The sequence below is a fragment of the Triturus cristatus genome, chromosome 3_2, assembly GCF_964204655.1.
Source record: "Triturus cristatus chromosome 3_2, aTriCri1.1, whole genome shotgun sequence".
Lineage (NCBI taxonomy): Eukaryota > Metazoa > Chordata > Amphibia > Caudata > Salamandridae > Triturus > Triturus cristatus.
The window spans coordinates 1,119,533,509-1,119,821,866 of record NC_140584.1 but is presented as its reverse complement, the minus strand read 5'-3'; the positions used below and the strand labels follow the sequence as shown (position 1 = coordinate 1,119,821,866).

The following is a 288,358-nucleotide window of genomic DNA, read 5'->3' as shown; positions in this document are numbered from 1 at the left end:
CATGCTTAAATGTCAGAATGCTCGGATCCTCTCTTAACCACCGGGCAAATCGCGAAAAGCTTTAAAACTGATGGAAAGGCCAGAGATGTCCGAGAAGAGAACCAAGATGTCGCCGGCATAAAGGGCCACCTTCCCCTCCCACCCCCATGCTTAAATGGCAGAATGCTCAGATAACCACTGGGCAAATGGCTCAATATACAGGTCAGAAAGAAGGGGAGATAGGGGGCAACGCTGCCTGGTGCCCCTTGTGATTTTTAAAAGAACCAGTTAGATTACCATTTACCAGCAATTTAGCTGACGGGTCTTGATAGATCAGCTGGATGGCTCTGCGGAACTTCTCACCCAGGTTGAATTTCTCCAAACCTGCTGACAGATACACCCAGTTGACCCTATCACAGGCCTTAGTGGCATCTAAAGTCATAGCTGCGAGGGGAAGCGAATAGGTTGTGGTCACATCAACAGCACCTATAAAGTCGTATGTGAGGTCATATAGATTCCTGCCCTTGACAAATCCTTTTTGGTCAGAGTGTAGCATATCTCCTGCTACTGATGCCAGCCTGCTCACCAGAATCCTGGCAAATATTTTATAATCTGCGTTTAGCAGCGAGATGGGTCTATATGATCCGCAACTCGCTGAGTTCTTCCCCGCTTTCAAAATCAAAGTGATGGTTGTCTCTCCCCAAGAATCTGACAGCTTTGGTCCAACACGTAGAATCTCGTTAAAAAGCTTTGTCAGGATTGGAACTATCACTTCCCCCAACGATCTATAGAGCTCTATTGGCAGCTCATCAGGGCAAGCTGCTTCCCCCCACTTACAGGCTAGGATGGCCTTTTTCACCTCTTCTTGTGAAATGTCCTGATCAAGATCTTCCTGCTGAATTAAATTCAGGGGACTGATCGTGCTCCCACTCAACCATTCCACAGTCTCGGATCTGTCCACCACCCTATCTTCTCGGTATAAATCCTGGAAAAAATATCAAAGAAGGTGCCTCCTATCTGTAGACAGGACAGTAACCCCGTATATGTTGTCAATTTGTTTGGTCAAGTTAAGCGTCCTGTCTGACTTTGCCTTCCAGGCCAGCAACTTGCCCGCACCCTCACCATACTCAAAGTGGGGAAGATTGCTCACCTCCCATGTGCGTGTAACCCTGGTCTGGAGGATGGTATCTAGATGCTCTTTTGGGGGCATATTAACAAGGAACAGGAAAAAATTACCGCTAAGGACGCTTAGCGTTAATTTTTTTAACACCCGATATCGCTGTATAATATCGCCTGGTTATTAACAACGCTAACCGCCTAGGCGATAAAAAATCCTGCGATAGCGGCATTTTAGGAGGTTGTCGCTGGTAATGCAGCGATAAAACTTCAAAGATAGGGATATCCTTGTTGATAGCCCATGGTGGATTTAGCCATGTAATCCATCTCCCATTGGATTACATGGCTAAGTCTGAAAATTAGCAGATATAAAAAAGCAGTGTTAACCTCGGTTAGCGCTGCTTTTTTTGTCTCTAACAGGGTTAGCGTGAAGCTCGATAATAGGAAAAATGATGCTTAGCGACATTTCTCCTATTATTTTGCTCTGGAATTCCCACTTTGCATCTCATTAGCGATGCAAAGGGAAGCGTAGCATGTTAGCACCCTGTTGTTGATAGGGCAATATTTTTATCTCCGCTTCTTTGGCTTTTAAAGCCTAAAAAGTGGAGATAAAGCCCATGCTAATATGGCCCCTGGTTCTTTCAGTCTAACCACATTTTCCTGCTGTTTCTCAGGATCAGCCCCATTATTCAGGCTAAGCTCTGCTACCTTCATCTCTGCTTCCTTGTGTTCCACCTCTGTATTGTTTGTTTCTGAAGCACACCCTGCTTGTGATCGTCCCCCTTAAGCAAGCCTTCAGAGAGTTCCAAACAAAAGAGGTCACAGCTGATCCTATATTATAACCCAAAAAGCTCTCCATCTCCTGGGATAAGTGCTTCATCTCCTCACTATCAAGAAGCAGAGTGTGATCGAAAGTCCAGGCTCTGATGTTCTGTCTGCCTTCCAGATCCAGATCCATCCATACCCCTGAATGGTCAGATAGATGGGGTGTCAAATAGCCGATACCCTTGACTTTCCCCCTCAGACTGTGGCTAACCGAGATGTAATTGATTCTCGATTTGTGACCGTATTTGCTGTTATAATACGAAACTCCTGACTGATGGCCAGATCTGTCTCTCCATATGTTGCAGAGTCCTATCTGAGCCATCATAGAATGGAGATATGTCAGAGATTTAGAAGGTGCCCTGGCTCTGCTATTTGCAGACTTGTCCAATTTAGGATTCAGAACAATATTGAAATTCGCAGCCATGATTACTGGATCTGGTTAATCCAATAAATTTGAAAAGATAGGTTTAAGGGAGGAGGGGTCGTCTTGATTTGGGCCATAGCTAACAAGAGAAAGAAGGAGCCCGAAATACTTTCAGAATAACCCACCTACCACAAGGGTCAACCAAAGAATCTAAGATGCAGGTTTTTGCTTGTTTTTTAATTAGTATAGCGAGCCCTCTAATTTTGGCACTCTGGTTAGAACAAATCGAATAGTCCAACCATTTTGATTTTTTAAATATCTCAGATAACTCTTCCTTTAGGAGGTGAGTTTCCTGAAGGATAATGACCTGCATGGGGGAAACTCTAAGGTATTGTAGAATGTTTGCCCTTCTGGATTTCACGCGTGGCAAATTAATGTTCCAAGACAGGAACTGAACGATTCTCATGGAGGTTTAAACACAGGGCCTATGAATTGTTTAAACAGCAGAGATTGCTAGCTTCAGACCAAGTAGTACGAGATTAACATAACTAGAGCAGACTGAACGAAAAAAAAAGAAAAACAGCCTAAGGTGAATGAGGATATTTTTGGTATTTTACCCCTATGCTCCTCACCCGGTGCACTCCAACCCCCCCCTGCAAACCCCTCCCTGGAGAACCCCACCCCCCCAATTTTCCTGGACAGAGGAAAGTCCAGTTTGCTGCGCCCTGGGGCAACTCGCCCTCTTCCTTTATAGAAAAGTAAAGATGATGGTTAAAGAGAAGCTAGAAACTAGCCCTTAACAGCCACTAGCTGATAATTGCTATATATGTCACTATGTGGTTGTCCAACTAGTTCTGTTTTAAAGCAGTAGGACTAGAATTAGTATTTAAATACCCTACTCCCCGTGTCCTCTGTGAGAAGTTGGCCTGATATATGCTGTCCACTAGTTATAGTGGGAACCTTGTATCAGTCCAAACAACCCCTTATGGTGATAGGTTAAAGACATCCTTTATTGAAAGCTATCCTAGTGATAGCTATGGAGAGCAGCCTTCAGGCTAAGTCTTGAAGGAATGTAAAGCAGCTTGTTTTACCAGTCTATAATCTCTTGAATGACCAAATGAAAGGACAACCACACCAGGTATATATTTAAAATATATGTATTTAAGATAAAACACACCCCTTTAGTCACCAAACACAACATGTTTCCGTGCAGCCAGTCCAAAGTTAGCATTTACCGCGAAGTTATAATGCACTTAAGGTATATGGTCAGGCTGTACCACAAACAGCATCAAAGGAGGTACTCCGAACGCTGCAGAGGGGCTGTGATCATGCAGGGGCCACCTCTCACATAAAAACCAAGCACTCTGCCTCCAGGATTGTTACGGCCTGCCATAGGAGTGACTTATAGGTGTTATATGTGTGTGCAATGGTAGTGATATAGGTAGCCTATATCACAGTAAGGGGTTCATGCACCACCTTACCCAAGCTGCAGTAGCAGACCTGTGGTGTCATTTTGGAGTGCTTCCCAGGGGTGGCATAATACATGCTTCAGCCCCTGGTAGGCCTCTGAGGTACCTATGCCATAGGTACATAGTATAGCATATACTAGGGGCTTATAAGGCACTCCAGAATCCAATTAGAGATGTAGCTAATGTACATGGAAACCATTTCAGAGAGGAAGCAGCTAGGCCTGGGTCCTGATTAGCAGGGCCACAGTCAGACTAAGGTTGAAAAACAGTGAAGCACGAGCAAAAAGTGGGGGTATCCATGTGGAGCAGATCCTACTCTCCTGAAACCCCCCCCCCAAACACAGGGACATTAAGCTAACCTTGACCAGTTACGTCTTCATGTTCTAAGTGGAAATACCTAGAGAGTCCATCTGCATTGGCATGGTTACTCCCAGATCTATGTTCCACTGTAAAGTCCATCCGCTGTAGGAAAATGGACCACCTAAGCAGTTTGGGGTTTTCACCCTTCATTTGTTTTAGCCATAAGAGGGTCTTATAGTCTGTCTGAACAAGGAAGTGAGTACCAAATAAGTATGGCCTCAACTTCTTCAGATCCCAAACCACAGCAAAGGCTTCCCTCGCAATGGCTGTCCAACGTTTCTCTCCAGGGGTCAGCCTTCTGCTTATGAAAGCTGCTGGCTGATCCTGACCTTTGTCATTCAATTGTGACAGTACAGCCCCTACCCCAAATACAGATGCATCTGTTTGGAAAATGAACTTCTTGGCATAATCAGGAATCTGTAGAATGGGAGCAGTGCACATGGTCTGCTTCAGGTCATCAAATGCCTTTTGACAGCTAGCTGTCCACTGAACCTTTTTGGGCATTTTCTTAGAAGTTAAGTCCTTCAGGGGTGTCACTATTGATCCATATCCCTTGACAAATCTCCTATAGTACCCAGTCAGGCCTAAGAAGGCTCTCACCTGAGTCTGGGTCGTTGGAGCAACCCAGTCCATGATGATCTGGATTTTGCTCTGCAGTGGTTGAGCCTGGCCTCCATCTACAAGGTGGCCCAGGTACACAACCTGACTCTGCCCTATATGGCAGTCGGTGGCCTTATTAGTGAGGCCTGCCTTTTTCAGGGCCTCCAGAACATTCCTTAGGTGGACCAAGTGATCCTCCCAGGTGAAGCTAAAGACAGCAATATCATCTAGATAAGCTGCACTGTAGGCTTCCAGGCCTGTGAGAACTGTATTCACCAACCTTTGTAAAGTGTAGGTGCATTCTTCAAACCAAAGGGCATCACCACAAATTGGTAGTGCTCACTTGGGGTCGAAAATGCTGCTTTTGGCTTTGCATCATCAGCTTGTCTGATCTGCCAGTAGCCAGTTGTCATGTCAAATATGGTAAGGTACTTGACTGAGGCCAAAGTATCTATCAGCTCATCTGCCCTTGGAATTGGATGAGCATCAGTCCTAGTGACTGCATTGAGACCCCTGTAGTCCACACAAAATCTCATCTCTCTTTTCCCACCACTGGTGTGTGGTTTTGTCACAAGGACCACTGGACTAGCGCAAGGGCTATCTGAGGGTTCAATAACTCCAAAATCCAACATTTTCTGGACGACTATCCTAATACAGTCCCTGACATGGTCAGGATGCCTATAAATCTTATTTTTAATATGCAGACTGTCCCCAGTGTCCACTTCATGAGTGCACCAGGTAGTCTGACTTGGAGTCAGAGAAAACACGTTTCTGAACTGATTGAGCACCTGTCTGCAATCAGTTTGCTGCTGGACAGTGAGGCTGCCTGCCAAGGCCACACCATCAACTGACCCATCATTAGGGTCCTGTGAGAGGAGGTCAGGGAGTGGGTCACTCTCTTCCTCCTGTCCCTCATCAGTAGCCATGAGCAAGCCCATGTCAGCCCTTTCTACATATGGCTTTAGCCTGTTGACATGGAGAACCCTGTGGGGACTCCTGGGAGTTCCTAGGTCTACTAAGTAAGTAATTACTAAGTAAGTAAGTAATGGGTCCGCTCCATTTTGTCATGGGGAGCTGCTGAGGCCACAGGCTCCAACACCCACACTTTGTGTCCTGGCTGGTAAACAGTCAGTACAGTCTTTTGGTCATGTCAGGTTTTTTTGCAGTTCCTGGCTAGCCTCAAGCTTTTTAGTTGCCTTTTTCATGTACTAAGCCATCCTGGAGCGGAGACCAACTACATAGTCCACTATGTCTTGCTTTGGGGGCTTGAGAGGTAACTCCCATCCTTCCTTCCCACACAATGAACCCCTGACAGGGTGACCAAACAAAAGTTCAAAGGGGCTGTAGCCAACCCCCTTCTGTGGCACCTCCCTGAATGCACACAAAAGGCAGGGCAAGAGAATGTCCCATCTTCGCCTACGCTTTTCTGGGAGTCCTTTAATCATGCCCTTTAAGGTTTTGTTCAACCTTTCAACCAAAACATTGCATTGTGGATGATAGGGTGTGGTGAACTTACAAGTCACTCCACACTCCCTCCACATTGCCCTTAAGTAACCAGACATGAAGTTGGTACCTCTGTCTGATACCACCTCCTTAGGAAAATCGACTCTTTAAAAAATTCCCAAGAGGGCTCTTGCCACCACAAGTGCTGTAGTAGTCCTAAGGGGAATAGCTTCTGGGTACCTGGTAGCATGATCCACTACCACCAGGATAAATCTGTGCCCAGATGCTGTTTGGGGATCCATGGGACCAACAACGTCAATCCCTACCCTTTCAAAGGGCACCCCCACCACAGGTAGTGGTATCAGGGGGGCATTTGTAGTGCCACCTGCTTTGCCACTTGCTTGGCAGGTTACACAGGAGCAACAAAACTCCTTTGTGTCTTGAGACATGTGGGGCCAGTGAAAGTGAGGGACAAGTCTGTCCCATGTCTTGTTCTGGCCCAGGTGACCTGCTAAAGGGATATCATGAGCTAGGGTCAATAGGAAGCCCCTGAACTTCAGCGGTATAACCAACCTCCTGGTGGCACCAGGCTTGTGGTCTCTACACTCTGAATACAAGAGTCCATCATCCCAATACACCTTATGGGTACCACTAGCACTCCCAGCAGCCTCAGCAGCAGCTTGCTGTCTGAGGGGTTCAAGAGAGGGGCAGCGTGGGGTAAGGGGTGCATGCACAACCTTACCCAGGCTGCAGTAGCAGACCTGTGGTGTCATTTTGGAGTGCTTCCCAGAGGTGGCATAATACATGCGTCAGCCCCTGGTAGGCCTCTGAGGTACCTATGCCTTAGGTACATAGTACACCATATACTAGGGGCTTATAAGGCACTCCAGAATCCAATTAGAGATGTACCTAATGTACATTGAAACCATTTTAGAGAGGAAGCAGCTAGGCTGGGGTCCTGATTAGCAGGGCCACAGGCAGACTAAGGTCGAAAAACAGTGAAACACCAGCAAAAAGTGGGGGTACCCATGTGAAGCAGATCCTACTCTCCTACATCCTCCCATTTCGCTAATATAAATGAGTGCCCAGCCACCCAGGAACAGACTGGCTAACTATACCTCACCTTTCTCAAGCCATTCAGCCTCTTGTAGTGATCTAACATTATGCATTTTATTCTTGTGGATAACTTTCAAGGTCGCTGGAAATTTGAGTTGGGCAACTGCACCGAGCTTTTTAAAGTTGTCTATTTTCCTACCCAGCTCCCATTGCCTATCAAGAGTGACTCGGGCAAGGTCAGAACATATTTTGAATGAAAAATCCCTGGCATTCAATGATTTTACCCTTGGGGTCATATTAAGGATCTTTTCCTTCAGGATGTAAGTGTGGAAATTTAAGAGGATTTTCCTGGGATTGGTTCTATTGCGGTTGCTTCTAAAAGGATCTCTGCGCCCTTTGAATATCCTTCCTCAGATCTTCTTCTGTTTCCTCTATCTGCAATGTCTCCTTTAATAGTGAGACAATGTAGGATTTAAGGCTGTGCCCCTTGCTCCCCTCAAAATACGGAGATTGCTTCTTCGGGAGTTATTCTCTAGAGTCTCCAGCTTATCACAAAGAACCTCATCCTCCCTCTTAAGAGATAGTATGTCCGCTTTTGCTGCACCAAGGTCATCCTTTAGTTCTCCCACAGAATTTTCAAACGTGTCTGTTCTTGTGTTGAGGAGATTGATCTTCCTCTACGGGGATTTGCAGAAGTTCTTGACTGGCCTTAGACACTGAAAACCACTTTTTAAAGTCCTCCGAGAGGGTAGAAAACAGAGCCTCCAGGGATGCTACCAAAGGCTGCGTTGCATTTTGATCTTTAGATCCTTTGTCAACCCCCATGGCACAGATCCCGCCCACACCCTGAGATACCAAGACCCTCTGCCTTTCGTTATCCTTTCCGGAGAGCACTGGGGTAGGTGCAATGTTCTCCACAATGCTAAAGGGTGCCAGTCTGTCTAAGAAGGGTTTCTTGTTAAAATATAGAGAACCTAAACTCTTCAAGAAGATCAAGTTAAAAGTCCTACAAGGTATGGCAAGAACATGGGCTAATATCAAACGGCTGATGGGTCTTAACTATTTCTCGAGTCTGGCCCCCCCTGTGGGAATCTCCTGGTGCACCGGAGTGCCTGAAGGACAGATTAGCACTACCACTCAGAGCGGCTGGGCTGAAGGTGTGGGGGATTTGGCTCAAGAGGGCACAAGCTTATCTTGGCCATCACTTCATAGCATGGCGGAAGAGAAGCAACAGAGGTGCTGAAAGAGACACTAATGGTGCAGAAAAAGGCAAGAGAAGTGCAGAAAGAAGCAATAGAGTTGCAGAAAGAGGCAATAGAGGTGCAGAAAGAGGAAAGAGACATGCAGAAATAAGCAAGTAAGGAGCAGAAAGAGGCAAGAGAAATGCAGAGAGATGGAAGATGAGTGCATAAACAAGTGCATAGACAACAGGGGTGCAGAAAGAGGCAAGAGAAGTGCAGAAAAAGGAAAAAGAAGTACAGAAAGAAGCAACAGAGGAACAGAAAGAGGAAAGAGAGGTGCAGAAAGAGGGAGGAGTGGTGCAAAATAGGCAAGATGGGTGCAGAAAGAAGCAAGAGGGATACAGAAAGAAGCAAGAGAAGTTCATAAAGAAGAAAGGGGTACAGAATGAAGCTAGAGGTGTGCAGAAAAAAGCACCAGAGGTGCTGAAGGAGGCAAATAAACTGGAGAAAGAGGCAAGAGAGTTGCAGAAACAGGCAAAAGGGGTGTACAAAGAGGGAACAGGTGTGCAGACAGAGGCAAGAGAGGTGCAGAAAGATGGAAGAGGGGTGCTGAAAGAAGAAAGAGGGATGCATACATTTGCAACAGAGGTGCATAAAGAAGCAAGAGCAGTGCAAAATGAACCAACAGAGGTACAGAAAGAGGCAAGAGTGGTACTGCAAGAGGCAAGATATGTGTAAAAAGAGGCAAGAGAAGTCAGAATGAGGCACTTGAGGTTACAGAAATAGGCAAGTCAGGTGCAGAAAGAGGCAAGAGAGGTGCAGAAAGAGGCAAGAGAGGTGCAGAAAGAGGCAAAAGATCTGCAGAAAAAAGTAACAGAGGTTGCTGAAAGAGGCAAGTGAGGTATAGAAAGGGGCAAGAGTAACCCTGGGCGCAGTTTGCATAGTAGCGCTATGCGTAGCTACGCAAAGTGCACTTTGCACTACACGAGATACGCTTAGCACTACGCGAACTGCTTAGTGCGCTGTTTGGGATGATTGCACAGTGCCAGATGCTTGTCCGCACTGTGCAATCATTGAAAACGGCATCTCGCACAGTGCAAGCTGTTGTTTTCTGCCGCTTGAGTAGATTTTTACTCGAGCTGCTGCTTTCTCAACGCGGACTGGTAGTTTCTCATCGTGAGCGGTCGCGAGCATACGTGACCACTCGCAATGAGAAACCTGAACTTCCCGCGTTGAGAATCTCGCCAGGAGGTTTATTTTCCACGCTCGCAATTGCCAACTTGATGTTGCTGATCGCGAACGAGGAAAAAGTCTTGCCAGGATGTCGCTCCTGGAGGGGCCCTAGGGGCCAACTAGCCTACCTGATACCTCCAGTATGCCCCAGATAGTGGGATTGCTGTTAGGTGGACGCAGGCCATATCTCCTTGTTCACCACTTGTTATATGGTCGTTAGGGTCATTCTCAACTTTGCTAAGTTAGCATGAGCTCTACTCCTTTTGCACATGTTACTACATGACTTTATTTTACAAGACTGTTTGTGCCTTTCACATGAGAACTGTCTGCTTTCTGCGTTCTCTGCTGTTTCTGGAGTTTAGTCGGAACATGATGTGCAAGGTCGATAATAAAGCCCCTTGTTATTCTGTTCTGGTCAGTCCCTAGCACCTAGACAAAATATGCTAAATACAGCTGCACTGCTGGAAAGCTTGTGCTTTAATAGTACTTGGATGCATGTTGTTCACACATACACTTGGAGAGAGACCTTTCCTTGCAGAAGAGCTATGCTGTTCCTATGATGTACACCTACCATCTAGGCTCTAAGGTATGGTGTTTGCTGACAAAGCCCAGAGATCTTCCTTTATATAATAAACCTCAATTTACCAAGGGGAGGGTGGTTAGGCCTTGTAGTCCTTTTTCCACTGTCTGTATATGATGACATCCTCCTTCATATTCTATGGTATTGTAACAATGCTAACTGTTCTATGTTTATTCATTTTGCTGCTGGTGGTGGCTCGTATACTGCATTATAGAGCACGATAGTTAAAATAAAAATTTTGAACTATACAGTGACTCTGACAAACCTTATTGTGGACAAGTACGAAAGAGTGAGTGAAAGGGTATGTCTTGCTACCGCGATTCCTGAGAGAGTCGGGAGTGTAGTGTTCTGGGTTGTCTAATCATTTGTAGCTTTGTGATTATGTAGCTGAATAAATGAGAAACAACAGCTAGTCAGTTTGGGGATTTTGGGTACTAAAGTGGTAGGAAGGTGCAACCCCTATGAACCGATGTCCTGTTTTCCTGCGAATAGTTCTGTGTATGTGCAGAATCTCCACAACACACTCTGCAAACACATCTCCTGGCATGCTCTTGGTTGGGGGATGAAGTCTCCTTGCCGCCTGAGGATCTCTGGGGGCCAAATAGCCCACCAGGTGTCTCCAGTAAGCCTAACACAGCTGGATTGCTAAGAATGGTCCGAGGCCACGCCCCCTTCTTACGCCACTCTGCAAACGTGCCTCTTGGCGTACTGCTGCTCAGGGGATGAAATCCACTTGTGTCCCGAGGTCCCACCAGGGGGAGCGGGGTGCTGCAGCGGCGTTGTGCTATGAGCGCCGGAATGTAGGCAAAGGGCCCTGTTCGGAGTTGCGCAGGGCCAGGGGGATCGGCGCTCCCAGCCCCTAACAGCTTGTATCCCCGGTGCCACGTGGGTAGGAGGGACGTGATCGGTTGAGAAAAATCTTTTCCCATCTGGTTCCTGCCTGTTCTGTAATGTCCAGCATTTTGTGGTGAGTTAATGTGGGGCGCTATCACTTGTGTCTTGAGTCTTCCTTCCTTGGGGGGCCTGCCTATATAGGCAGTTGTTCACAGAAGCATGGTTAACTGGGAGGCGTGAGTTCCACCCAAAGGCTGGGCACCCTCCACCTATCTGCCGGCCGGCTGTTGGGGCGATCTGTGTCCAGACTCGTTTACCTACACCACCTATGCTGTATGCCAGCAGCAAGTCTACCGGTGCTAGACTTCGACCAGGAGGTTTTGGGTGCCCTGCCCCGCCGCTTAACTTTCAACTCCAGTGCTTGTGATGGGCTGTGTTTATGTTATCTGTTCTCTGTGCACGGGGTTCTCCGACTGCCACCCTACACCTAGCGGGCTGGCCTGCCAAGGCACATATCAGGTAAAGGGAGAAGGGCACACTGGGGTCATTGTGCGGGGATCTGGTTGAGCACGTCCAGGAACAATCGGATCAAGCACTCAGGCACCACTCACAAAAGGGCTGGCTGGGAACAGGAACAGGTATGGCCAGGGCGTGCCCCAGGGTTGGAGGCTAAACGTGGGTCCACGTTATTGTGACTGGGAGTGGGGGGGGCTTGACGACCCTGGGAGTGGTCTCAGGATGCGCCTGTGCCAAGTGCTAAGCTTCTCCTTTTTCTCCTCGCACGCAGACATACCCACCGTATCGACACTCGAACTCACGCAAGCATAAAAGTCCGACACCTTTTCTGAGTAAGTAAGTACGAGGATTGGGGAAGGGGCAGAGCAGCTGGAGGTGTTGGAGTCGTTGAGACCATCCTAGACACAGTTTGAAGTCAGTGTGCTTTTCTGACACAAATATTTGTCTCCTTAGATTGAGTGGACGGTGGGATTGTCAGTTCAGCATGGATGGCCAGGGCTCTCCCCCCCTTTTCTCGCAGACATCCCAAGTGGAGGACTCGTTGCCAGACGCCTCTCAAGACGCACAATGGGCGGCATTTATACAGATGGCCAAGACCAAGGGACTGGCATGGGCCACGGGGATCTTGAAAGCTGTCGATCCGGAAGACTCGGGTGTCATCAGTGAGCCTCCCACCCCAGAGCAGGAGCACAATGCGGAGGCAGGGACTAAGTCCTATGTAAGCTGTGTCCTTAGGTATACTAAAAAATGAGGTAAAAAACCAAATGAGGAAAACATTTCAGATAATTAGAGAGAACAGACCAAGGAAAATCAAGTAGTTCCAAAATGGTTGTGAATCTGAACCAGTTTATCTGACAAAATGACATCACAGGATGTTATCATTTAGCCCTTTGATATCAGTACGCAATTTAAAGACCCAACGTTATTCTTTTTCCAGCAGCCTTTGCTCAAGGTTGTCACATGGTTTGATATGCTCCAGCACCACCCACCTCATATTGTTTGGTGTGTGTTGCATATCATTAAAATGTACTGTCATCCTGGTGCTTGCTCTGTGGCACTGGATGTTACTGCGGTGTTCACAAATCCTTGTGCTCACCTTCCTGGTTGTCATGCCCACATAGTGGAGATTGCAGGAACATGTGATCAGATAAACTACACCTACTGTGTTCCATGTGGTGACATTTCTGAGTTCCCATGACGTGCCTGTATTAAAAAGGACCTTTTTTGTGGTGGAGGTCAGGTGGCACACACTTCAGTTCCGACACGGGTGATGGCCCGTTGGTAGAATACTTATGGTCTGTTGCTTGTTCCCTTGGTTAGGTCTCGGGCGTGTGTGTACTAGGAGTTCATGTAGATTTTTGCCTCTCCTATGTGATTTTCCTTGGTCTGTTCTCTCTAATTTTCTTTAATTATTTCTTTAATTTTTTCCTGGTTTTGTGTTTTACCTCATTTTTTAGTATACCTTGCTAAGGCTATGCCCCATTGGACACAGCTTACATTGGGACTTGTTCACCGTTTCCAGTTTACTAGCCTAAGATGGCCGCCATCTTAGTGTGATGATTTCACAATAGAGATACTTTTTGTACTGCAGGGTTCGAGCCCCGCCTTTTCAATTTTTCTAATTTTCTATTTTGCATTTACAACATCCATTTACCTTCCATTACAAAAAGCCTCTATCCCATGTGCCCGTTTTTAACCTTTTTTAACTGTTTAACCTTTTTTGAGCACTCTTTGCCCGTTTCTTAGACAAAACGCGTCTAACAAGGACACCCAAGATGGCCCCCATCTTTCTACTTGAGTACGCGGCATAGTCTTCTCTCAACACATCTGCGACCAGGCAGTTTACAGCCTTCCGACTTACTATTAACACCGCTCGAACCTCAAACACGCTAAGATGCGGTCCGCCGATGGGAATGAGTAGGTCATCTTGACGATGGCAAGCCGAGTCAAGTAAGTTTTTTCTTCCCCGCTTTTAGGTTTCCTCTCGTCCGGGAGCCCTACTGTGCTCTTTCACAAATCTTGACTTCCCGTTTTTCGGGGTTTAACTAACGCCATACCAACTCAAGATTTCTAACCCCTGCTTTCTCCGAGGGTTTATTCAGGCTCCTCCACCCTGGCAGACCGTGAGGCTAATTTTGGCTAACTACTAAGTAGGTCCATTAGGCAATACGCTATTGTTTATGTTTCATGTTATGTTTGTTATGTCGGATGTCCCACCACAAGTGTGTTTGTCTTTCATTTTACCCATATGGTTTCTCACTTCAGAGACACATATTTACAAGACTGCACTGGATTTATACACCTATTTTAAGTTACAGTCAAGAGCACTATCACCTGCGGATTGATTTGATCCAAGAAGAACAACGTTTTCTACCTGCCCACGAGAATGATGGGCAGGCATCATATTAACATGTCTGTTTTTTGTACTTCTTTAGATACTATGTGTTCAGTTTAACCGTATGTAATTTATTTTAACACTGACACATAGGTGCGTCTTACTCATATAGTAGACCCCTCCTTTTTCCCTACTAGCTAGATGCAAAGCCAAAGACAGCATTTTCTACCCCTAGTGGGCACTATCAATCTGTGGTAATGCCCTTTGGTTTGAAGAATGCACCTGCCACTTTCACAAAGGTTGGTGAATCAAATCCTTACAGGTCTGGAGGACTATAGTGCCGCATATCTAGATGATATTGCTGTCTTTAGCTCCACCTGGGAGGATCACCTGGTCCACTTGAGGAATGTTTTGGTGGCCCTGCAAAAAGCAGGCCTAACTATCAAGGCTACTAAGTGCCAGATAGGGCAGAGTCAGGTCGGGTACCTGGGCCACCTTGTAGGTGGGAGCCAGGTTCAACCATTGCAGAGCAAAATCCAGACCATAATGGACTGGGCTGCTCCCACTACCCAGACTCAGGTGAGAGCCTTCTTAGGCCTGACTGGGTACTATAGAAGATTTGTCAAGGGGTATGGATCAATAGTGACCCCCCTGAATGACTTAAACTCTAAGAAAATGCCCAAAAAGGTTCAGTGGACAGTTAGCTGTCAAAAGGCATTTGATGACCTGAAGCAGGCCATGTGCTCTGCTCCCATTCTGCAAAGTCCTGACTACTCCAAAAAGTTCATTGTCCAAACAGATGCATCTGAGTTGGGGGTAGGGGCTGTACAGTCACAGTTGAATGATGAAGGTCAAGATCAACCAGTAGCTTTCATAAGGAGAAGGTTGACCCCCAGAGAGAAACGTTGGTCAGCCATTGAGAGGGAGGCCTTTGCCGTTGTTTGGGCTCTGAAGAAGTTGAGGCCATACTTGTTTGGTACTCACTACATTGTTCAGACAGACCATAAGCCCCTCTTATGGCTAAAACAGATGAAGGGTGAAAACCCCAAACATCTCGGGTGGTCCATTTCCCTACAGGGGATGGACTATACAGTGGAACATGGACCTGGGAATAACCATGCCAATGCAGATGGACAATCCAGATATTTCCACTTAGAACATGAAGACTCAACTTGTCAAGGTTAGTTTAATGTTCCTGCATTTGGGGGGGGGGCGGAGTTTGTAGGTGAGTAGGATCTGCTTCACTTGTTTACCCCCACTTTTTGCTGGTGTTTCACTGTTTTTCGACTTTAGTCTGGCTGGGACCCTGCTATTCAGGGCCCCAGCCTAGCTGCTTCCTCTCTAAATTGATTGCATGTACTTTAGGTACACTCCAGATTGGATTCTGGGAAACCCTTGTGAGTCTCTAGTACATGGTATACTATGTACCCAGGGTATAGTTACCACAGAAGCCTACCAGGGGCTGAAGCATGTATTGTGCCACCCCTGGAAAGCCATGCAAAATGACACCACAGGTCTGCTACTGCAGCCTGGGTAAGGTGGTGCATGGACCCCTTACTGAGGTATAGGTTCACTATACCTCACCTATCATAACACATAGTAACATAACAGTCACCCCTATGGCAGGCCTTATCAATCCTGAAGGCAGGGAAGTGGATTTCCAGACATCTCAGAGGCCGACCCGAGTCCCCAGCAAAGCTGAGATCCGCAGCCTTTGTGAGTAGCGTGGAACCAGAACGCGTGGTCACCGTGCACCTTTGCAAGTGCATTGACTTCTCAACGTTTCTTGAAGTCATGCTTGGGGTTATTTGTAGCCATCACCATGAGCAGAAGATCCACTGACGATTGTTGGCCTAGTCACCCCAAGTGACCTGTGGGCCGCCATTTTGTGTTTTCTCTCGAGGTACCTTCGCGATCCGTGGTCCATCGACTGGTGGGACCCTGAGGGGGTAACTTTGATTTTCTTTGTGCTTCCCTGGTTGCTCTTGACGTGCCCTGACTCCCAACCAAGTGGTGAGTCCCTCAGACCTTGCTGGTCTGCACAAAGCATCTTTCTCCTTTCTGCGTGGGTTGCTGTTGCCAAGGCTTGTTGTGCCCAATCCAAGCAAAGATGCTGCAGCACTCGACATCCTTTGTGGGACAGCTCGAATTCAGCTCCTGGTTGTCCTCGACGCCTCCTGGTCCTCGTGGCAGAAGAGTCAAGCTTCACCTCTTTCACCTGAAATCCCCCGACATTGGTGGGCAATCCACCTATCACCTTCCTGGTCACTGGCAAGTGACCCAGACTCTGTCCCCTCTGCTTTCAGGTTTTTCCCATCTTCGATCCAGGCTTGGATTTCTTCGGACACTTCGCATCTTCCCGGCAGCAGCACTTCTTTGCCAGCTCTCATTGAAATCGCCGACCTGACCCGACACCATTTGACACCTATGCACCCGGCTTCCCTGGGTAAGGTAACACGAGTACTCCAGTGCTCCCGTGGGTGTTGGCCCTAGACATTTCTAAGTCTCAAAGGGTTTGGTCCTGAGTCACTTCTAAGTGTCCCTAATCTTTGAAAATCTAAATGCGACTTTCCCCATAGAAGCTAACGGGAGCTTGCGGCTGTGTTCTCACACTGCACATGGCCCCCGTGGGTCCCCTGTGTCACTACCTTGGGTGGTTCCTTGGGGTCCCAGCGATTCTACAGGCTCTAGGCCTTGTGTCTAGTTAAGTCGTGGTTCTTCTACAACTATTTTTCTATATGGTTTGGCTCGCCCCTAGGGCCAAACGTGTATTTGTGTTATTTTACTGTGATATTTGAAGTGTAACTTATGTGTTTTGACCTCAATACTCTCTATTTATCAGCCAATATCCTTACTTCCATTTCTTGGTAAGATTTTGGAAAGTTTGTTCAACAAACAGCTTACAGGATACTTGGAGGAAAATAATATCTTGGACCCTTCTCAATCTGCGTTTGGGTCTAAGCAGAGCATGGAGACGGCTTTGGTTGCAGTGACAGATTCCTCAAGATGTTCTTTGGATGCTAACATTCTCTTCATGATAGTGCTCTTAGAATTGGCTGCAGTCTTTGACACTGTTTCACATGATAAGCTGTTGATTAGGCTAAATGAGATAGGGATCTATGGGACTTCTCTGGCATGGTTCCAAGACTTCTTGGCAAAGAGATCTCAAGTCATCTTGTTAAGTGACTTTGTCACGCCTCATGATGATTGATAAAGGTGTACCCCAGGGATCTTGTTTGAGCTCCACCTTGTTCAATATAAAAGAGGCCCCAATAGCCAAACTCAATAAATCTATTGGCTTTGGAATCCTGTCTTACTCTGACAACACTCAGCTGGTTATCTTCTTTGATAACAATGTGGACAAAGAGAAGGAAGGCTTATCCAGTAGGATGAAAGTGATGGCAGAGTGGATGCCCTAAGAACTACCTTCCATTTAAAGCTAAGAAGGCAGAGATTATGCACTTCGGGAAAGCCCAACAAATATGGACTCCCAACTCATGGCCACTGGAAATAGGAAATGCTCCTATCCCTAGTCAGGTTGAAAAAACCCTTGGTATTAAATTGGATCAAGCTCTAAAAATAAAAGAGTAGGTCCTATCAATAATGAACACCTGCATTCACATGTTATGGATTTTGAGGAAAGCTCTACCTTTTCTTTGTCTTGTGGCCACGAAAGCTTTGGTACAGGGTCTTGTTGTCAGCAGTCTCGATTATGGTAACACTCTTTTGGCTACTGCCAATAAGACATTACTCCCTAAGCTACAGGTCATGCAGAACACAGCTATAAGGCTTATTTGTAACCTTCCTTCTGCATCAAATCCACCTCCTTGACCATTACACTCAGAAAGAGAATTTTAGTTAAGATCTGTTGCCTTACTCATAGAGCTTTAGTGGGAAGAGTACCAAAAACCTACACCACAAGCTTAAACGCTATCGCTCTGTTAGGAATCTGCTATCAAAAGAGCTTATTTATTGTTACCCGCATTCAATGGTTTAGATGTGGAGACAGATCGTTCTGTTGCTTGGCCCCTACCTACTGAAGTAGTCTACCTTTTCATATTTGTACATGTTCTGATTACACCAAATTTAAGAAATTATTTAAAACTGTCCTATTTTAATTGTGGCGTTTGGTCCTGCTGCTGTGTCTTTCTACATAGCTGAGATACCCTGTTGGGGCATTTTGTACGTGAGATCAAATAAAAACAAAATTGAATACTTTGCACTGTTTGCACTAATATCAGCATAATCACTTAATACCATATGGATTAATACTTTTTTTTTACTTAACAGCCACATTTATTGGTTAATTTGAGCTGTATTTTAACAATTATTTTATGACAATTTAACCTGTTTTTATCCCTATGTGCACATGTCATTTGTGTCTATCGTTAATGGACTTATGCATCCAAACCAACAATAAATGATGATGATGATAATGAAGCTACAAATGTCCAAACAAACAACAGAAATGCATGAATCCCTAGCATGCAAAGTACAGTAAGAACCCATGCTTAAAACCACCACTCAAACAACAACACAATTTAATATTCCTGAAAACAGAAAACACATACTTTTATAAAATAGTTTCTAAATATTAATAAACCTTTAAATATCATTCTGAAATACAAACCTAAAGACTGAAAATGAACAATTGCAATAAAAAATGTTTTGAAAAACTAATTAGCCAACAAAAAAAAGTGCATGCATTTCAATAACAAAACACGTTGTATCACCTACACACAGATTCTTACATAATGGGAAAAGCAGAGGAATACATATTAAATTAGCATATATCACATCAACAAATTAGCCTTACCAACCCAAGAAAAAAAATTATTAAAATAAAATAAAAGCTACAATTACTAATTAACTGTTGACACCTCCCAGTACAAAATCTAAGAAACTAGGAAACAAATTGCAGAAAAAATAAATAAAAAATGGCTTTCATACCATAAGAATTAATGGAAGATAAAAAAAGATACCTATGATTGTTTCTAAGTTTATAATTACATATGTTAAACAATGTGGAAAATGGTAAACATGTAATATTAAAAATACAGGAAAAATACTTACAACTTTCCTGTTGTTCTTAGAAGTAAAAAATGTACGTGAAAAAAACCTCCTTTGTGTTAAACATTGACTAGATGTCATGCTTATGAATCTATATTATATTTAAAATGTTCTTTTATTTGTTGTTAAGAAAAGTTACAAAAAAACTAAGATATATTAAAAAGACATGTTTCAAAATGTGCACAAGAAAACAAAATGAAAAGAAAAGAATATAGAAATATAGAAACAATGACTTTAGTATATAAATTCTATAAATATTAAAGGTATTAAATAAAAATGTAAAGAAAGCCTCACAATTGATTAGTATCAAGTGTATTATTTCAGCTGTAAACTATATCCACATTTGTAAAGCGCGAACACTCACCCGTAAGGGTCTCTAGGCAATGGAGGCCGTCTGGAATATTAAGCAAGCTATTGCCCAGAGTCACACGGTGCCGGGCTAATCTGCCGCAGGCGCTGGGGATCGAACCGTGATCCCCAGATTCCAGAGTCAGTCACCCTGGCCGCGGCACCACACCTCTTCCCTAAGGACCTTATCATGAGTTTGGGGGTGCGGGACCATGTTTGAACCGCCCACCAGATTAGGAGTATTCTCCTGTCTGGTGGGATGATCTTTGCCATTCCCAGAGCAGTGCATATGAAATAAGCACCACAATGGGAAGGTCAAAGGCAGAACCTGCGTGGCATGGACTGGTGCAGTCCATGCCGGGTAGGTACTGGTGTGCATGCATACAGGTGGGTACATGTTGTGCCCCCCTGTGTGCATCCACAAATGCGTGAGGCTCCAAGGGCCTTGTAGGGCAGTCGCACCACCATAAAAAGTGTGGAGTTGAGGAATCTCTGTGGCCCTGCCAAGCATATTGCGGCCTCAAGACTGCTGTGCCACCGCCAAGGATCTTTGATCCCTAGAGGTTGAGGTGGTCCCAGGGCAGCTCGACTGCCCTGGTCATAATAGGGCAGTGAGGAAGACCACCACTGCTGTGACACTGCGTGTCGGGTGATCTGTTGACTGCCAGACCCGTAATAAGGCAAATGCCACAGTAGAGAGGGTCATATTACTATTCACATGCCAAACTGAACAATATTGGAAGCAAAATTGTACTTTTAGCGGTTCATATTTACTATTCCTACTCCAAACTTAACAGCATTGAGGAAAATGTTGGATTTTGTGCTGGTAGTTAGATTTACTATTCCCACTCCAGACTAATCCACATTAAGGAAAGTATTCACTTTAAGAAAATCATTATTATTATTCAAACTCCAAATTGAACAATATTGGGGAAAATGGTAGACTTTGAGGAGGTCAGATGTATTATTTCCACACCAAATTTAACCTCATGGGGTAAAATGTTGGACTTTGATGGGGGACATGATGGGGGAGGGGCGTAAGAATTTCCAATCCCACTCCAAACTTATCAACGTTAGGTGTAGTGTAGACTAGGGATATGCAACATTCCACATAACATATAGTATTCCAACTCTAAACTTAACCAAATCTGGGAAAGCACTGGACTTGTGGGGCTTCAAAATTACTACTCTTGCTTCAAACTAAACAGCATTGTGAAAATGCTGGACTTTGTGATGTTACGGTTACTATTGCCACTCTAAACGTAACCATATTGTAGAAAGTGTTGGATTTTGGTAATTGGTGGTGTAAATTTTATTAATCTCACTCCAAACTCAACCACATTGGATAAACTATTTGACTTTTGAGGATTGTGAATTTCCTTTTTCCACTCTAAACCTAACCACATTATGGGAAGTGTTGCACTATTGAAGAGGAGGGTCAAATTTACTATCTCAAAGTCAGACTTTACCACCTTGTATAAATATTGAATCAGATTTGCTATTACCAATCGGAACTTAACCATATTGGACTTTGGGGAGGATGAATACTACTATTCCCAGTTCTACCTCAACAAATTGGGAGAACATGCTGGACTTTGAGTGGACCAAATGTAACATTCACACTCCATATGTAACCACATTGGGGAAAGTATTGGACTTTGGGGGGCATGTGGAGGGTGGGATGTTTACTATTTAAATTTCAGTGAAAACTGTTTTGGAAAAAGTGCTGGACTTTGCGTGGGGGGGTCCTAAATTTACTATTCTTACCCAACTCAACCACATTTTAAAAAGTGTTGTACTCTGGAAAGGTCTATTTCCTCTGTATACACTACCAAATTAAGGCAATAAATTAATCTGAGGGCATTATCACAAGAAGCAACTCATAAAAATTAAATTAAATAACTTTACCTAATCTAGACTTAGCCACCTTGCAGAAATGTTGAGCTTTGGATGGACCAGGTTTACAAATACAAATTTAAACCTACCGTATTAGGGAAAGTGTTGGATTCTGAGGTGGGGGGAATCAACATTGTGAGTCCCAATCCATTGCCTACTTCCTTACACCTTCTACCCCTCCTAGGGTATAGGCCTCCAACCAGGACTCTCCAGTCATCTATGCTTTGGGCTTTTCTTTCAATCTGACTCCAGTTGAAACTCATTTCCTTGCATTCAGCCTCAAGGCCCAAGCACCAGGTGTTTCTTGGCCTTCTGCTTCAACTTTTGCCTTGAGTGTTTCTGGTCCAGGCTTGCCTGGTAGTGATTGATGTGGGCCTGCAGAGGTTGTGACTTATCCAGGTAGAGCATCTTTTCAGGATTTCTTCATGAGCAGGGAGTTGGAAAGTATGCTGCCATACACTGTTGTTGCTGATGGTGTTTGTCCAGTGGATTTGGAGGATTTTCCTCGGACAGGTTTGATGAAGGTCGTGTTCTTTGTTGGTGGTGGTCACTGTAGTCCTTCGGGTTTCTGCTCCATACAGAACAACATTTTTTTACATTGGTGTTAACAAGCCTGATCTTGGTTTGCAGTGTTAGGTTCTTCTAGCTCCATATCGTATTTATCTGATTAAAGGCATCCATTACTGTGCAGATTCTTGCCTTGACGTCGGCGTCTGTGCATCACTGCTTGTCTGTGACACTATGCAGGAAGGTAAAGACCTCAAGCTCTTCGCAGTGCATCACCTGCAGGAGTTATTCCAGTTGTGCTGGCCATGTTAAACGGCAGAATCCTATCTTTTTCACTGTGGCTGTTGAGGTTAAGTTGTGCTGATGTGGCTGCCACATTGTCAGCCTTTTTTGGCATTTACAGATGAGTATGGGGGAGTAGGGCCAGGTCATCTGCAAAGTCCAGGTCGTCAAGCATCTTCCAAGTTGTCGACTGGATCCCATTTCTTCTCTTTGCTGTGGATGTCTTCGTGACAAAGTTTATGGCCAAAAGAAAGAAAAAAGGCAAGAGGCCTCACTTGGAAAGCTTCTGTGAGTTGTCCTCCATGGACTATCTTTCAGGTCATTCACTCATAAGAGTTACAGATGACTCTTATCATTTTATCTGACACTCTGTAGTGGTGGAGAACTTTCTTAACTGTCTCTCTTTCCATGCTGTTGAATGAACGCTCATAGTTTATCAAGATAATATAGAGGGGAGTTCCATTCCATTGACTGTGCAGGGTCTATCTTCGATGAAGCCAGCATGCTGGTCTCACAACTGAGCGTTGACTTGTTCCTTGATTCTGTTCAGGATGACTCAGTTGAACACTTTGCTGGGGGTTAATATCAGAGTTATCCTGCTGCCTTGTCATTTATCAGATGTTTGATGGCTTGCAGTATTTCTTCATTGGTTGGTCAACTGTAGTCGATTAGCAAGTCCTTGTCAGTTAACTGTATGTCTGGTAGAGATTGCAGCACGGGCTGGTTCAGCAATACCTCAAAGTGCTCTACCCATCTTCGTTGTTGGCCTTTGTTACCCATGATTGTCTTTCCAGGGTTTTCTTTAACAGGTCTCCCTGGCTACCCAATCCATACCTAACCATATTTGGCGAACATGCTGGACTTTGAGTTGACCAGATTTAGCATTCACACTCCATACCTAACCGCATTTGGAAAAGTATTTACTCTTGGGAAAGTGGTGGGGTGGTGTTTACTATTCCAAGTTCAAAGTAAACCACTTTGAGGAAAGCGTTGCACTTTGAGTGGGTGCTAATTTCACTATTCTTACTCAACTGATCACTTTTTACAAGGTGTTGTAGTTTGGAGTGGATTATTCAAACTATAAACAATACTAACTTAAGGAAATAAATTAGGGGTGGAGTACTTCACAAATTATATTAACTAACAAAAAATGATATGAAATAAAAATGGTTAACATAAAAAATAATACTGATACTAAATTGAGGACAACAATAAACATAAAAGAAAGTCATACAAACAACAAAATTGACAAATAAAGTAATAATTATTAAACTTTAAAAAAAAATTAACTAAAAATGTAAAAACATGTAATTGTAATAAAACAATTGACATGCATTTGTATAACAACCATTACAAAAATATTATTTGAAATGTAAATGCATGTCAATTAGAAAAAAAGGTAAATTAATAAATAATATCTAAAATATAACAAACAATTATTATTTGTGGAACAACAGAAACTATTTTAAAAAATAAACATTTTAAAAACAAAATTATGAAATATTTAAAAAAAACTAGCTTACACTTTTATTTGAAATAAATGAACCATTAACTGGTCTTAAGTAATACCAATAAACTTTACAGTTTACCCCCTACTCTATTCCTTTATAAAATGCACAAATACAAATATAACAATACATATTAATAGAAAATCAACACAATATATTTTACCATATTAAACAATATTCACTCCCATAATATCCTTAACATCATAATATTTACAGCACAATATTTGCATCTCACAATATTCTAATTCATTTTATGTTAGAACACCATACATGGATAGCAAAGTAGCTGACCCCGGAACAGATGATGCTAGAAATGCAAAGCATGGCATAGCAAATGACCCACAGTAGCACTGGTTCATGATGTCCACAAAGCCAATATGGAAATATGGACAATACAGGAGCCTCAAATGCAATGATTGAATCTAGTTTGCCTGGCCTCTTTGAAGATAGATCTCTCCATATAGGACAAGAATATTTCAAGAGCGTTTACATCGGCCACCTAACATTTTCTTATGACAAGGAAGGCCTCTTCAAAGAAAATTAAGATTTTGAATACTCCCCAACTGGTCTTCTTGCCATGGAAAAAGAAAACAACTCCCCATACCCAACTTACTGTCTCTGCTCTGGGAGCTGTTTTCACACCTCATCAGTGCTAAGTACACATTGGACCACTGCTACAGAGCTAATGCAAACTCAGGGAAGAAAATGGTAACTTTGTAGAATTTACTTTTCCTTAATATTTATAAAAAAATCTTCACCACAGAGTTGAATTTTTAACAAATCTAAAAAAAATATTAGTCTAATGACATTTCTAGCTAGTCCTAATCTATGGACAGAAGAAAATTTTAAGGCCTTATTTTGAGCTTGGTGGTATTTGGATGGGACCACCACCGCCGTGTTTCCAGGAAAACTGCCCAGCCTGTGGTGCATCTGCGGTGCTGCGGCGGTGAGCAAAAGAACGTTGGATTTAACCTAGATCTCTTGACTGGGGGTGAATGTTTGATTTGCTCTGCATTCCGTCCATCATCTGTATGTCTTTGGCTTTCTCGGGTCTGTCCCAGGCGGTTGCATGATAGGCTAATAGGAGAGTCTGTAGCACCATCCTGCACGGTGTGGCATGCACCATGTTGTGCATGCCACACCTTGCAGCTATAAATGTGCAATTCTAGGAGGGCATGCACCCCCATGGCCAGATTTGGCTGGGGGCCCTGTTAGGGCCCCATCACCTGCAAATCGCAACCTTCACCCCCCCCCCCTATGAAATGGGCACTGAAAATGCAGGTCGTAATATGCTCAGAGGTGCCGGAATCAGCACCACCAGCATATTCAGGCCCTTTGAAGACCACCGCCGCAGCAGGATCGTTGATCCTGACAGAGGCGGCAGTCTTGTGGCGGTCACACCGCCACACTAGTAATACCATGGATGGATGGTTGTGGTCGGACTGCCACCATGAGTACGGTAGTCCCAGGACCACGGTACTCATAAAAAGGCCCTTAATATTGCTTCCCATGTTTCCCAGTGGATCACCAGCCTTTCAACAGTGTAAAAAGCCTTTTAATACTAGTCTCTGTAAAGACAAGTCATCTTCAAATTTGAACATGTTCTACTTTTAAATACCATCCTTATGGGCTCCCAGACTTAACTAGGGCTGTGAAAAAGTGGATTATTTGTTGGAGTGGATGGTAGTCTACCCCTAATGATATTGTTACTATTCTTTTGTGTCCCAGTAAAATGTTTAGTAATTTAAACCTGAGCTCAACACTTGGGAGCTATGGAACAGAGGAGACATGCTTCACCATAGAAAATATGTAAAGTATTTAAAAGCACACACCAGTTAAAAAGTTAAATCACAACACAGTAGACATCTCACTGCAATTTTTAAAAAGGGATTATAGTTTAATGAACAGAATGACACCAAAATGACAAAAATTGAATGAGAGAAACCAGAGATATGTTTTTTAAAGTTTGAATTGTTGAATTGAATTAGTGAAACCAGAGATATGAATTTGGTGTGCAATAAAACAGCACCAAAAAGTGTTAAGCGCCAACTTGAGTCATCATGACCTAAGTGCAATTTTAAACCAACCACAATGGAGCATGGGTTAGATACAGAAGCCAGGTTGATCCATGTCAGGAGTTTTGCCTTCTGACTTATGAAAGTAAATAATTCGTAGGTGGGCAAGGCAACAGGCTATAGCCGAGATAAGCTTCATAAGAACAGTTAGCTGTCGGACGAGGTACCGACGCAGCCATTGACTTTTGGCAGGAAAGAACCAATGGGAGAAATTCACTCTTAGCACCCAAGGAAGGTTCCTCTCCAGCAGGAAACCTTTGGAGCCTTCTTTCAATAAAAATTTCTACCTTCAGTCTTAGTCACTTTTTGGGAGGGTGGATTCTTCCAGCGGGGAAAGGCTGAATGTTGTACCAGAACAGGGCTCTATGGAGCCGGATAGCCTCTCCGCGATATATATTTCCTTCTGAAAAAGATTTGCAGCTGCAGAAAAGGTGTAAGCTGGAGCAACCTGTATCTTTAGCCCAGTGGTAACAAACCTTTGTCAGATTGATATGTCAGGTTTCCCGATCTTCCAGAGGTCTTTAAAAAGAGCCCTACTTCCGTCTTCCACAAGTCTAGTCGTGTTCTGAAGATGGTGTTCATGGTACACATTTATGTATAACACCAGCTGGTGCATTTGGGTATCTCCTGACCCCTTCTTATGCAACAGTGAAAACATTTCCTGGAGTAACGCTACCCATTTTTTAACAGTCCCTGTTTGCCCTGCTGCAAACGATCTCACAGCACCCCTCTCTATCTAAATCCAACATGACAGAATTGTTCTTCTCTTGTGTGGCACACCTGTGCCCACTCTATAGGTGTGGCTAGGGAAATGCTCAGTCCCTCCTCTGTGGTCGCTCAAAGCTAGTTCTAGGGGCAGCATCTCTCCCACTGGGATTGGTGCATTGCCAAGGAAATGCTGAAATTCACCCTGGATCAAAGGAAGAATGCAGTGCTGATTATATTGTATCTATCAGCCACGTTTGACACGGTCTCCCATGACATCCTGATTTCATCTTTTAACATTGAGACTTTATCCTATGCTGATGACACGCAGCTGATCCAACTTTAGATAAAGACTGTGGCAGAGGGAAACTTCAGCGCTTCCTCTCCGCCGTCATCCATTGGATGCAATCAAACCATCTCAAATGCAATAGCCCAAAAACTGAGATCATGCTGCTAGGCAAATCTAAAACCTTTGTGCCCAAGCAGTGGTGGCGAATGACCCTCCACCTCCGCCAAATACAGTGAAGGTTGTGAGGAATTTGGGGATAAAATTTGATACCTCACTATCCTTCCATCAGCAAGCTCTCTCTGTAGCTGGCACATGATTTCACATGATAAAGACTCTTAAAAATGTCTTCGAACTGCTACCAGGCACGACTAGAAAGACAATTGCAGTGGCCCGAATCCTGTCCCATCTAGATTACTGCAACAGCCTGTACACATGCACCAATAAGGTGGTCCTGAAAAAATTATAGAATTCCAAAACGCAGCAGCCCGCCTAGTACTAAAATTGCCTCAAGGGTCCTCAGCATCAGCAGCTCTGAAGTCCTTACACTGGCTACCCAAACATAAAAGAATCCTTTTTAAGATCTTAGTAATCAGCTATAGAACGTTCAGGTCATCAGGACTGAATACCTCAGAACCAGTCAAACTGTTTGTGACCCAACACATCAGAACTTTCTCGTGCCACCCAGCTTCCATTTGACATCCAGAAGGGGCAAATCGATGGTTGTCCTGGGGACCAAAGCATGGAATATCTTACCCACCCATCTTAGACTCCCTCAGTCAGAGTCTATTTTCAAGAAACCCCTAAAAACCTGGATCTTTGTAGCCCCAGACAAAGATCCAGTCATCTTTGATTCACTCATCTGACTGGTTTGAACACACTGCTGCTCTCCTATCTCAGTGCGTTCTGTACTAGTGCCAAGACACTCCCTGGACTGAAAGCTGCGCTTTACAAATGATACCATTAATGTCTGACTAGGGAGACAAATGATAGACCAGGACCAGATATTAGCTAAATCTAGTTGTGATGAGAGGCCACAAGTAGCAGTCAACTGGGAATCTAATAAATCATTTAAAAAGTTCAAGATGTAGTTTACAAGGTGGAAATAAAATTCATTTTAATATTGTATCCCAATGCTTTCCTATGGAACAGCTAAACCTGCACCAGTGAAAATAGATTACAGGACCTTGTCACTGTAAGGATATGTCTAACAATAAAACTTTATGTTTCCTACTATCAATTACTGTGCACACGGGTTCATGATCATTTGAAAGGGTTTAGATCAGCCAAAAGGGGATATTTTGGGAGGAAGAATTTGCAGTTTTAAAACAGCACATACACTGCACAGACAGGCCACAGTTGTATGCCTGCAAGTCATGTGTGCACTGTTACTGTAGTTCGTAGCACAAGGCCAATTAGTGACATTTAACTTACAGACCATGGGGATATATTAGGGATACATAGGTAAGTTAATGATGACAATCAATTAGTAGTGCCAGCAGGTTACTGAAGCCCTGTGCAACTCACTGAGAATACTTGCCCAGGTGGGTCTTTGCTTTCTCCTTTATTAACAGAGAGCAGTGTTAATCCAAAGATTGTTCATTAATGAGATACATGCTCAAGGATCACTATACACAGAATATGCATTTCAACATATTTATATAAAAATAGTTATTTTAAAACTCCTGACCAAGTGCTGACAATATCATGTGGTAACATCACTGAATATAAGAAATCAAAGTAGCTAAGCTTTTTTTTGAACAGTGAAAAGAAGAGGGAAAAAGTGTAATATCACAATTTGCAGCCCTTAACACCCTCACTATGGTATATCTAGGCACCATGGTAGTTCAAGCAGGTGAATAAATAATAATTCTATTTCTTGAGATACAGAGTTGGTGCACATACCTTGAGCAACAGGATTTATTGTCTGTTTAGATAAGCTTGCCAGCAATTTTAAGAACAGGGCTAGGGTAACGACATTACGTCTGACTGGAAACACACCCCTGGCAGCAGTCAGTGTAGGCAAATCCTTTGCAGGGCGTCAGAGAGTCTAGCTGGCAACATCTTCAGTTAAGGTGGAATCTGGTGCTGTGCCCATCTGGATCAGCCTACATATCTTCAAACTGGTGGAAGTTTCCACTCAGTTCCAGACATAACAGGTATGAACCAGCATGAGAAAAACAAGTAAATTCTGGAAAGAGCCCTAATCATTTGTGTCATTTTTAGCTAATTTTTATTTTAAGTATTCATTGTCTGACTTTGGTATGTAGATGCCAGAGATACTTGTCTCAGACTTATGTTGCCTTAGGCTTTCATCTAAGTCATTGTCTGGATAGCTTCAAACTATCACAAGTTCTGTGAAAGATCAGAATAGAATAAAATTTAAGTCAAATTTAGACAGGTCAATTACTGAGCAGAAAATGGAGTCGTGGCATGCACAAAATGGAGTCTGGCCTTTAAGTGTTACAGAACATAAAGCTAAAATAAATAAATAATATAAAGAGGTAGAAAATCATGTACTTAAAGTAAATAAAATAATAGAATTCTGAAGTGGAACAGTTAGAATGTTAATGACATGCTTGGAATAATTTCTAAACAACTCAATAAACAATCGCTGAATGTGTTTTCGCATGGTCTTGCTTATCATAACTTCATGACACATTTACAGAACAGAAGCACATGCAAGATACATGAATTTGATGGACTGCAGTGCAAAAAACAGCATTACATCCAGATAGAAATGGGGGTGACAATGCCAAAAAGCTAAATTTGCATATAGAAGCTTCTAGTGGGTACAAGGCAATGAACAAGAGCCATTTCTCTGGAGCGAATGTGGAAAAGCCTTCTACCTTAACAGGGTAAATACCAGCCTCATATCCTCCTGTCAAGTCCGCTCCCAATGGGGAGTTAGACCACCTCCACTATTTTAGGCCTACCTTCAAATTTTGCCTTTGACAATATTGCTACTCTGGTAAGCTCAGCCTCAGCCACTAGCATGGTCTATGGGGAACTCTATATATATATATATATGCAGACCCCACCTGGGATAAAGCAGCAACTAGCGTGCTCACAGAGCATTTTACTGAGCACAGAGAAATCACTGCAGAGTATGTAAGGGTACCAAGATGTATGTACTGTAGTGGCTTCTAAACCGATCTGCAAGAGGGAGCAGTACCTCTTCTTTTAAAAACCACTGCAGAGTTCATTTTTATCTGCAGGGATCCCTAAACAAAGAGTGGCTGCTACTTTAGAAACACATATACTGCAGATTAGTTCTTCTGGCGGAACAGCAGAATTAATAAGTATTTCACCATTACAAGTGTAACATGGAATTACCAAATTCCCCAAATTCTGCAGGTGGAAATATTAATTCCACCTAGGCCTAGTTCCCTGTCTGATGTTGCTGTGATAGTGCAGATAGTGCCTCTAGATGAGCGGGGACCTCACTAATACTAGTCTTAGGATCCTCTCCTATCAGAGCGGGTAACCCTTGCCCTCTCTGGTTCTCCCATTATGGTTGGCCTCCTCCCCCTATCCTTTGTCTTCTTCAGGGCCTCTGGACACTTCACTGAAGGACAATGCCCACAGAAATCTGGGCTTTTGGGCTCCCTGCACAGCCACCCCAACTAGATGTGTTGTCACTTGTGGGAGCACACTTCTATAATGTAGTCTAGAGTAGGTCAGGGCTGACAACTACACTTCTGTGGGCAAGTTCCATTTTAGAGATACCAAAAGCCAAAGGCTGACAGATCCCTGTTGATGGGCATCCCTTACCCTGCCAACCTCTTCAGGCTGACTCTATTCTGGGCAAACCAGCCTTTTTAATACTGTAGTCTGGATAGCACATGTATCACTCAGAGCAGTGACAGGGACCCCATTCAGTGTGACCATGTGGAAGTGATTCCTACTCTTTTCAGGGATCACCAGGTTACCTTCTGGCTCTACTTACCAACTAATGGCTATTAAAGCATCCTCTGGGAAATCCTCCCCCATGGCTATACTAGCCATTCCTCCCTAGGACAAGCAACTGAGTTTTCATTGCCTCAGAACTCAGCGCCCATTGACAAATTGCACACTCTCTCATACTGAACTCTTACCGTTGACTTCATTACTTTAGCCTTACTATTGGGTTCAGACCAAACAGTACATCCTTTCACAATGATTAATGGCATCTTTATCCTCACCCACTATCCCACTGGCCTCACTGAGATGGAAGCTTGACAAATCCTGCATGTGCATTTAATGTTTCATCCTCTCCTGGCATTTCTTCATTTTGTCTCACATTTCTTTATCCTGGACAACTTTGTGTCTCCTTTTCTGAAAATTATTCTACCATAAGGGTAAAAGCCTAGACTTCGAATTGTTGAGGGTCCAAAAACCTAACAGTGACCATGATACCGGTCACGCTTCACAAAAACAATGTTGCATGAACAGTTTTCCTCCCTCACAATCCTGAATTTACAGCAAGCAGAATTGACGCAATACATAACTCAAATTCTATGTAATTATTCTAAAAACACTACTTTTATAAAGTTTGGTGTCTCCCTGCCGAAACTAAATATGCCTTTCAGCCAGTGTCCAGAATGAGATGGCTGCAATGGCTCTCCTGTGGTGTTATGTGTATTTCTTCCAGGCAGGGAATAAGAGTGTTCCTCTCCTGACCAGAATTCCTGAGGGGATGTGCTCAGCCTTCAAAGTGAAGCTGAGGGATGTGCCCACTTCCTTCCTGACAACTGTAACTGCCTGCCTTATCACTGGCAAATGGAGCTGACAGCTGGGCTTGCCTATCCAGTTTGGAGGTACACAAGGAGAGGGACTTCCACAAATAGGCTGGCACTTATCATTAAAGTGGCACCCTCAGAACCTTCCATAAGAACACTACTAGTTCTGGGAAAGATTCAGAAGGACTGGCCTGGTCTGAAGAAGGAATACTGGACCTGATTGCCTTGAACCCATGATCCTCAGAAGTTACTCCAAGAGACAATTGGATGACCTTCCGTTTGAGCTACAGACAGAACAACCTTCCAGAGGCCTTCTCTTTACCGAACCAGCTGACCAGCAGAAACTGCATCTGCCTGACACCTGCTTATGTCCTCAGCTGGAGTGAATCCTGAACCACACGAGGTATCCTACCAAGTACTTGACCCTTGGCTGGCACTAGAGTACACTCCTCCTCCTCATCAGCCACAAAGACTAAGTTACAGGTGAAAATACAGAGGTTTTTGGCATTCTGAAACCACAAGCAGACAGTTAGCGTCACCAGCAACTGTTGAGTCTCACGCCAATGCAAAGTTCCAACAGTGACCTACTCTTCGCATCAACAGACAAAGCCCACATCCCTCACCAATGCAAAGCTTCAGCACCAACCTGCTCCATGCGCTAACTACAATGTCTTCAGGACTCACACCAATGCAAAGCTCCTCATGTCAAAATGGTCTGAGAGAAAATAAACTCTTCACGGGGTCAAACCAGGTCCCTGTATGTGACCTTTGTTCTATTGGAGTCAGCCTGAACTTGTGGCTTTGATCCTGTCCAGCGCAACCAGATAACCACAAGTGCCAGTTTATGTTTTCTGACACTTTTTTCACCTGAAACTCTGGTACTGCTTTTTGGATTTTTGTTGTTTTGGTGTCATTTCATTTATTAAAAGGTACACTACTTTTCCAAAGATGTGGAGGATTATCTGTGTGTTGTATTTTTTTTAGTTTATTTTGATTGCTGTATAAAAACTTTACACATTGCCTCAAAGTAAAGCCGGACTGCTTTTGTGCAAAGCTACTAGAGAGTTAAGGACAGGTTTATTTAGTGACTTTTATGGTTCACCCTGACAAGGATTTACTTCATACTTGAGTGGGGTTCTCACCCATACTCAATTAATTTTCCCATTTTTTACACTCATGTTTCACTGGAACTTCACATTCTTCATCAACCTGCACATCAGCCTTCCCCTGTAACTCAACAGAGGCCTGGACAATCTGTTGAATTAGAGATTCAATTTTCCAGCCACATATTCAATTGACTATTGAAGTGCCTTTAGCTTTGACACCAGCCATGTTAAACGTGGTGCCACCGATCTACCACCAGCAGGGGACAGGAAGTTCACAAGTGCCATGAGACCTGTCTGCAATAACAACTTAGTTCCCCACTAATATGCTGTCTTTAATAACAACTTTGTTCTCCACTAATATGACCGCCAACAATTCTCATTAAAATACAAAGATAATTATTTTCACCAGTGTTTAATATCTAGCACCCATATAACACAATCTACTTACTGACACCATCCTTCTGGACCAACACAGGCTCCACACCATCCATCTCGACACTTCTTATGCAGAATGAACAGCTTCAAACATGGTGGTTTGATATTTGCACTTTTGATCCTCCTAAAATACTCACTTTGTTCTTGCTCCAGCACATATTAAAAGGAAAGATCAGTGATATACATATTGGCTCCACAGTACTCAAATAATTGTCTAAGAAATATGCATACCACTTGGGGAGGCCAAAGAATAATAATAACTGCTCTTTATTTTCCTATGTTGGGACTTCAACAATGGATTTCACAAGATCAGTCTTAGGCATTGTTCCATACATATTTTGTGCCCCAAATATACCTCTTTATCAGGCGAGATTCCTTTTTTTCTCACTTAATAGTGAGACCATCATATTCTTGTAATATGGATAACTCTTCTTAACATCAGCCTCCTCAACCTTCTGGCCAAAAAACAAAATGCCACATACGTCTATGGAACAAGGCTGAGGCACTGGATAGCCCATAGAGCATCATTTTACTGCAATGCTCCTCAAATTCCTGGAATACAGTAAAGTGTCTTGATTCCTCAACAAACTCCACCTAATGATATCCAATTGTCTGGCAACATTGAAATTATTTTGCTTATCTTCTCAACTCAACTTTTCAACTGGCTGAATGCACAAAAAGATCGGGCTGTATAAGGTGCCACTTTGGTGCTAATCGCACCGTTATGCAATTTAGCACCATCATAAATATTTTAAGGGTGTGCCATTTCCTTTCTTTAAGAAGCATGTAAATTGATTTCCTGCACCAAAATAGCACTAGGGGTAGAGCCCATTTGCATTATATGGCCTAACGGCTACAGCGGTCGACCTCGAAGCTGAAGAACCTCTCAACATCCTGTGATTCTAGGCAAACCATTTAATCTCCCTGTGTCTAACAAAATGTGTCCATCTGTAATGGAACTGGTGGTCATGTAAAAAGCTCTGATATCTTTGGGTCAAGTTTGCGCTATATAAAACTAAAATATATATAAGTAGATATATATATATATATATATATTCACTGAAAAAACCATAGGTTTCACACATGTTATAGTTAGCGGAAATTTTACTGATAAAAAACCAGTGAAATTCCCCCGTTATAGTTAGTGCAGGCAACTATAACTCACGCGACCGCAATCCTCTGCTGATGCTAATACTGTATTTAGACACTTATTTGCCCATGTCTTCTTCCATACATTTTTAGCTATACATATATTACAAATATTTTTTTTCCATAAAGACACATATGTCATCAGCAGAAGATTGCGGTCGCGTGAGTTATAGTTGCCTGCACTAACTATAACGGGGGAATTTCACTGGTTTTTTATCAGTAAAATTTCCGCTAACTATAACATGTGTGAAACCTATGGTTTTTTCAGTGAATTTGCAAGGTTTTTTAAATGCTAATTCCTAACTATAACGTGTGTGAAACCTATGGTTTTTTCAGTGAATTTGTACGGTTTTTTAAATGCTAAGTTACTTTACGCCATTCGTGGCGTGCGCGCCCACTTAACGCAGTTCGTTCCGTGCGCGCACGGTGCGCTTCGCGCACCGTGCGCGCACAGTAAGCACGCGGTGCGCTTCGCGCACCGCGCGCCCACTTTACGCAGTTAGTGCTGTGCACGCACGGTGGGCACGCAGTGCTCTACGCGCACCGCGTGCCCACGTTACGCTAGATGGGCCATGTACGCACGATGCGCTTCACGCACCGTGCGCACATGGAGGACATATGATGCACTTCGTTTTGAAAGGTAATATTTTAATTTTTCGTAATTTTTATAAGCCATGCACAAATGGTGCCCTTCGGGCACCATTTGCACACGGGGTGGATGTGTGGATAATTTTTTCTTTTATTATTTTTGTTTAAAATATTCTAGTTTATCACACCTCTGATAAGCCATGCACAATTGGTGGCCTGCGGCTACCAATTGCACACGGGGTGGGGAGAGTGTGGATAGTTTTTTTTTTTTTAATCATTTTTTACCGTACGCGTACGGTAAGCGTAATCGGCGAAATTAGCGAAAAAATAAAAATTGCATTTTTGGCCTTGGGGGGTCTTTGGGGACTCCCTCAACATGGCTATGTGTGTGGGAGCTGTCTAAACAGCCCCTTTACATGTTTTTTGGCTTTATTTTACAACCTAACTCTCAGTGCGAGAGAGAAAATGGCGGCCGCCGCTTCCTGGTTTCGGCCGATTCGAATGTTTACTAAGATCTAAGAGCCAATCAGAATCGCGCTCGCGCACGCCACCGTACGCGTACGGTAAGCGTACCGTAAGCGCACCGTAAGCTGGCTCAGATATATATATTGATTTAAAGGCTATTTTCTCAGAATCTACTGAACAGATTTACACCAAACCTACAAAAGGCACTTCCTTGACCTGAGGACTACCTCTCTGCCAAATTTCTAGTAATTCTGTTCAGCCGTTCGGGCTGTAGCCCTGTCTAAAGGTCCTATGGAAAAAGGCATGGGAAAAACGCGTTTTGGGACCCCCCTTTTATCTCAGCCCCCGCTTGACGAATCCCCCCGAGACTTTCAGGGTAGGAGCGGAGCGTAGCGGAGCGTAGCGCCCCACCTATTTTGAAAAATTCGCGAGGATTCGTCGACCGGCGCCAAAGTTATTCAAAATAGAATGTTGAGGATTTCCTATGGAAACGTGGTCCTAACTATAACTACCTACTGGCGACCGCCAGTAGGTAATATATATATATATATATATATATATATATATTCACTGAAAAAAACAAAGGTTTCAGGTGCGTTATAGTTAGGAATTGGCATTTAAAAAACCTTAGAAATTCACTAAAAAAACCATAGGTTTCAGGGGCGTTATATTTAGCTGGACATTACCCTCATACAAAACCCTAGAAATTCCGCCGTTATAGTTAGTTCAGCTAACTATAGCTCACGCCCGCGCAATGCACTGCTGATGACGTCACATATTACATCACTCATGTAGGAGAGTAGGGTCTGCTATCCTATGGTCACCCCAAATTTTTGCTTTTTGCTTCACTGGTTTTTGACATATTGAGGCTGTGGGCCTGCCAATCAGACCCCCAGCCTGCTGTTCTCTCTACTAAATTTACACTATGCACCCTAGGTGCATAACCAATTGGAAGTGGATCACCCTGTGAGCCCCTGTACCAGTGTACACTAGGTACCCAGGGCATTGGTGTATCTAAGGCCTACCAGGGGCTGAAGCATGGATTGTGCCACCCCTGGCCTGGCCTTACAAATTTGACACAACTGGCTGATCACTCAGCTGGGGTAAGTTGGTGTAACCACCTCTTACTTAGGTGTAGTATACCTATACCTAACCTTAAATGGAACACCTGGTAACCTATCAGCCACTCCTATAGCAGGCCTTGACAATCCTGAAGGCAGAGTGCTTGGTTCCATGTGAGATGGTGCTCTGGCATGAGCTGAGCCTGTCTGCAGTGGTCGGAACCACTTCCTTCTACTGTTTCCAGATATCGTCATACCATATACTCTTAAGTGCATTATGAACCTCGCGGTTAAATGCTATCTTTGGTTTGGCTTTATCAAAACATGTCGAGTAAGGTGTCATACGAATTGGAATACTAACCCCTCGCCAATTCTGGCGACGGGGTTAGCATTCCACCCTTCTAGAGGGACACGACATGTACAGTACCTGAAACCCGGGTAAAATCAGACATAGCCTCAGCTCCACAAAATGGACGCTGCCACCACAGACACAAGTCTGCCCTCCTGCTGCTCGGAGTCCTTCCAGCTTGGGAGGTGTAGACAAAGGGTTTCCTGCCAGGGGAGGTGCGTGCACCACCCCAGACAGGATTTTGTGTATTGGTCAGGTAGGGCTTGAAAGAAACCAGACATGCCTGAGGCTCACAAGGAGCCTCGTTGCATATGCCAGTTCAAACCGCTCCTGGGGCACACCAGCCCTGGACCTGGGGTGAGCTGGACGGAGGATTGGGGGCGTAACCACCCCCCTTCCTGGTCCCACCCTTAGGGAGGGACCTAGCAGGTAGTCCGGCCCCTAGAATCCGAATAAAGGTAGGAGCTGTGTCCTAAGACTTTAGACATCCTGGAATCAACTTAACTACGAGAAGAAGATGGGAACTTCGATGCTCTGCCGCACAGAGGACTGAAGCAAATCTCCCCTGTGGTCAGGGAGTGACCACCTTGCTAACGCAAGCACCATCCAGCGAATCAACGTCTGCTTTGCCGCCGCCTCCCACCGGAGCCCGAGCCTAGAGACTGACAAGACCTGGACCTCCAGACCTCGCACCGCCCGATCCACTGTCCCTGAAAAGAAGGAACCCGTGGAGGCACCAAGACACGTGGAGCCAGCCATCTTGAAAAGACCACGACAAGCTGCAAGCACGACAACCGAGGCTCCCTCCAAGTTGTGCTTTGGGTCCTGAGAAGCCCAACACCCGAGCAGCATCTGCACCAAAGGTGAGCCCTCCAGCATCTCCACGATCTGCGTGGGGCCCCTCTGCATTTTGCCACTCAACGCGCCTAACCGGTTGCTGGCCCGTTGGCTAGTGGCCATCTTGGCGATGAACTTCAAGAACTACACTGCTGGTCTGGTTGCTCCAGACTGGCCCTTGCTCCCCCCCAAGGGAGCAGTCCCTCTGACCTTGCTGGTCAGAATCAACAGCTTATTTTGTTTTCCACAACAATTGCTTTTGCCAAGGCTTGTTTGCTTCAATCAAGTCGCCGACACCGCCGACAGCGAGAGCTTGCGTGGGACAGCTCGTGAACCGACTCCTGGACGTCCTCGACCTTCAGGGACCACGTGGCTGCAGAGACAAGCTGCACCTTTCCTCCTGTTTGCACCCGACATCGCCTGGTACCCACCTGGTGCCACGCTGGTCACTGGCTAGTGACTGTGAACACTGTCCCCTCTGCTTACAGGTCTTCTACAACTCCGATCCACTCTTGGATCCACCGCATCTCTTCCGGACCGACCGCATGCAGCATCTTTGTCTTCAGGCTCCATTGAACATATAGAAGAAACCCGACGCACTTCGAGACCTATGCACCCGCTTCCTGTGGGTGAGGTAAAGCTGGCACTCCGGTGCCCAAGTGTAGAGTATCATCTCTAGTGTCTGTGTTTCCAATCTTGAGTTCATAGTCCATCCGGAAGATCCTTTTTGCAGTAACTTTGTAACTTTTACGCACCCATTGAAAACCTATGGGAGCCCGCGTGTGACTGTTTGCTCTGCACACGCAACCCGTGGACCTCCTGGTCACTAACTCCTTGTAGGCCCAGCGATTCTAGAGGCCCAAGGCCTTTTCCCTTTTCTGTTCGTGGTACTTATACCACTATTTTAGTATATGGTTCGAGTGGCCACCAGGGCCTATCCATATAAAAGTGCAACTTCTGTGTATTCTAACGTATTCTTGTTTAACGATTTGTGCTCCTGTGCTCATAAAGAGTCTAGGGGATACTTTGAGAAATAAATACATATATATTTTCAATATATATCTGTGTGGTGTCCTTTCATTGGTATAAAGGGGGGTTACATTTGGTAAAACAGCCTGCTTAACACACTTTAACGAGTTTAGCCTCAAAGACTGCTTAGCCTACGCTACCACTAGGTCAGCTAGTCCGAAAAGGTTGACTTACAACCACACCATAAGGGTTGCTTGGCATGGTACAAGGTGGTCACTTTAACTAGTGAACATCATATACCAGGCCAACTTCTCACAACTCATGACATGGTCAGTGACATCACTGATGACATCACTGATGACATCTCAAATGACATCACTGATGACATCACTGATGACGTCATCCATGTGATAAATTAGTGCATCTTCTCACACCCTAATATAACCTTTGATACACCGACTCCTAAATTTAACGTGCATGAAACCTATGTTTTTTTCAGTGAATTTCAAATGTTTTTAAATGCTAATTCCTATCTATAACTTATCTCTGAAGATATCATGTTTAATGATTTTGATTGGATTTCTATATTTTTCAAATTCAGTGTGTCAATTTCATTAATTATCTTTTTTTTAAAATACTTTTTTATCACCATTTTTTAAACTTATTTTTTCAATTAATTCTTTTAAAAATTAAAAAATGTTATTTAAACTTAATGGGTTTTTCAAACATTTTTTTATATTTTTCAAAATATGTTTTTTAACTATATGTTCAAAACTGTATTTTATATATATTTTTTAATGTTTTTGGATCCGCGCACCCTATGCGCACCGTTCTCGATCCCTACGCGATAGCATCCGCGCATGGTACGAGTTGGGTACGTGTTTAGTGAGCGATCGCAATGCGACAGGTACGCGACTCCCAGCCTATACGCAACACGTTCGATGTACGTAACGCGACGTTTACACGCTTCCGCGATGCGTCATGTGCGTCTATGACACGGTAGGTGCGCGGATCACGCGAAATATTTAACATTTAAAAAAACAGATATATATGTATTTCATGTGAATATTAATTGAAGACAAACTCTAAACTAGTCTTAAAAGTAATATATTTTTACATCTAATCCTATATTTCTTTGTAATTCAATTTCGCGGATGCGCGCTGGGTGCGTGCTGCATACGCGCAGGGTGCGCGGATCCCATGTGACCTGCAAAAAAAGAGATTTGATTGGTTCATTACACTTCCTCTTCTAACTATTGAAAGACCCCACCCATTTCAATCATTCTTCTTTGACCTTCTTTAGAGCACCATCTCTTTGGAGAGAAGAAGATTTTTTAGACTAAGTTTACACTTAGCTCGAACTTTTTACAACCAAAAATGGCTTCAGGGCAGTAGGTATCACCTGCATCACCTCATACTTCTGAGAATGAATTTTGCCAGAGGCACCACCCAAAAAAAGTTTTTCTTCAGTGGTGTGGAAATGTTTTACTTTTTCCGAGGGGCAGAATAAGACCAATGCCACCTTGGTCACGTGCAAGATTTGCAAAAGAGTCCTATCGAGAGGGGATCCTAACAAGAAATACTCTTGCGGCACGGCAAGTATGATGAAGCACATGAGGACCCTTCATCCGAACAATCTTGCACAAGAAGAGTGCCGACGGATGAGAAACACTCCTGCTCCTGCGCCATCCACCTCATCGCAGCCGAGCACATCAAGAGGGCATCCATCAGCCCAAACCCAAGCCCAAGCCCAAAATTTCAATTTTTAAAAGTGCTCTGCACTAAGTGCAATAAGACTTTGTGCTATGGTGAGCAGTCGATCGATCTAATCTGCCGCCGGCAAGAAAGTCACATTTGCTAGGTTTTTTTAGTTTTTTTATTGTTCCCTGAAGTTCATTGTCTGGTTTCTCCTGTTTTGTTTTTTGTTTTGTTTTTGCAGAAAACCCCCCAAAATTTAAAAATTGTTCAGAAAACTAAAAAAAAATTATAAAAGAAGAAAGAAGAAAAAAAAAAGTTCTTGTAAAAACTAACATTCCTGGTTTAAAAAAGAGCTAAATTTCTTTGTTAGTGTTAGTTTAGATGAATGTATGTGTAGTATGTAATTGACTGAATTAATGCATTAGTAGCGTATGGTGAATGTATAAGTGCAGAACTATGAGGAAGTGCTACAGCATCACACAGTAACCACTTTAACTGCAGTGTGCTGTAGTACTTCCGAAGCACAGGGATGCAACATATGTACATAAATATGTTGCAAATCTATGCTTCTCTCTGCACGGCTGCTTAAACTGCAGCCATGTGGTGACACAGGCACCCTTGCACCAATATGCAAGGATATCTGTGTCATGTGCTGTTTGTTTTTCTGCAGTAAGACACACCTTCCTGCACAAAAACAATGCAATGCATTTTTCTTCTTCAATGTATGCTGAACATTTCAGCATGCATTGAAGATATAAAAATGTGGAGAAATTAAAACAATTCTCCTTGTTGTGCTTTCCTACACCAATTTTAGAATGGTGCAGCATTCACACACATATCGAGATTTATGATTTATGATAAATCTAGACATGTGTCTTGTTCTATGAGTTTTAAGTGCAATCATGCACAACAACACTTATAGAACACCCTTTCAACACAAAGTGGTGTGCATGATGAGGTTATATTTACATGGAGTATAAAACGCGCACAGAGTGCCTTTTCCTCTCTTTGCAAATATGAAAGAGTATCTTGCACAATAACTAAGTTACAAAAAGTGACATATTTCTGTTTTTAAATTTCCTTGCGAATGATAGAAGGTAAGCACAGAATTTTGTCTGCAAAGATGTTCAAAGAAGAATGATTGAAATGATTGTGGTCCTTCAACAGCTAAAATAGGAAATATTATGAACCCCTCGAATCTCTTTTTTTGCAGGTCACATGATATCTGATTATGGTCAGATTTCAAAGCTACATAAACAGAGTGTTTTTAGAAACGTGTTTCAACTTTGTAGCTTCTTGGAGGCCTCTTCATTCTGCATATTGAGACTTAGTTAAACTTACCTTCACAGTAATAGGAATAAAAAATGGTATACATTTTTTTCTGTTTTTCATTCAAATATAAATTCATATAAATTGCTTATTTTAACATTTGGATCTGTGAAAGAAGAGGAAAAAAAAATTATACCATGTAATAATACAGTTTTTACAACACAGCATAATTTCCGCAAAGTAATGTTTTTGCCTTTTTTGCTGTTCTCAGAATATATAAAATTTCACTAAAAATAGTGATTTCAATCGCACTCATCACTTAACAGCGGGCAAAAAAAAAACAATGTCAAAGATTGTTAAAAAAAAAACAACATGCCATTCTCAAAATACAAATCACAAAAATATAAAATTCACACAGTAAACAATTTTTTTTAACTTTAACTTACAAAAACTGTAAATGATGTTGCTATAAAATATTCACCAAATCTAAAGTTGCATTTATGGAGGATGCACCACGCCCACAACGTTTTCCTTCAGTAATGTGGAATTTTTCTACTTTTCTCGAGGGGCAAACAAAGACCAATACCACCTTTCTCATGCACAAGATTTTCAAAAGAGTTCTGTTACGAGGGAATCCTAACAAAAAATACTCATGCGGCACAGCAAGTATGATGAAACACCTAAGGACCCTTCATCCAAACAATCTTGCACGAGAAGAGTGCAAACAGATGAGAAACACACCTGTTCTGTATCTGTAAAAAAGAATCACAAATAAATGTATATTAATAACTTTCAAATTATACTATTCCATTACTGTACAAACACATTTTATATAAATACTGACTAAGAAACTATGGCCCTGAACCACATGCATAGTGCATACTACTTTGAATCAGTTCATGCCATAAAGCCTACCTCACTAAAAGACTACATGCTAACTGACTAAATGATTACAGTACTATAAGGAGACACACTGGGTGAGTGACAGGGTGTTTGCTAGAAGAGTATGAATACTAACTAGGGAATGGAAGGTGTGAAACACAACTGTGTAGGTGATTAGAGGACTGCATCCATACTGCAGAGGCATTTAAAGCAGTCCATGTGCTAAGGCCTGGCTCACTGCATGACTACTTGGGTACTGACTGAATGATTAGAGTACAGCAAGGAGAGTGCCTAGGTGAATTTATAAGTGCTAGGCTTTTCTCACAGGGAATGGATTAGTACTTGGTACTGAATGGGTCACTAGAGGAGTGCAAAGGCAGTGACAAGATGTTTGCTGGACTGTATGGCTACTGACTAGGAAATTGAAGTTGTGAAAGACAAGTGTCTAGGTGGTGAGAAGACTGCATGCATAGTGGATAGGGGTTTGAAGCAGTCCATTTGCTAAGGCCTGGCTCAGTGCATAAATACGTAGGCACTGATTTAATGATTAGAGTACTGCAAAGATAGTATCTTGGTGAATTTATAAGTGTTTGGGTTTTCGCACAGTGAATGGATTAGTACATGATGCTGAATGGGTCACTAGAAGACTGCAAAGGGAGTGACAAGGTGTTTCCTGGAAGTGTATGGATACTGACTAGGGAAATGAAGTGTATAGTATGTTAGAACACTACATGCATACTGCATAGACATTTGAAGCAATCTATTTGGTACTTAGAAACTGACTAAATAATCAGACTACTTCTAGGACAGTGCTTAGGTAAAACTTTTAAATTTTCAGTTCTGCCACAGTGAACAGAATAGTACATGGTACTGCACATTAGTGTCAAACACCAACTCATTTTATAAATGCATAAGCAAAGACTAGCTTCTAATTCTACTAAAACTTGACAACATGACAGGTTTTAAAAGAGTTATCTGCTAAAAAATACACAATGTTACCAAATGCTTCTCTCACAGTGGTTCCCAAATGCACACAGACTCACTGTGTGATTCTAGACAACAACCACTATACCTAGGTGTTTACCAAAAATCATTCACTACTGTGGAAGTGGTAAGGGAACTGAACACAATCTTCATATTTCAGGACTGCACTTTTATGTCAAAGCCTGACTCATATAATCAAAGCATAAGCAAAGACTGGCTTCTAATGCTACTAAAACTTGACCAGATGACCGATTTTAAAACAGTTATCTGTCAGCAAATACACAATGTTACCAAATGCTTCTCTCACAATCCTTACCCAAATGCACACAGACTCACAGTGTGATTTTAGACAAGCAACACTATCCTAGGAGTTTACCAAAACTCATCGACTATTCTGGAAGAGTTAATGGTACTGCACACAATCTACATATTTAAGTACACCACATCAGTGGCAAAGCATGACTCATTTAATCAACGCATAAACAAAGACTGGATTCTAATGCTACTAAAACTTCACAACATGACATGTTTTAAAACAGTTATCTGTCAGCAAATACATGATGTTACCAAATGCTTCTCTCACAGTGATCCCAAATACACACTAACTCACAGTGTGATTCTAGACAAGCACCACTATCCCTATGAGTTTACCTATACTCATTCACTACAGTGCAAGAGGTAAGGGAACTGCACACAATCTACATATTTCACAACTGCAATTTACTGTCAATGCCTGACTCATATAATGAAAGCATAAGCCATAACTGTCTTCTAATGCTACTAAAACTTGACAACATGACATGTTTTAAAACAGTTATCTGTCAGCAAATACACAATGTTACCAAACGCTTCTTTCACAGTGGTTCACAAATGCACACAGACTCACAGTGTGATTCAAGACTAACAACCCTATCCCTAGCAGATTACCAAAACTCATTCACTACAGTGGAAGTGGTAAGGGAACAGCACACAATCTACATATTTCACGACTGCACTTTAGTGTCAATGCCTGACTCATTTAATCAACGCATAAGCAATGACTGGCTTCTAATGCTACTAAAACTTGACAACATGACAGGTTTTAAATTAGTTATCTGTCAGCAAATACACAATGTTACCAAATGCTTCTCTCACAGTGGTTCCCAAATGCACACAGACTCACAGTATGATTCTAGACAACAACCACTATACCTAGGAGTTTACCAAAAATCATTCACTACTGTGGAAGTGATAAGGGAACTGCACACAATCTTCATATTTCAGGACTGCACTTTTGTGTCAAAGCCTGACTCATTTAATCAAAGCATAAGCAAAGACTGGCTTCTAATGCTACTAAAACTTGACAACATGACCGGTTTTAAAACAGTTATCTGTCAGCAAATGCACAATGTTACTAAATGCTTCTCTCACAATCCTTACCCAAATGCACACAGACTCACAGTGTGATTTTAGACAATCAACACTATCCTAGGAGTTTACCAAAATTCATTCACTAGTCTAGAAGAGTTAATGGTACTGAACACAATCTACATATTTAAGTACAGCACATCAGTGTCAAAGCATGACTCATTTAATCAACGCATAAGCAAAGAGTGGATTCTAATGCTACTAAAACTTCACAACATGACAGGCTTTAAAAAAGTTATCTGTCAGCAAATACATGATGTCACCAAATGCTTCTCTCACACTGATCCCAAATACACACTAACTCACACTGTGATTCTAGACAAGCACCACTATCCCTAGGAGTTTACCAAAACTCATTCACTACAGTGCAAGTGGTAAGGGAACTGCACACAATCTACATATTTCAGGACTGCACTTTTCTGTCAAAGCCTGACTCATTTAATCAAATCATAAGCCATAACTGTCTTCTAATGCTACTAAAACTTCACAACATGACAAGTTAAAACAGTTATCTGTCAGCAAATACACTATGTTACCAAATGCTTCTCTCACAGTGGTTCCCAAATGCACACAGACTCACTGTGTGATTCTAGACAAACAACACTATCCCTTGCACTATACCAAAACACATTTCTTCATCTAGATGTAGTACTACATTTTAGTATAGAAACATAACATAACTCATTTCACAAATTCATAAACAATGACTGGTTTCTAATTCTACCAAAATATAAAAACAGCACAGTTATCTGTCTACAAACACATGAAAAACACAAATGCTTATCACAGAATGGTTTCTACATGCACACACATTGTAGAGAAAAAAAGTACTCCCTACACTTTAGCAGGAGAAATACATTAGTCTGATTAAAATCAAAATAGTCTACATACATCCCCTCACAATTAAATAACTCAGTTTTCAAGTTCTTTTGTAGATTAAAGAAGTATATTAATCACTCACCATGTTTTCTTTTACAGAATCTCTGCACTGTGCTCCTCTCAGCAAAAACAAAGAATGGAAAAGTTTCCCATTCATTTTCAACACTTATACATGTAAACATCAAATCACAATCCTTCACACGTAAACTCAAAAGCAAACACACATTTCTATTGGTTAAACATTTCAACCCTTTCCAACTGAAATACATTTCAACCATTCCCCCAATCTGCCTTCTGCCTGTTACCATAGAAACAGGTCATGGAACACTGCACTGAGCTCACAGGTCACAAGTTCAGCACACAATGTTTCTAATCAAGACAGGAAGTGTGCTTGACTTTTCAACATATCAGCTTATCATATATAATGTTCCTTACAATCTGTTTTTGTTAACCAATAAGAATCATACCTTTAAAAAACAGAAATATACACCCTACCTTCAGTGTAGAAAGTAGTCATACAACCAATGATTTCTTGTCTTTTTTCAAAAAACATTGCCGTGGATCCACGCACCCAACGCGAGAGAATCCGTGCACCCAACGCGTTAGGATGCACCGTGCGCGTATTTCGCTGTTTTAAAACAAAAAAAAGAGGGCCCCAGGGGGTCCTTCTGAGACCCCTAAGCACCTCTAGAGGGTCAGAGTATTTCCACTCTGCCCCCTTATATGTTTTACACACTTATTCCCCTTGCTTCTTCAGCCTCGCTTCTACCGAGGCAGAAAATGGCCGCCAACAGTTCCTGGTTTTGAATGTAGAGAGACACTCGACAGCCAATTAGCATTCAGCACGCGATCGGGAGGGTGCGCACTCGGTTCGGGGAGGGTGCGCTTAGGGTGCGGGTAGGGTCCGCGGATCCTCCCCGGCCATAGATATCCCTAACTTTTTTACCCTAAATTTCTCAGGAACTACTGAACAGATTCACACCATTTATGCAAAAGGTACGAGTCTGAACTGAGGACTACCTCTTTGCCAAATTTGGTGTCATTCCGTTCAGCGGTTCGGACTGTAGCTGCGACAACAGATCCTATGGGAAATTGCATGGGGAAAACGTGTTTTGGGACCCCCCTTTTTTCTCAGCCCCCGCTTGACGAATCACCACAAAACTTTCAGGGTAGGAGTGGAGCGGAGCTGGCCAAAATTATGGAAAATTTCGCAAAGATTCATCAATCGGCGCCAGACTTATTGGGAATAGAATGTTGTGGATTTCCTATGGAAAATAGATCCTAACTAAGTCGTAGAATCAATCTCATAACATTAAATAAGATTAAAACATTGCTTTTTATGGTGCTGTCTAGTGTCCAGGTTTAAATACCTACTAGCACCTGCTTTCAATGTTTGATCAAAGTGCTAGTGCTTTTTTTACAGTATAAGATGTAAACACCTATTATGTAAACAGATAGACTGAATTATCTAGTTAGTGCAAGCTTAGTTTGTGCTCAGTGCTGAATGCATATAGTAAAAAACAAAGTGAGCCCTTAAATAAATGAAGTATAAAAACCGTGTATAAGTGTGAAAGTTCTATTAGAAAAGGCGGTAAGAGATTCTAAAATCTAATATTTTAAAATAAATTGTTTAACATTTGACTAGCAGCTCAGTTTCGATCTGACTACAGTTTTTGAACCCGCTCTCCGCTATGCTTCCTAGATGTGAATCAGAGGCAAGTATATAAATCCTCGGTTTGATTCAGGCCTCCCGGAATATTTGGTATTGAGATTTAAAATATACTTTGTCACAAGTTGTCGTAGGGCTTTCACTCGGTCTCCTCCTCTCTTTCGGATTGGGACAAAATCTATTAAGAAATACTTTAAAAGTATTGTATCTGCATTGTGTTTATCCCCAAAGTGCTGGGCCACCGGATATGTCGGGTCATGGTTTTTGATTGCCCTGATGTGCTGAAGTGCCCTCTTGTGTCCCTGCAGTATTGTACTACCAACATATCTGAGACTGCAAGGGCACTCCAGCACATATATCACATGGTTCGTTTTGCATGATACGCCCTTAGTGATTGGGACCTCTATTGAGTTGAAGGGGGTCTTGTAGGTGGTAGTTTTGATGCCGTGTTGGCATGCCTTGCAGGATTTGCACTTATAGAAACCCAGGCATTGGCTTAACCATGTATCTTTGACTGGACCCTCTGAGTCACTACGGACAAAGGTATCTCTCATAGATGGGGCTCTGCTGTATGTTATGGCAGCTTTCCTGGGTAACTGCTGACCAATAACAGGATCTCCAAAGACAATGGGCCAGTTTCTGTATATGATCTGTTTAATGTTTTTACCCTGCTTACTGTAACCAAATATAAACCTAAATGTCCCCGCTTTATCATTGGTGGCTAAATCTGGCTTGATTTGATTATTGAGGAGGGTGTCCCTGCTTGTATCACTGCTTTTCTGAATGGCATTGTCAATGCATCTAGGGGAAAAACCCCGAGCTAGAAATCTATCTCTGCTAGATATTTGTGCCTGTCTAAGATCCTCTTCACTATTACATATGCGCCTCAACCGCAACATCTCCCCAAAAGGTATACTTTGTATTAAGTATTCAGGGTGGGCACTGCTCGCATGTAGTACTAAGTTGCCCGTGGTGGGTTTTCTGTGTAGTGTGGTATGTAGCTGACCATTTTTTATGTAAATCTGAACATCTAAGAAGTTTATGGTTTTGGAAATGATGGACGCAGTGAACTGTAAATTCAGCTTGTTGAATTTCACATTTTGAACAAATGTCTCTGCATCACTCATGTACCATGCCAAACCACAAATAACTTGTCAATGTATCTCAACTGTTTTTTTAAATTGTTAGTCATACATTTCACGTATTCTTTATGGAGGAACAGCTCCTCCCACCATCCCATGTGCAGAAAGGCATAGCTGGGGGAGAAGGTGGACCTCATCGCCACTCCTCGTTGTTGATGATATAATGAATTTTCAAACATGAACACAGTGTTGTTGAGACTAAACTCTACCATGTTAACCAACATTAGACTGTGTTGTTCAAAATCTGGCCCCCTATGTGCAAGATAGTGTCTTTATGACCTGGTGCTTAATGGATGTATATAAGGACATCACATCCAAAGTGATAAGCAGGTAGTCGCCTTGCCATTTTATGTTTTGGATTTTAGAGAGAAAGTCCCCAGTGTCCCTAACATATGAGGGTAGATCTTTCACATGGCTCCTGAGAAAATAGTCCACATATTGGAAAGTTTTTTTCTAAAATGCTGTTGCGGGCTGATATGATTGGCCTACCCGGGGGTGTGAGGGGATTTTTGTGCACTTTCGGTATAAAATACATTATGGGCGTCATGGGATTGTCATTTTTCATGAATTTATATTCATCAGTTGTCAAAAGTCCAGAATTTTTCCATGCTACAAGTTTCATGCCATAACAGTTGTACATGCTTTTTAGATTCTGATGGTCACAGCGATTTTCCCTTAGTTGTGTCATAGCTTCTTCTATATAATTCTTTTTATTCCAAAGGACCAAATTACCCCCTTTGTCCGAATTTCTAATGATTATATCTTTATTCTCTCTTCATTTGTTCATCAGTTGGTGGTATTGTAGCTCTTGTTTGTTGGATTTATTTTTTATTTTGGCATACACTGCATAGTTGAGTTTTTTAATGCTGGTCGTGACCTGTTCATTAAAAATATCTATCGAGTCCCTGAGAGTAATAGGGGTAAATGTCGATCGCGGTTTGAAAGGTGTTGTGCACTTCTGGTGTTCAGATTCGCTGATCCTGCGCTCTCATGCTGGTATTAAAACATCACTTTCTTTGGCCAACTCATGTATTGCTTGCAGAGTTGGCATGTCTGTTGCTGTCAAATTAAATGGTGGGGACTGGGTCAGTTGGCTTGCAAGAGAAAGTGTTTTTTGAGTTTTAATTTTCTTATGCTTTTGTATAAATCAATCCTGGTTGCCGCATAGTTTAGGGAACTCTCTGGGCAGTATGATAAGCCCAGTGCCAACAGTTGCTTCTCCGCCGCATTGAATGTAACGTTGGTCAAATTGATAATAGTTTGACGATTGGTAGTTTGAGTTTGATCTACCGGTTCCAATTGCGTCGTGGTTGCACCTTCTGTTTCTGTTTTGTTTTTGGCTGCTGTACGTTTTTGTTTGGTTTGACGTCTTTCCCTGTGCTTGACGATTGATTTTGTGGGTGCAGGGTGTCCCTCCATTCGATGCATAGAAAATCCACTTTGTCCGCCAAGGAAATGTTGGCTGGAACTTGTGCCATTGCTTTGTGTCTGGTCTCCATTTCCGTTTCGCTTTCTTGGGCACAGATATGATATTGTGTTAAACAGCAACTTTCTGCAAAGGGGGACATTAAATATATCTATCCCCACAATATCCATGTCATGTATTGTGTTTATAGTATATATTGGGGCATAATTATAACAGAGTCATGCACTGAAGTGCAGCAAACACAATGAACAAGAGGAAGACGAACAGCACCATATTTGCAAAGACATTAATCATTTCTGCTCTCTTCTTGTGCTGCAGCACGTACGGCTGTCATGTGCCTCTGCTGGCACCATTGCACCATAGTACTAGTGTCTCAGGGAGGCGCAGAATTGGTGCAAGTCACTGTCTACAATAATTAGACAGGGATTTGCATCAAAACCCATGGGTGTATGGAAACCTTCATGCACCATCCAGGTGAAGCACCTTGATGCAAAGTGTGGCAAGGCAGCATTGACGCACTCACCCTGCCACGCCCTCTCCATTGGCAGAAAGCGGAAAAATAAAATGGTAATAAAATCTTTTTTCACGATTTTATTTTTCCATCATTCTACAGCTGTCTGGAGGGGGGGGCGCTTCTCTGCTCCCATGAAGCAACCACCGCTGTGGTGCCTTAGCACATCCAGAATCTTCGGCAAGATGCCACACAGACGCTTTCCCACATCTTGGTAGCATGTCCAGATTGAGTCAGAAGCCCAGTTAACTATGGGCTGCCACACCACCACAGAGCTGCGAGGATGGGGAACATCATCACTATCAACATCCTGTCTGTCAGAGCAGTATCTGCAGACCTTCAGTACTAACAGCAGGTGGGGTTGCTTTTAAGAGATTTCCACAGAAACATCGTGGACATTGCTGTGTTCTTTGCCACTTTCTTGGGTCATTTGAGTATTTACCTCAAAGAGCGTGTCCACCAGGACACTACAGTGCCCAGCACGCCACTCAGGGGCCGCTCTTCCTGACTGAATTCATATAACCTACTCTAGCACTATTTGGTGATGGTGACCAAGACCAACCTCGTCTGCTGAAATAACCACACGGAGTCGCTACTAGTCTTGAATTGGGAAACTTTCCATGTCACCTTTTCCAGACCTCTCGTTGTGGTTACTTTTGTGCCCTTGACTTCCTCAACTACCCAGGGATCCAGTTTAAACGGCAGCCGGAAATTTCCTCAAGGGTGACGATCTTGTACTAGTACTTTGTCAGCCACAAGGGAAAGGCGATCTCTAGTAGGTCTTGTCCTAAAAGCGTCTTCATTGGTACATGTTCTCTGAGCATCTGACTGGTTTGGTGGTTTGGGTGCTTCTTCTTGCAGAGATTTGGTACCGTTCCTCCACGTAGTGGAGTCAGCTATTAAACTGCACCCACAAATGCTTTGATGAAGCATATAACAAATTCCCAAAAGTGAACTTTAAAAATCAAAAATATCAGGCAATTAGAGAGGTGATGATTTTGGGGTCCCCCCTAACCTAGGGGGAGGACCAAGCAGATGCCTTGAACACAAAGAGCATATCATGTTGAACGATTCAGTGGTAGACCCATCCTCTTAGGACCACCCCAAGCACAGTTATGGGCAAAACTACAATCCCAACCAAAGGCCCTGTAAAGCATTATGGGACGAGATTAGCAGTGGGCAGTGAAAGCCACCTGGTTCACCAACGAGCTACAAACCTCCAAACGCGCCTGCCAGAAACTGGTGAAGAAATGGCTCCACGATTGCACACCTGACAGTCACGCAGCCCACAAGGACGCCACACGTAGACACCACCACCTCATCAGAATGGCCAGAAGATCCCCCTTCAAAAACAGACTGGACAACAACGCACATGACAGCAAAGAGCTCTTCAGCATCGTGAAGAAACTTTCCAACCCCAACGTCAACGCCAACGACGTCCCGCCTTCACAAGAACTGTGCAACGCTCTGGCAACTTTCTTCCACCAGAAGATAGCAGACATCCACAACAGCTTCAACATCCCGGTCAACCCGACCGTCCCAGACTCCTCCCCTGCGAACACCACCTGGACCAACCACCTGACCTCCTGAACCAACGTCAACGACGAAGAAACACGCAAGGTCATGAACTCTATCCACTCTGGATCACCGTCAGACCCTTGCCCTCACCACGTGTTCAACAAAGCTGACGCAACCATCGCACCCCAACTAAGGAAGGCCATCAACGCCTCCTTCGAGTCACATTCCAGGACAGCTGGAAGCATGCCGAAATCAACGCCCTCCTCAAAAAGCCCAAGGCGGACCCCAATGACCTCAAGAACTTCCGACCCATCCCCCTCCTCCCGTTCCCGACGAAGGTCATCGAGACAATCGTCAACGCGCAACTAACCCCCCACCTCGAAGACAACAACATCCCAGTCCGGGTTCAGACGAAACCACAGCACTGAAACAACCCTCATCACTGCCACAGATGACGTCATGCGACAACACGACAACGGCAAAACCTCAGCCCTCATCCTCCTGGACCTTTCGGCCGCCTTCGACATGGTCTGCCATCGCACCCTAAAAACACGCCTTCAAGAAGCCGGGATCCATGAGAAAGCCCTCAGCTGGACCACATCCTTCCTCTCTGGCAGAACTCAGAGAGTCCGACTCCCACCCTTCCTATCCGAAGCCACCGACATCATCTGCGGCGTACCCCAGGGATCATCACTCAGCCCGACACTGTTTAACATCTACATGGCCCCCCTCGCACAAGTAGCCCGTCAACACAACCTCAACATCATCTCCTACGCCGACGACACCCAGCTCATCCTCTCCCTCACCAAGGACCCGCACACCGCCAAAACGAACCTCCATGAGGGAATGAAGGCTGTTGCCGAATGGGTGCAGAGCAGCCGTCTGAAACTGAACTCGGACAAGACGGAGGTCCTCATCCTCGGATCCACCCCCTCGGCCTGGGATGACTCGTGGTGGCCTACAATGCTGGGACTGGCACCCAGACCTACCGACCACGCACGCAACCTCGGTTTCGGCCTAGACTCCTCCCTCTCCATGTCGAAGCAGATCAACGCCGTCTCCTCCTCCTGCTACAACACCCTCCGCATGCTCTGCAGGATCTACAAGTGGATCCCATCCAAAGCAAGGAGAACTGTTACAGAGGCCCTCGTCAGCAGCAGGCTGGACTACGGCAACGCACTCTACGCAGGAATCCCAGCCAAACACCTGCATCGACTACAACACATCCAAAATGCCTCCGCACGTCTGATCCTCGATGTACCCCGACGCAGCCACATCACCCCCCACCTGAAAGACCTGCACTGGCTCCCCGTCGACAAGAGGATCACCTTCAAACTCCTCACCCATGCACACAAAGTACTCCACAACACCAGACTAGCCTACCTGAATGACAGACTCCACTTCTACACCCTCACCCACCAGCTCCGCTCAGCAAACCTTGCACTAGCGGCTGTCCCCCGCATCCAACGAAAGACCACCGGCGGCAGATCATTCTCCTACCTCGCCGCCAAGACCTGGAACACCCTCCCCACCCACCTACTGCAGACCCAGGACCTGCTCACCTTCAGAAGACATCTCAAGACCTGGCTCTTCGAGCAGTAGTGGTTCCCCCCTCCCTTCAGCGCCTTGAGACCCTCACAGGTATGTAGTGGGCTTTACAAATTCATTGATTGATTGATTGATTGATTGATTGATTGAAAATTATAGTATCCAATATCAAAATAATTCTTCAAAGAGCTGCAGTTCAACTAGTCATTACTAGTTGTCCCTCATGAGTCTTTTTTTCATCCAGGTGGGTGTGGCTGATGTGTGCAGGGTAGGCAGTTCACTCAAAGCCCTACCGGCTTGATGCAGTGTCCCTGGTAGGGGGGCACTGTGGCCTGAAGAAGTCTTCTGGTCCCTACCCAGGGGTGCGGCACTCATGTTGATGCCCAGGGTGCGCTCGCAGGAGGCAGAGGCTGCAGTGGCTCTGGAGCGATTGGGCACTGTGTGCGAGTGGCCGCGTCGATGTGGCTCCATCTGAGCGCATTGTGGCCACAAGAGAGTTGCACTGCTCCTGTGAAGCAATAGAGCGAGTGGGAGCCGGCAGCTGGCAATGTCTGTGACCGCGAAGACTCCTGGTCAGCAGGTTTGTGGCCGTAGCTGTTCCGGGGGCGGGCTGACTGGGGGCCACGCACACTCATGCAGCCACAGGGGAGCAGAGGCACGGCAGCGGAGTTGCAGCAGCAGTGGCCGTGGTAAGCGGGCCATACTGGAGCTGTGTGAGACATGGGTGGAGGGGCACGCGATGGGGGTCATGACCACCTTGTTGCCAATGTGGTGTTAGTGACCCAGGCCTACCTCTTCTGCTGAAATATCCACGAGGGGTCGCTATTAGTGTTGTAGCCAGGAAAACTAAAACCACACCATGAGCCCAAGGCTTTTTATTAACTAGCTCCGTGATCCCATGGTATACGCCAGTCCCCAACCCCTACCACTTGTGTGACACACATGGGGGTCATGGCCACTTCTCCCCCTGTGTCGTCAGAGGTAGTGGGCTCACCCAAACATTTGGCAACACTACACACAGTGTGATCTATAGGCAAATGTGCCAAAACATGCTTCTGTTCTTCCACGCTAAATTCTTTTCTGCTTTTGTAATACATCACCATCTATGACAGAAAAAGAGACAGATGTTACATTTTATTTTGCTGAACAGCAGCAGCCATGCCTGGCCTTCATGCTTGCTTACCACTCCTGTCAGAACATGCAACAAAAATATACCTTAAGCTTGGTGGTCTATGCACTTCGAAAACCGTGTCCATGCACCACATCTTGGCTTTTTTATCACAGAAGTATCTACCTCGGCTGTGTGAGTGTAGTTTGTGACAAAGGGGTTAGGATTCTTACTTGGAGAGGTGTGGCTCACTGGTTAGAGGCGGCAGATCCGCAAGCAGAGAATCGGCCAGGGACCAGGGTTCAATTCCTGACGCGGCAGGGTCGTGGACCAGGGTCAAAACTGACTCGATAATTCTCGCCTCGGTACCTACTCTAACCAGGAACACACTCGGCAACTCTGGGCATTAGCTTGCCTCATCTCCACAACGGCCCCCCACATTCGCCGGGGATGCCTGGTTTCACCTTGGAGATACCCAGGAGGGACCATCTCACAGGGATAGCCAGGACGGGTTCCCCAGCGGTCTACAGCGCTACGAGGCCTCAGGGTAGCAGTGCGCTTTACAAGACACATACATTTACATTTATATGTTGTCAGTAAGAATCCTAATACCCTTTGTCACAAACAGCATTGGCCCAGCCGAAGTAAATACTACCATTATCAAAATATAGATGATGTTACAATTGGGCACAGTTTTGGAGGGGCTTAGACCGCCAAGCTTAAAGTAAATCAGTCACAGTATAGTGTGTGTGTGGCAAATGGTAACTGTAAGCTCACAATGATTAACCTCTTCAGTGCCCCGCCCTTTCCCCGCCCTGTGCCGGGCGTTGCATAAGCGGGCGGGGTTCATGACGAGATAGTCTCGTCATGGGCACAGCGCAACCGCGCTCCATGACGAGACCATCTCGTCATGGGCACTGAAGGGGTTAAAGGTAAACCTTGAAAAACCAGCAATGACATTCTGTTGTTTTTCACTTAGCAGTGACACACATTGCAATCTGCAGTCGAGGTCAAATAATAAATGTGAATTTTTTTTCCTTATCTGCTATATATTTTTTTTCTGATGCCATGGTGGCTCACCGTTAAATGCCAAACATATACAGATTTATAATTATTTGTCAGATCTGGGGCCATATTATGTATTGGGGTGCACTTTCCCTGTTTGCAAACAGAGAAAGTGTGCCATATTACATAGAATGTGCTGCCTCCAGGGCAGTCGCAAACTCATGCTCCCCTGGTTGCAATGCCTTCAAGTTAAATACAAAGCGGCTTTAAATCAGCCGCTCCGTGTTTCACTCTGCAGGGTGCTACCCGCCTGCACTTAGAGATCCCCTTGCAAGCAGGTGAAGTTCTTGACTGCATCTGGCTGAAAGGGGATGTCTGAGGAGTCTATAGGACCCCCCCCCCCTTTAACTCTTGCAGAGGGCTGCTCTCAGGGAGCGACCTGACAGTGCGTCACTTCTTATTTGGCTCACTGTTAGTGTGCCTCCTGACAGCTCCTTTGCCTCTGCACCTGTGTCTGTAATACAGCACAGGCGCAGAGGCAAAGGGATTCCCTCATTTGCATGGGGCACGCCCCCATTCAAATGAGGGAATGCCCCCTGCAGATAGCGCTTGTGCATTATGTGTGACAGAGCTATCGGCATCACAGGAGGGGCTGCACAAGCATCTGTGGCCCCTTCTGTAAAACTTGAGTGCACCAGGGGCCGCTAAGCGACGCAAACACTCTGTAATACGGCCCCTGGTGTGAAGTTTAACTGACAAACATGGAGTGTAAAGATGCTGTTCCCAAGTTCTCAAAAACTTCTAGTCAACCAATGCTGGAATGAAGTAAATGGAAGAAGGGGTTTGAGGCACACACGAGAGCCATTGAAGGAGACATTTGTAGAAAAACGTGAATGAGTCCTGCTAAAGCACTGCCTGGGAGCCCAAAGGGGAAGAAATATTAAAGCATTTGCATCCTCCATCTTTATATGAGGAGTAGGAGAATAATATGAATGAATATTGCTTTTATACTTTATACACAGGATTTGAGGTCAGGAGGGGCCATAGACTGTCGAACATAAGTAAATCAGGGGTTCTCAATCACCTAGCGTTATCACTTGTTTTGCTCCTCCATTGAAGTAGCTGTTGTTTGTATGTTGAAAGTTGTTGTCAACTCACTGAGCAACACTTGATTTCTTCTCTGTACCTTTCTCTGAGTTTTTGCGAGTTTAAGGCAAGAAGGCTCAGTAAGTTAATGCTTGTTGCAGACATCTGCAATGGTTTGCAGGTCATACATTGGGTTCCCAACAAAGCCAGCTTAATCTTACCTCCTTTGAGGCCAGGGTATGGAGTAGCATTATATTTGGTAACACCCCAAGTTACCAATAATGAAAGAAATCTGTGAGGTATTCAGTATTGTTATCTCAGTCTTCTATAAAGTTCTTTGCTTATACTGAATAAGCAACTACCTACGTCAATATCAAATTAAACCTCTTGATGTCATAACTACACTTTCACAATTGCTTTATTAACCATCTTGCTTTCTCAAATTTTCTTGGAAACCACTATTTTACCACTCAATTTTCAAACATTTCTCAGGGGAGAACCCCAGGAGTCGCGTTATTCGCCACACTTGCTCAACACCGGGTACTCATCCAGAACTGTAAGACCAGCTCTTTCAAATGACACCAGCCGCCACTGTGTGCAATGCAGAGTTCTCTACTTCTGGCAAATAAACATGTAATTAAAGTGTCTGTGAATCTCACTATCCGGCAAGAGGCAAAATAAATATCTGAATGAAGAATTAGTGACGCACATCTAGGCCTTATTTGGCAGTAGTACCTGGCGTGGTGATGTGAATTATGTATTCTGGGAATCTTTATTTCATGTTCTTCAAACATTGGATACAAAACAAAGACTTAAGGACTAGCCCTACCCCTGGTTTGAATTTAAAAAAAATCCTTTGATTGTGCTGCTCCATTGGCCATAGTACTCAGGGCTTTCACTTTAAGACAGTTGAAGGGTGCTAGAGAGACACACAGAGAATTCCTTCTGTTGGAACACTGCAGAGGCCACAATGAAGTGCTTCATCCTACTCCTTGCTTATGTGACTGTCACACATGGAGGTTAGAAAACAGGCATTAAACTGTGCTTTATTTATTTATATAACATTTTCATGTAACTCTCCTGCATTAAAATGGATCAAGCTGCTTTATGAAAAACTAAGAATCAAATGCAATAGAATTCAGTAGATAAGCAGAAGAGGTAAGTATGTATATGTTTCTTCAAGGTGAGTAAAGATGTAGGCTGAGTTCAGAGAGTCTCCAAGGGTTTGTAAAAGTTTGTTTTTTGCCATTCAATATTTCAACCTGCATTTATCCGTTTTTTTGGTTTTATTGCTTATTAAATTGTTATTTATTCAAAATTATTGTTGATTTAGTGGAAATAAATGAAGTTGTAACTCATCCGTTCCACATGTATTCATAGTTTAGACTATTGCCTGCGTTGCTGCATTGGCTGCGTGCTCCCATATGTTTCTTTTGTTTTACAAATGAACACAGAATGGAACTCAACTGATGTCTAGCTTTATGTGAATTTAATCACTAAAATCTTAAACTTGGAGAGTCACTGCATCTGTAATTAGCATCCAAACCTTATGTGCATGAAATCCATATCATGTAGAAAGAAGAATGCGTAAAATACACTTGAAAATATTTATATCGTGTTTTCAGTAAAAGGTGGTATGTCGATTTCTCGTTATCTTAAAGATTTTTTTTTAATTTTTTTTCACTTGTTTGAAGTGTTTGAAGTTTCCTTTGAGCTTCTTTTTTATGTTTTCTGGTTTTCTTTTTGTACCAGTGCATGCTCATAATACTAACTCATACTAAATAACTCTACTAAAGCACTCTCAAAATATTTCTTTTTAAACTACCAATTCAAGCTATGTACAGTTTTACACATGGCTCTTTTCATCTACTGATTACTATATTTCCAGTTTGTACGTTTAAGCACGGCAAAGCAACTTAGCCCTTCTGTCGCTCAGTATATCTTTCTTAGCATTTTATGTGATAAACACAGGACTTAAAACACTGGCTACTGAAATATTGGTATCGCTAAGAACAAAGTTCACATGCCTGAAATGGAATCACCGCAAAACACAAAGAGGTGGTAATAAGTGCATGGTTCGTGTCAGAAAATGCCCCTTTTAGACATGGTCACCCCCACTTTTTGCCTGGTAAGTTTTGTGATTTTGACTGAAAGTGCACAGGGTTCCTCCTATCCAGGTCCCCAGTTCCAGAGCTCTTTCCTAAAATTGTACAATTGCTTCCCCAATTGGGCAAACTTTAGCTACCACTGTAAGTCCCTCGTAGATGTAATAAAGAAGAGTACCCCAAGCCAGGGCCCTCACCATGGCCCATACTAATATTTGCCGCCCCCAAATGTAGGAGGCAGCTGCCACGGAATTTATGAAAAGCTCTGTTTAAAATCAGTTTTTCTTAACGAACTGCATTCGCATGAAGGAATACAGTGTAACTGAAAAAAACGGTGGAGTTCAGAAGGTGAATTAGCAATAAAATGCATTCTTTTATCTTGATACATTGACTGCTCGTTCAAAGACAGAGGTTAAAGGTCAGGCTATGTCCTCTGACACATTGGCGCTTACTCTTAATGTGGAAATATTTTCTTTTCTTTCTCTGATGATTTTGCAATGTGAACTTTGTGACAATCTCACTAGGGTACAGGCAGGACAACTGGTATTATGTGGCTGGAGAGGTCCAAATCATAATTATTTAGCATGGTTGAATAAATTATGTCGAAATCAAAAACTCAAATTATGCGACTTAATGCAGCACACCTGTGTGATAGTAGTAATTCATTATTTTGCCATTTTTACACGTTAGCGCTATCTGGGAACAGTTGCACCTCATAAGGACCAGTATTACATCCAAATACAGTTATCAGCAACTGAAAGGGGACCATTCAACCTTTGGGAAGGACCTTCCACTGTGCAACATCACAAGATGTAGGGGTTTGGTAACTTTTGATCTGATTGAGCTTGAAACTTAATTTTTTAAAATCTGCAAATTACGCCACAGATGGTGAACTATGTGGCAAGTGTAGCTAATTCATAATCATGTGGAAAACTACATGGCTGCAGAATGCCATAATTCCAGTGGCCCTGCATGCAAAAAGTGTGAAAAGAAAGACTGCAGGATGTCAATTTGTTTCTAATACACAAAAAATTTAAATACCTGTAAATAAGCAATTATGAAAGCAGAAATGAAGGACATTTTGGTTTTTATTCACAAGTGCAATGGAAACAAGGATTTCAACAAGATTAAAACAAATCTTGGTGATGCATACGTGATAAATATTGTATTATATTTTATTTCAGCATTTACATAGCACTTACAACCCCTATGTGTGGTAATGAAGTGCATACTTACATGAGCAGCAGCCTACGACATGTAGATTGGTGTGTGGCTGGAACGTTGATGTCTATGTTTTAAGATTCTATGTAGGAAGTGCTTCCACTTCATGCTTGATCACAACAAAGTGCGCTTATCGTGATATGCAACGTAGCCCGTAGCAATGTGGTAGATGATGAGGTGGGAGAGACACATACACAGTTTATGGTTTTTAAGTATGTTAGCAGTTTTGAACAGCTGTGCATGTTCCTTATGGTATTACCTATGATTATAGTTTGCTTATATAGTTACAGCATTTGGTTGTTCAATCAGAAATTTTGTGTGTGGGCAGGATTGGCATGGTTGGAGGGAGTGAGAAGTGGAGAGATCTGCTGGGATGTGCATTGTTACTATCATCCTATATCTGAGTGGCATTGTGAAATATAAAGAAGCAGCCATAGTGTATTTATATATGTAACCTGTATTGCTAAGCTAGAATAAATCCCTCTGATTGCTCCACAGTGTGTGACGGATCTTTTCAATCATGACATGCTAGTGATAGCTTGTTTATTGGCTGCACAGTACTGGTGATGGGCAATCCTCATAGTAGATAGGTCTTATGTGAATATAAGATGTGTAAGTTATAGTTGGCGACTGACCAACCTCTGAGTCTGATGGTATTAGTATAAGTGTGAGCTAGAAATGTTATATGAAGTTAAATAACTATATACTACCCCAGAGAACAATAGGTCAGCCCTCCTTAACTTACCTGACTATAGAAAGTAGATTGATGGTTGTGTTGCTTCCAATCTGTGGATAGTAAGCTGAAGATTGGATTTTAGGTTGTGACTGTCTTTCCTGGTTTAAATTTCTGGAATGTGTGGATGTAGTTTTCTTGAAAATAAGTTTGCCGTCAACAGTCTTCTGAAGTATATGTGCTCATGAATGCTTGGAATGATGGCTGATTGTGATTTCCAGACCTTGGCAGTTTTCTCTGAAAAAGCAGTGCATCCTACAGATTTTTTATGCTAAGGTGGTATGGTATTGAGCGGTGCAAACCTGGAGTCTTTGAAATTAGTGTATAGGTGTAGCCGTCCTTTTCCTTGCAGACTCTGTAAAAACTGCCTCGGACATTGCCATTCTTGCTATAGAGAGCTAGTGGAGTGGTTGGAAGCATGGAGCCTTCTGCTCTCTTGGGTGAAGGCAGAGAATTCTTGCAGTAGCAATTTGAATGAGTTGCATTTTGCATATGATGAATGCAGGTACGCCAAGGTATTGACTGTTGGAATAGTCAAGCTTGGAGATTACGAGTGTGAGATTAGCTTGCAGTTTCTGTAGGTATCCATGTTATGGAAGGATGCAATATAGTAGAAGGCACTCTGTTTTATATTATGAACTGGTGGTATCAAATATGGATCTGAATCCATAGTTACCCCAGGGTTTCTGACTCATTTTGATATTGTTGGTGGTGACTCATGCTCCTTAGGCCATATGAGGGTAGGCTGGAATTCTAACCATTGTCTGCAACTCATATTCTCGGTCGGCTGTATTTAGCTTTAGATGGTTATTTATCATCCGTGTTTTTATGACCTGGAGGCAGTCATCAAGTTTTAAATTGTAGAAATCTTCCAGACAATCAATTTTTTAAATGATTTGGAACAGGTGAGGTTGAACGATTTAATCAGGTTTGGTAAGTGGGTTAGGTAGAAGTTGAATAATAGAGGGGAGATGATGGACCCCTATGAAATATCACAGCAATGTGTGTGAGTAGCTGATGTGAAAGCTGGTATCAACACTAGCTCACAGTCACAGCTGAGAGACCAATCATTTAATGGCATTAGCTGAACTCGCTTCTTACCTTTCACACATGAAATGCCAAACAATGATTTGCTGAGTGAAAAGATAGACTGTTGTTTCCTATTCCTGATTCTTAAGGGGGTCACTTTCTAAACCTACTAGCTATTTAGATGAAATGTACAATCAGGGAATTCCAAATTCCAATATGCCATATTGCTTTGATTAGCCTATTCTGCTGGACAGAGTCATCAAAAGTCATCAAAAGTCAGGTGTGACTTACATTTGACTGTACTTTCCCCAGCCTACACCGGCTTATTGTGAAATATAGCCTGGTGAAATAATGTATCTGCTCTAGAAATCATTATTTTGTGTGCAGGAGCCAGCTGTTGTAGGGTAATCCACCTATTGCAGAAGGCTGCAAATACACTAATTAGCTAGTGTGAATCTGCAATTGCCTAATATAGCCTGTCATGTTTTAAAGGGCTTGTATAACAGACTATCTTTCAAAAGTAATTTAATATCTAGATAACTGGATCAACACACTGAGGATTCATTTCTTGAACCAAATATTGTGGAAACCATGATCATGACATCTGAGGCTAAAAACATTTGTGTTACAATTGACCACTCTAGACATCTCAGAAGAATATCAACTAATATTTTCAGATGTTTATATATTGTAACTTGAAATCTGTGTAGTATGAATCTCCTTTTTGAAATGTATTGAGAACCTTCAACATTCTGCTTTATCTTTATCTAATTTATGGCCATAGCAAATAAATTGCTCTCATGAGGTCCTATGTAATAATGTACTAAATGCATAATTCTTGGTAAACACTTGGGATAGCGTTTTTATCGGGAGAAGGGTGGGAGCCCTTCCTTCCTAGCCAGAGCCTGCAGCTTGTTTTTACAGTGCCCGATCCCCACTGAAATGCATTGTGCTCCCAATACTGATTTTTATCCTGTACCTGGCTGCCATTGTGCCGCTGTTGGTGTACTGTTTGTGCTGCCTTGGACCTTACCCATTGCTCACTTTAACACGTGGAGGTTGGTCCTGTAAATCAATGTAGTGTACCTCTTTGCAGAACTTGTTCTTCCTTCCATAGGATAACGTTGCACAGTGTCCACTTTTTAAAGTAAAAAGAAATAATCTTTATAAAAGTACTCATCTGAATGATTTTTATCTGATGTTAAATCATCTATAAAGGTACTTGCCATTTGTTTAAATTGGTGTGGATCTCCTTCTCGTGTTGTCATATATTAAACATTGTGTGTATTTACAAATGTCCTGAACTTCTCTGCGTTAAGCCTAGGGTTGCTCGACCACACTATACCCTAATAGTGCACTTTGGGATTGCATACCAAGCTCCTGTTCACACATAAGGGAACCCCTGGACTCTTTACATGGCATATCAGCGTATTGATATATCAAATAAAGAGACAGCTTCCTACACTCCACCACAACACAAAGAGGTGGTAATCAGTGCATTCTCAATCACAACATAAACAGGTGGTAATCAGTGCATTCTCAATCACAACAAAAACAGGTGGTAATCCGTGCATGCTACATCTGCCTATGAATCACTGGAAAGTGTATTGAAAGCACTCAAAGACACACACCCACATCCAATGCAGGTACTACATTATGATGAAAGAAGAATTTCTGGTAAATAGGTCTGCTCAGCAAGTTACTTGCCTGCAGATTCCCACCAAGAGCTCCAAGGGTGGAGAGTGCCAGGTTGTCACAACAGAACAGGAAATGGGGATATGGCAAGCAGTTACTTTCTGGGGTCACAACACTCATTGTACTGGCCCTGCTGATGAGTTCACAGATTTTTCTAATGCAATGTTTTATTTTTATTTTCAGGAAAAGAACTAGATGTTGGAGGTAAGGACTCCTTGCATGGATTATGCGAGGGCACACAGTGAGAACAAGTAAAGCTTACTCTACATCATTAGTCTGTTTCTAAAACTTTGACATGTGAAACCTATTGTAACACTGACTGTAAAGACTGTAGAAAATGCCTTATGCCTTAGCTTTCCTTATAGGGGTGGTAACACTTATAACTCTCCAGGGCAGATCTACTACCTTTTGGAATATGGCGCATTACGTGCCATTACAATGCGGTTGTTACAATGAACTCGTTGTTAGTACGCGATGTATTATGTCACAAGTCTTTACAATGACTTCCACTGGGGGGGGGCGCTGGACTTAGAAATAGTATTATTTACTATTTCTATTAAAGTTTGCGCAACAGTAGGGAAGGTTATGGAAACGTATTTCCAATACCTCAGCGCCATCTAATGGAATTAGTTGTAAAGAATTGCGATGTCCTTACATCACTCTGTAAAGGTATCGCGGTGTAATGACCACGTTGTAAAGTTTGCTTCCCAACTTTTGTCTCAAAACACTGCTGCAACAAAAGTTGCTGTGTTGCGTCACAGAAAGTGATCATAACAGCATAACATCTACAAATATATAAAGCTGTTTTCTCTATTCCATAGTGACACACATTAGGTTTCAGTGTGCCAATGCGCACGCTCTTGCGCCATAGTGTAATGCTGTGTGTGTGATGTCATGCATAGGCTTTTCTACAGGAAGAATAAACTTTCCGTACTAATTACTATGCTTAGATATAGTTTAACCATTATCCTACTCCTTATGTATGCTGAACGGTTCAGAACACATATACATTTGGAAAGGTTTTGAGAAATGAAAACCTTTCACAGACCTTATGCCTGTCTCTAAGAGGCATTCCCTTTTGGGGTAGAGCGCTGTCTATTCTTTTGAGTATGTAGAGCCTGGTGGTAAAATGCATGGGTGGTTCCATGGGATGACCCATGTACCACCCATGGAATGCCCCTTGACAAAGTAGTGCAACGGAGCACAAAAATGTAATTTGTCATGCTGTATGACTATATTTCAACACAAATCAATTGTATCTCAATGATGCTTTATCTTTGTGGTTGCGGTGATTTTACACAAAAAGTGTGTGAATGACACTGAATAAGAAAAAAGCATCTTGTAGGTGTGCAGTCTGGGGACCATGAATGAGATAACTGAAGAAGTGGTGCTTTTTTCCAGTCTGTGCTGAGCCTACAGGTTTCTACACTCTTAGGAAAGAATGAGTATATAGCTGCATGTTATCCAGGTGTCTGTAGGCAGAGAACTGAGAGCTGATACTCCCGGAGCCCCACCCTCTTCAACATCTACATGGCTCCGCTTACAGCCATCGTCAGAGCCACCCACTCAACATTGTCTCCTACGCCGATGACACCCAGCTGATTTTCTCCCTCACTGACGAACCCACAGCTGCCAAGTGCAACCTCAGCATTATCCTGGACTCCTCACTCTCAATGAACTTCCAAATCAATGCTGGCACGTCCTCCTTTCTCCACACGCGCCGCTTCTTTTGTAAGAGCTTCAGTCAGCCATGCACGCGTCAGCAGCAGACTAGACTACTGCAATGCACTCTGCACCGGAAACACCCAGAAACTACAAAAGGAACTGCAGACCATCCAGAACACCTCTGCCAGACTCATCCTGAACATCACATGCCAGAACCACAACACCATCCACCTGAGAGACCTTTACTGGCTACCTGTCAACAAAAGTATCATACTCAAGCTTCTCACACACGCCTACAAATCCCCGCACATCACTGGACCTGCAAACCGCAAACACCACCTCTTCTTCCACACCCCGACAGACATCTTCGTTCCGCTCTATTGGCCCTGACCACTGTCCCACAGATCGGCAAAACCACGGCTGGAGGAAAATCCTTCTACCTCGCTGTGAAGACCTGGGCCTCCCTGCCTCTGCACCTCAGGCAATCGCCACCCCTGCTGCAATTCAGGAAGGACCTCAAGACCTGGCTTTTCGATTGAACCACAGACACAGCCCCTACCCCCAGCACCTTGGGACCCTCAAGGGTGAGTAGTTGCACTTTATAAGTCACTGATTGATTGATAGAGAATGAACCTTGGTAAAATGTTTAGCCCAGCCCGAAACAGTTGAAGGCCATAATAAGAATAAGATCTATGCTTGGAGCCCACCAGAAAAGGAGAGAGGCAAAATGGCCGATCCAGCATCGCACTCACAGAGCTAAAACTATATTGCTGGTGTTGCAGAATGGTGTATTTTTGTGCCATTCTTACAGTGTCTTTTTATGGAACCATGGGGAGTAAGTGTTGGAGGGCCTGTACCTTTAAGATAAAATATCACTTGTTCCCTTGTAGCATCTTCCTCTCCTCCCCACTGTGATTGGGGCTATTTAATACAGTGAAAATAGTTTATGGGACCACTGGCGTGAGGAAAATTGAGGGGGCCTCCCTGCAAGGAAAGTGAAGGGGCCCCCTCCGAGCTCAATCAAGAGCTCTCCAGCAAGACTGTTCTTCTGAGGGGGCCCCCTGGAGCTTGGGACCCCCGCACCTCTGGGGCTGCGGGGTCCTGTGTTACACCCCTGTATGGGACCCATGAAGGGCACACACTATTATGTTAGTCTTGTCGCCCTCACAGGAACTAAAATAGAGACACTATTTTACTCCCATACTCCGAGTCACCATAAGTAGTCCAGTCTGCCCTCTGCTGTGTTTTATGCCAAACTAAAATGCAGTCCAGGTATAAAACACATGCAAAGGACTGTTATACTGCTTTTCTTGTCTATCTATCTATCTATCTATCTATCTATCTATCTATCTATCTATCTATCTATCTATCTATCTATCTATCTATCTATCTATCTATCTATCTATCTATCTATCTATCTATCTATCTATCTATCTATCTATCTATCTATCTATCTATCTATCTATCTATCTGTCTGTCTGTCTGTCTGTCTGTCTGTCTGTCTGTCTGTCTGTCTGTCTGTCTGTCTGTCTGTCTGTCTGTCTGTCTGTCTGTCTGTCTATCTATCTGTCTGTCTGTCTGTCTGTCTGTCTGTCTGTCTGTCTGTCTGTCTGTCTATCTGTCTATCTATCTATCTATCTATCTATCTATCTATCTATCTAGCTATCTATCTATCTAGCTAGCTATCTATCTATCTAGCTATCTATCTATCTATCTATCTATAATGCAAATTGCTTACAGTTTTTCCCTAACTTTGATCAATGCTTGTTGGGTCTGGGCCAGACTCATGACTTGGCTAACAAACTCACGCTGCTACAGTGTTTGTTGCCAGGGCTGGGCTTTGCTGTTAGGCAGGCTTCATGGAGGGGAAACGACCTTAATAGCGAATTTCTAACAACGATGGGGCTTCACAAGGAATCCTGAACCACGACCTCCTTAACCACTACTTCATTTACAACGAATTTTCAGAGGTATGTGTATTTATAAGTACACAAATATGGTAAATGGTTTCAACAGATCATATTAGTATAATTGGTTTAACTAAAGAATTAAACTTGTAATCATGTTAACTAAAATATAAACATCTTTTTAAAAGCAAGCACTACAATTAGTGATCCATCGGTATTTATTTAAAGTATGTGACAAGGGTAGGAGCATGTACAGTTTCATGACCTTGAGTTTAAATCCCCTACCCACTGCAAAAACTAAAACTGGACTCATTACAGGCAGACGTTTGTTAGCAGCAAATGAACAGCACTAGCACAGTAATTCTGGCAATACTGACATCTAGTGGCTAGATGTAACTTGACACGGTACGGTTAAAATGCACACTCGCCTAGTTGGACAGCACGCAATTAACAAATATCAATTAGTGACCAGCGGAAGTGATGACCCAATTTCCAAGATAAGGATTTTCGGAAAGAGGTAACACAATTGGTAATAGTCGCGGCAAAAGCATTACTGAGTTTTCTTTGAAAAGGGCTGATGTGTAGCAATACATTGGCTTCAGCATGAGTCCCTGAAACAGTGGAGACACAAGATTCTTTATTAAAAAATGTTTTTGTTAGAAGTGTTGTTTTATTTATTTACTTTTTTAAGGCTCGTGTTTCAAACATGCGTTGTTTTGAACGTAGTGGTAGATTCGGAGTATATATCAAAAGATTAATTTTCGAGGTTCACTAAGTCGTGTTTCAGTACATAGTTGTTTGTCTTTGATCGTTGTGTAGCCTGTGTGGCTTAGGCATTCGTTATGTAAGTGGTAGTTGTTTAATCATGCATTCTTCATGGAGCTCTCTCCAGCTGGCAGGGTCGAGCTGTCTGATGTGCCCCAGCACTTGAGAGGGCCACATCTTCATGGGGCTGCTTATGTGAGACCGAGGAGATCTTTGGTGGTGGCAAGATCTAGTATTGGATGGATGAGCTGAGGTGTTACACCTCACAGGTATGGTGCAGCACTGTGCAACTCTGACCCTGAGGTCTGGCACCGTCCCCGGCAAGACACCTGTCACATTGGGCAGCTGTACTTGGAATGGAAGCTGCGATTGGCAGATTCCATTCAACTCTTTGCATCATCTGTATTAAAATGGCAAGCTATTTAAGGAGTATTCAAACCTGTGAGTTGCAGATTACTTATAGATCACTACAGCAATCACACAAATGCCCTTGTCATGTTTTGTCATGCTTGATGCGCGTGTCGTCCTAATGCATCTGATTAGGCACTTCCCCCACACACCCCTTCAGAGGCACACATGGGAAGAAAAAGGTGGGACAAGGGATCCATGAGGTGAGTCCTGAAGAGGAAAGACATTCAGCAAATGCTGCAGAGAATAAGACTGTCAGTCTGTCTCTATGAACTATGCAGCATATTTACAAAGAGTTCACACAACGCAGAGCTGTTGCTGCTCTGTATTGCTTGAAAAGGGGGGAGTAAAACAGTGCCACATCTACTTAGAAGTGCCTCAATTCTTTTTTCTCCCTGCGGTGGCACACATGTGGCTGCCATGCCCAAAAGATGAAGGCGCCCTTGCACCATAGCGCAAGGTCGTTTGCACTGTAGCCAGCATACTTTTTGTACAGCAAGCTGCAAAGAGGAAAAAACTCAGGGAGGCTCGCTTATGTGATGTGGAGGAGGTGCAGGATTATGGCATAGGTCCCTGTCCCTTGTGTCTATTGGTGGCTGCTTATCATCTCTACCTGCTCACTCAGCGATCTGCTTACCCCGGTGACATTATCAAAGCTAGATTCCGAGCATGAGGCGGGTACCTCGATCTGCTCATTCATGCATTTCTGATGTGGAAAGAGACAGGAATTGAGTTGGTTGCTCCTGTGGTATTTCACAGCTCTCCTTAGGGAGAAAGTCTGAAAACCTGTTCACGTGATCATCTGAGTAGGAGCAGATAACATTTCTCAGGATGTTGTCAGCAAGGCAAGTCAGCCTGAACAATTGTATATAGGGGCATCTGGAGTGGAGCTGGAAAACATCAATGGGAGTCTCATAAAGGAGGAATCATAAGCAATTATTTGCAAATCTCTTTTGGTAGAAGTCTTTGACATTTTTTCATGTTTTTCTGCATTGAGGGAAGAGCCTCAAAACTTGTGTGTGGGTGCCTCTGGGTAAGAACAAGGGCACCACTCATACATTATCTTCTTGGGTGGTGGACCTCAAAAAATTGTTTGGATCCAATCTAAGTATGGGTAGAGTTATACAACCTAGGTTGCTCTGGTTCTCAACAAGTTATTCCTCATTAGGCTTAAGCTATGCTAGTTATGATATCTGAGTCACCAACATCATCAGCAACAATCAATGCTGCATAATGTAACTACTCTCATGCTCTCCCTGGCACAGATGTGATGTGCCGCAGTCTTCCTGCACAGGGTGTGCATATATTTTTTATGTAAGACAGCTATTAAATGTGAGGCTTCTTCAATCGTTTATTCAATTGGTGGTGAAGCTATTTTAAATTGTATACACAGATTAGAGGGTAGTTGTGGCTCTCAAACCAGAGGGGAGAGAGCGTCCCTTGGGGATGCCTGCCAGACCCTGGTAGAGGAAACAGAACTTCTTGCTGACACATGCATAGATTGAGCGTGGAATATTAAGCTACCCAAAGAAACCACACTATTGCCAGTATCTACTTTCCCTCTCTATTCAGATATCACCTCTGCTTCCATTCACCACTGAAGAGCATTGTTGCAGAATGTCTACTTGTTTAAAGTGCCACCTCTCCAGCTGCAATCTCGAATGCAGCCACTCAAACCTTGGATCAGGATCTACATAAGATGTCAATGGGTATATATCGCTTATCTTCATGGCAAGTATGTGTGAATCAGTCAGTAAAATGCACAGTAGATCTCATAGTAGCACTCCTTCTTCTAGATCCCCAGCTGACTAATGATTCCTTACATCATACATGGATTAAGTTGTGACACCTCGACAGGCATCAGAGCAGTATTATTCTATTTGTTTCAAAATAGTTGTTTTGTAAAGCGCTCTGCAACCCTCACAGGCATCCTGGCACTGACAGAAAGCATGTACATAGTAGCAAATTAGTTGTCAAATAATTATGTATTTAACTCTTTTTTTAAAGATGGTCTTCTGTCAACTGGAATGATGGAGGAGGCGAATTCAATATTTTTAGAGCAGCAAAAGATGAGGCCACCACATCTGATTTTAATCTTTTTTGGAAACTCTAAAAGTCATAAGGTGGCAGTTTGGAGATTGCACATTGGCATATGCTGGATAATAGTCCTTCTTAAAATTCAGGACATTTGACATACACCACCTTATGTAAAATGCACAAGCTTTTAAATGTAACTGTCTTCTCAACAGATAGATTTGTTTAGCAGTATAAAGTGATCACAGCAGATGATCTAGGAAGGACTAACAAAATTCTTGTGGCTAAATGTTTGACTAATTGTAACTGCTCTAACTTATACCTGGGCACGGCTACATATGTCTCAATACAGTAACCAACCATGAAACAATTATGGAGTGCATTACTAGGAAGCTGTAGTCTACTGATCACCTTTGAAGAATCCTCCATAGGCATTTTAGATGTAAATAACAAGCCTTTGACAGATTAGCTACTGGGGTAGAACTCTCTAACCTCCTGTCAAAGATCACACCCCGACTGCACACATTTTTAGGTCTCGGCTAGCGAAGGCTGCGCTTGCGCAGTCTCGCTCACGAGATTTGATGTTTTCAGAAGTGGGGTTTTAACCCGCCCCTCTTCTTCCCTCTTCTCCATTGGCTTGCCTCTTAAATGCTGGTCAGCCATTGGAGAAGAGCTTTCTCTCTCCAAACAAACCCCGTCTTTTTCTGATTCGGGGCGTGTTTTTTCACTTCTTTCGCTTTTTTGAAGCCCCGCCCCTTTCCGCCCCTTTTACACGTGGTGGGCGTGTTTTTTTTTTTTTTTGCGTTGGAAGATTCGTCCATTTGTGCGCGTTCGGAGCGGGACGTGGGGTCGCCTCTTCCTTGCTGCTGGATCGGCATTTCAAGTCCCGTGAGTAAAAGCGTTAAGGTAACAATGTTGTTCCTGCTTGCATTTCACATGGTTCACGGGCGGCAGAGAAGTAACAGGACTCTGTCTTTTCCTTCTTACTAGAAGAAAAATACAGTGTCCGCTTCTGCTCTGCCGCTTCAGCTGCCCCAGCAGTGTTTTGTACAGCGCCTTCGACGCACACAGGGCCGGCTTTAGTGCCTGTGGTGCTCTGTGCGACAATGCTGAAGTGAGAAGACCCCAGGCCTGCTGCTTCGACCGCGCACTAACAAGATGGAGAGGGGACGGGGGTGGCTGCCTCGCTGCTCACTCGCCCCAACTGCCTACCTAGAAAGCTGCATCCTCTCTACACACCCAAGGCCTGACTTCATTGCCCAAATTCCGTGCCGGATCAGGCAGGAGAGGCCGCATTCATTTTGTTGATTTACTTCTGCGTTGCCTGGCACTGCGCCTTCAGACAGCAGCGGGAAACGCAGCGAAAGTAGGTACGGTTTTCTGTAGGCTAAAAACGTGCTTCACACTGCTCCCCTCGCGTGTCTCGGGCAGTCTTGGTGTCAACTTAAAAGAAACTTCACATTCTGAAAGTTGCGCCTTCTGTTGGCTTTGAGTGAATGTACACATTTTTTAGGGAAAACCCTTAAATGCTTACAATTCGGGTTAAACATTTGGCTTGAACTGTTTAAGCCGAATACTCTGGAGAAAGAATTGAGACTTCGCTCAAGGCCGTGTGCATGAAGCGCTCTGTTTTGCACCTGGGTCCACGAGGCCCAGCTTGTATCACAGGGTGTTTCCATGGAAACAGGTGTGCAGCGACAAACGGGACAGAAGGAGCACATGAATAGTTTGCAAAAATAATGCTAATTGTAATCGGAACGCTTCGTGGTCTCGTCAAGGCTCTGAAACACTATTTAGAGGTGCAGCCGTATGCGGAAAAGCCAGTCACTTCAGCTAAAACTAAAGATCACCATGATCTGCTATTAAATAGGCTTAATTGGTTCTGATTTTTAACTGCTAACCACTGATTTCGGCCAATGTATACCTGCCTTACTGCCTGCCTGACCCTAACATGCCTTGAGTGACTTTACAACTTGTACATTTGCATTTTTTTCTGTTTGTATCTCTAATGTAACTCATGTGATCCAAAGTCCCTATGTAACGCGACTGGTTCTTTTGTAAAGTGCTCTGACACCTTCGGGTAATGTTCGCGCTATATAAAATTGCATTAAATAAAAATAAATAAATGCTTCAGCTGCCCCCCCCCGCACTCTTTCATTCTTCCCTCTGTTTCTGTCTAGCAGTTCTTCTCTTACTGAACCTTGACTTCAAGATTGGGTTCTCACTCTATTTCCTCTACTTTCTTTTATTTGCTCCCCTGTGAAATGGATCCAAAAAGGAAAATCATTTTTGCTGGAAATGTCATATTTTAATTCTAAGGTGCAGCATCTGGAATAAAAGGTTAAAAATATGAAAAATAACTAAATAAAGTAAGACAGTGGTAGCAAACTGGCCAGATTGATTTTATTCACACCCAAACACATTAGCGCCACGTTTACAGAGTTTGCCAGTAAAGCGCTATTTTTCTTTTCTTGTCTATATTTTCCCGGGGCTTGCAACTAGTGTACCAATCCTGGAGGTACCGCAAAGTGTGGATTGGAAAACAAAATGTGTACTGCGGCTCTGTGTCCAGGGATGTGGTCTTTTTACCATACTGCTAACGTTTTGTAAGGATATCAGCAATGGACATTGAAATGGGACCATTCAAGGCCCCTTTCAGGCAAAAGCACTCACTGATTTCTGAATAGTGAGTGTAAAAGCGTTAAGGTAACAATGTTGTTCCCGCTTGCATTTCACATGTTTTGCTAAATTTTGCATTCCCCTATGAGTGTTTGCTTTTTCCAGGACGATGTTACTTATTTTTGTAGGCCGCATATTGCTCTTGTCTATTGCCTCATCCAGGTGTTTATAGCCGGCAGCAATTGGGTTTTAGTTGAAGGCAGTGCGAGTTTTTCTCAGTGGGACAATATGGTGTTCAGTGGGGGAGACGATGTGGCACTATGGCCAGAGCTGTTGAATTTGGAACTGGGGAACCAGGTTCAGCCTTAATAACCAGTCCACCAGACGACTCTTCTGAGAGAGCACAATCCCATGCTAGGCCTTAGAAGGCTTCGCAAGACCTCAGAAGCGCTGGTGTCCTAGCAACAGCAGGTGGACCCTAGCACTGGCAAGTCTGGGTTAACATTTAAGGTTTGTCCACCACAAGCCATACTGAAGTTCACCTCCAGTCTTGCTAGCAGGCCTATGAAGCAGCACAGCCAAGAACAACAGTGACTCTGTCATGGAGGTCACAGGACCCTTGAGAAGGGCCAGCTCTAGGGCAGTGCAACCGGTGTGACCGGGCGCTGACTTTGGGTGGATACGTTATGTTTGCAAGTAAATTAAGGTTGTAAAAGCGCTTGCTGCCTCCTTCCTAGCCTCCAGCAATTTTCGCAAAAATAAAATGTCATGATGACTCTAGTGTTTAATGTTCTTCCTAGAGAGAGATCGGAGTTTTGTCTAGTGGAAGTTTTGACTCCTGGAAAGGTAGCACATAGGGTTACTGTGCCTGCAGCAAAGACCATGTACCATGCAGATCACAAAGTGCACATAATTTAAATAGGTCAGTGGGCTACTGAGTGTGTGTGTGTGTAGGTGGCTCTGTGGGTGGCTTTATTTGTGTGTGGGTTGCTCTATGTGTGTGGCTCTGTGCGTGGGTGCAAATGCAATAGGTCTCGCATTTGAGAGTGATTAAGCTATTGACATTGTAAATAACAATGCCATTTCTTTAAATGTTTTTTTAAAAAAAACATAAACAAAAATAATGTCATGAGCAATGCAAATAGCTCTAACTTTAACAATGTCGAGACCATTGCGTTGTAAATGCTTGTTCTCTTTTGTAGGAGGGTAGCCTAACTTCAGAGTCAACCACTCCTTGGACCATAGCGTCTATTGAAATGGGTAGCCCTCTAAAAGCAATATTTCAGTCTTATCAGTATTTAATTTTAGAAAATTGTCATGCATCCACCTTCCCTCCATGGGCGTGTCCTTTTAAATTCACATTGGAGTGAGCTTGCTCCGTGCTCTTGGCACAATCGAGCCTAAGAACGATTTAAATATCATCACGTATGACAATGATTCTAAAATAAGGATTTATCAAGCTTCATAGGTGGAGCCACATAAATGTTTAACAGGGTGGGGCTCAAAGATGAACCCTATGTGATGGCCTTCAAATGCAATGCAAAATATGGATTTGAAACCACCTGACTCAGATCTTGATTATAAGATATTAGCAACCATGGGTTTTACTAGTGATACCTGCTTCATAGAGCTGTATGGATAACATGCTGAAAGAGACCCTGTCAAAAGCAGGCAAGAGGTCTAACAGGGCACGGGCAGCCACACCACCCGCATCCTGAATCTATCTTAGCTGATTCAGAAGGAAAATTAACATTGATCCCCTGCCTTGGGTCGCCCTAAAGCCTGACTGTTCACACTGGAGTATATTATTAGGTTCAATGACATAAATTATAAATGTATTAACTATTTAATGCTATGCTCTGCTATGCTATGCTATGTTATGTTATGCTATGCTCTGTTATGTTCTGTTCTGTTATGTTATGTTCTGTTATGTTATGTTATGCTGACTATCACTTCTAATGAGCACTGTCACTCAAGGGTCCTTGGGCACAATGACTAGAGAGGAAGCTCAGTTGAAGTTGCTGATATTTCTGGTCTTGCGGTGTGATCACCAGAATTCAGAACAAAGGATGATGAACTTGGAATAGTCCTTATGTTCAATGGATTTGATTGCGGATCTTTGAACTGAAGCGGTCTTTAATGAAGCTTTCAGAGACATGTGAGGAGGTCATGAGTTTGAATGAATACCTTTTACTCTGTTGTCTTGTGACCATCGCCGTCCATGCTGCTCAGCAGAGTGAACTATAAAAAAAATTGGATTTATGTTGAAAAATTATTCTGTGATTGGAATATGCATCCATGCCTGAAGAAGCGGTGATTTTACTGTGAAACCTCAGTTGGGTGTCCATTTCTATGACCTATGAACCTCTGAGTTATACTGTCTAATGTTTCTGATGGAGTTGGATATTTATTTTTATTTTGATGTTATTTGTTCATTGTGATCATTTTGATCATAAATAGATGAATAAATGTAATTTCTACTATTTGTATGAAATGGTTGCTTGCATATGACACAAGATGACTCCCCACACCTTAATATTAATGCGCACTATCACTCAAGGGTCTCTGAATGCACAGGTGGCTCAGCTGAAGTAGCTAAGAAAAAGCTTGGGAAATAGCCAAGTTTTCATACTCTTCCTGATTTTTGACAATGATTAATTAATTTGGGTTAATTTCGGCTGAAATACGAGAAACGTCGCCTGCTAGACCTGGTCTAACAAATCCTGGGGACTGCAAAAAAGAGCCCTTTTTTGCCAATTAGACCGTACATTTTAAAGCTGGGGTTGGTCATTCATTCTTTAAGAGGAATAATTGTAAATACCGAATCGGTAATAGGGGGAGCATATTCAAGGGTGTCAGGGTGTCACATTGACACCCTGTTGCACCCCTGAATCGTGCATGTGTGCACCTGTTGCACACATACATGCCCTAAGGGCATGTATGTCTGCCACATGGCACTTTTAAAAAAGCACAAAATTGCTTGTAGTTGGTGGTAAATAACGAATCCTTAAACCAAAAATACACTCACTTGAGTGCTCCCTACATAGGATTTAAGGATTCGGTATTTTACCGATACCTTAAAATACCGATTTGGTAAATTACTGAATCCTTAAATCCAGCCTCCTACATCGCAAAGGGCTAAATACCGGTCGGTAATGGGAAATTTACCGATTTTCGGCCGTTACCGACCGGTATTAGCCCACCTACATATGGCCCTAAGTGCATTATTTATGAAGGCCAGCGTCACTTTTACGCCGCCAATGCTTCACTTTTTGTGACAAAGCTGCGGCGTGAATAATGCACTATGTTGCGCTACATTTACAAAGTGATGCATCTAAGCTGATGTGTCACTTTGTAAAGCCCTGCACCACATTATACCTGAGTCAAGTATAATCTATGCAGGGTGGGTGTTCCCCACAAAAAAGCCACTTTTAGGATGCCACTTGCATCAAAACTTTATGCCTGCATGAAACAGGCGTAAGGGTGACGTAGGCCCTTTCACATGGGACTTTCCCCACATTGCTGGAGTTGTGATTGTTTTCAGATACACCCCAGCTATGCGCCACTTTTGGGTTAACAGATCGGTAACTCCTTGCGACATGGAGCACCGTAGAATAATTACGGCGCATCCATCTTGTCGCAAGGAGGGCTCAGTGATGTAACACCTTTCATAAATGAGGCCCTAAATTTTGCCTGCAATGTCTGACAATTTGGGGATATTTGGGGATGTTCATTGGCATTGTAGCCAAAATAGTTGGTCTTTGCCGAAGATTAATATCACCCAACCATGATCCCTGTATCTGGATTCACCAAGTGTGTGACCATTCCTCTTCCCTCAGTTGTGATGTTTGAATTATGCTGGTATTGATTTGTTTTTTGATTATATTTGCCTCAGGTGAAGATGCTGACCCCAAAGAGTAATCAAAAGGGCAAATTATTTTGATAAGAGCATCCCTTAAACATAGTCTAGTGGACATGGGGTCAGTTGTGAGGTCATTGTTAGGAGAGTGAAGTACATGTCTGTGATTACCAGTCATTGCATTCCAAGGGTGTAACTTGCAAACCACATAATAACCCTTAGGTGTGGAAAAGTGTTATTCAGGAGCCTGTAGATTGGTTCAGCATATTTACCCAACAATCTTGGCGAGTTCAAGACAAATTAAGGGTTGAAGCAGAATAATTGATGGTAAAAGGTTTTCAAGGTTATTTTAGAAGTTTTTGATGTCAAGTCCAGCTTTTTCTAAACTACAAATACTGTTGTAACTTTATAAATCTTGATAATGGCTGATAAAACTGTATAGACATAATATGCAATATTGCAAAAACAGCTTCATTGGAAACTCCAATAATTAAAACATCTTTTACATTAACTGGCATCTACCAAAACTATAACAAAAACATTTTTCTAAGCTTTTCCAAATGCATTCTCCACCTTCTCAGGCTTATTTTTGACTTGGATCTGGAAACATATTTTGTAAATGGGGTCCATAACAATGCAATGTTGTTGCAAGGATTCTGCACATATACAGAACTATGCGCAGGAAACCACGACCTCGGTGTATAGAGGTGTACCAACTACCTACCTTAGTGCCCAAAATTACAATCTGACTAGCTATAGTGTCTCATTCGTTCTCCGTACTACAGCGAAGCTACAAATGATTAGACAACCCAGAACATGTAACTCTGACTCTCTCAGAAAGCGCGGGAGCAAGAACACTCTTTTGCTCACTCACTCATACTTGTCCACAACGTGAGTAATCAGAGACATGGCATAGATTAAAATGTTTGTTTTTACTAACGTCCTCTAAAATGCACTACACGTGCTATTAGTAACAGCAGAATGCATAAACTCAATATACTGAGCATTGTTATAATTCCATAGAATATGAACAGGGATATCATTTTATAAAGCTGGTGGAAAATGGCCTACAGTGCCTTGACACCCTCCCCGTGCCAGGAACTAGTTAATCATAAAAATAGAAGACCTCTGGGCTTTGTCAGAAGGACCCCATACCGCCTTTAAAAAACGTGGGTCAGGTCTATCCTGTATGTAACAAGGGACTGTGTTATGGCAACGTAATTGGCAGGCATCTGAAGACATCTGCCACACTAACCAGCCCGCACGATCTAAACTAGAAACATTTAGGGCCATATGTAGGTGGGCTAATACCGACCGGTAACGGCCGAAAAACGGTAAATTTTTCGTTACCGACCGGTATTTAGCCCTTTGAGAATTAGGAGGCTGGATTGAAGGATTCGGTAATTTACCGATTCGGTATTTTAAGTAATCGGTAAAATACCGAATCTGTAAATTACCGAATCCTTAAATCCTATGTAGGGAGCACTCAAGTGAGTGCATTTTTGGTTTAAGGATTCGTTATTTACTACCAACTACAAGTTGATGGTAAATACCGAATACCTTTTCAAAAGCAATTTTGTGCTTTTTTAAAAGTGCCATGTGGCAGACATACATGCCCTGAGGGCATGTAAGTGCGCCACATGTGCACACATGCACGATTCAGGGGTGCAACAGGGTGTCAATGTGACACCCTGCCATCCTTGAATATGCTCCCCCTATTACCGATTCGGTATTTACCGAATCGGTAATAGAGAATGGCTTCCCATTCATTTCTATGGGCCTCCAGGCCCATAGGAATGAATGGGAAGGTATGCCTTATTACCGATTCGGTAAATACCGAATCGGTAATAACGAATATTTCCGAACCGGTAAAATTTACCGATTTGTTTACCTACATTCTATTTACCGATTCTTAAATACCGAATCGGTAAAATTCCGTATTTAGGAATCGGTAAATAGAAATTACTTACATATAGCCCTAAATGAGTTATTTTGAACAGAAGCTTGCAGGTCCTCAATTGAATAATTTGTATGCAAGCTCCAATTATGATAGGCAGCCAATGCCGGAACTGCATGGGAATTCATTTGTTTTGCTGTTGCCAAACCAAAACAAGTAGTTTGGTAAATTGTATCATTTAAAAATAGAATCTGTGTTGGAATGAGGCAGGCGCGATGTAAAGCTTCAGTGCCTGAACCTGCCATGATTTAGAGCCCCAAACAGATTTCAAATCAATGGTGGCCTTCCAGTGTTCGTAGCCACCACCTGTCAATTTGGTAATTCACCAATTGGAATACAATCATTTCGTCTGGGTCAACATTACCTTGTGGGCAGATGAAGGGGCAGATTTACAAGCCCCTTGCGCCACTTTTGCGTCACTTTTGCCATGTTAAAAATGACGCAAAAGTGGCGCAAGGGTCTTGTAAATCTGGCCCGAAGTATTTAATTTAAAATAATAGAATTCTGGTTTGGACTTATCAAAATCTGTAAAATATGTAAATTTCTTTAACAGAGTCTTTGAGCTCCCTTCCAACGTTGCTGGACAATGTTCCCATTGTGTGTAATTAAAAACCTGTGTAAATGTATTAGCTTTATGCAGATAATAGTGTCCATAATGCTGGTAACAATATAAATCGGCATAATTAGCAGTATTTGGATCGAAATATTCAGCATCAATGGCAGCATAATATTTTAAATCTCAAAACAAAGATTCTATTGCTTGCACATCCCAATCATCTGAACATATATTCTGTTTCACCACATCTCCCATGGAAACACGAAGTACATTTGGTACATTCATTATCTCCGTTGGACAATGAATTTGGAAATCTAAAGCATCCCAGACGATGCCGTCAGCGACTGGAAAGGCGGTAATGTTAACAAGAGTCAGGTCTCGTTTCATGATGTGAGAAGACGAGTGCGGAACCAAAGGTAACTGAACCAACTGAACAGCAGAGCGTTCTGACAAGTAGTGACCATTGATGAGTAAGAAAAAAACTGTCACAAACCCAATGGCCATGAACAAAAAAACCAGGATGAGCACCAACCAGATGTATGTCCAAGGAGGGACCAAATAAGTCTGTTTAAACCAGGAGACAAAAATACCGAACTTTGTAGGGTCAAATGACGAGGTAGAGGTCGAGTCGAAAGAAAAACATGACTGGTTGAGTGTAGTTGTTTGCAAACTAGGTAATGACTCTTTTGGGATGAGCATAATCAGTTTCTTCATTACTGGGGGAAGCTTGCGGTACTAGCAAGTGAGTAGTAACAGAGTACATCTCGATGGCAGTGTCATTTTGCTCGGTGTCAGATGCTCCAATCACAGGATTCCTTGAAAATACTGGACATGATAAAGCAGGGGTCACACTATTCAGAATCTCCTAGATGTTGTAGCTTGACATTATCCACTGAGATGTATCTGTTGTCTTTCCGACCTGGAAGCGGTAGTAAAATGACTATACGAGTACCATTCACGCCGAGCACTGGAACCGGTGCACGATAAGAGGGGCCACATTATTTTTTGTTCTCCACCTTCTCTCGGAGCAGATCTCCAATTTTGGGTAGCCAGCCGGCTACCGGAATCAGCAGTGCTGTATCAGTGGCAGAGGGTAAGTGTTCAGTTGCAAGACTGTCATGGGTCTCTTGTAAGTCCTAAAACACAGTAGAATGATTATCTACATCAAAGGCTGCGGCAGCGGCCACCATGTCCAGACCGTCAAGGTCTGGCAAAAACATTTTTCTGCCAATGGGCATTTTGTATGGGGTCCGCCCCCCAGAGATCTTCTAGGAAGATTATTAAGTGTACGTTGCACGCCATACAAATGGGACAGAAGGTTCCTGCCAGTACCAAAACTCTAGCTGTCAAGGATTGCTTTAAGTCACGGTTCATTCGCTCCATAATTGAGTTGCCCTCAGGCCTGTATGGAGACGAAAACTGCACCAGCATCCCCAAAGACTTCATTGCATCCTTGTATGCCTTAGAGGCGAACGCTGGACCTGGGTCAGAATGGAAGGTGCCACAGGCAAAAATTCCCCCAAAGACACGCAAATCCCTGATGACATTTCGAGCTTGAGCACTGCGTTTTGGCCAAACGCAAATTAAGCGTGTGCACGAATCAACTGCATCTAAAATTTATTTATAAGCAGTGTCGAATGAAAATGGACCACAGTGATCAAGATTTACACTGTCAAAAGGCTTATTAGAAATGCATAGCTGTGTTTGTGGTGGACAAGTAGCCGTAGATGGCTTAATCTGCTGACAAATGTCACAAGACAATACATAATTATGAGTCTGTTTATATAAACCACGCCCCCAGTAACGTTGCTGCAACATAGAAAGTGACACAGACACGCCAGCATGGGCCGAAGCTAAGCCTTCGTGTGTGGCTGTTATCAAAGAAAGTCTGCGGTCTGCGTTGGGAATCAGCTGATCTCCAACGTCATTAATTCTTACACATGGAACCTTGTCGGGACTTGAATGATAAGAGTACTTTGAAGGGAACCCTTGTGGGTAATTACCACCCTTCTCAGTAGCAGCATTAGCTGCCAAAATTTCATAATCTATTGTAGTCTTGGATCTTGTAACGACTGCAACAAAACACATGGCTACTGCTGATTTGGCGGCTTCAATAGCCAAACTGTTACCGACAGCGTGCGCTCCCACAGGCTGGTGGACAAGAATATGTATTACATATGTGAGGGGCAGACGTTGTTTAAGATCTGCCACTCGAACCCATAGCATTTTATGCTTAATTGCGCTGCCTTTCGAATCACGATAGTCATTCTGAGACCAAAAGAATAAGTTGTCATTGAAAGACTGAACACAATAAAAAAGAATCACTCACAATGAGAGTAGTCACATTAGGATCAGCGAACTCAAGAGCAAGCACCAACTCACGCAGCTCAGCCAATTTGGCAGAACAGTCACCTAGCGCCTGCGTAAGAACAACACTGGACCTGAACTCACTGTCACCATGGTACCTGCCACATTAGCACAGGCCGCTGAATAAGCATACTTAGAGCCGGTGGTCGGTGGCCGGTTGCGCAGAACTATTGGTGTAAATGATTCAATAGTACTCCTCAAGCGGGCGCATAGACAGAGGAGGCGGATGAACAAATTCATACTGCAAGAACTCCTGAGTCTGAAGAGAGGAGTCGAAAATAAACATGACATCCGGAGACGTCAAAGAAGTAGCCCATTGTATCCAATGGGGATGCACAGCCTTAGAGTTTGGTGCACTTGCCTTTGACACTGCCGCAAGTGCAGGGTATGTGTTACCATCATAATGCTTTTCCCCTGTGCCAGTGCACGTTCCTTCAGGATCGCCATCTGAACAGCTGTCAAGACTTTTTCAACAGTGGAAAACCGCAATTTGGCATAAGTGTACGAATGTGATTTGTATGCAATAAGTACTGTGTCACCTTCATTGAACGTTAAGTAAGTAAAACCGAATGTGCCTGGCACAATACGTATTACCAGGTTTGTGTGGTTATCATGTGTTAACAAGTATTTTCATTCAAGCAGATCAGATTGTAAAGATACTAAAATAGCAGAATGTTCCGGTAACCAACTGGCTTTCGAAAATGTAGGTTGTATCAAAGAATAAAGCGGCTTGATACGCTGGGCGTATTCGGGAATGTAAAAATGCACGAAAATTCAAAAATCCCAGCACAGACAGAAGTTTTTTCATGGTTGTCGGAGGCCGCAAATGTGCACAGTTCTCTAGGAAGTGAGGTGCTAAACCTCTACCTTCATTACTGATCTCATTGCCCAAAAATAACACTGCATACTCTGCGATGTGTGATTTGGCAAAGTTACATTTTTAACCGCAGTCCGCAAACAAAATAATGATGCTGTCGACTCAGCAAAGATGCGGCCACAACTCATCGTCCTTGAGATAAATATCATCAATGTACGCATCTGGGTCTATGCTGTCTGGTAAAGAGACAACACGGGCGGCGAATACCCCTGGGCTGTTTTTTTAGCCCATTGCTAAGTACCGGAATTATTTTTGTTTTCCGCCGGCTGTAAATGCTGTGCATTGACTGGATGCAGGGGACAGATTGTGACTGAAGAAGCTGTTGGAAAGGTCTAGGGTCGTTTCATATCTTTTACGAACAAGACTGTCTACAAGAGCAGAACTATGGGTATTTTGTACCGCAAAAGTACGACAATGAGAGTTCAAATGCTGGTAATCCAAAACTATGCGGTACGACTCATTGGGTTAGGTAACTGTAAAAAGAGGGTTATTCATCGGTGACACACATGTCTCAATCACTCCTTGATACTCCAACTGACTTAGAATCTCAGATAGGGGACCCTTTGCATCCTACCAGAGGGGATATTGGGGTTGAGTCGGTGGCATAGACCGCAATGGTATCTTATGGGGTGGAGAATCTTGATTTCAGCCCACAAGAATACGGTACAGTGCCGGTGCAAGCACCACAACCCATTCTTCTGCAAAAGCCACTGCATACTCCTGGGGGACGCTACGTGAAAAACTCAGAAGTATCACCTCCTCCCCTTTCGGAGCGTTCAACAAAAAAGGTGGGGGCCAATCTGGGTTCGCCAACAAAATGTAATAAGAAGATGATAGATTTACCCAAAATTCCCTTTAATAACATGTTGAATGTCACCTTCAATTAGAAGAACTATATCATATGGTCTGTCAGGGGGAGCTAATCAAGTGTCAGCTGTTTCAACTGTAATGAAAGTTTCAGTCGCTGTCGTCCCCAGAAATGGACGCAGTGCCTGTCTCACTATGGTAACTTCTGCTGCACTGTCGAGCAGAGTTACAGCCCATGTCATGTGGGCATATTCGGATCAAGCGAAAATAGCACCATTTTGCAGGTTCACATTTAAACTAGACATTTTTACTTAAACACTGAACATTGACATTTGACACACAATTCATTGCGTTTCTGCACAGGATAATATTCTCTGAAATTGAGTTTGCTTACATTTCCAATTCATGAGCATAATATCATCTACCTTGAATATTCAGTACAAGGGCTAATTTCATTACGCAAAATGTTGTCACTTATTTTTGTCTGCTCGGCGAGGGAGTTATCACAATAGAATAAACAATAGCAGCCTGACTGGGGTTTAGACATAGCAGCATTGGTGATGTTTAATATATAAACAGAATCACCTCCTTGTTTAGCGGGAGGAACATTTTGCTGATACGGTGAGGTCGCTACATGCTGGAATTCTAGCCCAGCCAGTGGTTAATTTGTAATAAAATAATTGGCAGGACCCTCGTCAGGAGGACACAGCAGCTTGCACCATCCATTGCCCCTGTCAGCGGTGCCAATTACAGTCCCAACACAACCACTAGCCATCATAGTGTGATAATTCAGATTATTTCAGGCTATAAGCATGGCTTGGGCGACACGAATTAATGATTGTTAATGCATATCAAATTCATAAATAGCTGTTATTGTGCTCGTTCCCAAATTTGGCAGACAGTGCCTGTTAGACCTGGCACCATTGGCGTGGGTCACCCTTCCATTTTTGTCTGTGCCTCAATGTGTTTTTGTGTTGGTGTTAGCTGCTCAGGGCACTGTGCCACTGCCATCCAGTGCCACAGTGCAAGTGCTCCCTATGGTAAAATGTATTATGTGAATTGACTTCCACGTTTGGCATATTTGGTTTACTGTCAGTCCCTTATAGAGTGCACCAGGGGTGCCAAGGGCTTGTATATCCAAATGCTGCTAGTGGGCTTGCAGCACGGATTGTGCCACCCACCGAAGCAGCGGGGTAAAATGTGTCTAGGATCTGCCACTGCAGAACCTGCGCGCGGTCTGGTACCGTCGCGCTGACTGAGCAAGTGTCCCCACTTGCCAGTCCCTAAGCCTTCCCTTAACTACATGTTAGTCACCCCTCTGGTAGGCCCAAGCGCAGGGTGCATTGTGGGCCTAAGGTAGGACATGCCCTGATGTGTGTGGCATGTCTTAATAGTGAATTACAGCCATTTTCATTTTTCACTATTGAAGGCTACCTGCTCTCCGTAGGCCAGAATGGGCTGCTTGGATCGCTACACGCTGTGACCCCAGTGGACTCAGAGAGCATGGTAGAAAGTCATGTTTAGTATGCCTGAACTCGGGATAATAAAATACATCTTTTAGTAAAGGTTATTTTATTGTCCTGGGTTTGCAAATGCTACTTTTAGAAAGTTAGCCTTTGCGTGCCTGACCATCTCAGTCCGCCTCTGCTGTGGGTGTGTGTTCTGCCTAGCAACAGTACAGGAGCAGGGCTGGGGGATTCCGGGAGACAGGTTGGCTGCCAGGTGGTGGGTAGAGAGATCGCACCAGGATGGGTGGGAGGAGTCCACCCTGACTCTTGAATAGACCTGTGCTCTGCCACCACAAAGCCGGCTCCGCCCCCTGTGGAGCGGCTGATGTCTCTGCCCTGCTGCTGAAAGGAAAGAGCAGAGTCACCAAAACAAAGTATTCCAGAACTGGACAGAGCCAGGCCCAGGCCCCCTGGCGCTAAAGAACAAAAGAATCACTGTATAAAAGTAGGAGCCTGGCTCCTAAGAAATCAGAATCAGATTGAACCACGAAGGAACTCTGCCCGACTAGAAGGACCTGGAAGAAGCTGAAGGAGGAGTAACTTTCCTTGACCTGAGGGACTGGCCTGCAGTAGGTGCCTTGCTGAGGAAGGAGAGGAAAAAGACTGAAAGAGACTTTTTCACTTTGTTCTTCAACTATCTCCAAGGGCTTGGAAGAAGAGCTTGCCCCCTGAACTGAACCCCAGGACCAGTGGGTTCACCGTGTCTCCGCTCGTCTGAGAACTCGAGCCGTGTGCTTTCTCCTGCCGGAGTGCTCTGCGCACCTTGCCACCCCTCCTAGGGCCGTGACACCCAGAGGCCTGGCCGCCTCCCCTCGCCGAGAGCCCCGCTCTACCTGAGTCGCTCTGGACCCATCGAGGCTGGCCGCCCCGCTTCCCTGTTACCCGCCTGCCACTGGAGCGTGCCTGGTGCCCTCTCGCCCTCCCGCCGGATTTCTAATTGGGAAGTGAAATCAAGCCTCGGACGGCCGCCCGTACGTCGTAACGTATCCGGCCGCCCCGCTTCACCTCCCAGCCTGAGTGTGACCGTGCCGCCCTCCGCAGTGACCTCCCGCACAGTCCGTGTCGGAGGCCCTGGGCCGCACCTGTCTACCGAGAGCCGCCCGATGAATTCTTGATCCGGAGACCCACGAGGTGCAGAACCTGCATCTCCCCCGAAGACTCGTCCAAGCACATCGCACGTTCCCAGGTACAGTGAACTCTCTATCGGACTCGGGGTCCGCAACGTTCTGATTTCCCCGTATCACTGTACCCCGGGTGCACTGCGCATCATCGTGACTGGACCGACTCAACCGAGCCCTGTGAAGCGCTCCTGATCGAATAAGTTACCAAAGAAAAGAACAGTGCCTAATTATCATCTCGTGGCTTCCATTTCGCAACCGTTATTGATGGTCTTGTACATACCTGCGTAACAAAGAATCTTTTATATAAAGCATCCGTATTTTTGATACAACTTACGCCTGCTGTCCGTTTGTGGGGGATCGTTGTGATTTACTGTGTGTTATTATAAATGCTTAACCAACAGCGCCCTGAAGTTTAGCCCGGACTGCTCGCGCCACACTACCTATCGGGTGAGCAGGGGTTGTTCTGAAGGGTTAATTCTCTCGCCCTGAATAGAAGAAGGGACCGCTGCTTGTCACCGGTACCTACCTGTGCCAACCAGAGGTTCCCCATTCTAACATTGGTGGCAGCGGTGGGATTTCGAATTTGCATTTATGATTTACATACAGTGAATTATTGATCACCACGTAGAGCAGACCTATAACGCAGCCACAGATTGATTGACAGTTGTTGCTAAAGAAGAATCTCCACCTTAAGAAACCATGCCTAGCTCAGTCAGTGGAGGCGGAGCGTCCTCTGTATTCTCTGGAGCGGATGACATCGATTGGGAGCCCGAGGCACTGAGGAAGTGCACAAATGATGTCCTGAAGGGATATCTCTCCAAGTACAGAATCAAGCAAAGTGGACTAAGCACCAAGGATCAGTACGTAAAAGCGCTGAGAGCCTGGCACGAATCAAAGTTCCCCGAGAATGCACGGGAGGTGATACCCCCAGAAAGTGTTTTTGAGCCTAGCAGAGGCCTGTCGCCAGAGGAGATGGCCGACAGGAGTTCTGCACGAGCCCATGAGGTGGAGATGGCAAAACTGCAAATGGAGATGGAAAGGCAAAAACTGGCCATGGAGCATGAGGTAAAAATGAGGGAGTTGGATCTCAAGGCCAGGAGTTTAGACAACTCACCCTCTGGTGGCAGCAATTCAACAGAGTCAAGGGTGCACATTCCTAAAGATGTAGTCAAAGAATATTATAAGCAGGATGATATTGGGCAGTGGTTCAGGGCCTATGAAGTAGCCATGTCCTCCCACCGGGTCCCTGAGAAGGATTGGGGAGCGGGGTTGTGGGGAAGGTTCCTAAGTGAAGGGCGGGACACACTGCTGGATCTCCCCTCGGAGGTCAAGACATCCTATCCACACATGAAGGAGGCTCTTATGACAAGGTATGGGTTAACTCCTGAATTGTACAGACAGAGATTTAGGGATTGCACCAAGAAACCTGGTACCACTTATGTAGAATATGTGACCTTTTTTTGCAGAGCCCTGGATAGTTGGGTGAAGGGTAGCAAAGTGAATGATTAGTATTACCAAGGGCTGTTTGATTTAATTGCATGGGAGCACTTGTCGGATAATTGTTTTCCTGAGCTACGCCAGCACCTGATCGATAGCAAGCTGTCCAACCCGAGGAAGCTTGCTGAGGAGGCGGACCGCTGGATCAGCACCAGGGTCCACAAGGGTCCCGTGGGAGGCCCCGCCAAAGGTGTTCAGGGTCCCCAGCAGAAGAGTGGGGGGGACAAGGGTAAACAGAGGGAGTTCTACAGAGGGCCCCAAAGTAATTCCCAAGGGAACCAAGGGAAAGGTTCTCAGCCACCCCCACCCCCGAAGCAGACCGGGGCCCCGACAGGTAACCCTGTTCAAAGAGGGCCCCTCAGATGTTACAAGTGTAACAACCTGGGGCACATTTCCGTGGATCCCAAGTGCCCCCTGTATGGTAAACCAGCACCCTCTGGTGCTCCACCCCCCAAGCAGGTGAATAGTGTAGCCTTGGGGAGGGAGATAGATGTCCAAGGGGCGGGGGATCCCGTACAGATGACCCTAGTCTCATTAGGAGACAGTGAGATGGTCGCTGAGGCCCAACTGCCCCCCAATACTCAAAAGTATGGGCAGTGGGTGACCATAAATGGCCGAAGGGTGGGGGCTCTTAGAGATACAGGAGCCAGTGTGACTGCTGTCAAGCAACACCTGGTGTCTCAAGAGCAGGTTGTCCCACACGCATTCTGCCGTGTTGTCAATGCCAACAACACAGAGTCAGTGTCCAATGGCTCAGGTTCCCTTTGAGTGGGGGGGGTCTCTGGTACTCTGCAAGTGGCTGTGAGAGAGGCCATGCCTGTTGATTGTCTCCTAGGTAACGATTTGGAGAGCTCCCCTTGGGAAAAGGTGGAGAAGACAACTCACCTGCGGATGGTGGGCTTGCCTGATTGGGCGTGCGTGACCACCTGGTCAATGGCAGCCGGTAGGGGTGTTAAAGGAACCCTGGAGCCTGAGGGAGAGGCCCAGGAACCGGCCTTAGAGAGAGGGCAAGGGAGGCACGGGAATCCGGCTCCTGAAGTTCCCACGGCCCAGGAGGAAGCAGGCCTTGAGGGGGATGCCCTGGAGCCTACCGGGGAACAGATAGCCGAACTGGGGGACCTGCCTGAGCTGACCCATTGGCAGCAAGAAGGAGGCCCCACCAGGGAGGAATTCTGCAGGGAGCAGAAAGAGTGCCCCTCTCTAGAGGGTATGCGGCAGCAGGCTGCAGCCCAGGCCAATGGTGATCAGTCCGGAACTCACTTGATCTACTGGGAGAACGACCTCCTATACTCAGAGCCTAAGGTTGCTGAACCTGGGACAGCCCGTGCGCTGGTGGTACCCCAGAAGTTCAGAGCCTTCCTACTGGGGCTGGCTCACGACGTACCGTAAGCAGGACATTTGGGGCAGGACAAGACCTTTGAAAGGCTTGTCACCCACTTTTATTGGCCCCAAATGCGCAGGAGTTCTGACACTCACTGCAGGACATGCCAGACTTGCCAGGCAAGTGGCAAGAGTGGAAGGAAGCTGAGAGCTCCACTCCAACCTTTCCCTGTGGTCAGTACCCCATTCCAGCGGGTGGGGATTGACATTGTGGGGCCACTGGACCCCAAGACAGCCATGGGCAACAGGTTTATCCTGGTCTTGGTGGACCATGCCACCCGGTACCCTGAAGCCATCCCTCTGAGGACAGTGACGGCCCCCGTGGTGGGACGGGCACTGATGGGAATTTTCTCACGAGTAGGATTCCCTCTAGAGGTGGTGTCTGACAGGGGGACCAATTTCATATCGAAATATATGAAGTCCCTTTGGCAAGAGTGTGGTGTGACCTACAAGTTCACCACCCCTTACCATCCCCAAGGCAACGGGTTGGTTGAGCGCTTCAACCGAACCCTGAAGGGCATGATTATGGGTCTTGAGGAACCCATGAGGCGTAAGTGGGACGTCCTTTTACCATGCCTTCTCTTTGCGTACCGCGAGGTGCCACAAAATCTCTAGGGTTCAGTCCCTTTGAGCTTTTGTATGGCCACCCAGTACGAGGACCTCTTAGTCTGGTCAAGGAAGGCTGGGAGCAATCTCCCAGGAAACCTCCCCAGAATGTATACAGTTACATGCTGGCTTTCTGGAACCAGACTAGGCGTTTCAGGCAACTTGCTGAGGCAAACCTGGAAGCCAGCCAGGAGGAAATGAAGCGGTGGTACGACCAGAATGCCACTCTGGTTGAGCTTCAACCTGGCCAAAAAGTGTGGGTCCTGGCCCCTGTGGAGCCTTGTGCACTCCAGGACAAGTGGACAGGACCCTTTGAGATTGTGGAGCGCAAGAGTTCTGTCACCTACTTGGTGAACTTGCGGTCTCCTAGGAACCCCTTAAGGGTCCTACATGTCAATCGACTGAAGCCCCACTTGGCGAGGTCCGAAGTGGGCATGCTCTTGGCAACCGATGATGGGACGGAAGAGGAGTCCGAGCCTCTCCCTGACCTCTTGGTAGCCTCAGAGCGAGACGGGTCAGTGGATGGAGTTAACCTCTCACCCACCCTGACCCCTGAGCAACAGGGTGACTGCCGCCAGCTGCTGGGGCAGTTTCCTGACCTGTTTTCCCTGGTTCCTGGTATCACGAATTGGTGCGCCCATGATGTGGATACAGGAGACAGCTTACCTGTGAAGCACAAAGCATACCGGGTAACTGACAGGGTCCGAGCCTACATCAGAGAGGAGGTCTCGAAGATGCTTGCTCTAGGGGTGGTTGAGTCCTCCAGCAGTCCTTGGGCCAGCCCAGTGGTCTTGGTCCCAAAGGCTGCAGCGCCGGGTGCCACGCCCGAACTCCGGTTCTGTGTGGACTACCGAGGACTCAACTCAGTCACGAAGACTGACACGCACCCCATCCCCAGAGCTGATGAGCTCATCGATCGGTTAGGGGCTGCACGGTACCTCAGCACGTTTGATTTAACGTCTGGGTACTGGCAGATCGCCTTAACTGATGGGGCCAAAGAGAGGTCCGCATTCTCTACACCAGATGGGCATTACCAGTTCCGGGTGATGCCCTTTGGGATGAAGAATGCCCCTGCCACCTTCCAGAGGTTGGTCAACCAGGTGTTGGCTGGGCTGACCGAGTTCAGCGCCGCCTACCTGGATGACATCGCAGTGTTCAGCGGCACATGGGAAGAACACTTGCAACATCTCTGGGAAGTGTTGATGGCGCTGCGCAAGGCAGGCCTCATGATCAAGGCAAGCAAGTGTCAGATCGGGCAGGGTTCAGTGGTGTACTTGGGACACCAAGTGGGGAGCAGCCAGGTGGCGCCCCTCCAACCCAAAGTTGAAACCATCCTGGCTTGGGAGCCCCCAAAGACCCAGACGGAGGTGAGGGCCTTTTTAGGACTCACCGGGTACTACAGGAGGTTTGTCAAGGGGTATGGCAGCATCGTTGCCCCCTTGACAGAGCTGACTTCGAAGAAGCAGCCCAGAAAAGTGATATGGACTGACACCTGTCAGAAAGCCTTCGACACCCTGAAAACTGCCATGTGCACGGCGCCCGTGCTCTTGGCTCCTGACTTCTCCAAAGAGTTCCTGGTGCAGACGGATGCATCAGAGCATGGTGTAGGGGCTGTTCTCTCACAGATCACTGAGGAGGGCTTTGACCAACCAGTAGCTTTTATTAGCAGGAGGCTACTTCCCCGGGAACAAAGGTGGAGTGCGATAGAACGAGAAGCATTTGCTGTGGTCTGGGCGCTGAAGAAGCTAAGACCCTACTTGTTTGGGTCTCACTTCCGGGTTCAGACCGACCACAGGCCCCTCAGATGGTTGATGCAAATGAGGGGTGAGAACCCAAAACTGTTGAGGTGGTCCATCTCCCTACAGGGTATCGACTTTACGGTGGAGCATCGCCCTGGCACAGATCACGCCAATGCTGACGGTCTGTCCAGGTTTTTCCGCCTTAGTGATGAAGAACTCCCTGGGGTAGGGTAGTTCTCCCCACTTTTCAGCTGGAGGGGACACGTGTTAGACCTGGCACCATTGGCGTGGGTCACCCTTCCATTTTTGTCTGTGCCTCAATGTGTTTTTGTGTTGGTGTTAGCTGCTCAGGGCACTGTGCCACTGCCATCCAGTGCCACAGTGCAAGTGCTCCCTATGGTGAAATGTATTATGTGAATTGACATCCACGTTTGGCATATTTGGTTTACTGTCAGTCCCTTGTAGAGTGCACCAGGGGTGCCAAGGGCTTGTATAGCCAAATGCTGCTAGTGGGCTTGCAGCACGGATTGTGCCACCCACCGAAGCAGCGGGGTAAAATGTGTCTAGGATCTGCCACTGCAGAACCTGCGCGCGGTCTGGTACCGTCGCGCTGACTGAGCAAGTGTCCCCACTTGCCAGTCCCTAAACCTTCCCTTAACTACATGTTAGTCTCCCCTCTGGTAGGCCCAAGCGCAGGGTACATTGTGGGCCTAAGGTAGGACATGCCCTGATGTGTGTAGCATGTCTTAATAGTGAATTACAGCCATTTTCGTTTTTCACTATTGAAGGCTACCTGCTCTCCGTAGGCCAGAATGGGCTGCTGGGATCGCTACACGCTGTGACCCCAGTGGACTCAGAGAGCATGGTAGAAAGTCATGTTTAGTATGCCTCGGGATAATAAAATACATCTTTTAGTAAAGGTTATTTTAATGTCCTGGGTTTGCAAATGCTACTTTTAGAAAGTTAGCCTTTGCGTGCCTGACCATCTCAGTCCGCCTCTGCTGTGGGTGTGTGTTCTGCCTAGCAACAGTACAGGAGCAGGGCTGGGGGATTCCGGGAGACAGGTTGGCTGCCAGGTGGTGGGTAGAGAGATCGCACCAGGATGGGTGGGAGGAGTCCACCCTGACTCTTGAATAGACCTGTGCTCTGCCACCACAAAGCCGGCTCCGCCCCTTGTGGAGCGGCTGATGTCTCTGCCCTGCTGCTGAAAGGAAAGAGCAGAGTCACCAAAACAAAGTATCCAGAACTGGACTGAGCCAGGCCCAGGCCCCCTGGCGCTAAAGAACAAAAGAATCACTGTATAAAAGTAGGAGCCTGGCTCCTAAGAAATCAGATCCAGATTGAACCACGAAGGAACTCTGCCCGACTAGAAGGACCTGGAAGAAGCTGAAGGAGGAGTAACTTTCCCTGACCTGAGGGACTGGCCTGCAGTAGGTGCCTTGCTGAGGAAGGAGAGGAAAAAGACTGAAAGAGACTTTTGCACTTTGTTCTTCAACTATCTCCAAGGGCTTGGAAGAAGAGCTTGCCCCCTGAACTGAACCCCAGGACCAGTGGGTTCACCGTGTCTCCGCTCGTCTGAGAACTCGAGCCGTGTGCTTTCTCCCGCCGGAGTGCTCTGCGCACCTTGCCACCCCTCCTAGGGCCGTGACACCCAGAGGCCTGGCCGCCTGCCCTCGCCGAGAGCCCCGCTATACCTGAGTCGCTCTGGACCCATCGAGGCTGGCCGCCCCGCTTCCCTGTCACCCGCCTGCCACTGGAGCGTGCCTGGTGCCCTCTCGCCCTCCCGCCGGATTTCTAATTGGGAAGTGAAATCAAGCCTCGGACGGCCGCCCGTACGTCGTAACGTATCCGGCCACCCCGCTTCACCTCCCAGCCTGAGTCTGACCGTGCCGCCCTCCGCAGTGACCTCCCGCACAGTCCGTGTCGGAGGCCCTGGGCCGCACCTGTCTACCGAGAGCCGCCCGCTGAATTCTTGATCCGGAGACCCGCGAGGTGCAGAACCTGCATCTCCCCCGAAGACTCGTCCAAGCACATCGCACGTTCCCAGGTACAGTGAACTCTCTATCGGACTCGGGGTCCGCAACGTTCTGATTTCCCCGTATCACTGTACCCCGGGTGCACTGCGCATCATCGTGACTGGACCGACTCAACCGAGCCCTGTGAAGCGCTCGTGATCGAATAAGTTACCAAAGAAAAGAACAGTGCCTAATTATCATCTCGTGGCTTCCATTTTGCAACCGTTATTGATGGTCTTGTACATACCTGCGTAACAAAGAATCTTTTATATAAAGCATCCGTATTTTTGATACAACTTACGCCTGGTGTCCGTTTGTGGGGGATCGTTGTGATTTACTGTGTGTTATTATAAATGCTTAACCGACAGCGCCCTGAAGTTTAGCCCGGACTGCTCGTGCCACACTACCTATAGGGTGAGCAGGGGTTGTTCTGAAGGGGTAATTCTCTCGCCCTGAATAGAAGAAGGGACAGCTGCTTGTCACCAGTACCTACCTGTGCCAACCAGAGGTTCCCCATTCTAACAGTGCCACCATGTGGCAGACTGTCACAAGCACCGCTGCCAAGAATTAAGTGCCTGTGCAGAACACTGGAAACCACTGGCTCAAATTGAGCACTGAGCCCAGCTGATTCCTGTCTACCTCTGGAGGAAGGATGCCCAGCTCTGCACATAGACCGGCACTCTGATAACACTTCCTTACAGACAATGGGGAATTAGATCATCCTACAATGATTTGGTAGATTCACCCACCCTAGGCATACTTTGTTAGGTAGTGCTAGGTAGGAGAACAATAAATTACAGTACTTATATCCCATCATATGCTATAGCATAAAGGTTGAACTGTTCATTTTCTTCACTATTTCGCAAAATGCTAATTACACTATTCTGTTCCTTTCTATTGAATATTGCAGCATGTCATTTTTATAAGAATCACAATGCTTCAATAAATATTGAAACTCCTTGCTTAGCATTGCTTGTGTATCTCTTTGGGTATGCATAAGTAACCAAACAAAATGGTTTTAGATCTGTTTCGGGCTGTGTAGTCCATTCTAGAGGGACGAGCGAGGGAGTGCAGGGCGGAGTATGGCTTTACGTGGTGACTGAGCGATGGCTGGATGGTTGAACATTAACCATATGTATAGAGGTCCAGTCCATGCAGGTGATGGGAGAGGAAAGAAGGAAAGATAAGGCATTAGAGGGAGGGGAATGGGGAGGTGAGTTTGTGGTATAAAAGAGATGATAGAAAAAGAGGAAGGGAACACAACGGACATCGTGTGGTCGTTTTAACATCATTGTAGAGCATTGAAGCACAGTAGTTTAAGTAAGAAGACCAATGCGAGAGAAAAAGACAGTAGGAAAAGGAAACAAGGAAAACAAGCTGAAAGACGAACTCTGTGGTGAGGGAGGGGAAGGGAGTTGAAGCGCGCTCTGTGGTGAGGGAGAGGAAGGGAGTTGAAGCGCATGCAAAGCAAAGAGGCAAAGCGAAAGTGATCGCGATCAAGCGTGGCGAGCGATGCGCTTAATGAGCATGACGAGGAAAGCCATATGGCGCCTCTGCTCGTAAGCGCGTGCCCGCGCACATGCACTCAAGCTCTAGGCCGGCCATGGTAGCATTTTTTGAAGCCCTTAGTAAAAGTCTTGCCAGACCATCGCATGTGCTGGGTCAGGCGAGACCTAAAAAGGTATCAAAACCACAAAAATGCAGAATGGAGCAGCCTGGGCCAACTGCAGCACACATCAACAACCCTCTGGAAGCCAGCCAACATCCAGGATGACCAGGATGAGAGCCATGATGCCTTGCTGGACCTGCGTCAGAAGCATGGATGCCTTGCTGGACCTGAGCCTGGAGCCTAGATGCCTTGCTGGACCTGCCTCTGGAGCATGTGTTGCTGAATTGCTACAATCATGCATCTGAAACATAAACTTATATAATCGGTTATTGCAAAATGATGCAAAGCCTTTTGCCACTAGCCCTTAATTTGTAAACATTAAATGCCGGGGATTCTAATCAACTCCCCCCCCTCCAAAAAAAACGGGACACCTGCAAAAACAAGTCAAAATTATTTATATACCCCTTTGTAAAAAAAACTTTACAATACATTAACATAAATACAAGCTAACACGTGGCATGCTGATACAATAAAAGCGGACGATATGAAAAATGTAACTTTGCCACACTATCCCTATTCAACTGCCTCAGCAAAAATTATGCAACTGAAGGTTGCATTAATATAGTCCGCTAATGTAACATAGAGCGCATGTTTTTATACACAGCCGTTTTTTTTTATAATACATAAAATCACGTGATTCACATGAAAACATAAAAAACAAATGCCCCTTACTATCACTGTTTTTATGTATTTAATAAATATGCAGCTCTAATCTACATTAAGATATCAGTAAACAACGACACTTGTGCTTGCAAAAGCTATATATAATATAAAACTGTTTGTAATGCACGCTCGATGTGCATCCGAGTAAACCCAAAATAAAAGTGTGAAGTTAAGGCAGACAGCAGACTAAAGAGAGGCCATACACCCAAGAAGACGCAGATGGCAGCAAGACAAATAGTGTGAAGTGACTGAAGCCAACAAACTAAAGAGAGACCGCACAAGATCCTTATCAATATTGCCTCCACATGATTTACTAATTCACTGTGGGCTGTCAATTACTAGCCATATAACCCAGTAATAAAAAAGACTTATAAAGAAACCCAAACAGAATTCCTAAAACCCGCAAGATGTTTATCGCTTGAGCAAGGCAACATCTGTTGTTTTCACTCTTAGATGTTAGGAAAAAAAAACAAGCATTTACAATGCAATGGTCTCGGCATTGGTAAAGTTAGAGCTATTGGCATTGCTTATGACATTATTTTTGTTTATGTTTTTGTTTTCAAAACATTTAAAGAAACGGCATTGTTAAAAACAAAAACAAACAAAAATAATGTCATGAGCAATGCCAATAGCTCTAACTTTAACAATGCCGAGACCGTTGCATTGTAAATGCTTGTTTTAAGGGGGCCTCGAATGGGTCTCTATCGGGCTCTGTTTTGTGCCCTGGCATAGGCGGTCCGTTTTTTTTCCGGACTGCAGTGACAGCAGGCACATCGATGTGCACGTGGTGAGGGTTGTAGGGGAAGGGAAATCATTTCAAGAGAGTCCTTTTCTCTCTGGATTTCCCTTCTGTTTTTGAATCTCAGGAGCAGCAACATTTTCGTGGTGTCACCTGGGCTGTAAGTGGAAGCGTTTTCAAAATTATACACAAGCCATAGTTGCTGCTTATTTATCTTATGCAACTAACAACCATTGACAAAGCCAATAGTCCTGACTTGTTGTAGGTATGATGTGGCTTGTATGATATATATGGACGCAATGAGAGGAACAGCAAAATAAAAGTCGGGCGGTACACTGTGCTACACACAGATTTTTAGCTTACGTATTTTTAAGCCACCCCCTTAATTACACTGACCACGCCCCCTTGAGAGACCCCCCCCCCGTTTTTTCATCTCACTTAAAGCCCTGCCAACGAGTATGTGATGGTACCTCGGAAAACGATAGAACTGTATGACTCGTATATTAGTCCTAGTTTAGGACACTGCCTTTAAGAGGGCGGTTTTAAAGAAACACGGATATCAGCATGGCCAGCCACTAGCTACAGTCGCCTGCTTCCAGGGCAGGGCCACCTTCTGTGCCTTTCCTACGCGGCATCTAAAGTGCAATTTTCGGGAGGCTTAAGAGATCTCCTCTTGAAAATTGCGACATTTATACAAATCTTTACACAATGTATTCCCGGTTTGGCAGCTCCCATGTGCAATCAATTACTGGTTATGCTTAGAACTTCGCTTATGGAGTTTAGCAAGCACGTATACGCATCAATTACGTTTCAAATACGTTTGACACTCGAATTGCTTTTTTGTGTTTTATCATAATAACCTTTTGGGGATATTGAACTATTATTTATTGCGCTTAAATGTTCAGAGACTCGTGTTAATCGTAATGGCTGTTAAAATACTAATCATTAAAATGACAAGTTGGGTTGTATGGAGAAAACTTCTCTTAAACAAACAAAAAAAGCCTACTCAGCAGGCAGGAACAGTTGAAGAAAACACGGTTCTGGCGGGAATCGGAGACAAAGTCAGAGATGGAGGCGGAAGAGACGGATAACGGCGACAGGAAGGGGTGTAGGAGTAAGAGTGAAAGAAGGGCTCGCAAACAGAGCGGGAAGAGGAGTGAGGACAACATGTTTATCTATGCGTCATATGGGCTCTCGTTAAATAAGTGTTACTAGTATGTAGCTGTTCCTTTGTAGCATAAATCTGCAATTCTGGAAGGGACCAGGCCACCAGGAGGAGTTCTCACAAACCAAAGGCGCAGAAACAATTCCTAACACCCCGTGGAAACCCGAGACGGCTGTCCCGAAGCGTAATCCAGAGTGCAGCTGGACCCCGAAGGGTTTAGGTGTTGTTTGTCCCCGGGCTTCTGGGGGCGGGGAGATTCCCTTTGTATTTCCCGTGGAAGTAGAAAAGCTGCTCGTCGTAAAGGCAGTCTCGTGGAGACCGTAGCTCCTTTAGCAAGCAATTCAATTTGGGAGGGGTCTGGTCTCCTGAAAACCCTCACAATTGTTCAACACATACGAACACTGTAAAGTAATTATATTTAAGTATGTTTACTAAAGGCTGGGAAGAGGGGCAGGCTGCACCCCGAGCGAGCAAAACCAACGCTTTCTGGGACCGAACGAAACGCCCTCTCTAAATGTAAGCAAAAGTCTGCAACAACAAAATACCAAACCTCGGAAAACCTCTGCAGCGAAATGTTGATCTTTTGGAGCTGAAAATAAGGACGCAATTATTCTGCTCTGTTCAGTAAACTTCCCAGCTGGACGGCACAGCGACGGGCTCATTAGCACAGTTTGGTGCAGAAAGGAAATGTGCATCCCCGCTCCTCACCACTGGCTCCTCGACTTCAGGCTGAAAGAATAAGTGTAGGTGTCGGGGAGAGTAGGCATAGAATTTGATGGCTGCCGAAGCTGGGGGCTGAGAGATGCGAAGACAGAGGGGAGGAAGGGGGAAGAAAGAGCGAATGGTGGAGAGAGGTGATCAGGCAGGAGTGACGAGGGCGAGGAGCATGTGCGAGAAAGATGGGACACCACTGCCTTTCTCCGAGGCGAAGCAGAAATGCCTCGGAGAAACGCAGTGGCGTTTTCGGATTCGGGGGCGTGTTTTGCTGTTATCTCCTCTTGCCATTGGCTGGAGGAGATAATTAGACTTTCTGAAAAAAACACACCCCGATCCGAAAATGACGGGGCCTGATCGGAGTGACGGGACCTCTTCTCCAATGGCTGGCCAACATTCAAGAGGCCAGCCAATGGAGAACAGGGGAGAAGAGGGGCGGGTTCAAGCCCCTCTTCTCCAAGTCATTAAATCTCGGATCGAGACTGCGCAAGCGCAGCCTTCGAGCCGAGACCTAAAAAGGGCAACGCAAGTTTTAAATCCTCCTTTGCACTAACTTATTTAAATGTATTTGCAGTAAAACCACACATTACTTCCTACTATACACACCAAAAACAAAGCGGCCTATTTGTAAGCATTTAACACATCCAATCCTTCTTTGTTATAACATCATTTCTTTCTATACCCCCCTAACAAAAAGGCAACTATTTCTTAACATATATTTTCCCCCACATACCCATATACTATCACTGGTTATCTGCTCTGCAACAACTATGCAACTAAAAGCTACATTTAAATACTACGTAATTACGCCATGGAGCAAGGCCTAGCACACAGAGACCTTAATATGTAAAACATTAAATACCAAGGCTCACAATAACTTTAAAAAAACACACATTACGAGCGCGAAAGGAAGCAATCATTTAAATCACCCTTTGGAAAATGTAATTTTAAATCTCTTTGCATCAAAACCAAACATTACTTCGTACAATGAGTCCCACACAAACTGCCCTATTTGTAAGCATAAAACACCCCCACGTACTATACTTGTTTAGCTGCTCTGTAACAATTAGTCAACTAAAAGCTGAATGAACGTATGCAGACATTGCAACAGAAAGCCTTGCCTTTCACAACAATGCCTTAATTTGTACAACATCTGATGCCGAAGCTCACTTAAAAAGTTTTTTAAAAAGTTGCATTAGCACCATGAAAATAAACAAAACAGTAAATCCTCCTTTGTTAACATTACGTTTTTATATCCCCCCCCCTGTAAAAAAGCAGACTATTTGTGGACGTTATACTTTTCTACGCACAAATGTACTATAAAAAAATCCCAAAATACTGCGCGCACATGATTTAATAATTCCCAAACTATTAGGTATACACATCGTGTGCACACGACTTAATGATTACCAAAGTGTTTGTTATACACATTGTGTGCACATAACTTAAAAATTCCCAAAGTGTTTGTAATGCACGCCCGCTTTGCCTTTAAGTAGACAAAAATAGCAGCCAAACGAAGAGTGAAAAGTAAATGTAGACAACAGACTACGCAAAGGCCCCAAAAAACCATCATACACATTGCGTGAACATGACTTAATAGCTAATTTTGTCTATAGCTCACAAAGCGTTTGTAAGGCGCGCTAAATTTGAAGTATATTACACTGTGATCCTAGCTAAACGTAAATATATGCACTCGATTTGCATTAATGCACACAAAGATCACAGATCAACGTAAATCTCTTAGATAATGAAGCAAACAGAATCCACAGCAAAATGCAAAAGCAAAAAAAGTTCACCCAAAATAATAACAACCAAACGTAAATACCGTCGTGAATAAAATAAACGGAATCATTAAAAAAATGCATGCTCTATTTGCCTCAAAGTACACAGAAATCGCATCCAAAGTAAAATACCTTCGCTCAATTTGCATTAAATTAACACGAAATCGCAACCAAGCGATAATGAAGCAAACAAAATTCATCACAAAAATGCGACTCAGTTTGCATTAAAGAAAACAAAGATCGCAGCCAAACGTTAATCCCTTAGCTGGAGTTGCTTTAAAGTAAACAGACATCCCAGCTAAACGTAAATCCCTTGGATGAAAAAACCCAAACTAAATCCCATTACAAAAATACGCGCTCGGTGTGCATTGAATTACACAAAAAAAGTACACAGAGATCGCAGCAGCAAAACTAAAACACCTTTGCTTGATTCGCATTAAATTAGACAGAGATCGCAGCCGCACATGAATATGTCCGATATTGAAGCAAACAAAATACATCACAAAAATGCGCACTCGGTTTGCATTAAAGTAAACAAAGATCAAAGCCAAACATAAATACCTTCACAGAACTTACATTAAAGTAAATAGAGATCACAGCTGAACTAATACTTAAGGAAAGTGGAAAGCAAACAACGTACCTACAAAAAAACCACAAAATGCATTGCCTTCGGAAACCAACCACGTCAAAGCCAAAAAAAAAGTCCAAGGACACCACCGTATCTTTTCAAACAACCAAGTATACGAGTAAAGGGGCCAATAGCTCTAGGCGTGAACAAGTCTCCAAAAGGAGGGACCTATAACACATTTCACCAACCACAAGTCAAGACGGTTTAAGTGACACACGAACTAATGAATGGAAAGTCCAGGAAAAAAAGAGGTGGTAACAAACATGGTATAGCGTATACAGCATCTTTCGACGAGACAGCGCATGCGCTGCCTAGCCGAGACCTAAAAACTGACCCCTCACTGCAAAATCGGCCCTCACCCTTCCAGCCTCCCAGGGAAACACCCGATGCCTCCTACGGCCAGTCAGGCCCTGCATAATATAATATAACGTGTATTTGTAAAGCGAACGACAAATGAAATTCCTGTTACTCTCATACTTGGCTCTGTTATAGTATTGGCTAGAAGACTGCACAAGTGTGAAACAGAGAACCCTAAGGCATAAACTAAAGCCACTGCTTGCCAGCAGTGCACCCCTAAACCAAACATTAATGACTGCCCTCACCAATTGTCGAAGATGTGCGACAAAAATACCATAAGATACTCAGTCCTACACTGTGAGACACCTACCACGGGCACCAGGGGTATGGGATAGAGGATTTCCCCTCCAAGCAGCAAATAGTGGGGTCTGACAAAGTATTGTTGCCTAGGGTGGTACTCCCCATTGCATTGCCCGGCTGATAAGCCCTCTATTTGTCTTTCTGACTCAATGTTATTTTCATTTTAGCCGGAATAACAAAGAGGGACGTGGTGAAAGCTGCTCCAGGTAAGGATTCCTTACAAGAAGCACTAGGATGGGTACATGACATCTTGGTGAGTTTGACTAATTCATGAAAAGAGTGGCCACAAGTAAGACTTGACCTGCCCTGAATCATTGAATCAAGAATGTCTACCCTCAGTAAACACCAGTATGGCACCCGGGAATGTAAGGCCAGAAGTTGGCTGGTAGAGGACTGAGCCGCGCTGTCAAAGGCTTTATGCAATCGAGCAAATTCAATTAAAATCCCTTCCCTGCCTCACTGCCAACCAGTGAAGATCTTTGTGCACATGTGAATTATTATCATTTTTCTGAAGATAATAAATACGACTGACTTCTGTGCTCTCTAAATGTTAGTTATGGAAAATCCAGCAGGCCTATGTGCAGACCTCTTTAGTAGTACAGTCTAGATTTTTAGAGACATATTGACAGATGTATCAACCATTTTTTCTGTTGGAAACAATGATTAGAAGTTTTCGACAGCAAAATTGATGGGCCTTATTTACCATACTTTGACGGAGGGCAGTGCAGCAAGCCTTCTTGCTGCGCTGCCCTGTGTCTAAATAAAAGGGCAGAAATGCGCTGTATCTACAAGATACAGTGCATTCCTGTCCTTATCCCCTGCGCTGGAGCACAAACAGCAGCCGTGCGCCAACACAGACACCTTTACGCCATGGTGCACGGGTGCCTGCATGGCAGGGATGATTGTTGTTGTGCAAGAAGGGACACATTCCGACACAAAAAAAATCATTAATGTGGAAGAGGTGTGGCGCAGCGGCCAGGGAGCCTAACTCCAGACCACAGGGTTCATGGTTCAATCCCTGGCGCCAGGCTAGCCCAGCACCATGTGACTCTGGACAATAGCTTGCTACATCTTCCAGATGGCCCCAGCGCAGGGAAACCTCTCCATAGGTAGCTGTGCGCTTTACAAATGCTGGCATTTACATTCGTTTTGCTCCTACTACATGTGCTTTAGAATGCTGCATGCAATGGAAATAGCAAAAAAAACAGGAGAAATTCAAGTATTTCATCTCATTCTGCCACCCCTACACCGCCACTGGAGAGGCGTAGGACTCTGACACATCACCTGTTTTACGACACTTTGTAAATTTGGGAAAGGGTCAGGTTCCATTGATGTTGAGTGGAACACGCACAGCAACATCCATGGCGCACCCCTTTCATGCTGAATAATGTGTGTAAGGGGCCCACATTACAGGGCCATGAAAAGTTAGGCCGGTATCTTTACGTAGCCTTGTAAATAAGTTCAGGCACGCTGTGCCACCGGTGCATCCAAAAAAGTGGTGCACGGGCCGCGCGATGGACTTGTAGATGAGGCCCTAGGTTTTTAAATGTTTAATTGCTTTTTGGGAATAAGGACTCTTTTATTGACTTTTAAATTGGGACTGCAAATCCATACCTATTTGATGTTGGAAGAGGTGTGTTCTTGGCACCTCTTCAAAATGCCAATTCAGTATGAAATGTATAAATGTTTGGAAGCAAAATCCATTGTCATACATTAAAAAGGTAATGTCTCTTGAGTTGGAGTGGTAACCCATTTGCAAAAGGGAAGAAGTCCCACCAGAAGCCCTTTACTTTTGTGGATTCATAAAATTGTTAGGGAATAGACATTTGTCCAGTAAACTGAAAAGGTACACTTTGTTTTGGGAAATGCAGCATCAAGGAAAGCAGGATGGATTTTAAAAGAAAAAGAAAGGTTAATTGAATAGCAATCACAGCCATGGTGATCTGCTGCCCCTAGCTTACCATAATTTACATGGTCGCCTTCATTCAGTGTATGCCTTTTCAGCCTACCTCATTAGTATTCATCACAGGTCAATTCATAGAAATTCTTTAAAGGTCTCAAAATTACTTTTTTTTCAAATTGAAACTAGTTCTTTGTCAGAGGTAAATAGTACATCTGGCCCATAAATACATGAATTAGAATCCAAAGCAGTTTAATTTCCATAGTCCACGCTGATGCTAGTCCTAATGACCACCTATAAAATGCACTACATCCTGGTGACTTGCTCCTGTTATTTCAAACAGGCCCCAAGTCTAGTGCATCATAGGTGCTTTGTACCCATGCCACCCAGACACCCCATTGAAAGTCCTACTCACCTCAACAAGTGACCCTTATACTAAAGTAACTGAGACCACCTTGACACACTGAACCACTAGCTCAGGCCCAACATAGCTTTGTCTAGCCAGCAGCACACTAATTCCCCACCTACCCCTCTCCAGTCCCTCCTTTCTTCTTCTCTCCCTTCGTGATGCATGTATATTACATTACTTATTGTTTCACCACAGGCCAGTGGATGTAGGTGGTGTTTGTTTTGTAACACTCTCTTTCATATAAAAAATAAAAACAGATCTATAACCTAAAAGTTATTACATTATAAAGTTATAAGAGTTATTTTTTATAACCTTTTGGCAACCAATACCAACAATTACAATACTCCAGTGATGTTCTAACTTTAAAAAAGCCTTTATAGGTTGTATTTATTGCATTTAAAAAAGAAATCCAATGCCAATGATATTAAGGGTTTCACCAAAATGGAGCGTGTTTTTTTAAAGTTGTAAGATTTTTTGAAGTTTGTTAACATTCATTCTTTACTTGTTCAAGAGCGTGTTGTGCTTACAACTGGAAAAATCATGTGTAGATCTGGCTAATAACAATATCATGTGCGCGCCGCCAGCCAATCAAGATCCGCAGTGCAATATGTGCCGAGCAAGCATGCAACTCATAGCATAAAGAACATTTGTAAAACGCATGACTCATGAAATTCCTGTTATTGTTATTCTTGGCTTTGTTATGTAGTATTGGCTAGAAGACTGCACAAGATAGAAACAAGGCACACAGTTGATACAGAGAGCCCTAGGGCATAAACTAGAGCCGCTACATGCCAGCACCCCAAGACAAACATTAATGACTGTACCCTAACCAGTTATTCAGGATGTGCGAAATAGTGTGACAAAAATACCATAAGATACTCAGTCCTACACTGTGAGACCACGGGCACCAGGGGGAGGAGGCAGCGGATTCCCCCTCCAATCAGCAAATAGTTGGGTCTGACAAAGTATTGTTGCCTAGGGTGGTACTCCCCATTGCATTGCCCGGCTAATGAGCCCTCTATTTGTTTTTCTGACTCAATGTTATTTTCATTTTAGCAGGTATAAAACAGAGAGACTTGTTGAAAGTTGCTCCAGATAAGGTTTCCTCACAAGAAGCACAGGGATGGGTACATGACATCTTGGTGAGTTTGAGTAATTCATGAAAAGAGTGGCCACAAGTAAGACTTGACCTGCCCTGAATCATTGAATCAAGAATGTCTACCCTCAGTAAACACCAGTATGGCACCCGGGAATGTAAGGCCAGAAGTTGGCTGATAGAGCCGGGCTGTCAAAGGCTTTATGCAATCGAGCAAACTCGCTTAAGATCCCTTCCCTGCCTCATTGCCACCCAGTGAAGATCTTTGTGCACATGTGAATTATTATAATTTTTCTGAAGTTAATATAGCCTTATAGCCCGCCGTAGCGGGCTATACCGGCTATTAAAGGCCCGCTGCAGCGTTAAAGGCCCGAGCCGAAGGCGAGGGACTTTAACAAAAGCAGCGGGACTTTAATAGCGGTATAGCCCTGCTACGAAGGGCTATAAGGCTATTAGAACATTCTGCCACTAGAGGGCAGAATGTTCTAACAAAACAAAGCCTTCAGGGAGCGCGAGGGGATTGAAATCCCCTCAAGCTCCCTGAAGTCTTTGTTCACAGCCAGAGCTGTGAACAAAGAAACATTGGAATGTTGGAGCTCCGGGCTTATACCAGCCATTATAAGCCCGGAGCGCTCCATTGTTTTCAATGTTGCTTCCAACATTCCAATGTTCTAATAAAAAAGACTGACTTGCGAGTTCTGTGCTCTCTAATTGTTACCTAGGGGAAATCCAGCAGGCCAAAGCGCAGACCTCTTTAGAAGTACAGTCTACATGCTCAGAGACATATTGACAGATGTATCAACCATTTCTTCAGTCAGAAACACTATGGTTAGAAGATTTCAATAGCAAAAATTATGGGCCTCATTTACCATATTTTGAAGGATGGCAGCGCAGCAAACCTTCCTGCTGCGCTGCCCTGTGTCTAAATAAAAGGGCAGGAATGAGACATTTGTAGAAAAACGTGAATGAGTCCTGCTAAAGCACTGCCTGGGAGCCCAAAGGGGAAGAAATATTAACGCATTTGCATCCTCCATCATTATATGAGGAGTAGGAGAATAATATGAATGAATATTGCATTTATACTTTATACACAGGATTTGAGGTCAGGAGGGGCCCAAGACTGTCGAACATAAGTAAATCAGGGGTTCTCAATCACCTAGCGTTATCACTTGTTTTGCTCCTCCATTGAAGTAGCTGTTGTTTGTATGTTGAAAGTTGTTGTCAGCTCACTGAGCAACACTTGATTTCTTCTCTGTACCTTTCTCTGAGTTTTTGCGAGTTTGAGGCAAGAAGGCTCGGTAAGTTAATGCTTGTTGCAGACATCTGCAATGGTTTGCAGGTCATACGTTGGGTTCCCAGCAAAGCCAGCTTACTCTTACCTCCTTTGAGGCCAGGGTATGGAGTAGCATTATATTTGGTAACACCCCAAGTTACCAATAATGAAAGAAATCTGTGAGGTATTCAGTATTTTTATGTCAGTCTTCTATAAAGTTCTTTGGTGATACTGAATAAGCAACTACCTACGTCATTATCAAATTAAACCTCTTGATATCATAACTACACTTTCACAATTGCTTTATTAACCATCTTGCTTTCTCAAATTTTCTGGGAAACCACTATTTTACCACTCAATTTTCAAACATTTCTCAGGGGAGAACCCCAGGAGTCGCGTTATTCGCCACACTTGCTCAACACCGGGTACTCATCCAGAACTGTAAGACCAGCTCTTTCAAATGACACCAGCCGCCACTGTGTGCAATGCAGAGTACTCTACTTCTGGCAAATAAACATGTAATTAAAGTGTCTGGGAATCTCACCATCCGGGAAGAGGCAAAACAAATATCTGGATGAAGAAGTAGTGACGCACATCTAGGCCTCATTTGGCAGTAGTTCCTGGCGTGGTGATGTGAATTATGTATTCTGGAAATCTTTATTTCATGTTCTTCAAACATTGGATACAAAACAAAGACTTAAGGACTAGCCCTACCCCTGGTTTGAATTTCAAAAACATCCTTTGCTTGTTCTGCTCCATTGGCCACAGTACTCAGGGTTTTCACTTTAAGACAGTTGAAGGGTGCTAGAGAGACACACAGAGAATTCCTTCTGTTGGAACACTGCAGAGGCCACAATGAAGTGCTTCATCCTACTCCTTGCTTATGTGACTGTCACACATGGAGGTTAGAAAACAGGCATTAAACTGTGCTTTATTTATTTATATAACATTTTCATGTAACTCTCCTGCATTAAAATGGATCAAGCTGCTTTATGAAAAACTAAGAATCAAATGCAATAGAATTCAGTAGATAAGCGGAAGAGCTAAGTATGTATATGTTTCTTCAAGGTGAGTAAAGATCTAGGCTGAGTCCTTAAGTTCAGAGAGTCTCCAAGGGTTTGTAAAAGTTTGGTTTTTGTGATTCAGTCTTTCAACCTGCATTTATCCGGTTTTTTGGTTTTATTGCTTATTAAATTGTTATTTCTTCAAAATTATTGTTGATTTAGTGGAAATAAATGAAGTTGTAACTCATCCGTTCCACATGTATTCATAGTTTAGGCTATTGCCTGAGTTGCTGCATTGGCTGCGTGCTCCCAGTTGTTTCTTTTGTTTTCACAAATGAACACAGAATGGAACTCAACTGATGTCTAGCTTTATGTGAATTTAATCACTAAAATCTAAAACTTGGAGAGTCACTGCATCTCTAATTAGCATCCAAACCTTATGTGCATGAAATCCATATCATGTAGAAAGAAGAATGCGTAAAATACACTTGAGAATATCTATATCGTGTTTTCAGTAAAAAGTGGTATTATGTCGATTTCTCGTTATTTTAAAGATTTTTTTTAAATTTGTTTTCACTTGTTTGAAGTGTTTGAAGTTTCCTTTGAGCTTCTTTTTTATGTTTTCTGTTTGTTCAAAATATTTCTTTTTATTTTACCAATTCAAGCTATGTACAGTTTTACACATGGCTCTTTTCATCTACTGATTACTATATTTCCAGTTTGTACGTTTAAGCACGGCAAAGCAACTTAGCCCTTCAGTCGCTCAGTATATCTTTCTTAGCATTTTACGTCATAAACACAGGACTTAAAACACTGGCTACTGAAATATTGGTATCGCTAAGAACAAAGTTCACATGCCTGAAATGGAATCACCGCAAAACACAAAGAGGTGGTAATAAGTGCATGGTTCGTGTCAGAAAATGCCCATTTTTGACATGGTCACCCCCACTTTTTCCCTGGTAAGTTTTGTGATTTCGACTGAAAGTGCACAGGGTTCCTCCTATCCAGGTCCCCAGTTCCAGAGCTCTTTCCTAAAATTGTACAATTGCTTCCCCAATTGGGCAAACTTTAGCTACCACTGTAAGTCCCTCGTAGATGTAATAAAGAAGAGTACCCCAAGCCAGGGCCCTCACCATGGCCCATACTAATATTTGCCGCCCCCAAATGTAGGAGGCAGCTGCCACGGAATTTATGAAAAGCTCTGTTTAAAATCAGTTTTTCTTAACGAACTGCGTTCACATGAAGGAATACAGTGTAACTGAAAAAAACGGTGGAGTTCAGAAGGTGAATTAGCAATAAAATGCATTCTTTTATCTTGATACATTGACTGCTCGTTCAAAGGCAGAGGTTAAAGGTCAGGCTATGTCCTCTGACACATTAGGGCTTACTCTTAATGTGGAAATATTTTCTTTTCTTTCTCTGATTGCAAAGTGAGACGATTTTGGAATGTGAACTTTGTGACAATCTCATTAGGGTACAGGCAGGACAACTGGTATTATGTGGCTGGAGAGGACCAAATCATAATTACTTGGCATGGTTGAATAAATTATGTCGAAATCAAAAACACAAATTATGCGACTTAATGCAGCACACCTGTGTGATAGTAGTAATTTATTATTTTGCCATTTTTACACGTTAGCGCTATCTGGGAACAGTTTCACCTCATAAGGACCAGTATTAAATCCAAATAAAGTTATCAGCAACTCAAAGGGGACCATTCAACCTTTGGGAAGGACCTTCCACTGTGCAACATCACAAGATGTAGTGTTTTGGTAACTTTTGATCTGATTGAGCTTGAAACTTTATTTTTTTTAAATCTGCAAATTATGCCACAGATGGTGAATTATGTGGCAAGTGCAGATAATTCATAATCATGTGGAAAACTACATGGCTGCAGAATGCCATAATTCCAGTGGCCCTGCATGCAAAAAGTGTGAAAAGAAAGACTGCAGGATGTCAATTTGTTTCTAATACACAAAAAATTTAAATACCTGTAAATAAGCAATTATGAAAGCAGAAATGAAGGACATTTTGGTTTTTATTCTCAAGTGCAATGGAAACAAGGATTTCAACAAGATTAAAACAAATCTTGGTGATGCATACGTGATAAATATTGTATTATATTTTATTGCAGCATTTACATAGCACTTACAACCCCTATGTGTGGCAATGAAGTGCATACTTACATGAGCAGCAGCCTACGACATGTAGATTGGTGTGTGGCTGGAATGTTGATGTCTATGTTTTAAGATTCTATGTAGGAAGTGGTTCCACTTCATGCTTGATCACAACAAAGTGCGCTTATCGTGTTATGCAACGTAGCCCGTAGCAATGTGGTAGATGATGAGGTGGGAGAGACACATACACAGTTTATGGTTTTAAGTATGTTAGCAGTTTTGAACAGCTGTGCATGTTTCTTTATGGTATTACCTATGATTATAGTTTGCTTATATAGTTACAGCATTTGGTTGTTCAATCAGACATTGTGTGTGTGGGCAGGATTGGCATGGTTGGAGGGAGAGAGAAGTGGAGAGATCGGCTAGGATGTGCATTGTTACTATCATCCTATATCTGAGTGGCATTGTGAAATATAAAGAAGCAGCCATAGTGTATTTATATCTGTAACCTGTATTGCTGAGCTAGAATAAATCCCTCTGATTGCTCCACAGTGTGTGACAGATCTTTTCAATCATGACATGCTAGTGGTAGCTTGTTTATTGGCTGCACAGTACTGGTAATGGACAATCCTCATAGTAGATAGGTCTTATGTGAATATAAGATGTGTAAGTTATAGTTGGCGACTGACCAACCTCTGAGTCTGATGGTATTAGTATAAGTGTGAGCTAGAAATGTTATATGGAGTTAAATAACTACATATTACCCCAGAGAACAATAGGTCAGCCCTCATTAACTTACCTGACTATAGAAATTTGATTGATGGTTGTGTTGCTTCCAATCTGTGGATAGTAAGCTGAAGATTGGATTTTAGGTTGTGACTGTATTTCCTGGTTCAAATTGCTGGAATGTGTGGATGTAGTTTTCTGAAAAAGCAGTGCATCCTACAGATCTCTTATGCTAAGGTGGTATGGTGTTGAGCGGTGCAACCTGGAGTCTTTGAAATTAGTGTATAGGTGTAGCCGTCCTTTTCCTTGCAGACTCTGTAAAAACTGCCTCGAACATTGCCATTCTTGCTATATAGAGCTAGTGGAGTGATTGGAAGCATGGAGCCTTGTGCTCTCTTGGGTGAAGGCAGAGAATTCTTGCAGTAGCAATTTGAATGAGTTGTATTTTGCATATGATGAATGCAGGTACGCCAAGGTATTGACTGTTGGAATAGTCAAGCTTGGAGATTATGAGTGTGAGATTAGCTTGCAGTTTCTATAGGTATCCATGTTATGGAAGGATGCAATATAGTAGAAGGCACTCTGTTTTATATTATGAACTGGTGGTATCAAATATGGATCTGAATCCATAGTTACCCCAGGGTTTCTGACTCATTTTGATATTGTTGGTGGTGACTCATGCTCCTTAGGCCATATGAGGGTAGGCTGGAATTCTAACCATTGTCTGCAACTCATATTCTCGGTCGGCTGTATTTAGCTTTAGATGGTTATTTATCATCCATGTTTTTATGACCTGGAGGCAGTCATCAAGTTTTAAATTGAAGAAATCTTTCAGACAATCCCTTTTTTAAATGATTTGGAACAGGTGAGGTTGCACGATTTAATCAGGTTTGGTAAGCGGGTTAGGTAGAAGTTGAATAATAGAGGGGAGATGATGGACCCCTATGAAATATCACAGCAATGTGTGTGAGTAGCTGATGTGAAAGCTGGTATCAACACTAGCTCACAGTCACAGCTGAGAGACCAATCATTTAATGGGCATTAGCTGAACTCGCTTCTTACCTTTCACACATGAAATGCCAAACAATGATTTGCTGAGTGAAAAGATAGACTGTTGTTTCCTATTCCTGATTCTTAAGGGGGTCACTTTCTAAACCTACTAGCTATTTAGATGAAATGTACAATCAGGGAATTCCAAATTCCAATATGCCATATTGCTTTGATTAGCCTATTCTGCTGGACAGAGTCATCAAAAGTCATCAAAAGTCAGGTGTGACTTACATTTGACTGTACTTTCCCCAGCCTACACCGGCTTATTGTGAAATATAGCCTGGTGAAATAATGTATCTGCTCTAGAAATCATTATTTTGTGTGCAGGAGCCAGCTGTTGTAGGGTAATCCACCTATTGCAGAAGGCTGCAAATACACTAATTAGCTAGTGTGAATCTGCAATTGCCTAATATAGCCTGTCATGTTTTAAAGGGCTTGTATAACAGACTATCTTTCAAAAGTAATTTAATATCTAGATAACTGGATCAACACACTGAGGATTCATTTCTTGAACCAAATATTGTGGAAACCATGATCATGACATCTGAGGCTAAAAACATTTGTGTTACAATTGACCACTCTAGACATCTCAGAAGAATATCAACTAATATTTTCAGATGTTTATATATTGTAACTTGAAATCTGTGTAGTATGAATCTCCTTTTTGAAATGTATTGAGAACCTTCAACATTCTGCTTTATCTTTATCTAATTTATGGCCATAGCAAATAAATTGCTCTCATGAGGTCCTATGTAATAATGTACTAAATGCATAATTCTTGGTAAACACTTGGGATAGCGTTTTTATCGGGAGAAGGGTGGGAGCCCTTCCTTCCTAGCCAGAGCCTGCAGCTTGTTTTTACAGTGCCCGATCCCCACTGAAATGCATTGTGCTCCCAATACTGATTTTTATCCTGTACCTGGCTGCCATTGTGCCGCTGTTGGTGTACTGTTTGTGCTGCCTTGGACCTTACCCATTGCTCACTTTAACACGTGGAGGTTGGTCCTGTAAATCAATGTAGTGTACCTGTTTGCAGAACTTGTTCTTCCTTCCATAGGATAACGTTGCACAGTGTCCACTTTTTAAAGTAAAAAGAAATAATCTTTATAAAAGTACTCATCTGAATGATTTTTATCTGATGTTAAATCATCTATAAAGGTACTTGCCATTTGTTTAAATTGGTGTGGATCTCCTTCTCGTGTTGTCATATATTAATCATTGTGTGTATTTACAAATGTCCTGAACTTCTCTGCGTTAAGCCTAGGGTTGCTCGACCACACTATACCCTAATAGTGCACTTTGGGATTGCATAGCAAGCTCCTGTTCACACATAAGGGAACCCCTGGACTCTTTACATGGCATATCAGCGTATTGATATATCAAATAAAGAGACAGCTTCCTACACTCCACCACAACACAAAAAGGTGGTAATCACTACATGATCCACCACAACACAAAGCGTACTCATCAGTGCATACTCCACCACAACACAAAGAGGTGGTAATCAGTGCATGCTCAGTCACAACAAAAAAAGGTGGTAATCAGTGCATTCTCAATCACAACAAAAACAGGTGGTAATCCATGCATGCTACATCTGCCTATGAATCACTGAAAAGTGTATTGAAAGCATTCAAAGACACACACCCACATCCAATGCAGGTACTACATTATGATGAAAGAAGAATTTCTGGTAAATAGGTCTGCTCAGCAAGGTACTTGCCTGCAGATTCCCACCAAGAGCTCCAAGGGTGGAGAGTGACAGGTTGTCACAACAGAACAGGAAATGGGGATATGGCAAGCAGTTACTTTCTGCTGTCACAAAACTCATTGTACTGGCCCTGCTGATGAGTTCACAGATTTTTCTAATGCAATGTTTTATTTTTATTTTCAGGAAAACTAGTACCTAGTGAAGGTAAGGACTCCTTGCATGGATTGTGCGAGGGCACACAGTGAGAACAAGTAAAGCTTACTCTAGATCATTAGTCTGTTTCTAAAACTCTGACATGTGAAACCTATTGTAACACTGACTGTAAAGACTGTAGAAAATGCCTTATGCCTTAGCTTTCCTTATAGGGGTGGTAACACTTATAACTCTCCAGGGCAGATCTACTACCTTTTGGAATATGGCGCATTACGTGCAATTACAATGCGGTTGTTACAATGAACTCGTTGTTAGTACGCGATGTATTATGTCGCAAGTCTTTACAACGACTTCCACTGGGGGGGGGGGCTGGACTTAGAAATAGTATTATTTACTATTTCTATTAAAGTTTGCGCAACAGTAGGGAAGGTTATGGAAACGTATTTCCAATACCTCAGCGCCATCTAATGGAATTAGTTGTAAAGAATTGCGATGTCCTTACATCACTCTGTAAAGGTATTGCGGTGTAATGACCGCATTGTAAGGGTTGCTTCCCAACTTTTGTCTCAAAACAGTGCTGCAACAAAAGTTGCTGTGTTGCGTCACAGAAAGCGATCATAACAGCATAATATCTACAAATATATAGAGCTGTTTTATCTATTCCATAGTGGCACACATTAGGTTTCAGTGTGCCAATGCGCACACTCTTGCGCCATAGTGTAATGCTGTGTGTGTGATGTCATGCATAGGCTTTTCTACAGGAAGAATAAAGTTTCCGTACTAATTACTATGCTTAGATATAGTTTAACCATTATCCTACTCCTTATGTATGCTGAACGGTTCAGAACACATATACATTTGGAAAGGTTTTGAGAAATGAAAACCTTTCACAGACCTTATGCCTGTCTCTAAGAGGCATTCCCTTTTGGGGTAGAGCGCTGTCTATTCTTTTGAGTATGTAGGGCCTGGTGGTAAAATTCATGGGTGGTTCCATGCGATGACCCATGTACCACCCATGGAATGCTCCTTGACAAAGTAGTGCAACGGAGCACAAAAATGTAATTTGTCATGCTGTATGACTACATTTCAACACAAATCAATTGTATCTCAATGATGCTTGATCTTTGTGATTGGGGTGATTTTACACAAAAAGTGTTTGAATGACACTGAATAAGAAAAAAGCATCTTGTAGGTGTGCGGTCTGGGGACCATGAATGAGATAACTGAAGAAGTGGTGCTTTTTTCCAGTCTGTGCTGAGCCTACAGGTTTCTACACTCTTAGGAAAGAATGAGTATATAGCTGCATGTTATCCAGGTGTCTGTAGGCAGAGAACTGAGAGCTGATACTCCCGGAGCCCCGCCCTCTTCAACATCTACATGGCTCCGTTACAGCCATCGTCAGAGCCACCCACTCAACATTGTCTCCTACGCCGATGACACCCAGCTGATTTTCTCCCTCACTGACGAACCCACAGCTGCCAAGTGCAACCTCAGCATTATCCTGGACTCCTCACTCTCAACGAACTTCCAAATCAACGCTGGCACGTCCTCCTTTCTCCAAACGCGCCGCTTCTTTTGTAAGAGCTTCAGTCAGCCATGCACTCGTCAGCAGCAGACTAGACTACTGCAATGCACTCTGCACCGGAAACACCCAGAAACTACAAAAGGAACTGCAGACCATCCAGAACACCTCTGCCAGACTCATCCTGAACATCCCATGCCAGAACCACAACACCAGCCACCTGAGAGACCTTTAATGGCTACCTGTCAACAAAAGTATCATACTCAAGCTTCTCACACACGCCTACAAAGCCCCGCACATCACTGGACCTGCAAACCGCAAACACCACCTCTTCTTCCACACCCCGACAGACATCTTCGTTCCGCTCTATTGGCCCTGACCACCGTCCCACAGATACGCAAAACCACGGCTGGAGGAAAATCCTTCTACCTCGCTGTGAAGACCTGGGACTCCCTGCCTCTGCACCTCAGGCAATCGCCATCCCTGCTGCAATTCAGGAAGGACCTCAAGACCTGGCTATTCGATTGAACCACAGACACAGCCCCTACCCCCAGCACCTTGGGGCCCTCAAGAGTGAGTAGTTGCACTTTATAAGTCACTGATTGATTGATAGAGACTGAACCTTGGTAAAATGTTTAGCCCAGCCCTACAGTGTTGAAGGCCATAATAAGAATATGATCTATGCTTGGAGCCCACCAGAAAAGGAGAGAGGCAAAATGGCCGATCCAACATCGCACTCACAGAGCTAAAACTATATTGCTGGTGTTGCAGAATGGTATATTTTTGTGCCATTCTTACAGTGTATTTTTATGGAACCATGGGGAGTAAGTGTTGGAGGGCCTGTACCTTTAAGATAAAATATCACTTGTTCCCTTGTAGCATCTTCCTCTCCTCCCCACTGTGATTGGGGCTGTTTAATACAGTGAAAATAGTTTATGGGACCACTGGCGTGAGGAAAATTGAGGGGGCCTCCCTGCAAGGAAAGTGAAGGGGCCCCCTCCGAGCTCAATCAAGAGCTCTCCAGCAAGACTGTTCTTCTGAGGGGGCCCCCTGGAGCTTGGGCCCCCCACCCGCTCCTCTGGGGCTGCGGGGGCCTGTGTTACACCCCTGTATGGGACCCATGAAGGGCACACACTATTATGTTAGTCTTGTCGCCCTCACAGGAACTAAAATGGAGACACTATTTTACTCCCATACTCAGAGTCACCATAAGTAGTCCAGTCTGCCCTCTGCTGTGTTTTATGCCAAACTAAAATGCAGTCCAGGTATAAAACACATGCAAAGGACTGTTCTACTGCTTTTCTTGTTTATCTGTTTTTCTTGTCTATCTATCTATCTATCTATCTATCTATCTATCTATCTATCTATCTATCTATCTATCTATCTATCTATCTATCTATCTATCTATCTATCTATCTATCTATCTATCTATCTATCTATCTATCTATTTTTCTATCTATCTATCTAGCTATCTATCTATCTAGCTATCTATAATGCAAATTGCTTACAGTTTTTCCCTAACTTTGATCAATGCTTGTTGGGTCTGGGCCAGGCTCATGACTTGGCTAACAAACTCGCGCTGCTACAGTGTTTGTTGCCAGGGCTGGGCTCTGCTGTTAGGCAGGCTTCATGGAGGGGAAACAACCTTAATAACGAATTTCTACCAATGATGGAGCTTAACAAGGAATCCTGAACCACGACCTCCTTAACCACTACTTCATTTACAACGAATTTTCAGAGGTATATGTATTTATAAGTACACAAATATGGTAAACGGTTTCAACAGATCATATTAGTATAATTGTTTTAACTAAAGAATTAAACAATATCATGTTAACTAAAATATGAACATCTTTTTAAAAGCAAGCACTACAATTAGTGATCCATCGGTATTTATTTAAAGTATGTGACAAGGGTAGGAGGCTAAAAAGCATGTACAGTTTCATGACCTTGAGTTTAAATCCCCTACCTACTGCAAAAACTAAAACTGGACTCATTACAGGCAGACGTTTTTTAGCAGCAAATGAACAGCACTAGCACAGTAATTTTGGCAATACTGACATCTAGTGGCTAGATGTAACTTGACACGGTACGGTTAAAATGCACACTCGCCTATTTGGACAGCACGCAATTAACAAATATCAATTAGTGACCAGCGGAAGTGATGACCCAATTTCCAAGATAAGGATTTTCGGAAAGAGGTAACACAATTAGTAATAGTCGCGGCAAAAGCATTACTGAGTTTTCTTTGAAAAGGGCTGATGTGTAGCAATACATTGGCTTCAGCGTGAGTCCCTGGAACAGTGGAGACACAAGATTCTTTATTAAAAATAGTTTTTGTTAGAAGTGCTGTTTAATCTATTTACTTTTTTAAGGCTCGTGTTTCAAACATGCGTTGTTTTGAACGTAGTGGTAGATTCGGAGTATATATCAACAGATTAATTTTCGAGGTTCACTAAATCGTGTTTCAGGACATAGTTGTTTGGCTTTGATCGTTGTGTAGCCTTTGTGGATTAGGCATTCGTTATTTAAGTGGTAGTTGTTTAATCATGCATTCTTCATGGAGCTCTCTCCAGCTGGCAGGGTGGAGCTGTCTGATGTGCCCCAGCACTTGAGAGGGCCACATCTTCATGGGGCTGATTATGTGAGACCGAGGAGATCTTCGGTGGTGGCAAGATCTAGTATTGGATGGATGAGCTGAGGTGTTACACCTCACAGGTATGGTGCAGCACTGTGCAACTCTGACCCTGAGGTCTGGCACCGTCCCCGGCAAGACACCTGTCACATTGGGCAGCTGTACTTGGAATGGAAGCTGCGATTGGCAGATTCCATTCAACTCTTTGCATCATCTGTATTAAAATGGCAAGCTATTTAAGGAGTATTCAAACCTGTGAGTTGCAGATTACTTATAGATCACTACAGCAATCACACAAATGCCCTTGTCATGTTTTGTCATGCTTGATGCGCGTGTCGTCCTAATGCATCTGATTAGGCACTTCCCCCACACACCCCTTCAGAGGCACACATGGGAAGAAAAAGGTGGGACAAGGGATCCATGAGGTGAGTCCTGAAGAGGAAAGACATAAAGCAAATGCTGCAGAGAATAAGACTGTCAGTCTGTCTCTATGAACTATGCAGCATATTTAAAAAGAGTTCACACAACGCAGAGCTGTTGCTGCTCTGTATTGCTTGAATGGGGGAAGGTAAAACAGTGCCACATCTACTTAGAAGTGCCTCAATTCTTTTTTCTCCCTGCGGTGGCACACATGTGGCTGCCATGCCCAAAAGATGAAGGCGCCCTTGCACCATAGCGCAAGGTCGTTTGCACTGTAGCCAGCATACTTTTTGTACAGCAAGCTGCAAAGAGGAAAAAACTCAGGGAGGCTTATGTGATGTGGAGGAGGTGCAGGATTATGGCATAGGTCCCTGTCTCTTGTGTCTATTGGTGGCTGCTTATCATCTCTACCTGCTCACTCAGCGATCTGCTTACCCCGGTGACATTATCAAAGCTAGATTCCGAGCATGAGGCGGGTACCTCGATCTGCTCATTCATGCATTTCTGATGTGGAAAGAGACAGGAATTGAGTTGGTTGCTCCTGTGGTATTTCACAGCTCTCCTTAGGGAGAAAGTCTGAAAACCTGTTCACGTGATCATCTGAGTAGGAGCAGATAATATTTCTCAGGATGTTGTCAGCAAGGCAAGTCAGCCTGAACAATTGTATATAGGGGCATCTGGAGTGGAGCTGGAAAACATCAATGGGAGTCTCATAAAGGAGGAATCATAAGCAATTATTTGCAAATCTCTTTTGGTAGAAGTCTTTGACATTTTTTCATGTTTTTCTGCATTGAGGGAAGAGCCTCAAAACTTGTGTGTGGGTGCCTCTGGGTAAGAACAAGAGCACCACTCATACATTATCTTCTTGGGTGGTGGACCTCAAAAAATTGTTTGGATCCAATCTAAGTATGGGTAGAGTTATACAACCTAGGTGGCTCTGGTTCTCAACAAGTTATTCCTCATTAGGCGTAAGCTATGCTAGTGATGATATCTGAGTCACCAACATCCTCAGCAACAATCAATGCTGCATAATGTAACTACTCTCATGCTCTCCCTGGCACAGATGTGATGTGCCGCAGTCTTCCTGCATAGGGTGTGCATATATTTTTTATGTAAGACAGCTATTAAAAGTGAGGCTTCTTCAATCGTTTATTCAATTGGTGGTGAAGCTATTTTAAATTGTATACACAGATTAGAGGATAGCTGTGGCTCTCAAACCAGAGGGGAGAGAGCGTCCCTTGGGGATGCCTGCCATACCCTGGTAGAGGAAACAGAACTTCTTGCTGACACATGCATAGATTGAGCGTGGAATATTAAGCTACCCAAAGAGACCACACTATTGCCAGTATCTACTTTCCCTCTCTATTCAGATATCACCTCTGCTTCCATTCACCACTGAAGAGCATTGTTGCAGAATGTCTGCTTGTTCAAAGTGCCACCTCTCCAGCTGCAATCTCGAAGGCAGCCACTCAAACCCTGGATCAGGATCTACATAAAATGCCAATGGGTATATATCGCTTATCTTCATGGCAAGTATGTGTGAATCAGTCAGTAAAATGCACAGTAGATCTCATAGTAGCACTCCTTCTTCTAGATCCTCAGCTGACTAATGATTCCTTACATCATATATGGATTAAGTTGTGACACCTCGACAGGCATCAGAGCAGTATTATTCTATTTGTTTCAAAATAGTTGTTTTGTAAAGCGCTCTGCAACCCTCACAGGCATCCTGGCACTGACAGAAAGCATGTACATAGTAGCAAATTAGTTGTCAAATAATTATGTATTTAACTCTTTTTTTAAAGATGGTCTTCTGTCAACTGGAATGATGGAGGAGGCGAATTCAATATTTTTAGAGCAGCAAAAGATGAGGCCACCACATCTGATTTTAATCTTTTTTGGAAACTCTGAAAGTCATAAGGTGGCAGTTTGGAGATTGCACATTGGCATATGCTGGATAATAGTCCTTCTTAAAATTCAGGACATTTGACATACACCACCTTATGTAAAATGCACAAGCTTTTAAATGTAACTGTCTTCTCAACAGATAGATTTGTTTAGCAGTATAAAGTGATCACAGCAGATGATCTAGGAAGGACTAACAAAATTCTTGTGGCTAAATGTTTGACTAATTGTAACTGCTCTAACTTATACCTGGGCACGGCTACATATGTCTCAATACAGTAACCAACCATGAAACAATTATGGAGTGCATTACTAGGAAGCTGTAGTCTACTGATAACCTTTGAAGAATCCTCCATAGGCATTTTAGATGTAAATAACAAGCCTTTGACAGATTAGCTACTGGGGTAGAACTCTCTAACCTCCTGTCAAAGATCACACCCCGACTGCACACATTTTTAGGTCTCGGCTAGCGAAGGCTGCGCTTGCGCAGTCTCGCTCACGAGATTTGATGTTTTCAGAAGTGAGGTTTTAACCCGCCCCTCTTCTTCCCTCTTCTCCATTGGCTTGCCTCTTAAATGCTGGTCAGCCATTGGAGAAGAGCTTTGTCTCTCCAAACAAGCCCCGTCTTTTTCTGATTCGGGGCGTGTTTTTTCACTTCTTTCGCTTTTTTGAAGCCCCGCCCCTTTCCGCCCCTTTTACACGTGGTGGGCGTGTTTTTTTTTTTTTTTGCGTTGGAAGATTCGTCCATTTGTGCGCGGTCAGAGCGGGACGTGGGGTCGCCTCTTCCTTGCTGCTGGATCGGCGTTTCAAGTCCCGTGAGTAAAAGCGTTAAGGTAACAATGTTGTTCCTGCTTGCATTTCACATGGTTCACGGGCGGCAGAGAAGTAACAGGACTCTGTCTTTTCCTTCTTACTAGAAAAAAAATACAGTGTCCGCTTCTGCTCTGCCGCTTCAGCTGCCCCAGCAGTGTTTTGTACAGTGCCTTCGACGCACACAGGGCCGGCTTTAGTGCCTGTGGTGCTCTGTGCGACAATGCTGAAGTGAGAAGACCCCAGGCCTGCTGCTTCGACCGCGCACTAACAAGATGGAGAGGGGACGGGGGTGGCCGCCTCGCTGCTCACTCGCCCCAACTGCCTACCTAGAAAGCTGCATCCTCTCTACACACCAAAGGCCTGCCTTCATTGCCCAAATTCCGGGCCGGATCAGGCAGGAGAGGCCGCATTCATTTTGTTGATTTACTTCTGCGTTGCCTGGCACTGAGCCTTCAGACACCAGCGGGAAACACAGCGAAAGTAGGTACGGTTTTCTGTAGGCTAAAAACGTGCTTCACACTGCTCCCCTCACGTGTCTCGGGCAGTCTTGGTGTCAACTTAAAAGAAACTTCACATTCTGAAAGTTGCGCCTTCTGTTGGCTTTGAGTGAATGTACGCATTTTTTAGGGAAAACCCTTAAACGCTTACAATTCGGGTTAAACATTTGGCTTGAACTGATTAAGCCGAATACTCTGGAGAAAGAATTGAGACTTCGCTCAAGGCTGTGTGCATGAAGCGCTCTGTTTTGCACCTGGGTCCACGAGGCCCAGCTTGTATCACAGGGTGTTTCCATGGAAAGAGGTGTGCAGTGACAAACGGGACAGAAGGAGCACATGAATAGTTTGCAAAAATAATGCTAATTGTAATCGGAATGCTTCGTGGTCTCGTCAAGGCTCTGAAACACTATTTAGAGGTGCAGCCGTACGCGGAAAAGCCAGTCACTTCAGCTAAAACTAAAGATCACCACGATCTGCTATTAAATAGGCTTAATTGGTTCTGATTTTTAACTGCTAACCACTGATTTCGGCCAATGTATACCTGCCTAACCACCTGCCTGACCCTAACATGCCTTGAGTGACTTTACAACTTGTACATTTGCAATTTTTTTCTGTTTGTATCTCTAATGTAACTCATGTAATCCAAAGTCCCTATGTAACGCGACTGGTTCATTTGTAAAGTGCTCTGACACTTTCGGGTAATGTTCGCGCTATATAAAATTGCATTAAATAAAAATAAATAAATGCTTCAGCTGCCCCCCCGCACTCTTTCATTCTTCCCTCTGTTTCTGTCTAGCAGTTCTTCTCTTACTGAACCTTGACTTCAAGATTGGGTTCTCACTCTCTTTCCTCTACTTTCTTTTATTTGCTCCCCTGTGAAATGGATCCAAAAAGGAAAATCATTTTTGCTGGAAATGTCATATTTTAATTCTAAGGTGCAGCATCTGGAATAAAAGGTTAAAAATATGAAAAATAACTAAATAAAGTAAGACAGTGGTAGCAAACTGGCCAGATTGATTTTATTCACACCCAAACACATTAGCGCCACGTTTACAGAGTTTGCCAGTGAAGCGCTATTTTTCTTTTCTTGTCTATATTTTCCCGGGGCTTGCAACTAGTGTACCAATCCTGGAGGTACTGCAAAGTGTGGATTGGAAAACAAAATGTGTACTGCGGCTCTGTGTCCAGGGATGTGGTCTTTTTACCATACTGCTAACGTTTTGTAAGGATATCAGCAATGGACATTGAAATGGGACCATTCAAGGCCCCTTTCAGGCAAAAGCACTCACTGATTTCTGAATAGTGAGTGTAAAAGCGTTAAGGTAACAATGTTGTTCCCGCTTGCATTTCACATGTTTTGCTAAATTTTGCATTCCCCTATGAGTGTTTGCTTTTTCCAGGATGATGTTACTTTTTTTTGTAGGCCGCATATTGCTCTTGTCTATTGCCTCATCCAGGTGTTTATAGCCGGCAGCAATTGGGTTTTAGTTGAAGGCAGTGTGAGTTTTTCTCAGTGGGACAATATGGTGTTCAGTGGGGGAGACGATGTGGCACTATGGCCAGAGCTGTTGAATTTGGAACTGGGGAACCAGGTTCAGCCTTAATAACCAGTCCACCAGACGACTCTTCTGAGAGAGCACAATCCCATGCTAGGCCTTTGAAGGCTTCGCAAGACCTTAGAAGCGCTGGTGTCTTAGCAACAGCAGGTGGACCCTAGCACTGGCAAGTCTGGGTTAACATTCAAGGTTTGTCCACCACAAGCCATACTGAAGTTCACCTCCAGTCTTGCTAGAAGGCCTATGAAGCAGCACAGCCAAGAACAACAGTGACTCTGTCACTGAGGTCACAGGACCCTTGAGAAGGGCCAGCTCTAGGGCAGTGCAACCGGTGTGACCGGGCGCTGACTTTGGGTGGATACATTATGTTTGCAAGTAAATTAAGGTTGTAAAAGCGCTTGCTGCCTCCTTCCTGGCCTCCAGCAATTTTCGGCAAAAATAAAAATGTCAAGATGACTCTAGTGTTTAATGTTCTTCCTAGAGAGAGATCGGAGTTTTGTCTAGTGGAAGTTTTGACTCCTGGAAAGGTAGCACATAGGGTTAATGTGCCTGCAGCAAAGACCATGTACCATGCAGATCACAAAGTGCACATAATGTAAATAGGTCAGTGGGCTACTGAGTGTGTGTGTGTGTAGGTGGCTCTGTGGGTGGCTTTATTTGTGTGTGGGTTGCTCTATGTGTGTGGCTCTGTGCGTGGGTGCAAATGCAATAGGTCTCGCATTTGAGAGTGATTAAGCTATTGACATTGTAAATAACAATGCCATTTCTTTAAATGTTTTTTTTTTTAAAACATAAACAAAAATAATGTCATGAGCAATGCAAATCGCTCTAACTTTAACAATGCCGAGACCATTGCGTTGTAAATGCTTGTTCTCTTTTGTAGGAGGGTAGCCTAACTTTAGAGTCAACCACTCCTTGGACCATAGCGTCTATTGAAATGGGTAGCCCTCTAAAAGCAATATTTCAGTCTTATCATAATTTAATTTTAGAAAATTGTCATGCATCCACCTTCCCTCCATGGGCGTGTCCGTTTAAATTCACATTGGAGTGAGCTTGCTCCGTGCTCTTGGCACAATCGAGCCTAAGAACGATTTGAATATCATCACGTATGACAATGATTCTAAAATAATGATTTATCAAGCTTCATAGGTGGAGCCACATAAATGTTTAACAGGGTGGGGCTCAAAGATGAACCCTATGTGAGGGTCTTCAAATGCAATGCAAAATATGGATTTGAAACCACCTGACTCAGATCTTGATTATAAGATATGAGCAACCATGGGTTTTACTAGTGAAACCTGCTTCATAGAGCTGTATGGATAACATGCTGAAAGAGACCCTGTCAAAAGCAGGCAAGAGGTCTAACAGGGCACGGGCAGCCACACCACCCGCATCCTGAATCTATCTTAGCTGATTCAGAAGGAAAATTAACATTGATCCCCTGCCTTGGGTCGCCCTAAAGCCTGACTGTTCACACTGGAGTATATTATTAGGTTCAATGACATAAATTATAAATGTATTAACTATTTAATGCTATGCTATGCTATGTTATGTTATGCTATGCTCTGTTATGTTCTGTTCTGTTATGTTCTGTTATGTTATGTTATGCTGACTATCACTTCTAATGAGCACTGTCACTCAAGGGTCATTGGGCACAATGACTGGAGAGGAAGCTCAGTTGAAGTTGCTGATATTTCTGGTCTTGCGGTGTGATCACCAGAATTCAGAACAAAGGATGATGAACTTGGAATAGTCCTTATGTTCAATGGATTTGATTGCGGATCTTTGAACTGAAGCGGTCTTTAATGAAGCTTTCAGAGACATGTGAGGAGGTCATGAGTTTGAATGAATACCTTTTACTCTGTTGTCTTGTGACCATCGCCGTCCATGCTGCTCAGCAGAGTGAACTATAAAAAAAATTGGATTTATGTTGAAAAATTATTCTGTGATTGGAATATGCAACCATGCCTGAAGAAGCGGTGATTTTACTGTGAAACCTCAGTTGGATGTCCATTTCTATGAACTATGAACCTCTGAGTTATACTGTCTAATGTTTCTGATGGAGTTGGATATTTATTTTAATTTTGATGTTATTTGATCATTGTGATCATTTTGATCATAAATAGATGAATAAATGTAATTTCTACTATTTGTATGAAATGGTTGATTGCATATGACACAAGATGACTCCCCACACCTTAATATTAATGCGCACTATCACTCAAGGGTCTCTGAATACAGAGGTGGCTCAGCTGAAGTAGCTAAGAAAAAGCTTGGGAATAGCCAAGTTTTCATACTCTTCCTGATTTTTGACAATGATTAATTAATTTGGGTTAATTTGGGCTGAAATACGAGAAACGTCGCCTGCTAGACCTGGTCTGACAAATCCTGGGGACTGCAAAAAAGAGCCCTTTTTCGCCAATTAGACCGTACATTTTAAAGCTGGGGTTGGTCATTCATTCTTTAAGAGGAATAATTGTAAATACCGAATCGGTAATAGGGGGAGCATATTCAAGGGTGGCAGGGTGTCACATTGACACCCTGTTGCACCCCTGAATCGTGCATGTGTGCACCTGTTGCACACATACATGCCCTAAGGGCATGTATGTCTGCCACATGGCACTTTTAAAAAAGAACAAAATTGCTTGTAGTTGGTGGTAAATAAAGAATCCTTAAACCAAAAATACACTCACTTGAGTGCTCCCTACATAGGATTTAAGGATTCGGTATTTTACCGATACCTTAAAATACCGATTTGGTAAATTACTGAATCCTTAAATCCAGCCTCCTACATCGCAAAGGGCAAAATACCGGTCGGTAATGGGAAATTTACCGATTTTCGGCCGTTACCGACCGGTATTAGCCCACCTACATATGGCCCTAAGTGCATTATTTATGAAGGCCAGCGTCACTTTTACGCCACCAATGCTTCACTTTTTGTGACAAAGCTGCGGCGTAAATAATGCACCATGTTGCGCTACATTTACAAAGTGATGCATCTAAGCTGATGTGTCACTTTGTAAAGCCCTGCACTACATTATACCTGAGTCAAGTATAATCTATGCAGGGTGGGTGTTCCCCGCAAAAAAGCCACTTTTAGGATGCCACTTGCATCAAAACTTTATGCCTGCATGAAACAGGCGTAAGGGTGACGTAGGCCCTTTCACATGGGACTTTCCCCACATTGCTGGAGTTGTGATTGTTTTCAGATACACCCCAGCTATGCGTCACTTTTGGGTTAACAGATCGGTAACTCCTTGCGACATGGAGCACCGTAGAATAAATACGGCGCATCCATCTTGTCGCAAGGAGGGCTCAGTGATGTAACACCTTTCATAAATGAGGCCCTAAATTTTGCCTGCAATGTCTGACAAGTTTGGGGATATTTGGGGATGTTCATTGGCATTGTAGCCAAAATAGTTGGTCTTTGCCGAAGATTAATATCACCCAACCATGATCCCTGTATCTGGATTCACCAAGTGTGTGACCATTCCTCTTCCCTAAGTTGTGATGTTTGAATTATGCTGATATTGATTCGTTTTTTGATTATATTTGCCTCAGGTGAAGATGCTGACCCCAAAGAGTAATCAAAAGGGCAAATTATTTTGATAAGAGCATCCCTTAAACATAGTCTAGTGGACATGGGGTCTGTTGTGAGGTCATTGTTAGGAGAGTGAAGTACATGTCTGTGATTACCAGTCATTGTATTCCAAGGGTGTAACTTGCACATCACATAATATCCTCAGGTGTGGAAAAGTGTTATTCAGGAGCCTGTAGATTGGTTCAGCATATTTACCCAACAATCTTGGCGAGTTCAAGACAAATTAAGGGTTGAAGCAGAATAATTGATGGTAAAAGGTTTTCAAGGTTATTTTAGAAGTTTTTGATGTCAATTCCAGCTTTTTCTAAACTACAAGTACTGTTGTAACTTTATAAATCTTGATAATGGCTGATAAAACTGTATAGACATAATATGCAATATTGCAAAAACAGCTTCATTGGAAACTCAAATAATTAAAACATCTTTTACATTAACTGGCTTCTAACAAAACTATAACAAAAACATTTTTCTAAGCTTTTCCAAATGCATTCTCCACCTTCTCAGGCTTATTTTTGACTTGGATCTGGAAACATATTTTGTAAATGGGGTCCATAACAATGCAATGTTGTTGCAAGGATTCTGCACATATACAGAACTATGCGCAGGAAACCACGACCTCGGTGTATAGAGGTGTACCAACTACCTACCTTAGTGCCCAAAATTACAATCTGACTAGCTATAGTGTCTCATTCGTTCTCCGTACTACAGCGAAGCTACCAATGATTAGACAACCCAGAACATGTAACTCTGACTCTCTCAGAAAGCGCGGGAGCAAGAACACTCTTTTGCTCACTCACTCATACTTGTCCACAACGTGAGTAATCAGAGACATGGCATAGATTAAAATGTTTGTTTTTACTAACGTCCTCTAAAATGCACTACACGTGCTATTAGTAACAGCAGAATGCATAAACACAATATACTGAGCATTGTTATAATTCCATAGAATATGAACAGGGATATCATTTTATAAAGCTGGTGGCCTTGACACCCTCCCCGTGCAAGGAACTAGTTAATCATAAAAATAGAAGACCTCTGGGCTTTGTCAGAAGGACCCCATACCGCCTTTAAAAAACGTGGGTCAGGTCTATCCTGTATGTAACCAGGGACTGTGTTATGGCAACGTAATTGGCAGGCATCTGAAGACATCTGCCACAGTAACCAGCCCGCACGATCTAAACTAGAAACATTTAGGGCCATATGTAGGTGGGCTAATACCGGTCGGTAACGGCCAAAAATCAGTAAATTTTTCGTTACCGACCGGTATTTAGCCCTTTGAGAATTAGGAGGCTGGATTGAAGGATTCGGTAATTTACCGATTCGGTATTTTAAGTAATCGGTAAAATACTGAATCGGTAAATTACCGAATCCTTAAATCCTATGTAGGGAGCACTCAAGTGAGTGCATTTTTGGTTTAAGGATTCGTTATTTACTACCAACTACAAGTTGATGGTAAATACCGAACACCTTTTCAAAAGCAATTTTGTGCTTTTTTAAAAGTGCCATGTGGCAGACATACATGCCCTGAGGGCATGTAAGTGCGCCACATGTGCACACATGCACGATTCAGGGGTGCAACAGGGTGTCAATGTGACACCCTGCCACCCTTGAATATGCTCCCCCTATTACCGATTCGGTATTTACCGAATCGGTAATAGTGAATGGCTTCCCATTCATTCCTATGGGCCTCCAGGCCCATAGGAATGAATAGGAAGGTATGCCTTATAACCGATTCGGTAAATACCGAATCGGTAATAATGAATATTTCCGAACCGGTAAAATTTACCGATTTGTTTGCCTACATTCTATTTACCGATTCTTAAATACCAAATCGGTAAAATTCGGTATTTAGGAATCGGTAAATAGAAATTACCTACATATAGCCCTAAATGAGTTATTTTGAACTGAAGCTTGCAGGTCCTCAATTGAATAATTTGTATGCAAGCTCCAATTATGATAGGCAGCCAATGCCGGAACTGCATGGGAATCTATTTGTTTTGCTGTTTCCAAAACAAGTAGTTTGGTAAATTGTATCATTTAAAAATAGAATCTGTGTTGGAATGAGGCAGGCGCGATGTAAAGCTTCAGTGCCTGAACCTGCCATGATTTAGAGCCCCAAACAGATTTCAAATCAATGGTGGCCTTCCAGTGTTCGTAGCCACCACCTGTCAATTTGGTAATAAACCAATTGGAATACAATCATTTCGTCTGGGTCAACATTACCTTGTAGGCAGATGAAGGGGCAGATTTACAAGCCCCTTGCGCCACTTTTGCGTCACTTTTGCCATGTTAAAAGTGACGCAAAAGTGGCGCAAGGGTCTTGTAAATCTGGCCCGAAGTATTTAATTTAAAATAATAGAATTCTGGTTTGGACTTATCAAAATCTGTAAAATATGTAAATTTCTTTAACAGAGTCTTTAAGCTCCCTTCCAACGTTGCTGGACAATGTTCCCATTGTGTGTAATTAAAAACCTGTGTAAAAGTATTAGCTTTATGCAGTTAATAGTGTCCATAATGCTGGTAACAATATAAATCGGCATAATTAGCAGTATTTAGATCGAAATATTCAGCATCAATGGCAGCATAATATTTTAAATCTCAAAACAAAGATTCTATTGCTTGCACATCCCAATCATCTGAACATATATTCTGTTTCACCACATCTCCCATGGAAACACGAAGTACATTTGGTACATTCATTATCTCCGTTGGACAATGAATTTGGAAATCCAAAGCATCCCAGACGATGCCGTCAGCGACTGGAAAGGCGGTAATGTTAACAAGAGTCAGGTCTCGTTTCATGATGTGAGAAGACGAGTGCGGAACCAAAGGTAACTGAACCAACTGAACAGTAGAGCGTTCTGACAAGTAGTGACCATTGATGAGTAAGAAAAAAACTGTCACAAACCCAATGGCCATGAACAAAAAAACCAGGATGAGCACCAACCAGATGTATGTCCAAGGAGGGACCAAATAAGTCTCTTTAAACCAGGAGACAAAAATACCGAACTTTGTAGGGTCAAATGACGAGGTGGAGGTCGAGTCGAAAGAAAAACATGATTGGTTGAGTGTAGTTGTTTGCAAACTAGGTAATGACTCTTTTGGGATGAGCATAATCAGTTTCTTCATTACTGGGGGAAGCTTGCGGTACTAGCAAGTGAGTAGTAACAGAGTACATCTCGATGGCAGTGTCATTTTGCTCGGTGTCAGATGCGCCAATCACAGGATTCCTTGAAAATACTGGACATGATAAAGCAGGTGTCACACTATTCAGAATCTCCTAGATGTTGTAGCTTGACATTATCCACTGAGATGTATCTGTTGTCTTTCCGACCTGGAAGCGGTAGTAAAATGACTGTACGAGTACCATTCACGCCGAGCACTGGAACCGGTGCACGATAAGAGGGGCCAAATTATTTTTTGTTCTCCACCTTCTCTCGGAGCAGATCTCCAATTTTGGGTAGCCAGCCGGCTACCGGAATCAGCAGTGCTGTATCAGTGGCAGAGGGTAAGTGTTCAGTTGCAAGACTGTCATGGGTCTCTTGTAAGTCCTAAAACATAGTAGAATGATTATCTACATCAAAGGCTGCGGCAGCGGCCACCATGTCCAGACCGTCAAGGTCTGGCAAAAACATTTTTCTGCCAATGGGCATTTTGTATGGGGTCCGCCCCCCAGAGATCTTCTAGGAAGATTATTAAGTGTACGTTGCACGCCATACAAATGGGACAGAAGGTTCCTGCCAGTACCAAAACTCTAGCTGTCAAGGATTGCTTTAAGTCACGGTTCATTCGCGCCACAATTGAGTTGCCCTCAGGCCTGTATGGAGACGAAAACTGCACCAGCATCCCCAAAGACTTCATTGCATCCTTGTACGCGTTAGAGGCGAACGCTGGACCTGGGTCAGAATGGAAGGTGCCACAGGCAAAAATTCCCCCAAAGACACGCAAATCCCTGATGACATTTCGAGCTTCAGCACTGCGTTTTGGCCAAACGCAAATTAAGCGTGTGCACGAATCAACTGCATCTAAAATGTATTTATAAGCAGTGTCGAATGAAAATGGACCACAGTGATCAAGATTTACACTGTCAAAAGGCTTATTAGAAATGCATAGCTGTGTTTGTGGTGGACAAGTAGCCGTAGATGGCTTAATCTGCTGACAAATGTCACAAGACAATACATAATTATGAGTCTGTTTATATAAACCACACCCCCAGTAACGTTGCTGCAACATAGAAAGTGACACAGACACGCCAGCATGGGCCGAAGCTAAGCCTTCGTGTGTGGCTGTTATCAAAGAAAGTCTGGGGTCTGCGTTGGGAATCAGCTGATCTCCAACGTCATTAATTCTTACACATGGAACCTTGTCGGGACTTGAATGATAAGAGTACTTTGAAGGGAACCCTTGTGGGTAATTACCACCCTTCTCAGTAGCAGCATTAGCTGCCAAAATTTCATTATCTATCGTAGTCTTGGATCTTGTAACGACTGCAACAAAACACATGGCTACTGCTGATTTGGCGGCTTCAATAGCCAAACTGTTACCGACAGCGTGCGCTCCCACAGGCTGGTGGACAAGAATATGTATTACATATGTGAGGGGCAGACGTTGTTTAAGATCTGCCACTCGAACCCATAGCATTTTATGCTTAATTGCGCTGCCTTTCGAATCACGATAGTAATTCTGAGACCAAAAGAATAAGTTGTCATTGAAAGACTGAACACAGTAAAAAAGAATCACTCACAATGAGAGTAGTCACCTTAGGATCAGCGAACTCAAGAGCAAGAACCAATGCACGCAGCTCAGCCAATTGGGCAGTACAGTCACCTAGCGCCTGCGTATGAACAACACTGGACCTGAACTCACTGTCACCATGGTACCTGCCACATTAGCACAGGCCGCCGAATAAGTATACTTAGAGCCGGTGGTCGGTGGCCGGTTGCGCAGAACTATTGGTGTAAATGATTCAATGGTACTCCTCAAGCGGGCGCATAGACAGAGGAGGCGGATGAACAAATTCATACTGCAAGAACTCCTGAGTCTGAAGAGAGGAGTCGAAAATAAACATGACATCCGGAGACGTCAAAGAAGTAGCCCATTGTATCCAATGGGGATGCACAGCCTTAGAGTTTGGTGCACTTGCCTTTGACACTGCCGCAAGTGCAGGGTATGTGTTGCCATCATAATGCTTTTCCCCTGTGCCAGTGCACGTTCCTTCAGGATCGCCATCTGAACAGCTGTCAAGACTTTTTCAACAGTGGAAAACCGCAATTTGGCAGAAGTGTACGAATGTGATTTGTATGCAATAAGTACTGTGTCACCTTCATTGAACGTTAAGTAAGTAAAACCGAATGTGCCTGGCACAATACGTATTACCAGGTTTGTATGGTTATCATGTGTTAACAAGTATTTTCATTCAAGCAGATCAGATTGTAAAGATACTAAAATAGCAGAATGTTCCGGTAACCAACTGGCTTTCGAAAATGTAGGTTGTATCAAAGAATAAAGCGGCTTGATGCGCTGGGTGTATTCAGGAATGTAAAAATGCACGAAAATTCAAAAATCCCAGCACAGACAGACGTTTTTTCATGGTTGTCGGAGGCCGCAAATGTGCACAGTTCTCTAGGAAGTGAGGTGCTAAACCTCTACCTTCATTATTGATCTCATAGCCCAAAAACAACACTGTATACTCTGCGATGTGTGATTTGGCAAAGTTACATTTTTAACCGCAGTCCGCAAACAAAATAATGATGCTGTCGACTCAGCAAAGATGCGACCACAACTCATCGTCCTTGAGATAAATATCATCAATGTACGCATCTGGGTCTATGCTGTCTGGTAAAGAGACAACACGGGCGGCGAATACCCCTGGACTGTTTTTTTAGCCCATTGCTAAGTACCGGAATTGGTTTTTTTTTCCGCCGGCTGTAAATGCTGTGCATTGACTGGATGCAGGGGACAGATTGTGACTGAAGAAGCTGTTGGAAAGGTCTAGGGTCGTTTCATATCTTTTACGAACAAGACTGTCTACAAGAGCAGAACTATGGGTATTTTGTACCGCAAAAGTACGACAATGAGAGTTCAAATGCTGGTAATCCAAAACTATGCGGTACGACTCATTGGGTTTGGTAACTGAAAAAAGAGGGTTATTCATCGGTGACACACATGTCTCAATCACTCCTTGATACTCCAACTGACTTAGAATCTCAGATAGGGGACCCTTTGCATCCTGCAAGAGGGGATATTGGGGTTGAGTTGGTGGCATAGACCGCAATGGTATCTTATGGGGTGGAGAATCTTGATTTCAGCCCACAAGAATACGGTACAGTGCCGGTGCAAGCACCACAACCCATTCTTCTGCAAAAGCCACTGCATACACCTGGGGGACGCTACGTGAAAAACTCAGAAGTATCACCTCCTCCCCTTTCGGAGCGTTCAACAAAAAAGGTGGGGGCCAATCTGGGTTCGCCAACAAAATGTAATAAGAAGATGATAGATTTACCCAAAAATCCCTTTAATAACATGTTGAATGTCACCTTCAATTAGAAGAACTATATCATATGGTCTGTCAGGGGGAGCTAATCAAGTGTCAGCTGTTTCAACTGTAATGAAAGTTTCAGTCGCTGTCGTCCCCAGAAATGGACGCAGTGCCTGTCTCACTATGGTAACTTCTGCTGCACTGTCGAGCAGAGTCACAGCCCATGTTAAATTCAGGAGCTGGGTTCTCACCGTCTATGGCATATATGGCTGTTAAAGCCGCAACTTTATTTTTCGGAAACTGAGGTAGCTGACAAGGAAATTCTTCTTGTTTTCCCTTTCCTTCAGTCTGACGAGGCTGCTCATGTACTTGTGGTACACCCCGACCTCTGCCACGATCCTGGCGTTCCCCTCCACCGGCTTGTGAGCCTGATGTTTCCTGCAAAGAACGAGAAGAACGCTGATCAGGAACCTGTGCTAACTTAGCAATGTCTGCAGACAATCCACCAACCTCACTACAATGTGTGTACCGCTAAGACACAGAAGTGTACAGGCAAGCACCAGCATGCTGCTGAACAAGCACACAAGGCATGAGAACTGTGGCCTAAATTTACAAATATTTTGCATCGTGAATGCAACACTTTTTCATTGCAGCCAATAGACAAAATGTTATTTGCGATTTACAAAGCCAAGCAAATCAGATTTGTGCAGTTTTGTGTGAGAATTTTCTCACAAAGTAATGCAAGGCAGTTCAGGGTGCTGCCTTTTGCTACTTTTTTTTAGGAATTTGTTCAATGAGTGGAACAGAGACGTTACCCTGCATCCACCCATGGCGTTTGATGCAATGCCAGATTTACTAGGGTAAGTAAACCTGGGATTGCACAAAAATGCTACGCCTCCTTGAACCAGGTGTAACAAGGAACATATCTTTATATCTCCTCACTATTTCCTCTTTCCATGTGTCATCAGTTTTGCAGCAGATATAAAAGAAGACTATGCCTTTAAAGAATGTTTTTATGCAGGAAGGTATAATTTCCTCCACAAAAATCAAACTGCCTGTAACGCAGGCAACCCTTTGTGTAAGGGTGCCTGCGTTGGCGCTTGGCAGCACACAGTGCACCAGAGCTAGGAGACAGCAGAAATGCTAGATATTGTAGTAGATATGGAGCATTAATGCAGCAACTTTGCTTGCTGACATACATTGCGTGAAAAATTAGTAAATATCCCCCTGAATTACTGTCAATCAGAATTTATTTATAAAATATTGAATAGAGTAAGGTGCATATCTCTTTCAGAGTAGGGAACACCAAATGTGCGAATGGCAACTAGGCAACTAGTAAAGGTTTAAAATGTGATCTTGTTACCAGGGTTGGAGTAAATAAAACTGTCTAAGGTTTACCATGATAAATAATTTTTTTTATGTATTTCTGATTCAGTGTTTTTTAAATCTTTTCAGAAATCCTGACAGACAGCATTCTTAAATTGTTAGCTGCAGGTAAGAATTCATTGCACGTAACATTGGTGTAAGGCAACGTAGAAAGCTGTAGGTGTGTGTGTTTAAATGAAGGAATGGTCAAACGTAAAGCCTCTTCCACCATCTCCAGTGAAATTCCATATGTTTTCACTTCCTGAATTCAGAGAGAGTGTCATGTGGTCATATTCGGATCAAGCGAGAATAGCACCATTTTGCAGGTTCACATTTAAACTAGACATTTTTACTTAAACACTGAACATTGACATTTGACACACAATTCATTGCGTTTCTGCACAGGATAATATTCTCTGAAATTGCGTTTGCTTACATTTCCAATTCATGAGCATAATATCATCTACCTTGAATATTCAGTACAAGGGCTAATTTCATTACGCAAAATGTTGTCACTTATTTTTGTCTGCTCGGCGAGAGAGTTATCACAATAGAATAAACAATAGCAGCCTGACTGGGGCTTAGACATAGCAGCATTGGTGATGTTTAATGTATAAACAGAATCACCTCCTCGTTTAGCGGGAGGAACATTTTGCTGATACGGTGAGGTCGCTACATGCTGGAATTCTAGCCCAGCCAGTGGTTAATTTGTAATAAAATAATTGGCAGGACCCTCGTCAGGAGGACACAGCAGCTTGCACCATCCATTGCCCCTGTCAGCGGTGCCAATTACAGTACCAACACAACCACTAGCCATCATAGTGTGATAATTCAGATTATTTCAGGCTATAAGCATGGCTTGGGCGACACGAATTAATGATTGTTAATGCATATCAAATTCATAAATAGCTGTTATTGTGCTCGTTCCCAAATTTGGCAGACAGTGCCACCATGTGGCAGACTGTCACAAGCACCGCTGCCAAGAATTAAGTACCTGTGCAGAGCACTGGAAACCACTGGCTCAAATTGAGCACTGAGCCCAGCTGATTCCTGTCTACCTCTGGAGGAAGGATGCCCAGCTCTGCACATAGACCGGCACTCTGATAACACTTCCTTACAGACAATGGGGAATTAGATCATCCTACAATGATTTGGTAGATTCACCCACCCTAGGCATACTTTGTTAGGTAGTGCTAGGTAGGAGAACAATACATTACAGTACTTATATCCCATCATATGCTATAGCATAAAGGTTGAACTGTTCATTTTCTTCACTATTTCGCAAAATGCTAATTACGCTATTCTGTTCCTTTCTATTGAATATTGCAGCACGTCTTTTTTACAAGAATCACAATGCTTCAATAAATATTGAAACTCCTTGCTTAGCATTGCTTGTGTATCTCTTTGGGTATGCATAAGTAACCAAACAAAAAGGTTTTAGATCTGTTATCAAGATTTCCTTGAGGAGTCAGGGTTGTCATAATCTGAGGTCGCTCAATCCATTTGTTACCTTGTCAGGTTAGGAATACAGAAGGTGCACTGTGAGCTACCAAGACTTAGGCCCACATAACCTGAGGGTGTGCTATAAATCGGTTTTTACCAAATCTTGATGTTTTTGTTGTCCAACAAACTCAGGTGGATATTCTCAACATTCAGCGAAAACTAACGCTAACCGCATTTAGCGTGCTTTTTTTTATTGCTGTGTAGCACGGGAAATTATCGATGTGTTAGCGGCGTATTCACAACACGCCGCTAACAGGCTATAGTTTCAGGGAACAGTGGTGAAAACTGCCGCTAACATCAGCTCAAAGGCAATAGGAAATCCGGCGTTAGCGGGAAAAAACTAATGTCGCTAATGCAAGAAATAGCCTATCAGTCAACATCCAATAGAAACAAGAATTGGCATAGCCAATAGGTCTCGCTTTTGGGACCTTATAAGTATTTAGTTATGCAGCACAATATCCTTGGTGCAACAACATCAACTGTTGCATGGCTAAGCACTTATAAGGTCCCAAAGGCGAGACCTATTGGCTATGCCAATGTTGGATGATACCTTTCCTTCTCTCCTGAGTCCCCTTCCCTCTAGCACTCTGAAATGGCTGCTCGAGCATTTTGCAAAAACAAAAACATATGTATGCCATTGGCTGAGTACTGTGGAGCCATTAAGCACTTTGGGCCTCATGTAGGTAGCCAAATACCGGTCGGTAACGGCCGATTTTCGGTAAATATGCCGTTACCGACCGGTATTCAGACAAGTGAGATGTAGGAGTCCAAAAACCACTTTTCGGTAAATATGAGGCGGTAAATACCGATTCATATTTACCGAATTCCAAAATACCGAATCAGATTTACCGAATACATAATTAACGATTCGGTAAACATGAAGTGGTAAATATGAAGTGGTAAAATTTAAAATGACATGTAGGAGCACTCGGTAATTAAGAAATCCAGGAAAATCGGTAAATAAGAGTCGGTAATTAACACGGATTGAAAGCAGGTGGTAACCATCAACAATGCATATAGGCAAACCCAAAATGCAACAGCGTGGACAACATGGCCGCCATGTACGTCATTGCAAGGCGCCTACGTCTACAGGCAGCAGGACTGAGGGTGTGGCGACGGGAGGAACAAATCTACAGACAGCGCATCACACTATTCCAGCTGACTGATGCAGAGATACATGAGAGGTACAGGCTACACCCCGAAACCATCATGGACTTAATCAGGGACCTTCACCCACTCCTGGACCAGCCAATAAGAAGGGCGCACGCCATACCCCCACATGTGCAGGTGCTCTGCAGCCTACATCTGTTGGCATCCGGCAGTTATCAGGTGGTGATAGCTGCGGTGGGTGGGGTATCCCAGAGTTGCCTGTCACGTTTCTTCAGGAAGTTCCTGGATGCCATGATGCAGAGAATGCACCACTACATAAGCTTCCCAAACACACAGGCTGCACTGCAGAAAACAAAAACAGACTTTTATCACATGGCACAGTTCCCCCATGTCATCGGCTGTATTGATGGTACACACATCCCAATCTGTCCACCAGCTGATACAGAGCACATCTACAGGAACAGGAAGTCCACCCACTCCATCAATGTGCAGGTGATCTGTGATGCAGGGAACATCATCACAGATATTGTTGCAAAGTTTCCTGGGAGCACCCACGACTCTTACATCTTCCAGAATAGTGGGATCTACACACGACTGAGTGCCGGAGAATTCGGAGAGGGATACCTGCTAGGTAAGTAACAGTGACGCCCCTTGAAACCTGCAAATCATAGTGTATAGAGGCATGTTACTGATGGTTCCCTTTTACTCATCCAGGCGACAGTGCATATGCATGCCGGTCATTCATCCTCACTCCCTACCTACACCCAGCAACCCAGAGTGAGAGACGATACAACGTGGCACATAAAACAACACGCAATGTGGTGGAGCGCACGTTTGGACTACTGAAGAGCAGGTTCCGCTGCCTGCACAAGAGCGGAGGCGCACGCCAGTACAAACCCATCACCTGCTGCAAGATTATTGCCACTTGTGCAATGCTGCACAACCTTGCCACGAAAAAAGGTACAGATGTGGAACTAACATATTTTGAGGACAACGAGGATGAGTCAGGCCAGCCAGAGGGCAACGCAGCTAGAGTGCCAACTGCAATCGATGGGAGAGAGAGACGGGCAGAGATCACATGCAACTATTTCTGAGTAAGTGAGGGGACACAGCGAGTTGTGAGAAGTCCTGACGTAGTTTCAATGTGGCACCACGCCATGAACACATGAACAGGCCAATCAGGCAATATACCATCTATACAAGGAGTATGTCCAGGGTTACGTCACCCAATGGGAAGTGGCTTAGCAGGGCTACATCAATGTTTGCGCATACGCGCTGCAGTGGTGGATTGCACGGCCTGTGCATCCTCACTAGAGCCAACCCCAAGCCGCCTGCTGCTCCTGCGTGCTTCTGGGACGGGGGGTGTGATGCTGCTGCTGGTGTCGATGCTCTCCGCAGCATCCCCTGCAGCAGTTGTCGACGCCTGACTAGTCAATAGCACCCCTAGTGCACTTGTCACCTGCACCATCCCCCGAGACAGGTCGCTGCAGCACTGTGTTAGGCCCTCCTGCATCGTCACAGAGCGCCGGCACAGTAGAGAAGTCGCAGTTACCAGACGGTTGAGTGCCCTGCTGGTAGTGTCCCTTCTCTGGCGTTCCCGGCGCCGTGCTTCGATGTCAGCATCTAATTTGCTGCACAACTGCTGGATTGACTGGGACATGTCCCGAATGCCCGCAGCCATGCCGCTAATGTTACTGTCCATGTTGACTAATGTTGTCCTCATCACCCGCATGTGCCTCTGGACTGACATGACTGCCTTTGATTGCAGGCGCTGTTGCTTCAACATTTGGCCCTCGAGACCCAAGAAGACACCATGGCCGTCAGTGGGTGCTGGTGGACTCTGGACACGCGACCTGCGGCGCCCTCTTGCTCCCGTCTGTGCTGCCTGTGAGGTGTGGGGCACAGTGGCATGGCTCCCTTCCTGGGGCCCGGTGCGGTCTTCTGGGCCCATGCTGTCGTCTGACGAGGTGTCTAAGGCTCGTAGCCTGGCTGCTGGACGCCTCCTCATTCTCACACCTGCAAGCGGAGATGTGGCCGGTGAATCGAACATGAGTGGCGATGCTGGCTCTGGTTGTGGTGATGCTGGCTCTGGTTGTGGTGATGCTGGCTCTCGGTGAGGTGATGCTGGCTCTGGGTGCGGCGAGGCTGGCTGTGTTGGTGGTGCGGCTGCCAGTGGGCCTGCTCCCTGGTCTGAACTTGTGCTGGCTAGAGGTGATACTTGTGGCCGGTGTGCCGTCTCTCCTGCAGCATGCCCTGTCCTGCATGATGTCACATCTGTGGACAGAAATACAACATTGGCTCAGTGTCCCCGAAGGGCTGCATTGCAAGCGTCACAATAACACATTTCACATTCCAATATGTCCTCTGTCTCCTTGTGCCTCGAGTGCGTGACATGCCTTGTTGCCCTGTAACATTTACGTCATGGTTAGTGTTGCCCTGACTACATCTCCCGGAATGCATTGCCTGTCTGCACTGACACGTGTGGACTGCAGTGTGATTCTCGTTTCACAATGGGGGATGTGGGATAGGGGTAGGGGGGGCTACATTGCTGTGCTTTCGTCTTACCTTGGTGTGTTGCGGCTCTGGCAGAGCTGTCGGCGTCCCCAAGGCCCACGACGCTCTCCTGCTGGATTGTGGCCGCCACCAGCTCCTCCAGTTCGGTGAGGGCAGGTGCCCTGTTGGTTCCACCTCCGGTCTGGCTGGCCTCCTTCTGGATGTCGCCCATCTTCCTCTTGGTTACAATCCTCAGGTCATACCAGCGCTTTTTGAGGACCTCAATGTCCCTGTGGGTCACTCCCACAGCATTGACCTGCGCCTGGATGGCCAGCCATATGTTGCGCTTTTCCGCCTCAGGCACTTGCAGGGATTGCCTTCCAAACAGCTTCTGGTGCTGCTTCACCACCTCCTCCACCAGCACCTGGAGTTCCTTGGGGCTAAATTTCAGCTTCCTCCTCCTTTCCCCTCCGTCTTTCTGTGTTCTCTGGCTGGACATGCTGTTCGTTTACCCGCTCGCACATGCAACGGCTCCCTGCCTCTCCTCTGCACTCCAAGCCTCTCCAGGGTTGGCTAATTATGTACACCTGCCTGGGTGTGGCCACTTCGGCTAATTATGTACACCTGCCTGGGTGTGGGCACTTCCTGGTTGGGTGGGCTGTCGTTGCACAGGATTAGCTGTTTCGTCAAGTCATGTGATTTTATTTACCGAATCCGTACATACCGATTCGGTATTTTCCGATTCGGTAAATACCACCTCGGTATTTTCCGATTCGGTAAATACCACCTCGGTATTTACCGATTCGGTGAATTCCGATTCGTGATTACCGAATGTTACCGAATCGGTAACTGTTACCGAATTTTTACCTACATATAACTTACCGATTCTAATTTACCGATTCGGTACGGCTCGGTATTTAAGAACCGGTAAAATTTATTTACCTACATGAGGCCCTTTGTCACTTTATAGTGCTAGATAGAATCTTGCTACTGGCATTATCAACATGAATCATCAGTAGGACCCTGAACAATTAAAGTAAATATAATTCGGGTAAATTTATTTTAAATTTTCGAAAATGCATGTAGGATGCTTGGATTCAAAGCTTGAAATGAACTAGTAAAGTCAAACCAATTTTTAAAAATGAGATGAAGAGCTATTTTCTTTTTAGGATGAGCCTATCAAAAGGCGTGTTGTCGGCTTACTAAGAACTTACAGTTGGCTTTGAGCCTACCCATTGTTACACAGTGACCTGCAGGAAGGGTCAGAATGTTTTCACATTGGCACCGGAAACGTACCATAGTCATTCAGAAGTAATCCATTACAGCCGTTTTACTTTTATCACTCTGGAAGTGTTTCCAAATAGTAACGCACATACCTTCTGCAAATATAGTTATATAAGTAATTAAAAACTGGTCTCACACGTCTTAGTAACAGGAATTAGGTAATTAACTGATTAGGGATGAAGTAACTCTCCCAGAATCCAAGGATGATGGAGCCCCCAACCAGATGCAAAGCCACTTCCCCAGCTTTAGAGTCGGCCACCCTAGCCGTTAAGCCACACCCTACATGTAGAGATTGCCCACACAATATGAGGAGTCAGACAATATTATAATGTTCCTCTTCTACATAGAATAGTCACATAAACGATGTGCCTATTCACGGCATGGCACACCATTTTTAAGAAATTGGCTAACCGCAGCTATATAATTGAGCAGTGAGTGTAGAGCGTAACTGCGGCTATGTCAACAGTACTATTTTTTTTAAACAACAACAGGAGGTAATAGTGGGGGAGGGCACTGCACAGAGTAGGGCACTGCATGGAGTGCAGCTCGTAGCTGCATATATGTCTAGAAAACATTTTTTTTAAAACAGCGACATGAGGTAATGCTGGGGGAGGGCACCGAACGGAGTAGGGCACCGCACAGCATGTAGTTGCATCTATGTCAATAGAAGCATTTTATTTTTAAAGCAGCGACATGAGGTAATGGTGGGAGAGGGCACTGCATGGAGAGAAAAGGTAGCAAGGTGCAGGGGCACCAAAGACAGGAGTTGTACTTGTAGCAAGGCAAACGCCAGCAGTAGCAAAAGAGTTCGTTCAACCAATAGAGATGCCCTGAAAGCGTACGGTAACTGTGCTTGGCCGGTGCTCTGCAGCGTTCAAGGGAAGTGATATGTCGGCTGCAGGAACCAGTCAGGAGGCGGTAAAGAAGACGGACACTGGAATCAGCATATGGTAAGTAGCAGGCGGGAAGAAAGTCATTCTATTAATAACTGCAGGTCATGCAGACAGCGCATGCACGCTGATGCTCGACCTAATAATCATGGAGACCTACCAACAAAAAAACATAAAACCTTTGCAACACTAGAACCTGACATAAATAAATCAGATGGTCATAGCTGCTCCTCACCGTCTCGGCACTACACTAAAGTGCTGGTGAGGCTTTACATGTTTCCTTCTAAAAGATTCCCTCTTGGCGCCCTGTCCAGCCCTTGACAGATTGGTTACTAAAAACCGAAACACGTTGCATTTCTTCTAACAGAAAATTCTGTTATACTTGTCCTCCTGAAACTAAATCAACTTCCAAACTAGTCAAATTAAAAAAAAAATACTTACTTCAAGTCACATGCATCTGGCCACCCTAAAGTAACTGGAAACAATTGTGTTTGGAGGTCTAAAAAGACTACAAAGCAAAGACATTCTTCAGCTGAAAATTCATTAATGTAAAACATTTTTAGCACTGAAGTAATGCTCCTTCCAGCTTGCATCCACGCTATGAACTTCCCCACCATCCAAACTCAGGATTCAAATCGGATCTCCTCTCCTTTGGGAAATAGCAGACAATAAATTTCTTCTAAACTGAGCATGCATTCCTATTTCTTTTCACACAATACATGACCTCCATTTGAATATGCAATAAGTTATTCCATCTTTAAAATGTGACACGTCTTAAGGATAATTGAAATTATGTTATGGTAACTTGTATGACACATTACACCATACCAACTGTAGACGTGAAAACAAAACTATTATAGTGCCTACACAGTAATAATGTAGACGCAACCTTAATGATGGGCACTCCTGGTTTATTGTCAGCAGCTGTGGCATGATAGTGCCAAGGTATGAGTGTAAACATTAACATAAAAATTGGGTCAGAAAAGACGAGTCCAATAAAAGTGATTTTAAATAAAATGCATAAAAAATAATCGCCAAGACGGGAGGCACCACATCACAGTATTCCACAAGTAAATCAACAGATCAACGAAGCAAGAGATAGCAAAGATGTCTGGGTTGCATTCTTTGTGTCTCGTCACAGTGATTTTGGGAGCCTGCAAGACTTTTTGGACATTTTAGCATTCACGGTATGTAGCAGAGACTCTGCTACGTGGTGAGTGGGATTACGATTAGGATTCAGTAATAACAGCGCAAAACAAGCTAATGAATGACAGCACGTGTCAAATGTCAAAGCTTTGATAAAGTTATTAACCACAAAACACGTGGCGGATGAAGTAAACTGGGATTCAAGAACTGAAACATAAGACTACATGCTGAAGGATAAACAAATTAAAGTCAAGAATAACAAGATGTGTAATTTTTTGTGGGTTTACATGTGGAAATTCTTGCGCAGTGTTGCCAAGTATTAAATATATTAGTAAAGTTGCACATCAGTGGGTAGCCTATGTCGGTGCCAGGGCCTTTGTTCTGTACTACACTATGTACAACATGTGTGTTAGTATAAACCAAACCTATCACTAAAATCTAGGAGAGATACGTACCTGCCAAACCTACTACATTTGTAAATACTTGTTTTTCATGCGAATGTTTTAGCATACACTGACTCGCCATACTAGCACTCACAAATTCAGCTGTCTACACAGGCATTACTCAATTCATTTGACCATGCACACCCAGTTAATTGAGCTGTACACACCCTCGTTAATGAAGTGTTTACTCGTTGATCTACGCATCCATCCAGACGCCCATTCATTGACTCACCCGTTCATCCATCCTTACAGTCATTCAACTAATCATCATACTCTACACTAAGACACAAATGTACTCGCTCCCCCGTTGCTGCTTTCTCGCATCCATTCACCCAACAACTCGCCACTCACTGACGATGTACTTTCAAATAAAAATAACCCTTACCTATTGGACTTTTGTGCTCCGTGTTATGTTCTTATTGCCATGAGTTGCTTGCCAACTCAGATGAATTCTGTACTAGAATAGCCCCACTAACCGTGATTACAGAGACTACCTGTATACTTACGGACAGTCTGTGAGTCCCCCCTAATTGAGCCATACCCACCCTCGTAAATGAAGTGTTTACTTGTTGATCTACGCATCCATCCAGACGCCCATCCATTAACTCACCCGTTCATCCATCCTTACAGTCATTCAACTAATCGTCATACTCTACACTAAGACACAAATGTACTCGCTCCCCCGTTGCTGCTTTCTCGCATCCATTCACCCAAAAACTTGCCACTCACTGACGATGTACTTTCAAATAAAAATAACCCTTACCTATTGGACTTTTGTGCTCCGTGTTATGTTCTTATTGCCATGAGTTGCTTGCCAACTCAGATTAATTCTGTACTAGAATAGCCCCACCAACCGTGATTACAGAGACTACCTGTATACTTACGGACAGTCTGTGAGTCCACCCTTAATTGAGCCGTACACACCCTCGTAAATGAAATGTTTACTCGTTGATCTACACATCCATCCAGATGCCCATCCATTCAGTCACCCGTTTATCCATCCTTACAGTCATTCAACTAATCGCCGTACTTTACACTAAAACACAAATGTACTCGCTCCCCCATTGCTGCTTTCTCGCATCCATTCACCCAACAACTCCCCACTCACTGATGATGTACTTTCTAATAAAAATAACCCTAACCTATTGGATTTTTGTGCTCCGTGTTATGTTCTTATTGCCTTGAGTTGCTTGGCAACTCTGATGAATTCTGTACTAGAATAGCCTCCCTAACCGTGATTACGGAGACTACCTGTATACTTACGGACAGTCTATGAGTTCACCCTCATAGCCGTTGTCCACTGTTACTCTTTTAACTCATATCATTTGGCAATAATTTTAGCTCATCTGGGCAGCGTATCGACCAATCCCACGTCTGTACATATTCAGTGAATTGTCAGGGAATGCTGCTAATATGTTAGGTGTCCTAGGATTCGAGCATTGGAGGGACCCTAGCCAATCCTATTGCGCCCGGTAGTCAGAGGTTTTGATTGGCTGTGGATTCTACAAGTGTCTCAGTCTGAACCCTAGGTGTATCATATGCTGGCCAGCTGCAAGTGTGCGGGGTTTAGGTGCGAAAGAACTAAATACTAGCCGGTTGGTGACAGCTTGTTTCGGGCTGTGTAGTCCATTCTAGAGGGACAAGCGAGGGAGTGCAGGGTGGAGTATGGCTTTACGTGGTGACTGAGCGATGGCTGGATGGTTGGGCATTAACCATATGTATAGAGGTCCAGTCCATGCAGGTGATGGGAGAGGAAAGAAGGAAAGATAAGGCATTAGAGGGAGGGGAATGGGGAGGTGAGTTTGTGGTATAAAAGAGATGATAGAAAAAGAGGAAGGGAACACAACGGACATCGTGTGGTCGTTTTAACATCATTGTAGAGCATTGAAGCACAGTAGTTTAAGTGAGAAGACCAATGCGAGAGAAAAAGACAGTAGGAAAAGGAAACAAGGAAAACAAGCTGAAAGACATACTCTGTGGTGAGGGAGGGGAAGGGAGTTGAAGCGCGATCTGTGGTGAGGGAGAGGGAGGGAGTTGAAGCGCATGCAAAGCAAAGAGGCAAAGCGAAAGTGATCGCGATCAAGCACGGCGAGCGATGCGCTTAATGAGCATGACGAGGAAAGCCATATGGCGCCTCTGCTCGTAAGCGCGTGCCCGCGCACATGCACTCAAGCTCTAGGCCGGCCATGGTAGCATTTTTTGAAGCCCTTAGTAAAAGTCTCGCCAGACCATCGCATGCGCTGGGTCAGGCGAGACCTAAAAAGGTATAAAAACCACAAAAATGCAGAATGGAGCAGCCTGGGCCAACTGCAGCACACATCAACAACCCTCTGGAAGCCAGCCAACATCCAGGATGACCAGGATGAGAGCCATGATGCCTTGCTGGACCTGCGTCAGGAGCCTGGATGCCTTACTGGACCTGAGCCTGGAGCCTAGACGCCTTGCTGGACCTGCCTCTGGAGCATGGATGCCTCTCTGGACCGGAGTCTGGAGCCTGTATGCCTCATTGGACATGCGCCTAGAGCCTGGATGCCTCGCTGGACTTGCGCTTGGAGCATGGATGCCTCGCTGGACCTGCGCCTGGATGCCTCGCTGGACCTGCGCCTGGAGCCTGGATGCCTCGCTGGACCTGCGTCTGGAGCCTGGAGTGGGATGCAGAGGAGCTGTGGAGTCGATGAGCCATAGACATTGAGGTGGGACAATCGTCTGTACCTGGTGGTGAAGTCTGGAAGGTCGCATGGAATTGCTGACCTGTGTGAGAAGACCGCCTTGTGCACCTTAGAGCTGTCAATATTAGAGGCACTCCTGCGCACCAACATAGGGAGGTCTGCATTGCATACTATGATCCACCACTAAATCGGGGTGCACAGAGAGGAATACCAACCGCGGATGATGTTGGGCTGGCCGGACGCTGTGGAGGGTGAGGCCCCTGATCTGTGCTGAACTTGTGTGGTGGGAGCACTGCAACTTCACACCTAAGGGGGCCCTGCTGCATTAACTGCATCAGGAGGTTCACCAGCAGATTTGGCCGCGACTGCTGTACCTAGGCTTGTGAAATCCCTCCTGGCTGAGGTTCCTGCTTGCTGAGTCACAGATTTGAGAGAGTGCAGCGGATTGCGTCATGGTGTCAATGTCCAGGTAAGGAAAAGGTGGGACACATAGTGCAGGACGCCTGGGGGTCGAGTCCTCCAGGCCTAGCACACGTAGATGACGCACCCCCAGTGTTGGCTCATCCGCTGTTGTGGAAGAGCGCCGCCCCACTGCTTTGAAGCAGTGCAGTGGAGGAAAAAAAATCACATGATGATAACTTACTGATGTAACCGTGCTATGTTTCCCTTGCGGGTGGGAGGGTGGGTAGGACTGCTCCAAGCATGGGGCAAGGCATGGGAGGATTGGCATGCCCACTCAAGTGCACAATGCCTGTTTGGTAAGCCCACTCAGGCTGCCCAAAGCAGTCATGCACACTTCCCGGTTAATAATGAAGGCTGCATTACAGCCTGCATGGAGAACATGACCACCCCTCCAGCCCCTGGCTGCATGCCTTGTCCTGTTGCCAATAAACAATCCCACCGCTACATAGCAGCACTGTGATTGGCTCAGGGGAGGGAGCCTGGCTGCCTCTTCCTCTTCCTGTTCCTAGAAGCAGATGCAGGAGAGCAGGAGCAACGAAGAAACGTGTCCCGGCTTCGAAGCAAATCTTCCCTAATTGCTTTTTTACAACAGCCGCTCACACACACATCCCCTCGTCCATGCCCCATCCAGTGTTCTTTCCAGCGTTTGCCACCTCACAGCTGTCAATTCCCCCTAGCACTTCTCAATGGCGTCTGCTGTGCGCTCATGCACAGTGGGCGTACCGCCTGTGTGCCAAAGGCACATACGTGGTTGCGACGCATGCCATAACATCGCATTCCATTCCCATGCATATATTGCAACAGTAGAGTAGGTGTTGCATAGCGGAGACATCAATATCACTCTACCCACATCAGTGAGTGCAACCCAAAACCTACCTTTGCACCCCAAACCAAACCGTGAACCCTGGAATTCCTTTTTGAGCCCCCATAACACACCAAGAATTCATATTTGACCCAAATGCAGACCCCAATTTTCATATTTTACCCCAAAACACCCCCCAATTTTCAGATTTTACCCCAAAACACACCCCAATTTTTGTATTTTTCCCCCGAAACCCATGACCACCCGAAAAACTTTAAATTACCCCGTTACTGACCTCACAATGTGTTGTAATCAAATGCGATGTAAAGGCACCTGCGTTGTCGGAGTAGCGTTGTTAACGATGTACTGCCTGCGTTGTACTGGTCATCTCCCGTGCCAAAGTCAACCCACAGGCTCCGCCGTTTGCGTCCGTCTGCCTCTGGACCATGCTCAGCACCAAGGAGCCTTCTTCTTGGACACTCCATCACTACAGCACCCGCACCCTCCTCGCCATCAACCCTGAATATCCCCTCGCCTGTCAGGACCAACTTCTGCTCACTGACAGCTGCAGTAACACCATCAAGGAGCGCCCCGACCATCAAGGAGGAGGTATTGCCATCACCTACAGCAGCACATTCCGACTGACCATGCACTCTAATGACCCAAGGGTGACCATGGACCACCCCAACTCCCAGATCCGGACCAAGCCCAAGCACATACTCTGCAGCACCCTCATGTGCAGGATCCTCGGGCCATGGGCCCCCATTCTCCAATCCCATTTTAGACCTCATTGCACCCCATATTCTCCCACCCAAAAATGACATTCTACTTGGTGAACTCATGTTCCACCTGGACAACCCCTGTGACCGGGACACAACCCCCTCCTGGGGAACGTCACCTACATCAGACGCAAGCAGAAGGTCACCTCAACAAGCCACATAGCAGAACACATGGTCGAGCACGTCACCTCCACCAGCAGGAACTTCAACTACAGCCACAACTGTGGACTCCCCTAGACCGACAATCATTGGTAACATCACATCTTCACCTTGCCCACCGGATGCCACTGCCATCATTGCAACCCCTCGCAGCTGGATCAAGGCCACCGAAGGACGTCTTGTCAATTCCCTCAGCACCAACACTCCACCATTGCTTTCAAGCGATGACACCGCAGCGCACAACCAGCACCGATGGATCTCCAACAGCGCCGACATTCGGGCAACCCTGATGGACGGCACTGCGTCAGTACCATCCGCCTGCCGGATGGCAGACGCGAGGGTGACACAGTGCCACAGGGATAGACTGACCTCATACGTTGCTGGAGTTGCATCATGGTTGTGACATGACTGCAGCAATGCGTGACTTTAGCACAGACAAATATGTCAAGATTCCTGATGTATCTGTCATTACTTGCGTCATGGAGCGCTGTCCAGTGAATACAGCGCATCCATGCTGTTGCAACAAGGGCGTAGTGAGAAGTGTTGCAACGCTGTCTTGTCGCAGCACTGAAACACTTTTCATTACTGGGGCCCAGGAATGCGCACTATCTCATTGATGATGCGCATTCCTGCACTGTAGTTTTGTCGCAGGGCAGCGCTGCAACATTGCTTGCAGCGCTGTCCTGCACCAAAAACCTGCTGAGATGTGGCTCCAAGTGTAATCCCCATTTTTAAGACCAGCTACTTTCTGGTCTTAAGTTACTGGCTCTAACTGCAGTCTGAGACAGTTTTTTTGGTCTTCAGAAGTTCAAGGATCCCCTTGTGAATATGGAGTGGTGTTGTTTGCGTGCGGTTTTGCACGGGAACGCCTCTCCTGCATATAATTATCAGTAACAGAAGTCTCGATCTAAAAAACAGACGCTTTTGCCTAAACACTGTTGCTAATGGCTGTTAGCGACAGCTTGAGAATAAGGCGAAAAAAATATTGCCGCTTTAGAAAAGTGCCTCTAACGCAGCGATATCGCCTTGAGAATATGCCCCTCGCTGTTTTACTTGGGAAAGTATAACCTGTACGACAAAAGAATCCCGACCTTGTTTTACTTTTTTACTGAATTACTGTACTTATAAGAAAGTAAATGCCAGGACCCTTCTCAGAAGGCCAATGCTGCTAGTACAACCTATTTCTTGAGCCAGCACCGCCAATGACGGTACCAACACAACAACTAACTATTACACTCTTACAGGTGATACAATTTAAATTATTTCAGGCCACACAAAGCTAAAAAAATAGTATGGACCGCTGGAATTATCAATTTTTTATTTATATTGAATTATTCAACACTGTTGATGTCCTCACTTCAAAATAAACAAACAGTGTCACCATGTGGTGAACTGTTATAAGTGTAGGTGTTGAGAATTAAGTGCCGGTGCTGAATACCAGCTCAAATTAAGCACTGCGTACAAAGAGAACTACAGTTCAGGCAGCAGGGATGCCTTCTCCCTGTCACTCAGGGCTAGTCACAGCCCAAAAAGCCACAATAAAACACAATACCCTCCTCACATCATCCATCGCCCAAGGACTGTCAACAGTGGGGAATGGAAAGTATGTGGTTTAGGGAGAACGGTGTGGTTCCATCCCTTAGCTCAAGTGGGAATGTCCCCGCTGTCATGTAGGGCTCCTTTTTACCAAAAAATTGCGATTTGGGAATCTGTCAAACTGTTTTATTAAAACATGCCGTGTTCCAACCTGGCACAGGCACTCTTGAAGTGACAGTTACTTTTTACAAGTAAAGAACATAGTGACTGTGTGCCTGTGGCTGTGGGGTACCCTCACTCTCCCCACTACCAAAGGGGCACTAACATTTCATCAATCAGTTGACTGTAGCTGACCCATGAAAATGCCATCCCTTCAGGCAAATGCACTGGGAAAATAAAGATAGTAATGGTTGTTACCACCTGATGGCTACTATTTCAAGGCACAACTGCACCAGCAAAATACACATCATTTACAAGCTCAAAAAAAGGTAGGAGGCTGGCTCTTGGATAAACATAAACTGCTATAAAAGTTATTACATTATAAAGTTCTAAGAGTTATTTTTTATAACCTTACTGCAATCAATGCCAACGATTACTAAACTCTAGTGTTGTTTTATCTTCCAAAAAGCCGTATGGGTTCATGTGCGAACTCCCACCCAATCAAGATGCGCAGTGGCAGCATCAATATTTGCCGAGCAAGCACGTGACTCATATCATCAGGGCCGGACTGCGAACCCAGAGCAGCCTTGCCAATTTTGACGGTCCTGCCCACCAGCTGCTTTTGTTTCTGGGGGCTGATATAGCAGCACTGCTGCTAAAACCGGCCCCAGTAACAACAAGCATTGGCCATGCCAATCGGTCTCGCCATATTTATGTATTTTGTGATTTTTTTTGTTTTATTAAAATATTATAGTAATAATACAGTATGTTAGACATTGTAACATGTTTCCATACCCCAAAAACAAAAAACAACGTAGAATAATTTTACTTAGCCACATACTATCCCTATGTAGCTGCTCTGTAACAATCATGCAGACGAAACCTAAATATATATAGCAAAGCCTTCCATCATTAGCCTTTAATTTGTAAACATTAAGGCTGGAGCTTAATTGACCCCCCTCACCCCAAGAAGTTATGGCTGTAAAAGCTTGCCCAACTTTCAATCCTCCCTTGTAATACATCTTTTGCTAAATATTAGCACGTAAATACAAAATTACATTGGGCCATACCCAAGACAATCAAACGGGACTATATAAAATATTTCATTTCGCCACTTTGTATCCCTATGTAGCTGCTCTGCAACAATTATGCAACTGAAAGCTACATTGAGATAGGCCCCTATTGTACCATGGAGCACTGCTTTTTACACCCTGCCCTTTATTTGTAATCCATTCAATGCCGGGGCTCACATAAAAACATATAAGAATAAAGCACATACTAGCTCTGTTGTGATGCTTTCAATAATGAGCCACCTAAAATCAACATAAAGATATCAGTAAAAGACGTCACTTGTGTTGGCAAAAGCTACATGTACTACTAAACTTTCTGTAATACATGATCGATATGCACCTAAGTAAACGGACATGGCAGCAAACTCAACAGTGTAAAGTGAAGCCAGACAGCAGACTAAAGAGAGGCCAGACAAAGTGTTTCTAATGAGTGCTCACTTTGCACCTAAGTAGACAGAGAGGGCAGAAAGACAAATAGGTTGAAGTGAATGTATAGAACACAACAAAAAGAAGGCAGACAAGATTGTTATCAACATAGCGGCCACATGACTTACTAATTCACAGTGGGCTGTTAGATGTTAGCCATACAACCCATAGGGAAGGCTTGCAACCGAAATAAAACAGTATCCTTAAAGGAAGTTATTTTTAGCTTGGGCAAGGCAAACAACTGCTGTTTTCCCTCTTAGTTTGTTGCTGAACAAAAACAATTTAAGCTTCAAAATTTCCTTTGCACTAAAATAAAAGTTGACTATTTCTGAACAGTACACTTCCTCACGTAACCACATACTATCCCTGTTTACCTGTTCTGCAACAAATATGTAACCAAAAGCAACATTTAAATATGACACAATTCCAACATGGAGCATAGCAATGAACACGGTACAGGCCTTAATTTGTAAAACATTAAATGCCGGAGCGCAGATGAAAACCTTTACAAATGATATTACGAGCACAAAAGATAGCAGAGCGGTAAATCCTCTGATGCAAAAAATATGTAAAAACATCTGACTTCGCCACTTTCAATCCCTGTGTTGCTGAATTGCTACAATCATGCACCTGAAACATAAACTTATATAATCGGTTATTGCAAAATGATGCACAGCCTTTTGCCACTAGCCCTTAATTTGTAAACATTAAATGCCGGGGTTTCTAATCAACTCCCCCCCCCCCACAAAAAAAAACGGGACACCTGCAAAAACAAGTCAAAATTATTTATATACCCCTTTGTAAAAACAACTTTACAATACATTAACATAAATACAAGCTAACACGTGGCATGCTGATACAATAAAAGCGGACGATATGAAAAATGTAACTTTGCCACACTATCCCTATTCAACTGTCTCAGCAAAAATTATGCAACTGAAGGTTGTATTAATATAGTCCGCTAATGTAACATAGAGCGCATGTTTTTATACACAGCCGTTTTTTTTTATAATACATAAAATCATGTGATTCACATGAAAACATAAAAAACAAATGCCCCTTACTATCACTGTTTTTATGTATTTAATAAATATGCAGCTCTAATCTACATTAAGATATCGGTAAACAACGACACTTGTGCTTGCAAAAGCTATATATAATATATAAAACTGTTTGTAATACACGCTTGATGTGCATCCGAGTAAACCCAAAATAAAAGTGTGAAGTTAAGGCAGACAGCAGACTAAAGAGAGGCCATACACCCAAGAAGACGCAGAAGGCAGCAAGACAAACAGGTGCTGATCACGATCCGGTCAAAAAATTGCCCGTCCGACTCGTACCCGGTCTTTTTACCGTACGAATCGTACAAGTGCCGTACAAACTGGCAATCACGATTCGCATGGTAAAAAGCCCATACGAGTCGCATTGGGAATGATTCCCCACACGTCCTCGGGTCGGAAAATGTGTCCGACACCTCCCCGGACGATTTACCGTACAAACGTGAAAAGTGAAGTCCGACCGCGCAATTACGATCCATCCTGTGCGTCCGATGTCACAACCGTATGGAAAAAACACCGTCCGCACCGAACTCCCAGAGCAACCATGGAGAAATGTGCCCGCATAGGCGCCGTACCCCCCCAGCCCCCGTGAGTACGGTGCGTACCCCCCCGTGTATGTACGGTGCGTACCCCCCCGTGTATGTACGGTGCATACCCCTCTGTGTATGTACGGTGCGTACCCCCCGTGTATGTACGGTGCGTACCCCCCCGTATGTACGGTGCATACCCCCCCGTGTATGTACAGTGCACCGTACTTACGCGGGGGGTACGCACCGTACATACACGGGGGGGGTACGCACCGTACATACACGGGGGGTTCGCACCATACATACACGGGGGGTACGCACCGTACATACACGGGGGGGGTTCGCACCGTACATACACGGGGGGTACGCACCGTACATACACGGGGGGGGTTCGCACCGTACATACACGGGGGTACGCACCGTACATACACGGGGGGTACGCACCGTACATACACGGGGGGTTCGCACCATACTCACGGGGGCTGGGGGGGGTCGGCGCGTACTCACGGGGGCTGGGGGGGGTCGGCGCGTACTCACGGGGGCTGGGGGGGTCGGCACGTACTCACGGGGGCTGGGGGGGGCGGGTACGGCACGTACTGGGCCCCCAATTCCACTCGCATCGCGGCGTACTTCGCTTTTGCGGCACTTTTCGGGTGCCGTAAAAATATTGCCGTCCGGAGCGCTGTCGGTTCGAATCGTACTTCCTGGTTCGTGAAACGCGGCCTGAGAGCGTCCCGACGTCACGTCGGCGCTTTCCCCGGATCACATTTGTATGTATCTTTTCGTCGGTCGGTGTTTTGTACGACTCGTACGGAAATGGTGTTTCCGTGCGAATCGTACTTGCATGTTTGTAAAGTTTTACAACCGGGTACGAGTCGGGCGGAAAAAAGCCTCCGTCCGACGTTTCGTACCCGGTTTTTGCCGGATCATAATTGGCACCATAGTGTGAAGTGACTGAAGCCAACAAACTAAAGAGAGACCGCACAAGATCCTTATCAATATTGCCTCCACATGATTTACTAATTCACTGTGGGCTGTCAATTACTAGCCATATAACCCAGTAATAAAAAAGACTTATAAAGAAACCCAAACAGAATTCTTAAAACCCGCAAGATGTTTATCGCGTGAGCAAGGCAACATCTGTTGTTTTCACTCTTAGATGTTAGAAAAAAAAAATGGCAACGCAAGTTTTAAATCCTCCTTTGCACTAACTTATTTAAATGTATTTGCAGTAAAACCACACATTACTTCCTACTATACACACCAAAAACAAAGCGGCCTATTTGTAAGCATTTAACACATCCAATCCTTCTTTGTTATAACATCATTTCTTTCTATACCCCCCTAACAAAAAGGCAACTATTTCTTAACATATATTTTCCCCAACAAACCCATATACTATCACTGGTTATCTGCTCTGCAACAACTATGCAACTAAAAGCTACATTTAAATACTACGTAATTACACCATGGAGCAAGGCCTAGCACACAGAGACCTTAATATGTAAAACATTAAATACCAAGGCTCACAATAACTGTAAAAAACACACATTACGAGCGCGAAAGGAAACAATCATTTAAATCACCCTTTGGAAAATGTAATTTTAAATCTCTTTGCATCAAAACCAAACATTACTTCGTACAATGAGTCCCACACAAACTGCCCTATTTGTAAGCATAAAACACCCCCACGTACTATACTTGTTTAGCTGCTCTGTAACAATTAGTCAACTAAAAGCTGAATGAACGTATGCAGACATTGCAACAGAAAGCCTTGCCTTTCACAACAATGCCTTCATTTGTACAACATCTGATGCCGAAGATCACTTAAAAAGTTTTTTAAAAAGTCGCATTAGCACCATAAAAATAATCAAAACAGTAAATCCTCCTTTGTTAACATTACGTTTTTATATCTCCCCCCCCCCCCCCCCCCCGTAAAAAAGCAGACTATTTGTGGACGTTCTACTTTTCTACGCACAAATGTACTATAAAAAAATCCCAAAATACGGCACAAAATCATTATACACATTGGGCGCACATGATTAAATAATTCCCAAACTATTAGGTATACACATTGTGTGCACACGACTTAATGATTACCAAAGTGTTTGTTATACACATTGTGTGCACATAACTTAAAAATTCTCTAAGTGTTTGTAATGCACGCATGCGCTGCCTAGCCGAGACCTAAAAACTGACCCCTCGCTGCAAAATCGTCCCTCACCCTTCCAGTCTCCCAGGGAAAAACCTGATGCCTGCTACGACCAGTCGGGCCCTGCATAATATAATATAACGTGTATTTGCAAAGAGAACGACTAATGAAATTCCTGTTACTGTCATACTTGGCTCTGTTATAGTATTGGCTAGAAGACTGCACAAGTGTGAAACAATGCACAATGTTGAAACAGAGAACCCTAAGGCATAAACTAAAGCCACTGCTTGCCAGCAGTGCACCCCTAAAACAAATATTAATGACTGCCCTCACTAATTGTCGAAGATGTGCGACAAAAATACCATAAGATACTCAGTCCTACAATGCGAGACGCCTACCACGGGCACCAGGGGTATGGGATAGAGGATTTCCCCTCCAAGCAGCAAATAGTGGGGTCTGACAAAGTATTGTTGCCTAGGGTGGTACTCCCCATTGCATTGCCCTGCTGATGAGCCCTCTATTTGTCTTTCTGACTCAATGTTATTTTCATTTTAGCTGGAATAACAAAGAGGGACGTGGTGAAAGCTGCTCCAGGTAAGGATTCCTTACAAGAAGCACTGGGATGGGTACATGACATCTGGGCGAGTTTGAGTAATTCATAAAAAGAGTGGCCACAAGTAAGACTTGACCTGCCCTGAAGCATTGAATCAAGAATGTCTACCCTCAGTGAACACCAGTATGGCACCCGGGAATGTAAGGCCAGAAGTTGGCTGGTAGAGGACTGAGCCGCGCTGTCAAAGGCTTTATGCAATCGAGCATATTCAATTAAAATCCCTTCCCTGCCTCGCTGCCAACCAGTGAAGATCTTTGTGCACATGTGAATTATTATCATTTTTCTGAAGATAATAAATAAGACTGACTTCTGTGCTCTCTAAATGTTAGTTATGGAAAATCCAGCAGGCCTATGTGCAGACCTCTTTAGTAGTACAGTCTAGATTTTTAGAGACATATTGACAGATGTATCAACCATTTTTTCTGTCGGAAACAATGATTAGAAGTTTTCGACAGCAAAATTGATGGGCCTTATTTACCATACTTTGACGGAGGGCAGTGCAGCAAGCCTTCTTGCTGCGCTGCCCTGTGTCTAAATAAAAGGGCAGAAATGCGCTGTATCTACAAGATACAGTGCATTCCTGTCCTTATCCCATGCGCTGGCACACAAACAGCAGCCGTGCGCCAACACAGACACCTTTACGCCATGGTGCACGGGGGCCTGCATTGCAGGGATGATTGTTGTTGTGCAAGAAGGGACACATTCCTGCACAAAAACAATCATTAATGTGGAAGAGGTGTGGCGCAGCGGCCAGGAAGCCTGACTCCAGACCACAGGGTTCATGGTTCAATCCCTGGCGCCAGGCTAGCCCAGCACCATGTGACTCTGGACAATAGCTTGCTAAATCTTCCCTACGGCCCCCAGCGCAGGGAATCCTCTCCAGAGGTAGCTGTGCGCTTTACAAATGTTGGCATTTACATTAGTTTTGCTCCTACTACATGTGCTTTAGAATGCTGCATGCAATGGAAATAGCAAAAAAAAACAGGAGAAATTAAAGTATTTCATCTCATTCTGCCACCCCTACACCGCCACTGGAGAGGCGTAGGACTCTGACACATCACCTGTTTTACGACACTTTGTAAATTTGGGAAAGGGTCAGGTTCCATTGATGTTGAGTGGAACACGCACAGCAACATCCATGGCGCACCCCTTTCATGCTGAATAATGTGTGTAAGGGGCCCACATTACAGTGCCATGAAAAGTTAGGCCTTTATCTTTACGTAGCCTTGTAAATAAGGTCAGGCACGCTGTGCCACCGGTGCATCCAAAAAAAGTGGTGCACGGGCCACGCGATGGACTTGTATATGAGGCCCTAGGTTTTTAAATGTTTAATTGCTTTTTGGGAATAAGGACTCTTTTATTGACTTTTAAATTGGGACTTCAAATCGATACCTATTTGATGTTGGAAGAGGTGTGTTCTAGGCACCTCTTCAACATGCCAATTCAGTATGAAATGTATAAATGTTTGGAAGCAAAATCCATTCTCATACATTAAAAAGGTAATGTCTCTTGAGTTGGAGTGGTAACCCATTTGCAAAAGGGAAGAAGTCCCACCAGAAGCCCTTTACTTTTGTGCATTCATAAAATTGTTAGGGAATAGACATTTGTCCAGTAAACCGAAAAGGTACACTTTGTTTTGGGAAATGCAGCATTAAGGAAAGCAGGATGGATTTTAAAAGAAAAAGAAAGGTTAATTGAATAGCAATCACAGCCTGGTGATCTGCTGCCCCTAGCTTACCATAATTTACATGGCCGCCTTCATTCAGTGTATGCCTTTTCAGCCTACCTCATTAGTATTCATCACAGGTCAATTCATAGAAATTCTTTAAAGGTCTCAAAATTACTTTTTTTTCAAATTGAAACTAGTTCTTTGTCAGAGGTAAATAGTACATCTGGCCCATAAATACATGAATGAGAATCCAAAGCAGTTTAATTTCCATAGTCCACGCTGATGTTAGTCCTAATGACCACCTATAAAATGCACTACATCCTGATGACTTGCTCCTGTTATTTCAAACAGGCCCCAAGTCTAGTGCATCATAGGTGCTTTGTACCCATGCCACCCAGACACCCCGTTGAAAGTCCTCCTCACCTCAACAAGTGACCCTTATACTAAGGTAACTGAGACCACCTGGACACACTGAACCACTAGCTCAGGCCAAACATAGCTTTGTCTAGCCAGCAGCACACTAATTCCCCACCTACTCCTCTCCAGTCCCTCCTTTCTTCTTCTCTCCCTTCGTGATGCATGTAAATTACATTACTTATTGTTTCACCACAGGCCAGTGGATGTAGGTGGTGTTTGTTTTGTAACACTCTCTTTCATATAAAAAATAAAAACAGATCTATAACCTAAAAGTTATTACATTATAAAGTTATAAGAGTTATTTTTTATAACCTTTTGGCAACCAATACCAACAATTACAATACTCCAGTGATGTTCTAACTTTAAAAAAGCCTTTATAGGTTGTATTTATTGCATTTAAAAAAGAAATCCAATGCCAATAATATTAAGGGTTTCACCAAAATGGACCGTGTTTTTTTAAAGTTGTAAGATTTTTTGAAGTTTGTTAACATTCATTCTTTACTTGTTCAAGAGCGTGTTGTGCTTACAACTAGAAAAATCATGTGTAGATCTGGCTAATAACAATATCATGTGCGCGCCGCCAACCAATCAAGATCCGCAGTGCAATATGTGCCGAGCAAGCATGCACCTCATAGCATAAAGAACATTTGTAAAACGCATGACTAATGAAATTCCTGTTATTGTTATTCTTGCCTTTGTTATGTAGTATTGGCTAGAAGACTGATAGAAACAAGGCACAAAGTTGACACAGAGAGCCCTACGGCATAAACTAGAGCCGCTACCTGCCAGCACCCCAAGACAAACATTAATGACTGTGCCCTCACTAGTTGTTCAAGATGTGCTAGATAGTGTGACGAAAATACCATAAGATCCTCAGTCCTGCACTGTGAGACGTCTACCACGGGCACCAGGGGTATGGGATAGAGGATTTCCCCTCCAAGCAGAAAATAGTTGGGTCTGACAAAGTATTGTTGCCTAGGGTGGTACTCCCCATTGCGTTGCCCGGCTGATGAGCCCTCCATTTGTTTTTCTGACTCAATGTTATTTTCATTTTAGCAGGTATAAAAGCGAGAGACTTGTTGAAAGCTGCTCCAGGTAAGGATTCCTCACAAGAAGCACTAGGATGGGTACATGACATCTTGGCGAGTTTGAGTAATTCATGAAAAGAGTGGCAATAAGTCAGACTTGACCTGCCCTGAATCATTGAATCAAGAATGTCTACCCTCAGTAAACACCAGTATGGCGCCTGGGAATGTAAGGCCAGATGTTGGCTGATAGAGCCAGGCTGTCAAAGGCTTTATGCAATCGAGCAAACTCGCTTAAGATCCCTTCCCTGCCTCATTGCCAACTGTTAGAGTCGGGGATCTCTGGTTGGCGCAAGGTTGCCCTCGTGTCAAGCAGGAACCCTCTCCTCTACGTCAGGGCGCAGGATAACCCCTCGCGAATGACCCTTGCTCACCCTCTAGGTGCGTGGCGTGAGCAGCCAAGGCGATTCCTCAGGCGTTGGTGGTTAAGCACTTACAATCGTACACACAGTAAATACATCAATCCCCCCAGAAACGGACACCAGACTTGGATATATATATAAATACGATTCTTTATGTAAAAATAAGGTATATATATCTCAGCAGACTTATCACAAGACCAATAACGTTTTCGCTATGCCACCAGGTTGTAAAGCGGGCAAATGTTCGTTGTTCGCAGTTTCAAATGGATACTTGGTAGTTCTCTTGCAAATGTTACTTGTGGTTCCAGTACTCACAGAGATCGGCTCCTGCGAACGGGGAAATAAGGCGTTGCGGGCCCCGAGCCCGATACTGGAACTTCTTTCGTGATGTGGAGAGTCGGCACAGGTCGGTGCGACTCTCAGCTTGGGAAGTGTTCTTGGGTCCTCAATCAGCAGGTGTGGGCACGTAGGCAGGCGCGGCCAGCGACCCTTTAGCACGGCGGTGCAGGAGGGTCTCCACAGCGGGGGCGGCGCGGCCTGAGATGTCCGGGGATAGCGCAGTGGGGTCGCAGGGCACGGTCAGTGCAGCTGGATGACCCGGCGTAGATCACAGTCGTCAGACGGCTTCCGGCGGGAGGGGTGATAGCGCGGTCAGCGCGCTCCAGTAGCAGGCGGTGACACGGATGCAGGCGGCCTGGCCCAGGGACAGAGAGCGGCTCGGGACGGAGCGGGGCTCTCACGGGTTTGCGGCAGGCGAGCTTCTGAGTGTCACGGCCCTAGGAGGGGCGATGAGGGGCGCAGTCTCTTTTCCAGCGGGATGCCCACACGGCTCGAATTGGAGGATGAGCAAGAAGCACAGAGAACCCACTGTTCCTGGGGTTCAGTTCAGGGGGCAAGCTCAGATCAAGCCCTTGGAGAATGTTCAAGCACAAAGTAGCAAAGTCTTTTCAGTAAGTCTCTTCCTCTCCTTTCTCAGCAAGGCAAGCAGCAGGCCAGCTCCTCCGGCGTCTTCTTCTCCTTCTAGTCGGGCAGAGGTTCTTTGTGGTAAACAGGATTCTGATTTCTTAGGAGCCAGGCTCCTACTTTTATACCATGATTCTTTTGTTCTTTAGCGCCAGGGGGCCTAGGCCTGGCTCAGTCCAGTTCTGGAGCACTTTGTTATGGTGACTCTGCTCTTTCCTTTCAGCAGCAGGGCAGAGACATCAGCCGCCCCACAGGGGGTGGCGCCGGCTTTGTGGTGGCAGAGCACAGGTCTATTCAAGAGTCAAGGTGTACTCCTCCCACCCATCCAGGTGTCACCTCTCTACCCACCACCTGGCAGCCAACCTGTCTCTGGGGATTCCCCAACCCTGCTCCTTACTGTTGCCAGGCAGAACACATACACACAGCAGAGGCGGACTGAGATGGTCAGGTCAGTAAATACTAACTTTCTAAAAGTAGTATTTACAAACCCAGGATATTAAAATAGACTTGACTACAAGAAGTATTTTATCATCCTGAGTTCAGGCATACTAAACTTGACACTTCTACCATGCTCTCTGACTCCACTGGGGTCACAGCGTTGGCGTGATCCCGGCAGCCCATTCTGGCCTATGGAGAGCAGGTAGCCTTCAATAGTGAAGGACGGAAAGGGCTGTAATTCACTACTAAGACATGCCACACACACCAGGGCATGTCTTACCTTATGCCTACAATGCACCCTGCCCTTGGGCCTACTAGAGGGGTGGCTAATATGTAGGTAAGGGAAGGTTTAGGGACTGGCAAGTGGGGGCACTTGCGCAGTCAGCGCGACGGTCCCGGACCGCGCACAGGGTCTGCGGTGGCAGACCCTAGACACATTTTACAAGGCCGCTTCTGTGGGTGGCGCAACCAGCGCTGCAAGCCCACCAGCGGCATTGGCATTCACGAGCCCTGGCACCCCTGGTGCACTTTACTGGGGACTGACAGTGAATCCAATAAACCAATCATGAACATCAATTACAGGTACACTTTACTTAGGGAGCACTTGCACTGCGGCACGGATTAGCCGTGGCGCAGTGCCCTGAGCGGACAACACCAGCAAAACAGTCGAGGCACACCATCAAAAAAGTGGGAGGGAAACTCACGCCAAGGTGCCAGGTCTAACACGTGTCCCCTCCAGCTGAAATGTGGGGAGAACTACCCTTGCCCAGGGGGTTCCTCGTCACTAAGGCGGAAATACCTGGACAGACCGTCGGCGTTGGCGTGATCGGTACCAGGACGGTGTTCCACCGTAAAGTCCATACCCTGTAGGGGGATGGACCACCTCAACAGCTTCGGGTTTTCACCCCTCATTTGCATCAACCATCTGAGGGGCCTGTGGTCCGTCTGAACCCGGAAGTGAGACCCAAACAAGTAGGGTCTTAGCTTCTTCAGCGCCCAGACCACAGCAAATGCTTCTCGCTCAATTGCACTCCACCTACTTTCCCGTGGAAGTAACCTCCTACTGATGAAGGCTACGGGTTGGTCCCAGCCCTCCTCAGTCATCTGTGAGAGAACAGCCCCTACACCATGCTCTGAAGCGTCTGTCTGTACTAGGAATTCCTTGGAGAAGTCAGGGGCCAAGAGCACGGGCGCCGTGCACATGGCCGTCTTCAGGGTGTCGAAAGCTTTCTGACAGGTGTCAGTCCAAATCACGTTCCTGGGCTGCTTCTTCGAAGTCAGCTCTGTCAAGGGGGCAACGATCGTTCCATAGCCCTTGACAAACCTCCTGTAGTACCCATTGAGCCCCAGGAAGGCCCTCACTGCGGTCTGCGTCTTGGGGGGTTCCCAAGCCAGGATGGTTTCAATTTTGGGTTGCAAGGGTGCCACCTTGCCACTCCCCACTTGGTGTCCCAAGTACACCACGGAACCCTGCCCGATCTGGCACTTGCTGGCCTTGATCGTGAGGCCTGCTCGGCGCAGAGCCATCAACACTTCCCAGAGGTGGCGCAGGTGTTCAGGCCAGGTGGCACTGAACACTGCGATGTCATCCAGGTAGGCGGCACTGAACGCATCCAGCCCAACCAGTACCTGGTTGACCAACCTCTGAAAGGTGGCAGGGGCATTCTTCATCCCAAATGGCATGACTCGGAACTGGAAGTGCCCATCTGGTGTAGAGAATGCTGACCTCTCTTTGGCCCCATCGGTCAAGGCGATCTGCCAGTACCCAGACGTTAGATCAAACGTACTGAGGAACCGGGCAGCCCCCAGCCGATCAATGAGCTCATCAGCTCTGGGGATGGGGTGCGCGTCAGTCTTCGTTACTGAATTGAGTCCTCTGTAGTCCACACAGAACCGGAGTTCAGGTGTGGCTCCCGGCGCAGCAGCTTTGGGGACCAAGACCACGGGGCTGGACCAAGGACTGCTGGAGGACTCAACCACCCCTAGCGCAAGCATTTTGGAGACCTCCTCCTTGATGCAAGCTCTGACCCTGTCAGTTACCCTGTAAGCCTTGTGCTTCACAGGTAAGCTGTCTCCTGTGTCCACATCATGGACGCACCAATCTGTGAAACCAGGAACCAGGGAGAATCTATCGGGAAACTGCCCCAGCAGGTGGCGGCAATCTTCCTGTTGTTCGGGCGTCAGGGTGGGTGAGAGGTTAACTCCATCCACTGACCCATCTTTCTCAGAGGCTACCAAGAGGTCAGGAAGAGGCTCGGTCTCCTCTTCCATTCCATCATCAGTGGCCAGCAGCATGCCCACTTCGGTCCTCTCTAAGTGGGGCTTAAGGCGGTTAACATGTAGGACCCTCAAAGGGTTCCTGGGAGTCTGCATGTCCACCAAGTAGGTGATAGGACTTTTGCGCTCCACAACCTCAAATGGACCTGTCCACTTATCCTGAAGTGCACAAGGCTCCACTGGGGCCAAGACCCACACCTTTTGTCTAGGTTGAAGCTCTACCAGAGTGGCATTCCGGTCGTACCACCGCTTCATCTCCTCCTGGCTGGCTTCCAGATTTGCCTCAGCAAGTTGCCTGAAACGCCGAGTCTGGTTTCGGAAGGCCAGCATGTAACTATATACATTCTGGGGAGGTTTCCTGGGAGATTGCTCCCAGCCTTCCTTTACCAAACTCAGAGGTCCTCTTACCGGGTGACCATACAGAAGCTCAAAGGGGCTGAATCCTAGAGACTTCTGTGGCACCTCTCGGTAAGCGAAGAGCAGGCATGGCAAGAGGACGTCCCACTTACGCCTCATTGGACCGTCCAGGCCCATGATCATGCCTTTGAGGGTTCGGTTGAATCTCTCAACCAACCCATTTCCTTGGGGGTGGTAAGGAGTGGTGAACTTGTAAGTTACCCCACACTCCTTCCACAGGGATTTCATATATGTGGATATGAAATTGGTCCCCCTGTCGCTCACCACCTCTAGAGGGAATCCCACTCGGGAGAAAATTCCCATCAGTGCCCGTCCCACCACGGGGGCCGTCACTGTCCTCAGAGGGATGGCTTCAGGGTACCGGGTGGCATGGTCCACCAAGACCAGGATGAACCTGTTGCCCAGGGCTGTCTTGGGATCCAGAGGCCCCACAATATCAATACCCACTCGTTGGAATGGCGTACCGACCACAGGGAAAGGTTGCAGAGGAGCCTTGTGCTTCCCTCCGCTCTTACCACTTGCCTGGCAAGTCTGACAGGTTCTGCAGTAGGAATCGGAATTCTTATGCATTTGGGGCCAGTAAAAGTGGGTGACAAGCCTGTCATAGGTCTTGTCCATCCCCAAATGTCCTGCTAACGGCACATCGTGAGCCAGCCCCAGTAGGAAGGTTCTGAACTTCTGGGGTACCACCAGCACACGGGCTGACCCAGGTTCAGCAGCCTTAGGCTCGGAATACAGGAGGTCACTCTCCCAGTACACGTAGTGTGTTTTGGCCTGAACACCATTGGCCTGGTCTGCAGCCTGTTGCCGCATACCCACGAGAGAAGGGCATTCTTTCTGCTCCCTGCAGAATTCCTCCCTGGAGGGACCTCCTTCTTGCTGCCCATGGGTCAGCTCAGGCAGATCTCCCAGTTCGGCAATCTGTTCCCCGGTAGGCTCCAGAGTATCCCCCTCAGGGTCTACTTCCTCCTGGGCCGTGGGAACTTCGGGGGCCGGTTTCCCGCGCCTCCTGCGCCTTCTCCCTAAGGCCGGTTCCTGGACCTCTCCCTCAGGCTCCAGGACCCTCTCAACACCCCTACTGGCTGCCATGGACCGGGTGGTCACGCACGCCCAGTCGGGTAGACCCACCATCCTTAGATGCGTGGTCTTCTCCACCTTTTCCCAAGGGGAACTCTCCAGGTCGTTCCCTAGCAGACAGTCTACAGGCATGTCAGTTCTCACAGCGACTTGTAGAGTACCAGAGACCTCCCCCCACTCAAAGGGAACTTGAGCCATTGGACAACGACTCTCTACGTTGTCAGCATTGACAACCCTACAGTAGGCATTGGGTACAATTTGCTCTTGAGACACCAGGTGTTGCCTCACCGAGGTCACGCTGGCTCCTGTATCTCTAAGAGCCTCAACCTTCTTTCCATTGATGGTCACCACTTGCCCATATTTCTTAGTGTTAGAGGGCAGGTAGGTTACAGGGACCATCTCACTGTCTCCTAGCGAGACTAGGGTCATCTGCCCGGGACCCCCACCCTCCTGGACTGCTACCTCCTCCCCAAAGTTAACACTAGCTACTTGCCGGGGTGGAGCACCAGTGGGTGCGGTCTTACCAAACAGGCGACACTTAGGATCAGAGGCAATGTGACCCGGGTCACCACACCTATAACAATTGAAGGGCCCCTTTGGAACAGGTCTACCTGTCGGGGCCCCGTTCTGCTGCGGGGGTGGGGGAGGCTGAGAACCCTTCTGCTGGTTCCCTTGGGAATTACTTTGGGGGCCTTTTTGGAACCCCTTCTGTTTACCCTTGTCCCCCCACTCTTCTGCTGGGGACCCTGCCCACCTTTGGCGGAGTCTCCCACTTGACCCTTGTGGACCCTGGTGCTGAGCCAGCGGTCCGCCTCCTCAGCAAGCTTCCTCGGGTTGGACAGCTTGCTATCAATCAGGTGCTGGCGTAGCTCAGGAAAACATTGACTGGACAAGTGCTCCCATGCAATTAAATCAAGTAGCCCTTGATAATCACTCACTTTGCTACCCTTCACCCAACCATCCAGCGCTCTGCAGAAAAAGGTCACATATTCCACATACGTACTCTCAGGGATCTTCTTGGTCTCCCTGAACCTCTGTCTATATAGCTCAGGAGTTAACCCATACCTGGTCATTAAAGCTTCCTTCATATGGGGGTATGAGGTCTGGACTTCTAAGGGCAAATCTAACAGTGTGTCCCGCCCTTCCGCAAGGAACCTTCCCCACAACCCCGCTCCCCAGTCTTTCTCAGGGACCCGGTGTGAGGACATGGCCACCTCGTAGGCTCTAAACCACTGCCCTATGTCATCCTTTCTAAAATACTCCTTTACTACATCTTTGGGGATGTACACCTTGGACTCTACCTGCGCTGGTGGAGTGCTGCCACCAGTAGGAGCGGTGTCCAAACTTTTCGCCTTCAGCTCCAACTCCTTCAATCTGATATCATGATCCATTTGGCGTTGTTGTGCCTCCAGGGCCAACTTCTGCTTTTCCATTTCCATTTGTCCGGCCAACTTTGCCATCTCCATTGCATGCGCCCTGTCGGCTGCCCTGTCTGCCAGCTCCTCTGGCGACCGGACTCTGCTGGGCTCCTCAAGGTTGTCGGGTGGAACGATGTCCCCCGCATTCCGTAGGTCTCGTGACTCCTTCCAGGCTCTCAACGCCTTGGTGTACTGGGGCTTCCTCTTGCATCCAGCATGGGGGACTCTGAATTTTACACTGTAGCCTTTCAATTGCTCCATCGTGTAGCCTTCCAGTCTCTCCCAATCCACCTCATCTATTCCAGAAATCACAGAGAGTGCTCTTCCAGCGGAGTGCGAGCCAGGCATGGTTGCAGTAATGGCAGATGTCTCAACAAAGTTCAACAATTACAAACCTGTGGCTGCGTTATTTGGTCTGCTCTCACTATCTGGTGATTAATAATTCACTGTATGCAAATTACAAGTGCAAATCCGAAATCCCAACCGCTGCCAACAATGTTAGAGTCGGGGATCTCTGGTTGGCGCAAGGTTGCCCTCGTGTCAAGCAGGAACCCTCTCCTCTACGTCAGGGCGCAGGATAACCCCTCGCGAATGACCCTTGCTCACCCTCTAGGTGCGTGGCGTGAGCAGCCAAGGCGATTCCTCAGGCGTTGGTGGTTAAGCACTTACAATCGTACACACAGTAAATACATCAATCCCCCCAGAAACGGACACCAGACTTGGATATATATATAAATACGATTCTTTATGTAAAAATAAGGTATATATATCTCAGCAGACTTATCACAAGACCAATAACGTTTTCGCTATGCCACCAGGTTGTAAAGCGGGCAAATGTTCGTTGTTCGCAGTTTCAAATGGATACTTGGTAGTTCTCTTGCAAATGTTACTTGTGGTTCCAGTAGTCACAGAGATCGGCTCCTGCGAACGGGGAAATAAGGCGTTGCGGGCCCCGAGCCCGATACTGGAACTTCTTTCGTGATGTGGAGAGTCGGCACAGGTCGGTGCGACTCTCAGCTTGGGAAGTGTTCTTGGGTCCTCAATCAGCAGGTGTGGGCACGTAGGCAGGCGCGGCCAGCGACCCTTTAGCACGGCGGTGCAGGAGGGTCTCCACAGCGGGGGCGGCGCGGCCTGAGATGTCCGGGGATAACGAAGCGGGGTCGCAGGGCACGGTCAGTGCAGCTGGATGACCCGGCGTAGATCACAGTCGTCAGACGGCTTCCGGCGGGAGGGGTGATAGCGCGGTCAGCGCGCTCCAGTAGCAGGCGGTGACAGGGATGCAGGCGGCCTGGCCCGGGGACAGAGAGCGGCTCGGGACGGAGCGGGGCTCTCACGGGTTTGCGGCAGGCGAGCTTCTGAGTGTCACGGCCCTAGGAGGGGCGATGAGGGGCGCAGTCTCTTTTCCAGCGGGATGCCCACACGGCTCGAATTGGAGGATGAGCAAGAAGCACAGAGAACCCACTGTTCCTGGGGTTCAGTTCAGGGGGCAAGCTCAGATCAAGCCCTTGGAGAATGTTCAAGCACAAAGTAGCAAAGTCTTTTCAGTAAGTCTCTTCCTCTCCTTTCTCAGCAAGGCAAGCAGCAGGCCAGCTCCTCCGGCGTCTTCTTCTCCTTCTAGTCGGGCAGAGGTTCTTTGTGGTAAACAGGATTCTGATTTCTTAGGAGCCAGGCTCCTACTTTTATACCATGATTCTTTTGTTCTTTAGCGCCAGGGGGCCTAGGCCTGGCTCAGTCCAGTTCTGGAGCACTTTGTTATGGTGACTCTGCTCTTTCCTTTCAACAGCAGGGCAGAGACATCAGCCGCCCCACAGGGGGTGGCGCCGGCTTTGTGGTGGCAGAGCACAGGTCTATTCAAGAGTCAAGGTGTACTCCTCCCACCCATCCAGGTGTCACCTCTCTACCCACCACCTGGCAGCCAACCTGTCTCTGGGGATTCCCCAACCCTGCTCCTTACTGTTGCCAGGCAGAACACATACACACAGCAGAGGCGGACTGAGATGGTCAGGTCAGTAAATACTAACTTTCTAAAAGTAGTATTTACAAACCCAGGATATTAAAATAGACTTGACTACAAGAAGTATTTTATCATCCTGAGTTCAGGCATACTAAACTTGACACTTCTACCATGCTCTCTGACTCCACTGGGGTCACAGCGTTGGCGTGATCCCGGCAGCCCATTCTGGCCTATGGAGAGCAGGTAGCCTTCAATAGTGAAGGACGGAAAGGGCTGTAATTCACTACTAAGACATGCCACACACACCAGGGCATGTCTTACCTTATGCCTACAATGCACCCTGCCCTTGGGCCTACTAGAGGGGTGGCTAATATGTAGGTAAGGGAAGGTTTAGGGACTGGCAAGTGGGGGCACTTGCGCAGTCAGCGCGACGGTCCCGGACCGCGCACAGGGTCTGCGGTGGCAGACCCTAGACACATTTTACAAGGCCGCTTCTGTGGGTGGCGCAACCAGCGCTGCAAGCCCACCAGCGGCATTGGCATTCACGAGCCCTGGCACCCCTGGTGCACTTTACTGGGGACTGACAGTGAATCCAATAAACCAATCATGAACATCAATTACAGGTACACTTTACTTAGGGAGCACTTGCACTGCGGCACGGATTAGCCGTGGCGCAGTGCCCTGAGCGGACAACACCAGCAAAACAGTCGAGGCACACCATCAAAAAAGTGGGAGGGAAACTCACGCCAAGGTGCCAGGTCTAACACCAACCAGTGAAGATCTTTGTGCACATGTGAATTATTATAATTTTTCTGAAGTTAATAAAAAAGACTGACTTGTGAGTTCTGTGCTCTCTAATTGTTACCTAGGGAAAATCCAGCAGGCCAAAGCGCAGACCTCTTTAGAAGTACAGGCTACATGCTCAGAGACATATTGACAGATGTATCAACCATTTCTTCAGTCAGAAACACTATGGTTAGAAGATTTCAATAGCAAAAATTATGGGCCTCATTTACCATATTTTGAAGGATGGCAGCGCAGCAAACCTTCCTGCTGCGCTGCCCTGTGTCTAAAAAAAAGGGCAGGAATGAGACATTTGTAGAAAAACGTGAATGAGTCCTGCTAAAGGACTGCCTGGGAGCCCAAAGGGGAAGAAATATTAAAGCATTTGCATCCTCCATCATTATATGAGGAGTAGGAGAATAATATGAATGAATATTGCATTTACACTTTATACACAGGATTTGAGGTCAGGAGGGGCCCAAGACTGTCGAACATAAGTAAATCAGGGGTTCTCAATCACCTAGCGTTATCACTTGTTTTGCTCCTCCATTGAAGTAGCTGTTGTTTGTATGTTGAAAGTTGTTGTCAGCTCACTGAGCAACACTTGATTTCTTCTCTGTACCTTTCTCTGAGTTTTTGCGAGTTTGAGGCAAGAAGGCTCAGTAAGTTAATGCTTGTTGCAGACATCTGCAATGGTTTGCAGGTCATACGTTGGGTTCCCAGCAAAGCCAGCTTACTCTTACCTCCTTGGAGGCCAGGGTATGGAGTAGCATTATATTTGGTAACACCCCAAGTTACCAATAATGAAAGAAATCTGTGAGGTATTCAGTATTGTTATCTCAGTCTTCTATAAAGTTCTTTGGTTATACTGAATAAGCAACTACCTACGTCATTATCAAATTAAACCTCTTGATATCGTAACTACACTTTCACAATTGCTTTATTAACCATTATGCTTTCTCAAATTTTCTGGGAAAATACTATTTTACCACTCAATTTTCAAACATTTCTCAGGGGAGAACCCCAGGAGTCGCGTTATTCGCCACACTTGCTCAACACCGGGTACTCATCCAGAACTGTAAGACCAGCTCTTTCAAATGACACTAGCCGCCAATGTGTGCAATGCAGAGTACTCTACTTCTGGCAAATAAACATTTAATTAAAGTGTCTGTGAATCTCACTATCCGGGAAGAGGCAAAAGAAATATCTGAATGAAGAATTAGTGACGCACATCTAGGCCTTATTTGGCAGTAGTACCTGGCGTGGTGATGTGAATTATATATTCTGGGAATATTTATTTCATGTTCTTCAAACATTGGATAAAAACCAAAGACTTAAGGACTAGCCCTACCCCTGGTTTGAATTTCAAAAACATCCTTTGCTTGTTCTGCTCCATTGGCCACAGTACTCAGGGTTTTCACTTTAAGACAGTTGGAGGGTGCTAGAGAGACACACAGAGAATTCCTTCTGTTGGAACACTGCAGAGGCCACAATGAAGTTCTTCATCCTACTCCTTGCTTATGTGACTGTCACACATGGAGGTTAGAAAACAGGGATTAAACTGTGCTTTATTTATTTATTTATATAACATTTTCATGTAACTCCACTGCACTGCAATGGATCAAGCTGCTTTACGAAAAACGTAAGAATCAAATGCAATAGAATTCAGTAGATAAGCGGAAGAGGTAAGTATGTATATGTTTCTTCAAGGTGAGTAAAGATGTAGGCTGAGTCCTTAAGTTCAGAGTCTCCAAGGGTTTGAGAAAGTTTGTTTTTTGCCCTTCAATATTTCAACCTACATTTATCCATTTTTATGGTTTTATTGCTCATTTAATTGTTATTTATTCAAAATTATTGTTGATTAAGTGGAAATAAATGAAGTTGTAACTCATCCGTTCCACATGTATTCATAGTTTAGGCTATTGCCTGCGTTGCTGCATTGGCTGCGTGCTCCCAGTTGTTTACAAATGAACACAGAATGGAACTCAACTGATGTCTAGCTTTATGTGAATTTAATCACTAAAATCTAAAACTTGGAGAGTCACTGCTTGGGTGTAACAAACACCCCTGCAGCCCCCGCGGTGCGGGGGGGCCCCCACTCTTTAGTAAATGAAGGGGGCCCCCCTCAGCTCTTCGGTAGAGAGCTGTGAGAGAGAGAGGCTTGCTCTAAATCAAGCCTCTCTCCCTCTGAAGCAGCAAAAGCAGTCTGCACGGAGCTCCTCGCGGGACCCAGGACTGAAGAGAAACAAAGCAACAAGTTACATAGTTTCTCTTCAGTCAGAGCCCGCTGGAGCAAGGATGGGGGTGGGGGTCCCAGAGAGAGCAGGAGGCCGCACAGCATTCCCCACAGGGCATTGTCTCTGAGAAGGGAGAGGACAAGGATGGGTGTGGGGGCCCCAGAGACAGCACAGAGGAGAGCTGACAGGGGAAAGGATGGGGGTGGGGGCCCCAGAGACAGCATTCACCAAAGGGCACTGCTCCTCTGAGGCAGCACAGAGCTGACTTCAGCCAGAAAGTTTGCAGCTCCAGAAACAGGATCTGCTGGGACACATTAGTAGGTGAGAGTTAGAGCTATTGATGTTGTAATGGACAATGTATTGTACCTATGCGTTTTCTGTTTGGAGTGAAGGGAATGAGTGTGGTGTCAAGTGGACATATATGGTTTGGATTGGAATTGTTAGTTATGGAATTGTGCTGCGTGGATTGGATCTGTGTAGTGAAATAATCTGGCATGGTGTGCAGTGTAATTATGTGGTATTGAGTGGAGTGGGATTGTGTGTCTTGGAGTGGGATTATCTGGAATGGTTTTTTGTGTTGTGGAGTGGCATGTAGTGGAGTTTCCTTATGTGGTGTGCTGTTAAATATTGTAGCATGATGTGGAATTCTGTGGTGTAGATTGGATGTGTGTGGTGTGTTGTGCATTTGTGGTGTTAGTCTGAATTATGTAGTTTGTTGTGAATGATGTGGCGTGGAATGGAAATCGGTTTTAGAGTTGAGTGTAAATATGTTGTGTGAAGTGTAATTATATAGGTTGAAGTGGAATTATGTGTAGTTGAGTTGTGTGGAGTGTAATTATGTGGTTGGGAGTGGTATTAAGTTGTGTGGAATGTTATTTTGTGATGTGGAATTATGTGGTATGGAGTGAAGTGGAAATATGTGTACTTTTAGGATTGTAATTATGTGGTATGGAATTGTTGAAAACTAAAACAGCGATGATTAAGCATTCACTAACGACATGAATTCTCTCTAGTTAAAACATGTTTCTTGTCTTATGTTGACTAAAGTCTGGACTCCATTTTGTATTGTCATGTCTCCACGTGCTTTGCACGAGAAGAGTCCTACCTTTTCGCTAGTTGCTCTTGTAATCTGCCTAGTAACAGTCTATAAATAGCTCTTTTGTCCGTCTGGCGCATGCCCAGACTTGACCACATCTGTTATCAGTTAGTCCTTGTTTGACCATGTTTTCGCGGGCTCAGGAAATTGTTAACTCCGCCCACATATTGATCCTATATCGAAAATGTCCATAAATGGTAATGAATTTTGCTCTATGTTGTATCCACCCACTCATGAGCCCCTCTGTTGTGTATAAAAGGGGACCACGTACGCAAGTTCTTTGTGCTACTCTATACAATACTGAAGAGTGTTGTGTAGGTTGTAGGACCACCCTTAAGGGTTAATAAACTCTGTCTTTGTATTTGCAGTTTCCGTGCCAACTTTCTTCTAGCTTTCGTTACAGGAGAGCGAACCCTTGTATTTTGCGGGCCTAGCTGGGGCCTGTACTCATCAATTGGCGCCCGTCACGTGGGGCTCATCGGTGACTCGGATGGTCGAAGGACTGGTCGTGACGAAGGTGAGGAATTTGGCCGGGGATGTGATCACTGCCAGCGGCGTCTTTTAGTCCTGGCATCCCAAGGTTTTCTTCCTTCCCTTCCGAGCTGACCATCTGGGTGGCGCCGGTCCTCGACTGAGACCTCTTCTGTCGGTTTGCCGTGTGATAGCCGTTTGGGTGAATTTGGGAACTTGGCAGTTGGAATCTGGACACTCTTGATTGGTAAGAACCGTTGTACGGTACTTGCTCCGAGTTTTGAAGCCTGGGTTGGCTATTTGAGTTTGATTTGTGATGACCGGTCATATTTTGTATTGATTACTGTGGGAATATATGCGTTGCAACACATATAAGCAGGTAATGTGGAGATATTTCTCCAGAGTTGTTTAAATTTGAACGGCGCAACGTTTAAGTGCCATTTTTGATAATACTGCATATTTTGCATTATTTTTGAGCATGCCTGCTTTTAGCGCACTCCGTAAGTGGTGCTGCTGCTTTGGAAACCGGTTAAATCTTGAGGAATCTGCTCCAGCCCCCCCAGAGGGGACTCCTAATAGGGATATGTATGTGAAGCATGGTCTTTCCTCTATAATGTACAGCACAGTGTGGAGGAAATACACCAAAAAGGATCCTGAGTTACGATGGCCTTTGTATGGATCGTTTGATATGCGTAAGATTGAGTATGTGGAACAGTGTATGTGTAAACGGCGTGCTCGGCAAGACATGTTTGAATGTGTACGGTTATGGGTGAAGGAAGTGCGTGAGCGAGAGAAACGTGAGAAAGCGTTGATTGATAAAGAGCAACGGAAAAATGATCATGTGAGAGCACAGGAAGCGAAGCGTCAGGAGGAAAGAGAACTGGCGGAGAGACAAGAGAAAGAGCGTAGGTTGCAAGTCTCGGGTCAATATGCTGTCCGCCAGCCACTTTATCCTGTCCTTACTAATCTTGAAGATGATTTTCATTTATTAGATCGCTCTCCGCCCCCTTATGTTGGCGCGTCTGCCCCGAGGTCACAGGATTCTGGATCAGTTTCGGATAAGGTAGACACGCGGTCCATGTTATCAACTGAGCGTAGGGTGAGCTTCGGAAAATTTCTTTTCGTGCGCTTAAAGGCAAGCTATCTCTTACTGAATTATTGGAATTTTTGGGAAGTTGGCAGGATAGAGAGAAGTTGTATTTTGTTGAAACTTTTTCTGAAGAAGTGGTTGCTGCCTTTCGGAAATATTCTGATGTCTTTGAGCCTGAAGATGTAGTATCAGATTCTAAAGCATTACGTAACGGTGTCTTTTCTCCCTCCAAGGTACCCGATGCGGTTCGACGGCTGTTTACATTGCGGGACGCGATGCTTGAACTTAAAGAGAGAGCGCGCCAAAAGACAGGGGAGAAGGAGAAATCGGATTCACACGTCGGCGGAAAACAATCGTCTACCTCCCATTCAGATAAGAGCGAACTAGTGCATGCTAAACCGATGCGAGAGGCGGCACCTTTGTATGTTCCTCCTTAAGGAGCAGGAACTAGTCCAGACATGTCTTCCCCCGATGCAAGGGGATATTTTGTGTATAATTGGGTTTATACTCCCTGGCATAGGACTGATGTTATGGCATTAAAGAATGCATTGCCTGACCCCCGCAAGAATCCAGCGGCCTTTTACGAAGAGGTCGAAGGGGCCTTGAATTCTTGTACTATGACTTTAGCAGATATAGATTTGTTCTTTGGGCTCATTTTACCGCCGGATATGTGGCGATCTGTGCGGAAGGTGGATGATCAAGCCGTTTTCAAGGCCAAGTGGTCTGAGATTGAGGATGAGGATAGGGAGAGAAAACCCGCGCAAAAACCGCCCCAGATTATTTTAGATCTCCCTGCTGCTATCTTGACCAAGTTGAAAACAATTATTCCCCCTAAAAAGATTGACTGGAATATGTTAGCTTCGTGTAAACAGAAGGTTGATGAATCAGTTTCAGACTTCTTTACGCGCTTTGAGGAAACATTTCATGATTTCAGTGGTCAGTCGCTTACGGATGATACGGGTCGACATCTTTTTGTTGATAAATATGTGGCGAATTTATTACCGGGAATAGCAGCTCGATTGAAGGCGAGTGAAAGTTCTTGGTCCACCTCATCTCCGGCATCCCTCCTGACTATGGCTCAGTATTATGAGCATCAGGAACAAGAAGCGAAGGGGAATGAGGAGAAGAAATCGAAAGATTTGAAAACTAAGGTGATGTTAGCACAAGTGTATGGTCCGCCTCGTCGGGGTGTTGAGAGAGGTAGAGGAGGATTTTATGGTCCCCCTTCGGGTCGGACGGATGTTAATAGAAATCAATGTGCGTATTGCAAACAGTTGGGTCATTGGGCCAGGGATTGTCCGGTACGATATGCACCTCGTCAGGGACATGGTCAGGGACCGCCGAGAGATAGAGGGGTTTTTTTGAATTTTAGAGGGAACTCTAATAATCGTGCTCGCTTTGAGCCTAAAGTGCAGCAACGAGATAGACCTAATGTATTTGATCGGCAAAATCAGTATCAAATGTCTGGGAATGACCGTTCTGGGTGCCATGATTCGCAGCATGCGTAGGATTGCGTTGGATGGGGGTTGGAATCAGTTAAAGTGCCGGTTGATCAGAGGGGTCCTTATGTTTCAGCAAATGTTCTGGGTTCTACTGATCAGTTCCTAGTTGATACAGGAGCTACTCGCAGTGCGCTGTCCAAACAATTGGTTCCGAGGGCTCCCCCATCTGGCTTAATGGTTACATCGGTAGGGTTTGATGGTACACTCTCTCGAAGCCCTCTATCCCGACCCCTTGCATTTTGTGTTGAACAACTTTCTGCACCCTGTCCGTTTTTGCTTGCCCCGAACACGCCTGACAACATTATGGGTCTTGATATGCTTAAGCACTTTAGAGCTACGATCCGCTGCTCCCCTACTGGAGTACGTGTGATCTTGAACGATAATCACCCTATGACAGAACGGATGTGTGTGGTTGCAGAGGATACTGTATTAGCTTCTCTCCCTCGTAATTTGTGGGCCACTTCGGATACTGATGTGGGACAGATGGTGATTCCGCCTGTCCACATTAGTGTCCAGGAGGGTGCTGTGCTACCACGCCTCCCTCAATATCGTATTTCCCAGGAGGGGGAGGAGGCACTCATACAGATTGTGCAGGATTTGATTAAGGTGGGAGTAGTGGAGGAAGTTCCCTACAACGTCTGCAACAGTCCTATTTTACCCATTTTGAAGAAAGATACCGATACTAGGGTTTATCGTTTTATTATTGACTTAAGGGAGGTGAATAAGATAGGGGTACCTCAGTATTCAGTGGTTTCTGATACCACGACGTTACTTACTCTGGTCCCGCCAACGGCGACCACATTTTCGGTTATCGATTTGAAAAAGGCTTTCTTTTCAATTCCTATTCATCCTGATAGCCGATACCTTTTTGGCTTCACTTTGAATAACCGCTCTTATAGATTTTGTAGAGTCCCTCAGGGTTATACAGAGAGTCCTAGTATTTACTGTCAAGCGTTGAAAAGACAATTGGATTCCTTTGTTCTGCCTGATGGTGTCGCCCTTATACAATATGTCGATGACATCTTGTTGGCGGCCGACACTCCTGAGCTGTGTGAGAAGTGTACGTTATCCTTGCTTTCCTTTTTGGCATCTCACAATCACAAAGTGTCGAGGAAGAAATTGCAATTCTGTAGACCAAAGGTGACTTATTTGGGTCACCTTTTGTCTAAGGAGGGGCGTGCACTCACACCAGATCGTATTCAAGCAATTTTGGACACGCCAGTACCTTCCACCCAGAAGGATGTGCGTGCATTTTTGGGTCTTGCTTCTTTCTGTAGGCAATGGATATTGGGGTTTTCACACATAGCTAAGCCATTGTTAGCACTTTTGACAAAAGATACCCCAATTCCTCTTCCCTGGTCAAATGAGTGTGAAATTGCCTTTCAGCAATTGTGACAAGCCCTTTGTTCAGCACCAGTGTTAGGGACCCCTGATTATACGAAGCCCTTTACATTGTATGTACATGAGAAAGATGGATGTGCATTATCAGTTTTAGTGCAGATGCACGGCGACAAGCAGTGCCCTTGTGCATATTTTTCGGCTGTACTTGATCCTGTTACCCGAGCATTGCCTGGTTGTTTTCGCTCGGTTGCGGCGACAGCTGTGTCAATACGCCAAAGCGAGGGAATTGTGTTATCTCATAAGCTGTTGGTATTAGTTCCCCATGCTGTTGATGCTCTGCTTAATCAGACAAAGACGCAGCACTTGACCAGTGCTTGTTTAACGGGATATGAGTTGACGCTTTTGGCTCCTCATATTACGTTAAAGAGGTGTGCAACGTTAAATCCAGCCACATTGCTGCCGTTTCCGGAAACTCAGTCTGAAGCACGAAAAGCACACAACTGTATTCTTGTGACTGAGGAACAGACAAAGGGTCTTATTGATCTCCAGGATACGCCCTTTACAGATGTAGATGGAGAACTGTGGGTGGACGGATCATGCCTGAAGCTGCCAGATGGTACGAATTCAGCAGCGTATGCAATTACCACATTACAAACAATAGTGGAGACAGCACGCATACCGCAGAAATCAGCTCAAGCAGCGGAACTGATAGCATTAACACAAGCATGTGAGCTCAGTGCAGGATTGTGTGTGAATGTTTATACAGATAGCCGCTATGCCTTTCGGAGTAGCGCACGACTTTGACCTACTCTGGAAGGAGAGAGGGTTTCTAACGTCACATGGAGCACAGATAATGTATGGAGAGTTAGTTCACAACCTTTTGACTGCATTAACATATCCAAAGAAGATTGCTATAGTTAAATGTAGTGCCCATAAAAAGGTGGTTGATAAAATTGGAGAAGGGAAGGCTTTGGCAGACCGGGTGGCACGAGAGACTGCGATGCAGCCTGACTCTACTGCAATGTATGTTGTGAAGTCACAGGCAGAAAGATGGCACGATGCTAGGAGAGAAGTGCTGGAGATACAGAGGACCGCTTCCGATAAGGAACGGGAGCAATGGTCCAATGATGGAGAATTAGATGATGAAGGGTGTTGGAGAAATAAGCAGATGGATAAATGGAAGTTACCCACAGCTTTCGTACAACCTATGGTTCAGATGACACATGGACTAGCGCATGTCGGAGCTTCCGCCATTGTAAAATTACTCACACGAGTTCGGGAGCATCCGGAGATCGCTAGTACGGCAAAGAGGGTAGTGCAGACTTGTATGATTTGCCTGAGGTATAACCCAGGAAAGGGTACACGAACTCCAGCAGGAGGATTCGCAACACCTACTGCACCCTTTGAGGTTTTGCAGATGGATTACATTCAGCTTGAGCGCTGTAACAATCTGAAGTATGTTCTAGTAGTGGTTTGTGCCTTCAGCAAATGGGTTGAGGCATACCCTACGAAAGACAATACTGCAATGACTACAGCCAAGATGCTATTGAAGGAGTTCTTCCCTCGATATGGTGTTTGTAGATTGTTGTGGAGTGATAACGGACCTCATTTTATAGCAGACGTTATCAAGTATGTCCTGAAAGGACTGGGAATTACCCAGAAATTTCATGCAGTGTTTCACCCTCAGTCTGCGGGATTGGTTGAGAAATATAACGGTACTTTGAAGCTTAAGATCGCTAAGATCCAAGCTTCGACTTCTTTGACTTGGCCAGACGCTTTACCGCTGGCATTATTGTCAATTAGATTGATACCGCATTCTCGGACCGGTGTCCCGCCATATGAGATCGTGTTTGGACGCCCAATGAATATTTGGGGTCCACCGAAACCGAAGTCAGTGTATGCTGTACCTTGTGTAATGATGAATGATTATCTGGCACAGTTAACGGATAATTTGGTTTCTATTCATCAACAGGTTCGAGAAGCGCTCCCTGATCGGTTCACAGGTGAAGGACATAACCTCCGGCCTGGAGACCATGTTATGATCAAGGTGTTTGAAAGAACGAACAGTCTGGAGCCGAGATGGGTTGGTCCTGAGCAAGTCTTGCTCGCAACAAGGACAGCTGTGCGAGTCTCCAATCGGAAGAACTGGATCCACTCCTTGCACTGTCGTAAAGTGCCGCCTGGATTAGTGGAGCCTGCTGTATTGACCGACCATCAAGAAATCCTGACTGCACAGAAAGGCCGTGCTGTGGAACCAAACGACACTGAGGAGCTCTTCCCGGACCAAGCGATTCCTGGAGGAAGAAGATATCATCTCAGACCGAGGAAGTGATTTCTTTCTGTATCAGGACACATTGTCAGAACGGCCCTTAGGTTAGTGAAACGGAGAGCCAATGAGGCAAGGGGGGGGATCAGCCCTGCATTAGTATCTTGGCGTATCGGCGGATATCTTCACCATGACAAAATGCTTCTTAGATCCAAACAAAAACTCTATTACAGAGCGATTGGGGAGGCCAAGGGCCTGTACTATGCTGCACGTATTGAACGTGCAAATAACAACACTAAAGAGATCTTTTCTATAGTGCAGAGCTTTTTGGCTCCTAATGCCCAGGTAGCTGTGGCCCCTGTTTCGGAGGCCTGGTGTAACACTCTGGCATCTTTTTTCAAGGACAAAATTATTAGCATTCAGGAGACATTTCGACCTTCAATGAAGTCGACTAGTCCTGAACAAATTCCTTTCCTGCCCAGGGCTTCTTCGACCAGGGTCTTCTCTGAGTTCTGTCCGATTGACTTGTCCAACTCCCTCAAAATTCTCAGAGCCCTCAAGTCTGGCTCGCCAAATGATCCATGCGCGGCCAGATTACTCTCGGACGTGGCAGATACCGTAAACTCTGAGGTTAATTTCTTGGTCAACCAATCACTTAGGAAAGCACATGTTCCCAGGGCATGGAAACATGCTTTAATTTTGCCACTGCTTAAAAAGCCATCTCTTGATCCGCTGCTCCCCGAAAATTACCGACCTATCTCGCTTTTGCCTAGTCTGGCTAAAGTCTGCGAGAAGGCGGTCACGTTCCAACTGACCAATTTTGTCGAGGTGGCAGGCGTCCTTCATCCGGCGCAGTCTGGCTTCCGTGCCTCCTACAGTACCGAATCCGCGTTGCTGGAGGTTTCGGAATCCATTCGAGAGTGTTTGGACGCCGGTGGGAGAGCAGCATTGATACTGCTTGATCTCTCGGCGGCGTTCGACACGGTGCCTCATGCTATGCTCCTCGACCGCCTCTCTGACGTCGGAGTCTCTGGGAAAGCTCTGCTTTGGATCAGCTCTTTTTTGGAGGGTAGGATGCAGCAGGTTTGGATTCCTCCTTGTGCTTCGGTCCCTTTGAGGGTTACCACGGGGGTACCGCAGGGGTCATCACTTAGCCCTCTGCTTTTTAACATCTATTTGACTCCGCTTGTTTTTCTGGCGGAGTCTCTGGGGGCTAAAGTGATGGCCTACGCGGATGATACCCAGTTACTGTTCACATGGAATAAGGTGGACGATTCTGTGGTTAGACCTCATCAATGTCTATCTTCCGTCTTTCAGTGGCTGGCCAATGCACAGTTGAAATGTAACGAGGCAAAGTCGGAGGTCCTGCTTTTTGGCTCTTTTCCTTCTGAGTTCAGAGCGAGACTCTGGCCTTCCGGCTTTCCTTGTCCTCCGGCAATCAATGGAGCTGTCAAAAATCTTGGCGTATGGTTCGATGAAAATCTGAACTTTGCCTCGCACATAAAAAAACTTGCCGGCACCTGCTTTGGGCTTCTGAAGAGCCTTAGGAAGTTTCTACCCTTGCTTCCAGCTAGGGACAGAGAGACGGTGGTACGTGCCCTGCTTCTCTCCCGGCTTGATTATGCTAATGCCCTCCTGGTAGGTTGCCCGGGCTACCTGCTTTCGAAACTGCAGGTGGTCCAAAACTCGGCAGCCAGACTCCTGGGCGGTCTGTCCCCCTGGCAAAGTGCTCGGGCCCATCTTCGGACACTTCACTGGCTCCCCGTGGAATCTCGTCTTAAATTCAATATGCTCTCCATTGTTCAACAGGCCCTTTATGGTTTGGGCCCTAAGTATCTCCAGGACAGATTCTCCTTCTACATTCCTAGGAGAAAGTTGAGGTCATCTGCTTTACTGCTTATGGAGACCGCCAAATTTAAGCTTGTACGTATGGGGGGCAATTTGTTTGCCCGCAGAGCCTGCCTTGCGTGGAACTCTCTTCCCTTGGCTTTGAGGGCTATCTGTGATCCGTACCTGTTTCGAAAATCCCTGAAGACATTGCTATTTTAATGGACATCTGCTGCTTGGCCGCCTTGTTTGTTGTTAGCGCCGGGACACTTCCGAGTAGCTGTGCGCTCAACAAATTAAAAATAACATAACATAACATAACATTAGTGTAGTGACACCCGTCTTGGCCCGCTGGTGAAGAAATCAATGGCTGCCTAAGGGGAAGAGTTCTGACAACCTTTTAGTTTCAGGAAGATATTGACTTTTACTACAAAATGGAGAAGAAGAAGATTCTTTGTGTGACAAGTTTTATTATCATTGTAGCCATTGTTGGTATAACCACGTGGTTTGTTGAGGATGTGACTCCTGTCTGTGAGTTGCTTGTTTTGACTACTCCAGTGCCTGAGGAGCACTACTTTTACACCCTTCCGTATCAAGAACTGAAGCATCGTCAGTCTTATTTGAATAATACTTTTATCCAGATGTTGCATCATACCCATGTTGCTACAAATGCTATGAACTGTTGGATATGTGGTATGATGCCAGCTCATCAGAAGAACGGAGGAACGCCGTTCATACCTCTTCCTTTCTCTCATAATGGCTCTTGTAGAGCATGGTACACTTTGCTTTTTGCCACTCGGAAACCTACAGTGGGACGACTGCTTTTTAGACTTAACAGGGAATGTCATCAAGATAAAGAAGGCTATCCACAAGCGAATGGGACAATATGGGAGTGGGAAGAATATCGACCAGATAATGAATCGATCCCCTACATCTTCACGAACACCAGAGACACTGCTGGAAACGAACAATTTGTGATTCAAGTGGCACAAGCTCAAGCGGACCTGTGTGTTCAGAGTGTGGGTCATATTCCTGTTGGTGTTAGTGACTGTATTATTGTTTTGAATATAGATGGATTAAATAATAGTACTTTCTTAGCTTCCCATAATACATACTTCGTATGTGGGAATAAGGGTTATTATCGCTTACCAGCCGGCTGGTCCAGAGTATGTTATGTAGCGTTTTTATTGCCCCCTGTATTCTTAGCGCCTGCATCCTATCATAAAGATTTGAAGTTATTGAACAATGTAACTGTAAATAGGTATAAACGTACTCTATCTATTGATGATGTTGACCAAACTGACACTAGCTTACAGCAGTATGTTGATTTTAACTTAGGATTGTTTTTCTTTGTTGGAGCTGCCCTAAATAGTAGGAAGGTTCGACGATTAACAAGAGTTGTAGAGGCTGTAACAAATCAAACTGCTGTCTCTCTTGGGAATCTTACGGAAGAATTACAAATCACTAGAATTGTTGCGTTACAGAATCGTATGGTATTAGATGTTATGTTAGCAGACAGAGGTGGAGCATGTAGGATTATCGGAAGTAGTTGTTGTGTATTTATTCCTGATCACACGCCATCAGTCTATAACGCTATTAATAAATTGCATAAAATCGCAGCTGAAATTCATACAGAAAATGGCACTTGGACCTTCTCTGGATGGTTTTGGGCATTGATTACTACATGGGGATGGAAAGTTTTAACTGGTCTCTGTATTATTGTAGCAGTTCTGTTTTCCTGTTGCATCTGTGTTCAGTGTGGTCCTTTACTCTGTTCTTTATGTGTGTCATTCTGTATTCCTGATAGGAAAGCTAAAGCCAATGTCACCTATCAGAAACATTTAAACAAAGAGGTGGAAGAGATGATGAAAATTGACATATATGATGATTATCCCAACAAGCCGAATGTCTTCAGTAAATGCTGAAAGGGTCGTCTGTTGAAAACTAAAACAGCGATGATTAAGCATTCACTAAAGACATGAATTCTCTCTAGTTAAAACATGTTTCTTGTCTTATGTTGACTAAAGTCTGGACTCCATTTTGTATTGTCATGTCTCCACGTGCTTTGCACGAGAAGAGTCCTACCTTTTCGCTAGTTGCTCTTGTAATCTGCCTAGTAACAGTCTATAAATAGGTCTTTTGTCCGTCTGGCGCATGCCCAGACTTGACCACATCTGTTATCAGTTAGTCCTTGTTTGACCATGTTTTCGCGGGCTCAGGAAATTGTTAACTCCGCCCACATATTGATCCTGTATCGAAAATGTCCATAAATGGTAATGAATTTTGCTCTATGTTGTATCCACCCACTCATGAGCCCCTCGGTTATGTATAAAAGGGGACCACGTACGCAAGTTCTTTGTGCTACTCTATACAATACTGAAGAGTGTTGTGTAGGTTGTAGGACCACCCTTAAGGGTTAATAAACTCTGTCTTTGTATTTTCAGTTCCCGTGCCAACTTTCTTCTAGCTTTCGTTACAGGAGAGCGAACCCTTGTATTTTGCGGGCCTAGCTGGGGCCTGTACTCATCAGAATGTTGTAGGGTTAAATTATTTATAGTTCAATTGTGTGGTGTGGAATTATAAGCAGGGGCGTAACACAGACCCCAGGGGTGTAACACAGGCCCCCGCAGCTCCCGCGTTGCGGGGGGGCCCCAGCGTTCCAGAGGCCCCCTCAGCGGTGCCAGCAAGCACTACACATCTGTGACCGTCTAGGATAGGTAATTAATTAATATAGGTAGGTTATGTAACTTACGCTCGCTCTAGACTTTTCTTTATAAATTAAATGGTAAAATTTAAAAAATGGTAATGGTGCACACTGCGCAGATGTCTCCACCGCCGCATCTGCGCGGTCTTACTCTTCCCCCTTAGGGTGGGGCTTGTGACCAATTGTCATGCGCATTGCTGACTGTTGAAGCGAGGAGGCATCCCAGAGGCCTGAGTGGAGACATTTGAGAGGTAACGTGCGACGAAGACTACCTGCCATAATTTAATTATTTCTCTGGCTAGCCTCGTTTGCCCTGTCTTCTGTGGCCCGCGCAGGTGACTGTCTGTTCGCCCAGTCTATGCCACCCCCCGCAGACATGTGCACCCCACCCAAAATTTATTGTGACGACCACTTGTGTGTGTAAGGTCTCCAGTTTAGAGTGAAGGCATTTAGTAAATGAAAGGCGCTTTTGGTACATGAAGGTTGTTTGGAAAAGGGGGGGTTATGTTACACATTAAAGATTAAAAGTGCGTGTCATCAGTTTCACCTGCGATTTATGTTGATTTGCGGATTTTACAGAAAACACAAAAATTGTCATTGAAGTTTGTGGGCAAAAGAAAATGTACCCTTCACCTATGAATTTACACCTTTGTCTGTGACTTTGGGAGAAGTTTCCCGGATTCGCCCAACTTTGTCAAGGCAAAATGGTACCCACTTCCCCCCCAAAACTGACCCGATTTCTTGTCGCTGATTTCTAGTTGTCGAGTGATGCCGGTTCTGAAGGGGTGGGTCCAGCTAAACTGGACATCAGGGTGTGAGTGGGTGGAGTGGGGGGGAGGGTTGGGGCATAGAGGGGGAGAATTGGGGCTGTGGTGCTACATAAATTGCAGCTTGCAGAAAAAATGGGTTCTAGCTGAAACAGATAAAAGTTACTAAAATACAGTAACATGCATTGCTGCACAGTCGAATGCCCTTTGCTAAAATTGACAGGCCACCTTTCAGTTACTCTTTGCTGTTTGGTTGTTAAACTGAGACTGAGGTGAAACATTTGCCAGAACAGTCTTAAAAGGTGCAAAAATTACAAAAAATTAAAGTATAAGTATCACAAAATTGGACCGCATAATTTGCCTTTTCCTGCTGCATAATTGAGTACCTGCAGCATAATTCTCATGGCACTGCATACCATGTACTTCCCCTCTGTTTACTGCTGTCGAAAAGAGCCACCAATCCTACCCCATTGATATGAAAGGAAAAAAAATAACATTTACAGCCTTTCTACATTACGAAGCAGTACAAAAGGGGGTGGTGATGGACGGAGCATCAGAACCAATCAAACACTCACACCCAGTCAACAGATCTGGGTTTGATCCATCACCGTTCTTTGGCCCACTCTGCCACCCCAGTTCAGACATGGCCATATGCAAATCAGTCTGACCCTGTGTCTCATGGGAACAGTCCAGCAAGAACTGCCAAGCCATACCTGCCCTGGACCGGAAACAAGCTTCCTAGGACCGGTTTCTGGCATTTCAGCCGTCTTCAGCCAGGCTTGCTTGAATCCAGTGGCAAAGTGAGCAAGGGACTCACGTCTGAGCATACCCTGCCAACTTATGGTGAACAAAGCAGTACAAAAGGGGGTGGTGATGGACGAAGCATCAGAACCAATCAAACACTCACACCCAGTCAACAGATCTGGGTTTGATCCATCACCGTTCTTTAGCCCACTCTGCCACCCCAGTTCCGACATGGCCATATGCAAATCAGTCTGACCCTGTGCCTCATGGGAACAGTCCAGCCCGAAATGCCAAGCCATGCATTCTGAGGTTCTGGACTTTTAAGAGTCCAGAGGTGTCAGGGAAACAACACCCGAAGACCCCTGAGTTCCTCCTGTCTCGGTGCACAAAATAAACAGAGACGCGGGTTTCTCAATGGCGGCGTCAAAGACCAAGGTTTATTTACTGCAGGGACACAGAAATCATAGGAACCACACAGAGGTCGAATCTACGAGACTGTTCAAATTGCATTAAGTGGGTTGCTCCTTAAATACACGAAAAATGTCTTTAGGCAACATTACACGAATATTTCTCATGCCCAACCCGGTATCCCAAACAGACAATAAATATACATCAAACAATAATTAGTCGTAGGTTTTCGGTATTCGATCAGATCCCCTTGTCAGTTCTCCATTCTTTGCCCAATCCTCCCCATCATAAAAATCGTAACCTCCCCATTGTAAAAGCCCAGAAGGAGAGGAGCAGAGCCAGGTGCAAAGGATTGAAAAGCAGGATAAGAGGTGTTTATGGATCATAAACGGGCATGGCTATCGTCTTCGGCCTCTCGGTCAGGACAATGGACACGAGAACCAGTATAGCAGGACTGGCCTCAGGCAAGGGAGGCAGCTTGATTCTGCCTAGTCATGTAGCGTCAGCCTTTCTCGGGGCTCGAGCTTACGTGTCCTTAACGAGGTGATCCTGCCGGGGTCATCGTCCGTTCATTGGCTATGTGAGGGCAAGAAACAAAATGGACGCCATATCTAAAATGGATGCCATGACTTGACAACAGAATGCCCTATTCTTCAGTGAATTCAAGCTCGTTGCGTAGCGAAAATACTGTCATGCATATAATGGATCATTTGCGGTTCATTGGTACCAAAATCGTGTCAGTACTACGATACCGAATACTCGGGTTCGGATCGCTACGGAACCTCAGACCGTCCTTTTGCCCTTACATAGGCAATAGCTTACTCTATGTCAGAGTCCATTTCTATGTTCATTAGGTCACTGATATGTTGCTGTAGCATTACTCTATCCCGTGGCGTATCTCTAAAAACAGGTGGTCTTCTTACGCATGACGAAACACAAACGCTACATAAGGCAGGACCACACTGAACGATGAGACAGCACGAAAATAAAAATACCAATGCAACACCAGTGACCATCAGAACCTTCCATCCCCAAGCAGATAACAGGCTCCAGAACCATCCCATTAATGACCAGTGACCTTCCTCTACATGAATGGAGTCAGAGATTTTGTGCAACTTAGAGATGGCCTTGTATACCGTTGGCGCATTATCTGGGATAAAAACACAGCAACTTGATTGGATCATCTTACATACCCCACCTCGATCTGCAAGTAACACGTCAAGGACCATACGGTTCTGTAACGTCATGAGGCGATCCGCTTGAAGCTCAGCCGTTAGGTTACTAAGGGCACCCGCAGTTTCGGTAATGGTGGATTCAACTACCCGTGTTAGTTGACGTAGGTTTCTACTGTTGGCCATAGGCCCCCAGAACGGGAGGAAACCTTTGAAAAAGTCTCCTGCTTCTTGGCCAGCAGTATCTTCTTTACTGAAAACACCTCTCACAACTCTCGTTTTGTGATAGTCCGGTGCAGCAGTGTATGTCGGAGGTAACAGTTGAGCGATATAATATGAGCCTGAGAAATCAGCGGGCAGCCATGTGTATGCTCTGTCTTGACAAACAAAATAGGTACCCTTAGCAGCTAAAAATGCAGGGGAAGATTGTGACGGGAAAACGTATGTTTCGATACAGTCACTCTTCCCTAGTCGAGCTTTCGGATTCCTCCCATTTCCTTGCAAGCAGACTTGACCTTGGTGAGGTACGACCCAGATCGGAGTTGAGCTTTTACGTTTGTTCTCACCCAAAGTAATGCCATATTCCGTAACGTTCCACCCCATGTAAACTCGCAATTCATCCTTGGGAATAAACGGAGTGTTATTGACGTCTCTAACCATGTCAGTAATTCCCTTTACCAAGGCTCTGTTAGCGGAGTTATACCTAGTGGAACGCGGAGGACGTGGGGGATAGGTCTCTAGAGCATAGGCGAACATGGTCTGAAATGCCCAGAATGATCCATTATAACTAAAGGGCAAAACTAGATAAGGGATGCCCTTATCCATGGTATGTGGTATCAAGCCACATACCCAACAGTTCGTTGTGTTTACCACTAGTTGATGTTGGTGCAAGAGCTGAATGAAAGTGTTATTTATAAACTCGGAGCGTCGAGCTTGCTCGTGTGCAGGAAAAGGATGGAAAGAATGAATAGAAACAATAGTCGGGGAAACAGAAATATGGGGAGATACTGTAGACGTAACAGGTGCAAAGATCAATTGAATACCAAAAATAATTCCGCCTACCAAAGTTATAAAAACAATCAGAAGTGTCAGGGCACATTGCATTAGGAAACATTTGCTATATAATATATCATATAGTTTGGTCTTGTGCACATTTATGACGTTAACCCGTCGCAGTTCAGGAAGCTCCATCTTCTACAACCGTTCGCAACAGATGGTTTGTACCTGTTAAAAATTGCCTCTGTTTACCTTGGGAGTTCCCAAAGTAGACAGAAAAAACCGACCTTGTGTCTGGTTCCCTGCAAGTTTTAAAACAAGGCACACGTTACGACCCTACGGTAACCCAGACGGCAAGGTGAGAGAACAGTAAAAACAAAAAGATAAAAAATTAAAGCAAACTTCCTGACTGAATGGAATGCAACAAGATCAACACAGTTTTCAAACAGAAAAGTAATTAGGCAACGTCATTAGTTCATAGCATGAGAACGTAGATTATATCTGTACTTTCCAGGTCTTGTCTGATCTTGAAATAGCTGGTCTACAGGTGCAGAAATGTTCGACTCCACAGGTGATAAATGTTCACTTTGTACAACACTCTGTTCAGGGTTTGAAAGAGCAGTTCCTACTGAGGTGTCAAAGTTTTGCGTTTCAGTTTGTTTGTCCGTTATGTACTCTGCATCACTGAAAGGGATGAGCCTAGGAACAGGTCCTGTCTCGGATACACCAAATCCCTGTCTAACCCAGTTGTCGTAGGGGAGTGGGAGAGGGACACATTTCGTATGGCTAGCGTGTACTCAGTTCTTTTCCCCAGCTAGTCGTACAGCAGTTCTCGTTGCCAGGAGCACCTGGTACGCGCCCACGAATCTTGGCTGGAGGTTCCGAGTTCGTTCGAAATTCCATACAACCACCTGGTCTCCTGGTTTCAGCGTGTGGCCTGGACTTTCTGGCAGTTTAGGCAAGGATTCAAATACCTGTTGACGAATAAGGCTTAATTTAGTAGTCAGATCAAAAAGGTAATCACTTAACATAGGATATTCGATCTGTTTGAATTCCTTTGGCCTAGGGACTCCCCAAACATTGGCAGGACGACCGAACACAATCTCATATGGGCTAAGCCCTACTCGAGAGTGTACAGTCGCTCTGGTGGACAGTAGAGCTAAAGGCAGTGCGTCTGGCCAGGAAAGACCAGTGGAAGCTTGAATTTTAGCAAGTTTCAGCTTCAAGGTACCATTGTACCCTTCAACCAAACCTGCTGACTGTGGGTGATTCGCACTGTGAAACTTCTGTACAATCCCCAGACCTGCACACACACTCTTCATAACTTTCCCTACAAACTCACTTCCGTTGTCTGACCAAACAATCCGTGGCATACCATACCTAGGGAAGTACTCTTTGAGGAGGATTTTGGCAGTGGACATAGCAGTGTTATCCTTTAATGGGTATGCCTCAACCCATCTTGAAAAGGCACAGACTACCACCAGGACATACTTAAGATTGTTACACCTGTCCATGTGGATATAATCCAACTGAATCACTTCAAAGGGACAAGAAGGGGGAGCAAAATGACCGACTGGGGTTGGGGTTCCCTTACCAGGATTATGCATCAGACATATCATGCAATTTTTCACCACTCTTTCCGCACACTTAGTGATTCCATCATTCTTCCATACTGGAGCTAACATTTTACAGATCCCTTTCGAACTGATGTGCGCCGCTCCGTGCGCCATCGTGACTACTGCAAGCACATACGCATCAGGTAACATCCAACGCTGCTGTTCAGACAGATCAACCCAACATCCACTCGAATCCAATTTACCCGTTTTCTCCCTCCACGCATTCTTCTCATTTTCAGTTGCTTCAATCTGGATTGCCTTCACACTTTCAATCGTATTCTCACACATCCCTGACTCAGCAATCCATCTTGCAGACGTCGCAACGTACATTCGACTCGTCATGTTCTTGGCCGTTTCTTTAGCGACCTCATCAGCAAACGCATTCCCACGGCCAACATCATCCGTAATCTTTCGATGTGCACTGCACTTCACAATCGCAACTTCATTATTTATTATTATTTATTTGTGTGTTTTGTAAAGCGCACAGCTGCCCCAACGGGGCGTCCCGGCGCTGGTAAAACTTGGAGACAGTGAGGGTAGGAAAAAGAGGATAACCTTATGAGGAAAAAAGGTGGGTCTTTAGTGACCTTCGGAATGCCACTTCAGTTTGACATGCGCGTAGAGTGATCGGAAGCTTGTTCCAGCACTGAGTGGCACAGACCTCGAAGGTTTTCCCTCCAGTACGAGAACGTTTGAATCTTGGGGTTTCCAGGAGAAGAAGGGAGTTAGAACGTAATGTCCTGGCCTTGACGTACGGCTTCAGAGTGCTTTTCAAGTGGGCGGAGCCATTACCCTTGGAAGCACGAAAGGCCAGCGTCATGGCCTTGAATACACATCTCTTGGCTATCGGTAGCCAATGTAGTTTTCGGAGGAGGGGAGAGATGTGTTGTCTGGCTGGGATTCTCTCGACCAGCCGGGCGGCAGCATTTTGGACAGTCTGTAATTTGTGGCAAAGGCCTGCTGTGATACCAAGATATAGTGCGTTGGCGTAATCAAGGTGAGATGTTATAAGTGCATGTACCACAGTCTTACGGCAGCCTGCCGGCAGATAGTTGATAAGCCGGTTAATCGTCTTGATCTTTGCGAAACAGGATGCTGCTACTGTTTGGACCTGAGCGTTAAAACTAAGCTGATTGTCCCAGCGCACTCCCAAGTTTCTCACCGAGTCTTTGGGCGTGGGGGCTTGGCTCAGGTCAGCTGGCCACCACAGATTGGAATCCAAAGGGGATGGTGAGTTAAAAAACAGGATCTCTGTCTTTCCAGCATTGAGTCGGAGGGAATTAGAGTCCATCCAACTAGAGATGTCTCTGAGACAGGATTTCAGCGGATCAAAGGCAAAAGCGGAGGGAGTCTCAAAGGTAAAAAGTAACTGAATATCATCAGCATAGGAGGTGGATTTAATCCCAGTTCGCGCAATCAATTTAGCTAGGGGGGTAAAATAGACATTAAACAAAAGCGGGCTCAGGGATGAGCCCTGGGGGACTCCCCATTTGAGTGGTCTAGCTGAGGAGGTGTAAGGGGAGGTATATACCTGCTGTGTGCGGTCACATAGGTAAGAAGCAAGCCACTTAAGAACCGTTCCGCCAATGCCTAGGTCTCCCAGTCTTCTCAGCAGGATCTTATGAGAGACGGTGTCAAATGCCGCTGAAAGATCTAGCAGCACTAACACCGCCCTCGACCCCCGGTCCAGCGACCATCTCACCGAGTCAGCCATTTCAACAAGGGCTGACTCCGTGCTGTGGCCCGACCGAAAGCCGTGCTGAGAGTCATGTAGGAGCCCATTGGTTTCGATGTAATTCGCCAGCTGGGAATGTACCAGTTTTTCTAGGATCTTAGCTGGGGCAGGCAGAAGAGAGATCGGCCTGTAGTTACTGGGGTTGTCAGGGTCCAAATTTGGTTTTTTCAAAATGGGAATCAGGGAGGCATGTTTCCATTTGGCGGGAAAGCAGCCCATTCTTAGGGATTCGTTCCAGATATGGTTCAAGTAGGGATTGAGCAGGGGGGCCAATTTCTTGTATTGTTTGGCTGGCCAAGGGTCATTGGGCGAGCCAGACTTACATTTGAGTAGTTCTGCCATAGAGTCGGCTTCGGAGATGACTGAAAAGTCAATCAGCGAGGGGGACTGGGGCATGTGAGAAGTGGATTCCTCTTTCAGGTCTTCACTGGTGGAAATTGGGAAAGTGGAATAGATGGTCTCTATTTTTTCCTCAAAGAATTGTGAAAGTTTATCGCACAAAGACTGGGAGGCAGGCTGAATCCGAGTCAGCGCGTTGGGGTCCGTAAAGGACCTAACTATGCTGAAGATCTCCCTGGCACCGTTATTAGCGTGTTTAATTCTGGAAGCCAGGTAGTCCCTTTTGTGCTCCACGATCATTCTGCGATATTCTTTGAGGGCTGTCTTATAAATAGTTTTACTATCCAGGGAATAGTTCTGCCTCCATAAGCGTTCGAAAGATTTGCACACGGCCTTTTTCTGACGAAGCTCGTTGGAGTACCATGGTGCAGAAGGTGTAGCCCTGTAGGTTTTAATAGATTTAAGTGGAGCCAGAGCCTCTAGGGCTTGACTAATCCAGGCATCTAGATGGTCAATACCAGAGTCTGGATCAGACGACGGGATAGGTTGGGAATTTTTTAAGTATTCCTGGAGCGTTTCAGAGGTGATACGACTCCAGTTTCTACCTGATGCTTTAGGGGGGATAGAGGGTCTAGTAGAACAAAAAATATCTATCTCAAAAGGGATGAGGAAATGATCCGACCAAACGACCGGGATGGGGGAGGCTGCCCGAATACTTGGAAGGTTGGAACAGATCATGTCTAGTGTATGTCCCGCTTTGTGCGTGGGTAAGGCTATTATTTGCACTAGATTACAGGCCGCCAGCGTAGAGATAAAATTTTGGCTGTGCAAGCAGGAATCCTCATTTGCGTGGAGATTGAAGTCCCCTAGAGCAGTGAAATTGGCATAGCGAGTGCTAAGCTGGATGATATAGTCTGCCAAGGCCGGCAGATGGGAGGTATTAGAATGGGGAGGGCGGTAGACAAGTATTCCCGAGCTGGAGGTGGACGGAGAGATTTGGACACTGAAAGGAAGGCCTTCTATACAATCGAGAGGGTCATATAGAGGTCATTCGGTAGGGTCAGGGATTCCAATAGATCGCTGACTAACTGTCCATGTTGGATTTTAGTCCCATGGGACGTGAGAAAACCTCTTTCTTTCCACAGGCGTCCAAAGCTATGTGCTACGCCGAAGGCGTATTGGCTATCAGTAAACACATTCACTCTCTTTCCCTCAGCTAAAACACACGCTCTTGTCAATGCAATTAATTCTGCAGCCTGGGCAGAATTCTGACTCACTCTTGCGGTCTCCACAATTGTACTCAAGGTCGTAACTGCATACGCGGCCGTCACATCACCATTCTGTAAATTGAACCAAGACCCATCGACATATAAAGTGCCATCTGGATCTAGTAACGGAGTGTCTTTTAAATCAATCCGACCTTTTGTCTCTTCCTCAGTTCTGAAACAACAGTCATGGGGCTCTGAATCACTCGACTCCTGAGTAGTCGGCAACAGTGTTGCTGGATTCAGTGTGTTGCATCGCCTGATCTGAATGTGGCTTGCCAAAAGTGTCAGCTCATAGCCTGATAATCTAGCACTGGTGAGGTGCTGAGTTTTCGTTCGATTCATGAGTGTATCCACAGCATGTGGAACCATGACTACTAACATGTTGTTCATGACTAGTCCAGCAGACTGTCGGATAGACACTGCAGTTGCTGCTGTGGCTCTCAAACAACTTGGCAATGCTCTGGCTACCGGATCTAATGTGGATGAGAAATACGCACAAGGCCGCTGTTTGTCACCAAATTGTTGTGTTAATACACTTAATGCACAACCTTCTCTTTCATGGACATATAGTGTAAACGGCTTACTGTAGTCAGGAGTACCCAACACAGGAGCTGAACACAGCGCATCACGTAAGTTGGAGAAACTCTGTTGACATTCATCAGACCATGGCAAAGGGCTCGGAACACCTTTTCCAGTCAGGGCCACCAATGGTTTTGCCATGAGAGAAAAATTTGGGATCCATTGCCTGCAGTATGACGTAATACCCAAAAACGCACGCACTTCTCTCTGTGTGCTTGGTACAGTCATCTGCGAAATTGCTTTGATTCTCTCTGGGGTCAACCTTCTTCCCTCCTTTGACAAAAGATGACCTAAGTAGGTCACTTCTTGGCAACAATATTGTAGTTTAGAAGGTGACACCCTGTGATGTAAGTCTGACAAATGACGTAATAAAGAAATTGTAGCTGTTTTGCAAGTTTCCTTGTCATCGGCAGCTAGTAAGAGATCATCTACATATTGGATCAGAGCAACACCAGGAGGAAGTACAAGAGCATCTAATTGACTTTTTAATGCTTGGCTATAAATTGAAGGGCTCTCACAATAGCCTTGTGGAGCGCGCTTGAACCTGAAACTGCGACCTCCTAGGGAGAAACCAAAAATGTCTCTACTTTCCTCCGCTATCGGAATGCTAAAAAATGCATTTTTCAAATCGATCACTGTAAACCACGAGGCCGATGCAGGAATCAATGTCAATAATGCAGTGATATCTGGTACCACTGGAAACTGTGGAATCACAAGTTTGTTAACCTCTCTGAGGTCGATCACAAATCTGTAGATTGGAGGTTTGGAAGGGTCAGTGCGTTTCAAAATCGGCAGGACAGGACTATTGCAGACATTTCCTCTCGTTTCCTCTATCACATCTTTCTGTATTAAGTCTTTCACGATCAGTAAGAGTGCTTGTTCACCTTCATTCGAAATCCGATACTGTGGGATTCGTGGGAATTTAACATTCGCTTTTAGACTTACCACATAAGGGGGAATTTCCAAAAGGCCTACATCGTTAGGACCAGTCGCCCAAAGAGTATCAGGGAGAGAACGCAGCTCCGGTGGGAGCTTATCCATCGACATGTACATTGGAGAGATGACTCTTTTGCCTAATGTGAGCTGTACTCCCGAAGGAGAGCAGTACAATGTCGCATGCAGGCGTTTCAACAGGTCTAAACCAAGCAGATTCTCATTACAACCGGTTGTTAGGATAAGGGGTGCTTCTAGCTCGCATGGCCCAACAGAGATTTACTAAAGGACTAGACACAGGATTGTGAACAGGGGCGCTTGAGAAACCTACTGAAGTGTTCGTTAAGCCAGAAAAAGGTGCGCCAGGGAGTTTTGCATGCATGATTGAACTTTTTGCCGCACCAGTATCCAACAGAAACGGTTCGACCACGCCTGATGTAACTACTGCGACATAAGGTCCACTCTGATCAACTGGAACTGATACTACTCCCTCTCTTTGCCTGTGGCTGTCCTAGTACTCGCTTCTCTGAATCTGTTCATTATGATCGTAGTAATCCTCAACATGATACTGTGAAGATCTACTTGGTTGTGCAGGTTGTACATTTCGCTGATCGAAATAATTTGATGGGCGATCGGCCTGTGGTATCATAGTACCACGTCCTCTACCTCTAGGAGTTTGCATAGACCCAACACTACCTCTCTGAGCTGGGACACCACTGGTCTGTGCGTGCAGTACTGGACACTCGTTCTTATAATGACCCTCCTTTTTACAAGAGGCACACTGATTCCATGCTAACTGTTGTCGAGGAAATCCATAATTAAATCTTTGGGACGTCCCTTGCTGGAATTGCGGCTGTTGCTGAAACGGGGATCGCTGCTGTAAATCTGACTGGTTCGAGCGAGGCGGATATGCCTGTTGCAATAGTACTTTAGTCTTTAAATCTTTTGTTTTCTTTTCTGACTTTTCCTTCTCTTCTTTCTCTCTATTCTCGTAATACTGGGCAGTTGCAAGTATCTGTGCTGTCGTCGATACTGCCCATGCGCTTTCGGAATCCTTTAACTTATTACTAAGCTCAGGTAGTAAATTAAGCACGAACTTATCGACAAACAACCTCTGACCATCCTCAGTACTCATATCTTGCCCACTGTGGTCTACGAAGGTCTCTTCAAATCTAGTGAAGAAGTCAGAGACGCTTTCGTCCTTCTTCTGTTTGCATGCCGATAGTTTATCCCAATTTACCCGTAACGCTGGCATCAGCGTTTTCATCAGATTAATTATTCTGCCAGGTAAGGCAGCAATCAGAGGTTCAGGTTTAGCACCGCCAACTTGTTGTGCGTCTGCCGCTACAATAGCTGGCCAATCACCTCCTAAGGCGACTGGGTGGTTCTCTTGCCGAATCTTGGCCCATATAGGCTGTGGCACTACGTTGCCAAATAGCATTTCAATATCTGCCAAATTCATGACACACGCTTGGACTGTTTGCGTCAACTCTTTATAACAACCAGCAGGATTTTTACGCGGGTCTGGCAACGCTTGTTTTACTGCTAATACTTCAGCTCGCTTCCAAAGGATGTGTATCCACACTCTCTGGAATTGTGCTGGAGCAGCTGCAATACCATTAGCCGCATCAGCTTGAACTGCATCACGCCATATCGGCGGAACTTCCCTCATCGGATACTGACCTCGTCTTTTCCTAGTAATCGGTGAACCATCATGGTCCCTTGGCATTCGAAGAGGGGAATCATCCCTATACGCTAAAATCAGTTCTATCGCTTTCCCTACTTCTGAACCTATCACCATTCCTGCGGCGAATTTCTGCTGAATATTTATCAGATCAGAGGGGACAGTATCTAAGTCATCATCATCCCATTCTTCACGCACAAGAGAACACATCACGTCAAAAACATAACGTTGAGTTGGTTCGTTCCATTGCATAAAGGTGTCTAACACTCTTTGTGCATCATACTTCGCAGCTTTCGACATCCACCTAAGAGCTGTCGAATCTAACATTTCTCGTTCCTGGGGACCAGGAAGCTGGCTACGTCTCTGTATAGAGTCAGAAACGGGGGTCCCAATTAAAGACCTGTAGAGAGGAGTTAAGATGTTAGTTACAGAGTCGGTTATCTTCCGACGAACGGAAAGCGGAGTCAGAATGACAGGGCTTGGGGACAGGGCAGCTGAAGCAGATGATATAGTAAGGGTGGGAGTAGTAGGTAAAGCAGTTTGCGAAACGACAGGCAAAGGCGGAATAGGTGACCCAGGAAGAGGGAGCGCCGTGCGATCATTAACCACGGGAAGGACAGGAGCTGGAATCAAAGGAAGTGGAGCACCTATTCCAGGCTGACCAGTAGCTGGCTGTACAACAGGTAGTAACTGTGGTGCTGTAATACCCTGTGCATACGGTGGAGGTGAGCTCAACAGGTAAGACAACAGAGGATCCTTTTCAAGGTCCTCTATCGGCTTAGCAGGACAAGATGGCAATACAGGGTAACATTTATCAATTGCCAAATTATATTTTCTATTCGCCATCTCCATTGCTTTCTCAGTCTCGTTGACATGCAGCTGCCTAGCAGACTCCATTAAAGTCAACCCTTTCTCTTTCTGTTCTTTCTTTGTCTTCCTAATTTCTCTCTGTTTGGCTTCTTTACGCCATACGCGAAAAGAATCAAACATTGCCGGCCGGGCTTTCCTCTTAAACAACTTCATTTCTAGATTGTCTAGGATTTCACTTTCGAAGCTACCATGCGGTGGCCAACTAAGGACACCATATTTTCTGGTATAACGAACCCATACTTCATTATACGCAATAGGACCCACACCATGTTTACAATAGAGCTCATATGTAGGAGGTCCAATCGGGGGAACCGAACACGAATCCTCCAACCGGGAATCCTCGTTGCAACGTAACCAGGACAAGAAACAATTACTACTTTTAGTCATGACAAACGAAGACAAATTCTAACCAAAATGTGCAGAGAACTTAGGCCTACCAAAATGAACCAATACCAAAAACAAAGATTATCCTAACAAGAGCAACCAATGATAATCTACGAATCCAAAACAAACGTATCCAGACAACCAAACTGAGCACGACCCACTTAATACTTAACTGAAATGTGGAAGACGTCACCAAGGAGAACCCGTCTACGTCTCGCCGTACTAAGGTCTGCACCTCGGGTCCAAGACAGGGCGACAGTCAGGGCAGCGGTCCTCTGTAGCCGTCTGGGAACGGGAACCCTCGTGGAAGAGATCGTCGGGCCACTTTTACGACATGCAGGGATCGATGAAGCGGGGTACCTCCCTCCGGAATCTTCACACGAAGCTCCTCGAACTTTTCAGGCTTTGGACCGGTACCGGATGACGTCGCCCCACGTTGGGCGCCAAATTGAGGTTCTGGACTTTTAAGAGTCCAGAGGTGTCAGGGAAACAACACCCGAAGACCCCTGAGTTCCTCCTGTCTCGGTGCACAAAATAAACAGAGACGCGGGTTTCTCAATGGCGGCGTCAAAGACCAAGGTTTATTTACTGCAGGGACACAGAAATCATAGGAACCACACAGAGGTCGAATCTACGAGACTGTTCAAATTGCATTAAGTGGGTTGCTCCTTAAATACACGAAAAATGTCTTTAGGCAACATTACACGAATATTTCTCATGCCCAACCCGGTATCCCAAACAGACAATAAATATACATCAAACAATAATTAGTCGTATGTTTTCGGTATTCGATCAGATCCCCTTGTCAGTTCTCCATTCTTTGCCCAATCCTCCCCATCATAAAAATCGTAACCTCCCCATTGTAAAAGCCCAGAAGGAGAGGAGCAGAGCCAGGTGCAAAGGATTGAAAAGCAGGATAAGAGGTGTTTATGGATCATAAACGGGCATGGCTATCGTCTTCGGCCTCTCGGTCAGGACAATGGACACGAGAACCAGTATAGCAGGACTGGCCTCAGGCAAGGGAGGCAGCTTGATTCTGCCTAGTCATGTAGCGTCAGCCTTTCTCGGGGCTCGAGCTTACGTGTCCTTAACGAGGTGATCCTGCCGGGGTCATCGTCCGTTCATTGGCTATGTGAGGGCAAGAAACAAAATGGACGCCGTATCTAAAATGGATGCCATGACTTGACAACAGAATGCCCTATTCTTCAGTGAATTCAAGCTCGTTGCGTAGCGAAAATACTGTCATGTATATAATGGATCATTTGCGGTTCATTGGTACCTAAATCGTGTCAGTACTACGATAACGAATACTCGGGTTCGGATCGCTACGGAACCTCAATTCCCTGGACCGGAAACAAGCTTCCTAGGACCGGTTTCTGGCATGTCAGCCGTCTTCAGCCAGGCTTGCTTGAATCCAGTGGCAAAGTGAGCAAGGGACTCACGTCTGAGCATACCCTGCCAACTTATGGCGAACAAAGCAGTACAAAAGGAGGTGGTGATGGACGGAGCATCAGAACCAATCGAACATTTCTACATTACGAAGCATGTTCTACCAGAGGTTGCACGTGACTTCCGTGGAAACAGGCACCAGCGTGTGTAACTCTCTTCTCTTTCTGGACTTTTTTTTTAAACACCAACACAACCTACCTCACTTGCGACCTTTGAACTGTGGGGCGCTCCGCGCACTTTTCCGCCCTGAAGCCGTCGTACTCCACTAAGTAGCAGTAAAAGGATCAATGTTTCTGGTCCATAAATGGCTCCAAATCCCTGACTCTGTGGGTGTGACAAGATCACCCAGCATCCTGCCCCAGAAACCGGCCAGCCCCACAGACCTCTCCAGGCAGAGAAACCTGCCAGCCCCACAGACATCTCCGGGCACAGAAACCTGCCAGCCCCACAGACCTCTCCGGGCACAGAAACCTGCCAGCCCCACAGACCTCTCCGGACACAGAAACCTGCCGGCCCCACAGACCTCCCCAGGCAGAGAAACCAGCCAGTCCCACAGACCTCCCCAGGCACAGAACCCTGCCAGCCCCACAGACCTCCCCAAGCACAGAAACCTGCCAGTCCCACGGAGCTAAACAGGCACAGAAACCTGCCATCCCCACAGACCTCCCCAGGTAGAGAAACCTGCCAGCCCCACAGACCTCCCCGGGCAGAGAAACCTGCCAGTCTCACAGACCTCTCCAGGCAGAGAAACCTGCCAGGCTTACAGAACTCCCTGGGCACAGAAACCTGCCAGACCCACAGACCTCCTCAGGCAGAGAAATCAGCCATTCCCGCTGACCTCCCCAGGCACAGAAAGCTGTTAGCCGAACAGACCTCCTAGGGCAAAGAAACCTGCCAGACCCACAGACCTCCACGGGCACAGAAACCTGCCCGACCCACAGACCTCCACAGGCACAGAATCTGCCAACCCCACAGACCTCTCCAGGCAGAGAAACCTGCCAGCCCCACAGACCTCCCCAAGCACAGAATCCTCCCAGCCCCACAGACCTCCCCGGGCAGAGAAACCTGCCAGTCCCACAGACCTCCCCAGGCAGAGAAACCTGCCAGTCGCACAGACCTCACCAGGCAGAGAATCCTGCCAGTCCCACAGACCTCACCAGGCAGAGAAACCTGCCAGTCCAACAGACCTCCCCAGGCACAGAAACCTGTTAGCCCCACAGACATCCCAGGGCACACACACCTGCCAGTCCCACATACCTCCCCGGGCACAGAAACCTGCCAGCCCCACAGACCTCACCAAGCAGAGAAACCTGCCAGTCCCACAGACCTCCCCAGGCAGAGAAACCTGCCAGTCGCACAGACCTCACCAGGCAGAGAATCCTGCCAGTCCCACAGACCTCACCAGGCAGAGAAACCTGCCAGTCCAACAGACCTCCCCGGGCACAGAAACCAGCCAGTCCCACTGACCTCCCCAAGCACAGAATCCTGCCAGTCCCACAGACCTCACCAGGCACAGAAACCTGTTAGCCCCACAGACATCCCAGGGCACAGACACCTGCCAGCCCCACAGACCTCTCCAGATAGAGAAACCTGTCAGCCCCACAGACCTCCCCAATCACAGACTCCTGCCAGCCCTACAGACCTCCCCAGGAAGAGAAACCTGCTAGTCCAACAGAGATCCCCAGGCAGAGAAACCTGCCAGCGCCATAGACCTCCCCAGGCACAAAAACCAGCCAGTCCCACAGACCTCCCCAGGCACAGAAACCTATTAGCCCCACAGACCTCCCAGGGTACAGAAACCTGCCAGTCCCACAGACCTCCTCGGGCACAGAAACCTGCCAGTCCCACAGACCTCCCCCGTGCACAGAAACCTGCCAGCCCCACAGACCTCCCCCAGCACAGAAACCTGCCAGCCCCACAGACCTCCCCAGGCACAGAATCTGCCATCTCCACAGACCATTCCAGGCAGAGAAACCTTCCAGCCCCACAGACCCCCCCAAGCACAGAAACCTGCCAGCCCCACAGACCTCCCCAGGCAGAGAAACCACCTGCCAGCCCCACAGACCTCCCCAAGCACAGAAACCTGCCAGCCCCACAGACCTCCCCAGGCAGAGAAACCTGCCAGTCCCACAGACAGAGAAACCTGCCAGCCAAACAGACCTCCCCAGGCACAGAATCCTGCCAGTCCCACAGACGTCCCCAAGCACAGAAACCTGCCAGCCCCACAGACCTCCCCAGGCAGAGAAACCTGCCAGTCCCACAGGCAGAGAAACCTGCCAGCCAAACAGACCTCCCCAGGCACAGAATCTTGCCAGTCCCACAGACCTCCCCAAGCACAGAAACCTGCCAGTTCCATTGACCTCCCCAGGCACAGAAACCTGCCAGCCCCACAGACCTCCCCGGGCACAGAAACCTGCCAGCCCCACAAACCTCCCCAAGCACAGAAACCTGCCAGTCCCACAGACCTCCCCAGGCAGAGAAACCTCCAGTCCCACAGACCTCCCCAGGCAGAGAAACCTGCCAGCCCCACAGACCTCCCCAGGCAGAGAAACCTGCTAGACCCACAGACCTCCCCAGGCAGGGAAACCTGCCAGTCCCACAGACCTCCCCGGGCACAGAAACCTGCCAGTCCCACAGACCTCACTGCCAGGGCATATGAGAAAGTTTTTCTATTTTTGGGCTGTGGCCAAAATAGAATAAGCTTACTATGGGCTAATTACTTTTGCTATGTCAGTGCAAAATGACTTTGTTCTATTTTTTACCTGGTGTTAAAGTGGATGTCTTATGGTCCGAAGTTGTAGGTCTGTTTTTCTAATGAGATAGGTCCATAACTGAAATAAGAGGCATTTCTGGCATCTTGACAGTGGTGTAAGATAAGCCCCCGCAGACCCCTCGGTGCAGGGTGGGCCCTCAAGCTCCAGGGGGCCTCCTCTTCAAAAGTGGTAGGTGGTGGCCCGGGGAGGGGACCCCCTCCGTGTACTTTGCAGGGGGGCCCCCTCAACTTTTGTTACACCACTGTCCCCAGGCACAGAATCCTGCCAGTCCCACAGATGTCCCCAAGCACAGAAACCTCTCAGCCCCACAGACCTCCCCAGGCAGAGAAATGTCGTACTTTAATATTCGGGACCGCGTAGGGGACAGGGCCCCACCCCTGTCTATCCTGGTATTAGCAAACCGCAAATGGTTAATGCGGTATGTACGAGTGCTTTATATATCGTTCTAGCTATGAATGCACTGTGTACACGTTATTTTGCACCACTACGCGGGTTCCATCTTGGACGCGGTGGCCATCTTGTGATTGCCCTCACATAGGCGATAATGAAGCAACTACGGGCCTTGCAATGCATGTGCCTTTCCATGACTCTTCTGTGACCTGGGCGGCTCGGTTCTACTGCCCCAGGTCAAACTGGTCTCACGAGCTCCCCTTCCTCCGGCCACCTGTGATTAGCATCAAGGCTCAGCGCACCATAAAGTCCTTTCATCACACACAAGCCTCCGGCTAATCACTTTCGCACCTGCTTGTTCCTGCTTTATGGCTTGTTTCCCAAAACAGGAGATGCTCATGTTTATTGGGGCCTATCGATTATCTAATGTGGGATCTGAGCTTTGCTGTGTAAATCATTGTGGGCTGGCTTGATTGGAATGTGGGATGGTCATCATGACTCTACCTTTTCTTTTGAAATGTACACTTGTATATTGCCGTATCATAAACCTAGGAATGTATGCCTGAGGCAGGGAAAACTGTATTTAAGATGAAGTCCGTTTCTATGATTTTCAGCAGTCTCCTGAGAACATACACGCCGTTGTACTTCTAGGATACCTGTAATTGGTCTGCAGCCAACAAACGAATCTTTGACTTCACCCAGAAGACTCTGTGTTTCTGTAGGTCTGAAACAGGGAGTAACCCAGAAGTCATAGGGTGTGTTCCCCTGCACCGCTGGGCTTAAAATACCCAGTACTTCAGTTTGGCGCCCAACTCGGGACGATTTCAGCGGTACCAGTCCAAGCCAGAGGTTCGTGAGGAGCTTCGTGTGGAAATTCCGGAGGAAGGCCGCCACTTCATCGACCCCTGCATGTCGACGTGGTCCGAAAGTCTTTTCTGCGAGGTTCTCCGCTTCCCGACGGCTACGAAGGACTGCTGCCCTGATTAATCGACCTGTTTTGGACCCTTGACGAGTTTTGAGAGAGCGAAACAATCGAGAGAGTCTTCTGGTGACGCCATCGATCAGCAATATTCAGTTAAGTATAAGTGGAGCGTCTCCCATTTGTTTGGCATCCTTCGGGATCGTTTTGTTTTGGTAATTTGGAGTTTGCAAACGCCAAAGCCAGAGGACTCGTGTATTCACGAGACTATCGTAATCGATAATCCTTTGAGGTTGGGATCTAGACTAGTGAGCGAAGATGCCTGGTTCTAGAATATTTGGTAGATTGTTCTGTTTGGGTTGTGGAAGAGATATCCAGCTGGAGGAATCATGTCCGGTTCCTCCGGTTGGAACTCCAACTTATGAGCTCTATGTTAAACATGGCGTAGGCCCTATTGCATATAACGAAGTGTGGATCCACTACACCAGAAAAGACGGTGTTTTAAAATGGCCCCAAAATGGTAGTTTCGATACCGATATTTTAGATAATTTGGAAATTAAATTGTTTAAGAAGAAAGCCCGGCCGGCGATGTTTGATTCTTTCCGCTTGTGGCGAAAGGAAGCCAAACAGAAGGAAATTAAGCTAGCGAAAAAGAATAAAAGGGAGAGAGGTATGACAGTAATGCAAGCAGCTGTACAATTCAAAGACAATGAGGAGGAGCAGATGAATGAGCAATTGCACAGACAGCGTAAGTTAGGGATCGACAAATGTTACCCAGCTTTACCGCACTCTAAACAGAATGAGTCCGAAGAAAAGGAGAAAGATCCCCTGATGTCGCATTTCTTGAGTTCGCCACCCCCGTATGCTCAAAATGCCACGGTGCCTCCCCAGCTTGTGAATATGCCACCTCCAGTTAATATACTGCAAGCCTTGCCGCTACCGCCAGCTGCTCCGCAGCCGGCTCCTATCCCTATAGCGCAGCCTTCTCAGGGGCCGCCGGGTGTGTTTCCAACTGCCCCCGCGCTTCCTGTGACTTTGTCTAATTCAGCAGCTGCCTCCCCTGACACTCTTCCTTGCACCACTCCAGTACCTGTTTCTACATCCTCTTTTCTCCCCTCTGTTTATCCCCCTGTTTTCGCCTCAGCTTCTCCTTCAGCGCGACAGCGCTTAGCTAATGTGGTTACTACATTAATGTCTCCTCTCTTTGAGTCATCTGGTGCGACTCCTGGTTTACAGCGTAAGCAATTGCGCAGTCAATTGCCTAACCCCGATGAGAAAAAGGTAATAGATCGCATGGCGCGTAGATGGATTGTTCTCCCTTCACTGTATGATGTGGAATCAGTTGTCAACGTTTTCCATCAATGGGATGCCCCAAAACAGAGATATGTGTTTGAGAAAATGTGCGAAATTCTCTATGAAGAATTGGAGGATAGTGGTAAAGACCCGAGCCCGCAGGAGTTGTGTAGAGTGAGGTTTGATTTTGGAACTGGTACAATTGTGGATCGCGATGTAGATAAAGCAGTTGCGGTTGTATTGTCCTTCAGGAATGATGATTGTCAACAGTCATTGTTTGAACAAGATGTCCTTGTGGGGAAAAAGGTAAAAGCGCGACAATACCCCATGAGAGAAGTTCCCCCGGTATGGAAGGAAGCAGTTGCAGCTGATGCCGGTGCCGGTATCGCTGCTGTGCCAGCGCATTTCCAGCGTGTTTGGGTGCATGTTCCATGGAAGCGTTCTGAGGTGTTAGCGCTTAAGCAGACATTGCCTGATCCCCGTAAAAACCCTGCAGGATATTATAAAGAGTTGTCACAGACGGCAGGATCATGCGTTATGAATCTGGCCGACATAGACATGTTGTTTGGTAATGTTGTTTCACAGCCCCTATGGGGATCAATCAATTCGTAATGCAGATCACGATGCAGAACTAGGTGCTACATGGGCTGACATCATTGCCGCTGACGCTAGGCAAACTGGTGGCGCGAAACCTGAGCCATTAATAGCAGAACTCCCTGGTAGAATCATCACGTATATGAAGACAATAATGCCCGCGATGCGCGTAAATTGGGACAAGCTATCTGCATGCAAGCAGAAGAAAGATGAAACAGTGTCAGACTTCTTTACCAGGTTTGAAGAAACGTTTATTGATCACAGTGGGCAAGATATGAGTACTGAGGGTGGCCAACGGTTATTTGTGGATAAATTTGTGCAGAATTTACTTCCTGACCTGTGTAAAAAGTTAAAAGATTCAGAAAGTTCTTGGGCTGTTTCCTCTTCAGCGCAAATACTGGCTACTGCACAGTATTACGAAAACAGAGATAAAGATGAAAAAGATAGAACAGATAAGAAAACGAAGGAACTAAAGACAAAGGTCCTTTTGCAGCAGGCCTATCCGCCACGGGGAGGTCAGAATAATTATAGGCAACCCCAAGGTGCCTATCACCAACCCCAACAATTTCAGAACAATCAGCAAATGAATGGGTATTTTCAACCACGTGTCCCTGTAGGTCCCAACCAATGTTCATACTGTAAAGAGGAAGGTCATTTTAAATATAGTTGCCCTAAATTAATGCAGCGGAACGGTAATGCGTATGGCGCAAGAGGTAGGGGTGGTCAGCAAGCTCCTAGAGGCAGAGGGCGTGGAAATGCTCCCCAGAACGCGCGTCCTCTTCCGCCTCAAAATACCATCAATAGTTTTGATCAGCAAGCCAATGCGACTGGTAATACAGCTCAGTACTACAATAATGATTATTATGCAGAGGACGGCGATGCAGAAAACAATGATTACTAGGACAGCCGTAGACAGAGAGAGGGAGTTGTTTCAGTGCCAGTGGATCAGAGCGGACCGTATGTTGAGGTGACTACAGCAAATGTAACGGAGCCCTTTCTGCTAGACACTGGTGCTGCAAAGAGTTCAATCATGCATTCAAAACTCCCTGGCGCACCTTTGTCTGGCGATATAAATGTTTCAGTAGGTTTTTCTGGCGCCCCAGTTAGGAACCCGATTTCCAGTCCCATGTCACATTCTATTGGACCTTGCGAGCTGAAAGCACCCCTGATTCTAACAACAGGTTGTGGTGAAAATTTGCTAGGTTTAGATTTGTTGAAAAGATTGCATGCTACACTGTATTGTTCACCGTCAGGAGTACAACTTACATTAGGCAGGAAAGTGATTTCCCCGATGTACTTGTCTAAAAATACAATGCCACCTGAATTGTCATCCCTTCCGGATGTCCTTTGGGCTACTGGTCCAAATGATGTGGGCCTCTTGGAGATACCGCCATACGTGGTAACTTTAAAGGCTAATGTCAGACTGCCACGTCTTCCCCAGTACAAGATCTCTAATGAAGGCCAGAAAGCATTGTTAGACATTGTCAGTGATTTGATTAATAAGGGTGTAATTGAAGAGACAAGAGGCAACGTTTGCAACAGTCCGATTTTACCTGTTTTCAAACGAACGGACCCTTCACAGCCACCTGTTTACAGATTTGTGATTGATCTTAGAGAGGTTAATAAGATTGTTGTGCCACAGTTTCCAGTTGTCCCTGATATAACTGCCTTGTTAACGATGATTCCAGCCTCTGCTGCATGGTTTTCAGTGATCGATTTAAAGAATGCTTTCTTTAGCATCCCAATTGCAGAAGAGAGCAGAGACATTTTTGGCTTTAGTCTGGGAGGCCGAAGCTTCCGCTTCAAACGCGCTCCCCAGGGCTACTGTGAGAGTCCATCTATATACAGCCAAGCTTTGAAAGCGCAGCTTGATGCACTTGTTTTACCTAGTGGCGCTATTCTGATTCAGTACGTGGACGATTTACTAATCGCCGCGGATACTGAAAAGATCTGCAAAGAAGCCACATTGTCATTGTTGCGCCATTTATCTGCTTTCCATCATAAAGTGTCTCTCTCCAAGCTGCAATATTGTCGACAAGAGGTGACCTACTTAGGTCATCTCTTATCGAAGGAGGGAAGGAAACTGACCCCAGAGAGAATTCAAGCCATTGCACAGTTGAGTGTGCCAAGAACACAGAGAGAAGTGCGTGCTTTCTTGGGCATTACCTCATACTGTAGGCACTGGATCCCTAATTTTTCTTTGTTGGCAAAACCTTTGTTAGCCTTAACATGCAAAGACACACCGAATCCTATCCCATGGTCTGAAGAGTGCCAGAAAAGTTTTGTGGAATTACGCAATGCATTGTGTTCAGCTCCTGTGTTGGGTACCCCTGACTACAGTAAGCCTTTTACATTGTATGTTCACGAGAAAGATGGTTGTGCATTATCAGTGTTAACACAGCCTTTTGGCGACAGACCGCGCCCATGTGCATATTTTTCATCAACCTTGGACCCTGTAGCGAGGGCATTGCCAAGCTGTCTGAGAGCGACAGCTGCTGCAGCTATGTCTATCCGACAATCTGCTGGTTTGGTAATGGACAACACATTGATCGTTATGGTTCCACATGCTGTAGACACATTATTAAACAGAACCAAGACACAACACTTGACTAGTGCGCGATTATCAGGCTATGAGCTCACACTGTTAGCAAACCACATACACATAAAGAGATGTAATACGCTGAATCCAGCTACATTACTGCCTAATCCAGCAGACCTAGATGAGAATGAGCAACATGACTGTCTGTTCAGAACAGAAGAAGAGACGAAAGGGAGAGTAGATCTAAAAGATACTCCCCTGACTGAGTGTGATGGTACTTTATGGGTGGATGGTTCGTGTTTCAAGCTCCCTAATGGTGACACGACTGCTGCATATGCTATCACGACTTTACACACGGTTGTGGAAACTGCACGAGTGCCACATAATTCGGCCCAAGCAGCAGAATTAATCGCCCTCACAAGAGCATGCGTGTTGTCTGAAGGAATGAGAGTGAATATCTATACAGATAGCCAGTACGCCTTTGGCGTGGCTCACAATTTTGGGCGACTGTGGAAAGAACGTGGGTTCCTGACGTCGCATGGAGCTAAAATTCAGAATGGCAAGTTGGTGAATGATCTCCTTGAGTCACTGACCCTACCATTGCAAGTTGCGATTATGAAATGCAGTGCGCACAGGAAGATCACAGATGATGTTGGATGTGGGAATGCGTTTGCTGATGAGATAGCAAAAGAAACAGCACAGAATGTAAAGACTAGAATGTATGTTGCAGGCCCCGCAAGATGGGTTGATGATGTTGGGATGTGTGAAAACACAATAGAGAGTGTGAAGTCGCTTCAAGCTGAAGCTACAGAGAAGGAATTAAGCAAGTGGAGAGAAAGTATGGGTACGTTGGATGAGAATGGTTGTTGGATTGATCTGACAGAACATAGGCGATGGTTGTTGCCTGATGCATATGTGCTTCCAGTAGTTACGATGGCACATGGAATGGCACACATCAGTACGAAAGGTATTTGTAAGTTGTTGGCTCCAGTATGGCAGAATGCTGGGATTCCCAAGTGCGCAGAGAATGTGGTCAAGAATTGCATGGTATGCTTGAAATACAACCCTGGTAGGGGAACCCCAACTCCAGCTGGTCATTTTGCACCCCCATCATATCCATTTGAAGTTTTGCAGCTGGACTTTATCCACATGGAAAGGTGCAACAACCTGAAATATGTGTTGGTGGTTGTTTGTGCTTTCTCCAAATGGGTAGAGGCCTATCCTCTAAAGGATAACACTGCCCTATCCACAGCCAAAGCCCTTGTGAAAGAATTCTTCCCTAGGTTTGGAATGCCAAGAATGGTGTGGAGTGATAATGGAAGTGAGTTCGTGGGTAAAGTGATGAAGAATGTATGTGAAGGTTTAGGCATCAAGCAAAAGTTCCACGCTGCAAATCACCCCCAATCAGCTGGATTAGTAGAACGCTACAATGGAGCTCTAAAACTTAAATTGGCCAAAATCCAGGCGAGCACCGGTCTTAAATGGCCTGACGCTCTGCCTTTAGCACTCCTGTCCACCAGAATGACCGTACACTCGCGAGTGGGACTTAGCCCCTATGAAGTGGTCTTTGGCCGCCCGGCCAATGTATGGGGTGTGCCAAGGCCCACGAAATTTAGTGAGATCGAGCATCCAGTACTACTCGATTACTTGTATGATTTGACTGTTAAACTGCGTGTTTTACATCAACAGGTGCATGATACTCTTCCCCAAGCTTCTGAAACTCCTGGACACCCTATCGACCCTGGCACATGGGTGCTGATTAGAAACTTCCAGCGCAAGAGCAACGACGAGCCTCGCTGGATCGGCCCTCACCTTGTACTTTTATCAACAAGATCAGCGGTGCGAGTGAAGGGGAAGAAACACTGGATCCACGGCACCCACTGCAAGGTAGTTCCCTTGCCCCTGCCATATGACCGGTGGGTCCAGGAGGGTATCGCCGACTCTGAAACAGACACTGTACCTCGTTTTGTACCATTCAGTGACGCACGCATAAGAGACACAGTTTCAGACCAAGAGAGTAACGATATTTTGCAGGAAGCTGTGCCACCATCAAGTCGATTGGACACCACAGAGCCTGAACTTTTGTTCCAGGATCAAACAGCACCTGGCCGTCTCCGCTATAATTTGAGACCAAGGCCTATGGACAAATAAAGATTTCCTTACTATTTTTTCTGTTTGACATTATAAGCTCTCCCATCTGAAGGACTTTCTTGATTTTTGTTTTTCGAACCACCATCCGGGTTCAGCCGCAGGGTCGCGGTGCCAAAACTTTGGGGTACAGGCCGAAGACGTTAGGTCAACGGTTCTGGTTGGTCTAGGGCGTTTCCCTGGACTGACAGGCGTACTCCTTAGCAGAAGAAACTCATCCGCCGCGAGCGGCCCGATTAGAGGATGGAGTTTTTTAAGATGGAGAGACCCGTTGAGGAAATGAACTTTAAAGCAAAGATATGTAAAATTATGAGAAACAAATGCTTTGTATTTTTGTGCCTATTTATACTGTGTAGTATGATAATGTTTACTGTGGGATTTGTGTCTTTCTCCTCCCAGGAGCCCATTGCACCCACTGTACAGCCTATACCCCTTTCTACTGCCTCCTCTCACTCTTTTCACCCTTTGCCTGAACACGAACAAACCAGACGATCAGAGTTTGTAAATAACTCGTTCATTCAGCTCTTGCACCAACACCAACACCAACTAGTAATGAATACAACCAATTGCTGGGTCTGTGGGTTAATGCCACATACCATTAACAAGGGTATTCCCTATTTGGTGCTGCCCTTTAGTTACAATGGATCGTCATGGGCATTCCAGACCATGTTCCTCTACGCTCTAGATGCCTACTCCCCGCGACAACCGCGTTCCATCAGACCTAGTACAAATAATAAAGCCTTAGTGAGAGGAATTGCTGATATGAGTAGGGATATTGATGCATACTCATCCATTCCCAAAGAAGAGCTGAGAGCTTATGTAGGGTGGAACGCGACGAGGTATAGTATTAGTCTGGGTGAAAAACAGCGAAAAATCTCATCTCCAATCTGGGTTGTACCCCACATAGGTCGGTTCTGCTTACAAGGTAATGGTCAGAATCCTAGAGCTCAACTGGGGAGAAGTGACTGTACTGAAACGTACACTTTCCCGTCGCAGTTTTCCCCTGCGTTTTTGGCTGCCAAGGGTACATATTTCATCTGCAATGACCGAGCATATACATGGTTGCCCCCTGATTTCTCGGGCGCATGTTATATTGCGAACTTGTTACCGCCAACATTTACTGCTGCCTCTGACTATCACAAGACCAGATTTGTGAGGGGCGTGATTAGTAAGGAGGATACTGCCAGTCAGGAAGCAGGAGACTTCTTCTTGGGTTTCCTGCCGTTTTGGGGACCTATGGTAAATAGTAGGAACTTGAGACAACTGACTCATGTGGTTAAATCCACTGTCATATAACGGCTGGTGCCCTTGGTAATCTGACCGCTGAGCTCCAAGCGGATCGCCTTATGACTTTGCAGAACCGCATGGTTCTAGACGTTATTCTTGCAGACCGCGGTGGGGTATGTAAGGTTATCCAATCCAGTTGTTGCATTTTCATACCAGATAACGCTCCAACAGTCTATCAAGCCATCTCCAAACTCCATAAAATATCTGAATCCATACACGTGGATAAGGGAGACTGGTCACTGGTGGGGTGGTTCTGGGAACTGATATCTGCCTGGGGTTGGAAAGTTCTAATGGTCATTGGAATGATCTTAGCTATTCTTTTCCTGTTCTGTCTATGCATACAGTGTGCTCCTGCGATATGTGGCCTCTGTGCTACATTATGTGTAAGGAAACCTGTATCGAGGGACGAGCTAAGTAATAGGATGATGCTACAGCAACATCTCCATGACTTTGTGAACATTGACCTAGACTCTGATTGAGATGAGTATAGTGATTGCCTATGTAAGGGCAAAAGGAGGGTCTGTCGTACTTTAATATTCGGGACCGCGTAGGGGACAGGGCCCCACCCCTGTCTATCCTGGTATTAGCAAACCGCAAATGGTTAATGCGGTATGTACGAGTGCTTTATATATCGTTCTAGCTATGAATGCCCTGTGTACACGTTATTTTGCACCACTACGCGGGTTCCATCTTGGACGCGGTGGCCATCTTGTTATTGCCCTCACATAGGCGATAATGAAGCAACTACGGGCCTTGCAATGCATGTGCCTTTCCATGACTCTTCTGTGACCTGGGCGGCTCGGTTCTACTGCCCCAGGTCAAACTGGTCTCACAAGCTCCCCTTCCTCCGGCCACCTGTGATTAGCATCAAGGCTCAGCGCACCATAAAGTCCTTTCATCACACACAAGCCTCCGGCTAATCACTTTCGCACCTGCTAGTTCCTGCTTTATGGCTTGTTTCCCAAAACAGGAGATGCTCATGTTTATTGGGGCCTATCGATTATCTAATGTGGGATCTGAGCTTTGCTGTGTAAATCATTGTGGGCTGGCTTGATTGGAATGTGGGATGGTCATCATGACTCTGCCTTTTCTTTTCAAATGTACACTTGTATATTGCCGTATCATAAACCTAGGAATGTATGCCTGAGGCAGGGAAAACTGTATTTAAGATGAAGTTCGTTTCTATGATTTTCAGCAGTCTCCTGAGAACATACACGCCGTTGTACTTCTAGGATACCTGTAATTGGTCTGCAGCCAATAAACGAATCTTTGACTTCACCCAGAAGACTCTGTGTTTCTGTAGGTCTGAAACAGGGAGTAACCCAGAAGTCATAGGGTGTGTTCCCCTGCACCGCTGGGCTTAAAATACCCAGTACTTCAGAAACCTGCCAGTCCCACAGGCAGAGAAACCTGCCAGCAAAACAGACCTCCCCAGGCACAGAATCCTGCCAGTCCCACAGACCTCCCCAAGCACAGAAACCTGCCAGTTCCATTGACCTCCCCAGGCACAGAAACCTGTTAGCCCCACAGACATCCCAGGGCACACACACCTGCCAGTCCCACATACCTCCCCGGGCACAGAAACCTGCCAGCCCCACAGACCTCACCAAGCAGAGAAACCTGCCAGCCCCACAGACCTCCCCAAGCACAGAAACCTGCCAGTCCCACAGACCTCCACAGGCACAGAATCTGCCCGCCCCACAGACCTCCCAAAGCACAGAAACCTGGCAGTCCCACAGACCTCCACAGGCACAGAATCTGCCAGCCCACAGACCTCACCAAGCACAGAAACCTGCCAGCCCCACAGACCTCCTCGGGCACAGAAACCTGCCAGCCCCACACACCTCACCTAGCACAGAAACCTGCCAGCCCCACAGACCTCTCCAGGTAGAGAAACCTGTCAGCCCCACAGACCTCCCCAATCACAGACTCCTGCCAGCCCTACAGACCTCCCCAGGAAGAGAAACCAGCTAGTCCCACAGAGATCCCCAGGCAGAGAAACCTGCCAGCGCCATAGACCTCCCCAGGCACAAAAACCAGCCAGTCCCACAGACCTCCCCAGGCACAGAAACCTATTAGCCCCACAGACCTCCCAGAGTACAGAAACCTGCCAGTCCCACAGACCTCCTCGGGCACAGAAACCTGCCAGTCCCACAGACCTCCCCCGCGCACAGAAACCTGCCAGCCCCACAGACCTCCCCCAGCACAGAAACCTGCCAGCCCCACAGACCTCCCTGAGCACAGAAACCTGCCAGTCCCACAGAGCTCCACAGGCACAGAATCTGCCATCTCCACAGACCATTCCAGGCAGAGAAACCTGCCAGCCCCACAGACCTCCCCAAGCACAGAAACCTGCCAGCCCCACAGACCTCCCCAGGCAGAGAAACCACCTGCCAGCCCCACAGACCTCCCCAAGCAGAGAAACCTGCCAGCCCCACAGACCTCCCCAGGCAGAGAAACCTGCCAGTCCCACAGGCAGAGAAACCTGCCAGCCAAACAGACCTCCCCAGGCACAGAATCCTGCCAGTCCCACAGACGTCCCCAAGCACAGAAACCTGCCAGCCCCACAGACCTCCCCAGGCAGAGAAACCTGCCAGTCCCACAGGCAGAGAAACCTGCCAGCCAAACAGACCTCCCCAGGCACAGAATCCTGCCAGTCCCACAGACCTCCACAAGCACAGAAACCTGCCAGTTCCATTGACCTCCCCAGGCAGAGAAACCTGCCAGCCCCACAGACCTCCCCGGGCACAGAAACCTGCCAGCCCCACAAACCTCCCCAAGCACAGAAACCTGCCAGTCCCACAGACCTCCCCAGGCAGAGAAACCTGCCAGCCCCACAGACCTCCCCAGGCAGAGAAACCTGCTAGACCCACAGACCTCCCCAGGCAGGGAAACCTGCCAGTCCCACAGACCTCCCCGGGCACAGAAACCTGCGAGTCCCACAGACCTCACTGCCAGGGCATATGAGAAAGTTTTTCTATTTTTGGGCTGTGGCCAAAATAGAATAAGCTTACTATGGGCTAATTACTGTTGCTATGTCAGTGCAAAATGACTTTTTTCTATTTTTTACCTGGTGTTAAAGTGGATGTCTTATGGCCCGAAGTTGTAGGTCTGTTTTTCTAATGAGATAGGTCCATAACTGAAATAAGAGGCATTTCTGGCATCTTGTGTCAGGGACGGGATTAGTGACACAAACGCTATTACAGTCACTAACCTTCGTCGTGGGGACTCAGCAGGAACGATGGTGGTTGTGTGAACTCCACCTCCCATAGGCGCCCACTCCCACAGAGAGAGAACACCCTACTGTGCGAGGAGGCCCCCAGGGGAAACAGGGAAACAAAGGGAAAGAACAACAAAGGTTGCTGCGGCAGGAGAGGCAACTTCCCAGGACTGTTCGATAGGACTAAGACTGCTGGTGATGGGGTTGCTCTGAAGGGGGGAACAAAAAGAACAAGGATTAATGGTTCCCTGAACTGCCTGATGAATCTGTCCCCCTTTTTGTGTGTGGCCTCTAAATGTACCTGTACCACTCACCAGGTTTCCCCGATCCCCAAGATGAATTCCTCAAAGCTCTTAGTAGTGTTTCTGAGAAGAAAAGGATCTGAAGTCTCCTGCACAAGTCACGATAAGCACACTGGAGTCCTGCAGGGACGCAGGTAAAACGTCTCGACAAAAGGGTTTGTTGAGTGCCTGCCGAAAGTCTCGTAAATACAGAAAATAAAAAGGTCCTGAGAACGGGTAAATATCTGAAAAGAGGACCACGTGGGAATGACCTCGTTCCGAGGATGACACAGCGGTATCTCTCACCACTTCTACGTCCCTCGGTAAGCGGCCACAAAGCAGGAAAGCCGACTGAAGATTTTTCTCGGCTGAGCGTGAAAACAGTAATTAGCGCGTGGGAAGACCTGGTACACGAGGAAGTGATTAGGGAGTATGCGGTTGCACACTGTGCGTTTATTTGCATACACGAGTTCTTCCGAGTCCCTTGGGAGGTTCGAAACTGCGGACACAGTTACTCCCATGCACTCATGAGCTATATGGGAATTTGGTTTTCCCCTTTGGTGACAGGAAACAGAGCCGGTGGCGCACTGCCCTTTCCACGAATACCTGGTTCTCCGGTTCCGTTGCTCTTCGTGTTTAGGGTTGCTCCGTTGTTCCGCTGCTCACTCGACTCGACTTGGCTGTTGACGACAGGAGAGACGCTGCAAATACTTCCCGCTGGTGTCCGGCGGGGATCACCATCCGCCACTTCCTCACGGTCGTTGATTGACAAGCACTTTCCTCTTGAGGAGGAGGTGCTTATATGCAAGGGAGGTCCCAGCCTCCTTTTGAGGCGGCACACGGCATGCTGGGACATGTAGTATCCCCGGCCTTTCTTCCACCAGCTTAGTGGTTTTGGGGCCTGTTTGTCTCTACCTGGTTCCTGCCTAGTGGTTGCCCCTTGCGTGATCGCTACATCTTGACAGTGGTGTAAGATAAGCCCCCGCAGACCCCTCGGTGCAGGGTGGGCCCTCAAGCTCCAGGGGGCCTCCTCTGCAAAAGTGGTAGGTGGTGGCCCGGGGAGGGGACCCCCTCCTTGTACTTTGCAGGGGGGCCCCCTCAACTTTTGTTACGCCACTGTCCCCAGGAACAGAATCCTGCCAGTCCCACAGACGTCCCCAAGCACAGAAACTTGTCAGCCCCACAGACCTCCCCAGGCAGAGAAACCTGCCAGTCCCACAGGCAGAGAAACCTGCCAGCCAAACAGACCTCCCCAGGCACAGAATCCTGCCAGTCCCACAGACCTCCCCAAGCACAGAAACCTGCCAGTTCCATTGACCTCCCCAGGCACAGAAACCTGCCAGCCCCACAGACCTCCCCAGGCAGAGAAGCCTGCCAGTCCCACAGGCAGAGAAACCTGCCAGCCAAACAGACCTCCCCAGGCACAGAATCCTGCAAGTCCCACAGACCTACCCAAGCACAGAAACCTGCCAGTTCCATTGACCTCCCCGGGCACAGAAACCTGCCAGCCCCACAGACCTCCCCGGGCACAGAAACCTGCCAGCCCCACAAACCTCCCCAAGCACAGAAACCTGCCAGTCCCACAGACCTCCCCAGGCAGAGAAACCTCCAGACCCACAGACCTCCACAGGCAGAGAAACCTGCCAGCCCCACAGACCTCCCCAGGCAGAGAAACCTGCTAGACCCACAGACCTCCCCAGGCAGGGAAACCTGCCAGTCCCACAGACCTCACTGCCAGGGCATATGAGAAAGTTTTTCTATTTTTGGGCTGTGGCCAAAATAGAATAAGCTTACTATGGGCTAATTACTGTTGCTATGTCAGTGCAAAATGACTTGGTTCTATTTTTTACCTGGTGTTAAAGTGGATGTCTTATGGCCCGAAGTTGTAGGTCTGTTTTTCTAATGAGATAGGTCCATAACTGAAATAAGAGGCATTTCTGGCATCTTCACAATGGTGTAAGATAAGCCCCCGCAGACCCCTCAGTGCAGGGTGGGCCCTCAAGCTCTAGGGGGCCTTCTCTGCAAAAGTGGTCGGTGGTGGCCCGGGGAGGGGGCCCCCTCCGTGTACTTTGCAGGGGGGCCCCCTCAACTTTCGTTATGCTACTGAGTCACTGAATCTGTAATTAGCATCCAAACCTTATGTACATGATATCCATATCATGTAATAAGACAAATGCATAAATACACTTGAAAATATTTATATCGTGTTTACAGTAAAAGGTTAACTTTAGCTACCACTGTAAGTCCCAAGTAGATGTAGTAAAGGAGAGAACTCTAAGCCAGGGCCGTCACCATGGCCCATACTAATCTTTGCACCCCGCAAATATAGGAGGCAGCTGCCATAGTATTTATGAAAAACTCTGTTTAAAATCCGTTTTTTTAATGAACTGCATTCAAATGAAGGAATACAGTGTAACTGAAAAAAAAGCGGTGGAGTTCAGAAGGTGAATTAGCAATAAAATGCATTATTTTATCTTGATACATTGACTGCTCCTTCAAAGACATAGGTTAAATGTCAGGCTATGTCCTCTGACACATTGGCGCTTACTCTTAATGTGGAAATATTTTCTTTTCTTTCTCTGACTGCAATGTGAACTATGTGACATTCACACTAGGGTACAGGCAGGGCAACTGGAATTATGTGGTAGGAGAGGCAAAATTATAATTATTTGGCATGGTTGAATAAATGATGTCGCAATCAAAAACACAAATCATGCGGCTTATTGTGTGATAGTAGTAATTCATTATTTTGCCATTTTTTACACACGTTAGCCCTATCTGGGCAACAGTTACACCTCATAAGGACCAGTTCCACAGTCTAATACAGCTATCAGCAACTGAAAGGGGACCATTCAACCTTTGGGAAGGACCTTCCACTGTGCAACATCACATGATGTAGTGTTTTGGTAACTTTTGATCTGATTGAGCTTGAAACATTTTTCTTTTTAATCTGAAAATTATGCGAAAGATGGTTTATTATGTGGCAAATGCAGCAAATTCATAATCATGTGGAAAACTACATAGCTGCAGAATGCCATATTTCCAGTGGCCCTGCATGCAAAAAGTGTGAAAAGAAAGACTGCAGGGTGTCAATTTGCTTCTAATACACCACAAATGTAAATACCTTTAAATAAGCAATTATGAAAGCAGAAATGAAGGACATTGTGTTTTTTATAACCAAGTGCGATGGAACCAAATATTTCAACAAGATTAAAACAAATCTTAGAGATGCATACGTGATAAATATTGTATTATATTTTATTGCAGCTTTTACATAGCACTTACAACCCCTATGTGTGCCAATGAAGTGCATACTTACATTGGCAGCAGCCTACGCCATATTGATTGGTGTGTGGCTGGAACGTTTTTGTCTATGTTTTAAGATTCTATGTAGGAAGTGCTTGCACTTCATGCATGATCACAACAAAGTGCACTTATCGTGTTATGCAACGTAGCCTGTAGCAGTGTGGTGGATGACGAGGTGCGAGAGGCACATGCACAGTTTATGGTTTTTAAGCATGTTGGCAGCTTTGAACAGCTTTGCAGCTACCTTTATGGTATTACCTATGACCATAGTCTGCATAGAAAGTTACAGCATTTGGTTGTCCAATCAGACATTTTGTGTGTAGATGTATGCCGGATTGGCATGGTTGGAGGGAGAGAGAAGTGGAGAGATCTGCTGGGATATGAATTGTTACTATCATCCTATATCTGAGTGGCATTGTGAATTATAAAGAAGTATTTATATCTGGGACCTGCATTGCTGGGCTAGAATAAATCCCTCTGATTGCTCCACAGTGTGTGACAGATCTTTTCAATCATGACATGCTAGTGATAGCTTGTTTATTGGCTGCACAGTACTGGTGATAGACAATCCTCATAGTAGATAGGTCTTATTTGAATATAAGAAGTGGAAGTTACAGTTGGCGACTGACCAACCTCGGAGTGTGATGGTATTAGTATTAGTGTGAGCTAGAAATGTTATATATGAAGTTACATAACTATATAAACCCCAGCGAGAAATAGGTCAGCCCTCCTTAACTTACCTGACTATGGAAAGGAGATTGCTGGTTGTGTTGCTTCCAATCTGTGGCTAGTAAGCTGAAGCTTATATTTTAGGGTGTGATTGTCTTTCCCGGTTTCAATTGCTGGAATGTGTGGATGTAGTTGTCTTGAACATAAGTTTGCTATCAACTGTCTTCTGAAGTATATGTGCTCCTGAATGCTTCGAATGATGGCTGATTGTGATTTCTAGACCTTGGCGGATTTCTCAGAAAAAGTAGTGCCTCCTACAGATTTCTTATGCTAAGGTGGTATGGTGATGAGCGGTGCAAATCTCGAGTCTTTGAAATTAGTGTATCGGTGTAGTCGTCCTTTTCCTTGGAGACTCTGTTCACAATGAAAAGTGCCTTGAACATTGCCATTATTGCTATAGGTAGCTAGTGGAGTGATTGGAAGCATGGAGTCTTGCGCTCTTGTGGGTGCAGGCAGAAAAGAATTCTTGCAGCAGAAAATTGAATGAGTTGTATTTTGCATGTGATGAATGCAGGTGCGCCAAGTTATAGACTGTTGGCATAGTCAAGCTTGGAGATTACGAGTGTGAGTATAGCTTGCAGTTTCTGTAGGTATCCATGCAATGGGAGGATACAACATAGTAGAAGGCACTCTGTTTTATATTATGAACATGTGGTATCAAATATTGAACTGAATCCATAGTTACCCTTGGGTTTCTGACTCATTTTGATATTGTTGGAGATGCCTCATGTTCCTTAGGGCAGTGGTTCCCAAACGTTTGACTCCTGAGGACCCCCATTGAGTGACCACTGGAAGCCGGGGAGCCCCAAGCAATCTGAATGATTTAAATTTCACAACATTAAAACAGCAATTCGAAAAAAATAAACACAGGTGTGCGCACAAAACAAATAGTCGGATTACTAAGGATTTTAGTATTTTATATTGAAATAATCTGCCAAAAACTGGATTGGGAAGGTTGGTGCTGCATCTCCGTGACTAACTTTTAAATTATTGTTTTTATTTCGCAGTATGAGGCTCCTGCTCCTGCCAGGGCCAGACTGGAAACCCAAAGCAGCCCTGGCAAATGTTTTCAGACCAGTCCCCATATAGCGCACACCAAGTGCAGTGAGTGAGCCTAACCACTACAAAAGGGGCTTTGGGAGGCCCTCCCCCCAAGAAAATTTTGGAAACAATAGTGCATTCTACAACACATTTATCATTATATGTTGAATTGTATTAGCTTTTAAGGAATAGTAAATGGTGACCTTACTATGCACCTGGATACGACAATCTTTGTTGGGGTTCTTCAATGATTCCCTAATTATCAATCTCCAACAGTGCCTCTCATCTCTCCATAGTCCCTCTGTCACATGTATTTTGTTTGTTTTATAGCATCTCTCATACCATTGTAGGATGTCAGAGCACTTTACAACACACACATATAGGGGCAGATTTACAAGCCCCTTGCGCAACCGGAGCGTCACAAAAAGTGACAACCCGGTGGAGCATTTTAGTGCCCCATATTTACAAGGACAGGAAAAGCCACCCTGCGTGACTTTTACTGTTCTTGTAAATATGGCCCCTTTGCACGCAGCACTTTGCATGAAAGGTGCCTTCCATGGGTTTTGCTGTGAGTGTTCCCACGCAACACCCATGAAACCAGACACATTTCCAGATTTACGAGAAATTGTAAATCTGGAAATGCGTCTGAATGCTACCCCTCCCCAAGGAAGGCGTAGGGAGGCGCAACAAGGAGAAATGTATTCATTTCTCCTCATTGTTTTCCTCTTTCTATGCATGCTGCATTCTGCAGCACGCATAGAAAGATGAAATCCCCTCTACTGATTGTTTATGTGCAGAACGGGAACCCTACCTGCACATAAACAATTTCCCCACAATGCAGGCATCCTTGCACCATGGTGCAAGGGTGCCAGTGCCGTCGAATGGCAGCAGTTTGTGCACCAGCGCAGGGAGAGCACTGAGATACAACATATTGTTATAAATATGTTACATCCCTGTGCTTTGAAAGTGATTAAGTGTGGCGCAGCCAAATGGCTTGCAGCACTCACTGAATCACTTCCCTTGTAAATCTGCCCCATAGAGACAATGAATCCTACATGTAAACCAGTGTATAGACAATGTTACATAAGGCAAAGGCGACTTCAAGTTGTAGGATTCACATGTCATTCATACTGGTAGGCATTTTTAAAGAAAATCAGGATTTAGGACATAACACAGTGGTTAACATTGACTTTAACAATAAAACTTTATTTCCATTCAAATAAGCCTTTTTAGCAGCATCAGGATAATGAAAGACTGGGAAAAAACATGAGTTATTAACTTGTACCATGCAGTTTGCGAACACCTTTTTGATGCCTGTTTATAGGTCACTGTGCTAGATCACGATTGTCACTTATAAACTGCACAGTAACTAAAGAATCTCTGTGGCAAAAGCAGTAACCCACTGACCTATGCAGATAAAATACAGTTTTTAAAAAACATGCAGGTACACGTTCTTTGCAATAGGCATAGTAACCCTCTGTACCACATTAGATAAGTCAAAGCTGCCACTGGACAAAACTCTCATCTCTTTCCAGCAGGAACATAAATCACTGGTGTTACCTTGACACTTTTATTGTTGCTTCAAAACTTCTAATTATACAAGGAACTTTGCACTGCTTTTAAAACTGCTGCCTGAGGACCCCCTGCGAATGTGTCACGGACCCCTAGGGGTCCGCGGACCACAGTTTGGGAAACACTGCCTTAGGTCATATGAGGGTAGGCTGGAATTTCAACCATTGTCTGCAACTAATATTATCTGTCGATTGTATTTAGCTTTAGATGGTTATTCGTCTCCATGTTTTTATGACCCGAAGGCAGTCATCGATTTTTAAATTGTAGAAATCTTCAAGACAATCCATTTTTTAAATGATTTGGAACAGGTGAGGTTGAATGATTTAATCAGGTTTGGTAAGCGGGTTAGGTAGAAGTTGAATAATAGAGGGGAGAAGATGAACCCCTAAGAAATATCACAGCGATGTGTGTGAGGAGCCATGTGAAGGCTGGTATCAACTCTAGCTCACAGTCATAGCTGAGAGAGCAATAATTTAATGGGCATTAGCTGAACTCCCTTCTTACCTTTCACACGTAATATGTCAAACAATGATTTGCTGCATGAAACGATTTCACAATTGTATGGGACATTGATGTTATCATGTTGTTCTTGAGGCAACACATTTCATGTTGTTTCCTATTCCTGATACTTAAGGGTGTCAATATCTAAACCTACTAGCCACTGAGGTGAAATGTGAAATCAGGAAACTCCAAATTCCAATATGCCATATTGCTTTGATCAGCCTATTGTGCTGGGACAGAGTCATCAAAAGTCATCAAAAGTCATCAAAAGTCATCAAAAGTCAGATGTGACTTACATTTGACTGTCCTTTCCCCACCCTACACCGGCCTGTTGTGAAATATAGCCTGGTAAAATAATGTATCTGCTCTAGAAATGATTATTTTGTGTGCAGGAGCCAGATTGTGTAGGTTAATTCACCTGTTGCAGAAGGCTGCAAATACCCTAACTAGCTAGTGAGAATCTGCAATTGCCTAATATAGCCTGTCATGTTTTAAAGGGCTTGTATAACAGACTATCTTTCAAAAGTGATTTAATATCTAGATAATTGGTTCAACACACCGAGGATTTATTTCTTGAACCAAATATTGTGGAAACCATGATCATGACATCTGAGGCTGAAAACATTTGTATTACAATTGACCACTCTAGACATCTCAGAAGAACATCAACTAATATTTTCAGATTTTTATATATTGTCATTTGAAATCTGTGTAGTATGTATCTCCTTTTTGAAATTTATGGACACCTTTAAAATTCTGCTTTATCTTTATCTAATTTATGACCATAGTAAAGAAATTGCGGTTATGAGGTCCTATGTAATAATATACTAAATGCATAATGCTTGGTAAACATTTGGGATAGTGTTTTTATTGGGAGAAGGGTGGGAAGCCTTCTTTCCTAGCCAGAGCCTGCAGCTTCTTTTTACACTGATCAATCTCCATTGAAATTCTTTGGGCTCCCAATACTGATTTGCACCCTTTACCCGGCTGCCCTTCTGCCTTTGGTGGTGTACTGTTTGTGCTGCCTTGGACTTTGCCCACCACTCACTTTAACTCCTGGAGGTTAGTCCTGTAAGTTGATGCAGAGTACCTGTTTGCAGAATTTTTTTTTCTTTCCATAGGAAAATGTTGCACAGTGTCCACTTTTTAAAGTAAAAAGAAATAATCTTTATAAAAGTACTCTTCTGAATGATTTTTCTCTGATGTTAAATCATCTATAAAGGTGCTTGCCATTTTTTTAATTGGTGTGGGTCTCCTTCGCGTGTTGTCATATATTAATCATTGTGCGTATTTATTAATGTCCTGCACTTCTCTGCATTAAGCCTAGCGCTGCGCGTTCACACTATACCCTAACAGAGCACTTTAGGATTGCATAGCAAGCTGCTGTTCACACATAAGCGAACCCCTGGACTCTTTACATGGTATATCAACGTATTGATATATCACATAAAGAGAAAGCTTCCTACACTCCACCACTACACAAAGAGGTGGTAATCAATACACGATCCACCACAACACAAAGAGGTGGTAATCAGTGCATGCTCAATCAAACCAAAAGAGTTGGTAATCAGTGCATGCTCAATCACAACAAAAAGAGGTGGTAATCAGTGCATGCTACATCTGCCCATTAATCACTGGAAAGTGTATTGAAAGCACTCCAAGACACACACCCACATCCAATGCAGGTACTACATTATGATGCAAAAAGGATTTGAAGTACATAGGTCCCATCAGCAAGGCACATGCCTGCAAATGCCCACCAAGAGCTCCAAGGGTGGAGAGTGCCAGGATGTCACTACACAATAGGAAATGGGGATGTGGCAAGCAGTTACTTTCTGGGGTCTCAATGCTCATTGTACTGGACCTGCTGATGAGTACACAGATTTTTGTAACACAATGTTTTGTCTTTATTTTCAGAAAAACTACTAAATGGTGAAGGTAAGGACTCCTTGCATGGATTATGTGAGAGCACACAGTGAGAACAAGTAAAGCTTACTCTAGATCATTAGTCTGTTTCTAAAACTTTGACATGTGAAACCTATTGAAACACTGACTGTAAAGACTGTAGAAAATGCCTGATGCCCTAGCTTTCCTTATAGGGGTGGTAACACGTATAACTCTCCAGGGCAGATCAACTACCTTTTGGAATATGGCACATTACAACGCAAAGTAATACATCGCGTGCCATTACAATGCGGTTGTTACAATGACCGCATTGTTAGTATGCGATGTATTACATCGCAAGTCTTTACAACGACTTCCACTAGGGGGTGTGCTGGACTTAGGAATAGTATTATTTACTATTCCTACTAAAGTTTATGCAACAGTGGGGAAAGGGTTGGAAATTAATTTCCAATACCACAATGCCCCCTAGTGGAATTTGCTTCAAAGAATTGCGATGTCCTTACATTGCGTAGTAACAACGCGGTTGTTGTAACGACCGTGTTGTAAAGGTATCGCGGTGTAATGACTGTGTTGTAGTGGTCATTTCCCACCTTTTGTCTGAAAACAGTGCTGCAACAAAAGTTGCTGTGTTGAGTCATAGAAAGTGATCAAAACAGCATAATATCTACAAATACATAGTGCTGTTTTCTCTACTTCATAGTGGCACACATTAGGTTTCAATGCACCAATGCACACACTCTAGCGCCATTGTGTAATGCTGTGTGTGTGATGTCATGCATAGGCTTTTCTACAGGAAGGATAACCTTTCTGTACCAATTACTATTCTTGTATATAGTTTAACCATTATCCTACTCAGTATGTGTGCTGAACGGTTCAGCGCACATATACATTTGGAAAGGTTTTGAGAAATGAAAACTTTTCACAGACCTTATGCCTGTCTTTAAGAGGCATTTATTTTTGGGGTAGAGCGCTATCTATTCTATTGAGTATATCGGTCCTTGTGGTAAAATGCATGGGTGGTTCCATGAGACCACCCATGTACCACACATGGAAAGGCCCCTTGACACAAAGTAGTGCAAAGTAGCACAAAAAAGTAATTTGTCATGCTGTATGACTACTTTTCAACAAAAATCAATTGTATCTCAATGATGCTGGATCCTTGTGGTTGGGGTGATTTTACACAAAAAGTGTTTGAAAGACACTGAATAAGAAAAAAGTGCCTTGTAGGTGTGCAGTCTGGGGACCACGAATGAGATAATTGAGGAAGTGGTACTTTTTTCCAGTCTGTGCTGAGCCTACAGATTTCTACACTCTTAGGAAAGAATGAGTATATAGCTGCGTGTTATCCAGGTGTCTGTAGGCAGAGAACTGAGAGCTGATACTTCCTGAGCCCCACCCTCTTCAACATCTACATGGCTCTGCTCACAGCCTTCATCAGAAGCCATGGACTCAACATTGTCTCCTACGCCTACAGCACCCAGCTAATTTTCTCCCTCACTGACGAACCCACAGCCGCCAAGAGCAACTTCCACGACAGGATGCAGGCAGTCACCAGCTGGAGGAAGGAGAGCTGCCTCAAGCTTAACTCAGACAAGTCTGAAGTCCTCATCGAGGACTCCACTCCCTCTGCCTGGGTCAACTCTTGGTGGCCCACAGCGATCGGAATCCTCTCCACAGCCATGGACCACACACAAAACCTCAGCATTATCCTGAACTCCTCACTCTCAATGAACTGTCAAATCAACACTGGCACGTCCTCCTGTCTCCACACGCGCCACTTCTTTAGTAAGAGCTTCAGTCAGAGATACACTCGTCAGCAGCAGACTAGATTACTGCAATGCACTCCACACCGGGACCACCCAGAAACTACATAAGGAACTGTAGACTATCCAGAACACCACTGCCAGACGCATCCTGAACATCCCATGCCACAACCACAACACCAGCCACCTGAGAGACCTTTACTGGCTAGCTGTCGAGAAAAGTATCATATTCAAGCTTCTCACACACGCCTACAAAGCCCCCCACAACACTGGAACTGCATACTGCAAACACCCACTCTCCTTCCACACCACCAACAGACATCTTCGTTCCGCTCTATTGGCCCTGACCACCGTCCCACAGATCTGCAAAACCACGTCTGGAGGAAAATCCTTCTACCTCGATGTGAAGACCTGGGACTCCCTGCCTCTGCACCTCAGGCAATCGGCATCACTGCTGCAGTTCAGGAAAAACCTCAAGACCTGGCTCTTCGATTGAACCACAGACACAGCCCCTACCCCCAGTGCCTTGAGACCCTCAAGGGTGAGTAGTTGCACTTTATATGTCACTGATTGATTGATTGATTGATTGATTGATTGATTGATTGATTGATTGATTGATTGATTGATTGAGAATGAACCTTGGTAAAATGTTCAACCCTACCCTACAGTGTTGAAGGCCATAATTAGAATATGATCTATGCTTGGAGCCCACCAGAAAAGCAGATAGGCAAAATGGCCGATCCAGCATCGCACTCACATAGCTAAAACTATCTTGCTGGTGTTGCAGAATGGTGTATTTTCGTGCCATTCTTACAGTGTATTCTTATGGAACCATGGGGAGTAAGTGCTCGGGCCTGTACATTTAAGATAAAATATCACTTATTCCCTCATAGCATCTTCCTCTCCTCCCCACTGTGATTGGGGCTATTTAATACAGTGAAAATAGTTTATGGGACCCATGAAGGACACACACTTTTACGTTTGTCTTGTCGCCCTTGGTGTCTCACAGTTAGGAACCAAAATAAAGACACTATTTTACTGCCATACTCAGAGTCACCACAAGTAGTCCAGTCTGCCCTCTGCTGTGTTTTGTGCCAAACTAAAATGCAGTCCAGGTATAAAACACATGTAAAGGACTGCTATACTGATATTCTTGTCTATCTATCTATCTATCTATCTATCTATCTATCTAATCTATCTATCTATCTATCTATCTATCTATCTATCTATCTATCTATCTATCTATCTATCTATCTATCTATCTATCTATCTATCTATCTATCTATCTATCTATCTATCTATCTATCTATCTATCTATCTATCTAGCTATCTATCTAGCTATCTATCTATCTATCTATCTATCTATCTATCTATCTATCTATCTATCTATCTGTCTGTCTGTCTGTCTGTCTGTCTGTTAAATATATCATTATTTGACTACTAATTTGCTACTATGTTCATGCTTTCTGTTGATATCTTATGGATATCACCTCTGCTTCCATTCACCACTGAAGAGCATTATTGCAGAATGTCTTCTTGTTTAAAGTGCCACCTCTCCAGCTGCAATCTCGAATGCAGCCACTCAAACCTTGGATCAGGATCTACATAAGATGCCAATGGGTATATATCGCTTATCTTCATGGCAAGTATTTGTGAATCAGTCAGTAAAATGCACAGTAGATCTCATAGTAGCACTCCTTCTTCTAGATCCCCAGCTGACTAATGATTCCTTACATCATATATGGATTAAGTTGTGACACCTCTACAGGCATCAGAGCAGTATTATTCTATTCTTTTCAAAATAGTTGTTTTGTGAAGCGCTCTGCAACCCTCACAGGCATCCTGGCGCTGACAGAAAGCATGAACATAGTAGCAAATTAGTTGTCAAATAATGATATATTTAACTCTTTTTGTAAAGATTGTCTTCTGTCAACTGGAATGATGGAGGAGGCGAATTCAATATTTTTAGAGCATCAAAAGATGAGGCCACCACATCTGATTTTAATCTTTTTTGGAAACTTTAAAAGTCATAAGGTGGCAGTTTGGAGATTGCACATTGGCATATGCTGGATAATAGTCCTTCTTAAAATTCAGGACATTTGACATACACCACCTTATGTAAAATGCACAAGCTTTTAAATGTAACTGTCTTCTCAACAGATAGATTTGTTTAGCAGTATAAAGTGATCACAGCAGATGATCTAGGAAGGACGAACAAAATTCTTGTGGCTAAATGTTTGACTAATTGTAACTGCTCTAACTTATACCTGGGCACGGCTACATATGTCTCAATACAGTAACCGACCATGAAACAATTATGGAGTGCATTACTAGGAAGCTGTAGTCTACTGATAACCTTTGAAGAATCCTCCATAGGCTTTTTAGATGTAAATAACAAGCCTTTGACATGTTAGCTATTGGGGCAGAACTCTCTAACCTCCTGTCAAACATCACACCCCGACTGCACACTTTTTTCTCTTTTGTAGGAGGGTAGCCTAACTTCAGAGTCAACCACTCCTTGGACCATAGCGTCTATTGAAACGGGTAGCCCTCTACAAGCAATATTTCAGTCTTATCAGTATTTAATTTTAGAAAATTGTCATGCATCCGCCTTCCCTCCATGGGCGTGTGCTTTTAAATTCACATGGGAGTGAGCTTGCTCCATGCTCTAGGCACAATCTACCCTAAGAACGATTTGAATATCATCACGTATGACAATGATTCTAAACTAATGATTTAGCAAGCTTCATAGGTGGAGCCACATAAATGTTTAACAGGGTGGGGCTCAAAGATGAACCCTATGTGATGGCCTTCAAATGCAATGCAAAATATGGATTTGAAACCGCCTGACTCGGATCTTGATTATAAGATATTAGTAACCATGGGTTTTACCAGTGATACCTGCTTCTTGGAGCTGTGTGGATAACATGCTGAAAGAGGCCTTGTCAAAAGCAGGCAAGAGGTCTAACAGGGCACGGACAGCCACACCACCCGCAATCCTGTATCTACCTTAGCTGATTCAGAAGGAAAATTAACGTTAATCCCCTGCCTTGGGATGCCCTAAAGCCTGACTGTTCACACTGTAGTATATTATTAGCTTCAATGACAGAAATTATAAATGTATTAACTATTTAATGCTCTGCTATGCTATGCTATGTTCTGTTATGGTATGCTCTGTTCTGTTCTGTTTTGTTATGCTAACTATCACTTCTAATGAGCACTGTCACTCAAGGGTCTATGGGCACAATGACTGGAGAGGAAGCTCAGTTGAAGTTGCTGACATTTCTGGTCTTGCGGTGTGATCACCAGAAATCAGAACTAAGGATGATGAACTTGGAATAGTCCTTATGTTCAATGGATTTGATTGCGGATCTTTGAACTAAAGCGGTCTTTAATGAAGCTTTCAGAGACATGTGAGGAGGTCATGAGTTTGAATGAATACTTTTTACTCTGCTGTCTTGTGACAATCGCCGTCCATGCTACTCAGCAGAGTGAACTATAAAAAGAAATTGGATTTATGTTGAAAAATTATTCTGTGATTGAAATATGCATCCATGCCTGAAGAAGTGGTGATTTTACTGCGAAACCTACATTGGACGTCCATTTCTATGACCTTTGAACCTCACGAGTTATATTGTCTAATGTTTCTGATGGAGTTGGATATTTTATTTTTATTTTGATGTTATTTGATCATTGTGGTGTTCTCTGTACATCATTTCAATTTAGCATAAATAAATGAATAAATGTAATTTCTACAAATTGTGTGAAATGGTTGATTGCATATGACACAAGATGACTTCCCACACCCTAATATTAATGCGCACTATCACTCAAGGGTCTCTGAATGCAGAGGTGGCTCAGCTGAAGTATCTAAGAAAAAGCTTGGGAAATAGTCAAGTTTTCATTCTCTTCCTGATTTTTGACAATGTTGTCAGGCAGCAAACAAATGGTGGAAGTGAATTAATTTGGGTTAATTTGGGGTGAAATACGAGAAACGTCGCCTTTCAGACCTGGTCTAACAAATTCTGGGGACTGCAAAAAAGAGCCCTTTTTCGCTAATTATACCGTACGTTTTAAAGCTGGGGTTGGTCATTCATTCTTTAAGACGGAGGTATGGTGAGAACCTTTTTTTAATAGAGGAATAATTGTTATTTTCCGCCAGGAAGCAACTGAGTACCAAAGCACTGATGTGTCAAAGGCAGCATTGGAGGCCGTCCACTAGTCAATAGTACAGACAACACAACCAGCACACCAACACCAACACTACTGACAAACTCCAGTGTCCTCAAATATTTGCAACTTACTTTGAATATTAATATGAATTGTAAAACTCTAATTTCAGGTGTACGGATTGATTGAACCTTAAATCATCCAACAATTCAACTTCTTCATGTTTGAGGTGATTGAATTTTCTCAGCGTTGGTAAATAGCTACAAGTTATTTTATTAGGCACTAGATGCAAGCACGTCAACGTACATATGCCTCACAGTTGAAACTTTCACAAAAACACAACCAACGCACAGTACACAAGCAGCAGTCCCATGAGACAGGAGATCAAAATCAACACAAAAATAGGCACTGAGTTCATGCACCCCCATGGCAAGGACACTGTGCAAAATTGTGCAAATGCTAAAGGCACAAGGTAATGTGTTGGGAATCAGCCGATCTCCAACGTCATTAATTCTTACACATGGAACCTTGTCGGGACTTGAATGATAAGAGTACTTTGACGGAAACCCTTTTGGGTAATTACCACCCTTCTCAGTAGCAGCATTAGCTGCCAAAATTTCATTATCTATATTAGTCTTGGATCTTGTAACGACTGCAACAAAACACATGGCTACTGCTGATTTGGCTGCTTCAATAGCCAAACTGTTTCTGACAGTGTGCGCTCCCACAGGCTGGTGGCCAAGAATATATATTACATATGTGAGGGGCAGACGTTGTTTAAGATCTGCCAGTCTAACCCATAGCATTTTATGCTTAATTGCGCTGCCTTTCGAATCATGATAGTCATTCTGAGACCAAAAGAATAAGTTGTCATTGAAAGACTGAACACAGTAATAAGAATCACTCACAATGAGAGTAGTCACATTAGGATCAGCAAACTCAAGAGCAAGCACCAACGCACGCAGCTCAGCCAATTGGGCAGTACAGTCACCTAGCGCCTAAGTATGAACAACACTGGACCTGAACTCACTGTCACCATGGTACCTGCCACATTAGCACAGGCCGCCGAATAAGCACGCTTAGAGCCGGTGGCCGGTTTCGCAGAACCATTGGTGTAAATGATACAATAGTACGCCTCAAGCGGGCGCATAGACAGAGGAGGTGGATAAAAAAAAATCATACTGCAAGAACTCCTGGGCCTGAAGAGAGGAGTCGAAAATAAACGTGACATCCGGAGACGTCAAAGAAGTAGCCCATTGTATCCAATGGGGATGCACAGCCTTAGAGTTTGGTACACTTGCCTTTGACACTGCCGCAAGTGCAGGGTATGTGTTACCATCATAATGCTTTTCCCCTATGCCAGTGTGCGTTCCTTCAGGATCGCCATCTGAACAGCTGTCAAGACTTTTTCAACAGTGGAAAACTGCAATTCGGCAGAAGTGTACAAATGTGATTTGTATGCAATAAGTACTATGTCACCTTCATTGAACGTTAAGTAAGTAAAACCGACTGCGCCTGGCACAATACGTATTACCAGGTTTGTGTGGTTGTCATGTGTCAACAAGTATTTTCATTCAAGCAGATCAGATTGTAAAGATACTAAAATAGAAAAATGTTCCGGTAACCAACTGGCTTTCAAAAATGTAGGTTGTTTCAAAGCATAAAGCGGCTTGATACACTGGGCGTCTTCGGGAATGTAAGAATGCACGAAATTCAAAAATCCCAGCACATACTGACATTTTTTCAGGGTTGTCGGAGGCCGTAAATGTGCACATTTCTCCAGGAAGTGAGGTGCTAAACCTTTACCTTCATTATTGATCTCATAGCTCAAAAACATCACTGTATACTCTGCGATGTGTGATTTGGCAAAGTGACATTTTTAACCGTAGTCCGCAAACAAAATAATGATGCTGTCGACTCAGCAAAGATGCGGCCACAACTCATTGTCCGTGAGATAAATAGCATCAATGTACGTATCTGAGTTTATGCTGTCTAGTAAAGAGACAACACAGGCGGCGAATACCCCTGGGCTCTTTTTTTAGCCCAATGCTAAGTACCAGAATTGTTTTGGTTTTCTGCCGGCTGTGAATGCTGTTCATTGACTGAATGCAGGGGACAGATTGTGACTGAAGAAGCTGTTGGAAATGTCTAGGGTTGTTTCATATCTTTTACGAACAAGTACTGTCTACAAGAGCAGAACTATGGGTATTTTGTACCGCAAAAGTGCGACAATGAGAGTTCAAATGCCGGTAATCCAAAACTATGCGGTACGACTCATTGGGTTTGGTAACGGTAAAAAGAGGGTTATTCATCGGTGACACACGTGTCTCAATCACTCCTTGATACTCCAACTGACTTAGAATCTCAGATAGGGGCCCCTTTGCTTCCTGCCAGAGGGGATTTTGGGGTTGAGGCGGTGGCATAGACCGCAATGGTATCTTATGGGGTGGAGAATCTTGATTTCAGCCCACAAGAGTACGGTACAGTGCCGGTGCAAGCACCACAACCCATTCTTCTGCAAAAGCCACAGCATACTCCTGCGGGACGTTACGTGAAAAACTTGGAAGTATCACCTCCTCCCCTTTCGGAGCGTTCAACAAAAAAGGTGGGGTCCAATCTGGGTTCGCCAACAAAATTTAATAAGAATATGATAGATTTACCGAAAAATCCCTTTAATAACATGTTGAATGTCACCTTCAATTAGAAGAACTATATCATATGGTCTGTCAGGGAGAGCTACTCAAGTGTCAGCTGTTTCAACTGTCATGAAAGTTTCAGTTGCTGTCACCCCCAGAAATGGACGCAGTGCCTGTCTCACTATGGTAACTTCTGCTGCGCCCATGTTAAATTCAGGAGCTGGGTTCTCACCGTCTGTGGCATATCTGGCTGTTAAAGCCACAACTTTATTTTTCTGAAACTGAGGGCGCTGACAAGGAAATTCTTCTTGTTTTCCCTTTCCTTCAGTCTGACGAGGCTGCTCACGTACTTGTGGTGCACCCCTCCACCGGCTTGTGAGCCTGATGTTTCCTGCAAAGAACGAGAAGAACGCTGATCAGGAACCCAGTAACCTGTCAGGAGACCTGCAACATTGCTTGCAGCGCTGACCTGCACCAAAAACCTGCTGAGATGTGGCCCCAAGTGTTATCCCCATTTTTAAGACCAGCTATTTTCTGGTCTTAAGTTACTGGCTCTAATTGCAGTCAGAGACAGTTTTTTTGGTCTTCAGAAGTTCAAGGATCACCTTGTGAATATGGAGTAGTGTTGTTTGCGTGTGGTTTTGCACGGGAACGCCTCTCTTGCATATAATTATCAGTACCAGAAGTGGAGATCTTTAAAGCAGACGCTTTTGCCTAAACACTGTTGCTAACGGCTGTTAGCGACAGCTTAAGAATAAGGCGATAAAAATATTGCCGCTTTAGAAAAGTGCCGCTAATGCAACGTTATCGCCTTGAGAATATGTCCGTCACTGTTTTACTTGGGAAAGTATAACCTGTACGACAAAAGAGTCCCGACCTTTTTTTTACTTTTTTACTGAATTACTGTACTTATAAGAAAGTAAATGCCAGGACCCTTCTCAGAAGGCCAATGCTGCTAGTACCACCTATTTCTTGAGCCAGCACCGCCAATGATGGTACCAACACAACAACTAACTGTTACAGTCTTACAGGTGAGACAATTTAAATTATTTCAGGCCACACAAACCTATAAAAATAGGATGGACCGCTGGAATTATCAATTTTTTATTTATATTGAATTATTCAAAACTGATGATGTCCTCACTTCAAAATAAACAACCAATGTTACCATGTGGTGAACTGTCATAAATGTAGGTGTTGAGAATTAAGTGCCGGTGCTGAATACCAGCTCAAATTAAGCACTGCGTACAAATAGAGCTACAGTTCAGGCAGCAGGAATGCCTTCTCCCGGCCACTCAGGGCTAGTCGTAGCTCGGAAAGCCACAATAAAACACAATATCCTCCTCACATCATCCATCGCCCAAGGACTGTCAACAGTGGGGAATGGGAAGTATGTGGTTCAGGGAGAACGGTGTGGTTCCATCCCTTAGCTCAAGTGGGAATGTCCCCCATGTCATATAGGGCTCCTTTTTACCAAAAAATTGCGATTTGGGAATCTGTCAAACTGTTTTATTAAAACATGCCGTGTTCCAACCTGGCACGGGCCCGCTTGAAGTGACAGTTACTTTTAACAAGTAAAGAACATAGTGACTGTGTGCCTGTGGCTGTGGGGTACCCTCACTCTCCCCACTACCAAAGGGGCACTAACATTTCATTAATCAGTTGACTGTAGCTGACCAATGAAAATGCCATCCCTTCAGGCAAATGCACTGGGAAAATAAAGATAGTAATGGTTGTTAACACCTGATGGCTACTATTTCAAGGCACGACTGCACCAGCAAAATACACATCATTTACAAGCTCAAAAAAGGTAGGAGGATGGCTCTTGGATAAACATAAAATGTTATAAAAGTTATTACATTATAAAGTTCTCAGAGTAATTTTTTATAACCTTACGGCAATCAATGCCAACGATTACTAAACTCTAGTGTTGTTTTATCTTTCAAAAAGCCTTATGGGTTCATGTGCGAACCTCCACCCAATCAATATGCGCAGTGGCAGCATCAATATTTGCCGAGCAAGCACGTGACTCATATCATCATGGCCAGACTGGGAACCCAGAGCAGCCTTGCCAATTTTGACGGTCCTGCCCACCAGCTGCTTTTGTTTCTGGTGGCTGATATAGCAGCACTGCTGCTAAAACCGGCCCCCAGTATCAACAAGCATTAAAAATGCAATAGGTTGCGCCTTTCATAAAGTTAAAGCCATTTGCTTTGCTATACAATACCATTAGCAAAGCAAATGGCTTTAACTTAATCAAAGGCATTTTCAATGCTTGTTTTCAGTTGCTGCCCATTTACACTGAAAACATTCTGGCATTTGAAAGGGCACACTTTACTCTGAATATACACCTAACCTGATTCTTCGTATGACAGACTCCTAGAGCTAATATGCAAAATCAAAAAAAAAAAAGCCATTCATATTCGCATTTGTTTTGAGCAGTCCATAATTGTGGCAAAATATGATTTAGTGCTACTGGACTGTGCGAATTATGGCTTTTTTGTACTCACTGTTTTGTTAGTCCTTTACGGAGATCTTAGAGTTGCTAGAACCACCCATGTATATATAGGTGGGCCTACATGCTTACTCCACTGTTTTATTTCCTCTTAAATCAACTTTGTTGGACTTGGCCCTTCTAGCAGGTTCACCCCTGAAACTTTTTGCTTTTTATTGTGACTGGTGTGGTGATTTTTGGCTTCTGCGCACTTTACCACTGTGTCCAAGGGTAAAGTGCGTGCGTGTAGTGAGGATGGCCTGCCCTCCCATAGGAATGCATGGGGGAATGTATGTGTCCCTGGTAGTTCCTGATGCGTGGGGAGTGCTGGAGCAAGTTTGGTATGTATGGACCCGTGTGATGAAATGCAGCGCGATGATGTGTGTGGCGTCAATGTACCTAGTGTGGATGTGCCACTTCTAGAAGTGGGCACTTCTGTGTGCAGTGTGAAATGAGTGCCTTGGCTGAGGTCATGTGACGGGCTAGGGAATCCCCAGAGTCAGGAGGAGTCACCCAGTGGTGAATGGGGAGATCAGCAGCTAGATGGGTGGGAGGAGTACACCTGGGACCTGAATAGGGCTGGGCTTTCCCCACACAATGCTAGCTCCGCCCCCTGTGGTGCGACTGATGACCCTGGCCTGCCCTGTGAATAGGGAGAGGGGCTGAGCAAAACAAGGTGCTCAAGAACCAGTTGCATCTGGCTCGCCCCTCCCCTGCACCTTGAGACAAAGGGAAACCTGTGTATAAGAAGGGGCTGTGACCCCATGAAAAATGTTCTCTTCTGATCCTAACTTGAGGGGGGCCTGCTGCTGCTGGGCGCCAGCAGAGACCGCCACTGGGGACTGCCTCCCTGCTGGAGGGCCCTGTGAGCTGGCAGTCTTTTCCCCCCTGCATCTGAATACTTTCCCTGGACTTTGCCTGGCTGAGGAGAGCTTCTCCTTTTCTCCCTGGAACTGGGTGCTGCAGAGCCTGGGGAGCGATCTACATTTGTTTCTGGTGAGCGCGCTACTTATTTGCACTGATAGGAAGCAGCCTGGCGATTGCCGACAGCAGCACAAAGCTGCAATCATCTATGTCAGGGAATCCCCGGCGTAGGGATTCCCCCGCTGGTTGCCGCGATTTAAAGTGGGTGCCCACCCGCATTGTGGCGCTCGTCGGCGGGTGCCTACCCTGCTTATTTATTTCTTTACGCGGGTGCCCACCCCGCTTTGCACCTCGCGAAAATGCGAGTGCCCACCCCGCTGTGGGATATCTAAAAACGGGAGCCTACCCCGTACTGGTGCAAGGAGCAGGAAGACCCTCACCGCCGCAGGCCCGGAGTCTCCGCCACGTCATCTCTCCGCCGCGCTGGGATTGGCCCAGCGGGAGAGAGTCTCTCTACGTGACTGAAGGCTCGACGGAGAAAGCCGCGCTGTGAGTGGAGGAGGCGGGAGCCATCTCCTCCCTCTCCCCCGAAGCCGCGCTTGGATTGGAGGAAGCGGACGGGAGCCTACCCCGTGCTTCCCCGAGGGAAGAATAGAGAGCGAGTCTGCGAGGCAGCAGCATCGCTGCTGCCCGGCCGAAGTGCTGCAGGCCACGGAGAAGAGTACGAACGACGCCGCGGAGAGCCGTTAAGTGTGGGCATCCCCGCCGGCCTCCCCTCGGCCCTGCACGGGCTGCGCTGGATTCAGAGCCGGTTAGGGCTCCAACGATGGGGCCAGCATTGTTTGCACAGAGCGCGAGTACGCTCCAACGTTACGGGGGCAGATTGGTTGTTAACGAGCCAGCGAGGGCTCCAACGTCGGGGGCATTAGTATTGCAGAGCCTAGAGGGCTCCAACATACAGGGGCATTCTTTTGGTAGTAAGAGCGGCCCCGGAAGGCAGTGGGCCGCTCTAACGTCGGGGGCAGTGTTCTTGAGCCCCTGAGAGGCTCCAACGTTATTCTGGGCAAATTGGTGTCTTGAGCCCACGAGGCTCCAACATTTTGGGGCATATTTGTGTTCTAAAGCCCACGAGGCCCCCCTACGCGCTGCACAATTGCACAATTGGTTTACAGGCACAGTGGTGCCCACGGATGTATGACGTTACAACGCACACTTTTACAACGCATGCACTTACAACGCATTTTTTACAACGCATAATCCATTACAACGCATGACTTTACAACGCAGTACACTACAACGCATTTTTAAAAAATACCTTTACAACGCATTACCATTACAACGCATACTACCTTTACAACGCATACCATTACAACGCATAATATTAAATTACATTTAAGGTAAGTATTAGATAGTATAGGGGTAAAAATTACTATTCTAACTCCAGGGGGTGCAACAGTAAGGTAAGTGTTGGATAGTGTAGGGGTAAAAATTACTATTCTAACTCCAGGGGGTGCAACAGTAGGGTAAGTGTTGGATAGTGTAGGGGTAAAAATTACTATTCTAACTCCAGGGGGTGCAACAGTAGGGTAAGTGTTGGATAGTGTAGTGGTAAAAATTACTATTCTAACTCCAGGGGGTGCAACAGTAGGGTAAGTGTTGGATAGTGTAGGGGTAAAAATTACTATTCTAACTCCAGGGGGTGCATCAGTAGGGTAAGTGTTGGATAGTATAGGGGTAAAAATTACTATTCTAACTCCAGGGGGTGCATCAGTAGGGTAAGTGTTGGATAGTATAGGGGTAAAAATTACTATTCTAACTCCAGGGGGTGCATCAGTAGGGTAAGTGTTGGATAGTATAGGGGTAAAAATTACTATTCTAACTCCAGGGGGTGCATCAGTAGGGTAAGTGTTGGATAGTATACGGGTAAAAATTACTATTCTAACTCCAGGGGGTGCATCAGTAGGGTAAGTGTTGGATAGTATAGGGGTAAAAATTACTATTCTAACTCCAGGGGGTGCATCAGTAGGGTAAGTGTTGGATAGTATAGGGGTAAAAATTACTATTCTAACTCCAGGGGGTGCATCAGTAGGGTAAGTGTTGGATAGTATAGGGGTAAAAATTACTATTCTAACTCCAGGGGGTGCATCAGTAGGGTAAGTGTTGGATAGTATAGGGGTAAAAATTACTATTCTAACTCCAGGGGGTGCAACATTAGGGTAAGTGTTGGATAGTGTAGGGGTAAAAATTACTATTCTAACTCCAGGGGGTGCATCAGTAGGGTAAGTGTTGGATAGTATAGTGTAATATTATGCGTTGTAATGGTATGCGTTGTAATGGTAGTATGCGTTGTAATGGAATGCGTTGTAAAGGTAGTTTTTAAAAATGCGTTGTAGTGTCATGCGTTGTAATGTCATGCGTTGTAATGGATTATGCGTTGTAAAAAATGCGTTGTAATGGTAGTGCGTTGTAAAAGTTGCGTTGTAAAGGTTGTTCCCCGGTGCCCACGCTCATTTTCCCAGCTGCCCAGCACTTAGTGGGCAGCTGCAACGTTTAGGCTGTGCCCTTTACGCTTTGGCTTGCGCAGCCTGCGCAGCCTAGCCCTGACTCTGCTGGACAAAGGGCGTTTGAGCCCCTGAAAGGCCAACTGGGCCTAGGGACAGTTATCTTGTGTGGTGCCCTCACCTAGGGTACCTGGGTATGTTTACTTTTGCGCAATGTGCCTTTCCTTTATGCTATGTTTATTTCTAGCTGTACCTATGCGTAGGAGAGGGTTTTTCCTAGTATAGGTTATGCTGATGTGTTCATGATTCCCTGCGTAATATTTTCCTAAGGTGGTTAGGGTTGCGTAGGTGGTACTTACCTGTTACCAGTGGTTACTGGTTGTGCGCCACATTTTCTGATTGGTGCTACAGTGATTATATGTCCGATGTTCTAAAGTGTTATTCCTAGAAAGTGCTTATTCCTGACAGTGGTCCATGAGGCCCTGTCCCATGTAGATAATTCCCCTGTAAATTCTGCCCGTGCCAGTGGCACATTGTAAAGTGTGTATTTATTATCTAATGTGTTTTGGTATAATACAAAGGCTATTTTTATATAATACCTTGTGTGGAGTTTCTTTTGTGGTGGGCCTAGGGTGTTGTTGCTGTGTGCGTGGCCAAATGCTTTACACATTGCCTCCGGGATAAGCCTGACTGCTCGTGCCAAGCTACCAAGGGGGTGAGCAGGGGTTATCTTTGGCGTGTAACTCCCCAGCCCTGACTAGAGCGGTGGTTTCTGCCTGGCTTTGGCGCAAGCCCTAGCCAACCAGAAATCCCATTTCTAACATTGGTGATCAGCGGTGGGATAGGACTTGCGTTTGCGCTGTACCGCAGCAGCAGCTGGCTGCACCACAAAACTCTAAATTTTAGATAAGCACATGTTGGGGATTATTGTTTCAGATTTTATTTTTCTCCTGGAAGTGTCATTTTCAAATTGTGTACTCTTGCTTCAGATCTTCAGCCTAGGAGTCTTACATTATACATGTGTGGGTTTTATTACCTTGCCAAGAATGGAACCTACCTTTAGTGCATATAAGCTGTTAGAATATAGTATGTTTGAGTTAAGGGGGTTCTGTGAGGAGAGAAGCTTAGCAGTGGGTGAGGAAGACACTCGTCTATCCCTTAGGACAGCCCTGCTCCACTGGCAACAGGATAGATGGAGACAGATAGGCGGGGACCAGGCCGCACTCCAAGAGGGTGGTGGGTCTGAGGGTGACCCTGAGGAGTCTGAAGAGGAGGAAGAGAGTGACAGGACAGGGACGCCAGTAGATAGTGAAGACCCCATAGATAGGGAGTCCCTTGCTGGGTCCAATGTCAGGGGCAGTACCCCATCCTTTCCCTATCCCCAGAGGAGTGGGTAAATAGGAGGGAAGAAAGGGAGCATCAGCTGGCGTTGCAGAAGCTGAGGTTAGAGCATGTCAAGTTGATAGCGCAGCTGAATGTGGAGGAGAAAAAGTTTGAGACCGAGAGGGTCTTAGCGCAGGAGAGGATGGCGGAGGCTGAGAGGGCCTTCGCCAGGGAGAAATTAGCTCTGGAGGGTAAGTTGTCCCCTGAGCGCAGTGGTAGTTGTCTGGATTTCCCAGCGGGGGTAGAGTCCAGTGATGGCAGCGATATGGCGTTCAGTGCAGAATGTCCCATTCCCAGTTCCCCGAGTATGGTACATGTTTCCCAAGAGGAGGAATATAGGTTGAAATTCAGGGGCAGTAAGAAACTGCCTGACCAGACTTGGGAGGAGTTTGCGGATGAATGTGAAGAGACACAGGACGTTTGGGTGAGGGTTAACCCGGAACGTGATTATTTGGCACTGTTTAATCTGGTTCTCAAGGAGCAGATGCTCAGTCGTTGTTCTCCAGGGTTGCGCCAACACCTGTTGAGGTATGACTCTTTTTGTCCTTGGAAGCTTGCAGAGGAAGCAGAACGTTGGGAAAGGGCCCAAGGTTCTGATGAAGTATGGGAGAGTACTTCCAACAGTAGTGGCTCAGGAATCTTCCCGCCCAGTATTGGGGAAGAGGTTCAGAGTAGCCCAGCTAGGTCCCAGAGTAGTGAGAGGGGTGTAGGGGCTCACGGCCTATCTCAGTGGAGTAGGAGTGAGTGTGTGACTTCGAGTCCACAGATGCCCGCAACCCAGTCTCAGAGCCTGGATGGTTTCTTCAGGGAACACCAGGTTGGGGGCCTAAGCTGTCCTGTTAGTCCATTTGAGGAGGATCGCCTCATGTATAGAGAACCTGGAGCCTCTGTAAGTAGAGCTCCAGTGGTTCTGGTGTCAGGCAGTACCGCTCCAGTAGGGAGGGTACAGAAATCCAGCGAGAGGGGTGGCATGGGGCTGTGTTCCCAAGTGGAGGAGCCAGTGGGTCAGGGACCAGCCGGGAGGTCTGAGTCTCCTAGAGGTGACCATGGTGACCACACGTCTGTCCTGGGGGACCTTCACGCACTTCGTCAGGTGGACAGGGGACGGGAGATCTGCGCCAGGCAGACTGTCACACAACATATGAGGCATATGTTACCCTCGGGGGGATGGTGTGTAAGTCCCCAGAAGTCCTGGAGTGCCAGGCAAGTACTCAGCCGAAGGGTTTTGACCCTTGGTTGGGAGGCCAGGTTCAGGATCCGCCTGACCTGGAGAGAAGGACGACTGTAAGCAATGTCATGACCAATGTAGCTGCTAGGGGCACCACTCCAGTTGAGAGGGTGTCGGACTCTGGAAGGGGGTGCAGAGGGAGGGAGTCCTCGCCTCTGACCCCGGTGCAACCTGAGGGGTTAAACCCTAGGTTGGGAGGCCAGTTCTCAGGAAGAGGTCCTGGACTGGTGGGAAAATTGTGTTACGAGGTCGCCTCTCAGAGGAAGAGAGGATGGAACTCTAGAAGACGAGGTAGGGGGAGGAGAGCCTCGCCCGTGACTGTTCGTCAGCTTGAGGGTACAGACCCTAGGCTGGAGGATCAGTGGCATTTCAGAACTGCCCTGATGAGGGGTAGAGTGGAGAATGGTCACTATGTGCCAGGGGTTACTACCCCCCACTCTGTGGTTAGGCAAGGACCGGCGGCACCTGGATGGCCTAGGGCCTGGTCCTGGCCGCGGACAGCTGAGGAGTACCAGTGGGGTAGCCCAGTTGGTCCACCGAGTTTTTTCAGAGGGAACCACGTGGGTTCAGAGTGGCGTAAAACCGGAGAGTGTCCCTGCCGTTGCGGGCCTTCGTCCGTGTTTTATCGCCCCAAGCAGGGAAGACCATCACGGAGGTTCTGCTGGTTAGTAGGCAATCAATGTATAATTGGTCACAATAGTGTTGCTCAGAAAAAGTAAGAATAACACCTGTTCACACAGATTCACTGTCCTTTGTCTGCGCTATAAATCTCTATCTGCATAAAACAAGAAGGCATAAAGTGTTCCAGAGTAGTCGCACAGGTAGTATTGATTTTAAAATTGTATTACTGAGCCACTTGAAATGAAAAGTGGAGTGGTTGCTGAAAGACTGAAGTGCGGTCACACATTCTAACGCAAGATATCAGGCGGCCCCCACATTGCATACAGCTTAGAATTTACTGCTCCCACTGGAAAGAAGTCTCCGAGACCAGGAGTTGGCGTAACGTAGAAAATGACACCCACACCATAATAACTGTAGTTAAATGTACGAATGATATAGTCAATCTTTCAGCGATTGCAGTTAGTAAAAAGCAGTGATATTTAATGCTAGGAATATGTTTGTCCATAATGCAACATACGCTCTTTGCAGCCACATTGGTTGGAAGATCGGTATTTACCAGTACAGTGGACACTGCCCTGGCAATCTTGTGAACCCAGCATAGGGCTTCGAAGCAGTAGGTAGTATAATTCTGTTGTCAAGGCTTGGCCTTTCCAAGGATATCCATGAAGCAGTGTCTGGAAGACTGGAATCGAGTGAAAAAGACAGCAATTCTTATCAATCTAAGGTATCTTCTTATGTATAATAAAATTAAGTGCTGATAACTGCGATTATGGCACAGATTAAAGCTAATTAATGTGATTAAGATGAAACCACGGTAGAGTAATCTATGCAGATAAGAGCATGTGAGCAATGTTGTTGCTTCAGATTGCATTCATATCCAGATTAGGATAGAAAAGGGCAGTTTGAAGTGCAAGCAGTTACCTGTCTGGCTAGAGAAGATCCAAGGGCACTTTGATACCCAAGCAGTCACTTGTTACACTCTTAGAAGCACTCAGCACTGGACGTTATTAAATGAGGACAGTATCTTGGCTTTGATGGTACCATTTCACCCATCTTGCAGGTGAAAAGACCTGCTCGCAGCTCCTACCATCCAGATATTTACAAGCAGTATTTGGAGGATCTGTTGTGACTGTCTTTGAAAGAAGTGTGCGCAGACATAATCCAGGTGGACTGTATGTACAGTTAGTTGAAAGGAAATTAGTCTGCACATTAGTGCTGTTGGTTACCATTTTTACAGCTCAGTAAGTGTTTGAAAGTTCGTGAGACTATCAGTTAACGCCTAGTACAAAATCCGGTATACTTTAATGGGTGGCCGTGTTTAGTTTTTACCTATGCAGCTCCGTGCCCCCCAGCTGGTATATTTTTTGTTTCTACTCCAAATGAGGAACACTGACTTTTATATGGTGAATGCTTTCACGAACATGAGGGCACAAACTACTGCAGTCAGACGGAAGTGTCAATTGTCGTGGACTGCCAAAAACCGCTGATGAACCGGGCAGAGTGAACAGGGTTGTGGCTTAGATGTCGGATGAAGGCTCCTGTCATGCTGGAGTACATTTATGGACCTTGATGTGCACTGCTCTCGGTCACCCACGTGTCAGAACGAAGTCTTGTTAGCCGAGCGACTGAAGATTTACCGCTGACCCGACCTGTCCTGTGATCGCCGGAAACCAGGCTGCGCACACTGGGCTCCCTTCGAGCGCACATGGGGTAGGAGCAGCGAGGGACACGCATAGAGAGCAGCCTCCACACGGGGCTGCCGAGATAAGACCCTGCAGACTGTTATCGCCATCGAGGTGTTGGCACCAAGGCCAAGGCATTCGATCCTGAGCACAGATGCTTCAGGCGGGCACTTGAATCCGCCCTGGGATGCGCACACTGGGCTCCCTTTGAGCGCACACGGGGTGGGAGCAGCGAGGGACATGCATAGAGAGCAGCCTCCACACGGGGCCGCCGTGAGAAGACCCCTGCAGACTGTAATCGCCATTGAGGTGTTGGCATTCGATCCTGAGCACAGATGCTTCAGGCGGGCACTTGAATCCACCCTGGGATGCGCACACTGGGCTCCCTTCGAGCGCACACAGGGTGGGAGCGGCGAAGGACACGCGTAGAGAGCAGCCTCCACACGGGGCCGCCGTGACAAGACCCCTGCAGACTGTAATCGCCATTGAGGTGTTGGCATTCGATCCTGAGCACAGATGTTTCAGGCGGGCACTTGAATCCGCCCTCGGCTGCGCACACTGTGGTTACTGCGGAGCAGCTCTTCGGCTGTGTCCTGGCTGGCAGCTCGGAATGCCGTCCTATTGCTGTTGTGGTATCTCAGCTGCGGCACATGTTGCACCACTTCATTAACAAGCGCTCACCATGACGTTTTCTTTGGCTTTTTCTGCTGTCCCACTTGGACGGCCTCGCCTGCTGAAAGGTTTCTTATCTTTATGGGGCCATGTGTTTGGACCCATAAAGATAAGAAACCTTTCGCGATGCACGGAAGGCAGACGAGCCCGTCCATATGGGACGGCTCAAAAAGCCGGCCGAAAACGTCACTATCAGCTCTTTTCCAATGGCTGGCCACCGTTTCAATCAATCAATCAAAACATTTATATAGCGCACTACTCACCCGGAGGGTCTCAAGGCGCTGGGGATGGGGGGTCCGCTGTTCGAACAGCCAGGTCTTGAGCTGCTTCCTGAAGGCGAGGTGGTCCTGGCTCAGGCGGAGGTGGGTCGGGAGGGAATTCCACGTCTTGGCGGCCAGGTAGGAGAAGGACCTTCCTCCTGTTGTGGCTCTTCGGTGGCTTCTGATCTGAACGGGGGTAGGCGGACTCTCTGTGTCCTCCCGGCGAGGAAGGAGATGATACAATCCAGTGCCTTCTCCTGGATTCCGACGTTGCTGAGGCGCTGCACTAGGGTGCGGTGGCAGACAGTGACGAATGCCGCGGAGAGGTCCAGGAGGATGAGGGCCGCTGTTTCTCCGTTGTCGAGCAGGGCTCGGATGTCATCGGTGGCCGCGATGAGGGCGGTCTTGGTGCTGTGGTTGGCCCGGAAGCCAGACTGCGAGAGATCGAGGGATCCGTTCGTCTCGAGGAAGGCGGCCAGCTGCTTGTTGGCGGTCTTCTCGATGACTTTGGCCGGAAACGGGAGGAGCGAGATGGGGCGGTAGTTTTTGAGTTCGGTGGGGTCAGCTGTTGGTTTCTTCAGCAGAGCGCTGAGTTCGGCGTGCTTCCAGCTCTCAGGGAAGGTTGCGGTGTCGAAGGAGGTGTTGATGATGTCCCGCAGGTGGGGTGCGATGACATTGTCGGCCTTGTTGAAGACGTGGTGAGGGCAGGGGTCGGTTGGAGATCCGAAGTGGATGGTGTTCATTGTGCGGATGGTGTCTTCGGTGCTGATCGGGGTCCAGGTGCGGAGTGTGGTGGTGGGGGGCGTCGGTGTGGTCGTGGGGACCGTTGGTTGAGTGCTGAAGCTGTTGTGAATGTCAGCGATCTTGTTGTGGAAGTAGGAGGCGAGGGAGTTGCAGAGGTCTTGAGATGGGGTGATGTCGTTGTTTCCGGCGTTGGGGTTGGAGAGCTCTTTAACGATGTTGAACAGTTCCTTGCTGTTGTGTGCGCTGTTATCCAGTCGTTCCTTGAATGCATTTTTCTTGGTGGCGTGGATCAGTTGATGGTGTTTTCGGGTGGCGAGCTTGAGGGTGGTCATGTTGTCTGGTGTCGGGTCTCTGCGCCAGGCTCTCTCGAGGGCTCGGCAGTTCTTCTTGGAGCTCTTGAGTTCGTCGGTGAACCAGGGCGCTTTCTTGCTGCCGGGTCTGCTAGGCGGGTCCTCAGTGGGGCGAGGTCGTCTGCGCAGCTGCTGATCCATTTTGTGAGGTTGTCGGCTGCCTGGCTGGGGTCCGTTGAGCTGGTGGGGGGGTGCTGGCTCAGGGATGCGGCGAGCTGGTTGGCTGTGATCTTGTTCCAGCTTCTGCGTGCGACTTGTTGCTGGTGGTGGTGGACCGTTGTTCTACTGAAGCTGAAGTGGATGCAGCTGTGGTCCGTCCAGTGGAGTCCGGCGGCGTGGCTGAAGGCGATGTCCTTGCTGGATGAGAAGACGGGGTCGAGTGTGTGTCCGGCGTAGTGGGTGGGGGTGGTCACCAGCTGCTTGAGACCGAGGTTGGCGAGGTTGTCCAGCAGGGTGGCGGTGTTGCAGTCGTTGTTGTTCTCCAGGTGGAAGTTGAGGTCCCCGAGGAGGATGTAGTTGGCGGAGGGGAGGGCGTGCGGGCTGATGAAGTCGGCGATGTCTTCGCTGAATTGTGTGCGTGGTCCCGGGGGTCTGTAGATGAGGGTGCCTCTGAGGGTGGTCTTGGGGTCGGTGTGGATCTGGAAGTGCAGGTGTTCGGCGGTGGTGAGGGTGTCGTCGGAGTTGGTCGTGATGTGGATGGTGTTCCTGTGGATGATGGCGATGCCTCCTCCCGTCTGGTTGCCGCGGTCCCTCCGGGTGATCTTGTATCTGTCCGGGATGGCGATGGCGAAGTCGGGTGCAGAGGAGGCGTTCATCCAGGTTTCCGTGAGGAATGCGACGTCTGGGGATGTGGTGTCGAGGAGGTTAAGGAGTTCGACGGCGTGTCTGTGGACGGAGCGGGTGTTGAGCAGGATGCACTTCAGGTGGTTGCTGCTGGTGCTCGGCTTGGCGGGTGCGGTGCAGGTCCGGATGCAGGTGAGCTTGCAGGAGTGGCAGCTGAAGGGTCCGTGGGTTCGTCTCATGGTGGCTCGGTAGCATCCCGGGATCCGTCCGGTGTTGAGTGCGTTGAGTTCGGTGGTGGTGTAGGTCCGGCGGGGGGGCTGGCGTCTGCGGGGGCCAGGGGTCCTGGCACTGGGTGCGGTCCAGGCGCGGACGGGCGCAGACGGGCTTACCTTTGGCGCACCTTCGGCGCTCAATCGGCGCGCCCGCTGCGCGTCAACGCTGCGCGTATGCACGGTCGCCATTAATGGCGAAGTGGGAGGGAGGGAGGAGCAGCTGGGAGGCGGGAGCGGGGAGGGCACAGAAGGTAAAGGGGGCGTGGCCGCACGCAGGCGGCGGGAAGCAGGGAGCGGGGCAGGGGGCACAGAGAACGGCACAGAACAACGATAAGGCACACACTATGGCAAACAGGCAGTCAATATGGGGGACAGTACAGAATGGCAAAAACGGAAATAAAGCAGCACAAGAGTAAATCACACGCAAGATGTTACGGCGGGGGGCGGGGTCAACGGGGCAGGCTCAGCGAGGCTGAGGACAGCAGCGGGGGAACGCACACGCTACAGCTGGTGGCCGTGCGGCGCGGGGGTGTCATGAGGTCAGGTCACCGTTTAGCGTAAACGGTGATGCCGGCCAATGGAAAAGAGGGGCGGGGCTTAAAGCCCGTTACTGAAAATACCCCAAAACGTTAAATCTCGCCAGCGAGACTGCGCATGTGCGCAGCCTACTCCAGCGAGACCTAAAAACCGACCCCTCTGCTGCAAAATCGGCCCCCACCCTTCCAGTCTCCCAGGGAAAAACCTGATGCCTGCTATGACCAGTCGGACCCTGCATAATATAATATAACATGTATTTGTAAAGCACAGGACTCATGAAATTCCTGTTACTGTCATACTTGGCTCTGTTATAGTATTGGCTAGAAAACTGCACAAGATAGAAACAAGGCACGAAGTTGACACAGAGAGCCCTAGGGCACAAACTAGAGCCACTGCATGCCAGCACCCCAAGACAAACATTAATGACTGTGCCCTCACCAGTTGTTCAAGATGTGCTAGATAGTGTGACAAAAATACCATAGGATACTCAGTCCTACACTGCGAGATGCAACCACGGCACCAGGGGAAGGAGGCAGCGGATTTCCCCTCCAAGCAGCAAGTGGTTGAGTCTGACAAAATATTGTTGCCTAGGGTGGGACAACCCATTGCATTGCCCTGCTGATGAGCCCTCCATTTGTCTTTCTGACTCAGTGTTATTTTCATTTTAGCTGGATTAACACCGCAGGACGTGGTGAAAGCTGCTCCAGGTAAGGATTCCTTACAAGAAGCACTGGGATGGGTACATGACATTTAGGTGAGTTTGACTAATTCATGAAAAGAGTGGCCACAAGTAAGACTTGACCTGCCCTGAATTATTGAATCAAGAACGTCTACCCTTAGTAAACACAAGGGTGGCACCCAGGAATGTAAGGCCAGAAGTTGGCTGGTAGAGGACTGAGCTGGGCTGTTAAAGGCTTTATGCAATCAAGCAAACTCGCTTAAAATCCCTTCCCTGCCTTATTGCCAACCAGTGAAGATCTATGTGCACGTGTAAATTTTAATAATTTTTCTGAAGATAAAAAGACTGACTTCTGAGTTCTGTGCTCTCTAATTGTTACCTAGGGAAAATCCAGCAGGCCAATGTGCAGACCTCTTTAGAAGTACAGGCTACATTTTTAGAGACATATTGACAAATATATCAACCATTATTTCAGTCAGAAACACTCCGATTAGAAGATTTCAATAGCAAAATTCATGGGCCTCATTTACCATATTTTGACTCTTCTTTAGCATGGAGATCACAGCTAGAAAGGACCAAGATAGTCTTCAAACAGAACTGTCTCCCAATTCTCAAGAGACATAAAAAATGCCTGAACAAGGCAGTGACCCCTGCCCTAGAGATTTTCAAGTATAAAGTTCAACTAGCGGTATTATATGGGGCAGAACTATGGGGACCCGCATGTAGAAATACATTTGAAAGCCATGAGAACAAGTTCCTTAGGGGGTTGCTAAAAATATCTACTAATACCCCATTGACACCCCTCCTTCTGGATCTAAACTTGAAACGAACAGATCAACATGCAATATTAAGACCATTATTGCTGTGGGTCAGACTGTGGACGACTCCAGAATTACTTGACTACAAGAAAGGCCTGAAAGAAGTTATGGATCTCGATAGTTGCAACAAAGTTTATTGGTTCAAGCATGTTAGAAATTGGTTGGGCATGATTGGATTAGCCCATTTTTGGAATGATCCTGAGGCTATGAACTCGTGCTCTAGGAAAATTGTTAAATTATCTTTTTGGTCATATGTGAGCTACGAGTCAGTGTATATAAAAATCCATGGACCACTAACTGAAATTTTTTTATTGTTTAAGGATGTAGCATCTTTTGAACCCTTTCTAGACGAGATTCATCCGGCGTTATCAAAAACTTTATACCTAAAATTTAGATATGGTACACTTAGAACGAAGGCGCTTGAAAAAAGCTGGGCAAAATTAAGAAGTGATCTTTGTATTTCATGTACTCATGATACTAAGGAAGATGATCTACATATACTTCTATTTTGCTCCAGCTATGCAATACCAAGGAAAAAGTGGATAGTGCCGCTTTGTCTTAAAATTGGTTCAAGATCCTATAAGGAGGCTGGCAGAATTTTAAAAACCGATACTAGCCAGGTGATAGTTTTTGGAGTCAGTAGATTTCTTCTCGCTGTTAATTTTATTAGAACAAAGTTGGGCCTACATTTTAAAAAAAAAGAAAAAACATATATATAAATGCACAACTATTGTTCATTAAATATCTCCAAAATGACCAGGACAATCAAATATTTAAACCGCATGTCTAATTACCCAACCAGGAGGATGTTGTTGTTGTTTTTATAAACTTTTTATAAAAAAAAAAAAAACTATGTCCTAGCGGTTAGTGACTTCATACTATTTTAATAGTTCTTAAATTGTATTTATTATTAATTGTATTATTAATTATTGTAAAATTTTCGCCCAGGCAAATTGTGTTTGATAAAGAATTTTGTAACTAGATATTGTGTACTCGGACGCAATGGATATATATGAATAGGTTAGCTTAATTGACCCTGTTACTCTTTTTTGAGCTAGAAAATGTTAAATTGTTAGAGAAACAAATGTTTTTTATTGTATCTTTTATGATGCTAATGCGTCGAAATAAAGATTTAAATGAAATGACTTCTGAGTTCTGTGCTCTCTAATTGTTACCTAGGGAAAATCCAGCAGGCCAATGTGCAGACCTCTTTAGAAGTACAGGCTACATTTTTAGAGACATATTGACAAATATATCAACCATTATTTCAGTCAGAAACACTCTGATTAGAAGATTTCAATAGCAAAATTCATGGGCCTCATTTACCATATTTTGAAGGATGACAGCCCTGCAAACCTTCCTGCTGTGCTGCTCTGTGTCTAAATAAAAGGGCAGGAATGCACTGTGATAGGACCGGATTCTTGCCTACCTGGTTATCTCCAAGAATCCTCTCTGGTCGCCAGGATCTTTTTATCTGCCAAATATTGTAGAGGGGACGAACACAATTATCAAAATATATCTACCAAAATTAGATTTCATTTGGAAAGGACCACTGACTCTGAATCTATAATTTTTAAGATTTTATTACAATCAAAAACAGCTGAACATACAAACACCTCAGTACAAGGTGTAAAAGGTAAATAGGCACTAACACAAAAACAAGCCTACGCAAAATTGTCATTCGACTTAAGACAAAGAGAATCATTGATTCCAAAAGCATCAAGAAAATACTTGTTAGGCTAATATCTATTTTAGGAATCATTAGTCAAAAGAAAAACATTTCTTTCCCTTCACTGCACCTACATAGCATTCCCATCCCAGGCAAAAGAATCAGGAAAAAGGTGTCAGAAGTGAAGACTTCCTAAGAAGTACGTTCACTTAGTCAGAGCTCGATCTAGGATGCTCCTTCTAGCTTCCCGCCTAAACCTCTTCTGCTCAACCCACGGGGCACTGTCCCTAATACAAAACCCCAAAATCATAGAACACACCCTTCAACACACTTCTTCGGCCAGGTCTTCTCTCTGTAGTTTTCCATCAGAAATTGTCTGTCGTCCAACGTTCGTTAGCTTGACCTTGGGTCTCAGGCACCTTCCTCGCTGAAAGTAACTTCTCCACATTCCAATGCACTCCCCTGTTGGCTTCTCGCAGCATCCTAACTCCTAAAACAAAGACCTATTCTCGCTAACGAGCTAAATGTCCTTGCACCTGCAACAGAAACATGGGAACGAGAAAACCAGCTCACATCTTTAAGATTTTACATTTCCCTGCAACCCAAATCCTTTGCCAAGGGAACCATTTTCGGCCTACAACATTAGCTAACATAGGAAATGAACAGGCCTTCTCTTCTAACGTATATGCAGTCAGGCCTTTACAAAATTAAACACTCTATAAAATCACACTCTAAGCATTAGTTTATCATTCTCATATGTGTGAATAAGCACTTTACACGTGTAACTTTAACATGGCATACGTTTAACCTAATACATTGCATTGTACGAAAACTAATCGTTGTGCATTTTACTAAATACATTCACGATAGCTTGCAACGTTGATCCTCACAAAATCGTTATTACATTTCTAATCACCTCTATGTTAAACGATTATAGCAATACATTTCTATGGCACTTCTAAACATACATTGATTAATATGTGGGTGCTGACTAACGGTGAATATGATGCACCCCTACAAATTTCAAAATCTCATAACGCTCAATCAGCTGTATCTACAAGATACAGTGCATTCCTGTCCTTATCCCCTGCGCTGACGCACAAACAGTAGCCGTGCGCCAACACAGACACCCTTGCGCCATGATGCAAGGGCGCTCTATCAGTTACCCCCTTTGATGACAATTGTCATCACACCATTACAAACTCATTCCCTTGGAGAAAGAACCGACCTAAACGGTGCTTGTTGCCATTCTCCCCTGTCGGAACCTCTCCATTCTCTTAAGATTCTGATATTGACTGTCCTGCAGTCTAGCCATTTGCCTCGCGCTCGCTCTAAGAGCTCTTTCAACTCTGTTTCCTCTGTACCACTTACAGGCTCTGATGAGACCCCACAAGCAGATCACACAAACCACTACAATAATAAGAGGCTTCAACACAAATCCAAGGAACCCTTTTCCCAAGCTCGCAAACCAACTTCCCACACGACCAAATCCTCTTCCAATCTTTTCTCACACACCCTTTTCAGTCAATTCCGCAATCTCATGATGAATCGTGGTAATGTTGTCAATATATTTCTTCAGATCCTTGCTGTTGTCTGGAATATATGTGCAACATTCCTGAACTTTCAACAATTTACAGTCTCCACCCTCTTTTGCCAATAATACGTCTAAAGCAAGACGATTTTGCAAAACCATGGTCCTTATCGACAACATCTCTCCATCCACCAACAGCAACGACCTTGCAGTATTCATCGACAATTCATCAACCACAGTCGCCAACTTTCTTATCTTCACATCATTCAAAATCACACCCAAACTCGGTATCATCGCTCCAAAGATATCACCAATCACGGCTCCTGCACTTGCAGCTCTCCGTACTTTAGAATGATGTCCAGTCTCCAAAAGATTTAAATCTTCCGCATGATAGATCTTTGGAAAGATAATAGCCAAGTAACATGTACCATACCAATTCACGGGCAACCTCACATAGGCATTCCTCCCACACACATAATACACAGTTGTAATTACTTGCACCGGACCTTGCAAAAAGTTCTTAGCAGAGTCCTCCATAGTAAAGGTATGGTCACACGTACTCTCTCCCACCGAAACCTTTTCATAATAGGTCTGAGGACATCTCACACACAATTTACCCTTCTGCGTCGGGTCTAAAGCTATGGGTCCATAACTTCCTTTAGATCTATGCAATCTCTCCTCATCAGTCCAATCTACTGGACTCTCTCCTGTGTTTCGTGTCTGGGTTAGTTTTCTATATCTATCTTCTACTTGACCTATAAACTTCTTCTCTGTCTCCGACAATAAACATGTCAAATTCTGCCGGAGAGCATAAGCCGTATTCAATTCCAAAGCCGGTATGAAATATTTCCGAAGTCTGTCCTCTGATTTATAATAGTCGTACTTATTCAAATGCTTATAGGCTGGAACATCAGGAAGTACTGCATCGTAATTGGAAAATAAATACTCGAACTGTCTCCTCTCGTAAAAGATGCTAAGCAATAAGCTGCAAGAAATCCCATAGGTTAGTGGAAGATGATGGTATCTAATACCCTCATCTACAGAAGAAGGTAGCTGCATGCATAACAATCTTTCACATCCATAGCATCAACATACTCATACACAGCTTCGCATAAGCATTAAGCTTAAAGTCACTTCTAGACAGATCTATGTGAAACCTACGACTCTCTTCAAATATCAAAGCTCTTTGAGCTCCTATAGTAACCCCTTTTTGGCTAGAGGTGGTAGGTGTAGGTGTCCCCTGTACCTCCCCCTCCTGCTCATGAGAAACGATATATGAGGCTACAGCACAACTATAGCAGCTATCACTACCCCTAAAAGTGTACCTATCACTAATCTAGCTCTACGGTGAATATTTCCAGCATCTGCCATCTTTGCAAAATTTTCAAAATCCAGAGTTCGACAGCAACATGTAAGAGTCTCTTTCTCCTCTGGGTATTGCTTGGCAACCCAGTCCACACAACGCCTTGAAGCTGGAAGTCCCCTAGCAATTCTCAGTTCCTTATTTACACAGTCCACGAAAAGACTTCCCTAGCCTTCTTTTAGTATCTTGACGGAAAGTCCCTAACTTTATTCTTCTTTCACTCGGTCCTAGGTTATCTTCTTCTTTTGGACCTTTATGTACAACAAAGGGTTTACCTTCAGTCCAGAATGAGATTGGCTCCCAAAAGCTCTAAAACCCCTTGCAAAATTTCAAGACGAAGTATTACCAACTCCTGATGTGGTGGCACAATACCAAAAGTCAGAAAAAACAGCGTCTCCAGAATCAACTCACGAACTTTACACAGAAGCGGTGGATTCGGAATATTGAGGGTCAGTATTCCTTCGATTTCCAATCCTGGAACTCTCAGTAACACTTCTATTTTCAAGTTCGGAGAATTGCTGACCAGTGTCAAGGATCTCAGCCCCCCCGTGCTCGGTATGCCTGGCATCAGTCACAGAGTATTTCCACTCTGGTGAGGGGTACCTTTGACACGGCACTCTCGCTCTCCTTGACCTTCTCAGATTGACTCGAGCTTGCTCTTCGTCACTTTGCTCAGATTCGGACGTTTAAGAAACTGGGGCAAGGTCTCTTCCAGGTGCCAATCTCAAGTTTAGCCGTCTCTGGTTCACGGGCCAAATTAACTCTGCTTCAGTGGCACTTCTGCCCTCCCTTCGAGTACCCTGTGCACTACTTTCTTCTTTAGCAGAAGTTGACTCTACTCCACCCACAGCAACACTTTCTCCGTCTAAGTCAAATTCGGGGCTTCGATTTGCACAACCCCTTTCGGCTTGGTCTAGTGCACAACCAACTGCATCAGCGACCCCCACAGCTTGGCTTGCCCTCTCAGATGGCTCTGCCACCTCAGATGGATTTTCGTTCACTAGAGGGGCTGTATCTTCCAAGGGTGCTGGAACTCTGCGGGTATGGGAGGCATGCACCCAATTCGGCAGTCCCCCACACTTCACTGCCGTGTTCGTGACCAGTATTACTTAGTACGGACCATGCCAACGAGCATCCAGGCAACTCTTCCTCACGTGTTTACGCACAAGCACCCAATCCCCTGGGCACAAATCGTGGCATAGGTAGCTTGCGGCTGGAACAGCTGCTGCTTGCACCTGCTGAGACACAGAACGAACTACGTCAGCCAGGCCCTTACAATAGTTGAGAATCAAGTCATCAGTGATGTTAATCAAAGCAGATTGCTGGCAATCGCATCGCTCCCCCCATGAGTATCTCATGCGGTGACAACCCAGTCCTCCTTTCGGGAACACTACGAAGGCTCATGAGAACTAAGGATAGGGCGTCGGGCCATTTCAGGGATGTCGAAGAACACACTTTTGCCATCCGTGCTTTCAAAGTCCCATTAACTTGTTCCACAATCCCAGAAGCCTCTGGTCGATAACTCCAATGCAACCTCTGATCCACATTTAGGGCAGCACAGAGCAATTTCATGATCTCACTATGGAAGTGTGTCCCTCTATCTGACTCCAAAGAGGTCAGAAAGCCGAACCTTGGAATGAGCTCTCTCAGTAGCAGCTTAGCTACAGTGAGTGTGTCACATCTACATGTTGGGTAAGCCTCCACCCATCTTGAAAAGACACATACCACCATCAAGATGTACCTCAACCCTTTGCACTTTGGCATTTCAATGAAATCCAACTGAATCCTATTGAAAGGCCCTACTGACCTCTCAATGTGGCTTAAAGTCACAGCAGTTCTCTTTCCTACATTTATCTGCTGACATGTTATGCACCTCTGACATGCAGCTTCAGCTACTGCACGAAACTTCGGATTATACCATGTCTGTCGAAACACTCGCATCATCGCATCTCTACCAAGATGTACAGCACCATGAATTAATCTTGCCATTGGGCTCAACAGACATTCTGGCAGCACAGCTTGTCCATCGTTTGAAACCCACACATTCACATCTCCCTTCTCACATCCTGCTCGTATCCAGCTATCTCGTTCCTGGTCAGTAACTTCATCCTGCACCCGTTTTAGCTCCTCCCATGTATAAGCCATGGTCAACATCATGCTAAGATCAGTTCTTTCTTGGCTCTCTTCTACATGCCCTTCAGTAAATATGCATCCTTGTTCTGCACAAAACCGGGCAACTTCATCCGCGTAGCTGTTTCCCAATGACACAAAATCATTCCCCTTGCTGTGCGTAGAACATTTGACAACTGCAATTTCTTCTGGACATTGCAATGCTTCCAACAACTGTCTCACATATTCCCCATTTCTGATAGGTGAACCAGAAAATATCATGAACCCTCTCTGTAACCATAACTGTCCAAAATCGTGAACGACACCAAACCCGTACTGACTATCGGTATAGATCGTTATCCGAATCTGGTCAGCAGCCAAACAGGCACGGGTCAAGGCAATGAGTTCAGCCACTTGTGCGGAATATACTCCTTCTAAACAAGCAGCTTCAACCACCCCTGTGATGGTACATACAGCAAACGATGCTCTCAGTCGTCCAGCACTGTCTCTTAAACATGAACCGTCCACAAAGAAAACTTCATCAGGATCAAGGAGCGGTTCATCAACAATGTCTGGTCTCGGTTTGGTGCACAGTTCAGTCACATCGAGACAATCATGGTCCTCACAATCTTCATCGTCTACATTTGGGATAGGCAACAATGTGGCAGGATTTAAAACAGAACACCTCTTCAACGTCACATTCTCTGCAGCAAGTATAACTTGTTCATAGCGAGTCAATCGATTGTTCGGGAGGTGCTGTGTTTTAGTCCTAGTCATCAACAGTTCAACAGAATGTGGCACATAGACTGTAAGCGGATGTCCCATTACAATGCTCTCACATCTTTCAATACTGACACCTGTTGCAGCAACAAATTTGAGACATCCGAGCAACGCAGAAGCTACTGGATCTAAAGTAGCTGAAAAGTAGGCAACTGGTCTACGGACACCTCCATGACTCTGAGTCAAGACTGCCAATGCGCAACCTTCCCCTTCGCAGCAGAATAGGGCGAATGCCTTGTTGTAATCAGGCATCCCCAAAGCTGGAGCGCAACACAAGGCTTCTCTCAGCCTCAAAAATGATCTCAAACAGTCTTCGTCCCATGGTACCGGATCACTCACATCCTTACGCGTCAGCCGTTGTAAAGTCTTCGCTTCAAAGGAGAAGTTGGGAATCCATTGGCGACAGTAGCCAACCATCCCCACGAACATTCTGACTTCTCTCTGAGCGGTAGGCACAGGCATGTTCATAATAGCCTCAATGCGATCTGGTGACACCTTTCTCCTGCCTTTCTCAATTCTATGACCCAAATACTGCACTTTGCTCAAACAGTACTGCAATTTGTTCGGAGACACCTTGTGTCCATTCTCTGCTAGATAATTCAGTAGGGCAATGGTATCGATCCTGCAAGCGTCTTCAGTTTCTGACGCAACGAGCAGATCATCGATGTACTGCACCGGAACAGAATTCTTCGGCAATACAAGACCTTCAAGAATCTTCTTCAAGATCTGATTGAAGATCGACGGGCTCTCCTTATACCCCTGTGGGATACGACACCACGTTAACACACGATTCTCCAGAAAAAAAAACAAAAAGAAATTGGCTTCCCTCATGTAGAGGGATTGAGAAAAATGCTTGAGTTTGGGTTTGAGTTTAAAATATTTATAAAGCGCATGGACACCTAGCGGTTTCATGGCGCTATGAAGTACTGAGCCCAAGAGGGCAAGAGGGTCAGGGAGGAGGGGAAAAGTAAAACAATTATAGTGGGAAAGCCTGTGAGAAAAGCAAGGTTTTGAGCGCCTTGCGAAAGTGCGGGTATTGAGTGGAAGATCTAAGGTGGGCGGGGAGAGAGTTCCAGAAGACAGGGGCAAGTGTGGAAAATTTCGTGCCCCTCCACTTTTTACACCTAAAGCGGGAAACTGTCAGCAATTGTAGAGAGGATGAGCGTAATTCCCTGACGGGGGCGTAGGCTTTGATTTTCGAGGAGACGAACGCAGAGGCTGCGCCGGCCCGAGCTAAAAAGGTGATACATCCTATCTTGAACTGAACTCGTTCTCGTATAGGGAGACAATGCAGGGACTTCAAGAGCGGAGTGACATGGTAGAATTTGCCCAGATTGTGGACCAGGCGGGCAGCCTGGTTTTGGACAAGTTGTAGTCGGCGCATGCTGTAGGCAGGCATGCCGTAGTATAGAGCGTTGCCATAGTCTAGGCGGGAAATTACCATCGCCAGGACAATGAGTTTTAGGGCAGAAAAAGAAAAGAAACGATAGACTTTGCGGATGGTGCGGAGTGAAAGAAAGGAGGAAGAGACAGCGGAGTTGACCTGGGAGTGCAGAGTGAGTTGGTTGTTCAATTTGATCCCTAGAGTTTTCACGGAGGAAGAGGGAGGAGGGGGGGGACCTAGGGAGGGGGGCCCGAAAGACGGGGTCCAGGGACTGGTGCAACCACCTGTCAGAACCAGCTCAGTTTTGTCTGGGTTTAACTTCAGGTGGTTGTAGTTCATCCAGTCCCGGATAAAGATCATGATCGACTGGAAATTCGCCATAGACTCAGGGGAGGGGGACAAAGTAAAAATAAGCTGGAGGTCATCTGCGTAATTGTAGACGGAGACCTCCATTTGCTGAAGAGCAAAGATGAGAGGGGCAATGTACAAATTAAATAAAAGAGGAGAGAGGGAAGAACCCTGGAGAACCCCGCATTGCACCTTCCGGAGGTCCGCCGAGTAGTCGCCCAAGCGAACAGCCTGGGTGCGGTCCGTCGGGAAGGAGGACAGCCAGACCATAGCTGAGCCACCGACCCCCGCCGCTCCGACACGAGAGAGTAAGATGGAATGATCAACCATGTCAAAAGCGGCGGAAAGGTCGAGGAGTACCAGGGCCTGGGGATGGTTAGTGTCCATACCTTCTCTGAGGTTGTCAAGGACCGATAGCACTACGGACTCTGTGGAGTGTGTGGGGCGAAATCCAGCCTGACGGGGGGCTAGAACTCCATTTTCCTCCACAAAGGTACTGTGAGCTCTGGTGACATGGCGCTCCAGCACCTTCCCTAGGAAGGGCAGCAATGAGATGGGGCGATAATTAGAGAGAACGGAGGGGTCGGCGCCCGGTTTTTTGAGGATAGGGACAATGATGGCCGATTTTAGAGGTTGAATGACAATGCCCTGGGACAATGAGCTATTGAGAAATTCGAGAGGAGGCTCCGCACAGACCGAGTAAATGTGCCTCAGGATATGGGCAGGACAGGGGTCAAGCGGAGAGCCTGATTTAATCAGCTGAAGAAGGGAGAGAAAGGCTTCCTCAGTCAAGGTAAGAAACGAATCGAGGCGTGCCGCGACTGATGGACACTGGGGGTTGACGAAGGAAGGAGGGGGCAAGGGGATATTGGCTTTGATATTAGAGATTTTGTCCAAAAAATAGGAGTTAAGAGAGTCACATAGATCCTGGGAGGGGGTGGGTTTGAGGGTGGCTCTGTCGGAGTAAGCAAGGTCATGGACAATAGAGAAAATTTCTCTGGGCTGGTTTTCAGCAGCCATGATTTTGGAGGAGAAGTAGGCCGTCTTCGTAGCCAAAATAGTTTTTTTATATTGAAACAGGAGGATGGTATACTGGGTTTTGAGGTTAGGGCAGTAGTCACGTCACCAGGCCCGCTCGGCATGGCGCACTGTGAGTTTTAGTGCCTTGAGTTCCTCGTTGAACCAGTGGTTGGCATCGTTCGCACGTCTGGAGGACACCCGCCAGAGGGGAGCGACAGAGTCGCAGCCTGACAGGAGCCAGGAGTTGATGGAATCGGCTTGTGCGGAGGATGACAGGCCGTGTAGGTCCGGACTGAATGCAAGGAGAGTAGCGGAGAGAGCGGGCACGTCGACCTTGCTCCATGAGCACGCCCAGGTGTTTTTGGGGAGAGAGGGCTTGGAGACTGGGCTAAGATGTAGGGAAAAGGACAACAAGAAGTGATCAGACCAGGTGCAGGGGGAAATGAGCAGGGAGGCTAGAGGGCAATTTAGGGACCAGATTTGATCTAGGATATGGCCCTGAATGTGGGTGGGGGAGTGAACGTGAGAATCAAAGTTGTGGGAACGGAGGGTGTCTGAGAAGTCTTTCGAAGACGAACATTCGGCAGGGTCGGACGGCCAGTAGTTAAGATCACCTGTGGGATACGACACCACATTAACACACGATTCTCCAGAAAAAAAAACAAAAAGAAATTGGCTTCCCTCATGTAGAGGGATTGAGAAAAATGCTTGACATAAGTCAATCACTGTAAACCACTCAGCTTCACATGGGATCTGGAACAGAATCACAGACGGATTCGGTACCACCGGACAACATGGAACGACTGTCTCATTAATTTTTCGCAGATCCTGGACAATCCTAAATTTTCCCATGATAGGCGAACTGCATGGGCTACCCATAATCTCTTTTAAAATTCCCTCCTTGATCATGGACTCGATTACAGGCTTGATCCCTGCAATCGTTTCAGGTGACAGATTATACTGGGGCGTCCTAGGAAATTCTACATTCGGCTTGACCTGGATCTTTACTGGATCTACACCTTTAACCAGTCCAATCTCCTATCCACTGAGGTCCCACACAACAATTGACACGGAATCCCTCAGATCGAGTGGAAGTTCCTCCACTGTCAGCGCTGGATACATCTCTACGCACACACGCTGATTCGCAACCTTAAAGGTCACATCATCATCCCTCGTCGGTACTTCCACTCCCTTCGGGGTACAATAGATAGTGCAATTCAGCTTGCACAACAGATCTCTACCTAACAGGCAAACTGGACTAGAATCGCACACCACAAACTGGTGCCGATCTCAGAAATTTCCTATCTTCACCGGAATTGGCTCTGTCAGTGGGCTAGTCAGTTTCTTATTCGCTACGCCAACAACTTGGATTGACTGTCCCGAGAGGGGTAGGTCAGGGACTACTGCAGATCATACAGTAGATTGAGTAGCACCAGTGTCAACCAAAAAGGCTGTAGGGTGACCATCAATGTCTGCTTCCACAAATGGTCCCCTCTGATCTACCTCTAAGACTGCCCCAAGCGCGCAGTCCTCTTCCCCTCTCAGGCACGGTCGTGCCAACGGATCTGGCCTGTATTCCTCACTCCCTTCAAACATAGGCATCTGTAGGTAAGTTTGGACTCCCTGTTACATATTCTGTATCCTAGGTGGTTGAGGAACCTGCACCTGCGAAACAACAGGCCCCATTTTGATCATCTTAGGTCGAGTCACTGTAGTGACCATGTCCGCCACAGGAACCTGAACTATCTCTCCTTCCTGCTGTATCTGATTCACCGGGTTCAAAGGCCACTCGCGTTTCCAATGTCCGACCTGGTGACAAAGATGACAAGCAGTGGTCTTCTTCAATGTCGCCACATCCACTCCTGTGTTACTATCAATTGATTTTGGTCTTCCCTGACCTTGGGCATTCTGGTTTCCTCCTTGATTATTTCCCTGTTTTCTACCCAACGTCCCTCCATTAGGCTGTCCCTGAGTTGTTTGCATCTGAACAAGCGTTAATTTGTCTTTCAACTTCCTGTGCTTGGATTCTATCTCATCACTACAGTACCTGGCATACCGTAAGATCTCATCCACAGGCTTATTCTGCCAACAAATCAAATGCTGCTGTATCATGAGACTAACCTCTGGCCTCAATCCCAACACAAATTTCGAAACAAACTGTCCCATGTCCTTTGCGTCTAACACATCCAGTCCACTGTACTGTTTAAAAGCCTGCAAAAGTCTTTCATAAAACTCATGCACCGTCTCTTTTGGCTCTTGCACTGTCCGGTCTATCTTCATCCAATCAATGTCCTGAGGTGAAGTTTTCGACTTCAAACATGTGATCACCTGTTCGAACTTTTTCATCACTATGGGCGACGGACCTTTCGAAATTGGGTCCCTGTCTGGCTCTGAGGTTGGCCACTCAACAGCAATTTTACATGCTGACCATAAATCGCTCGGAACCACAATGTCAAATAATGTGTTCAAATCGACCCACAACACCTTAGAGATTTTGACAAACCGATCAACCTGCTTGTACCATTCCACTGGCTTCTTCCTTAACCGGGTAAAGTCATTTGTAAATGTAGCCAAGTCACCCCTACTCCAAGGTACATGTACATATCCTCCATTCTGTACCTCTCATAAAGGGAAATTCCCTATCTCTGTCATCCCCCCACCTGGAGGCGGCGTCTCTCCTATCGTTCTCCTAGAACTTTTCTTCTTAGATCATCTTTCTTCCCACTTATCAAGCATAATCCATGCATGCATTGCTACGATCAAATCCTTGATATGAGTTCTCAAACCCATGACTCTCTTTTCTTCCAGTTGCTGATCACTGTACTGCAGTCTATGACTTCCCTGCAATAATTTCGTTTTAGACAAATCCATATCATACTTTTTAGCCAATTCTGACAACTTCTCATGTGCAGTTCGTGCCTTGTGAGTCACATCTTTTGCTACAAAGAGTAACTTGTCTTGTTCATACATATATGTTCTCTCAAGAGGTAAGTTTCCACTTATTATCTCATCTACTTCTGCTTTCAACCTCACAACATCTAACATTCTTCCTTTCAGGGCTCCCTTCAGTACTTCTCTACAAGCTGCTCCATCTTTTTCATCGTAATCACATTCCCGTTCCTGAGATCTACTCTCTTCTGACATACTCATAGGAACTGAACGATTCACTATTGTGCATCGTTCGCTTTCTGCTGTTCTCACACTCTGATACTGATTCCTCACTGGCAGTGCCCACATCCGCAAATCTGATCTTGACTCGGCCAAAGACTTCGGCCTCACTGGTCTCGCCTCTGTCTGTCCCCTAGAGGAGTCTGCTTTAGCTGGCAATGGCGTACTCCATTCTATAGGCTTTGGAGTTTGCTCCATTCCACTCACTGATCCATTTCCTTCAATTCCACTCCTCGCTCCTACAACTGACTGCACTGAACTTCCAACCTTCTCTTGATCTGGGTCATAGACAGAAACAATGGTGACCGGTACCTTTAGTGCATCCGGTAACCGTGCACCTCTCCCAACCTCTGTGCTGGCTACAGGCTGATTTCTAGTGTCCTTAGCTCCTGTCGAGATCTTCCCTTCTATTCTCACTTCCGACTGAGTCGGTACTCCACTATTCCCTTCTGACTCAGCCGATTTTACCTCGCAAAGATCGGGATTGTATGGAGGTGGTCTCTCGGACAACAACCTCTCTAATAGGCTATCATCTGTATCACTGTCATCATTATCATCTGCACTCTTTACCTTTGAGCCATCAGTCTTTGCCAATAAGGGATACAACCTGTCCCCCTCTATTGTTTGCACTCTTCACCTTTTCTCTTCTGCATCCCATCTTGCATTCTGAAATGCCTTAATCGACTTTTCCACCCTCTCCTAACTTCGATCTCTTTTCCTGTCATGTGCTGCTCTAATCCATGCATGCAATGCTTCAAACTGAGTTGGTCTCGCCAAAGGTCGTAATGCCGCCATCACAGATTTCAACTGATACAACACTTCCACTCTAAATGAGCCATATCGCGGGAAAGCTAACTCTCCTTCATTCTGGATCATCTTATGCCAATTTTCAAGCCAAATTATGGTATGCAACCCCACATTTCTTGCCATGTAATGTGCTGGAGTATCCTCAGGAGGGGCCTCTTTTCCCCCACGAGTAACCACATGTTTGTCACCTCTGCACAATTCTCGAAAAACTTTAAAACACTTCATGATGGAAAAATTTCAATCGCACACAAAGTTTTCGTTTACTTCCTGATGTCAACCCCACCAATAGCAGCGCGATCCACACCAACCGACCTATCGCAGCGCGACACCTTCTGACGTCACTCTTCCTCCGCTCGCAGCAGTTCCCCTCCTTCACAACTCACATCTCATCCTTGCATTCGTCCCATTCATACGCTGAAATAACCGTTTGTCCCAAACAAGTTACTTCTCTGACTGTTCGTCCACAGTCTGTCAAAGTTGTCGACCTCGGTTGGCAAATGTTTGTCCACGTCCGGCCAGACAATCACCTCTGCTAGGTTACAAATACCCAAATTCCATGTGCAACAACCCACGACCAGCGTCGGTTCCTCACGCACTCACACATTCGCACCCCCTATCTCGGTCCAGGTGATCGATGACGTCTCACGATCCCCTTTCGGTGGTCATCAAAATCTACCTCGGGTGTCTTCTACAACAAAATTGCTTAAGCTACTCATCAAGCCTAAGACTTTCCCGGGCTGCGCGCGCTCACAGCCTGATCTCACAATCACTGAACACTCACTCCAACTCCACAAGACATCACACACCAAAACATCACCGCAATCTACAAACATCTCATCCTATTCATACTCACTCCTCCTCGAACTGCTGCTTTCTGCCGCACCGCTACTCTCCATCAATCTCCATCAGCCGCCGTCGTCCGCTGCTCACCATCGCATGAGTCACCATCACTTGACTTCTATGGGGCTCAAGGATCTCTTATCCTAATCTAGATCTCCCCTCACTATCAGAGATAACCATCCTCTGCTACCAACTGATAGGACCGGATTCTTGCCTACCTGGTTCTCTCCAAGAATCCTCTCTGGTCGTCAGGATCTTTTTATCCGCCAAAGAGTGTAGAGGGGATGAACACAATTATCAAAATATATCTACCAAAATTAGATTTCATTTGGAAAGGACCACTGACTCTGAATCTAAAATGTATAAGATTTTATTACAATCAAAATCAGCTGAACATACAAACACCTCAGTACAAGGTGTAAAAGGTAAATAGGCATTAACACAAAAGCAAGCCTACGCAAAATTCTCATTCGACTTCAGACAAAGAGAATCATTGATTCCAAAAGCATTAAGGAAATAATTGTTAGCCTAATATCTATTTTAGGAAGCATTAGTCAAAAGAAAAACATTTCTGTCCCTACACTGCCTCTAAGGTGACATCCCTACATAGCATTCCCATCCCAGGCAAAAAAATCAAGAAAAAGGTGTCAGAAGTGAAGACTTTCTAAGAAGTACGTTCACTTAGTCAGAGCTCGATCTAGGATGCTCCTTCTAGCTTCCCGCCTAAACCTCTTCTGCTCAACCCACGGAGCACTGTCCCTAATACAAAACCTCAAAATCATAGAACACACCCTTCGGCACACTTCTTCGGCCAGGTCTTCTCTCTGTAGTTTTCCATCAGAAATTGTCGTCGTCCAACGTCCGTTAGCTTGACCTTGGGTCCCAGACACCCTTCCTCGCTGAAAGTAACTTCTCCACATTCCAATGCACTCCCCTGTTGGCTTCTCACAGCATCCTAACTCCTAAAACAAAGACCTATTCTCGCTAACGAGCTAAATGTCCTTGCACCTGCAACAGAAACATGGAAACGAGAAAACCAGCTCACATCTTTAAGATTTTACATTATCCTGCAACCCAAAGCCTTTGCCAAGGGAACCATTTTCGGCCTACAACATTAGCTAACATAAGAAATGAACAGGCCTTCTCTTCTAATTTATATGCAGTCAGGCCTTTACAAAATTAAACACTCTATTAAATCACACTCTAAGCATTAGTTTATCATTCTCATATGTGTGAATAAGCACTCTACACGTGTAACTTTAACATGGCACACTAACCTAATACATTGCATTGTACGAAAACTAATCATTGTGCATTTTACTAAATACATTCACGATAGCTTGCAACGTTGATCCTCACAAAAGCGTTATTACATTTCTAATCACCTCTATGTTAAACGATTACAGCAATACATTTCTATGGCACTTCTAAACATACATTGATTAATATGCGGGTGCTGACTAACGGTGAATATGATGCACCCCTACAAATTTCAAAATCTCATAACGCTCTATCAGCTATATCTACAAGATATAGTGCATTCCTGTCCTTATCCCCTGCGTTGGCGCACAAACAGCAGCCGTGCGCAAACACAGACACCCTTGCGCCATGATGCAAGGGTGCCTGCATTCCAGGGATGATTGTTGTTGTGCAGAAAGGGACATATTCCTGCACAAACACAATCATTAATGTTGTTTTGCTCCTACTACGTGTGCTGTAGAATGCAGCATACAATGGAAAGAGCAAAAAAACAGGAGAAATTAAAGTATTTCACCTCGTTGTGCCACTCCTACGCCTTCCCTGGAGAGGTGTAGGATTCTGACACATTACCAGGTTTACGACACTTTGTAAATCTGGGAATGGCTCAGGTTCCATTAATGTTGGTTGGAATATGCACAGCAAAACCCATGGTGTGCCCCTTTCACGCTGAATAATGCGTGTAGGGGGCCCATATTGCAAAGCCATGAAATGTCATGCCGGTATCTTTATATGGTCCTTGTAAATATGGTGGACATGCTGCGCCCCCGGTGCGTCTAAAAAAGTGGCGCAAGGCAATGAGCTTGTAAATGATGGCCTATGATTTTAAATGTTTAATTGCTTTTTAGGAATCACAACTCTTTTACTGACTTTTAAATTGGAACTGCAAATTCATACCGATTTGATGTTTGGAAGAAGTATGTTTTAGGCGCCCACCAATTCAATAAGAAATGTATAAATGTTTTGCAAGCAAAATCCATTCTCAAAACATTAAAAAGTTACTGTCACTTGATTTGAAGTGGTAACCCATTTTCAGAAGGAAAGGGGTCCCACCAGGAGGCCTTCACCTTTGTGGATTCATAACATTGTTAGGGAACAGGCAGTGGTCTAATAAACTTCAGAGATAAAGTTTTTTGGGGGAAATGCAGCATTAAGGAAAACGGGCTGGATTTTAAAAGAAAAAAAAAGGTTAATTGATTAGCAATCACAGACGTGGTGATCTGCTGCCCCTAGCTTACCATACTTTATCTGGTGGCCTTCATTGAGTGCAAGCCATTTGCAGCCTACCTCATTAGTATTCATCATAGGTCAGTTCATAGAAATTCTTTAAAGGTCTCAAAATTACTTTTTTTCAAACTGAGACCAGTTCTTTGTGAAAGGTTAATAGTACATCTGGCCCATAATTAAATGAATGAGAATCCAAGGCAGTTTAATTTTTATAGTCTATGCAGATGCTAGTGCTAAGGACCACCTATGTAATGCTCTACTTCCTGGTGACTTGCTCCTGTTCTTTCAAGCAGGCCCCAAGTCTAGTGCATCATAGGTGCTTTGTACCCATGCCACCCAGACACCCCGTTGAAAGTGACCCTTATACTAAGGTAACTGAGACCACCTTGACACACTGAACCACTAGCTCAGGCCCAACATAGCTTTGTGAAGCCAGCCGCACACTATTTCACCACCTACCCTTCTCCAGTCCCTCCTTTCTTCTTCTCTATCTTCGTGATGCATGTAAATTACATTACTTAATGTTTTACCACAGGCCAGTGGATGTAGGTGGTGTTTTTTTTGTAACACTCTCTTTCATATAAAAATATATAACAGATCTATAACCTAAAAGTTATTACATTATAAAGTTATAAGATTTATTTTTTATAACCTTTTGGCAACCAATACCAACAGTTACAAAACTCCAGTGATGATCTAACTTTCAAAAAGCCTTTATAGGTTGTATTTATTGCATTTAGAAAAAAAAATCCAATGGCAATAATATTAAGGGTTTCACCAAAATGGAGCGTGTTTTTTAAAAGTTGTAAGATTTTTTGAAGTTTGTTAACATTCATTCTTTACTTTTTGAAGAGCGTGTTGTGCTTACAACTGGAAAAATCACGTGTAGATCTGGCTAATAACAATATCATGTGCGCGCCGCCAACCAATCAAGATCCGCAGTGTAATATGTGCCGAGCAAGCATGCAACTCATAGCATAAAGTACATTTGTAAAACGCATGACTCATGAAATTCCTGTTATTGTTATTCTTGCATTTGTTATGTAGTATTGGCTAGAAGACTACACAAGATAGAAACAAGGCACACAGTTGACACAGAGAGCCCTAGGGCATAAACTAGAGCCGCTACATGCCAGCACCCCAAGACAAACATTAATGATTGTACCCTAACCAGTTGTTCAAGATGAGTTAGATAGTGTGACAAAAATACCAAAAGATACTCAGTCCTACGCTGCGAGACGCAACCACGGCACCAGGGGGAGGAGGCAGCGGATTTCCCCTCCTGGCAGCAAGGGGTTGGGTCTGACAAAATATTGTTGCCTAGGGTGGGTCAACGCATTGCATTGCCCTGCTGATGAGCCCTCCATTTGTCTTTCTGACTCAGTGTTATTTTCATTTTACCAGGGATTAGCTGGATCACCATTGTGATAGCTGCTCCAGGTAAGGATTCCTTACAAGAAGCACAGGGATGGGTACATGACATCTGGTAAGTCTGAGTAATTCATAAAAAGAGTGGCCACAAGTAAGTCTTGACCTGCCCTGAATTATTGAATCAAGAATGTCTACCCTCAGTAAACACAAGGATGGCACCCGGGAATGTAAGGCCTGAAGTTGGCTGGTAGAGGACTGAGCCGCGCGGTCAAAGGCTTTATGCAATCGAGCAAACTGGATTAAAATCCCTTCCATGCCTCATTGACAACCAGTGAAGATCTATGTGCACGTGTAAATTTTCATAATTTTTCTGAAGATAAAAAGTCTGACTTGTGAGTTCTGTGCTCTCTAATTGTTACCTAGGGAAAATCAAGCAGGCCTAAGCACAGACCTCTTTAGAAGTACAGGCTACATGTTTAGAGACATATTGACAGATGTACCAATCATTTCTTCAGTCAGAAACACTCCGATTAAAAGATTTCAACAGCAAAAATTATGGGACTCATTTACCATATTTTGACAGACGACAGCGCAGCAAATCTTCCTGCTGCACTGCCCTGTGTCTAAATAAAAGGGCAGGAATGCGCTGTATCTACAAGATACAGCGCATTCCTCTCCTTATCCCCTGTGCTGGCGCACAAACAGCATCCGTGCGACATGGTGCAAGGGAGACTGCATTGCAGGGATGATTGATGTTGTGCAGAAAGGGACACATTCCTGCACAAATGCAATCATTAATGTTGTTTTGCTCCTACTACGTGTGCTGTAGAATGCAGCATACAATGGAAAGAGCAAAAAAACAGGAGAAATTAAAGTATTTCACCTCATTATGCCACTCCTACGCCTCCCCTGAATGAGAATCCAAAGCAGTTTAACATTTATAGCCCAAGCTGATGCTAGTCCTTATGAGCACCTATGTAATGTGCTAATTCCTGGTGACTTGCTCCTGTTCATTCAAGCTGGCCCTAAGCATTGGTGCTTTGTTCCCATGCCACTCAGACACCCCCATTGAAAGTCCCTGCCCCTGCATCCACTGTCTTGAAGGTCAAAGGTTTGACTTATTCTTTCCTTAGCTCTCCACCCCCACCATGCACAGTACTCCATAGATGGCTAAATTGTTGTCCTCCTGCCTTTGAGCCACCTCCACATCTTTGTTGCTGTCGACTTGCAATTATCCTAATTATTTGGCTACCCATTGTTTCAAGAATTTCTTGATTGGCCTTCACTTAGGCCTGTGTTTCAGTTTCTCTTGCAAAGTTTAGTTGACCCTTGTAATCCATGGGAATTTTGTATGTGGGTGCTAACAGTGCTTAGTGTTTTCTCTTGAGTATTCTGAAACAATTTCACTGGTAACCAGCATGCTTTTTCTAAGCGAATGCATCCCATACTTACCTTTTCTCCTGAGGATGTTAAACTTTGACTTCGTTAACTCACAAGTATTTTGTAAACATGTACCTACTTTGCTTAGCTTTTCTTCTGCAGTGGCTCAGCACTTGAATGAGAAAGGTATGAGGAATGGAACAGGTGTCTGAATTTGACTACAACATATTCAGCATAGTCCTGATTTTCAGGCACATACCCAGCTTACACAGGACTTCACAAGCTTCATGCTTTTATTTTGTAGACACAAATTAACAATGTGAAAAAAAAACTCACATCTATAGCTGTGATCCTGCCTATTTCTAGTTTTGTGAGTTCTTGTTACTCCATATTTATAGTTCTATTTGGGTGCATTAACATAAACACAATGATGATTTTTAATTTTTTCATTTGCCCACCAATTTCCCACCTTTGGTTTACTTTTCCATACTGTATTATCCATTTGTCTCTTTTCATTCCTCTCATTCTGTGTTCATCCACTGATCTTACAGTTCTTCATTTTAGCCATGTTCACGCAGTTTTTGTCTATTACTCCTTTTCATTCTTCTTTGACTTTGTAATTAGGAGTTTTCACCTCTGAATGAGGACACTGGGACAAATTGTGGTTGCACACATTTAATTTGTGAAAACCGTCTCTCTTCTTTTCATAATTCCAAGCAAAGATGTCTTTAGAAACCATGCCAGAAGACATTCAATAATATGAATCCTTTCTAATCTACACCTAATCTCGCCACCACCTGGGTCCTATTTAAAGGGCCTGATTCAAAGACATAAAATCTGCAGGCTAACTTCTTCGCATGGGTGCAGGTATCTATCTTTTACAGAATTCCAAAAATACTCCTAGAGTAGAGATGGAAAAAAAGTTTGACAATCCACAAACAAGTATGCTTATGGGTTTGCTCAAACTTTCGGAAAATTCATACTGTGGAGCCACATTCACTCTTCGATCTCCACACTCACAGAGGTTTGCGTCAGAAATATTTTTCAAAGTATAATACTATTTGTGTGAATTTCAGAAATGGTATTACACTTCTAGAAATTCTATCTCAGTGTGTGAACTGACCCTATACACAAATACTATTGTAAATTGAGTTCCAAAAGGGAGATTTTGTGGATTTTAGTCAACATCGTGCAACTCTGTTAGGCTGAGTGGGGCCACTGCCAATGTCCTAGAGTATGAATTTGCTCCAGTAAGTTTAACTATTACACAACAAATGATACTCTGTTTCTGCTAGTAATGGGGGTCCCTAGTTGGCAGGTTGTTGCGGGTTGTTACCCTGTTCAAGTCAGGACCCTCATTCCTAGTCAGGGTAAGAGGACACACTTCTAAAATAACCCCTACTCACACCCTTGGTAGCTTGGCACCAGCAGTCAGGCTCATCTCACAGGCAGTGTGTAAAGCATTTGGACATAACATACAGTGAAGACACTGCAAAAGGACACCACACCAGTTTTAGAAAAATATCCAATATTTTATCTGTGCAAAACAAGACCAAAACTATAAAAATCCACTATACAGTTCTAAGAAATATCAATAAGAAAAAGTAGACTTAAAATACAGTTCCTTGAAGTCGATGGCTATCACGGTGTCGTTAACAACAAACCCATACCGCTCATTCGTGGGTCAGCTACAGTGTTGGGATGACTCGCAAACAGTACCTTTAGAATGCAGGGCATCGGGCCTTGTGGTGAGGTCCAGTAGAGTGGCGTCGGCAGGCGTCAGTTCCAGAGGTCGGTGCAGGAGTCATTGTGGGTTAACTTACGGGTGATCCAAGGACAGGCAGCGATGAGTATCCTAAGCTGTCTACCTGCCTGATGAGCCAAACAGCACAGTGGCCAATTCAACTGGTGCTACCTTTTCATTTGGGGAGTTTTTCTCTTTAATACCATAGACCAGCTGTCCATGATTTTACTCACGCCTCTTTAGAGGTGGAACGTTACAAGGCCAGCCCCCGGTTACTAAGGCTTACAACTGCCTGATTGACTAGCGGGTTGCCGATGTTTACATCCAGGGTCCTTCCATAAAGACTCCTGGGGTTTGGCATAAAGCGAAATGCAGTGCTCCTTGAGATGGTACCCCTATGTAGCTGAAGGGATACAAAGTCACCCATGACGACGGTTGGTGAGCACACGAAAACTACTTGTTAATGGCTGAGAGGAACCCTCGTGAAGCCGAAAGGGGAGTCCACCGGTATAGGACCTGCTGTATCCTTTGCCAAACAGACATACATCTAGCTCCAGCCCATCCTCCTGTACCCTGAAATACATAGTCCTAGACTTATCCACAAATTCGTCATGTCAAATACTTGCTACCGCATGCACTAAGCAGAGCTTCCCCATAGAGCCTAACTGGCTTGAATCATGTCCATGTGGGCATTCAAATTGTGAGCCACAAGGGGTCACTGATCTCCACTTAGGGAGATCACCACGAGAGCAGGCCCATCAGTATCTCACTAATGCAGGAAACAGCAATAAAATGAGGCCCTGTGAGAGTTGGGGGTCACGTAGGTGCAGAGCACAAGTGCTGCGACCCCAGCCACGACCCGACACAGAACAAGCACCTCGTCAGATCTCTGGAACACGGGCAACGTGTTGCTCACCTGTTTGCCACCCTCACTGAACGGCTACGAGCACGTTGGCACCTGGCCCCGTAACGCCCACCTCCCCAGGGAAAGAGCCACAAACCACGCCTCTCCCATGTTCCCCGCTGCCCTGTTATTCTGCTAGGATGAGGAAAAATATAAAAATATATATATCCTGATTTACCATACTTGGTATTGCTCTGATTCGAACCTAGATGGCAATCGATGCCAATGCATGATCAGGCCAGCCAGGACCACATCAATCAATCAATCAATCATTACACTTATAAAGCGTACTACTTACCCGTGAGGGTCTCAAGGCGCTGAGGGGAGGGGGTGCTTCTACTGCTCGAAGAGCCAGGTTTTGAGGAGTATTCTGAAGGTGAGCAGGTCATGGGTCTGCCGTAGGTGGGTAGGGAGGGTATTCCAGGTCTTGGCGGCGAAGAAGGAGAAGGATCTGCCGCCGGAGGTCGTTCATTGGATGGGTGGGACAGCAGTGAGTGCGAGGCTGGCGGAGCGGAGCTAGCGAGTGCGGGTGTAGAAGCTGAGTCGGCTGTTGAGGTAGGCTGGTCCGGTGTTGTCGAGTGCTTTGTGTGGGTGGGTGAGTAGTTTGAAGGTGATCCTCTTTTTGATGGGGAGCCAGTGTAGTTCTCTCAGGTGGGGGGTGATGTGGCTACGGCGAGGGATTTTGAGGATCAGTCGGGCGGAGGCGTTTTGGATGCGTTGAAGTTGTCGCAGGTGTTTGGCCGGGATACCAGTGTAGAGTGCGTAGCCGTAGACTAACCTGCTGCTGACGAGGGCCTGGGTCACCGTTCTTCTTGTTTTGATGGGGATCCACTCGTAGATCCTGCAGAGCATGCGGAGGGTGTTGAAGAAGGAGGAGGAGACGGTGTTGACCTGCTTTGACATGGAGAGGGAGGAGTCGAGGATGATTCCCAGGTTGCGTGCGTGGTCGGTGGGTGTTGGTGCTGTTCCCTGAGATCAGCTTCAGTTCCTCATCCATTCGGCGACGGCCTTCATTCCCTCGTGGAGGTTGGTTTTGGCGGTGTGTGGGTCCTTGGTGAGGGAGAGGATCAGCTGAGTGTCGTCGGCGTAGGAGATGATGTTGAGATTGTGCTGGCAGGTGACGTGAGCGAGGGGGGCCATGTAGACGTTAAACAGCGTCGGGCTGAGGGATGAGCCCTGGGGTACGCCGCAGATGATGCGGTGGCTTCGGAGTGGAAGGGGGGAGGCGGACAATCTGGGTTCTGCCGGAGAGGAAGGATGTGGTCCAGTCCAGGGCCTTTTCTTGGATTCCAGCTTCTTGGAGGCGTGTCTTTAGTGTGCGGTGGCAGACCATGTCGAAGGCAGCTGACAGGTCCAGGAGGATGAGGGCTGATGTTTCGCCATTGTCTAGTTGGATCCTGATGTCATCTGTGGCGGCGATGAGGGCTGTCTCGGTACTGTGGTTTATTCGGAATCTGGACTGGGACAGGTCTAGGATGTTGTTGTCCTCGAGGTAGCGGGTCAGTTGCATGTTGACGACTTTCTCGATGACCTTCACCGGGAACGGGAGCAAGGAGATGGGCCGGAAATTCTTGAGGTCCGTGGGGTCTGCCTTGGGCTTTTTGAGGAGGGCGTTGATCTCGGCGTGCTTCCAGCTTTCCGGAAAAGTGGCTGTCTTGAGGGAGATGTTGATTATCTTCCGTAGTTGGGGTCGATGGCTGTGTCTGCTTTGTTGAATATGTGGTGTGGGCAGGGGTCTGACGTGATCCTGAGTGGATGGAGTTCATGATCTTGCGTGTTTCGTCATCGTTGACGTTGGTCCAGGAGGTCAGGCGGTTGAAGCGGGTGGTGTTTGCAGGGGGGGTGGGGTCTGGCATAGTCGCGGCAGTCGTGGTGTTGAAGCTGTCGTGGATGTCAGTGATCTTGCGGTGGAAGAAGGTGGCCAGCGAGTCGCACAGTTCTTGTGAGGGTGGGATGTCATTGGTGTTGGCCTTGGGGTTGGATAGTTCCTTCATGATGCTGAAGCTGTCGTGTGCGTTGTTGTCCAGGTGGGCTTTGAAAGAAGATCTCTTGGCTAATCTGATGAGGTGGTGATGTCTGCGGGTGGCGTCTTTGTGGGCTGCGTGGCTGTCTGATGTTCGTTCGTAGAGCAATTTCTTCTCCAGTTTCTGGCATGCTCGTTTGGAGGTCTGGAGCTCTTCGGTGAACCAGGTGGCTTTCTTGCTGGCACGGCTGTTGGAGGGTTTCTTGAGCGGGGCGAGGGTGTTGGCACAGTCGTTGATCCATTGTCTGAAGTTGCAAGCAGCGGTGTCTGGGTCGGTGGGGTTTGGTGGGTGGGATCTGGGCGAATGTGGTGGTCAGCTGTTCTTCAATGACTTTGCTCCAGCAGCGGCGGGGCAGCTGTTGGGTGCGGTGGTGCGTGGTGATCTTCTTGTAGGTGAAATGGATGCATCGGTGATCAGTCCAGTGGAGTTCGTTGGTGTGGTCGAAGGAGACGTGGGGGCTTGTGGAGAAGATGAGGTCAAGTGTGTGGCCGGTGGCGTGGGGGGGAGTGGTGAAGAGTTGACTGAGGCCGAGGTTGGCGAGGTTGTCGATCAGGGTGGCGGAGTTGGTGTTGTGGAAGTTCAGGTCCCCGAGGAGGATGTAGTCCGTGGAGGCGAGAGTGTGGGGTGTGCTGACGAGGTCGGCGATGGAGTCGCTGAACGGTGGCCGGGGTCCGGGGGGTCTGTAGATGAGGGTTCCTCTGAGGGTGGTATTGGGGTCGGTGTGGATCCGGAAGTGCAGATGTTCGGCGGTGCTGATGGTGACGTCTGCGTGGGTCGAGACCATGAAGGTGGTCTTGTGTATGATGACTATTCCTCCTCCAATTCCATTGGTACGGTCTCTGCGGGAGATGTTGTAGCCGTCCGGGATGGCTATGGCGATGTCGGATGCCGAGGAGTCGTTCCACCAGGACTCTGTCAGAAAGGCAACGTCAGGGGCGGAGGTGTCGAGCAGGTCTCAGAGCTCTACGGCGTGTTTGCATGCAGAGCGTGTGTTTAGGAGTATACAGCGGAGGTGGTTGGGTCCGGTCCTTGGTGGTTTGGCGGTTCTGTCACTGGTGAAGCTGCAGGTGCGGCAGGAGAAAGGTCCGTGGGTGTGATTCGGGGCAGCCTGGGTGCAGGTGTGGTCTCACCCGGCATTGAGGGCGAGGAGGGTTTTGGTGTCGTATCGGAGTCTGGCGTCGTGGCGGTCGTGAGGTCCAGTCGTTCTGGCGCTGGGCACGGACAGGCGCAGGCGGGAGCCGACGGGCTTGCCTTTGGCATGCCTTCAGCGCGCCAGTGGCACGGCCTCACGGCGGCCGCCATAAGCAGTGGAGGTGAGAGGGTGGAGCAGCTGGGAGGGTGGAGAAATGGCGAATTGGAGCGAGGGGGGCAGGGCCGCAGGGGACGCAGCGGCGGGAAAACGACAAGGAGAGTCAAGGCAAGGGGACGGGGGTGGGGCTGCAGGAGATGCAGCGGCGGGAGAGAGGATGGCAGGGGAGGCGTGGAGAACAAGGCACAGGGGTCAGAATACCAACAAGGCAGTACAGAACAACAGTACAAGCGGATGACAAACAGTACAAGCAGGTGACAAACAGTAACAGGTGAACGAACCTTCCCAGTAGCAGCAATCAGCTGGGAACAACACGGGCACAGTCAGGTGGAGCGAGTGCCCTGGCAACGGGGTCAAGGGGTCGCTCCAGTGCCTTTTAAACATCCCTGCCCTGTGGGTGGCAGCTGAATCTGTGTTACAGCTGCAGTGCATTCGCAGGTCTGGCCCATATGGGTTAAATCTCACAGCCATGTTGGTACTAGCATACCCATAAGAGGTGGAACTGTCCAGCCGTGCTCCCCTGAAAATGCGTCAATCGCTCCCATGCAGGACCGAACTGGCAAACTACAGACATCTTGACTCGGGCAGTTGATTCAATACCTCATATTAGGCCCCGCTGAGCACACTACACATTTGACAGTAATGCCCGACATTGCTGGTGTCATTAACCCTGGTGCTCAAAAATTGTTCCCCTGAACCAACCAGCCGGATGTCATCAACCAGAGACAGGAGCGATGACTCCTTAAGGGCCCCATACTCACCGGCTGAAACGGATGAAACACTGTCTATATAACCGACATGATGCAACCGTACATGACTTCCAGTGTGTCCAGTAGGGGAACAAAGAGGTCAGCACCTGGGTTGGGCAGGTATAAGTACCTGGCCTCAGTAGCCTTGGCACCGGAAATGACGCAGGGAGAGTGCTGGAAATGGGGAAACTCCCGTGGGTGGTCCCATTGATTGAAGTAGTGTGAGTGTGACAGAATGCAGCACTAAGGGGGCCGCCCTCTTACCAGGATGCACTGTGTGTGCCTCAGGCAGCCGCATTTTTCTGTACAATGCAGTAAATGGATCTGCCTATTACAGGGAATCCTTTTAAAGGAATTAGGATGTGCACACTGGAGGAGGGGATGGCTTTGCTGTAAGTAGTGTGAGGGGAGCCTTTCACTGCATTTTCCCTCATGGTGGTGGCTTTGTGCTCTTATGTCTCACTCGCCACTGGGCACCTCTGCAGCAGGTCTGCCGTTACCCCCCTTCTAGTGGAAGATGGAGCTGAGAATGTCAGCATCACCATTCATAGGGAGCCACATGGTGCTGCATGGATACCATGCATAGCTGGTTCTGCTGGCATTGTGGGTAAGGGTTTGCAAGATGGTGGCCCAGGCTTATGTCCTTGTGCTTCAGACATGTGCCGCTCCCACCCTCATGCGGGCAGTTGTAGTTTTGCCCCGGCCTTTCCCATATTAGCAGCAGTCATGGTAGACTAGCCATTCCAGCGTAAGGGCGAGGCCGGTGGCTCCCAGTACCATTGCCTCCTGGCTCTATCCACCTCTGGCTACTCCAACCCAAGCGGAGTCCTATCACTCCTGCGCCTTTGCTATTCCTGCTTCTGGGGCGGTAAAAACAATATCTAAGTTATCACTGCTACAACTCTCATGGACTGCAATGGGGGGTGAATATAATATCTGCAGGACATTTACAGACCAGCAATTCTAGTCCAGCAGTGCAGTTGTGTCTATCCAGACCTAAACGTAAGTTGTGCTGCATCGACTGCATCTCTGTCACGTCCTGCTTTCGGTGTCCAAGGCTGGAGTGCAGCACGTGCACCGAATAAGACGCCGATCATTTGGCACCGAAACGTAGTCGTCGTTCGCTACCAATGGTCGTATTTTACCACAGAGTTCAGGCTAACAAAAGTCGGGTTTCCAAATCACAACAACCATGCAGATAATCTCCACTGAGACTCTTCACATGTGAGAATTCCTTAAATGTGCATCATCTTTGGGACTAGCCTGAAACCCGGACTGGAGTTCCCTGTCTTGTGGATTGACAAATCATGAGTGGGATGAGTCACGATTCATTTATCAGGAGGTTAATTTGCTTTTCTTTATATTTTTTGTTCGTAGAAACTACTAACAGTGGGAGTGGAGCGGCAGCAAACTTCTCAGCTGGAGAGATCAGCTTCCTGTACTGCACAGCGGAAGTATGCCTGGGTACCATAGATATGTTCAGCGGCCGGCCGAGCTCCACGAACGTCGACGCTGCAGGAGGACCATGAAGGGAACTCGGCAGCGTTTCCTGCAATGGAAACAAAAGCGCATATTTTCAGCTGAAAGTTCCTTACGTCAATGTCTTTTGCATTATTATGTACCACCTCACAAGAATGAACGTACTTGGACTTCAAGAGTTATTAGAGATTAGAAATGATTTCAGGAGTGTCACTCATTAAAAGTACAATAAAAAGACCTTTTAAAAGTGCCCCACATGAGTTGTCTGTTTGTAAGTTTTGATTCTCATTGAATCACTGCTAAACAAAATGACTAATGATAAATGAACTTAAGAGAAAAAGATAATAAAATATTGTAATTATATTTAAATGTTAATGTAAATTTTAAATTGATCAAAGAGTGTTTGGTGGCCCAATCAATATTTCTAGACAAAACTGACTGTCCATTCACTGTTTATGAAAAACCATGAAATCGTGGACAGAGTGGGTAGTTCTATCAAGAAGCCAATAGAGGACGTTCTACGCATATACGTCACTTTCGTACCTTGGCGGTCACCTTTGTTGCCACGCGCTGACGGTCCTCACTCACCAACCCACAAAACAGGAATGTAGCTTCATAGATGTCAAACACAACACGCATTTTCAATGCAAAAAGTCTCGCATTTTGTGAAAGTTAGAGCTATTGGCGCTGTAACTGTTTTTTTCTTAAGTGTTTGGAATAGATGTATGTGGTGTGAAGTGGAATTATGTGGATTAAACATGTGGCATTTAGTGATTAGGCATTATGTGGAGTGGGATTTTGTCTTATGGAGAGTAGTTTTATGGTATTGTAGTTTGTGTTGTGGAGGGTTAGGTAGTACAGTTTAATTATGTGGTGTGCTATTTACGTTTGTGATGTGGAATTATGTTGTGTGGATTGTATTCATGTGCTGTGTTTGGAGCACGGGCCACAAGTGTTCGTTAAAACATTCGGGGTCCTTTGTACAGTTGGAAGGAAGCTGGTCCTATATATGTCTGACGTGAATGACACAGTACAGTTAAGTACTATTGGCGATGGTGATAACTCAATGCTCACACTCTCTCTACATTAGCAAAAACAGAACCCATATTCGCAGACCCCAATTTGTAAAGGTGAACGATACGGAAGGGCCCATTTTTAAATCAATATCTAATAAAGGCTGTACAATCTTATCAATAAGTTCGAGACTACGGAATTACCTCCTGTCAGATTTAAGGATGTTATACCTTCGCAATCTGTTCAGCTTGCTCTTTTAGCGCAGTCTGTTGCAAAACAGCCCTTAACTAGGGATTGAACAGCTATACAACGACTATACACTGGGTCATGCAGTCTGATTTAGGAATATACGCTTGCCTCAGGTAACATGTATGGACACATTCCAAGGCTTTTTAACGCACACACAGAAAGATGAGTGCCTTGATGCAAGTGAACAGCACTAGAACATTCAGTGTGCGACTGCATCGCTACAGTATTGAACAGCATATGAAACAAGCTGTTGCAATGTGATGACACATATGCGTCACAATGCATATCATTCCAAGACTGCAGACGCCTATATTGGAGTAGTGAATAAAAAAAATTAAAAAACATATGCACACAGCAAATGAAAGGAAAAAAGAGAAGATTGTGATTTTTAAAACAAAATATGAACGAGCGGAAAGTTATGCAATCAACAGAGTAGCAAGTGAGTGTGGCGGGAGAGGAGTAAGAATATTTTTTTAAAAGCCTTTTGGACGATATAATGGATGAACTAGAGGGTGGGGAGGAAATTGGGATCAACATTGGGAGTGGGGATTAGAGGAACGGCGTAGCTTAGTCAGTGATATTTCGGGAGGAAGTGATCACAAATTTCTCCAACTAAGAGGCCGCAGACTGAATGGGTAAGATGACCAGGGTGCTGAATGGATTGTTAACATGTGGAGGCACTACTCCTGGGCTGCTAACTTACTGGTCCTGTCCTTTGACATACACACAAAACAAGAACTGGGTGTCTAATGACGAACAGCACAAAAATGGTGAGAGAAACTGAACCAAAGTGCAGCAAACCAAGACTAGCCAAGAGCAGAGCGTGGATTACCATCAATCTTACTCGAAGGACAGAGCAAATGGTGAGAGAAAAGTAGCTCTCATGATCAATTAATATCATCTGGTGATCCAACTATTGGCAGAGGTGTGTCCCTTGATCATGGGGACTGCCTCGCTAGTTTCAAGCTCTATTGCTCAATCAGACTGGTTAGTGTTAACCAGCGAAACACCAGGTGTAGAAAGTTATAATGAACAAGGATAATAATCCTGTAATGTGCAGTGCAAAGAAAAAGAAGCGGTAAAAGCTAAAAAAGGTTGTGTAGAGAGGATAAACCTTAATATTCCAAGTACTCTGCACACCTTGATTAAAAGGGGTGTAACAAGGCTATAGCAGTACTAACAGGTGACTGCTATGTGAAGGTCAACATGTTTCAGCCATCCGGGTTTTACTGCCCACGCTTTCGTCAGGACCTATGTTGCACTAAAACATGCTACTGCAAACAATACACTTCTAAGCGTGAAAGTGATCACACATATCTACCATGTATGGGGTTACAGAAGATAATGCAACCTGGAACAAACTAAATCCTCTAGATCGCAAGGTGTAGTCATCACCTAAAAAATAAACCAATTATTGCACAAAGCCCAAGCACGCACACCAAAAAATGCTGTTAATAAAGCAAGAATCTGTCTTAGCATTAATTCAAAGCATATAGAAAAATTGCTTACCCCACGTAATCTGGGATTGAACCTAACCTACCCTGGAACCTCGCTCGGGTGTAGGGGGCCCCGCTCTATATCGTGGTAGACAGAGGGAAATAAAGAGGAAAAGCAATAACAACAGAATTGCTAAGTTTTAGCTTATTATATTACTGTTGTTTGTTAAATGTTGATATCATTGTTTTGTAATTCTTTTTTTCTTTTTTTCAAATTTCAAAAAATTATTTAGATTTATTTCTTTAGTTAGGAAGAATCTGTTAGTATGCCCTGCTATAGTTCTGGCTTAACACTCAGGGTTGAGAACGCTCGACTCTCACTCGAGTCCGAGTGTAGTTTGAACGGTGTCACGATGTGAAAAACGAGGGTAAAACTCTCAAAGTTTACAACAGAGTCTCTTAACAAACCGGCATGTGCTTGTCCGGTACAACATAATATCTACAATGCTCAATGTCGTAGAACAAAGATACTCCAATGGGGTAGTCTGACTGTCACATGTATAATCGTGCACTCGTCAGTTCGTTGCCCAAGTCAAAAAAACTACAAAATGATGTCATACAAATTAAAGTTGTAGTTCTAGTAGGAATCTCAGTCAAATGGATCTTGTCAAGTACCACATTGCCGATAAGCTGATAAAGGCCACTGCTTCTCATTATTTTTTGACTCGTCCAAATGTGCACACATACAAATTGTCCCTCCAATACAAACGTCCATGACCTCGACACTCACATGGAAGGGGCGAGACAAATCACCCCATCGGGGTGCACCTGGACACGGACCATACTGTGTGTGCTGGACACCGTGGCAGACCGAGCAGCGGTCACGCAAGCTCCCAACATGGAGAAGCAATCAACTAAGATCATAGGGGGAACCCTTATTGGTTATGTACCTGAATCACACCTGAATCGAAATGCATACCAATTTATCTACAAATTGGTCCAAGGTATATCGTCATTTAGACCTAGAGTGTCGCTCTGCAGCTTATATACCCATTTTTGTTCTTTAATAAACAGGTATCTGGAAATATCACTCGTGTGTGGAGGTATGATCGGTTTTTCTAATACTGTCCACTGAAAATCTTCTGCGGCGTGATTAGGCTCCACAAAGTGTCTAGTGAGTCTAGTTGTAAGTTTTCTGCATCTGAACGTGCTTTTGTGTTCAAGCATCCGTGCCCTCACTTTGCGGGTTGTCATTCCCACGTATCGGATGTTACACGGGCACGTGAGTAGATAAATTAGATTGCTGCTATTGCAATTAGTAAACTGGGTTTGGATCCACGGACTGTTGGATCCTATCAGTTGTTGTGGTGTGAGTGGTTTGTGGGCAGACGGAACAACCCCCACATGGATGGTGTCCGGTAACTGGCGGTAAATCCCATAGTGTCCCCACTGGCCTAGTGCGACCCACCCGGGGGCGTGTATGAACCAATCTGTCTCTCAGGTTCCCTGATCTCTTGAAAGCAAACAAAGGCGGAGCAATTTTCTCATTGCAGCTGTTTAGGATCCGCCAATGTTTCTTAATACTCTTCTTGATGTTGTTTGATAGAGTACTGAAAGTGTTGACAAACGTCAACCGTTCAAGAGGTGGTTTAGGTACAGGTAGGTCTAGCAGAGCTTCACGGTTGTTATTCGAAGCTCTCTTGTAAGACCGTTTGATCAGTTTGTGTGGGTAGAGTCTCTCTTTCAGTTGTTCTGTTAAGAGGCTAGAATGTCTTGCAAACCCCTCTGTGGTGGAGCAGTTCCTCCGAACTCTTAAAAACTGGCCATAGGGCAAGTTGTCCCTGAGGGCTTTCGGAAGCTGGCTGTCATATCGTAAGAGCGAATTTCGCGCCATGGGTTTCAGGTACAGTTCGCTCGCCAGTCCCTGTGGTGTTACAAAGATAGACAAATCCAAGAAGGCCAGGCGCATCTTGTCACTCTCTACTGTAAATTTTAAGTAGTCATTGCGTGTATTTAGCCATTGATGAAATAGGCCAATAGACTGTTGGTCACCCCGCCATACCACCAAGACATCATCTATATACCGCTTCCATAAGCGAATAGATGTGAGGAAGGGGTTAGTGGGGGCCAGCACATGTTCCTGCTCAAAAGAATGGACATATAGGTTCGCTAAGCTGGGCGCGAAAACGCTGCCCATGCTGGTACCTGAGATCTGCAAATAGATGATACTCTCAAACTTAAAGAAATTTTCTTTCATCGCTAGTCGTGCCAATGACATGATGAAGTGTACAGGTGTTATAGAATGCAAATCCGTGGCTTCCAAAATAGAGCATACTGTGTCAAGTGTCTCATTTTGAGGGATTGATGTATACAAGGATTCGACGTCAAAGGAGACTAGGAAATCTGTCTCGGCGTCGAATTCAATTTGAGGAAGCAGTCGCAGGACATCTTTGGTGTCCTGTAGATACGTTGGCATCTTTTGGACAATAGGTCTTAAAAAATAATCCACAAAGGTAGATAATGGTTCCAACAGGGAACCTTGACCCGAGATAATTGGTCTCCCAGGAGGTGGTCTTGTCGGCTTGTGCACTTTGGGTAAAACATAAAAATAGGGGATAACAGGAAACTTGGTTTGTAAAAACTGTGCTTCTCGTGTTGTTATCCAACCTTCCCTCAGTGCCTCTTCAGTACATTGCCCAATGGTATGTTGTAATCGTTCAGTAGGATCCTGAGTCAGAACTCTATAAGAATTCTGATCACTCAACTGACGAAGGCATTCTGCCCTGTAATCGGTGGTATCCAGAATGACAATGGAACCCCCCTTATCCGCAGGTTTGATAGTGATATCATTGTCTTTAGCCAAAGCGGTAAGGGCCAGTTGCTCACATCGTGGTAAGTTATTGAACCTCGGTTGCTTTTGTTTACACATGGCAGTGACCTCACTAGTCACGGATTTCTCAAAGGTCAAAACCTGAGGTGGAACCAAGTGCGTAGGAGGATTAAAAGTCGATTTAGGTCTAAGACCAGTATTTAACTCATAATCAGGAGTGTCCGTGAGCGGTTTGTCTCTGAAGAAATGCTGGAGCCGTAATTTTCTAAAGAACTGTGCTAGTTCGCATTGAATACGAAATGGGTCACCTCCAGAGGTGGTGACAAAGCCAAGACCCCTATTGAGAACGGACTGTTCCACTTTGGTTAGAGTTCGTTTACTCAAATTAACCACTAGGTCTAACTTGGGTAATTCTCTGATGGGGCCGAGTTTTTCTTCGTGTTGCTCCGGGTCCCTGAGTGGGGGCCTGACGCTGGATCCACTGAACCTGGGCCTGCGCATTTCTTCTTCTGCCTCTGGGTCTCGATGGGCCATACCCTAAAAAAGGCTGATTGTCATATTCTGGTGGGAAGGGTGTCATACGTGGTTGGAATGGTTGTGGTGGAAAACCCCATGGAGTGGGAGGCCACCATTGTTGAAATGGGGGTGCACTATAACCCCTCTGATTATAGGATCTGGGGTATCTCCCTCTGCCTCTAAACCTGGGTTTCTGGACATTGGATCCCTCAGTATCACTAGAAGTCTCATCTGAGCTTAAACCTGAATAGGTGGAACCATATCTCTTGCCATTCTGCCTAAACTCCGGGGGTGAATAGTTGTCGCTGGTATATGGGTAGACTTTCTCATGCTTAAACTTAGCCAGGTCTTTCTTAAATTTTTCAATTTTGGCAAGTAAGATAGAGTCTTTAAACTCCTTATTGTTTTTGTTCGATTCGTCCAAGTTCTTTTTAAATAGAGTAGCAGTAATGGTGACTTTAATTTGTGCTTCCAACGTCTGTATCTCTACCAAAATGGAGTCCGCGACTCTCTTTTCTGTACTGATAATGAGAATCAGCCAGTCGCGTGTGCACCGCCAGGCTATAAGGGACAAGTCTTTCAAAAATACCCTATCTTCTAAAAATAACCTAGGGGCATTGGTTACTATCAACCCTGGAGGAGCACAATTGGCTCTTAAATACTCGGCCATAATGGCACCATGAATGGAGGAGCGTGAGTGTGATTTCTTCAGAACCAGAACACGGCCCCACTCGTTGCCTGTGTCTAACAGGGGGGCATTAGGTCCCTCGAGGATACTAGGGGTGTTGTCTAGAATCGACTGATACACTGTATCGTCATACGCTAGGCCGCTAAATTCAGCCATGATGGATTATTGAGATAAACTGGCAGTGAGTGTATGAAGGAGGGAAAGGGAATGAAAGAGAGTAACAGCTATGCAGTTATAAGAAACCGCAATGTAACTAATGTTAGATTACCCACAACTAAATGTAGTCCTAGAAAAGACCCGCAGCTAAAAGCTGCCCAAGAGCATCAAAAATTCTAGTGAGAAAATAGGGTCTAAGGGAAAAAAATATTTAAAGACCTGCCCAAGTTCCAATCCCCTATTACTAAACTATACACACAAAACAAGAACTGGGGGTCTAATGACGAACAGCACAAAAATGGTGAGAGAAATTGAACCAAAGTGCAGCAAACCAAGACTAGCCAAGAGCAGAGCGGTGATTACCATCAATCTTACTCGAAGGACAGAGCAAATGGTGAGAGAAAAGTAGCTCTCATGATCAATTAATATCATCTGGTGATCCAACTATTGGCAGAGGTGTGTCCCTTGATCATGGGGACTGCCTCGCTAGTTTCAAGCTCTATTGCTCAATCAGACTGGTTAGTGTTAACCAGCGAAACACCAGGTGTAGAAAGTTATAATGAAAAAGGATAATAATCCTGTAATGTGCAGTGCAAAGAAAAAGAAGCGGTGAAAGCTAAAAAAGGTTGTGTAGAGAGGATAAACCTTAATATTCCAAGTACTCTGCACACCTTGATTAAAAGGGGTGTAACAAGGCTATAGCAGTACTAAAAGGTGACTGCTATGTGAAGGTCAACATGTTTCAGCCATCCGGGTTTTACTGCCCACGGCTTTCGTCAGGACCTATGTTGCACTAAAACATGCTACTGCAAACAATACACTTATAAGCGTGAAAGTGACCACACATATCTACCATGTATGGGGTTACAAAAGATAATACAACCTGGAACAAACTAAATCCTCTAGATCACAAGGTGTAGTCATCACCTAAAAAATAAACCAATTATTGCACAAAGCCCAAGCACGCACACCACAAAATGCTGTTAATAAAGCAAGAATCTGTCTTAGCATTAATTCAAAGCATATAGAAAAATTGCTTACCCCACGTAATCTGGGATTGAACCTCACCTACCCTGGAACCTCGCTCGGGTGTAGGGGGCCCCGCTCTGTATCGTGGTAGACAGAGGGAAATAAAGAGGAAAAGCAATAACAACAGAATTGCTAAGTTTTAGCTTATTATATTACTGTTGTTTGTTAAATGTTTATATCATTGTTTTGTAATTCATTTTTTCTTTTTTTCAAATTTCAAAAAATTATTTAGATTTATTTCTTTAGTTAGGAGGAATCTGTTAGTATGCCCCGCTATAGTTCTGGCTTAACGCTCAGGGTTGAGAACGCTCGACTCTCACTCGAGTCCGATCCCTCTTAAAAACAATGCAGCCTGCCAGGCTCTCAACTCTCACAAAAACTCTATGTCGAGGCTGTAGTCCCCGCAAGCCTAGGTCTCGGCCGGCTCGCTCTATCTGGGATTAAACAATGCAAACACAGGACTAGCCAGTGTGTGTCCTCTATGCCAAGCCAAGAGCGCATCAGTTAGACTCAACAAGAACTCGAGTACACTTTTCTGTACAGTTTCGTAAGGACAGTAGCGCTTACCTATCTGTCGTTGCCCCAAGGCTAATCGAGCTGGATGGGAGGCACGACGGTACCGGAACGTGTGCTTAAATAAAGCCGGCTGCCTCAGCTGAAAGTAATCGGCAGACAAAGCTGTGTATCCCAGGCACAGTGACTAGTGGAGTACTGACCCTGCTCCCCAGGTAGTGGAGACAGGAGCGAGAGCCATTGTCCTTATAAATGTTTGGCACATGTCACAAGTAAAACTGGTGAACACAAAATATAATGTGTGCCGGAGCTTTAATACTTGCTTCTGCTATCTCTCCATAACCTGAAAGGACACATCTGAGTGCAAACTGAAAGTATTGGGATGATGTCTCAGTACAAGCAGTCATCCTTAGTTTGCAAAGCCAATAAAATAAGTGCCATGCCATGAAATATGTATCAGCAACACTTGTTTTCACACGCTATGGATCTGGTAGATTGTGGCAGGAAGTGTGAAAAGAACTTCACAATCAAAAGTGCTTTCAAAAACTACACACTTGAAAGATAGGTTATTTAGTGCGATTTTTAAAAAACAGGAAGACTGTGTTGTTCAAAGTATGAACCAATGAACACGAAAAACGGGAAGGCTGCCTGTAGAAGGCAATGGAGAAAGTTATGGAGATGAGAGAGAATACAAAACAATTGCATAGCATAGTTTCTTTTAAGAAAAAGAAATATCCAAGTTTCAACAAAAGAAAAAGACAGACGGCCATAGTAACCCAATTCATGTTTGAAATCCTTGCTATTTAGAATGAAGGTAATCAAAGCCGCAATTATTGACGATAATCCTACAAAGCCATACTCCTTCAGATTAGGGAGCCTTTTAGCCCCATTCAGCAGCTGGTCAAAGATGTTAAAATGGTTTCATCCTTTCAAAATCTTTCATCCTCTTTTTCTGTAGTCGAGACTTTAAGAGTTACTTTCAGGATGTTTTGGAGGTAGCAGATTCAATACCTCGTAGACTCTGAATGGGAGGGGATAATGTGTTATCCATTTAAAATACCATGTCACGTTTTGACAAATAACCAGGTCCACTGGAATTATGAGGCGGTGGACCAAATTACACGTTAGGGTTGAACAAATTATGCGTCAAGAAAAGGCAAATTATGTGTTATAATGCTGTACATTTTATGATAGTATAATTTATTATTTTGTCATTTTTAGGTCAGGCATTCGAGACCTCTTATATATACTTTAGTATATACTTATATGTGTATGTACTTTGTGGGCTCTGGAGATCAGCCCTAGGACTTGTCTGCTTCCGTTTAGGGACTTTTTTCTGTGCAACTGCCTCTATTTAACTGTCTTGATAGACAATATGACCAGCAGAGGTCAGTAAAATAACAGAATTGCTTTCTGCTGAGGGACTTTCTTTTTAAAAAAATTCTGGCAACTGCCTCTATTTAACTTTCTTAATAGAAAACGAACAGCAGAGTTCAGTAAAATACCAGAATCACTAGCATTCTCTAGATTCCAGTCCATTGAAATTGTCTTCCACGAGCAACCGTAGACAATATTTTTTCAAATCTTTTAATTTCAGTGATATGACCACCGAAGGCCCTTCTTTTATATTAAAAACAGAGCTTTGGACTATACCATTTCCTGCTGAAAGGCAATATTTATCTCCACGTGTTCCCATACCTGGTGTGTCACATAGTTCGGTGCTTACTTTCCCTCCATGTTAAAGAACAGTAGATGTTTCAGTATCCAGGCTAAAGTGCTGCATAGCTAAATACATACAAGGTCACAAAGGCGAGACCGATTGCATTGCAAATGCTTGTTACACCTGGTATTAGTGTCGGGAAATAGAGTGCACCTCATTAGTTACTTAACACCCAAATACAGCAATAAATAACTTAAAGATGACCAGTCAAACTGAGCAAAAAGCGTTCCGGTGCGCAGGAAGCCGAGTTACAATTTTTTTTAAACGTTTGAGCTAGAAACTTTTTTTTCTCCAAATCTTCAGTATGTGCAGCAGATGATGGATTACGTGGCAAATGTGGTGTTAGACCTGGTAATTCTTGGCGTGATTACCCCAGGCTTTTTGCCTCTACCTCCTCTATTTTTGTTGCTGTGATGCAAAGTGTAATGGTAATTGGTTGTCCATGATTGGTATGTTTGCCTTACTGGTAAAGTCCCTAGTAAAGTGTACTATGTCTGCCAGGACTGGTAATGTAAATGCTACTACTGGGCCTGCAGCACTAATTGTGCCACCCACACAAGTAGCCGTAAAGAGGGAACTCAGGCCTGCCCTTGCAGTGCCTGCGCGCAGTTTGTTAAACTGCCATGTTGTTCTGACAAGTGCACCCACTTGCCAGACCTTACCCTTCCCTCCCTTTGCACATCAGACACCCCTATGGTAGGTTCAAGGTACCCCCTGGGCAGGGTGCAGTGCATGTGAAAGGTAGGACATGTACTAAGGTGTGTACCATGTCCTGACAGGGAAATAATCTCCATTTCGTTTTTAGGTCTCGCTAAGCGTAGCAGCGCGAATGCACTGCCATCGCTTTGCGAGGCATGCAGTATATACTGTAGTGTGGAAGCTTAGTGGAAGCTCCGCCCACTCTCTGCCCATTGGCTTTTGTGTTAAATGCTGCCTTCCGATTGGTTTGAGGCTTGTTAGTCCCTCCTCATTCGTCATTTGTATCCCTCCACGGCTATCAGCCCCTTTACTTCCAACAGTATTTTTCTTTCCCTGCCTTCCCCCTCCCCTCCCACAGTCCATGACTTCTCAGACCACACCAGCCCCCCTCCCTACTCCCGTTCGTGCCTTCTACCCACCCGCACTTCCGATTCTAATGCAATAGTTTTCGCGTAAAAGCGAGTCCTATTGCATTTTCAATGCTTGCATATAAAGTCCTTTCTGTGAGGTAGGAGGCGGATTTGCTATCCCGGCATGCCTTTGTTTTCACTTGCGTCTCGCTGGTTTATTTGAGTCATTGCACGCCGCACTTCTGGCTCCCACGCCACGTTCCGACGGGTGAAGACAGACAGTGAAAGATGAGGCCAGAATATAGGAGTCAGACCGGAAACTCCGGGATTGCAAGAAAGCGCAGGAGGTGGCAAGGCTGTTTTTTGTTTTTTTATATATATATACATATATATGTGGTTTTTATTGTGGCCCGCAGATGTTTGGGCTTCCGAGCATTAAAGAGAGTGTGAATAATCTTTAATCGGCGCGTCGGAGCCATACTCAAATTGGCATTTTATAAGCGATCTATTTATTTGTCCGCTCCCTTCTTTGTGCGTGCATACTCCGTGCCTGCAGCCGAGGGCTTCATGCACAGTCTTTCTGAGTGTCATGCCTGAACGCATGCACACCCTGCGTCTGCCTACGAGGATTTCATGTATACCTCTTCTGAGTGTGAGGGCTGAGCGCACGCACACTCCGGATCTGCAGAAGACCGCTTCACGCACACTCCTTCAGGAGTGGGACGCCTTAACACATGCATACACCGCGGTGTTTAGACGGGCATTAATCACAACAACATTACATCTCTGTTTGATTTTTAGAAACAAAACTCTTTTACATGTCTCTTTTGTGTGCAGCCTTGTGTTACAAACAGTGTGATGTCGTCTTTGTCTATGTCTCTAGTCCCTGCTTTACCTGTGTAAGGTGCAAATGGCTAGAGAGGGATCTGTTTTTCAGCGGGTGCTCAAAAAAACAAAACTTTCATTCATGAATCCATAACCAAGGCCAAAATAAACCTGACATCTGTTTGAATGCATTATTTATTTATCCCTTTGGACTTACTTCAGTTCGACATGTTGCAAATGTTTAATTGGTATAACGGAAGGCTGCCTTTAGAAAAATATACAAAGATTTGTATATTTGCACAGCTTTGACGTTGTGTAATCATTTTAAACCAGATTTTACAACATGTTTCCTAGGCTAGAGCGGTGGACTTCAAGCTGGGGATCCGGGTTCGAGTCTCAGCAACAACACTCAACATCCTGTGATTCTGGGCAAATCGCTTAATCTCCATGTGCCCAACAAAAATTAATGTGTCCATCTGTAACAAAACTGGTACTCATGAGCGCTCTGATACCTGATATCTTCGGGTCAAGTTCGCGCTATATAAAACTAAAAAAAAAATCTTTGGATCATAGTTTGCTGGGTCCTATATAAGATGAACAACGCCTCCGGAGAGTCGTTCAAAACTGTATTTTTTCAACTCTTGCCTTCACTTGTACATCGTTGTATTGCTTTGCAAAACCTTGACGTTATATAAATCCACATAGTTACATACAAAATTAATTAATTGTGCATATTCGCCTGTGAAACCTGTGGATTTCACTGGTGAGATAGCCAGCAGTGGGTCTGAGGACCTTGCCACGGGGGTCTGTGAAGAACTTGCAAGTGATGTTTCGTTCTGCCTCATCCTTTCATGTATCTGCGGTGGAGGAGTCAGCATACTACACCTATGTGTCCTTTTCATACCCCGCTCTTCCCCAACCTTTGTCCCTATGAGGTTAACAATTTCAATACCGTTAGGTTGGGTAAAAATAATGTAAGGCTGGCAACAAGAAGTAAAGAACAGCAAATTGACATGAGGTTTTTTGCGTTGAACATATTTTGCGCCGAGACGTAGCAAAACAATTCACAACAGCAATGTTGTCAATTACTAGCATATTAGACTTGCAGCCAAGGTGCTTGCACAGCTGACATCTTGTCCGGTGTCTCATACAGGACACTTTCAGTCACATAATAGGTTGAGCGGCGTCTGATTGGTTGCTCTTATTGACATGTTGAGAGTGTGTACATGTGAGTGGATTCCAGCATTAACAGGAATAGTTGCAGCTGGCTAGACCATCGTCTTTGAGGCTGAGCACAACACAGATTGCATAGGGCTGGAATTGTTTAAGATGGAGTTGTACTGCAGTACCACTGTTTCTCCCCGGAGTAGTGAGCCTTCAGGTCTCATACCTTAGGACAAGGTGGATGCAAAAAGGTGAGATAAACACCCTGGAGCATCAGTATTCAGTTAAGATCCAGGATTCCATGAACCTGGAATCATTCAGGTGCTAAAGCTAAGTTTACTATTCTACTTGCAGTCCGCAGATTTGTGTAAAAGTGCAAGTTTGGAGGTCTTATTTATAATCCAACTCACCGCCTGGAATATTTTTGGGAAAGTTAAATATTCTGCACATATTTTAAAACGGAGTTAAAATGTTGACATTTAGCAAAGTCGGCAGGTACTGCTCTCAGGGTGCCAATGAGGGCAAAAAGCTATGAATGATGTATTTTAGAAGGACAGCCGGGTTACCAACAGAGTGCATTGCTGACCACTGATAAATGAATTCAGTTCCCTTACAAGAAATGTTGAGGTGATGTTGATCGGATATGAAAGTAAAGATTCTTGAAGGGGTTTCTTGCCAAGTCACCTAAACAAGTGCACACTAGCTAGGAAGATGGTTAGTAACCAATATGAGTAGTAAATAACTATTTGAAGAGAAAAAGTAGGTCTGCTAAAATACTATTCCTTGACCACATAGTTTGCGGGTATAAATTGGTCCCATATCTTAGATTCTGAAAATGATAAATGTTCCTTTTATCATTACCTGTAGTTTAAGGAGCTATTGGGGTACCAATCCAGCCAATCCGACTTGGCTGCCAATCATTTCATTGATTAACATTAATTATAAGGCTTCGAAATGGCAGGAGTGTGGTAGGAAGTTCAGTATAACAATTGCTTATCCAGTGTTTTAAAAAAAAAAATGCTAAAGAATCCAAGTAT

The 288,358-nt window shown here is 45.3% G+C and overlaps 1 protein-coding gene across 10 annotated transcripts; it reads left to right on the top strand.

Moving 5' to 3' along the window:
* Positions 1 to 57,261: 57,261 nt before the first annotated feature.
* Positions 57,262 to 274,383, top strand: LOC146859221 (uncharacterized). Of its 10 annotated transcripts, none has more exons than XM_085646947.1 (11): positions 57,262 to 57,399; positions 63,347 to 63,367; positions 101,034 to 101,072; positions 112,333 to 112,353; positions 133,185 to 133,223; positions 154,318 to 154,356; positions 157,518 to 157,556; positions 221,225 to 221,245; positions 244,841 to 244,879; positions 264,577 to 264,612; positions 274,031 to 274,383. In XM_085646947.1, the coding sequence occupies exons 1-11, from the start codon at positions 57,351 to 57,353 to the stop codon at positions 274,180 to 274,182; spliced, it is 495 nt and encodes a 164-aa protein (XP_085503073.1). In that variant the 5' UTR covers positions 57,262 to 57,350; the 3' UTR covers positions 274,183 to 274,383. The 10 variants fall into 10 exon arrangements, with proteins under 10 accessions (XP_085503073.1, XP_085503074.1, XP_085503082.1 ...); XM_085646948.1 differs by having other exon boundaries at positions 157,521 to 157,556; positions 274,031 to 274,375; XM_085646956.1 differs by having other exon boundaries at positions 264,577 to 264,658; positions 274,031 to 274,116.
* Positions 274,384 to 288,358: the final 13,975 nt, after the last annotated feature.

What these genes read in the sequence shown, in the direction of transcription:
- LOC146859221 (XM_085646947.1), top strand. Translation starts at nt 57,351, where the DNA reads ATGAAGTGCTTCATCCTACTCCTTGCTTATGTGACTGTCACACATGGA. An exon ending in TGTGACTGTCACACATGGAG is followed by an intron (nt 57,400 to 63,346) that starts GTTAGAAAACAG and finishes TTTTATTTTCAG; the next exon opens with GAAAAGAACTAGATGTTGGA. An exon ending in CGTGGTGAAAGCTGCTCCAG is followed by an intron (nt 101,073 to 112,332) that starts GTAAGGATTCCT and finishes TTTTATTTTCAG; the next exon opens with GAAAACTAGTACCTAGTGAA.